Here is a 288358-nt window from a genome sequence, read left to right as displayed (position 1 = left end):
CAACGGATATCATTTAGAAAGAATAAGAAAATCCAGTTCAACATTCCTACTTTAACAGGGTAATATACATGACATCCTACAAACCTTAACTGATACAATTTTGTATACACTGAAGTATATCTTTAGTCAGGTTTAACTGTCATTGCAAGTAATTAAGAGTAGTTGCTTTGCACTTGGGGTTACATATTTACCAAATGACATCACTGAGTAAAGTGGTGTCAGGAAACACCCAGGTTATTAACTCTCTTTCACCCGCCAGGTGGATGAATCAGCAGTGCCCCGTGTAGTCTGGGTAACTGCGGGCACAGTTGGTTCATTGCATGCCCCTTCAATTAATCATGCAAATTAGCCAACTGTGTGGGACAGTCAATTGAATCTGTAATTTCATGTCTAATAAATTTCACACGTACATACAAAAGTAAATCTCCCTGAGGTCTCAGAAAACCCAGTTTCACAAAATGTATTGCCCGTTTTTTACACAAGGAAGGAAATAATTGCTTAATTTAACTCAATCCATAATCTCCAGATCACATAAATAACACAAGTCTTCCTTTAGAAAAGTCACAACTGGAGACGAAAACATGATCCTGATATTTATGTACTGTGCTCTTGACTCTGTTTTGGAATAGTCATTTGTGGGTTTAGAAACCTCCACACCTGTTCTGTCCAAAATGGTACCATTAGCCACCTATGACTATGTACATTTAAATGAATTAAAATAAAATAAAACAAAACATTCCGTTCCTCATTTTGCACTATCCACATGCCAAGCGCTCAACAGCACCACACAGGAGAGTGCGGAGAGAACACTTCCATCTTCACATAAAGTTCTTCTGGATAGTGCTTTTCTAGACACTTTTCTTCCACTCTACTCGTTTGGTTCTAAATGTCGTACTTTAAGGTTTACCAAGTGTTTTCTGATCCATGCTTTTACTGAGTCCTCACTATATTATTGGTAGAAAGGCATTATTCAAAGGGTCTTTATCTACTGTTGAGTAACAATTCCCCCCAAAACTTAGCAGCTTAAAATAACATTAATTATCTCACAGAGTTTCTGAGGGTGGGGAATCTAGGAGCAGCTTAGCTGGTCGATCCGGCTCAGGGTCCCTCAGGAGGCTGCAATGAGATGCGTGCTGGGGCTGCAGTCAGCTGAAGGCTTGTGGAGGCCTCACTCAGGTGGCTGTTGGAAGAAGCCTTCAGTTCCTTCTTCATGTGGGCTTTTGACTTGCCCCAGAGCAAGTAATGAGAAAGAGAGAGACAGAGACAGAGAGAGAGGGGGAGGGAGGAAGGGAGATCACTGTCTTTTATAACCTAATCTCAGAGGTGACATACCACCACTTCTGGCTCATCCTACTGTTAAACTGACACTGGTTGGTTTAAGCTATGGGAGGAGATAACACAAAGGTGTGAATGTCAGGAGTTGGCCATCATGGGGCCCATCTTAGAATTCAGCCAATCACACTGCTATTTAAAAAGCTCAGTAACTCGTCAAGCTCACACAGCCAGTAAACATTAGAGAATATTAGAGGTAGAAAGCTCATCTAAACCCTCTGACTTTTAACTCCTTTCTTCCACAGTACTCTGCCTTCACCCATCTGTGTGTTACCTCAACCTCCTTAAACAGTTTGGCTTTTTTATAAACCAATGACACAGACTAATAACGATGAATAACGTTAACCTGCAAATATTACAGCTGAGATTCAGAGGGTCTCAGATGTTTGATTAATAACACTTGCTCCTCTTCTTTTCTCTGCTTTCTCAGGAAAAAAAAAAACAATTACAGAAGAGTAGAAAGAACAGAGGAGCCTGCTACTGACAAGCACTCTCTCCTTGACCAAATTCTAGACAGGCTCCTTGAAGCCCCTTGACCTTGATCTTGGTGTCCATCCTTACCGGGCCTCATCGCCCAATTGTAGCAAGAATCCTGTTCAGTTGGTTTCACCAGGATTCCCCACCCTGGATATCTGACAAATTTCCTTTTCTCTCAGCATCCCCCAGGTAATATCTGATCACCCTGGCCTGCCTTCAGCAAGAATCCTGTCAGGTCGGTTTAGCCAGATTCCCCTTTTGCCCCTGATGTTCTCCTCTTAGTAATTTTCTATCCATTGACGCTCACCTTGCTCCTTGTATAAATCCCCACTTTTCCTTGCTGCATTCGAAGTTGTCTCTCTTTCCTGCTGCAAAAATGCCACCTCTGTAGACCCTACACCTACCATAATGGTCCTGATTAAAGTCTGCCTTAGTGTCATGAATAATTTTTTTCAGTGCTACTCCAGAACAAACATCAAGTGGAGGGGAAGGAATAAGAGGAAGATTCCTTCGTTCTTTGTCTTTCCTACACCTAACCACACAGAGGAGACTTTTTACAAATTGTTGCTCAGGAAAGCGCCAGAGGCAAACTATCTTCCTTCCTAAACATACAAAACAACAAAGCTGACGTATACAGCACCTTATCTTCAACCATAGCACATCCGGTTTTGTTTTTTTTTTTACAGATCCATCCTCATTTTTTTTTTAACATCTTTTTTGGAGTATAATTGCTTTACAATGGTGTGTTAGTTTCTGCTTTATAACAAAGTGAATCAGCTATACATATACATATATCCCCATATCCCCTCCCTCTTATGTCTCCCTCCCATCCTCCCTATCCCACCCCTCTAGGTGGTCACAAATCACCCAGCTGATCTCCCTGTGCTATGCGGCTGCTTCCCACTAGCTATCGGTTTTACATTTGGTAGTGTATATATGTCAGTTACTCTCTCACTTCGTCCCAGCTTACCCTTCCCCCTCCCCGTGCCCTCAAATCTATTCTCTACGTCTGCGTCTTTATTCCTGTCCTGCCCCTAGGTTCTTCAGAACCATTTCCTTTTCTTTTTTTAGATTCCATATATATGTGTTAGCATACGGTATTTGTTTTTCTCTTTCTGACTTACTTCACTCTGTATGACAGTCTCTAGGTCCATCCATCTCACTACAAATAACTCAATTTCGTTTCTTTTTATGGCTAGTAATATTCCATTGTGTATATGTACCACATCTTCTTTATCCATTCATCTGTCGATGGACACTTAGGTTGCTTCCATGTCCTGGCTATTGTAAATAGAGCTGCAATGAACATTGTGGTACATGACTCTTTTCGAATTATGGTTTTCTCAGGGTATATGCCCAGTAGTGGGATTGCTGGGTCGTATGGTAGTTCTATTTTTGGTTTTTTAAGGAACCTCCATATTGTTCTCCATAGTGGCTGTATCAATTTATGTTCCTACCAACAGTGCAAGAGGGTTCCCTTTTCTCCACACCCTCTCCAGCATTTATTGTTTGTAGATTTTTTGACGATGGCCATTCTGACCTGTGTGAGGTGATACCTCATTGTAGTTCTGATTTGCATTTCTCTAATGATCAGTGATGTTGAGCATCCTTTCAAGTGTCTGTTGGCAATCTGTATACCTTCTTTGGAGAAATGTCTATTTAGGTCTTCTGCCCATTTTTGCACTGGGTTGTTTGTTTTTTTGATATTGAGCTGCATGAGCTGCTTGTAAATTTTGGAGATTAATCCTCTGTCAGTTGCTTCATTTGCAAATATTTTTTCCCATTCTGAGGGTTGCTTTTTCATCTTGTTTATGTTTTCCTTTGCTGTGCAAAAGCTTTTAAGTTTCATTAGGTCCCGTTTGTTTATTTTTGTTTTTATTTCCATTTCTCTAGGAGATGGGTCAAAAAGGATCTTGCTGTGACTTATGTCATACAGTGTTCTGCCTATGTTTTCCTCTAAGAGTTTTATAGTGTCTGGCCTTACATTTAGGTCTTTAATCCATTTTGAATTTATTTTTGTGTAACCATAGCACATCTTAATTTTAAAAATTTTTAATAATTCTATTTCAAATAAAGGGCAAAGTGTAGAAAAAGTGGGCCATGGTGAATATAAACTGATTTCACTTTTTGGCTTGGAATTCAATACTGGCAATCAGAGGTACAAATAGATTCAAATTCCAAATGTCATGGATTTACTGACAGTGGGCATTCCAGCTGACTGCTTTATCCTTAGATAATTATTTGAAATCAAAATTTCTTTAACATTCACCATAGATTCTAAGAAATTACTTCTGGGAGTTCCTTAACAAAGATATTAGAAAATATCTAGAAATATTTTTGGACACTTGAGAGGAAAGAACAGTAGGAATGAAGAAGTATCTTTTAGTTGAACAAATAAAATTTCAAATTTTAATTTTTGTCTTAATTATGGTAGAGAAATGGGCAGTCAAGACTGTATCGTTTTGCATCTAAAAACTTCTTTTTCACCATTAAAGGAAAACTCCAAGAGTCCTTCCATTTTGTCAGTAGAGTCAGTCTCAATTCCTATTGACCAATAAGTTGAGGAGGTACATCCATTTATCTTTTCTTTCAAATAATTCCTTGTACATTTAAAGAAGGATGACCTAGCTGTGGGAGATGATGTCAGGTACAAATAAGCCAAATCCTGACACGACCCAGCTTACGTAAGATGAAAACTTATGCCGTCCCATAAAGAGAAGTGTTGAGTTGGGATGGCCTTCAGAGATAGTTGATTCAACCTCACTGAGAACCCTCATCTGCCTTCCCAGGTTAGGCCTCATCCTCTGCAAGTAAGATGGTGGTAGCAGTCCCAGGCATGACATCCTGACCTGACAGTGTCCATAGGGAGACATAATGTCTCTTGTGGATCTTCCTTAGGAGGAGGAAATTTTTTTCCAGAGGCCTCCAGTAAACATCCTCTAATAGCTCATTGGCTACAATTGGCCCACATGTTCATGACAAAGGGTACAGAACTACCATGATGGGCTTAAATAGATCATCTGTTAGAGAAAGGAGGCTGGGGGACTAGCACAATTCTTGTTTCCCGAATGGGGTCCTCTTAGACTCTATATCAGATTAGTTTTTATGACCAAAAAAATTCTACCAGGAAAAGGGATAGTATCTTAACAGTAAAAAAAAAAGTATAGATAGAGGGAATTTCCCATCTTGTCATATGGAAAAGTATAAATTAAAGAGAGAAAGGAGAATTGGTGAGATAAAGCAACCCTAGTGGTTCTAGACCAGGAAAAGGAAACAGAGTATAAATTGAAATGCTGATCATGAAATCCTATGAGATAGTCCTTGTCAGAATACAGTGAGAATCATTGGTGTGTATTTTTCTGCTGTTCTGACTAAACAAGTTAAAATTCAGACAATGATTTCAAATTGAAAAGAAATGTGTTTCAGAGTACGCATATCTACCTAGGAAAACAGGTAAGCCAAACAAATAATGAATGTATTACATATCTATTACGAGACACAATCAGTGGTGTTCTCCCTCTGTGATTAAAGGACCCACTTTTAAACAATTTTTTATCCATATTTGGTGAAGCTGCTAGAAAGGAGCATCTTTCTCCAGCCATCATTTGATAGTTTTTGATACTCTACTCCTCTTAGGTTGCTTCTTAAACCACAATACTGCTGACAAAGGCCTTGGTTCATAAAGGGTGCAAATGAGGTGTAGGGTATAAGGAGTTGGTGTATTATATTGACAAGCGTGTTGGCTATGAAGACAGCCTTGAGTTTCAGTCCAAAATGTGAACCAGCATGAGTTATCTAATCTACCTCAACCTCACTGTTTCATCTAGAACATGGAGGTAGGGTATAATTGCTAATACCCTATAGAATTTAGTAAGAAATCCATGAGATGATGCATATAAAGAAGTTGGAACAGAGCCTAGGTTATAATTGGCATTATATCTATGTTATTTATTACTGTTGGTTCTAAAAGCCTCATAACTGAGAGGGAGTGGTAGGGTGAGAAATAGTGAGTAAATTTGAGGAGAATAATGATACTGTATTTGTTATCTTCATTCTTTACTATATCTCTCACAGCAGGTGAGGCAGTTTGTTTCCCTGTTTGTTTGAGATCACTTTAGAAATGCACCTTTATAAAGGAAAGTGAGACTTCCAAAATTCGGTAATAACCAAGTACATTAGATTTTATGTGGCAAAGACTCAAACCAGATTTATTGACCTTGAGTCTAATGTTCTTTTTACTGCCTTTATTGAGAAAGTATTTCAACAGTTTCTGCATGATCCATCGCTTACTGTTCAGAAAGGTAGACGTGGAATCCTTCAATCCCCGAGCTAGGAAAGCATCACAAGCATGATACTTATCCAGCAGAATCTGTTTCCAAACCACATGCGGATGTTGATCTTATATTTGTAGGGACAGAAGGTCCAAACCAGCCTTTTCCACTATCTATGTATGCCAGAAATGAAGGTAAACTTTATTTTTTATTTATTTATTTTTTTAGTAGTTAGCCATTCTGCGTAATGCCTCCAAATATTTTCCCGATTGGCACTGGCATCTGGAATTTCACCATTAGAATACAATTTTATGATTAAGGTTTAGCTTTAAGAAAGCCCTTGTTACAATGCACTTGGAAGGGACCAGGGAAATGAACATATTCATACCCATAGTTAACCACTACTGATTCTTACCAGATTGACTAGTTGTCTGTTCTAATGGCTCCCTTGGTGAGTACAAGCAATCGCAAAGGAGAGCTGTATTTAAATGCAAAGGATAAAATAATTTCAAAGTATGGAGAAGTGGAGACAGCTGAACAGTGCCTCATCTTCAGGAAGTGTAGGGGAAAAGGGGGTGTAGGAGATGAGAAAGCAGTTAAAAGGAACAGAGAGGGTGGGATGACAGAAGTCAGTCAGCCTACTTAGAATTATTTAGTCCTAGGACTATTCTTTAAAATGTCATAGAATTCTCTTCTGCTTTAAATTGAGTGATTCCCCCTGGTTTTCGTACTCAGCAATGATTGAAAGCAACGAAAAGGCCATGTTAAGCCATGTTAATATTTCTTAATCAGCAAACACACCTAACTCATTAAATTTGGGGTCCTTTACAGTTTCACTTAGCATATTGTTGTTGGTACTTGATAAATATTTGTGAAATGAGTGAATCCTTCTGTGATTCTGTTTTTTGGTTTTTTTTTTTTTTTTTTTATGGCTGTGTTGGGTCTTCGTTTCTGTGCGAGGGCTTTCTCTAGTTGTGGCAAGCGGGGGCCACTCTTCATCACAGTGCGTGGGCCCCTCACTATCGCGGCCTCTCTTGTTGCAGAGCACAGGCTCCAGACGCACAGGCTCAGCAATTGTGGCTCACGGGCCCAGTTGCTCCGTGGCATGTGGGATCTTCCCAGACCAGGGCTCGAACCCGTGTCCCCTGCATTGGCAGGCAGACTCTCAACCACTGCGCCACCAGGGAAGCCCCTGGTTTTTTTTTTAACTTCAGAATTGACTCAGTGTTGGATGCATGGCAATTGTAATATAATGCTTGATGTAGCCTTCCAAAAACAATAGCAAAGTCTGTAACAGCATTGTCCAACAGAACTCTGTCATGATAAAAATGTTCTTTCATTGGCCCTGAACAATATAGCAGCCACTAGTCACAAGTGGATACTGAGTACTTCAAATGTAGCTAGTGAGACCAAGGAACTGGCTTTTAATTTACTTAGCCACTTGTGGCTAGCGGCTACCTATGGTATTGGACGGTGCAGGTCTAGAGGTTTTATTAAAAGTTTTCTGCCCCTTTCACTTTGTTTTTTTAAAAAGTAGCTATTTCTATTAATACCATCAATTATTATATATAAGTTCCTCTCGTTTGTATTTTTTTCTTTTTCTATTGGAAATAATTTGATTTACCTATGATAACGCTAAAGATGAGTATAGCAAACCAAACTGACTTGCACAGCAGCATCTGGGGGAACTTATGTGTATTATTTATAAAAAACTTACAATATGCAGTCAATTTCTAATTTCAACTATTGACATAAAAGGAGTGAGCCTGTGTAGATGAAATAGTGAAGTATGAGAGGTCTGTCCTCTGCACTAACAAGCTGGCCTTTCAAGTCAGTCGTCCTTTTATTTCCTCCTCCCTCCTCAGGAATCTGGCACCTTCTGGGTGCCCTCCTCTCCTTTCCATAACAAAATTATTTGGGATAACCTCCTTGTAACTCTTCCTAATTGTATAGATGAGAAAACAGACACTGCAAAGAATCAGGGAGGGTAAGACAACGACTATTGATGAACTCCTATGTGCTTACTAGACACTGTATATGATGCTGGGGAAAAGTGTTGCCTGCTTGAGCATTGCCTCCCTGGCAAATAAATATTTTTGAATGGAAATACACACACATTTTTACAAGGTGAAACAGACGAGGAAACTGAAATTTAGAGAAGTTGTATGACTTCCTTAAGGCTAAGCACATCCAATGCTCCAACACAATCTTCTTTTCTCTTAACTGTTTAACTCCTTGCCATGTTTCCTGTGTCCTAGGGGTTTTGCTCTTTGCCTTTCAAAGATAACAGCCAGCTAAACTGACCGCTAGATTTACATCAAAGGCTGCAAAGGTATTAACAGAACCCGCTCCCAGCCCCCTGCCCTTTTCCAGGGAATTTTAATGCTAACTTTCTGAGGACAGTGTCAACTCACAGAAATGGCTCCCTGGGAATTTCACGCTATTGAGATTTTATTTTGGTATTTTAGCGGCGTTAAAAAAAAAAAAAAAAATTCCAGAGCAGATTTTTTTCCTGGAGTCTGGACGCTTACGTAGAAAGGACGTATTCACTTACAAATTCAACTTCAACAGCGTTTGCATTTGTCTTAGTCTATAGTACGAGTAGACGATTGATTTGTGTACTGGCCCCCATCACTATGGATGACTTGTAAGAAACATTAGAAATTGGCTCCTCCTCCACCTCTCCCTCCACCCCTTGGATCCTTGTACGCTTCAGAGTACGGTCTAAAAACGTAGGCGCTTTTGGAGAGGATTTGAACATTAAAATATGGCTCCGTGATTTTCAACAGAAAGACCGCAAACAGCGCTAGAGCATGAGAAGTATTTAAACTAGATCACATCCTAAAGTTGGAGGGCTACAAAGTACAAGTCGTCCAGGCTAGTCCGCAGAGACTGTTCGTGCTTCCGCCCTGCAACAACCCGGCAGGCGACACGTCGCGACGAATTTCAGCTGCAGAAGAGGAAGAGCATCACCTGCAGTTCGAGGCGTGGGAAACGCGGCCGGAGGGGGCTTGCGAGAAAGCCAGCCGGAGAGGTGCGCGCCGCGGGGCCGCCCCGGCGCCGAGTGCGAGGAACGCCAGCGCTCGGCGGAGGCCGGGAGACGCGGCGGGGTGGAGAGGGCCAGACGCTTCACTGTCGGGACCGCAGCGGCCGCAGAGACCGCTGCGGCAGGAGAGCCGGCCGAGCTTCCGAGCTCGCGGCCGCTACTGTCTAGGAGGCGGACCCCGCGGGAGAATCCCGTCCAGGCGGCGGGGCTGGGGGCTAGGCGGGGCGCTGACGTCACCTCCCCTCCCCCACCCCCTCCAGGCGGGAGGGAGTGGGGAAAGAGGCAGTGATCCGCCGCAGCTCCCGGCCGCAACTCCTAAACTCGGCGGCTCGCTGCCCGGACAAGTCCTGACAAACTTGGTTTCTCTTCGGCCCTCTCTCTAGCCCTCGCGCACTCTCATTTCGCCTCCTTTTGCTGCTCAAGCTTCCCCCAGGACGGAAGCCTCCGGAGATGCGGCCACCTGGGCGGCGCGGGAGGATCGCACTCTCGTTGGCGACATGCTGAAGATCGGAGGGAAGCAAAGTTGGTACTTCATACACGGCTTGTAACAAATATCCAAATCGCGTGGCGATTACGGAGCTGCCGGGACTTTAAAGCAGAGCACCGAGGACTCGGCTGGACGGGTGAGTTCTTTCTTGAGTGCAAGTCTTTCCGTATTTAAGTTTAAACGTTAATGAAATTGCGTGGGGTGTTTGACTAGTACAGGGAAGCGTGTGCATCCTACAGGCTTTCCGCTCGGCGAGCTGCACACCCGCCCTGGCTGTGCTTGACTCGGGAATGAAAGATCAGTACGCATAGGTTTTGGAATTCATAAAATACTTACAAAGCACTGTTCAAAAGAACTTGAAAAGCTATGCTGTTTGTGCATTATTTCGAATGTAACTTATTATAGAAATGGTGCCCAGGGAGGGCGCATTGGGTGCCGCGTGATCTGCAGTGGCGCAGCGCCCTCTAGTCCGGACACCCGGCAAAGCGCGCGCTCCCTGCGGGGTTCCGCACGGACCGCGAACTTGGACCTGCCGGGCGCTCTTGGGACGTGGACGTGACGTCCGTCGCCGTCACCCTAGCCTTCACTTACCACCCACTCCGGCCCATTCTATATCTAATATACAAATCCCAGCTTGGGTGGACTTGATGCAGAGGCAGTGCTGGCGGAAAGCTTTTTTTGTTTTCGGGAACCCATCCCCCTCATTTTCTAGAGCCTTTGGGTACTGGGTTAGGGAGGATCGACTATTGAGAGGACAAACGTGGAGCTTGTACTACATTTCTTCTTCATGTGAAGGTAATTAGCTGGTAGCAAAAAGGCACCTCTGTTTCGTTCCGTTGGGGCTAAAGGATCAGTAAAAACGTGGCAGCACCGGACTCTGAAATCTCCATCTCTGGCTCTCGGCTGTTCCTCTGGCGACGAAGTGCAACTTCTTTCAGGCAATTAGGTTTTCAGTGGACCTGGCAAACCGGGATTCCCAAACAGATGTTTTAGTCCAAGTAAGCATTATTAGTTATTAGTGAATGGTAATTTTCTCCAGGAATTCTTTTGTGTCATTTAAAAAATCTTGTGATTTTACGTTATGGGATGGTGTCTTTCTACCTTTTACTGTTCTTCTCCTCCCCCGTCCCCCGCATCCCGCCCCAACAAACTGTTGGCGTTCGTGTGTGATTGTGTTTTGTTTAGAGTTAGAATTCGGCAAGGGGCACAAACGAGTTGAGCTTGGAGACCAGGTAACCAACTTTCGAGGTGTTCCATGTATGAAACTGACCTGTAACTCCAGGAGCGCTTTGCCGTGGCGAAGTGTTTGAATGATGATGTTTGCTGGGTGTGTGAATTTGTGTGTATTCTAAATAACGCTCAGGGAATACACCACATACTCTTAGTGCTACGAATCAGCACACTCATTCTGCAGGCATTATTTTTCCTTCCCAGCCATGACCTTCTAGACACATTTCCCCCCCCAAATCACCTTCTTTGAGATGGCGTAAGAGGAGACTGCATTAACTTTGAAATAAGAAAATTCTCTCTTTAACCCTAGACTCCCTCACCCCCATTTGCCTCGTAGATACTCCAGCAGCCCCCTCCACCGGTTCCAGGGAAATCATCTCTCTTTGTCCTCACAGCGTTAACGTATTCGAGCTGCACAAACTTTCCGAGGTCAAGTCCGCCCTCTTCTCCGGGCTGTTTCCCAACGCCCGGGAGCACTCCGGGCTGCGCTGAGCCGGCGCCTGGAGCTCTGCCCGCGCTGAGGACCGGCTCACAGCCCCGCGATTCCCGGACTGCGAGCTCGGGTGTGGGGGGAGTTCCCCGAGTGGGCTGTCTGGACGCCCGGGGTTTCCCCTACTCCCTGCGGAACTTGTAGTTTCACGTTAGACTGCGTTCACAGCCTGCGGGGTGTACTTACCGCGTGGGAAAGCGCTCGAGACGGCACCGCTGCCTTTTGTCCCGCAGACCTGGGAGTCCGGGGTGTCCGCCGGCGGAGGCGGGAGTTGGGGTTCGTAACCACGGCTGGGGAGGTTCCGGGGTCTAACCAGCTCTGCGCAAAGAGGTCGCGAAGGAAGCGTTTTCACTTTCCCGGGATTTTAGTGTAGATTGAAAAAGGAAGTAGGTTCCAATCTAACTGCATTCCTTTTGAGACCTTTTGGAAGATTTTATTCCACCAAGCAATTGCAGACCTACAACCAAGGCATTCAAATTCAGATTTAGGAATTCCCTGAAGGTTCTCGTGAATCTAAAGGGGGAGGCGTGGGAAGCTTTTTCTTTAGTCCTTAGCTCTTTTTCTTTTTTTTTTTTTTTAGCTAAGTTAATGTTCCCCCTTTCCTAGCAGGGAGCATTCCCTGTTAATTACCTGCACAAATCTGTGTGCTGGCCATAACTAACCTCGGCACTAGAGTGAGCCCCAATCTGTTCTTCGCGGTGTCGCTAGGTCATCCTGGGCACTCGCTGGTCTCCTGGAAAGGAGTTGGCTGCTGTAGCTGCTGGGAGATCCCTGACCCTTGGCGGGGCGTCGTAGCCCGGACCCCGCGGACTGGGAGTCCGGCTGCCAGGGAAAGTCGGGTCGAGTTTCTGCGCGGGAGGAAAGAGCGCCGGCGCGAGCGGGCGTGGCTGCGAGCGGAGGGATATATCCCGCGCCGGGTGCGTGAGGCGCCGGGTGCGTGAGACGCCGGGGCTGCCCCGGCCGGGTTTGGAGTGGAGCTCGCGGGCGGCGGGGCGCTGCCTCCAAGGGGGGCGCGAGGAAAGCGAGGGCGGGCCGCAGATAGTATGCGGCTCTGCGGAGCCAGTGAGGCCCCGGGCCGACCCGGACCCCGCTCGGGGGCGCGCTGAGGCGGCGAGGTGCGCGCCCCCGAGAGCGCCGCCGCCGCCGCTTCGGGCTAACTTTGCTGTAAGTTTGAAGGAAACCAGTTGGGGCTTGAGGGCGGTGGGCGAGTGGCGCAGTGGCGCGCTCGGTGCCATTGCGCGGCCGGGCCGAAGCCGTATGTGCCCGCGGGACGAGCAACTTGCTGCTGCCGGGTGGCGGGCTTCCGGCTCGTTGGGAGCTTGCCCCTCACTGTCCAGCCCAGGACCGAGCGTCCCCCGGCGCTCTGGGGACGGGATGGAAAGAAAGAGACCCGCCGGACGGTGGTGGTGCCGTGGCGCCTGCCCACTTGGAAAGTTCAGGGCAGGCCCTGGATTCGGGTGGGTGGGGGGAGGCGGATGGGCGGGAGCGGATAAGACGCGACGTGACCGGAATGGTAATTACCGACCCGACTGCTGCTGCGAGCGGGCGGCGGCCCCTGCTGCACCGGCTCTGGCCCCGGAGCCATTGCTGGAAATCAAAGCGGCAGCCGCGGCGCGGGGTTCCCGGCGGCCTCGGGGCGAGAACTTCCGCCTCGCCCGGAGCTCGGAAACTTCACACGCGCGTTCCACTTTCTTCTCTCCGGTAACTCGCGTGCCTGTTAAAGACTTACCTGATCTCGCTCCGCGGCTAATTTCTTGCGATTTGTGAGATATTCACAGCGTAGGTGTGATGAAAGGAGAGGCCAACTGCTAAGGGATGGGATCTTTGAAATGGAGTCACCGAGTTCTTTTAGATGTTTTGTGCCCTGAAGGAGTGCTGCCCTGAGGTTTGAGTTGTAACTGGTTGAATGTAGTTAAGCATAGGAGAGATTGATAAATATCGGGGCTAAACATTTGCAACTGTGCTATCCGTTTGTTTCTTTTTTTGGAAGAGAAACTTGTAAGATCTTTTTTTAAAGAAACTTCTAAGATCTTTTTTTTAAAAGAGATTCTGGTTCTTCAGTGCTTTTTCTTTCTCTAAGTGCTTTTCTCTAGGAGGATAACTTTCTCTTGTCTCTAAGAATTTTTTTGTTCCCACTGATGTGAATTGCGGGGCTTTGAAAACAAGGACGCAATTGTATGCGTTAGGAAAGTAAACTCATAAATATTTTCTGTGCAGTTAGAGGTTTTTTTTTTCTTCATGTGTCTGAACTATGATTTCATTAAATAGCTTTTGTTAAGCAACTCCTATTTACAGTGACTGAAATCGGAAAAGATTTAAAAGGCAAATGATCTTCAGTTATTTATATATCTTTCACAAAAGCAGATTCTTGAGGCGTCATACATTCAGAGATAGGTTTCAATAGTTTAAGATAGCTGCACGTGTTAAAACTAGGTGATGGTGATGTTTTTTTCATATTACGCTTAGCGTTGTGGTTATCCAGCACATCCAGTTACTGCAGTTACTCATAAAGTGTGTTTCTCCAGGTATATAGGTTAATTCTGATGTTTGGCTTTGTGTTTTAGGACAGCTCTCTGGTTCCACAAGTGGAATTATTATCCCCCCTTCTTTACTATATACTTAAGCTTTAAGATGGGTGTAAACGTACTTAAAACATTACATAATTTTTAAAAACAACAATGAATATAACTCAATTATGTCAAACATGGCATTTAACACGTTCATAGTAGGGTTTGATTTGAATAAAGTGTGCATTTGTGTACCCATTACTTGAAAAATGAATATCTTAAATGAACCAAATTCTTTGTCACTCTGAAAGGAAGTGAAATTCTTAGAGGACTTCATAAAATCTTTCAGGCCACCTGCATATCTGTTCATTTGTATCTCTTAATTAGTCACTAGAAGTACACCTAGTGGGTGTGCACCATGTTAGTAGACCATTTAAATCCATGTTATGGTCAGGTGCCAAAAGAAGAATCTAAAAATTATATGCAAACTACTACTGTTTTCCTCCCCCTGATCCCATGCCTTCCTAGTGTATGTCTTTAGACTTAGCTCTCGAGTCGTCTCCAAAGTAGTCATTTCTTAGAATGCTAGAAGTGAAAGGGATGTTACAGATTATTTTAACTCCCTTAACAAGTCTACTGCCACCTGTTTTCCACCCAAGTTTTGCTGTTTTTACATAGAATCAGTAAGCTAAATCAAATTTAATGCATTATTGTTGCATTAAAAGTTGTCTCCGTGGCCTAATTTGTGGCCTAAAGGACCTGATTTAATAGCAGGAAGCCATAAGGCCAGGTGTCTGTTTAATCTTTATGAGTGGGAAACTGCAGTAGGTAAGCTTTCTTTTGACCAAATTATATAGTTGATGAAGCCAAACTGTGTCTTTTTGTCTCATCTAATTGTTTAATTTGCAAGTGTTAGTTTGTCCTTAGGCACTGGTAAGGAGTTTTTGAAATGAGCGATGCAGGTAATTCATTTAACCAAGATCAGAAAGTTGCGTTTTTTCTCTCCTCATGTCTGGGAGGAACTTTTTATTTCAAAAATGTATTCAATCAGATGAGGAATCTGTATATTTCACATAATAAAGTTTTTTTAAAAAATGATCTTTCTTTTCCTTAAGTCCCAGATTTAAATATATTGCAAAAATTCTTGCTTAATTCCAAAGGTTTATTATGTATGTGGAGATAACTCTATAATTAAATGTCTTCTATAGACCACTTAGGAAAATCGGTAATTATTTAATTCTTATCTTCATAGAATATTCAAGCATAATGCTTCATAGTAAGCTCTGCAGTAGGGACACTGATCTGGCATCGCCTGTAGCCAATTTGGAAGCATTTTGAGGTGGTTGATGACCTCTTTCTGAGCTGCTGGAAATTAGAGCCTTCTGCAGGGCACCCGTCAGCAGCGTTGTTACTGGCCTAGTGGTTGCACCTGGATTCTCTGTTAAGTTTACAACGATGGATGTATTGTTCTCCCATGTTATCCCTCCTTATCCCCCGCCCCCTCCCACCCTTCAGTCCTGCCTTCCATTCTCCATTGCTAATCCTCATCCGTCTGTCCATTCATGCACCCAACAACTGTGGATCTCCTCTGTGCCAAACACTGGGCCAGATCCAATAAACAGTGGTGAGCAAATCAGGGTTCCTGCTCTCAAGGAGCTTACAGTCCGGCAGGGGAGAAGGACAAGTAAACAGTTATCTCCAGTGTGGTAAGAGAGATCCATCTGGGTCAGGGTAGTTCATCATAGCACCTCAGTGAGCTAGGTTGATATTAGGATAGGGTGAGGTCTGAGGGAAGCGTGAATCAGGAGGCAATGATTCACGGAGAGGAAATACACGTAAAGCAAGTTGTAGAAACCCTTGGTTGTGACTTGATTTGTGGTTTGATGAATGGTGAGAAATCTTTTGGAAAAGGGTTGGTTGGTTTATCATCAGTGTTTCTTTAATCCTTCTTTCACGTGGCTTATGGCTTGCCTTTTTTTCTTTGCGTAGGGAAAACAGAAAATCTATGACCTGGGCTCACCTTGGCTTATAAAAATAGAAAAGATAACTTTTATGGAGGTTAAGAAGAGAGGAAAGAAAGAAATGTTGAAGAGAAAGGTGAAAATAATGAAACTGTGTGTGATGAGTAAAGGGCAGGAAAAAATTAAATTGCCATGTTTTCGTCGTCTTTTCGAAGAGAAAGGTGGCGATGCTGCAAGTTTAGAGCCTCCGCCACTAGGTGGTGTCATGGGCTCAGGACAGCTTGGTGGTTTCAAGCCTGTGGGAAGGACACCTTTTTGGTTTGAAATAGAAGTAATGTGGGAGATTAAATTGGGAAAGTAGGTAGAGGTCAGATTGTCAGAGATCTTTAATACAAGATTAAGAAGGATTTACTTAATCCGAAGGATAAGGGGAAACACTGAATATTTCAAACTATGGGGTGACATTACAAAGAAGTTTTAATGAGACTAATTTCATTGCAGTATGTAGGCTAAATAGTATGGGGGCAAGAAAGCAGGAATACCAAAAGGCGGTTCACATGCTGTGCCTGAACAAATACAAATATGAACCAAGTGGCAGCAGCAGAAATGGAAGAGGAACAGTTTTGAGATATTGAGAAATAAAAAGTCAAGTCAGATGACTTTTAAGATATGGAGGTTTGACAGTTAAGATAAAAAGTCATAGAAATCCTGAATTTCTGGAGTGTGTGTGTGTGTGTGTGTGTGTGTGTACAAAGAGAGAGAGAAAAAGGAGGTGGGGAAAGAATGTGTATCTGTGGAGGGTAGGAAGCTGTAAAGATTTTAGTCCAGTCTCTAGTTTTTCAAATAAAGAAATGGAATCCAAGGATTAATTAACTTCCTTGAAGTCATATAGATGATTAGTGACAAAGCCTGGGCTAGATCACAGGTTTTATGACTTCCAGCTGCTTTTTTATTTGATTTCTTAGATTGCAAACTTGGTGATTTGGGAAGTGGCGAAACTCTTCAAGGACGTAGGAAATTACTATGTATTTTCAGTGGAATAGCTATTGTTTTGCAGTGGGAAGTGGGTGAAGACACTGTATAACTTAAGTCGGAAGGTATCTCGAGGGGGTGTTCCATGGCCCTTGATGGAGGTTAGGGTGGAATGCAGGCTACTGCGGTGATCCTTTATGATAAGGGCAGAGGGGATGATGTCTTTAAGGGTAACAATATGTGTGTGTGTGAAAGGAGTTGAAAGAAATTTGTAGTGACAAACTGGAAGGTGAAAGAGTTGGTGTAGCATATAAAAGGGTATTGGAGAGAATCAGGAAAGTTTAGTGTTGTCCATCCTTTACACATTCTGTATGCATCACCTCTTTGTTTTAGGCAGTTTGTGACAGTATGAAGGACACATATGGGGGAGGAGGGTGAGTAGTGTCAAATGGGAGATTGTCAGGGAGGCTGAGTACAGAGAAAAGGGCATTAATTTTGACATTCGCCTTTGACACCAGAAGAAGCTGCTTCTGTTGCCTGGGTGGATCTGAGGTCGCATGGAACAGTTGAGGGTAGAAACAGTGTCTTTAGTGGAGGGAGTTCTAAGGAAGTCAAGGTAGCACGGAGAAACTACTTTTTTCAAACTCTTTGCAAACATAAGAAAGAGAGAAATAGGCTGTTAGCTTGAAGGAAGTGCAGGTTTGAATGAAGGTTATTTTCAGTGGGAAAGAACCTATGTGTATTTGTGGACTGCTGAAGGCAGCTGCAGCGGCGGCAGCGAGGGGGCACTTGAGTGTGAGGGATGATTTAGGGAAGAGCTGCAGGAGAGGCAGAGTTTTATGGCATCAAGTGTGTCTTTATTTGTAGCTTGGGTGGGTCGCATCTCTTCGGAGATGTGGGAGGAAGAGAGAGGAGGGGAAGAGAACATTTTAAGGAGAGGAAGTGGGGGGAGTCTCTACCACGACTTCCACTTACTTACTATACATGGAACGTTCACTTTCCTGATCCCGTATTTAGTGAAAGGCCGAGGTTTGTACCTAAATACAAAAGGGAGCATCATAATTTGATCCATAATGAAAACTGTACTAATTTGGGAGTGGAAGAGTGACCAGTGTTAATGACTGCCAAAACATCATTTAAATGATTGCTGTTTGCAGAGAAAAATATATTAGGTGAAATGCTCTTATATCACAAGAGGGTAAACAGTCTGTTTATTGAGCTTCTCTGTGGGCAAAGTTTGCCCTGGAGTGTGGGTGAGGAGAAAGTGGTTGGCGGGATGGGTCATAACGGAGAGTGGTCATGTTTTGGAGCGCTGAAAGAGGAGAGACTAGCGTAGGGATGCCTAGTCTAGCCAGAAATGTACACACAGCCCTTGTTCGTTGGTCTTGTCTTTTATGTCACAATAAAACAACAACTAGAAACAGTCATCTTCAAACTACCCACAGACAAGTTTTATAGGTTCGTTGAGTAGGTAAATTACATACTAGAGTTTATATGGAGGCTATTTAAAAATTAGGAAGTCTGTTTAACTTAAGGGCAAGGAAACTTCCAAAAAATTATTTTGAATGGATTAAATCATGTAACTGCTGAAGCTTTTAGGTTCTGGAAGAGAATTATGTGCCGAGGAGAAGGATTTGCAGTGTGTACTGTCAGTATGAATAGTTTGAAGACTGTTCTCAGTTAAATTGGAATCAGTTGTTGATCATTTGAAGGCAGTATTTAAATTAAGTCATTGCTGGAGTAATCAGACTTACTGCAGCTCCAATCAAAGCTAACAACATACAGAGTTAGCAGAAGTAGTTAAATGATATATACCAAGCCTGAGCCTGCTGTTCAATTCTGGGTTCATAGTGCCACCCACCCCCATTTTTACTGAAAAAATGTATTAAGATGGCTTAAAAAGATTTAGTATGTACCCAGAAATAAACAAGATCTACCCATTAATTTTTTGGTGTTAAGAATGAAAGCTTTTAAAAGTACTGTCTACGGCTATTATAATTTATTAGAAAAATGCAGGGTTTTTTTCTGTTGTAAATGTCACCTGGAAGCTGTGAATTGGTTATAGCTGAGTAACAAGCAGGCTTTCTAAGACAGACACAGTACTCTTTTTTGACTCCTGTTAAGTGATTTTAGAGGTCATTAAACGTTTATTTAATATACAATATTTTTAAAAAGCAGGAGCCATTTACATTTCATATTGTCTTTTAACAACTTTGTGGCAGTTCCCTTTGAAAACATAGTCTTCTCCCTCACTATTTAGACATCTCTAGAAAGTACTTTTAAAATGTGACGCTATTCAAACCGAACATTAAGCTCTAAGTTTCAGTAATAAGTTCAGTTCTAGTGACGCTCTCACTGATGTGGATACAAAATGGGAGTATGATGAGGGAAAACACAAAATGCTTGAATATTTTTGTGTATTTTTATTATCATATGTGGAATGGAGAGTCTGATACTGTTTCCCTCTTGGATAGAGGGCTGGAATGACTAATGGCGTGTGTAAGAGTTGCGACTCTAAATAATAAACATACATTTAATAGAATGTATGCATTGTGTAATGCAGTGTCCCACCTAACGCCCTGTCTGAAGCATCTGAAACATCCGAACCTTCAGCTTTAGATCTAAATGTTTGAACTTATGCAGCTGTGTTCTCTGCACGGGGCTGTGTTCTGTTGTGTGAAGCCTGTGCGGTCACAGGAATTGATTGGAACACTTTACATGAAAGTCTCGCAAATGAAGAAACATGAGCATATTAATATCTGACTTCTACCAGAAAAATGATCTTTCTCTCTTATTTATGGAGTTTCAGAAATCTGTACTAAAGATATTTAAGCTTTGGACCTGAGGCCCTTTTCCCTAAAGGCTGAACTAAGTAAACATTCTTTGTTTTCACTTTGGAAAATACACAGAAGAAATCCTGGATTACTGTAAGTTCAAGTAGTGTGATCACCTTCTAAATATCAAAGTGTAGCCTTTGGCTAAAATGGTTTTTGGAGTTTAATTTTCATAAGCGTGAGCACTAGGTAATAATGTACTTTTTTAGATGAAATGGTATTAGTATCTTTTTAGGATTTTGTGTGTGTGTGTGTGTGTGTGTGTTTTTCCCCTGCTTTACTGTTTGTTTTGCATAGAGTAACAGCCATAATTTTTCTGGCATTTTAAGGTGAAACGTGAGTTCACAGTTCTCGGGTAAATTACTGTAAGGTTAACAGGATCTAGAAAGTGGATTTTTTTTCTGATCAAAAGACTTGCATTTAATAATTTAATTACAACGGCATTCTGTTAGCCAAGTTTGCAGAGTAAATTCAGGGTTTTAAGAGGTCTCAGTTATGAATGTGGTCAAAAAAGTTTATTCCAGCTGTGATGTGTCCCGTGAGAAGAACCGTGCGTGGTGGGTGAGTTGTGAAGGGTGAGCCAGGTGTTTGGGAATCCAGCTGTGAGAGAGAAGTGGGTGGTGGCAGAGGCTGCAGGTGTTGCTGAGGGATCATCCTCGAGATGCTGTGGGGAGGGAACAGCTGCAATGGTTTGGAATGTTGAGTCTTCTCCTTGCGCCCTGGGGGTGAAAGGCGTGCCCAGGGCACCAGCGGTGGTGGGAGTAGCATGGCACCAGCCAGTATTAATGGGTCATTTTCAAGGTCTCATGTTAGGCTTCAAACGTTCAGAAAGATTGGTTTGCTTACCATTGTCATTGTCACACCACTGTTTCTTGCTTCTGCCCCAGTGGCTGCTCTCTCTCCCTTGCTGGTTCCTCTCATCTTCTGTCTTCTAGATCTTGGGGAGTAGCACGGCTCTGTCCTTGGTTTTCGTTTCTTGTCTCTGAGCTCTCTCCGTGGGTGATATTTAGTTTTGTGGTTTTAAATGTAGCGTCTTCCATATTCTGACAACTCTCAAGTTTCTCTCTCCAGGGTGGACCTTTCCCACACATCTGACTGCTCACTTGAAGTCATTACTTGGCATTTCTACCTTAACGTGTCTAAAGCTGAACCCTCGATCATACTCCCTAAAATCCGTTCCTCCCTCAGTGCTGGCTTCCCTCTCTTGGAACCTGACAGCTCAGTTCTTGCTCAGCACGTGATCTCTGGAATCTTCTTTGATGCCTCTCTCTTTCTCTCCTTCCGCCTCTGCCCTCCAGTTCATCAGCTGGTCCTGAAGTAGATCCAAAATGTCACCCTCCTCCCCACCCGCACGAGGACCATTGAGGCTGAGCCACCGCAGTCTCTCACCCGTGCTGTTGCAATACCTTCTAACTGGTCTCCCTCCAGCTTTTGCCCTGGCCGCCCTCCCTTCTCTTGTCCACCCCGGTACCAGAGCAGCCCTTTCACTTTAGGTTCGAGCATGTCACTCCCCTGTTCTCGTTTTATTTGTAGTAACATCCAACGTCCTTCACCCTTCATCCATGAGGCCATACTGATCAAAACAAATGATAAAGACATTAGGAGAGAATAGACAAATCTCCCTTACAGAAGAACTCTAAATGATTTATGTAACGTAACTCTCCACCCCTAAGTGTGGACTACACGTAGCGACTTCTTCCAAAGGGCACAGTAGGGGAAGGGGGCAGCAAGTACCCCGCTGCGGAGAAACCCGACAAGCACTGCTTCAACCCAGTGAACAGGGTCAGCATCAGCATCGATGTGATGTGATGAAAATGGCACTTTACCCCGCGCTCTTCCTCCCCTCAACGCATAGCCCCAGTCTAATCATGCAGAAAAACATCAGACAGATTCCAGTTGGGGGACGTTCTGCAAAATTCCTGACCAGTACTTCTCAAAACTGTCAAGGTTATTAAAAACAAGACAAATCAGAGAAACTGTTACAGTCCAGAGGAGCCTAAGAGAATATGATGACTGAATGTAATGTGGTTGTCTTGGCTGGTATCCTGGGATGGGAAAAGGGCATTGGGACTTAGTGAATTACAGTGTATCTATATTATTTCATTAGTTGTGACAAATGTACCATAGTAAGGTGAGATGTTAACAGTAGGGGAAACTGTCTTTGTTTTTTTCTGAAACTCTAAAAGAATTTTAAAATGAAAAGCTTATCTAAAAAAGGCTCTCCTTTATTGCTCTCCCCTCACCCACTGTGCCAGTCCACAACGGTCTTTTTCCTTGTGGCTCCTCTAACTAGTACTTCTCTGCTGGAGATGACTGAGCTTCAGGGGCCATTTGTACTGTCTGGAGACATTTTTAGTTGGGGTTCGGGGGAAGAGAGGCTACAGGCTTTTAGTTGGGTGGAGACCAGGAATAATACTAAATGATGCTTAGGACAGCTCTCCACCCCACACACCCCCTCCCCCGGCCAAGAATCATCTGCCCCAAATGTCAATAGTTTTGAGGTTGAGAAACTCTTGTCCTTTTTCGGGGGTCTCTCTTTCCCTCCATGTTTCTGACTGCAGTCTCCATATCTTTCTGCTTTATTCTTCTCCTTAGCACTAATCATCAGCATCTGATAGTCTCTTTGTTTCCTTGTTTGTCTCTCACCAGGAAATGTATCTTCCATGAGGATTTGTTAGTAGCTTGGTTCACTTTTGTATTCCCAGCATGTAGAACTGTTTCTGACATGTGGTAGGCTCTCATTAAATGGGTGTTGAATGAATCAAATGACCAAAGAAGTGAATTAATGATAAAGATAACATATATATATACTAAAACTTCAAATAGTAGAGAAAAGTGAAAATGTGACATTCCCCCAGCTGCCTGTCCTTCAGAAGTTACCACCGTTAACAGTTTACTTCTTATCTGTCCAGAATATTTGGGTTCATTTTTAAGCACATCCATGAAGTATGCATGTAATTTATCTCCCCTCCCTTTTTGCAAACATAAATGGGATCAGTTTAGTTTTTCCGCTTAATGTATCTGGACATCTTTACATGTCAGTGTATAGAGTGCTCTCTTATTTTTTTAATTACTGCATAATATTTTATATGTAGAATTAAGCAAAAATATTTTAATTGCTTGCAGTAGAATCCTGGTTTAATACTTTGTTGTAAACTGGATACTAGTAACATTATGTTTCCTAAAACAGAAAGTGCTTGTGCAACATCATCTTTTTAATGCTTCTTTAAGACATTTTCTTCACGTTTTATCCCTGGTTTGTAAATGCCTCAGTACCGGGATCTCTGCCTTTTAAAACAGTCTTTAACTCCATGTACCTAGCACAGTCTGTCTGCTAGCAGGTTCTTAATATCTGTAGGTTGAATTCAATCATGAATCAGAGTTTTCACTTGTTTTGATAAAATTATCGGATTGTTACATAATCCTCAAATTTCCCTGAGTATTAGAACTGTTGACCAAATTAAGAGATAGTTTTGGGAAAAGATTGTGTTCTTATTTTGTTTAAATCTTAATTGTTCTAGAGGCCAAAAATTCTGTCTGATTTCCTGACTTTATCTGCTGAGAAGTCATGGTTGCTAAAGCACAAGTTAGGGTGCCCGACTTGAACATGATTCAGTATCAATTAAGCTTCTAATTGCCTTCAGCATATCAGGTTTTTTCTTTTTTTCCTTAATGAAATGATTAATGGGGCAAAGTTGGCAGTCGCTGAGTTAAGATACTGTAAATTAAAGTTGCCATGCTAATTTCCCCTGGCTGTTCGGCCAGCCCTTCAGTCTGCTGTTTCTCTTACCTTGGGGAGCAGTCCCATTTCCCGAATGTTCATTTGAGAGGTCCTTTGCCAGGGCTGCAGCGCTGTCCTCTTCTGACCATGCTCGGATGTTTGTGAAGCTCCGTTGATTTACAAGGTGAATTACGTTGGCATTTAGGGGAACAGTTGGTCTGAAAGTAATTGTCCTCCCCTGCCAGGCCTCAGCCCAGTGAACTGCCTGCCTTCCCGCTGGTTCAGGGTACCCCTTTCTCAAATGTCCTCTTTCCTCCCACTTCGCCCTTGGACCTCCCTGCAGTGCCTGCCACCTTGCTGCGTTGATTGGGCCCCTCTACGCATGTTCGCTTAGATGATTTAGCTTTGTGCAGGTGTGTCTTGTGTTCGGGTGACAGGTTGTTCAGTGCCCCGAAGACAGCGGACCCTCTGTGCACTGGCTGTTGGCAGCAGTGGTGATACAACAGTGATGTTGCCAAGATTTGTGTCCCTGGTTTAGGGAGGGCAAGTTCTGTTTGACATCAAGCTCTTGCTTTTCCTTTTGTAAACTGTTTTGGGCTCAGTTTGTTGGTTCAGAAATGACTTCAGTATTAAACTTGGTGATATATTTATTTTAATACCTTTAAATAGTTAATATAGTGCTAAATGAGACAGTAAACCCTTATATTATGTAGGGAGTGAACTTAATCATTCTTATAAAGAAATAATATAATTTTAAGATAAATTTCTAGATGAGATTACAAGCTATCATTATGGGAGGTTATATAAAACCACTGTTGAGAGTTTTTTTGGTTGTTAGCTGTCCGAAGCGTCCCATGCTCAGGATATTGTAGTAGCATCAAGTTTGTGAGCTTTTGAACACTTAATTTATATATACAAGTAAATGGAAACAATGTTCACTCCCTTTTTAGCAGTCGCTTATACTTGCCTTGAAGATTGAAGTGCAGGAATACAATTTAGTTGTTACAGCTGGCAGACCTTCATCTGATGCTCATTAGGATTCTTTGAGTCATTAAAATAACAAAAATTGTTCTTAAACTTAGTAATTCTAGAAACATTAGCAGTATTGATACTTATATTGGAAAACCATTGCATTTATTCATATTCTGTATAGATGGAAAATGCTTTATTAAAATGTGAGGTCTAAAACCTTAAAAAAAGTACACTTTCTGTTTGTTTTATTTCCCTGAAGCAATGATTCTTATTTTCTCCTGTTGCAGGTTCCTGAGAGTTAAGCAATGGGGAGGCATTTGGCCTCGCTTCTGCTTTTGCTCCTCCTCCTCCAGCATTTTGGAGACAGTGATGGAAGCCAAGCACTTGAACAGACTCCTGTACAGTTTACACATTTCCAGTACAATGTCACAGTGCATGAAAATTCTGCAGCGAAGACCTATGTTGGGCATCCCGTAAAGATGGGTATTTACATTACAAATCCATTGTGGGAGTTAAGGTACAAAATTGTCTCAGGAGACAATGAAAACCTATTCAAAGCTGAAGAGTACGTTCTTGGAGACTTTTGCTTTCTGAGAATAAGGACCAAAGGAGGAAATACAGCTATTCTTAATAGAGAAGTGAAAGACCACTACACGTTGATAGTCAAAGCAGTTGAAAAAAATACTAATGCTGAAGCACGAACAAAGGTCAGGGTGCAAGTGCTGGATACAAATGACTTGAGGCCATTATTCTCACCCACCTCGTACAGTGTTTCTTTACCTGAAAACACAGCCCTGAGGACCAGTATTGCAAGAGTCAGTGCAACGGATGCAGACATAGGCACCAATGGAGAATTTTACTACAGTTTTAAAGACCGAACAGACATGTTTGCTATCCACCCCACCAGTGGCACCATCGTTTTAACTGGTAGACTTGACTACACAGAGACCAAGTTCTACGAGATGGAAATTCTTGCTGTGGACCGTGGCATGAAGCTGTACGGGAGCAGTGGTGTCAGCAGCATGGCCAAGCTCACTGTTCACGTAGAGCAGGCCAACGAGTGCGCTCCTGTGGTAACAGCAGTGACTTCATCACCGTCGGAACTGGAAAAGGACCCAACGTATGCCATCATAACCGTGGATGACTGCGATCGGGGTGCCAATGGGGAGGTCGCTTCTTTAAGCATTGTGGCAGGAGACCTCCTTCAGCAGTTTAGAACGGTGAGGACCTCTCCAGGGAGCAAAGAGTATAAACTCAAAGCAATTGGTGACGTTGATTGGGACAGTCATCCTTTCGGCTACAACCTGACACTACAGGCGAAAGATAAAGGAAGTCCTCCCCAGTTCTCTTCTGTGAAAGTAATTCAGGTGACTTCACCGCAGTTCAAAGCTGGGCCAGTCAAGTTTGAAAAGGAGGTTTACAGAGCAGAAATAAGTGAATTTGCTCCTCCCCACACACCCGTGGTCATGGTGAAAGCCACACCTAGCTATTCTCATTTGAGGTATGTTTTTAAAAGTACACCTGGAAAAGCTAAATTCAGTTTAAATCACAACACTGGTCTCATTTCCATTTTAGAACCAATTAAAAGACAGCAGGCCTCCCATTTTGAACTTGAAGTAACAACAAGTGACAGAAAAGCCTCGACCAAAGTCTTGGTTAAAGTCTTGAGTGCAAATAGCCATCCCCCTGAATTTACCCAGACAGCCTACAGAGCATCTTTTGACGAGAATGTGCCCATTGGTACTACGGTGATGAGTGTGAGTGCTGTAGACCCTGATGAGGGTGAGAACGGGTATGTGACTTACAGCATTGCAAATGTGAATCACGTGCCATTTGTGATTAACCATTTCACCGGTGCTGTGAGTACTTCAGAGGACTTGGACTACGAACTGATGCCACGGGTTTATACCCTGAGGATTCGGGCGTCAGACTGGGGCTTGCCGTACCGCCGGGAGGTTGAAGTCCTTGCTACCGTCACTCTCAATAACCTGAATGACAACACACCCCTGTTTGAGAAGATAAACTGTGAAGGAACAATTCCCAGGGACCTAGGTGTAGGGGAGCAGATAACCACTGTTTCTGCGATTGACGCGGATGAGCTGCAGTTGGTGCGGTATCAGACTGAAGCTGGGAATGAACTGGATTTGTTCAGCTTAAATCCCAGCTCCGGGGTATTGTCATTAAAGCAGTCGCTCATGAATGGTTTAGGGGCAAAGGTGTCATTTCACAGTCTGAGAATTACAGCTACAGACGGAGAGAATTTTGCCGCACCATTGTATATCAACATAACTGTGGCTGCCCTTCACAAGCCAGTAAACTTGCAGTGTGAAGAGACTGGTGTGGCCAGAATGCTGGCAGAGAAACTCCTGCAGGCCAATAAATTACACAGTCCGGGAGAGGTTGAGGATGTTTTCTTTGATTCTCACTCTGTCAATGCTCACACACCACAGTTTAGAAATACTCTTCCAGCTGGTATTGAGGTAAAGGAAAATCATCCTGTGGGTTCCAGCATACTTTTCATGAATGCTACTGACCTTGACACTGGCTTCAACGGAAAACTGGTCTATGCTATTTCCGGAGGAAATGAGGATAGTTGCTTCATTATTGACATGGAAACAGGAATGCTCAAAATTTTATCTCCACTTGACCGTGAAACAACAGACAGATACACCCTGAATCTTACAGTGTCTGACCTTGGTCTACCACAGAAGGCTGCTTGGCGTCTTCTGGAGATCAGAGTTCTGGATGCCAATGATAATCCACCTGAGTTTTTACAGGAGAGCTATTTCGTTGAAGTGAGTGAAGACAAAGAGATAAATAGTGAAATCATCCAGGTTGAAGCCACAGATAAAGATCTGGGGCCAAATGGACATGTGACGTACTCTATTCTTACAGACACAGATAAATTTTCAATTGACAGCACAACTGGAGTGGTTAAAATCGTGAACCCTTTGGATCGTGAAGAACAGCACGTGCATTACGTAAAGATTGAAGCCAGGGATCAAGCCAGAGAAGAACCCCAGCTGCTTTCCACGGTGCTTCTGAAGGTATCATTAGAGGATGTTAATGACAACCCACCCAAGTTTATTCCCCCTAATTACCGTGTGAAAGTTCGAGAGGACCTTCCAGAAGGAACCATAATCATGTGGTTAGAGGCCTATGATCCTGATTTAAGTCAGTCTAGTCAGGTGAGATACAGTCTTATGGACCACGGAGAAGGAAACTTTGATGTGGATAAGCTCAGTGGAGCAGTTAGAATCATACAGCAGTTGGACTTTGAGAAGAAGCAAGTATATAATCTCACTGTGAGGGCCAAAGACAAAGGGAAGCCCATTTCTCTGTCTTCCACTTGCTACATTGAAGTTGAGGTCATCGATGTGAATGAGAACTTACACCCACCAGTGTTTCCTAGCTTTGTGGAAAAGGGTGTAGTGAAAGAAAATGTCCCTGTTGGTTCATCAGTGATGAAGGTATCAGCTCATGATGAGGACACAGGAAGAGATGGGGAGATCCACTATTCCATTCGAGATGGTTCTGGTGTTGGTGTTTTCAAAATAGATGAAGAAACAGGTAGGTGTGTTTTTATTACTGTGGTTTGCTCTTCCGTTTCATTTTTTTCTAAAGTAAGTATGCCCTGTGCTGGCTCCTTCACAATTTCCCGTTGGCCTCTGGTAGGGCGCAGTGCATGTCCATGCTTTTTGTCCTGTTGCACATGTCTTTGTATAGTAAGCCATGAGGATGGAACTAGAGGAACCTGAATGAGTTGGCATAAAATGAGTAGGAAAAAAATCAGAAAAATTGAAATCATTACCACTGATAATATACAGGTTTGTTCTGTATATTATCAGAAGCATCTTTGTGGTTTTGCTGTAACTTTGAGAGGCCCTTCCAGAGTTTTTCCAGCTAGTAAGGTTGAAGACTTAGAAGACTACTCCACTACCTAGCATGCTATTCAGACATTCGTGCACACCTGCAGATTAGGCAGTGCACAGAGAGAAGACCCTGTTCTAAAACTTCATGCTGTGATCTGCTTGACTTAGTACCTTCTTGGGGTTTTGTTTGAAAGGCAGATGTAGGCTGTAGAATGTCAAACTGAGGGGACCTGGCTTTGAATTGTGGCTCTTTCAGTTGTTAATTTGGTGGTCTGGACAAGTTGATTACCTTTTTAAAACTGACTTTCTCCATCTTTAAGATGGGGACACTCAAAATTACTGTAAGATTTATGTGGGCATAAAGTGAAATAACACGTGTTAGAGTCTATTTAATGTCTCTTGGAAATGGTAGCAATGCTCTGTTACGATATTCTTCCCCCTAGAATAAGGTCCTAAAACCAGAACATTCAGGATAGCCAATTTATGCTAGAGTGTGTATTTTTTGTTTTGCATTTTGTACATATCTCAAATTTAGCTGCTTTTCACAGATTTTATAGTTATATATCAGTCTCCCTTGATGGGGCGTGAGCTGTGGTATTAGTTTGCTGGGGCAGCCATAACAAAGGTCTGCCACAAACTAGGTGGCTTAAACAAGAGAAATTTATTTTCTCACAATTCTGGAGGCTAGAAGTCAAAGATCAAGGCAGAGTAGGTTTCTTCTGAGTCCTCTCTCCTTGGCTTGTAGTTGGCCATCTTCCCCCTGTGACATTACATGATCTTCCCTCTGTATGTTTGTGTCCTCATCCCTCTTGTAAGGATACCAGTCATAGGGGACCACTCCCTAATGACCTCATTTTAACTGCTTTATTTCTTTTAAGGCCGTGTCTCCAAGTACGGTCATGTTTTGAGGTACTGGGAATTTAGAACTTAAGCACATGAATCTTGGGGGACACAGTTCAGCCCAAAACCACCTTTAAGGATGGGCTTTTAGCTCATGTATTTTCTGTCCTCAGCACCTAGCAAAAAGTGCCTGGCGTGTAGAAGCTGCTCATTAAATGGTTAAAGACTGAATGAGTAAATTAATGATTATTTTCGCTTTGAATGTTCTGCTTTCTGAGAATGCCTAGTGGAAATAGAAGGAAACTGGGTAATCGCAGCAATAATCAGCCATAGGTGGGGTTCAGTTTGTTTATTAATCTCATTGATGTTTCCTTTATGAATATGTGCATTCTAAAAGGGGTATTTTTCTAATTACATTAAACCTTTAAGTTTTTATTTAGTAATACCACAAATAAGTTCTTCAGTCAGTACCCACCCCAGTACCCACTCCCATATCTAATAGGTGTATAGCACATGAAAAATACTTATTGTCCTAGAAATAAGTGATTTTAGAGACTATACAATTTTTAATGTGTTTTTGTTTATTCAGGGGGTTCTTTTTCTAGTGAATTATATACCACTAGCATGTGGTACAGATCTGCAGATTACATGCTACTCATCTGAAATACCTGTAATGGTTCAATTCAAGAGAAAATAGCATCACCAGCAGCAGTTAGTAATCATCCATCTGAAAAGTAGAATGGATCTTTTTTCTTTTCATACTCTCTGATATGAATTAGTTTTCAGGTACAATAGCAACGTAGAAAAATACCCAGGATTTAGTAACTGAAGCTGAAACTGTGAAGTGTTTTTGTGAATTTCATAAGGACAATTTTTCTTATTTTTTTCTTTTCCAAAGTGGGCTTTGAAAGCCTGTGAAGAGAACTGTTGTAAGTTAAAGTTCAGACAGAAAATAAAAACAAAATCTTAATTTACATTTCCTTGATGTCTTAAATTATATGAGCACAGCCTTTTGGATATTTTTCTTTCAAGTGAGAAGAGTATTTTTATTGTTGCTTTTTAAAGACCTATTTAGAAACTAATATTTTTCGTCTATAAATTTAAGAGACTGGGATATTCTTACTATCAAGGGAGGTGGGGTAACCAACCAACTGAACAAGGCAGTATTTATTCTGAAATACATAATTTATAGTAGTTTTCAAGCTGAATGGCAGTGCCAGACTTTTCCGGTGGTAACTTAGTGAGAGGCCAGGGGATGAGTTGGGATTATGGGCAGTGGGGTAGGAACTGTTATGCATTGGTATAAAGATTGAGATTTAAAGGTGAGAGAAAAAATGGAAATTTCTAGGTCATCTATTGTGCAGTCCTTGCTTTACAGAGGAAAATACATAGCACGCAGCAGATTTATGTTTGTGTGCTTTTTGAAATTGAATAAAGGTGATGTAATAATATTTATACATTGCCCTGGTATACATTGCAAGATATTTTCTTTTTGGCAGTAGAATTATCAGCCCAAGTTATTTTACAGAGACCCCTGGCAAGACACTTGGTATCATAGTATAGAATTCTTTCATGAAAAGTCAGTATGTTTGTGCAGCAGAAATACTAAAATTAGATGTGCTAATTTTTCATTTGGGGTTTGTCTCACTGATTTTGAGGGCAGGTGGGAAGTGTGGAGAGGTGCCTGTCAGATGAAGAAACATAGGGGCAGTTCAGGGACACCGTTGGGCACCCCATAGGACACAGCAGTAAAACTCCGGTGTGAATTGGAGTTGGCCTGGCCCAGTTTGGGTTCATTAGCACCTTTCAGGAACTTCAGTCTCTGCTCCTTGCCCATTTCTGCTGAGCCTCCTTTCTCCTCTAGGGATACGTTTCATATGAGGTTGATGTCTGTGGGCCTGTACAGAGCTGCTGTGGGTGTGGAGCCCACGAACCTGCCCACCTCATGGTCTCTTTGCTTCCTGCCTTTGACTTAACTTTAAACTCTGTAGTGTTGGTTGAATAATATAACCGAGTTTTTGTGGTGTTTTACCTATTTCAACATTGTCACATACGCGTATCATTTGTATGCTTCTCATAGAACAGAGGATATATTCAGCTATCTGAATTTAGTTCTTTTTTTTTTTTCTTTTTCTCTCCTTTTTTCTTGTTTTCTTTTATTTTATTTTATTTGTTTATTTATCTATGGCTGTGCTGGGTCTTCGTCTCCGTGCGAGGGCCTTCTCTAGTCACGGCAAGCGGGGGCCACTCTTCATCGCGGTGCGCGGGCCTCTCACCATCGCCGCCCCTCCCGCTGCGGAGCACAGGCTCCAGACGCGCAGGCTCAGCAGTTGTGGCTCACAGGCCCAGGCGCTCTGCGGCATGTGGGATCCTCCCAGACCAGGGCTCGAACCCGTGTCCCCTGCATTGGCAGGCAGATTCTCAACCACTGCGCCACCAGGGAAGCCCTGAATTTAGTTCTCATTATTTTTAAGATGCTCCTTTTTCTTTAAAAAAAAAAAAAAAAGCCTACTTAAATTTGAAACATCCCCTGACAAGTTGTTTTTTTTGGAAATGGAAATTCTATGGACTACCTAAAATATGTAGTTGGATGAACAGCCCTGTCAACTGAATTTTGTGCATCTTTTGCTAATTGGCTTTGCAGGGAGGCAACACGTACTTGCAGTATGGGGGTGACAGTCATTTGACTCATCAGATAATCTCTCACTGTGTCATATGCTTTTCCTGGAGAGGCCGCTGGCTGTTAGTTAACTGTTCTGACAAATCCAAGCCCACACGATTGATTGTCCATTGGAGGTTTGGAAAGGTCGAGTGTTAGGTGAAACACTATTTGGAAAGTCAGTCTTGTTAGAGAGCCAATCTCCAGTGCCCTAATTAAGATTCTCCCCTTTTTTTCTCCTTAAAATCTACAGTGACGGTTGTAAAGCAGGTTTAACAGAAATGTTCGTGGAGTACGTATCTTGGAAGCATGTGTAATTTCACATTTAGGTTTTTATTTTCCTGACTTTATACTTCTCAGCGTTCACCCCATTCTCACTTCCAATACGTTCCTCGTTGCCTTGTTGTAAGCTTCAGAGTTGAGCAGAGTAGAATCTTGGGGCTTCCTCCTGGAGATCTGTGGAATAAATTCAGCTTAGTGTTCTTGGCTGATGAGGACCCCTCCAAGTTAATTATTACTTGAGCACCAAGTAAAACGTTGCGGGTTTTTGCTAATTTTTAAAACTAAGGATAATTTTTAAAACTAAGGATAATTTTTAAAACTAGCAAAATGCTTGGCCAAAAGTTTCTTTTCAATTGTTAATAGGACCTCGTATTGAAGCAGTGTTTATTAGTTGAGCTCTGTTGCACCCATGTCTGTATTGTAATGGGATGCCTTTTAGGTATGTTTTCCCTTCTGCCTGGAGTACTTTGGTTCAGTTTGGCTGTTGGTGTAGTGCAGCCAAGCAAGAGTGTTTTCCCCTTGTGACTCTACATATTCAGGGAGACCAAGTATTTCACTAAGATAAAAGCAAATTTCTGAACTTATTAGTGCTGTGTTACTCTTAGACTCCCAATCCTGCTTTCAGGATTGAAATTTACATTTTGATGAAAAGACTTGGAATGAATTAATATGGAAGTACAGCTGTTGCAACAAGATAAACCACTGTTCATGAAATATGGGAGGGAGAATAAGGACTACATTTTTCTTGAGAGAACCTGGCTACATTCTCATTACAGGGGAGCGTTATTGCACCATTCCTGGGTCACCTGCTTGGAGACTGGCTCCTGGCCTGCCTTAGGGGATGCAGGAGGAACGATTTGTGTAATGGGAACAGAAGGGAATTCCAGTCCAGGCTAACCTTATTGTTGACTTAAAAAACCTTTTCCCAACTTAAAGTAGGATATTCTGCATACAGCCAGGGACCTATGTTTTTTCCCAGGGCCACTTCTCTCATGACAGAAACTAGAATGTAGAGGAAAGCTCTTCATGGGCTCAAGCATCATGACCAAAAAGTCTGTAAGAGTGGCTGAGAGCTGGGCGGCCGCTAGAAGTGTGGTCTAGCGTGGTGGGACCAGGAGCTGGGTCTAGAATTCCGGGCAGCAGGAACTTAAATAGATACTGGTGGGAGGCCCATTAGGGAGTGAAGAAATTTGCTGATGAAAGAGCTTTTGTGTTGCCATCTCCTCCCTTAAGTGGCCACAGCTGCTGTCCTGTTCTTTCTTTTTGTTCTCCTCCTCAGAAAGTCGAAGAGAAAAGAAACTGATTTCCTAGCCAACAGTGAGATTGAAAAATCGGGCTTTGGCAGAAATTATGTGATGACAGTGTGTTGTTGCTGTGTCTGGAAGTAAGAATCTGTGAATCTGAGTCAGGGCAGGGAGGGTGTGGTAATAATCCCACTGGGGAAGGGACCCTCCTTTGAAGCAGGAGGATTTTAAGGTGAAAATAGGATCTAATTAGAAATCCTAAGGAAATTCCATTTTGTTTTAAGAGGAAACAGAGGATCAGCTTTTCTTTAGTTATTTGTATGATATTTAACGAGTTGATGCTTTAAGTACCGAGTGAATGTGGCTGGAAGAGGGGTGGGGATATAAAGCCCTGTGATTCCAGGTGGTATTACGTTGTTTAGCAGCATGTGGTGAAGGCGTGCAGTGCCCTGATACAATCCTAAATGATGTGTGAGGGCCAGAACCTGGGGGGGATGCGGTGGAAACAACTTGAAGTATGCTCTCTGGCTGCATGCTTTCGGTGATAATGACAGTAACGATGAGGGGCGTCATTGTAATAAGAAACCACAGAGACTTTTTGAGTGTCACAACCAGTGCTGTTCTAAGCACTCTATATGTATTAGTTTATTTAATCCTCACAAGTACCAGATAGTTACTGTTGTCGCTATGTTACCGATGAGGAAACGTTCACAAGTTAAATAAGTTGCCTTAAAACCACTTGAGTACTAAGTGGCAGAACTAGGGAGCGTGTGCATGCAAACACTGCATTGGACTGACTCTTACTCAAGAGTGAGTGGTCTTGAGATGCTCTAAGGGAGCCCATTTAAAGTTGAGTGGGATTCTGGGCTGAACGGGGGTGGGCTGGGCTGGGCTGGACCCTTCAATCCTAAATTTGAGGCTTGGTCTTGAAGGAGTATTGACTCTTAAGAATCTTCCTCCTTCATTTTTTTCTCAGAACGATGTATTGCTCTTTGGCACATTTAGGAGAACAGGATTTTAGTGTTACAGAGTGGTAGCATTTAAACAATTTAAGATTATTGCACTGAACTGATTAGTAGCGGGTGAATCATGTTGAGTAATATCGTGAGCTTCCATGTCTAGTGGAGATGGACAGGTGTCTCACCTGTGTTTTCAGTTGTGAAAGTATGACCTTCTCATGAATAAAAATGCTGCCTGTGTGAACTGTACTGGATGTTAGTTGAAGCCTCTTTTCATGGAAACCTTGTTTTAGGTGGTTGTTAGGGTCCTGGCTAACCTTTAAAACCAATTTAATACACACAGTAGCTGAAGCTGGCTTAACCCGTGCTGCTTCTTTGAATGGAGTTCCTCGTGGTCGTTGTCTTGCACTGTCATCCTCGATGCCTTGGCCTCAGCCATTGTCCTCACCACCATGTGGCATGAGGCATGAAAGCCTTAGTGAACCTGTTCTCCTTCTCAACCCTCTTGGCAGGGAACCATCTTTATGTTCTAAGAGTGTTGAAGAGTTGAGTGTTCATACCTTGATGAGCGGCATATGTGTATAGAGATTTAATACTCCATTAACCTGTAGTCTGTTCTTTCTGTATTACCTGCCTTGCCCAATTATGAAAATTGAGTAGATTTTAAACTTTAGTTGTTTGTCCATGTTGGATTTTTTTCTTAACCGTTTAGTTCCTGTTGTTTTGACTCTGGATTGTTTTAGTTCATAAGTCTGTGTTTGTCAAGTATTTATTATCTGTTAGTTTGTATTTTGTGTACTCCTTTACTTTGCAGCTACCTTCATGGCACTTAGTTTTTAAAAAACCAAACCATGTTGCTGTAAATAGTGCATTCTCACCATACAGGACACAATGCCACAAAGCCAAGTCTTTCATGTCTTCGTTACTGGGAATAAATGGACTTGGAAAGGTTGCTCTTCAAGGGCACATGGCTGAACGTGTTGAACTGGCAGTTATCCAGTTTAACGGCAGTGATAAAAGTCGAGGAAACTATTCACATATATACTTCAAGGGCCAGTCTTATCAACTAACTTGCCTTGGCAATTGAAGTACGCTTTCTCCCCTCAGAATATCTGCTATCGTATTGAACCTGTTTCATTGCTAGGCCTCCAAGTAGCTGAGTAAACTGACCTGTTGAAAGAGAATCTTTAGAGGTGTCTATTTATTTTATGCTGGAAAAAGTCTACCAAATATGGTCTTTTTAATTTTAGCCCAGTTGATTTTTCCTTTTTTTTTTTTTTTTTTGTTAAAAGTTACCCAGCTATTTCTGTAGTTTCTTAAGACTTCTTTCTAATTTGTGCTGGTTTAGCCATATTGTGCGCTTATCTTACTTTCTTCATATTTATCACCATCAGTATATAATTATAGTTAACATTTATTGAATGCTTACTGTGTACTAGCTCTATTTTAAGCTCCTTATTTTATTGTCTCATTAGATCATCACAGTAATTCTTGAGTAGAATTAGATGGTAGTATACTCTGTTCGTTGAATTTTGAAATATTTGTATACGTATATATATTTTTTAATATTTATTTACTTGGCTGCATGGGCTCTTCATTGCAGCGCGCGGGCTTAGTTGCCCCGCAGCATGTGGGATCTTAGTTCCCCGACCAGGGATTAAACCTGCGTCCCCTGGAGTTAAGGTGGAGTCTTAACCACTGCACCTCCAGGGAAGTCCCCATACATATATATTTTTAAATTAAGTAGTGTCATAGGAATTGATGTGGTTTAAGGTGTGACACACTGCGGGTGTTCTGGTAATACAGAGGTGGTTCTTGAGCAGGGGCGTTCCATCTCCATGGACTCCTCCTTAAAGCTTTTAGTGTCCCTATTACATGAAGTCCAAGCTCTTCAGCATAGCCTGTGATGCCCTAGTAAACTTGCCTCCCTTTTCCAATGTCCTTTGCCTGTGCTGCCCTCATCAGCTCCTGTTCATCCAGGTGCTTTAGCCAGGTGGGGCCGGTCCCTTCCCTGTCACCCTCTCACCCCTCTGGGCCCCATTATTTCCTATCTCCCTGCCTTTGGGTAACACAGTGACCACTTGATCGGCTCTTATTTTCTCTAACTCTGCTTTAATAAATCTTTGTTGACAAGCTTTCTCCTTCATATGGAGCTAATTCTTTTCTTGTATGTATTTTTTTTCACTTTAAGTATCACTCTAGTGTAATTGTTTATTTACAGTCCTTTTCTCAGTTGTCAGCTCCTTGTGTGGGTAGATTCTAAATCTTTTACTACTGGGTTCATGTAATAGGCACTCTGTAAATATTTGTTAGGTTGGCCTAATGAGCCCCTGTTGCCTCTCCTGAGAAGCCTTTCCTGAGACCAGGTCGTTAGTCTGCTTCTCTTTGTTCCCCTTTCTGTACATGTCTGACTCGGAGTTTTTTGGTTTATTGGTCTTTTTCATGTGTGTCTCCCAGAATTCAAGGACAGAGCACAGTCTTGCTTTTCTTTCTGCCCGCTCCTAAGCACAGTGGCTGACATAGCACTGCATAGCCTTTGTTCCACAAACAGATTGCAACATATAATAATGGTAGTCATGAAAGGGGTGTCAGGCCTTTCTTCTACTGCCCTCCCGGATACCTGTATCCAGATCTTCAAAACAGTGGTTATTCATGTTTTCAGAACCACAGAAACTTTTGAGAATCTGTTGAAAGCTGTATATTCTCTCTTCAGAGATTCAGCAATTTGGTTACAATACCAGGGGCTCATGAAATGCTAACTCTGTTCATGGACCCTCAGTGTCCTTGGACCCCTGGTTTTAAGTCCCTCTGTTCTAGAGGTTTCAGGGTGGCCAATCCTCACAAGTTCTCATAAGGGAGGACCAGAGGGCGAGGAGAACAGTGATAACGATGGTGACAGTGGTTAATGACAGGCATTTGTATAATGCTCCACAGCCTGCAAGTATTTCTACATACATTATATGGCACTTAGTCTAATATGTGCTTATACAGTGGGTTTTATTTCTACTTTATAAATGAAGTAGGTAAACCTTTGCAACGGACAAATAGAAATCACTTTTCTGTATATTTGTACATGTGGGTAAAATGTACAGATTCAAGAGAATCTGTCATCCAAGGCTATTTCCAAGTGGAGTAATAACCTATAGTTCTTTGCAAACCTGTATCTTCAGATAACCCTGTCTCCCCATTAAGGTGTACAAGACAAACGATTATAATAAAATATTAAACAATATATCCGTTTTTAAGGTAAGCAGCTGTCTGGGCCAGAATTTGATCTTTAGTATTGCCAGCTTACCGTGGAAATCCTCCATAGCTCAAACTACTAGTATGCCTTTATTAAGGTAAAATAATGTGAGATAACGTAGACTTCTAATATTGAACTTACCTTTCTTGACAGACTGGATTTTTATTTAAATGGTCTTAAAAATCAGAGCATTTGGGATTTAATAAACTGTTTTAGTTCTGTAAGTAGTCCCTTATTCAGTACAAAAGAAAAAATTTGATGAGTAATGCTTATTTTTAAGGCTACTGTTTATTATAAAAGGAGCATTAAATAACTTTACAGTGAAAGATGAAATTAATGTGTTTGTGGCAACATTTTCTGATCTGTGATTTACAGGTATTGATATTCATATCACTTCCAGTCAGTATGTTATGTCAGTTGTTGTAAACAGTGATTTTGGACTCTTTCATGAAGTAATATGTTTTCTTTATCACAAGTTGAAGACATTTTGTTAGTTTAAAACAGCTTTTTGGAAAAGGACTTTACATTTGAATTAACTTTTAAAGTATTTTAAAACAGTTCAACCATAAATTCTTAGTTAAAAGATTCTCTAAGATCCATTTGTTTTTAGTGTTTGTTTGTTTGTTGTTTTTTTTTAAATAATTTTTCAACCTGACCCCCCACTCATTTTTATTGACAGTGCCCAAATTTTTTTTTTTTATAGTAATCTTTTATTTATTTATTTATTTTTGGCTGTGTTGGGTCTTCGTTTCTGTGCGAGGGCTTTCTCTAGTTGCGGCAAGCGGGGGCCACTCTTCATCGCGGTGCGCGGGCCTCTTCACTGTCGCAGCCTCTCTTGTTGCGGAGCACAGGCTCCAGACGCGCAGGCTCAGTAGTTGTGGCTCATGGGCCCAGCCGCTCCGCGGCATGTGGGATCTTCCCAGACCAGGGCTCGAACCCGTGTCCCCTGCATTGGCAGGCAGATTCTCAACCACTGCGCCACCAGGGAAGCCCTGTTTGTTTGTTTTTTAAATCTTGGCCACACCTCTCATGGCTAGTTTCCCTGACCAGCGATTGAACCTGCCCCGGCAGGGCAGTGAAAGCACCGAATCCTAACCACTAGACCACCAGGGAGCTCCCTGCTTTTAGCTCGTCATTAACTTAACTGTTTTACTTGCCTGTTTAGTCTTAAAGCTGGTTGACATCAAGCTGTCTCAGATATCTTTATCTTGTTGCAGTTCTTGGCACACAGCTGGTAGTCAGTAAATACTTGTTCAGTGATGGTCATCTTTTGATAAAGCCAATAAATGTTTGTCACATGACGCTGTTCTTCTTTTGATTTGTTCCTCAGCTGAAGGTGTGTACATTTTTAAATGAAAAAAAGATGAGTTTGCCATGTAAAAACCAAGTTAGTTCACTGGTTGAGGCATCAGAATGGAAACCCGTTACTTTTAAAGGATAGATCTAAAACAATTTTTTAAAGTATTTTTTCCTTAACAGCGTGATGACTTCATGTAGAAGATGAAAGCTGATTAGGAAAGCATGAACATGAATAACATCCATGTTTGTTTTTAATTAGCTCAGTGTTGTTGGTTTTAGAAAGAAGTCAAACTAAGTATCACATCTACAGAATATAAAGCTTTATAATTTAAGGCCCATGATTTTTCAAATAATGTGTTTTGCATAGTGTATATTAAGAACTATTCTAACATTTAAAAAAATCTGCTTTTGTCATTTTATGTGTCACAATAGGAGCTGTATGAGGGCAGGGACCTTTGTGTTGTGCCTGCCTGTGTTGCTAGTGCCTAGAACTAGGCCTGGCACGTAGTAGGCCCACAGCAAACACTTGGTGGATCGGTACAGTTTGAACTTGAAATAGATTGTTACCAAATAATAAAAGAAACACATATCTAGATAACCATCATTGGGAAAGACCTTTTAAATTTGTTCTACTGGGAATATATAGAGAAAATTATAAAGGGGTAGAAAGGTGTCATATGTGCTATAGGTCCACCTGTTCTTTTAATGCACTTAAAACTGATCTTCCATTTAAAATACGCTTTTTCCCATACTTCTGAAATAGCTCAAAACAAAAGAATTAGAGTAACAGCCACAACAAAACTTCAGTGGCACTGCCGATTCCTTTTGTTTATACTTTGCTGGCTCGAGAAGCAACTTCATTTGTCAGATTGGGTTACCAACACCTAGAATTAGAAATCCTAAATTCTGCGGCTTTCTAGGTGAGTATACCTGCCTTAGGGTTTGTTGTTTTCTTGGGCTATAGAATAGCCTGTGTCATTCTCTGGGAAACATATTTCCTCTGTTTTAAGTACTGAAAGATGAACATCCATTTATATTGTATGTTATTTTGCAAACATTTAACTCTTGAAAGACTTTCAGATTAGTAGAGCCTATTTTTATTTGCTGGTGCCATTATTGATGAATTTCCTAAAGCTTAAAAGAAGTAATTATTTCTAGAGCCCTAGAGTATTTTTGAAACTGTCAGTTTTCGGCAATAAATTGAGCACATATAGATGTACTCTTTTAAAAAGCCATTTGTTGTTTATTGTAAATCTCTTGGTTATTTCTGTTAATGGGGTGCTATTTACTTATAGCAAATCCTTCTTTTAAAGCCTAGTAGAATTAAGGAGAAATTTAATGAGACTATGTTAAGGAGAGTAATATATGTAAAAACAAAGTATTTTCCTCATCTAAGTGACTGCATCTAAATTTAAAAATATATTTTCCTCATCTAAGTGACTGCATCTAAGTTTAAAAAAAATATTTTCCTCATCTAAGTGACTGCATCTAAGTTTAAAAAAAAAATTCTTATTTGCTCTTTGTCTACTTTTCTTGCTTACTTAGGGCATCTAATTCTAAACCTTTCATCCATATGAATAGACGGTTAGCAGTAGCTAATTCAGTTCACTTTGTTTTTCTAATTTATACGTAACTCTTTAGGATGATTAAAGGAAAGGCAGAAAACCTTTGTGGAAGTTATTCTCTATGTATTTGGGTAGAGATCTGTTCGGAGGAGGCACATTTTGGTGCCTGAGAACCAGTTGAGAGTTACGAGAAATGGAGAGATGATGTCTAGTTTAAGTTAGGTTTAATGAGAGCGATTAGAAGATTTAGTGGAGTAAATGCAGAGAAATCCAAAGCCAAATTGAAACTCTCATTATCTTTGGGCTGATGTGAAATACTGTGAAGGAAGTCACAGAGAACCATGTTATTTAGCCTTTTGTTGGGAAATAAACCACCTTAAAGTTAGTGGCTTCAAACAGCCGCCTAAGTTTATTTAGGTTACAATTCTGTGGGTTGGTAGTTGGGGCTGGATTCAGCTGGGTTTTTCCTTTGCTAGTTTCATCTGGGCTCGCTCATGTGTTGGGTCATTTGCTGTCAGCATGATGGCTCAGCTTCTGGGAGTTGGCTAGATTTTGGTTGGGGGCCGGGGCTACAGCCCTACATGTGTCATCATCCAGCAGACCAGCTTGAATTTGTTAACATAATAGTCTCAGGGTTCCAAGAGCTGGAGAACAGAAGCAGCAAGACTTCTTCAGGCCTGTACTCAGAACTCATGTGTTGTCACTTCTCCCACATTCCTGGCTGAGCAGGGTGACTCAGTGGGTAGAAAAATAGACTCCACCTCTCAGGAGGCGTTGCAAAGTATTGCGTTCATTTTTCAGTCTACCACAGTCGCTTTAGCTGGTTTTTTCCCTTCGAGGAAATTCCTTTTGAATAGTAAATGTACATAAGAATTTAAAGGCGTTTGAAAATTGTCTGTAAAAAATATCTATAGTATCTTGAAAGGTTTCTACCTTACATATTCAGCTATACATAAGGTTTTTAATGCTGTTAAAACATTTCATGGTTTTAAAATACTTCTTCAAGTTATTTAAAATATATTTCCGTGTAAGCTAGAACTTGATCAAAGATACCAGGAGTATGCATGAAGAGTAAAGACACCAAAACCATAGTCTTTACTCCTTCTCAGTTTTTATCACAAAGATTTCTGAAGTTGCCTGTCCCCAGGGAATTTGAGGATCCCAATTTTTGAACAGCATTTTAATGCCAAAGGCAGAGATATTGTCTGGTAAAGGTAGCCAGGAGGTCTTCACGACAGCCTTTGGTTTCTGGATGTTGTTTTTTACACCACTTTTCTTGCTAATTAATTTGTCACAAATTGTTTCATTTATTGCTTTTTCTTAGAGGAAGACTTGGGGGAAATGGAATGGGAAGTACAGGGACAATTTAGGGGACATTGAAAGAGGCAGGGAACATAGGAGGGTGCATTACTATCTCTTGGCTTCGTACACGTTCCTTATACCTCTGCTCACGTTTCAGCTTAAATGGAAACGTATTAAAAATAATTTAAAGATGTATTTTAATGCCACTTAGTATTGTATTAAAGTTAGCTTGTATTAGAGTTACGTGACATATATGCAACAGAATAAATAGGAAAATGCCCTATGACATTTCAAATCTCAGAATTTGAAACAAACTCATAAATGTACTGACTGACTAAACCTTGTGATGTTTCTGTAATTTGGGGGAGTTAATGAAAATTTGGGGAGTTAATGTCTTTAAACACATTGACATATCTGTGGAAGAGGAAACCTGTGGCTATCTTTTTTTTTTTTTTTAAAGAAGATATAATTAAACCCTGGTTAGTATTATTTTCCTCAAAGAGATTAGAAAAACAAGCAATGAAAAATAATCCTCCTTAGAGAAGAAAAGAATAAGTGACCTCAATAAAGTATAAATGTTTGTTCATTGTTTATTGCTGTACAGTGATCATTAAATATCAAAATGAATGTTCTTGTTTCTAATAAAATTCTTTCATAGGATGAAATTAAGATTCTATAACAGAAGTTTAATTTAGGTTTCATTAGAAACCTAGTCTAGAGATGCTGACCTAAAATTTGATATTTTAATAAATAATGAATCTTGAATAGAGTATATGGAAGATCATTTTATCTAAGAGAATAGCAGTCTTAAATTCTCCATTTTGGGATTAGAGGTAAATCTGCATTATGATAGATACCTAATCAGTACAATCTGTGTAACCAAAACAAAGCACAACAAAACAATTTGTGTCCCAGAGTAGACTATAAAACCACTTATTAGAAGTACCCTATTTAAGCATTTTATTCCGATGCAAGTGCCCATATGAAAAAAGTGAGCCTATATTCACAACTTATATTTGCAGAATTGTATAAATTCTGCCAGTGTTTTATTTTTTCTTCAAATCTTCAAAGAAGAGTTAGTTGACAGCTTAAGGCAGCATTACTCAGTAGGACCGTCCATGTATATAATTTTAAATATTCTAAATGCCACACACACACACAGACACAAATTAAATAAGTGAAATTAATTTTGACAATATATTTTATTTAACATACATTTCAGCATGTAATCAACATAAAAGACTGTTAATGAGACCTTTTATGTTTTTGGTTCACATGAAGTCTTGAATTGATGTGTATTTCGCACTTACAGCACATCTCTGTGTGGACCAGCCCCACTTCCAGCACGGCGCAGGTTGAGAGAATTGTGTGGAGCTCAACTACTCCTGAGGAATAGTTGTCAATTCGAAGCAGGGCTCAGTCACCCAGTGAGGTGATGGCCCCATGTCTGTTCCTCCATGATTGGTTGGTGCACCCTTGCTGGGAAGGGGTGGTGGGAAGAGTTAAGTAGTTCTGTGTGACAAGTTTAGTATTGTTAGGAGCAGATACCTTCTTGGGATGGTATTCAGTGAGGATGTTAAAAACTCACTATGCTGGTGTTGCAGAAAATTTCTTTGTCAAAGAAATTTCTTTGCTGCTGGCTTAGATCCTGGTGTGTAAAAATATTACAGTGAAGCAATTCTTGTGGTGTTAAGCTAGTGTCAAAGCTGGATGGAGACTCATTTTGCAGTCATTTGACCTGGGCTGTCTCTTACTTTGTGTTAGTGGATGTAGCAACCTAACAGTTAATTTCAAATTAGAACTTTGTTTTCAATTAAAAATTGTCTAGTGATAGCTTTTGTAAAATTCTGAGTGAATCAAGTGTCTTTTTTTTCAGGATAAACATCTCTTATTAAACTAGTCCCATTCACGTTGCCTTTTGGGTACGTATTTGGGGTTGGTAGCATAATTCTAATTTGATTTCACCTTCGAGGGCTAAATCTTCTTTATGTAAATGTATATGATGTCTTAAGATGGTTTTTACCAAGTGATTTTCCAAAAGATGTGATTAGACCAGGTCTTCCATTTCCAAATGAAGCAAAACCTGTAGTAATTAACAGACCAAGTTCCTATGGGCTTGGGAAATTGTTAACCTTTGTAACCCAAAACCTATATTTTTCATACTTCTCTTTGGGATTAAGGACAATGATGAAAAATAGTCCTTCTGTAAACTTACTCTTGTGTTGCTTCAGTTTTAATTCTTTTCAGAGTTAAAAAGTTCATATTTTCATATTTTGGGATTTTTCTGTGTAAATTTTGGGATGTGCACACTGGGATGGTTTTTGTCCTGTCATGTTCTAGTAATGACACTCTTCATGGCATTTGAATGGGCAGGTGGTTAAAACCTGCTATACCATGCAGGCCGCCACTGCTGCCCTGGTATCTCACAGATCTACCTGCTTTTGGGCTTTAACAGTTTTACATCAAAACTTGTGAATGAAGCTTAAGTAAATATGTTTATTTTGTGCTGGCTGCTGGCCGGGAGTCTGCTAAAGCAGCTGGAGATTTTTTTTTTTAACCCCTGCCGGGTGAACCATCACGGTGACAGGTAAATAGCATTCCTCAATGAAGCTTGAACTCTCCTCCCGCCCCCCCTTCAGGACTGTAGAATGTAGGGATTGTCTTGCTCTGAGCCCTATTGATTAGGTCACAGCCTGGTCTTCGGAAAACAGAGTTGCCCTGGGGCCACCTCACTGCAGGGAATTTGCTAAAGCCGGAGTGAAAGGGCCACATGGGGTCTCCAGATTACCTTATGAACAGGAATCTGTTCAGGGAGCAGAGTCCTTATTAAGGACTATTAACTTTTTCAGGCTTCTCCTTGGACTGAAAAGCACTTGGAAGCGAAGGAATAATAAAAGGAAATTGTTGCCAAAGCCACTGAAGGTGCATCTCAACCCATCTCAGGGAGTGCATCTGTTCAGTTGCAAATTTGTTTCCTGCTTGGGGCTTCTGTTAGCTTTAGAAGTCCCCTTTTAAGGTCTTGAAAGGGGAGTTTGAAAATGATTACATAATATTGATTCTTTTCTTTGAAGAGTTGACTCTCCATAGCATTTGGGCAAAGTTGGCAGGGAACCACTTGCATTTGTAAAATGAACTTTATTTTCCAATTAAAAAAAACAGTATATAACCATTATAGAGCTCTGGGAAAATGTAGACTATTATGAAGAAGAAAAAAAAACTTAAAGTTCTACTGCCTAGAGCACCACTGAAATTTTTTCCTAACTTGTGTACACACACACACACACACACACACACACACACACACACATATACCCATATGGCTCCAAGTGCTGGATTTTTTAAAAAGTAAACTTAACACTGTGCATATTGCTTTGTTGACTTCCTTTCAATATACACATCCAGGGCCTTTTGTGATTTTTTAAATATTCTTAGAGAACATGATTCTTGGTAATATAGTATGCCATCACAGAGATTAATTGTAATATGTATAACAATACCTAGTTTTTGAACACTTAAATTATTTCCTTGTACTTGTACTGTTTCTCTGTTGCCCTAGCATAAATTCCAGGAAGTGGAATTACTAGGTCAGAGGAAATAAAAATTTTAAAAGTTTTTTTGCTACAAAACAAATTGCCGCATTTTTACCCATAAATAAAAGCCTCATCAGCAGTTTAAGAGAGTTCATCTCTGCATTCTTGCTGCCACTGACTATCTGGATTTAAAAACAAAACCCAAAAAGGTACCAATATTGTTAGTGAAAAAACTTCAATCAGGGAACTATCATAATTGAAATGGTGATTGTTAATTTTGTGGCTGTACTTCTAGTTATGTGTTTGAAAATTCTAATTTTTATAAACCAACTTTTTGAGACTGTACTCTTTGATTTAATTTAGCTTTTTAAATCTTTGTCCCCAATGGCATCTTAATGCTGCTTTTTTTTTTTTTTAACGTATGATATCTCTTATGTGCTAAAGGTCCTGTGGAAAAAAATAACTCTAAAATGGAAGTTTACTTTTTATTTCACTTGGTTAGATACTGTTTACTCTATAAAAGCATATGTTTAGTATGAATTTCTAAGGTTAGCTGCTGTGAGGCTTTTCAAATAAAAAGTATGATATTACTGTTAAAACCAAGAATACAAATTCTTCTCTCTTCCTTTCCTAAGTGGTCCTTGTAAGTTAATTCACTATCCCACATCCATAGTCCCACATCCATAGTTTATATATACTGAGTAGCATAGTGATTGAATTAAAACAAATTATCTTATTCATGGGATGATTTGAGAACAGATTATCCAAGATTTGTTATCAGGCAATAGGCAATTCCTTCACAGCTATTAACTCAAATTAAGTACCTGGGAGAGACTGTGAAGCCGATAAAAGACATAGGTTTCTATTCAAAGAGAATTGCGTGAAGAACCGTTTTTTAAAAAACCAAAGTTTTAAGATAATGACTTAAGCAGTAGATCTAGGAATTAAATATTAAAATTAGATTTGTAATTGAGACAGAGTGCTGTGCTGCATTTAAACAGATTAGACCCAGATGTTAGGAGGTTAATACATTGATTTAAATATGCTGAGGTGATTTTATTGAGCCCTTGGAAAAAAGAATACTCATTTGGAAATCCACAAATATTTAATTTTTTGTTAGCTTCCTTTTGCATACTTATAATTGCATTAACTGAAAAAGTGCATTTTAAAGTCTGATTTACCAATAAAATGATAAAGATGGGAGGAGGCATGCAAGAAAGAAGATCTCTACGTGGCTTCTTTAGAATTTGGGTGGAGAAGAAAATTCACAAATAATTATAGTACACAAACTTTCTGCCATATGCACCGTGGGGGACTCATTCTAAAGGCGACAGTACTGAATGGATGCATCTTTAATCATCTGGAAGTAAAAATTACATTATTTTTCTAAACCAGACAGTAGTTGTCTGTTTTAATGGAATAGTTGGTTGATTACAGCTCTTCGGGGCTTTATTTCCCAACGCTTACTTCCCGTAGACATTTGAATTCTAGCTTCAGGGATTGTCATAAGTGAGTCAGAGAGTCAAAGAATTTAGAGTAGTAGTTTTTTTTTAACATTAAAATTCGGCTGTTGCGCTAGGGGAAGTAGATTTCCTTATAGCAGATTCCCACAATCTGGGTGCTTCGAAATGGACTCTTATTTACAGATACAGAAGCAAAACTTGGATAAGTTACCAAGAAACCTACCAAATGGATCAGAGAATTCAGGGTCTGCCAGTGTTTTCTTTTTTTTTATTAGAGAGAATAATGCTTCTTACCTAATTTGAAGGAAATAAAATAGTCTGTGGTAAAAGTTAACAAAGAAGTCTTCACTGCTTTTTAAGTAACCAAATGTGTGTTGGCTTTATGGAAAGCAGATTTCTGTTACAATCGCAGAATCGGTGTATAGAAAGCCTTATACAGGCTAATGTTACTGGCTTGAAAGTTACTAGCTAAATGCCTCAAGAAGTTAAAGAAAGGAACCCCTGAGTTGTGTTCAAATGAAAAGTTAACTGGAGTGAAAAAAAATGTTGACTGCGTAATCCTTACCTAAGGAATAACTGAAGGCACTAAAGCAATCCCAGGCCACTATCTGCTGGTTGCAAAATCTGCTGTGATTTTAAGAAAATCTTTGAATGAAGATTTTTCCTTTGAAATAGGAAATTGTAGGCCTTCATGTATCTGATGTTCTTACTAAAAAATATGGATGTTTGGCTTCGCGGTTAATTCCCTCTCTTGCAGTGGTTAACGCTCTCTATTGCAGTCCCATATTCTAGCAGCTCTTTGAAATTTTATTTAAGGACACAGAATGAGATGCTTCATTACAGCTTATTCATTCATGAAATGTCAGGCTTGTTCTTGCTTTCCCTGTGAGAAGAGTTCATGTGTCTGCCTCTGCCTGTTTGGATTGCTTTGTTTGATCTGAGAGTAATGCCCTTGGACTGCCCTTCCTGTGATGAAAGTAAGGTGAGGTGAATCAAAGTCAAGCCAGATAAGACAGGAATGTGCTTCTTGGTGATTTCTCCATCATTTCTGGCTTTGAGACTCCGGCTCTATACTTACCTTTCTTGCCCAAGGGATTAGGGCACTGGTTGACTTTCATCCTCTTAGATACAGTGTTTCACGCACAAATGGGGCTCGCCTGCTGAATTCCTGAAATTCATGACTTGACTTTGGACATAAAAGAAGTTGCCAAAAATACTAAGAGATTGACATTTTCAGTTTAGTCAAAACTGAACTCAGAATAGTAAATGAAAACCACGCCTCTTTTATTAAATATGGTACTCTATCCAAAGGTTACCCTTTTTAATTTGTTAAGCTTTTGTTTAGCTTTATTACTGTGTACAAATTATTTGTCTGAAAGTGTTTCACTCTGCTGCCATTAATACTAGTGGGGTGAAGGGACCTGTGATTTTTTTTTCCAGTTACCCCCTCTTCCCCCCTCCCCCGGCCAAAGTTAATGATTAACATATGGTCATTCACTTGTGAAAGAATGTTGATTGCTTTGGAAAATGCTTGGTAATTATTTAAAGTTTCCTACAGAAGTTTCTTAGTGATTTCATTCTATTGAAAGTGGGCCAAGTGTCAGTTCCACTTTCTGTGCCTCAGAATGTTCAGGTGTGGAAGGCAGGCACATTCTTCTAGGTGGGAAGCACAGTTCACAGTAGCTCCTGAGTCCTGTATGGGAGCCAACAGGAAATTTACAAAAGCACTTTTTCTCCCTCTCACAGCCACAGGCCTGGCCTTCCTAAAGCACTCATTTCATGGTGTCAAGCACAGAAGCACTAACTGCGCTGTGCAGTGGATCCTTAGTCTGGGATTGGATATAGTACATCTGCAAGGAAGGTTCAGTCTAGCTCTTTAAAAAAAATGTGTAACCTTAAAAGTCTTTCAGAAGTTTATTATCGCCAGATACACATAAATCGTAATGACCTAATTGAGTGGGTAGATGAGACTCCTGTGGAATAAAGAATTTCTTACAGATTAATACATTCTTAAATATGGTAAACGTTAGAAGTTCTAGCTTATTTTCTTAAGTAGGTAAGCATCTATTAAAGTTCCATGTAAACTGCTAATTTGCATATTCAGTTAGTTGCATAAGTCACATAAGTATATAATATGTGTTGGCTCAGTGGAATTAATGAAGTAGTAATCTTACTGTGCTGTAACCCTTGAAAACAACTGGAAAACTCAGTTTTATTAAATTTTATATGCAATATCTTGTGATTTTATTTTTTTAATTTTCTGTGAAGGTTTTGAAAGTCCCTGTGGGAATTGAACCATTTTCATATTTTCAGAGGGATCTCTGATCCCTAAAAGGATAAGTCCAAAAGATGAGTAAAGGGAATGAAAATCGAACAGTAAGCCCTGCTGATCCTCGATGGATCTTTGACCTTAAGGAGAAGAACCAGTTGCTTGGACCATCCTAGAAAGAACCCTTCCAGGAGGTTGTGGAGAAATGAGAATGTGGGGAGGGGGAAGGAGGTGGAAAGCACTTCAGTGCTCTCAAATCCTGCGTGGGTCCCTGAAGGATGAGGACTTTGGAGAAATCATCCGTGTCCTTTGAAGGTGAATCTTTGGGAGAATTTCTCTGAGGTACGATTCAGAAGATGAAAAAAGGCCTCCGTGGAGAGTTCCTTCCTTCCTTCCTTCTTTGATTCGCTAATTACTATTTATTGACAGCCCCCTACCTACCGGAACCCATTCCTGGTGCTCTGGATTCTGCATTGTATGAGATACACAGTGCTGTGGTCTTCCTGGAGCTCTCTTTCTGAAGAGAGAAGACAGTTGATAAGTCGAGAAGAAGATAAACACATACTTTCTGCTTAGCAGTGCTATAGAGAAAATAAACAGTGCAGTGCGACGCTGGTTTTCTGCAGGGTGTAGATGGTCTTCTTTAGATGGAGTGGGCAGGGGAGGACTTCTGAGGAGAAGATGTGAGCGGGGCCTTGAATGACAGGAAAGGAGAGCCAGCCATTTGAAGGCAACTTTTTATCAGAGGGAATAGCAGCCCCGAAATACAAACAAGCTTTGTGGCTGGACATCTGCGATGAAGGGGGTAGAGAGCAGGGGCCAGGTCACCTGGAGGCTTGTGGTCGGTGACCGAAAGTGGCTGGTGGGGATGCAGGACAGTCAGACCCAGGGAAGGGTGTAACCCTGTCTTACCCAAGGAGAGGTCTAGCTTGCCTGCCCTCCCAGTTTCGTGCAGGTGCTCCTTTTTCCCTGCTGCTGACTGCCCTACTCTCCCAAAAGTCCCACTGTGAATTTTTATCCCGGTCCAAGGTTTATTCCCGGCTCCTTGGGGACCTCTGTGATAGCAGGTCATCACTGGTGACAAGGAGAAAAAGAAGGAAAGTGCTCCTTTCGGTTTTGATGGTTTGCCACCCCAATTTTCCTCTTTGGTGATAGACTTTCTCTTAGATATAAACCCTTGAAATAAGGTTGCTGTTTTAACTGCTTTTAAAAAAATCATTAAGAGTAAGTTGTTTTCTCTAAGAAGCAAGTTTTTTATTTCAAAAAAGTTTTTCTTTGTACTTGTACATCATAAAAAGTCTTGAATTAGAGACAGTTACAATTTTTAGCAGTTTAGAAGGTAAATTAATGATATTTTGAAAAGAATCTTGGGAGGTATATGCTTCATTTTCCTGTACCCAGGTCTAAGATAAGGAAATCTCTAACGTTCCTTATTTCCATATGATACTGATAATTTTGTACCTTTGGAGACAAAGGGATTAACTGTAATATAGGTATACAGTTTAGTCTTTAAATTTTTTTAGTAATTATGGTATATTCTAGGAATGACTTCGATTGAACTTGGTTAGCTTTAACTTGTAAATCTGTAATGACTTTTGGAAGTTTGATGAAACTTGATCAAAATTTGATGCACATAAATGGGGAAGGAGAAAATATCTGGGGCAGAGATGGACATAATGATTTCTGTCTTTGCTCCAGAGATTTCTAATTTGATTTTTTCCTAGTTTTGATTATCATGTCATATTTGAAATGAGACTTTATAGCTCTGTACTTTGTTGGGGTTTGGGGCGAGAGTTTATAACAGACCTCAGTGACCACTTTAGCAGTCTGGATGCATGCTGTGCACATTTAACATATTTTTTATACTGTTAGTCGAAACAGCTTATTTATGTGCCTCTGTGGAAAGTGTGGCCACGGTGGAAAGTGTCTACATTTCTTTTGCTCTGCAGCATTCCATTCAGAGCACTCAGGTTAGTTTAGTCAGTCACCTGGTCTTTAAGTGATTCTAATAATTCTGCTTCAAACACTACTTCATCATAATGTGGTTTCTGTTAGCCAGTTTTCTCTTTGGAGTAGTAGTAACATCCTTGTAAAGTACAAGGTTAAGGATTAAGGTGTCATACCTCTTTAAGAATCTTTCTAAATCTTGGCTTTGCTTTAGCTTCTCAAGCATCAAAATAGACTTAGTAGTAGTAATTACCTTTATTTTTAATACTACTCACTTAATCCTTACAACACATCTATCCTCCCCATTTTATACGTAAGGAAACTGAGGCATTGACAATAATAAATCACCAGAAGTTACACATTTATCAAAATGCAGAGTTGGGACAGTTAACAGAAACACTGTAAGAATGATTGATTATATTGCTTGAAGACTAGTACTTATAAGTGACAGATTTGGAGAATAGAACCTGCATTGTCTGGAATCTTGTTTCCCTCTCTAATTCTGAAATGAGTAATATTCTTCGTCAGTGATTGGGATGTGTGATTAAGTCAAAGTCATGAAGAGCAAGGTAAGGTAGGGCCAGGAGTACTTTTTAAGCTTTCTTAGAATTTATGGCAAATGGTTAACTCTGAGGTTGTATCACTGACTCTTGCTATTCCTGGTATCAGTCATCTCTCCCACAAATCAGAAACCATATTTCACTCCTACTGGAATTTGGTTTAAGGCAGCCTCTTCACTTTCCTGCCAGGTACTGCACTTGAAGGGAGGTTGGGGGTTCAGGGGATGGGTGGGGTTCCTTTTATGGCTTTGACTCCAGCTCTGTGGCCTAATGACAAGTCTTTACTGTCTAGACCTTGGCTTCCTCATCTGTAAAGTTAGAGGCTGGACTAGATGATTTTTATCACTCTTTTAATTCTTAATTTTATCTATTTCTTTGGTTTGATCATTTAAAATAACTAAGTCTCATGCTTTACTTCTCTTGAGTTTTGAACCTCATAAAATGCTATTTATGGAGGAGGTCAGCTGCCTCCCTGTGTCTTGGTAAAGGTATTTGGGAGAGTGGATCCCCGTTATGTTTTCTTCCAGAGGGCTGGAGGTTGAGGGGCGGGCGGGGGGAAAGTGGTGGATAAGGAGAGAAACATTGCAGAGATGACAGTGCATTATAGAAGCATGTTAAGTGTTTTATAGTGGTATCAATAATCACAACAAATACAAGTCCAGTCATTTTCAGATTTCATGGTTATGTTATTATGTATTCTCTTCCTTGAATTTTTGAATTAGTTTTCCCTATTAGAAAACATCAGTTCTGCTAAAGGTATCTCAGTCTTTTCCTCTTATTACTTCTGACCCCTTGCAAATTTCTTTTGAATAAATTAGGTTAGTCTGTTGGGTTAAATTTCTCTTTTAAAGACAATAATTAAAGCCATGGTTATGCCAGCATTATTTCAAAATATGCTAGTAAAGTGAACATCTTTAAAATTCATTCAATATTTGGTTAAATTGAGACTAAATTTACAAACATAATTGTTTTGTTTTTCTGATTTGGTACTGAGATCATTTGGGAAATATGTATGTATTATTTCCATTAATAGGTAGATTTAGCAGTAAATGGATTAGCTTACTGGATCTGTAAGTTACGGTTGAGAAGTTACCAGATTATAAAGTGATCATTTAGATGACTTTTTTTCAGATTTTAACAAATAGCCTGTTACAGCAAACCAACCAAAAAGTAAAATAACTAGAAAAAATATGATTGCTTCACCACCTCTTTCATAAATGGTTGGATGAAGAGGCAGATCTATCCAGGAGTTTAGGATTGAATCGTTTCTTAAAAATCATTTTTAAAACGACAGTAAGAGTTGATAAGAGAACATCTGGCCTCTTTCCTTTGACCTTATCTATCTAATAGCCTGTCATGAGCTAGAAATATTTGAGCTTCTTTAGAAATGCCGGTTATGTTTAAGTCTCATGCTTTTTTTTTTCTTTGTATTTTAAGTTTGTATTTAGCTTTATGAAAAAAATATTTTGGAAAGTACAGATAATTTCCAAAACGAAATGTGAAGTACTTCCGTTTTATTAAATTGTCATTTACTTAACTATTAAGGAAGATACATTTTTAGTGTTTTGTACTTTTGGTCAGTTATACCTTTAATTAAGAAGGTTTTATTTTTATTTATTTATATTTTTATATCGTCTCTGAGACATTTCGGTAACTGTTTTACTAGTTAATTACAACTGGTATGCTGTAATTAACTGTTATGCAGTTTTGAATATATTTCTTCTAATGATTAATTTTGATTATATACACTTTTCTAATACCTATGGCTTCATGGTGTCCCTGTATTTATTTTCATAGTCTATGTCTTCTGTTATCACTTCATCTTATTAATGGTTAGGAGAATTAGAGAAGAAAATATTTCACTTTTTAATGAAGTGTTTATTACTTTTTTAAAGAACTTTGACCTCAGAGGGAATTAAGAATAAGGATAATATAAGAACTACTGTGGTTATTTATTCTGTACAGTTAATTTTTCTCAAATTTAGTTCTCTGCTTTAGTTTTTTTAATGTAGACACATGATAGCTATTTGAGACCCACCAGTCTACTCTTATATAGCCTCTTATTGTCTCAAGTAAGAATTACGTCTGCACCATCTCCAAGATGATGAATTAACGTTCACTCGGTGTTCCGGCGTACTTCATGAAGTTTGCTTCCTGTTTGCTTAGCATAGTGCGGATTATATAATTCCTCTATGCCTCACGGTTACCACTGAGAGATCTTGGTCACAGTTGTTCCCTTTGTGAGTGTATACTGCATATTCTAGATTTGTTGAGTCTTGGTTGTTCCCCTCCAGTTTTAGAAACCACTGGTAAAGACAGGTGTGCCCTGTCTTTGTGATTTTTAAAAATATATCAAATTAGGAATCTTCTGGTACATTCAAGTCTGTCCCTCATACCTTTCTTCATTAAAAAAAAAAAATCTGAATTTAGAAAACAGGTGAAGCTAGGGGATTATATGTATTTACAAGTTGATGTTTTGTCCTAATAAAGATTTTAGTAAGGTTTAATTAAGTCTTACAATGCATTTAGATCACTATTTATAGGTGTTTGATTTAATTTGAAGTATTTGTTAGCACAAAACATGGTTTACCCGAAGTTTATCCTAAGTTATCAGTGTCAGTGAGTCAGGTCATAACTAGGTTAGCTTCACCTGAGTTACTGAGTTCTTTTAGAGACTGGGCTTTGGCAGCAAATTGGATATTAAAAGTAGCTGAATATTGCCTCTAAATTATACCAATTGTAAACTAATATGAATTTTTTTAAGTTAAAAACTGCTGTATGGTTAAAATAGAATTTAATAGAGAAACAGGTTTGCTTCATTCATTTGATCAAAAGTAAAGAAAAATGCTGCTTGGGAGTAGATAGGAAAGGGGGGAATTTATACAGGGATTTTTATTTGCTTCAACTGGTGTTCAGTTCATGTAAAACACACCTTCCTTCTGCATAGCTGAATTGCATGTGGGTCTTAGGTTTTAAGAAAAATAAATAGTTGCACTTTTCTATGTTTAGAATCTGTTTTACAGAAGCTTGAACAGACGTTAGAAAAAGGAAAACTTGCTCTTTTCCCAGCCTGGTGCCTTCTAGGACTCTGGAGACAACTGTCTCTTTCGGAAAGAGCTGTGTTTATACAGTGACCAGTGTAATACTTGACTGTAGCAGAGGAATCTCATTCCATTCCTTCTTTAGCAAGGGAGTGTGTTAAGGAGTTTGGCATGAGGCGTAGTTGTTTCAACTGACATTTGAATCGTTGAATAGTGCCTTGTCTTCTCTGTGCTGGAGCATGCTTTGCAATACAAGTGTTTCAGGCAGTTGTTACTCGGCTTATGGAAACCTAGAAGTCACTCTTAACTTTTAAAGGTTGTTTTTACATTTCTGAAATTTCTCAAGTTCTGTTGATATACTTTGGATTAATCCTTTATACATGTGGGTTTAAAGAAATATTTTTATGCAACACATATGTACTTCTTGTAGAAAAATTAGAAAATGTGAACACAAAGAAGAAAAAATTCACTTATCCCTATAATCCACCATTTTTAGTGTATATACACATCTTCCCTCTATCTTTTCTCACAAAATGGAATTAATGTTATAATATTTTTAAAAATCACATAATTACATGTTGCATCCTAAAATTCAGTCAGGGACTCATAACCTATGAAAGGATTTCTTTGACTTTTGTGCAAGAGATAAAATAATGGAAAATAAGTATTCAAGTAACTAGTTGTTAAAATACTATGTTGCCCTTCTCAAAAACCAGTTCGAGGGAATAAATTACTATTTTATTTAACTGTCTTTCCTGTAATATGTTGTTTTACTTTTCTTGTTTTCTTTAGCACTTCATACCAGGCCTGGCAAATAGTGGGAACCATGTGTTTGTTGAGTGAATGAAAGAAAGTATAAATCAATAATACCAGGTTCCAGATTAATTTCTAGCAAGATCCAGGCCACTATAAACAACATTAAATCCTTTTTGATGAAGCAGATACTGTAGGGTACAGTTTTTTTAAATCTGTATTTATTATCTTTATTTAAGTATTGGAGACTAGATTAAAGTTACCAAGATTTCTTTTCCAAAGGGGGGGGGTTTTCCTTAAAACATCAGTTTTTATCTGATACAAAACTTTTACAACTGATTTTTAAGACTTAGAACTCTGGATCTACCACTCAATATTTTAAAGTTAGTAACGGGAAGCACATTCACAACTCGGTTATGATATTCTCACAGTGATATTCAGTATTCTATAATGCCTTATAACTGTTATGCTTCATTTAATATAAACTTAGTCTGCATTTTTACATAACAAGATGATAGGATAAATATACTAGCTTCCAGAATATAGAACAGTGTGGCTTCTTTTTTATATCCTTTTTTCCTTTTTTTTATCCTAAACTTAGTCACATGGGATTCTTGAACTCTATATAGAGATCTGTTTGGCCCACATTTAGTTGGGTTTATACTTGAATTTATGTCATTCCTCCCACCATGGGCAAGTGCTGGTAAACTTTTGTTGATGTGTTGATTTTTTTTTTTTTTTTCCCCCATCAATAGTGATAGATTTATGAAGATCACCTACCCAGGCTTATAAGGAAAGAGCTAGGGCTTGAGTTAGATGTGTCTGTTGAATCACAACTCTGCCACCCCATAAGAACAGGAAAAGCAGAAGAGAACACCCTGGTGGTTATGAGTTTTGCCTGTGGACTAGTCAGCCAGGTTTTGGATTCTTGCTTCTCTGCAACTAGCTGGGTAACTTAAGGCAACTTACTTAACTTTTGAGGCTTACACAAGTTAGTAAATGTAAGTGCTTAGATGGCTAAGTGGTAAGGGAATTCATTAATTAATTCATTGATTAATCGGTTCCTATGATGATGATGAATAAATGACCTTAGACCAGTGACTTTTCAACTCTAAACCTCTACATCCGCATATGGAAATTGAGGAGAGACCATCGAGCTTACAGAATAATTGTGAGGATTCAAAAAAGTGGCATATATAAAGCATATGCTGAGTTTGCATCCAGTAAATATAAGGTGGGAAAAGTAATCTACATTGAATTTGAATAGCTTTTAAAATATGAAACAAACTGCTAGAAGCATTGCCACTGGTATGTGAAATGTATCCTTTGGATTTTAATGCCTCCACAGGCTGTCTGGTGTACATAGTTTTATCCAATTAATATGTGTTCAGATAATACTTTTGATACCCAAGGATGATCCTTTTTAAGAGAGCTTATCCATTGAAAGCCCTCATTAACAATATTAATGATTCTGACATGGAAATCTGAACTTGGAATCGTTCTCCACAAAGCATAAAAACATGGTTTAGCAGAGCTTGATGTGGGAATGACTCTTTGCAAAGCTAAAGAAATCCCTGGACTTGAAACATGATGCTTAAAATCTGATTATGAACTTAATTAATATGTTTTAGTAAGTTTGCAAGTCAAAAAGCTTCCTCAGCTGATTTTAAAGTCATTGCAACAATTTTAATTGAAAGAGTTGATAAATATACATTTTAATTAAAGTGATTTAAATAGACAATCTAAATAATGAAAAAACAGATTGACAGTTACTACATAAGAAGCTTTCCCTTTAATTAACTTATGACCTAACTCTATACAATATAATTATAGAATTTCCTAGACCTAAAACTTTGTAGGTAGTTTCTTTATTCTTTTTTTTAAGCTCTCATTGTAATTTATTTCATAAAGGTGTACTTTGGTCTGGCACTATAAGTAGTTTCATATATAAATAATTTTGAATATTAAGTTGTTGAAGCTGTCAGACTATCCATTGTTATCCATTGACTTAGATTAAATGAAACAGATGAAAGTATATCTAAGATATAAAGGGAAAATGAGGCAAGAAGGTTATACTAGCAAAACTTTTAAAAGACTGTTGGTACTTAAATTTCATTTGGCTTTTTATTGTATGCATTTTAAATATGACTTAAAATTCATGGTTATAGAAATTTACAGTTAAAAAATATTTTAGTTCATTAGGTTGGTTGATTTTCTTTATTGTCCCTCCATCACTTTGTTTATTCTAGACCTTTCTTCCCCGCCCCCCCCCCCCCCCCCGGGCATGTAATTGTGTGTTTGTGTGGTTTTTAATTTTGAAACAGAACTAAGCAAAACCAAAGCTGTACTCTGTACAGTTTTATAAAGATATTTTTGCTCAATTTGTATATTATTGACATTGTTCCTTGTAATTAATAAACATACCATTTTTTAAAGTTGTGTCATATGTACCATTATAAATTAACCAAGTTCCCCTTTTATCCTGATGCTATGGAATGTGCTTAATGTTTTAATGGCACAGAGCAGCAAGGTTTTTGGATCATCAGATCCTTTACCCAGATCCCCAAATGTTGGGAAAACCACGAAACCAATTTTTCCCATCTGGTCACTCCATTTTTACATTCTTTTGAAGCCAGGACTTTCTCTGGAAACTGCAGGCTGTGTTCAGTTGCTCTCATGCTTCTCTCCAATCAGAGGACACAGCCGAGAGACTCGGAAGTGTTACAGCCTGACTGTCTGGAGCCAGTCTCTTTGGGACTGAATCCCAGTTTCACCTATAATGAACTAACTGTGTGACTTTGGGCAGGTTGTTGCCATTGTTTTCTCATCTGAAATAGGGATGATCATATTACCCATTTCTTAGGGTTTCTGTAAAGATTAAAAGATTTGAGACATATTTAAAATAGTAGCTGGTGTATCATGAGCTCTATATAATATATGTATCTGTTGTTTTATAATATTATCACCATCATCATTACCATTTCACTTGAGTTTGCTGTGTTCCCAATCACAAATGGCTTCTCACAAAATAACACTCACGGCAAGTTATTGCTTTTGAAAGATTGGATGATGGTAACATCAGTACCATGTCTTTAACCTGGAGGGATAGTTTTACAACATGACTTACTCTGTGTTTAGCTGTGAGAGGGCAGAGAGGTACGTGTTGAACTGCGCAGTATGCCGCCTGGTGGTTTGCTTGGCCCATGGGGGATGCTTCTTAGTTGACTTATTTTATTTTGACCTTTTTAAAAATTATCAAAAGCATGGGATTTTTACCTTATTTGTGTGGTCTCAAGCATTTAAAAATTTAATTATGTATGTATCATTCTCTTTTTAAAAGTATTAGAATTTTTTTTTGCAGAGAATTTTTCTCTGCAAAATAAACCATTAAACATGACTCTCTGTATATTTGCCTTATGTTTTATGATTACCAACACCAGTAAAATAAATGATAATATCTTGTATACTTGAAGTGAAAGGAAGTGTAAAATTTTTATTTGACTACTGAAAGCATTTTTTCTGTGTCATTCCCTAAGTGAACTGTATAGCCATTTTAGTATCTGAAGTGCCTTCAATTTAACAGACTCTTATCTCATTTGTTCCTGTATTTTAGTCAGCAGTAGCTATACAATTTTGCCAACTAATGAAGAAGCAGGCAGGAACATTAAATATATATATTATATATTTACATTATGATCTACTGTACTTATGTTTCTAAAAGAACAAGGGTTTTGATTTATTAGATACTATTGCATGTCAAATTGGTGCAGTCATTTTAAACAGTGTTTAAATTTCAGAAATCTAACTTTTTATATCAAGAAACTCATTTTATCACTTTGCACATTAATGTTATCAAGGCAAAACAAAGTAATAAAAATCTTTCTTACATTTATATATATATTTATATCTGTAAACAGATATATAGTTGGATTGCTGTTTAAATCTTTAGCCCAACTTACAAGGTTTTTTTATGGGCATACTAGGATCTCTGAAGGTATTATATTAACAGCATTATCAGTCTAAATCTTGTATTTAATGAAAATGAGATAAAAAGAAATACAAAGAAGTTTTATCACTTAAGGAAACAACTTATATATTATGAACTCTGATGGTCATCCTTTGAAAGCAATTAGGTAGATTTACAGAAAAACTGAACACATACTACAGAGTTCCCATATAGTCCCCCACCCCACACACAGTTTCCCCTCTTACTGTCTATTTGTTATAATTAATGAACCAATATTGATATGTTCTTGTTAACTAAAGCCCATAGTTTACTCAATTTCTTTGGTTTTTACCTAATGTGCTTTTTCTGGTCCAGGATCCCACCCAGGATCCCACATGACCTTTAGTTCATGTTTCCTTAGGCTCCTCTTGGCTGGGACTGTTTCTCATACTTACTTTGTTTTTTGATGAACATCTGTTTTTTAACGCATGCTTAATAAGCACCCATTTACCAGGCCCTGAACCAAACAGACAACAAATCCATGCCCTTGAAGGGTTTAGTTTTTAGGAGGGAGCTTATAGTTTACTTTTTAAACTTAATTTTAAGGAAGAATGTCTTATAGCAGATTACTATTTAATATGACAATTATGGGACTTCTGATTTTTCCATAATTAGCAGAAAAAAATTGAGTAACCATTTACAGATTAATTGCAGAAACATAGATATTGTATCTCTATTGTATAGAAGATATCTCTTTTCTTTTTAAGGGAGTGTTGTTTTTATATCTGGGAAAACACTTAGTTCCAAAAGAGTTCTTCTGTTTATAATGAGACTATGGAAATGGAGAAAAGAACAGTCAGTCCCTTGTTGCCTTCAGGGAAAATATCAAAAATTATATTTTAAATTTAAGTTTTTCTTATGATTGACTAAGAAGCTTTTCATACAGTTGCTGCCTTAAGCTTGGTTCCAGAAAAGTAAAAAGTGTGTGTGACATGGTATATCAGAAAGGAGGGTAGGGTTTGCAAATTTATGTTGCCAGATTGTTGCTGATTGTAAGTATTTTTGAGTTGGAGTAGCTGAAGAATCTGAAAGAGCAAGGTTTTGTTGAAAGCTTTGGTACTAGGACTTGATAGGGGGCCAAGACCTGTTAAACAAAGAAAACAGGAAAATTCCAGGAAGAAAGGTGTTCTGTGACCATGGAAATTTGAGTCAGTTAAATTATTTTTGGCAGTATAGTGGCTACACTGGCAGTATAGTGGCTACATATAACTTTATTTCTGCCTTAAAGATTACTCTCTTGAAAGCATCTTGCCCCACCAGTGGCAGCTGGAGGGACTGCTGGCTGTTCCTATCTAAGGCCAGTGTTCAAGTTAACAGGCCATTAGCCAGCAGGGATAGGTAGTAGAAATTAGTTATTCTTGGGGACCGCTATTTACTTTTGGACCATCTACTTGAGCAACTAATACTGTATCCTACAACCTTTGAATAATCAGGGTGTATAGGAAGACACCGTCAGTACCTGTTTAATTAAATATATGGACAGTAATGAATCCTTCTAGAAAGACATTTTGCTGTGAGCTGTATTTTCAGCCACATTGGTCAAGCTCTTTTAACAATTACATTGCATTATTTTTTTCTTTCAGTCCAGTTTTTCCACTGTATGCACATTTAAAATCAGTTTCCATAGTGACATCTGGTGGTAGTTTTGAAATCCTAGAGAGTATGTTTGGAATGATAAATATTTTTATTTAATAGCTCCAGATTTCTAGCTTCTTTCAAATTTTTCAGCTCTATTAACAACTTTTCCTGAAAATGTCTTCATTGTATTCCTGAGATTGGAAAGCTAGGCATTTTTTGCTTCCATCATGTTTCATTAAAGCCAAGAAATGATCTCTTATAACATCGCTGGGTGGTGCATACATTACAGGCTTGTCTAAACTTGTCTTCCGTGCTCAAAATATACAGTGTAGAATCACACAGCAGCATCCTTACCTTGTCTGCTGCCTGTGCGCTATAACCTCTTGACAAGAAAGGTGTCATTTCTACTTTAGCCATCTCGCTGGCTTTTTCTCGTACAGCATTGATTGAGACTCTCTTCCTCTGGCTGGAGGGAGCTGCGGCAGCCCTGGGCCATCACTTGTTTCTCTCTCACAGCCTGGGCTTACGGATCGTCTAGTTGCTGGCATGCTGTTGTTGCTCTCCCAGAAAGTGAAAGAGGAAATAAAAAATAGGAGCAGAGCTGGCAGAGAAAGAAAGGGAGCTGAGAGAGGGGGAGATATTTGAAGACAGGAGGGAAACCACAGGAAGTTAGTGTATGGATGTGTATATGTGCCGAATAAGATGCAGTATTATTGTGGGTATGTATTAAAGAGAAATATCTTTAAAACTGGAGTTTAAGTATTTATAGTTTATTTTGGTTCCTGAGAGAGTTGTTTGACGAAAAGTGAATTTATAACCCAGTGTGCAAAAAAGTAGGAGTTACTGAAAGTTGGTTGGTAGAAGATCATGGATTGAGAGAAATGGGAGTGGGATGCAGTTTTGCGAGTGAACACAGTAGGTCGATTCACTTCCAGTGATGCCTAGGAGTCTTTAGTTGTTGGTTTCCTGCGTTAAAGGTACTAGTTAGAAGTCTTCATAACGGAATTTTGAAAATTTGTTTCTTTTTAATGAATTAAGGTAACGGAATGTACAGAAGAAATCCATCTATACATGCTAGTTGTGGCTCTAGGAAGGACTGGGAAAAGAGTGACAGGTGCAGGAATAAGGACTGAAAGAATAGACACTGCTCTGGCCAGACTTGTAGGTAGTTGGTATGTTGGCCATCTCAGAAACCGGGACCCCCCGTAAGGAATGATTGGGATTCTGATGAGCCCTTGGTTAAGGAGGTGCCTTACTCTGGATTCTCAACTTTCTGCCTGTTTAGCTTCCTAAAGTTGAGCAAATCATTTCAGCTTTTCTTAAAAACAAGTGAGTTGTACTTGAGGATTTCTAAAGGGTTGTCAGTCTCCAATTCTTGGTTTTGAAATGGCTAAGGCTTAGATCTACTACTAGTCTATCTTCCCAGATTATCTAGACTGTTTCTAGCTGTTTCTGGACCTGTGGTCAGTTCTTCGTAGATTCAAGATGGGAGCTCAGTTCTGCCTGTTGCAAAAGTTTCTGCCTGGGGGTCTCGCAGGGATGTATCTTGTGACTGAGCAGACAGATTAAAAAGCAGAACACAAAATCCCTTTGCATAAGTATGGTCTTTTCCCACCTGCTTTATGCTTTTAGAATAGTGCTTAGAATTAGAATCTGCAATTAAAATAGTGCTTAGGCACTAGCCCCTGAACCACTGTGAAGCAGAGCCCTGGAATCTTCTCTTCTTTATTGTCCTTTAAGTGTGGGGAAGACCCTTATCTCAGTAGTGGAAAACTGCTTGTAGCCTCTCATCATGGCAGCCCCCCACCCTGCTCCTTGGTCTCCAGCATCCTTGCTGCTGTGGAGTGTGTGACGATGATTCTGTGGCTAATGATGACAGTATAGCCTGATGGTGAAGAGCCTGAGTTCTGGAGTCAGACTGTCTGATTCAAATCTCGATTCCACCACTTAATTGTTGACTGACCATGGCTGTGCTTCTTCATCACTCTAAGGCTTGGGCTGTTTGCTTACTTTATCTAAGCTTCTGTCTCCTCATTTGTGAAGCCACGATGAAAATCATGTGATTCCTGTGTTCTTTAAGTGATTTAATGCATGTAAAGCACCTAGTGAAGTCCTTGACATACAGTAAGTCCTTGTATTATTAAATTATTATATATAAATACAGTAAATTTACTTGTATTATTATTTGAGCATTTTGGTTAGAAGAAGTTATTCGGTATGTCCTCCTTTCCCTTTGGCAGTTAAAAATTCACTTTATTTCTTAGTTATCTATAAGCTGTAGTAATTTTGTTCTTTCTTTTTATAAGAATGTAATAATTAAAGTACATCAGAACATGAACATCTTAGCAATCACTATACGAAATATATATAAAAATACACAGTTTAAGAATTCATGAAATATGAACATCACTTATGCATATTTAATTACTAATTAATACAATTCTAGTTTCTTCCATATTTGAGTAGAGCTACTTTGGAGTCTCACTTTGAACTGTTAGTAATATCTGGAGATTACCTGGGACTTGGAAACTTTCCCTCCTGACTGTGGCTCAGAGGTCATGCACAGAAGGGTGTGGCTGCCCCCTCAGTTGCTAGGTTGATTGGGGGAGAGGGGCTCTTCCCAGCAGAAGCATCCATCCCATAATTGTACACTACAGTCAGGACACAGACCAGACTCCAAGTGGAACTTGATGGAAAATAAATAACTCTTTTTGTCTGTGATTTAATTCTTATAATGTATTTGCATTTTCTACCTCTTTCTTTCCTTCCATCCCGACACTAAAAGAAGCTATTGTATGTGAATGTTCACTTAATAAACTCCTTCTGAATACTGACATGCAAAAAAATGGACAAAGTATGAGGTTTGACTTGTCTTTTCAGAGTTTTCATGTTAAATTTTGTTGACTGAACTTTTGTCATACTAACAGTAAGACACATGGAATTTTGGTGGCACTGAAGTCAGAGATTCCTGGTGTTTGAGCTCCAGCTCTGCCATTTACTATGACCCTGGGAAAGTTCCTCATCACTCTTAATCTGAGTTTTTCATTCATGAAATGGGGATAATAACACCACATACATGGGCAGGTTGGATATAAGGAGTGAATAAAATAATGCGTGTAAGACAGTTGTAGTGCCTGATGTATCATAAAGACTGACAAAATTTTTCCTGATTGTTGTTGTTATTAAATGCCTACAAATGACATTGAGAGGGACACAGTTTTTAGAAGTGGATAGCAGCATGAACTGTTGGAGGATTAGAACTCAAAAGAGGTGAATACAAGTACCATGTACCTGTCTTTAAATTTTCTAATAATACTTCACCTGCCAAATGAATTATGTTACATTTTAATGACATGGCAGAAACAAGAGAAGCATATGTACATTCATTTATTAATATGTAATCCTCTTAGAACTGTTCCCTGGCGTCCTTTGTATCGGTTGATGGGAGTGAGACAGAGAAAAACTGGAAAAGATTATTTTCCCTTGGTTACTAAGGGCACTCTTCTTTCAGGCTAAAAACAAATATAATTTTACTAATTTGGTGAACAGATTGAGTATGCATAGACTTATGTTTGGACCAGAGAAAAAGGAAAACGTGTTTGAGTTGTCTGCTGCATAGAGAGACCAGCTAGCTCCTTTTTTATTTAAGAGTTCTGAGGCTTTGTTCCATATTTCTAGGAGGAGATCCATTTTGAGGGTTTGCTAAGAAATAGTGAAGCAGTAGTTATAATGCTTCTGAATAGCAATACACATTCATTTTATGATAATCTATTTCACATTTTAATATTTAGGTTTGCTGTTTGTAAGTTGTAAACCTTTTGGGGAGTGTTAGATATAATTATCTAACATTCAAAATAAATGAGGTTTTTTTTTTTTGATATGAACCTCAAATAAGCAAATATTTAAATTTACATAGTGATCAAGAAATAAGAAATACAGATGTATATTTAGTTGAGATAAATACTGTTTCATTTTTGAGCACAGATTAAATTGATATTTGTCATTTTTCCCATAGTATTTTGGGAAACTTCAGTGATTATAAAGTTGTAGGATTTCCAAAGTTCAACCTGGATCATGTTGAACCCTAAAAATAGCATTAATTCAGAATGATTATTGCACAAGAAAAAAATCCAGTGATGTATTTTGGGAAAGCCAAAGGACAAGTTTACACCATTGAATAAAAAGGTGGGATTTGCCCAAGAGAAATGGATATTTCCACTGTTAATCATCCTGAGAATAGGTTAATCTTGAGATTAAGTAAGCCTTCGCGTGGCTGGACTTTCAGTGGCTGAGCCAAAACGTTACAGACATTCTAACTTTCTTTGTAATTTTATAATTCCATCTCTTACTAGTTGAATTAATGAGAAATGTGTCCTAGTTTGGATCGCATTTGAGGACTTTTCTGTATCAACTCCAGTTAATATATCCATTCATTTTTGTTCATTTAATAAATAATTATTGGGCTTTGGGTAATGTGCTGGGTAAACTGGCATTTAGAAGGATGTGGTCTCTGCTCCTGTGGAGCTTATAATGTGGTAGGAGAATTTATATTTTTAGCATCCTGGTTGTCTTGCCATTTGCTTAAGGTGATTAAAAGAAACTGACGGATTTCAGGACACAAGAGACCATATTTGCCCATTCATTTCTTTGGGTTGTTTTGAGAGTTAAATAAGATAATATTTGTAAAGTGCCCCACATAGTGCCTGGCACCTAATACTAAGAATGACAAATACTTTTATAACCAATATTACGTGACAAGTGCTATATTCTAATCATTATATGTGTTAGTTCATTTAATCAACCTAGGAACACACTACTCTTATTACTCCATTTTATAGGAAAGGAAACCGAGGCACAGAGAGGTTAGACAATTTGCTTAAGATCGCACCGCTGTAAGCGACACAGAAGCCTTCCATAAGGCTTAAGGCATAAGAGTTGTCATTTAGGCTGATGCTTTCTCAGAGTGACAGTTGGCCGTGATGGTTGACAGGCTACTTCATGCTTCTCTTCTTTCTCCTCTAGGTGTTATAGAGACTTCAGGTCGACTGGATCGCGAGTCCACCTCCCATTACTGGCTAACAGTCTACGCATCTGATCAGGGCGTCGTGCCCCTTTCCTCCTTTGTAGAGGTCTATATAGAGGTGGAGGATGTGAATGACAACGCACCACAGACTTCAGAGCCTGTTTATTATCCGGAAATAATGGAAAACTCTCCCAAGGATGTGTCTGTGGTCCAGATTGAGGCATTTGATCCAGATTCTAGCTCTGATGACAAGCTGACATACAAAATTACAAGCGGAAATCCACAAGGATTTTTTTCAATAAATCCTAAGACAGGTATGTGTTAATATTATTATGTATGAAATATTCATGCTTATATGCTCTTGATATGGGGAAATTTAAGAATTAAATTTCTTAATTTGCCACTTTTATTTAGTTTTTGATAAATCGTTTCCCTTTTGAGTTACTCAAGACAAGCCTTTATTCCCTCATGAAAATTTTATCCTCAATTTTTTTTTTCCTTTGAATTTGCTTTTATGAAACTATTTTGCTCATTAGTAGAGTTTCACTTGCAGGTTAAAAAGCAAATATTGTAGTTTCATTAATAGTTCCTAAATTAGTGATACATTTTAAACTTAACCGCAAATTCTACTGCTGCTAAATTTTCCAAACTCTACTTTTTATGAAAAATATCAAGAGTTTATTTCACAATTCACAGTAGTTTTTTTTTTTTTAATGTTGTTTTGGAATTTTTCCATAGAGCAGTGCTGTGTCTCTTTAGACAGTAGAAGATCAGGATTAAATAATTTCAGATTGGGAGCAGTTACTTTCTTGAACTCATACCTCAAGTTTTCCTTCTGTTTTCGCCTCTGAATGTCTGACACCCTTTTTCTAAGCAGGTAGCTGCTTGACTCCAAAATCCTCTTCCAAAATCCTTATAAACGTCAAATATTTATTCTTTTACATTTGATAATGCATCAACTTTTTTCTGAAGTCTTGGTTCTCTTTTTTATTATTTCACACACACACACACACACACACACACACACACAAAGGTTCAACATAGCTATCATTTGTGTAGTGAAAAGTTAGCTATCATTTATACATGAAAACTTTACAAGTGGAGGGTTGCACTCTGATTTCTTGATCAGAGTTAAAACAAGAACCACTGCATGACACTGAGAGGACAATTTATTTGTAGGAACATAAAACTTCTCATGAAGTAGATCACTGGCCTTTGAACCCAGATTTTTTGGTGATTCAGTACTTTTTCATAGGATCTAGTTACGGATTCTAAAGTGGTAGATTTATAATTTACATGCCTCTATCATGTCTTTGCTCATTATGTCTTATTCTGAGGGAGCTGGCCTGTTCAGTTACTGGGTTGTATTTTTGATATGTCAAAGAAATAATATACAAAAACCAAAATTAAGGAGGCATTCTCAGCTTCCTTGCCAGTTTTTTTTTTTTTTTTTGGTGTAATTCTTATTTCATAATTTCCTTTGTTGAATTTAAAAGGAAGCAGTTCTTGAGGTGGAAGGAAGCTTGAATTCAATATCTGTGTACCAAAATGCCTGTAGAAAGATAACCTGATAAGGGAACATGTGTGTATGTAATATTTTGTGTCTTAAAAAGTACATTAAAATGTTAGTTTTTAAACCTCTTGTCACCATATTCCAACCTATCATATAGACTGTCTTTCTTGATTGCTACAAGTCAACAAGATTTATTTTGACTGTATCAGGATTTACTTTTGCCTTGAGATAATTATGCCATTATAATTATATAAGTTAGAGCTACTGTGGGAGCCTTGAAACCTTGGTCATCTCAGGCCTCTGAAATGATGATGGCACTGCTGTTGTGTTATGTCTTGTAGAAATGGGATTAATGTGGCCTTGCTACTCCCTTTACGTCTCTCTATTCTGACAACTCTTAAAAAGAGATGTCTGCCGAGACTTCTAAGCTCTTCCTTATCTTCAGGGAGTAGAAGTCCCTTTCAGGAGTCCATAGCCAACTCCCAGACCCCTGGGTGGGTAGCATATGCATCCTGCTGATAGGACAGCAGGGGAAAAGCCATGAGACTACAGAGAGGTTTTATTTTTTTATGAGCTGCAGATAGTAGTGGAAAATAACCATAGTTAGCACTCAGGAATATTTGTTGTGAAGTATGTAATAAACTGTGTGTTTAATAGAGAAATTTGATCATTCCACAAGTCACCTAAAGTCTCTAAAGACTGAGAAATAACCATATTTTAGCATGGGCATTATAAAAAGAATATAGTAAATACAGCCTCAGTATTATTGGGGGCCAGACTGTGGAGGCTGGTGAAAGACAGTCTGGTGGAAGAAAGTTCCTGTGATGTGCTGACCCATCAGACCACCTGCGGACCCTAAATCATGTTACTTGATTATTAATGGCGGAGCGAGAAAATCACTGGGCTGGAAATCAAGAGATGTGGACAGTAGTGAGGCTTTACCTCTGGGATCTTGGAGAAAAGCGGCTTCCAGGTCCTCACATTTTGCGATTAGTGATGAGCATTTTTGCAGGCCTGTTAAGGCGAGTGCGTGCATGCGTGCAGAGAGCTCAGCATCACTTCCAGGAAAGATGCCCCGGCCTCTCCCGCTTGCAGGTGTTAGTTACCTTTGCTCTGTTAACTCTACATGAGATAACCAAGGTCTTAGTAGACTGATAAATCTGTGCCTCTCCTTTGGATAAACAAATTTGACTAGGTAAAATGCGTCTGCTTGCTCCTTAGTGGTAAAGAGAAATTTAGGACCCTGGTGATTATCACAACATCCAGCAGACTGGAGAAAGCCTGAATTCATTGCCATTCAAATTGTTTGTTTACACATCAAGCGTTTATTGAGCTTCTGCTGTGTATCCAGCATGTTAAGAGATGCTTTGAGAGTATGTAGTCTACGTAAGTGAAATAGCAAAGAGAGACAGGCGGGTGTGAGATGTGTGCCCAGGCGCTAATCAATGCCTCTGGAGGAACTGCGGAACTGATGATGACTCATGTGGTGGTGTAGTTAGGAGGATGAGGCCCCTTGGAAAAGTTAGTGTGCTGATTCTGAAAGTAGTAAAGTGGATGGATAGACAAGAGGTAGGGGATGTTCTTCAAGTTGGGACAATTTGAAGGAGTGGTGAGGCCAAGAGATGGAGTTAGATGAGTGTGTGAGAGAATGGCTATGCTTGGTGGAAAAGCGTAAATACCAGAAGAAGGGTGAAAGGATAATATTTACGCTATTTTTATAAATAATGACCTATTTTGGAGAGTCTGCATACAATCCCTTGGAATGTTTTTTATAAACTTAAATCAGATGACCTCACTAAGTCCTTTTGGAGAGGAGGAAACATCCCTCCCGACCTTTCTCTCCTTTTGTCATAGTATGACGCATAATTTAAAAAAACAGAACAGAAAACCTTGCTAGGACTGGGTTTGATAATCTGAATGGGGGATTCTCAATGACAAGTTTGAAGGAACAATTTTAAATGTATTTTGTGTTCCAGTCAAAGTTTTTGTGCCTGGAACTGCCTTTCTGTCTGCATCTCAGATGGTTCCTGCTGTGTTGTTTTTAAGGGGTGGTGGGTGGCAGGGTGTTTCCTTTCCCAGAGGGTACAAGCAAAAGAGACTTGATTCATTTTCCTTTCCTGACACACACACTTTTGTTGACACCAGAAATTCTTATAACGTCTTTTGTTTGATTATGTTCAGTATCAGGGTAAATTTGCTTCTTTTAACAAAAATTGTGCAGTTGCTCGAGGTGGGAGAGAGACAAGAGCCCAGAGTGTTAGACTGTCTGAGCCGTGACTGCCCGGCTCCTGCAGACACATACGTCGCAGCTTCCTTTGCAGAGTGTCAAGGACAGAGAAGAAGGAGGGCCCCAAACAATGGGGACCAGTGTGCACTCACAGGCTTCGTTCTCCACGAGTAACCTCAGCAAAGTGGAACCACCCCAGCAAAGTGTCTTTTTAGTCAGTGTCATCAGTTTGAACTTTTGAGGCCTGATATGTAACTTAAAACTGGCATATAATTTTCAAGTGTTCACTTGGAGCTTGTGCGTGCTTTAGAAAAGACCACAGTTTTATTCCCTTATCTTTGCGTTGGTATATTCCAAGTTTTGGACACGAAGCAAGTATTGCTCTTTATTTTAAAAGTTTTATTGAAGTGTAATTGACATATAATAAATTGCACATAGTTAAAGCCTGCAATTTAATGAGTTTTCTCATAGCTATCCAACACTGAAACCATCACCACAGTCAAGCAGTGAACCTACCCATTGCTCCCCAAAGTTTCGCCATGCCTCTCTGTATCCCCTCCCCGCTACTGCCCTCTGCTCCCATCACCAGGCAACCACTCATCTGCTTTCGGTCACTGTATGTTAGTTTGCGCTCCCTAAAATTTTCTACAATTAGACTCACAGAGTGTATACTGGTTTTTTTTTTGGTAAAGGTTCTCACACTCAGCATATTTCCTTTGAGATTCATGCACGTTGTAGTGAGTACCAGAGCCCATTGAAATAATTCATACCAGCCAATTCTAAAGCTGCTTGTACTGCGTCACCTTGTGCTTTCTGTGGAAACCACAGGAAAGGCTCTGGTGCATGCTTTCTCCTTGCTCCTTCCACCTCCTCACCGACCCCAGTGCAGGCTCGTGTGGCCCTGTGCGGTGTGCGTGGCACGCCCTCTTCTCTCGGGTGCTGTGAATAATAAACTATCTTTTCAGTGACAGTGGTCTCCTGATCTGGTGGCCTCACCATTCTTGAATAATAATAAAACCTACATTTTAAAACACTTTGAGGAAACTACTGTTTGTCATTTCTTTTACTCATATACAAACAAGAATACATTATTTTTTTCTTGTCTTTTTACATGGGTAGTAGCATACTGTATACAGTGATAAACATCTTGGGTTTTTCCCTTAACAGTATTATTAGTATTAGAGGCTGTGCCTTAGAAAAATTACCACATTATTATAAGAATATAGGTACATATCCATGTACCTTTCACCACCCATTTCACCGATCCACTGATTTTATACTGTCTAGTAAATTTTTTTTTTAGCTTCTCATTCATTGAGGTAGATCTTCCTGTGGGGGAACAAATACACTGAGAAATTTTTATGGATAAAAATAAATTCATCAGAAATGTGTATTAAGTAGAGGCATCCTTTTTGAATATACGAGTATGTTTGTGGATGTGATTTCTGCGTGTCTGCGTGAGCATCTTCAAAGGGTTTAGGCTCTTTTGACAACTGTTGAATCTGTTTCCATCTACTTGAAATTAAATGGTTTAAAAACTTTATTGAGGCTGTTTCAGCTTACTGTTTTCATAGCTTTTCCTTTATCAATTCTGTAGAGTTAAAATTTCATATATTTTGGAGGCTGATCTTTACTCTAAATCTCTTCTCATTATTGGATCTGGAGCATGTTGCACTGTTGGAATCTTGTAAGCCACACTGGTTCTCTCTCTTTGGGCTGATTTCCATAAGGCTGTCTCATGCCTGTCACCTTTGAGAGTTGAGCTTGAAGGAGACAGCCAAAGAGGAACCAGCAAACCTTGGCTTTCCCTCTTTTGCTACTCTTCTGTGCTATTTTCTGGTCTTCCTTTTACCACTCTTCCACTCTTGACCTCACTTTTCGATCAGGTTGGAATAAAACTTTCTCTCGGAGCCAGAAGGGCAGTGACACGTGTAGCTTATTATGCACATTGCACTTTATGTATTAAAGCAACCTCACATACTTAATCTTTACAAGAAACCCTGTGAGACGAGTAGAGATTACAAATGCCAAGAGTCTGCTGTCTTCCCCATTTTTCAAGTAATTATATGACTTCAGAGAGAGGTAAAGGCCACCCGAGGTCAGAGCCAGAAGGACGCGGGTTTCATAACTGCTACTTCTGAGTGCAGGATCGCACATTCACTTGATTTGCTTTTGGGTTTGTGATGTAAATGTGGTTTGGGATCCGGTTTTTCTTACCTTCTCTGTTTTTTGTGTTAAGGAATTTCTGAATTATATGATGGTTGCTTTTTAGGCTAATCTTATTTCTAGTGATATTTTCAGACCAAAAAGCACGAAGCTTCTAAATAACACTAAGTGTTTAAACTTAGTCTTATTAACCGTGTACTGCAAGGATCATTAAACGTTTTCTGTGAAGGGCCAGGTATGAAATATTTTAGCCTTTGCAGGCCATACAGCCTCTGTCACAGCCACTCAGCTCTGTCACTGTAGAGCGAAAGCAGCCCTAGACAACATGGAAATGAATGAGTATGGCTGTGTGCCAATAAAACTTTACTTATGGACATTGTAATTTGAATTTCATATACTTTTCATGTGTCACAATATATTCTTTTGTTTTTTTTCTGGTCATTTAAGAATATAAAAGCCGTTCTTAGCTTGTAAGCCATACAAAATCAGGTTGGCAGTAGTTTTCTCACCCCTGGTATACTGATGTATTTACTAGTTGGGCTGGTTGAATTGTTGATTTATTTCTGAGGGAGTAGACTATTTGATATTCCTGAAGTAAAAATTTAAGTTTATTTCCCATTGCTCTAAGCAGTGAATACTTAAAAAAGATGAGAGCTGTGTTTTGCTTCTCCAGGTTATTAAAATAGTAGTAGAACATTAGTTACCAAGGTTGAAATATCAGAAAAGATTTAGCAAGTTGATGATAGACTATTATCCAGATCTCTTCTACTTTGAGAAATAACTATTTCTCATTAGAAGATAAAATAGTTCCAAGTTTTGAGATTTTCACACTTCTTTGTGCTGTTATATCCTGTTAAAAATATTTCAGAGCTTGAAATTCGAGCTCTCACAGTTGGTTATATGTATATTTATCAAATCTTTACCATTTTCTCCATTTTTTTTCATCCCTGATTCTGGGTTGAGATGTTCATGCTCAAATTAAGTAAGTTACAGCTTTGTATGCTTTGTAAAGGATAACTTTATACAGTGGTCTGTTTTTCATTCATTTGTTTACATGTAGGATAGAGTAATGTAGGATTATTTTATGTTCAGTATAAGAAATGTTCTTTAATTGCATATAGAGTGATATATATGTATATATATGTAAAATATATACATACATACTTACATACACATATATATGTAGTAATCCCTAAAGCATGGGAAAGTCATAAAGTGCTGTAATAGCTAATAGGTGTACTGGGTAACCATCCATCTTCGAGTCCACTATCACATTACAACTACTTTTTTCTCAATCAAAGTAAATGGCATTTTATTGTGGCTGGAACGGAGGCTGAACAAAGTGCAATAGGAAATAGCTATAGCTGCAAACAACTTCCAAGGGTTTCCGGTAACATTTCATAGCTGCACAGGAAGGAAATGAAGGGCCAGTCACTTTACAATGGCAGGAATTCATTTAAAAAAAAAAGTTTACTCATTTGTAGTCTTTTCCCAAATATATGCAAATATTAAGGAAGACTCTGTAGATCTTTCTACCTGTTCCGCCTGCTTATTTTTTATTTTCCAGTGAAGTATGTTATCCTTAAAGTCTAAAAGAAGTCAAGTTTTATGCACTGCTTTTTCTGCACACGTTAAAATAGATGATATGCTTTTTCTCTGAAAATCTGTTAACCTTGAATCCTTAGGTTAAATTCTTTCAAGGGGTATTCTATTTTTTTTAATGTTGCTGAATATCATTTGCTAAAATTATTTTAAGTACCAGTATTTTAAGATTTTGCATTTAAGTGCCTAAGTGAGATTAGTCTTTTTTGTCAACATGATGTTAACTTTATAAAATGGGTTGGGTTTCTTCCCCTCCCTATCTCTGCTATATCTGACATTTATGGGAATGTTGAAGGCAATTCCTGGTAAATTGCATTTGGCTTTTGATCTTATGTTTATCTTATGTTTCAATGCCATCCCTTTTCAATGAGAAACAACTAGTTAAGATAGAATTAAAACCAGAAGAGAAGTCTGAAGATTTCAGGGTGCAGATTCTTACTCAGCCACTGCTTGTGTGACTTTAGACTGGTCATTTGATTCATTCTTTTAGGGTTTTCCATGGGACTCTGAAAGTTTGAACTAAATGAGTTCTGAGCGCCCTTCCAGCCTTGACAGTGTATGAATAGAATTCCATTTTTGGCTCCAAGCCTAATCCTGCCGGCACCAGGACTGCAGTGACGAACAATAGCTGTTCAAATGGCGGCAGCTGCCCAGAGAACTCCAGACAAGCTGTAGTTAAATGCAGTCTTGGAACACCACCTAAATAAAGACAGCGCAGTACTGCAGAGGATCGCTGAGCTCATGGTCTAAAGCTCCAAGGGGATGGATGTTGAGTGATAACTATAGGAAAAATTGGAAGTTCGCTCTTGGCCTACAAGGCAATCTGTATTTTTAGATGGGAGCCGGTGGGTAGCAGGGCCCACCTCCCTGCCTGTCTTTCCAGGTCTGCTCTGCCTTTTCACTGCGGCGCTCGTCTTGCCTGTTCTGTGGACATTCAGTCCTGGCTCAGGTCCTGGAGGGTCAGGATAGAACCAAGCATGATACGGAGTATGTGATTACTGCTTAATATGTATTCTCCAGTTGACTGATTTTAAAAATTAGCGAAATTCATATGATTTCCGTTTCACCTGTTGGAAGAGGAGTCTTAGAAGTTTGACCAGGAAAACATTGTTCTTGGTCTAGTGTCTGTCCCTCCTCCTCCTGCGGTGTCCTCTCTCTTCCCACTGTCCAGACCTCAGGACTTCAGTTGTGCTCTTTGTAAATTGCAGTAAACAGGCTTGTTCTGAGAACATTTTCACTTTATTGAAGCTGGTTGGGTACAGATCTGTAGAATAGAATGTCCCATGAAAAAGTATTTGTCATGTGCTACATGGAATTCTACAGCTAATGTCTCCTGCTTTCCTGTCTCACTGTCTTTTGCTTGCTTTAATACTTTATTTTAAAAATTAGAATAATTAACAGTTATTACTAATAATTACTAATATATTGCCTCCTTTATTTTCCATACATTTAATGAGTCTCTGTAGTTCTGTGATAGCTTCACCAACTCAAAGCAGGCTGTATTTCAATAGTGCATCATGGAAATTTAAAAAAAATATTATTCAGGAGTCTGAAGTTTGAAATACATATCCCATAAATTTCTAAAACATTTTAAACTTCTGACCTCTTATACCTTCTATATTTATTTTATATAGTTCAATTTTTGATAGTAGGCATTTTGCTTTTTTTTGGTTTGTTTTTTGTTTTAAGCTTGTATAAGGAATGAGAGGTCATCATGGCTAAAATAGAAAGGATTGTTTTGGCCAATGTAGGGTGAACACAGGTAAATTATTCTGACTAAAGAGAATATTTTATTGAGTAAATTATTTCTTGAAAACTATTCTTTTAATTATTGTTATTGTACCCTGAGGCCCATGTTGCTTGTTGAATAAACTCTTAAAAGAACAGAGAGAAATTGTTTAGGTTTGTTCAGAATAGAAGGGTCTTTTCTATCTTGGTCATTAGTTGAAACAACTTTCTAATTGTGACTTTGTATTTCATAGGCATTAAACTAGTATTTATACTTATTGTTCATCAGATTACTAAAAAATATTTTTTCTTCATTCTATTATGGAAGAGGAAAGAGTATGAGAGATAATATATTTAAAAATACAACTGAGGTACAATTTGTGGCATATTTTATATATTATATAAAAATAAGATTTAGTTCATTTGTGGTTCTCAGCCAGAGATGTTCAAGAGGTTCTCCCAGAGCTGAGACAGCCTGTTTCTCCTTCCTTTTGAGGAAAAGCATATAATGAACTTGGATTATCTGGAGCATTTGCACTTTCCTACCCCAAATTATCTTTGGGCAGACATTTTTTTTAATCCTCTGCCTTTTAATTTGTCCTGTATATAGAATGATACCCTATATAAAGTCATAAGACATTTCAAATGAAGACAGTAATAAAACATAGAAAATAAGATGAGTGGTTATCTTTAGATTATGGAATTATTTGCCATTCTTACCTAATTCTTCTTTTTTTGGTATTTTTTCAGTACTTTTGTTTGCTATTCAAATAAAAAGGTGTATTAATTTTCTAAGGCTACTGTAACAAATTTCCACACATTGGGTGGCTTAAAAAAAAAAGAAAAGAAATTTATTCTCTCACTGTTCTAGAGGCCATACGTTCAAAATCAGTGTCCGCAGGGCCACAATCCCTTAAGAGTCTTTAATGAAGAATCCTTCTGGTGGCTCCTGGCATTTCTTGGCTTGTGGCAGCATTGCTCCAGTCTCTGCCTCCACCTTCCCTACTTCTGGGTATTTCAAACCTCTCTCTGTGTTTTTCTCTTAAAAGGATACTTATTGATTTTAGGGCCCATCATAAATTTAGGGTGATCTCATCTTGAGATCTTGAGAGGCTGTTTTTCCAAATAAGGTCCTAGTCACAGGTTTCAGGTTGGACGTATCTTTTGGGGAGAGGCCACCATTCAACATACTACAAAAGGCATTTCCAAAAAGAAGGGAAGTATGCTGTTAAATGGAAACTGCCATTTAGATCATTTTCTTTTATGTTGGAAAGGCTACATTTCACTTACGTTCTAGTAGGATTTAATGATTTGGGTCAGTAGTTGCAGATTTGTCAGGAAAATTCTGGGAGATGTTTTAGTCTTAATAAGTAACTTCAGAGCAGTTGGAATCTTCACGTGGACTCTCATGGCCATTTCTTTGAAGTAGCATTTCTGCAATGTTAATTATGGTTCTTAAGTACTGTTTCTCTCTCCTAAATCCCTAGTCTTGTTATGTTTTTCTGTATCTCAAAGGGTGTTTTTGAGAAATGGATAATATACTTTGTTCCAGAATATGGCCAGTGGTGATAATTACAGTGACTAAAAGCAATTCTGTGTTTAGGAAATTATTAAAATATTTAGTAATTTAAATTAAATTTAAATTTAATTAATTAATTGGGCATGGATTTTTTTTTTTTTTTCAATTTTTGTAAGCTCTTGGCCCGAGGTGGTTGGCGTGGGATGGATTGCCACATCACCTGGAAACCTCCGAAATTGTGTGAGCTGGGTCCTCACGGATGGAGGTCCTGATGCAGTGGCTCTGATGTGGGGGTGGGAACGTGGGTTTAGCCATCATTCCTCGTGATTCTGGTGGTCACTTCTGGTTGTAAATGGCTGCAGCCACAGAGACTTCTGAACACTTGCTTTGGTAAGAATTCAACTCTAGTTCCAATTGTGCTGCTGACTCTGACCTTCAGGAATTAATTTAACATTCCTGGACCATATTTCCTTGTTTTTTAAAAATATTTATGTATGTATGTATGGCCGCGCTGGGTCTTCGTTGCTGCGCTCGGGCTTTCTCTAGTTGTGGCGAGAGGGGGCTACTCTTCGTTGCCGTGCACGGGCTTCTCTTGTTGTGGAGCACGGGCTCTAGGCACGCGGGCTTCAGTAGTTGTGGCACGTGGGCTCAGTAGTTGTGGCTCGTGGGCTCTAGAGTGCAGGCTCAGTAGTTATGGCGCACGGGCTTAGTTGCTTCGTGGCATGTGGGATCTTCCCAGACCAGTTGAACCCGTGTCCCCTGCATTGGCAGGCGGATTCTTAACCACTGCACCACCAAGGAAGTCCCCCTTGTTTTTTAAAGTTCAGGATTTGGGCTAGAAGATTTTAAAAGACCTTCTGGCTCTAGCAAACTTAGTTTTTACAGTGAGAGGACACTTTAGAATGTATGGTACATTTCATTAAAATTTAGTTTCAAAAACATTTTAGAAAAAATTATAAACGATATGCCACTAATATTTCTAAGAAGTTTTATTTTTTTATTTTTTTATATACATGGCCAGATGTTTCAGAGTTTTTAAAAAATCATTTGAGACTTTCCAGCTTGAGATTAGTGTTCAACCAGTAAACATTTCTGTATCCTTTCATGCTGACCTTTAAAATATTTTAATGTTTAAATTTCTTTAAATAATATACTTGTTAATATAGAAGTGTATGACATAAAAAGTGAAGGTGCCCTCCTCTTTTCCTTTCTTCTTTGGCCCACCTGTTCCCAGGAGTAACTACAGGTAATAATTTGGGGTTTAACCTTTTATGAAGGTGTGTACTCATATTACATATCATATATATATGTATGTATAGTCTTGGGGGGTTTTATCGTACTTGTCTAAAAGTTGCTTGAGCAATACGTTTCACAGTGTCCTCACTGGGGTGTTACAGGTGTTTTATTGTAATGGTCTTTGGTGTTGCTGATTACTAAAGCACACTGAATGTCCTGGGGGCAAGCCCTGCTAAAGTAAGGATTGAACGTGGAAAGATGGAAATGGAATTTCCAGATCACGGTAGTAACAACTACTGAAGAAATTACGCTATCCACACTGAAGACACCTAAGACTTTAAATACTCCCTTTACCACCAACTGTGCCACCATGAAAGTTCTTAAACTTAGTGAAGAATAAAATAGATTCAAGTGTTTCAGAACAATCAGTGGGGAAAACAGTTGAAAATAATACACCCGAAGTGCATGCTTACAGTCAAGGCTTAGTCAGAATAGGGCTGTGATTAATAAAACATTGTGAAAAAGATACAGAGGTACAAGGGCTGTTTCCTTAAGGAAACTGTATGCTTTTGAGGACAAGGGCCTTGTCTTGGCTTTTATATGTGTGTCTCAGAAGGACATATTTGGGGAAGACATTCTATAAAATAAGTTGAATAGCATAGTATAGACTGAACAAGTGGGTGATTTTGAGCTAGTGAACTTTATGACATCATTATTACTTATAAACATACATTTCATTAACTTTTGGTTTTAGCAAGAGATCACCAAAAGCAAAAATATACATTGGTAAAATAATGATTCTTGAAAAGTCATTGTTAAACACAGAGACTCTTGATTTTTAGGTGTTCAGATGAATCTGTAAACTGATAACAGCAAACCAGGCTTCCGCATCACCAGCTGAGCCCAGTGAGGAGACTAGTAAGAGGGAGGGGGCAGGAGGAAGGGGGCTTTATTGGAGCAGTATCAGCATGTCAAAATCTTGGAAATGTTTGCTTTTTTCATTGTTAGATGCTTACAAAATTTGGATTTTTGTAACATATATTTGCTATTGAAATACTGCTTCAAATTTTAACCACAGAAAAAGATTCTGACTATTGTAGATGTTAAAGTTTGGGGTTTTGACATATATAATTTGAAATTGGAGACTCTCCAAAGGAGTAGAGATGATTTGTGACAATTTAAATTATTTAAATTAATTTAAAAATTCAGCCTTTCAGACACACTAGCTACATTTCCAGTGCTCGGTGGTCACGTATGCTGGGGGCTACCATATCAGACAGTGCAAATTGTAGAACTTGTCCATCATCGCAGAAAGGTCTGTGGGATGGTGCTCCTCTGGCACATATGATGCTGTAGTTCATGCATTACTATAAAATAAGCAAAAGGATAAAAAGGCCAAAGTAGTTGCAGGGGTTAGATGAAAATAATCAGAGTAATGGGAAATGTTAATTAGGTGAGCAAACTTTTGTTTTCTTCCTTGATCTTTCCCCTTCCTCTGCTTATTTTCAAGTAGAATAGTTGGAAAATGATTCAAAGTAAATTTCCTGCCAAGCAAGGTGAACACATGACCACGCAGCTTTTTTTTTAGAGCCAGGACCTTTTCTTTCACAGTTTTGGTTCTTCACAAACTGCAGATTGCAAGTTATTTTCTCTCTCAGTGCAGTTGGACCTTAATCCTACTCAGAAATCCTTTTTTTTTTTTCTTCTCCAGCTACCATCTAGTTTCATTCATAGTGCTGATGTTTCAAACCCTTTCTTCCAGAACCAAAGCCTTCCGTCCCTCCTTGGCTTCTCTCATTCTTAATGTGGCTTTCAGGCTCCGATGCTCTGTGTTTACTGAACTCCCATCTCACCCCTTTGCTCAATGACGTTGAGTAAGCAACTTAATCTCTGAGCCTGTAAATATATTAATTTATTTATTATGGTACAGATATTGCCATATATATACATATGGATTGAATGAGATAATACATTTAAATCTCATAGCACAATACCTGAGCATTTAGTAAGCCAAATAACAATTAGAGATGAGCTCATTTGATGCATTAGTTGACTTTTGCTTTAGAGCAAACCATCCCAAAACTCAGCAGCTTAAAGCAACCACCATAATTTAGTTGAAGACTCTGCTGGGCAGTTCTGGTCTTGGCCAGGCTTGGCTGCTCTTTCATGTAGTGCTGGTCTCACTTGGCTGGTTGGCTTGAGGTTGGCTGGTCCTGGGTGGCCTCACTCACATATTGGCTGGTGGGTTGGTTGTCTCTTGGAACAACAGAGATGACCAGACATCATCCAAGCAAGTTCAAACTTCCTTGGAATCCAGAGCCCTCAGCAAGGACCTGTGCTTTTTCCTATATGTACCCTACATTCTCATCTACCTTACTGTTTCTTGAATGTAGTCTTTGCCTTCTGGACCTTGTTTCTTGAAAACAAGAGTCTGTCTTAATCATCTCTGCATTCTGAGTGGACAGCACAAAATAGTTGAATGAATACATAAATACAGTTTTGCCAATGTGGACTATTTCGTTATCTTCACCTACTAATCCTGTAAGTTCACCTTTATGTGCTGCCTACTTTGTGAAGTCCATTTGATCTCTTGAACTTTGGGAAGTTTGGAGGTGGTTTTTGGTATTGATTTATAAGAAATGTCGAATATTAAAATCTTAAATTAAAGCATTATAGTTAATCTAACATTCTGTCTTAAATGGAGTCTTCTCTAAGTGCTATAGTGGCATTGAAAAGCTGTAAATAGTTTTTTAATGATGTTCATAAAAACAGGAAAGTTTGGTTTCTTAGTTCTACACATTTATGGGGCAAACTTGTAATTGTGAATTGGTGAGAAGAAGCCGTATTTGCTCACTCAGTCCACTTACATCTATAATGGTATTGGTCTACAGAATGGATTGTTTTTTTAGGGCAAGGAAGTTTTTTGTGTTCATTTCTATTTTTAATTTAACAGAGCTCAGGAGAAAAGAAAGATAAAACAAAGTTACAAGAGGCAGCACTTGCATATGCTTTTTTCTGCCTTCGCCCACTCTGTTTTATTCTCTAACTTGCTTTTTTGGACCTATTAAATGACTAATGATTAACTATTGCCAGCTTTCTTTTTTCGTAAACTTCATGTAAGTCACAGTTGAGAGTTTCTGGAGAGTTGAAATACCATAATGCAGTAAATTATGCAGTGTGGTGTGATGGGGAGCGGGGAAGAATTCCCCAATCCTCTCATCTGGGCCTCAGGAAAACTAAATTCGAATCCTGGCTCGGACAGTGACTTACTGGTGAGTTGGAACAAGTTAATTTCTCTTTGGCTCAGGTAGCTGAGTTTGATAATCTTAAAGGTTTCTCTCCATTTCTGAAATATTGTGCTGTTTCAATTAAGTATAGCTCCTTCTGGAACTTGGTAATAAACATTACAGGTGAGCACCAGTGTTTAAAATGAAAGAAATGGATACACTAATTAGATATTCAATACCTACAGGGTTAATAACATGTATATAGAAAAGGTACACTTTGGATTCATTTTTGAAAATAGTTGTTAGGCAGGCAAGGTGGAAGGATTAGCAGGATCGAGATGTGCAAAAATTACAGAGGTGAAAATGGGTGTGAAATGCATCATGGATTCTAGAGCTAAATTGGTGTGGCTGGAGCGTGGGGTACTTGGATAGCATTTCCATTGTGTTCCCCTCCCGGTGCAGTTGATTGTACCTCCAGAGCGCATCCACGGTTTTCCTAGTATGTTCCTGCTTCATTAGGACATTTTGTTTTCTCTTTGGGGTTCATTTTGTATGGAAATTCCACAGGAAGCACTTGTTTCCCCTTCTCTTAGGGGCTGTACCACCTCACGTCATCCCCATAGGACATACATGCACTGCCCCTCCCTGGTGATGGTGTTAGGGACCAGAAAACTGACACTTGTGGTAGGATTCCTTTTGGTACAAGTGTGCGAATCTAGGAAGAAAGGTCTTTTTTTTTTCAGTCTGAAATATCTTTCATGTTCATGAGATCTTACCTGTAACTTAAATTGCAGTAGCCACATGAGGCTCGTGGCTACTGTATTGGTTAGTTCACATCTGGATCTTTATCTTCCCTCGTGGTTTAGTCACTCATTACATACACCCTGTTAGCCTGCGGAATGGTCTCCTCCTCGTAAAAGAAATTCCTTTCCTGGTCTGCTTCCTGCCTCCCTGGCTGTCACTTGATCTTCTCTTCCAAGCTTCTCTGAAGTACTTGGAGGAGAGACTTCCTCCTTAAATTTCTCTGCCTGTGGCCTCTGGGACACCTGCTTCTCTTCCAGCCTTTGCTTCTTAGGCTTCCTCATGGCTTTCTAAACACTCATGGCCCCTAGTTCAATAAGATTGGCCTGCCCTTTATTTTTTGGTAGGCCCACCGTTCACCATTCTTCATACTCTCTCCTGTACTTGGGGTATAACTAAGTCTGTGTCTGCCTCTGGTGACTTCCCTGCACTTTACATCTGTGCCTCTAAATGTCTGTTGGACGTCACCATCACCTGGACCATCTGTCACAATGCTTGACACATCTTACCTGTAAATATATGTTAAATGGTTTTCTGTTAGCTCCTATATAAGCTATAAATTTGTATCATTTCCAAGTTCAGTGTAGTTTGTGTGCCTCTCTTCCTCCAATGCATATTTAAAATTCTATTCTTTTATGGTTTTAAGAAATTCATGTGTTCACACATTTAAGTGTTTCTTTAGGGTAACAGAGATATAACAATATAGCCAAGATATACAGGAAAGGCAGAGTCTCATGGACTTTGAAGGATACAAAAAAAGACTTTTAAAGGAGTGACTGCAGTGCCGTGGGGTGATGTTATGATAGAGCAAATGAAAGAGCTTGGGAGACCCAGCAGCAGAACCCCAGGCTAGGCCTGTCATGGGAGCCCTCAGAAGTGATGTTTAAGCTGAGAGGTGGAGGAGTGGGTAGGAGTAGCTGGGCAAAAAAAAAAAAAAAAAAAAGGATAAAAAGGAACATTAGGATTCATTGCATTTGAATGGAATTAATATTCCATTTGAGTTAAGAGAGAATTAATTTTAAGTATAGAGAGCATGCAAATAATTCCAAACCTAGGAGATGGTCAGTTTTGCTTTTTGTCTTTATATTGAATTGATAATACGGATGTAAGTCCATCCTTTTTAGCAGTCTGGTGTGCTATAAGGAAACTGTAAAGTGAGGAATTGTATTTGCTAACGGGTATTTATTTATTTGCTACAGATACTTACTTGCTAACAGATATCCCTGCAATGAATGATTACGTTCTACAGAGCAGAACCCTATCTTGCTGTGAACATGCCAAGCTGTGGCCTTTTGTGCTGTTACCATTAACAGCAAGTTTTTGATGGGTACATGAGGACAATTAGATGGGACTAATCACAGCAATTTCCTGTCATTCTTGAACTGCTTAAAAAGACAATCAGAAAGGGTGGTAAACTTTTGACAGGAAAAAAAAAAGGGATTAACTTTAAAAGGTTTTCGACTAATGAAAATCAAGCTTGTGCCACAGTACGCCACATTTTCACACCATTAAGCATTGTGAAGCATTTTCCTTGAACCTCTTTTAATCTATAAGTATGGTTTTGGACAAACCCCAGATTCTAGCTTACAATATAGTCTTCTGTTGTCCTTATTACAAAGAGAGCGTTGCTTCATTGAATTGTGGGGAAGATAATGTTGATGCAGATTCTTAGTGACTATTTAAGAAAAGAAAAACTTTGAATTAAATGAAAACATAAGTCTTTCATGTACAAATTTAGGGAAACATTTTGAATAGCCTTTAATTGGTAGTTTTGTGAAATTAGTTAGACTAATAGAAAATCAATTAGAACGATAAAATCTGTTCTTAAATATGAGTTATTTGAGGTATTTCTCTGTGGAAAACCACAGAAAGCTGGGCAGGAGAAGGATCAGTCCTAGCGGTGATTTGCCACATAAAGGCCTCAGAACCACTCAGTTTGCACCTGGCCGTTATCAACACAGGTTGCAGAGGTTATTTTAGTGGTTGGGGGAATTTTGTTTTTAATTTCTGTGAAGTACAAGAATATATTTCATCAGTTTTAATGGCCTTCTAGGTTCCAACATGTGTTGGCAGTTTAGCAGTTATTGAAGCTCTAGAGAGAGATTTAAACTATAGCTATTCTAGTTTGATAGAAAAATCAAAGAAATAAAGAATATGGGGTTTCTTTGAGGATCATTTCTTCTTTTTTGGGGAAATTAAATGATTGTTATTTGAGCAGCATTACCTGGAAAATCACAGTACTTTTTATAACAGTTCTTTATTTTTTTTTATTTTTTATTTTTTTTTAAACGTGATGATCCATTTATTTATTTATTTATGGCTGTGTTGGGTCTTCGTTTCTGTGCGAGGGCTTTCTCTAGTTGCAGCAAGCGAGGGCCACTCTCCATCGCGGTGCGCGGGCCTCTCACCATCGCGGCCTCTCTTGTTGCGGAGCACAAGCTCCAGACACGCAGGCTCAGCAATTGTGGCTCACGGGCCTAGTTGCTCCGCGGCATGTGGGCTATTCCCAGACCAGGGCTCGAACCTGTGTCCCCTGCATTGGCAGGCAGACTCCCAACCACTGCGCCACCAGGGAAGCCCGGCAGTTCTTTATTTTTGAGGGTAGACGACCCAAAGGTAATAAAATCATAGTCAACAGTATACTTTCCAGTGGTCCTTTTTAATACAGTTATGGAAGTTTTTTCTGAAAATTCTTAATCATATCTGCAACAGTCACAGCAGATATGGATGAGGTTGAAATCTTGGATAACTTCATCCCACTTTTTAAAAATCTTTTCTGACAAAATGTATGTTGAAACTACTAAACAAATTTTTAAAATGTAACTGATTTGAGTTTTTCCGCTTTCTTAATACTTCCGTCATTTATCTAATGTTTTTAAGAATCATTAAAATGAGAAAGTATAAACTATGTTGTTTGTAAATAAAATAATTAACCGTACCTGGATTAATAATTTTTTCCTCTTCAGAATAAGTTAGGCATTTGCTCAAACTTCTACACTCAGTGTGTGGTTTCAATTACAGTATTTTGTAATTACCTTTATTTTGTGAGGATTCATGAACTGTTACCATTTTCTAGGTCTCATCACAACGACATCAAGGAAACTAGACCGCGAGCAGCAAGATGAACACATATTAGAAGTAAGCATTTCTTTATTTTTAATAATTTTAAAAATATTGTAATCATAAATATGGGAAAGCAATCTTACTCATATTATCTAGTAATTCTGAGCTGCTGCTATTTTGTTATATCACCTTATGGTCATTAATAAAAAGGAAAATAAAGAAAATATTGTGAATATAGTTCAGGTCTGCTTTACACCCCTGTCTATCCCCAGAAGATAAACAGATGCCAAAATATCCAGAGCAGCAGGTTACGAACAGTGGCATCCTACCGCGGTCCCCTCACCCTGATTAGGACCGCACTACACACCTGTTAATTGTCTGCCTCACTCCGGAGCCCTCTCTTCTCAATGAATATCAAAGGCTGGATGGGAGCAGGTATAGGATACTTAGGACTTTGAAGATGATATTAAGATATTGATGGGAGATAAGATTAGTTTACATATCGTGTATGTTTTTCTGTAGTCCTTTTGTGGTAATTTATTTGAGGGCCAGTGTTGGCATTGATTTGACTGTCTTAAAGAAGAGAGGTTTTTCTAGTAACATGTTAAAAGCTGTGTCACCAGGCTGCTAGTTATGGAACCCAAACTTAGGAACGATTTGATGAATGCTACAAAGCATAGTACTTGGTTGTATTTCTCTTTAATTTTTCTTTTTTCCTAAAGATCACATGAAAACTGATCAAAAGGAAATGTTTTGAGAGGTTAAAATTAAAATAGTAATTATAATTTTGTTTTACTTTGAGAGTTTGGGAAGGCAAATCGTGTGCTTTAATTAAAGCAGCTACTTTACTTAAGTACCCTTGACAAGTACCATGAAGATACATTCATTCCCACTTCTATAAACAACAGAATTTGCACCCGCCAAGCTTCAAAAAGAACATAGTTCCACGGAAAACTTCAGTCTACTTTAATGTTTTTAGCATTTCATTAATTCACTTGGGATGACGTGGGTGAGGGGGAATAACTACGGTCATCCCTTTTAATGTGCACGCTGAACTGAAAATAAACATTGGATCTGAGGGTGAAATGGTTTCTTATGCATTCAGAAGCATTCACCAGCGTAACCCTCAAGAATCTCAGATCTTCATTCCTAAAATGAAAACATGAATAATCTACTTAGAAGAAAAGTTACTTTACATTTCTTTTACTGAAAATCCCATTTAATAAGTTGGTCTTAAATTTAAATGTTTATGTTCACCCTACCAAACATGGAAAACTTCTGTACAGGAAAAGAGAGAGCCAGGCAAAATAAAATGATTGCTAGTATTAAAAGGCCTGCTACTTAGCATGTATTTTAATCGGATGATTTAACTTATTTTATTGACGAAGCTTAAAAATGACAGTTTTTAAATGCACTTTGTGAAGATTTTATTTTTAAGCATGTACAAGAGGACTCTAAATATTTAAAAGCAAAACCTTCATGTATCTCTTCCTTCGCTTAAAAATACTGAGTTTTTGAGAGCTTAACGTTTACAATTAGGGCGTGTGAGGAAGAGGGGTGACGGGTAAGGAGAGAGCGAGGGCTCAGAGCCAGTGCATTCCTAGCCCCCGGCTTCCCTGCCCCCCGCAGTCCCTTTGTGAAAATGGAGAGGTTGCCCTGCCCCCTCACAGGGCTGTGGTCAGCGTGAAGAATCGGTGCGTGTCCATAGTGCTGTGTGAATTGCAGAGGTTTATAGAAAAGGTGATTGTCATTAGGAAGAAGACATTCACTTTTTATACAGTATGTTTTAAAAACATTTCTTGATGTTATCTTTAAAAAAAAAAAAAACAGGTTACAGTGACAGACAACGGTAGTCCCCCCAAGTCAACCATTGCAAGAGTAATTGTGAAGATCCTTGACGAAAATGACAACAAGCCTCAGTTCCTGCAGAAGTTCTACAAAATCAGACTCCCAGAGCGGGAAAAACCAGAACGAGAAAGAAACACCAAGCGTGAGCCTTTATATCGTGTTATAGCTACAGACAAAGATGAAGGTCCCAATGCAGAAATCTCCTATAGCATCGAAGAGGGAAATGAACATGGCAAATTTTTTATTGAGCCAAAAACTGGAGTGGTTTTGTCCAAGAAGTTTTCTGGAGCTGGAGAATATGATATTCTTTCAGTGAGTGAAGATCTAGTCTTTGAATTTCTTACATAATTTGACCGTTAATCTAGTCTTATGTCTCTTCTCTCATAACTTTCTCTCTATTCATTAAATGGCCTCAGTGCTGTACCTAACAATGGAAAGTATGGGTTTGCTTGTCCCTTTTTTACTTGTCATTCTGGTTATCTGTGTTGAGTATGGCATAAAAAGGTTGCTCTTTTTATCAGGCATTAAACACATGGAATATACAGCACAGATATCAAATGTTTGAAATTGGTTGTTTCAGACCAAACCAATCAATGCTTCAGTTATGGGATGCAACTTTTCACTTGCTGTTTTTATCCCCTTTGCCCGTATTTTATAGATTAAGGCAGTTGATAATGGTCGCCCCCAAAAGTCATCCACCACTCGACTCCATATTGAATGGATCTCCAAACCCAAACCTTCCCTGGAGCCAATTTCATTTGAAGAATCATTTTTCACCTTTACTGCAATGGAAAGCGACCCAGTTGCTCACATGATTGGAGTGATGTCTGTCGAGCCTCCAGGCATGCCTCTTTGGTTTGACATCATTGGTAAGCTTCATGACAGTTTTCGTCATCCTTGTATAGATCACACTGCGGGAAACCCGCCTCTGGTTTTCTGATTTTGGGGCACATCCCAGAATTTACAATTGGGAGTAAGACCTATAAGTGGAGAATTTGTTTTAAACTGCAGTATTTTGCTTGCAAAATTTTTCACTATATCCAACATATATTAAACTTGTTTAAAATAGATGCTCTGTATGTACCTTATTAATATAAAAATAAGGTTTTTAAAAGTGCACCAAAGAGATACAGAGAAATCTAAATGTTTGGTCCAAAAGCACAGCTGCTTAATTTTTCCTTCTTGATACATAACATATAGCACATAACTATTTTTAGTGAATATGATTTGAATGTTTAAAATAACTATGCCTACATGATTGTCACATGTCAGTATTTTATAGGGAATATGCTTAAAATTTTTAATTTATAAGTTATAAATGATAATGTCAACTATGGCTTTTTAAGTTTGATTTACCTCATTTTCAGTAGGAAGCAGGCTTCACTAGATTAAATCACCCTGTGATAAAAATTATATGCCTAAGCCAATTCTTTTTTTTCTGTCAGTTAATTTAGCAAGACATAGAATGTAATACAACATACTTAAAACAACTTCACGTTAGACTTTGGCGTCTTAGTTTTTTAATTCTTATTTCTTCACAGTATTTTAATTACAAGGATATTTAAAATCAAAAGTACGTGTTTGGGTTATCTTTGGTTGGAATCCAGTATCCCTTTTCCCTCTTCACCCCGGAGCCCTCCTGCCCCAGTTGCTGTCTCAGCGGGTTGAAGCCGCAGGGACCACAGGGCGCAGGGGTTCGGGCTCTACCCCTTGAACTTTCTAGACAGCTGGACTGTTTTTCCTACTTTGGTCTTTGTATGAAATTGTTTATGTTATCAACACCTATGAAACCATTACAGTTTAGTTTTAAATGAACAAAAAGGATTCTTTTCATAGTTAACTGCAGTCAGAATAGTTTGCTTGCTGTCCATTAACTCCTATCGCGTTTCCAGATGAGCGGACTGCGGCTGTGCAGCATCTAACCTCACGTGTAAACTGACTGCCTTTGGAACCACTTTGATTGATTGCTCTCCTTGTTCTGTGCTTGCCTTCCATGCTCGCTTCTTTTTGGCTGTGCCAGGAGACACATTTGCTAGAGAAGTGTTTTACATCTTTCAGATGACTTGTGACCTGAACTGTACAGCAGAAGGTATCTGCTGAGATCACATAATTTGCCTCAGATTATGAGATCTAAAGAAAAGCATCCATTTTTCAAACTTTTTTCTTTCCAGTGACCATCTTTCATTGCTTTTTCTTTTCATAGTGGGCCCATGGTCGCCTGTTCCAATTGCAAACATTCTGACTTTCCATACATCCCTAGATCCTTATTTTTAGATTTAACTGAAGACTGTTTTGTGTGTGTGCTGTTTTGCTTTTTGGTTGGATTTAGTAATAGAACTTCATCATGACGTTTAGACTTTATTTTCATTCCATTCCATTTCATTGATATAAGTATCTCAAGTTCAGTGGCTTTGAAGAGAGTTTATTTGGAATATGATGGGGAATGCATTTGGATAATGTTAGTAGCACAGAAACCTTTGCTTCATTAAATTTTGTGTACGACAGCAATGGGAAAAATTTTCAAATAGTGAAAATTCTCAAATAGTAAGAGTCTGGACTAACCGATGTTAACTACCACAATTTTTTTTTTCAGAGTTAACATTTGTTTTTAATAGTTATTTCATTAGAGCAATATGCTCAAATTGTCACAAATTTTTTTTTTCTTAGTAAATTTTTAAATGACCAACTTTTTGGTTACTAAATGATGTGAAATGTAGCTACTGAGATATGTTAAAGAGGTATTCGGAACCCTTGAAAAAACAAAGTAATTCATTGGTCGTATTAGAAATGTTTTTGTTGTTGTTTTCAGAGTTGCTTTCTTGCTTCCTCTCATTTAGTAGCTTCCTCGGCAGTTATGGCTCAGCTTTTTTTTTTTTTAGTAAGCCAGCATTGTCTTTCCAGTTGGTCCTTCTTTTCTGGTCTTTCAAGATGAAAGCTCTTTGGAATCACTTTGACCAATATATCAGAAATTTTTCTTTCTTTCTTCCTTTTTTTTTTAAACTGCCATTAAAAATTAGAAAGCCACAAAATAAATGACAAGTTTTCATCCCGTGACCTGTTTTTACTTTAATGTTTGTCCTAACTTAAACTAGGTGGCAACTATGATAGTCACTTTGATGTGGACAAGGGCACTGGAACCATCATTATTGCTAAACCTCTTGATGCAGAACAAAAATCAAACTACAACCTGACAGTCGAGGCTACAGATGGAACCACCACTATACTGACTCAGGTAGGCAAATTGCTGATGATACAGTGTTCTGATCTAAGGGTCCACAGGCAATATGAACAATTGATTCTGCCCGCTGAGGTTCTCAAATCAGAAGTTACTATTTTGATACAGTTTATGCACATGTACACAGCAAGGATTTTTATTTAGGGAATGAAATATCACTGCAAATCCTGATTTAGGTTTTGAATGTAATTAACCAGTTTTGAAAACTTTGAAAGAAGACTTTAAAAAAACACGTTATGCCATCAAATCTTTTATTTTTATACTCATTTTGAATTATACTAGTATAAAGTGTATCACTGTCAAGGATGACTTGTCCAAGTCATTTGCATTAAAACTGGTTAAAGTGATTAATTATCTTTTAAAACACTTTTTTGGTTTTTTTTCCCCCTTGACTACCTTAGGCTGTGTAAAATAACTGATAAAACTGTTCTATTCCTTTAAACGTCTTTATTCCTATCTGATGATTAAGACATGGTCCGATTACTGGCATTTCAAATTGAAAGGTCAGAACCCTATAAATTACATTTAAGTTCTGTTCTTTCTTATCAGTTTCTCTTTGATTCACAGTGGGGGCTGTTTGAGAACTTGTTAAATACTTGCTGTGTGCCAGGTATTGTTCTAGAAGCTGAGGAGTAGGAAACAAAATCCTGCCCTCTTGGAGTTTACATTAGAATGATAAAGCTAAAGCTTCGTGTTTAATGTGCTGTGTGTGAAAAGTAAAAGGAAGAAATTAAATGTTAGAGGATAAAATGCTTCTGAATTCCAATTTCCTATCTTTAGATTATACTATTTTAAATCTTAAGACAGATCATCTGCTAAATCATTTAGTTGCATTGAAGAATAAAAATTATAGTCTGTGATGTCTTTTCAATTGATAAATGAATAGATAATTTAAAGTCAGTTGTGAAATGACCTTATTTCTTTGTCCAAATGCTTGTGATTTTTATTGTATTTAAAATTGATAATATGAATCATGCTTTGGGGTCATTTTGAGGTTGTCATGTAAAAGTGCCAGCACAGTATTAAAATTTCAATCTTGTCAGTAACTGTTCTCATTGTAGAAACTAAACTTGAGAGCATGAAAATGAGAAGAAAAGCATCAAGAATTGTAATAAATTTAACAGGGTAATTCTGAAAGGTTAAAGAGTGTAACTGTATGTAGATCAGTTCAAGTAATTGACTAACCAGAAGTCTAGCAAAGGGAACTTAATAACCAGTAGAAATGACCCTCTGTGCCAAGCCTTCTCATTACTAAAGATGATATATCTACCTGTAGCATTTATCACTTACTACATAACTCCCAGTAATTGTAGTTTTCATTAGTATAGTTAAGAGCTTAGTATGAAATACGGTGACTAAAATTCCCATAAAACCCAGTAAATATATTGTTCTCTCAGGGACACAGAATTTCTTCAATTTCAATGCTTCGGGTATACTTCTATAACTTATTTTGAGTCATGTTCAGAGGGTCTTGATAATATCCTAGTGAACTGCTGGCAAGGAGAGGTAGAGTATCAGAGAGCGGTCCAGAGCCCAGGCTGACCTGTCCAGGTGTGGGTCATTAGGGAACAATCAGTAATTAGGTTTTGATTCCCAGTCTGGGGCTGAGAACAGGGAATTAGGAATCTGAGTGGGAGGAGAGCAGCAAATGCCAGCTGAAGAGGGACACAGAGATCAGAACCCAGCTGACAAGGCACTGTAACGCAGCAGGTAGATTCCTGTTTGTAGGTGAAACTCAGGAACCAACAGGACAAGTGTTGCCGCATCAAGGTCAGTAGCAGCAGGTGTCAGATCTGACGTTTGGAGAGGGTTTTCCGTTAAGCCAGGGTGCATCCTCGCAGAGGTGAGTAGTGGAGGGTCGTGATGTAACTGCCAGTGCTCTGTTGAAGCAGCTCCTTTCCTTGCTTTCCTGTCCTGCTGTTTCTGCTGAGGGTGTTGACCAGTATTAAATCACATCACTTTGCTTTATCTGCTATCTCAAGGTAACTTACCAAATCCAGTTCACATTTTTTCCCTTTCTTTGAAACAGCTTTGCTTTCCTGTTTTCTTTCAGTTTCTCTGGAACATCAGCATTGCGTACTCTGGAGCAGGCCATTTGGTTTGAATCGGGGCTCTGCCTCTTACTCCTGTGCATGGGCAGGTGGCTGTGACCCTCTGTGCTTCCATTTCTCCTCTGGAAAATGGGCACAGCGACTTTGCCCTCATAGGACAAAGTGAGACGACACTCGGGTGCCGGCCCCTCAAGCCCTCAGGCCTGTCCCCAGTGAGCGCTCCCTGCGTGTTCCCTGTTGCACATGAGCACTGGTTTGGGCTCCTGTCCCACTGCTTGGCACTGAGTCGCCTTCCTGTCTCCATTCTCTGTCTCTGTGATTCATCCTGCACTGCCTGCCACCAGCATGGTCTGCCTGACTGGGAGGAGGACGGAGGGTGATTTGCTCCCATCAAACGGTTCAGAGCACACAGGCCACACAGTTCTCAGCCTCTGCTCGGGAGCCAGGCTCTGCTCTCGGACCCCACCTTCTCCCTGTTCCTTTTCTTTCTCACCCCTGGTTCAGGGTCCTCCTCTGAGGTGTCTAAGAGACAGGATGTTCCATTCCACCCTCGCCTTCACATCTTTGACTGAGCTTTTCCTCCTACCCCAGTATACGTTCATCTGCCAACCTAAAATCTGTGCAAGCGGAGCTTGTCTCCTCCTCGAAAGCTTCCTGAATGGCCTGCACCATCTCTGGACTCCTGAAAACTTCCTTGATAACATAGGAAACCTGTATGTGCAAGTCATTGCCCAGTGAGGTTGAAAGCTTCAGGGGGCAGGGGTGCTCCATATTTCCTTTACACCCTCCGTAAATGCAGTAAGTGCCGAGCATGGACGTGCCCGGGAAATACGTGTCAGTTGAACTGCTTTATCAAAGAGGGTTGTTCTTACTTCAGCTGTTCATATTTAGGTGGGATCAATTGATCTTGGAGCAGGATTAAACTGTGTTTGCCCAACACTCCTTCAATGAGAAAATAAATTTTAAATGTGTAGTGGAGGGACTTCCCTGGTGGCACAGTGGTTGGGAGTCTGCCTGCCAACGCAGGGGACACGTGTTCGAGCCCTGGTCTGGGAAGATCCCACATGCTGCGGAGCAACTGAGCCCGTGCGCCACAACTGCTGAGCCCACGTGCCACAACTGCTGAAGCCTGCACACCTAGAGCCCGTGCTCCACAGCAGGGGAGGCCGTTGCAATGAGAAGCCCGCACACCACAACGGAGACCCAGCGCAGACAAAAATTAAAAAAAAAAAAAAAATTGTGTAGTGGAAATGAATATGTAGTGATTTAATTTATAGAAATTATCTTCATAGCCTTTGCTTCTGGATCATCATTGACCTTTCAAAGTGAGGCATCTGTAGTTTTAAATGTTTACATAACTTTCACATAAACCCTTTCTGTGGTTTGGTGGATGCATTTAGTGTTCGTATAGTTTAATGTTACAGATCCACCGCTGAGGTCTCAGTGTTCTAGGAGAACGGTGGATGCATTTAGTGTTCATATAGTTTAATGTTACAGATCCACCACTGAGGTCTCAGTGTTCTAGGAGAACGGTGGTATTGTCTTCATGGAAAGGCCTCTAGTCCGCGTTCTTGCCCCCGTGTGGTTAACACCCCGCCCTCTCCCATGCGGTACTAGGATTTTGGCCTCTTGTGCCATTCGGACTAGTGAGGTTTGTTCCATATGAGCTAGTGAAGCTCATGTTTCTTGTTTATGACTGTGACCATCTTTTACAATCGTAGTGATTTCCGCTATGCCTTATCCACATGTGTCTTTTCAATCTGAAAATTAATCTTCTTACTGTCAAGGTAAATTTTTTTTTTTAATTTAGCTTGGGACTGAGTTTTTAAACATCTGCTTTTTTTTTCCTTTAAGGTTTTTATTTAATATTTATTTTATGACCTACTTAAGAGAATTCTCTCTCTCCAGTGTATTTAAATTGCTTTTAAGAAATAAATGTATTTACTATCTGTGTGTAGTTTTGTGATCACAAAAATATAAGGATTTTAAAGCACATTTCTAATTTTCCTTTTTATTCATAATATTGGTAGGGATTTGGAATCTCAAAGATTAGAACAAGAACTTCAGATACTGTGACCATTAAGTAGCACACTCACCTCAGTAGCTTGGTAGTTACAGGTGCAAATCTGATATAGGAAATCAGTCTTCTGTGAATCCTGGTAAAGTAAATTCTTTATCTTTACATGAGCAATCTAGAAATTTCTGTGGAGACCTAAGAGAAAGTAAGCCTGCATTTCAGAAAGAAATGTGTGTTACATTTGTGTGTGTGTTACATTTTTCTCTCAAAAAGTCTCAAGAATTTAGAAACGTTTTTATTATCTTACTCATATTTATATAGGTAATATGGCAATGAAAAATTTGAAAGATGTTTTTTATTCTGGATTTTGGTTGCTTTTATTTCTCATGTTTGAATTTCATTTTGCTCAAAAATTAGGGTTTTTTTTTTTTCAGTGTGCATTTGATTTTTTTCCCTGATTCTTTAAATACTAAAACATCATAATTAGGAATATTATTGTTATGTGAGTCATTTTGTCATCACAGGTATTCATCAAAGTAATAGACACAAATGACCATCGTCCTCAGTTTTCTACATCAAAATATGAAGTTGTTATTCCTGAAGACACAGTGCCAGAAACAGAAATTTTGCAAATCAGTGCTGTGGATAAGGATGAAAAAAACAAACTAATCTACACTCTGCAGAGCAGTATCGATCCATTGAGTCTCAAGAAATTTCGCCTTGATCCTGCAACTGGCTCTCTCTATATGGCAGAAAAACTTGATCATGAAGCCATTCAGCAGCACGTTCTCACAGTCATGGTAGGGCTTTCTGCTCCTTCTTCTGCCACTCTTTGGTTCCTGCAGGGTTCCATGTTTTTGAGAGTGATCTTTAATCAATTTTAAGGAAAGCTTTAACAGGATCAATAATACGCTGTTTCTTTTAGGTACGAGATCAAGATGTCCCTGTAAAGCGCAACTTTGCAAGGATTGTTGTTAATGTCAGCGACACCAATGACCACGCCCCCTGGTTCACGAGCTCCTCCTACAAAGGGCGGGTTTATGAATCAGCAGCTGTCGGCTCAGTTGTGTTGCAGGTTACAGCTCTGGACAAGGACAAAGGGAAAAATGCTGAAGTGCTGTACTCTATCGAATCAGGTATTTTTGGAGCACTGCATAGGTTTATAACTTTGCACTTATTAGAAAGTATGTTTTTTCTTTTCTAAAATTAGTTCTAGATGTTGAAACATTTCTGTGTATCAAAACTGCTTAAATTGATAGCTACCATTTTACATGTTAGGAGAAAGAAAAAAAAATTTAACTTTTAACTCATTGGAAAGCAAAGCTAGAGAGTCCTAACTACGTTTGGGTAATGTTCTTGGAGATTCATAATATTAGCATAATTCAAGGCTCTGAGAAGTCCTGCAGTAAAGAAAACTTTATTTGACCAATTCAGGATTTCCAGAATGGTTTTAACCACACAATCGTTTTCCTCCATAAACTATGAAGTACTCTTAGGATAAGGCTGGCCTAGTGATTTAACATTTTTCTTTTAGTCAGAGCATATCTTCTCTTGGGCAGAGCAGGAAACTCCATGACAGAGTGCCAACTCATCCAGTTCTAATTGGGTCACGTCTCATAAAGGGTGTCCATGCCTCTCCTTCCCCTTCCAGGCTTTGCTTTTCTGCCACTTTCACCCCCATGCATCTTTCACAGTTGCATTTTGTTCATGGAATTGGGTTGGTGCAGTAGGTCTCAGGGTTGGGACGAGGGCTTGAAGAAATGTTGAAAAGGCTGAGGGGCTTGCTGGAGTTGGGCAGGAGACAGCAAAGCAGGGAGACGAGCTGGAACTGTGGGCCTGGACAGTTCTGGGTGTGATAGGGCAAGAGGTCCAGAGCCTTGCTGGTGATTCCAAGAAGGAGGATCACCAGGAAACGGTGGTGGCAAAGTGAAATGTTGTTCTGTGTTCTGTTTGATGCTGCTATTCACTCATTCATTTCTTTATTCCATGGACTCTCATTTTATATGCCAGGTGCCCTGCTAGGAGCGTTTGTACTTGTGCTTGATAGGTAGGGGTTACCATCGGTCCACGAATGTATGTTCTTGCAAAAGAATGCTGCCCCTGATTGAAACAGTGATCTGCTGTAGAGCATTTGATTTATTCAGTCAGAAATCATCTAGCTTTGAGACTTGCCCGACTCGTGCCAAATACTATGAGTAAGTGATTAAATATCGAGAAGGCAGCTTCCATTTTTCCATCTTTCTCAGTGCCATTGTTAGTACAAAGGTTATACTCTTTCATTCTTTCTCTATAATGGTTTTAGAAGATTGAGATCATCCACTTAACTTTTTTTTGTAAGTCCATACCTCTGCATATTTAGAAATTATGTATCTTTTCTAGGCATTAGAATTGATAGAGGTACAATTAACTGAAGATCATATAATCCAAAGCTGAGCAAATGGAGAGTACTTTTTTTGCTTTATCAATGTGTTTTATGTGGTTAAACTATTTTCATCTTAATATATTTGAAGTTTCATTTATTTCCCTGAAAATAACCAAGCTTAAGCCATCCCTCACAAATAAGACCTTATATACTGCCCGAGGTTGCAGTGTTAAAATGTATTATAGTGTACTTAGTGCCTTGAATAAAAATGATTTTTCCACTGGTTCAGAAATTTAACCATTAAAAAAGCGCATTCCATTTGTGCATGCCTGAGCACTTCAATAAAATAGTTTCCCCCCGAGACAAACTTACTGGGTTTGTGTAGGAGAAAATGTTAAACTTTCCCTTAGCTTTCACATAGTTTTCAGCAATTGGGCGTTTAAAATATGATTGTTGGTGCCTGACTGAAGGCATGCACATTCTTTAAATGCTTGTAATGACTGATGGGGTTAGTAATTCGGTATTCCAAGAATGGAACTGTATCTCCACTCAAAGAATAGATAATACCAAGGGCCTATTCTGATATAAACTTTGGACTTCAAAGAAGATAATTGGATAGATTTGGTAATGTAAAAATCATGCTATACAAGTTACTTTATAGGAAACAACTACCATTAAAATGCAGTAGAATTGTGTGTGTGTAAATCTGTTGAATAGTAGTAGGAACTATAAAATGGTCACACAGCCTTCATTCAACAGTGTATTCATATTCACCTGCTTCTGACTTGTGTCAGATTGCATTTACTAAAGTTCAAAAGAGTAGTTACAAATTCAGGCTATAACACTGCATGTTTAATTAGCAGCAATTTATTGAGCAAAAGGTTTGGTCTGCTTAGGAGTCTTTAGGGAAAAAAGGAAGTAATTAAAGAATATTTTCAGTAATAATTGAGTTAGGTGTTTAGAGACACATCGGTGCCATACTCTGGGCTATAGTGTTTATTTTTTTAAAGTAGATGATTGTTAATTCAAAACTGTTATAACCTCTGGAAATAGAAGACACTCAGTAAATATACTTATTGATTAGAATTGATTTTCTTCCCCAAACTTAGGTAAAATGTAATTGCAGTTGAAGCTTTACAGAGGTTGCCATTCTGTGGGGCAGTCAGCATCCACGGCATGTCCACCGTGGGAAGAGGCAGGTCCTGTGCACAGCTTTCTGACGTGCCCTTTGGGGTGTACATGTGGAATACAGTCATAGCTGACGAGCACACATTTGCATGTTTGTCCAGATAACTGCCTTGTTCATATGGAAAGAACAATTTAAAACTTTTTAGAAATAACCAGTATCTCCCCTACAGTGAATGACTAAGGCTCCAACCTAGTACAGACTTCTGTCACTGCCCTATTAGTTTGTTCACAAATGCCATATGTATATTTCAATATTTGGTGAATGTGGCTATTACTAGATCAGACAAGGACACATTCAAGCCACTCAGCAGCCCTCAGTGTTGCCACATAAATATGATGTTGCTTTCCCATCTGCAAATCTGATGGTTTCTGCCATAGCATATGTATTGATACAGGTAGGATCCATATACTGATTAACTAGCTGTGTTCCTGTTTAACCTTCTCGTTATCGTTGACAAGCTCAGAGCTGTCTTTACCAAAGTTGAGGTACTGCAAGTAATAAAGAATGTTTTGAATGTCACATTGCTAATAAAAATTTTTTATCAGATTTCCAATTAGTCATGACACGTTCCTTTTGCTAATACTTTTAAATGAAGTGCCGCATCTAACAAATGGTTGTTGGTAGTGATTGAAGTATAGCATAAATGGAGGAAAACAAAACCAAGTAGAAATACAAATATATAAGTACTTTAATGAATGTATTAATTTTTTTCAAGCTGCTGATCAACCTGTTTGGTATTTAATTTGTTTTCTTTCCGTACATGTGTAAAAGTTGTTTCATTCAGCAAATATTTGCTGAGTGTCTCCTATGTGTCAGGCATTTTTCTAGGCAGAGATGATAAAATAATGAATCAAACAAGCCATGCTTAAGTGGAGCTTACATCCTAGTGGGAGAACAGATAAGAACAAAGTGACAATATGTGCTGTAAAGAAAACACTAGGTAATGGGACAGAAACAGCCATGCTGAATGGGGAGGTCAAGGAAGGCCTCACCACCACATTCTCTAAGAAGGAGGCATTTGGGCAAAACCTGAATGAATGAACGCGTGCATGGAGAGGCAGTGGGAATAGCTGGCGGAAGACTGTTCCAGGAGGGGACCCACCAGACCCGGTGGTTCCGAGATGAGGATGTGCTCACGTGATTGAGGGGCCTGCTCATTGCAGATAAGATCCATTTATTCCTCCATGTGAGGCCTTGTGTGTTTGAAGCTTTAAGATTTCACTGTGCAAAGTAAAAGAGAAATGCATGTAGATGGCTGAATATAAAATATGGTAGGTCAGCTGCTTTATTAGTACAGACATAGGATAGTAAAGAGTGGGGATGAAGACAGTTGTCCAGAGGTTTTCACAGCCCCCCAAGCAGTCAACCAGTCACAGCTTTGGAAGTGGGGATGATGCAAAGGTAGCTGAGAAAAGGACCTTGGAATCCCGATAACCAACTAAAACACAGTGGGGGAGAACTGGGGTCACTGGTGCTCGTAAGTACAGACAGGCTGGAAATTAGTGTCTGCGAGGCCTGGCAGAGGCACCGTGACCCTGTTCGTGGGCCAGGGTTCGGCTCAGAGCTTCGTGGCCTGGAGACATTCTGGACCTCTGTCCTGTTGCAGGTTGAGGCACGGCCTTGGGGCCTGGACGCAGAGCCAGGCAGACTTAATGAAAACCAGACTGGGCCTGGCCTCAGAAAGAAGTAGCATGGATTTTTGGAAAATGTATTAAAGGAAGGAAATGAAAGCTGGAGAGGAAGTGTTTACTAGTAATGATGTGGAGAAAGGAATGCTCGGTTAAGCCCCTGGTTTGCAAGTCGCAGCAAGTAATTCTGGTCTGTGAAGGGCCGTGCTCCATTGCAGACCTCGAGGAACACAGAATTTGAGAAGGCAGTTAAGTGGCAAGTGGACTTTGTTTTGGGTAAGGTGTAATAGTTCAATTTTTTCAAGATTTAAAGAAAAGTATATTTTATAAAAGGGATTCTTTTTAATCACTGAATACATCATTTTTATTACTAAGACAGAAACAAGTTATACCTTTTTCCACTGTAAATTCACTCTGATGAAAGAAAGAATTCTCTTTTAACTCCTAACAAATGCTACATTTTCAAGACTAAAGGAATTATCAGTAGGCATTCTTTCTTCTCGTTCGAAGTTATTTTTCCCTAAAATATGTCGAGTAAGCTTTTAAAGACTCAGGCATGGGGAGCTTCATGATCTTCTGCCTCAGCAAGTTCTGGGGCAGCTCCTCAGACTAGATCAATTCAGTTCTATGACTAGAATAAATGATTCTGGACTCTGTTTATAAAACAGAAAGGGGATGAAGGGTTCGTGGTTGGATCAAATCTGAGGACCCTCACACTGCCTTGATCTACCCAGAAAGAGAGTAAACTGCGGAACTGTAGTAAACTCCTGGTTTCCTCAGGAAGAGCTCAAGTGGCACAAAACTATGGAATATTGTGCAGTTGCATTTGCAGCTAAATACATGTACATAACGTAGCTGGAAAAGGTCTAAAGAAAAGCAAGTAAAACGATCTGAAGAGTTTTCAGCCTCAGCAATATTGACATTTTGCACCAGAAAGTTCTTTGCTGTGGGGCTGTCCTGTGCCCTGTAGTATGTTTAGCAGCATCCCTGGCCTCTACTCACTAGAGGTCAGGAGCACCCTCTCCCCACAAGTAGTGGTCACCAAAAAGGGGTCCAGACATGGTTGAATGTCCCTCTGGGTGAAAGCACCTCCAGTTGAGAACCACTCACCTAGAAATTAAATTGACCTGAAAAAATTCAGGGGATATTACTGAAATCTTGAAAGCCTATAAAGTGGGGCAGAGTACACACAGGTTTATTCATCAATTCCCCGAATGCTTAAAATAAGGGCCAACTCTATTTAAGTTTGTTAAATTTAATTGAAGTCTTCCCTTTCATAGTGGGTAAGATTCTTGAGAGTTTGCAAGTGATAAATAAATATATTCCAAAGGGGTTTTGAGGGACTCTTGGAGATGATTAACTAAACTCCTTTATGGAAGGATAACCAGATCCTTCCACAACACATTCCTGATTCAACCAGAGAGAGTGACTTTTGGCTTTAGGTACAGAGTGATATTGCTTCTGTTTCTTTTCGTAATTTATAGACAAAACTCAGAAAAGTTTGCCCTTAGAGTAGATAAAAATGAAACAAATTGAAAAAATGAGACAAATTGAATAAAACAAGTTCCATTCGAATGTTGATAGGTCCTTGTATTTTTCTCTAACATGCTTTTTTCTCTCCTCCCAGGAAACATTGGAAATTCTTTTACAATTGATCCCATCTTGGGCTCTATAAAAACTGCCAAAGAATTAGATCGAAGTAACCAAGTGGAATATGACTTAGTGGTAAAAGCTATAGATAAAGGCAACCCGCCAATGAGTGAAATCACTTCTGTGTGTATCTTTGTCACCATTGCTGACAACGCCTCTCCCAAGTTTACATCAAAAGAGTATTCTGTTGAAATTAGTGAAACTATCAGCATTGGGAGTTTCGTCGGAGTGGTTACAGCCCATAGTCAGTCATCAGTGGTATATGAAATAAAAGATGGAAATATAGCTAATGCCTTTGATATTAATCCACATTCTGGAAGTATCATCACTCAGAAAGCTTTGGATTTTGAAACTTTGCCCATTTATACATTGACAATACAAGGAACTAACATGGCTGGTTTGTCTACAAATACAACCGTTCTAGTGCATCTGCAGGATGAAAATGACAACTTGCCAGTTTTTACGCAGGCAGAATATACGGGGCTCATTAGCGAATCAGCTTCAATTCACAGTGTGGTCCTAACAGACAGGAATGTCCCATTAGTTATTCGAGCCACTGATGCTGATAAAGAATCAAATGCTTTGCTTGTTTATCACATTGTTGAACCAGCTATACACAAATATTTTACTGTTGATTCCAGCACTGGTGCTATTCATACAGTACTAAGTTTGGACTATGAACAAACAAGTACTTTTCACTTCACTGTACAAGTTCATGACATGGGAACACCGTGTTTATTTGCTGAATATGCAGCCAACGTGACTATCCATGTTATTGACATTAATGACTGCCCTCCTGTGTTCTCCACATCATTGTATGAAGCATCTCTTTTGTTGCCAACATACAGAGGAGTCAAGGTCATCACAGTAAATGCTACAGATGCTGATTCAAGCGCATTCTCACAGTTAATGTACTCCATCACCGAAGGCAACATCGGGGAGAAGTTTTTAATGGACCACAAGACTGGTACTATAACTGTACAAAACACAACTCAGTTGAGGAGCCGCTATGAGTTAACTATCAGAGCTTCTGATGGCAGATTTGCAAGCTTAACCTCTGTGAAAATTAACGTGAAAGAAAGCAAAGAAAGTCAGCTGAAGTTTACCCAAGATTTCTACTCTGCAGTAGTGAAAGAGAATTCTACTGAAGCCAGAAGATTAGCTGTCATAACTGCTATCGGGAATCCAATCAACGAGCCCCTGTTTTATCACATCCTCAACCCAGATCGCAGATTCAAAATCAGCCGCACATCCGGAGTTCTGTCGACCACTGGCATACCGTTTGATCGTGAACAGCAGGAGACCTTTGATGTGGTAGTGGAAGTGACACAAGAACGCAAGCCTTCAGCAGTGGCCCATGTCATTGTAAAGGTCATTGTCGAAGACCAGAACGATAACGCACCGGTGTTTGTCAACCTGCCTTACTACGCCGTTGTTAAAGTGGATACCGCCGTGGGCCATGTTATTCGCTACGTGACAGCCATCGACAGAGACGGCGGCAGGAACGGGGAAGTGCACTACTACCTCAAGGAACACCACGAACACTTCCAAGTTGGAGCCTCAGGGGAAATTTCACTGAAAAAACAATTTGAACCTGACACCTTAAATAAAGAATATCTCGTCACAGTGGTTGCAAAAGATGGAGGAAACCCAGCTTTTTCGGCTGAAGTCATAGTTCCCATCACCGTTATGAACAAAGCCATGCCTGTGTTTGAAAAGCCTTTCTACAGCGCCGAGATTCCAGAGAACGTCCAGATGCACAGCCCCGTTGTCCACGTACAAGCCAACAGTCCAGAGGGCTTGAAAGTGTTCTATAGCATCACAGACGGCGATCCTTTCAGCCAGTTTACTATTAACTTCAACACCGGAGTTATCAATGTCATAGCGCCTCTGGACTTTGAGTCCCACCCAGCATATAAACTGAGCATCCGAGCGACTGACTCCTTGACCGGTGCTCACGCCGAGGTCTTTGTGGACGTAATCGTGGAAGACATCAATGACAACCCTCCCGTGTTTGCCCAGCAGTCCTATGCCACCACCCTGTCCGAGGCGTCTGTAATTGGAACATCCGTGGTTCAAGTCAGAGCAACAGATTCTGACTCAGAACCAAACAGAGGGATTTCATACCATATGTTTGGGAATCATAGCAAGGGTCATGATCATTTTCACATAGACAGCAGCACTGGCCTCATTTCACTGGTCAGGACTTTGGATTATGAGCAGTTCCAGCAGCACAAGATTTTTGTAAGGGCTGTTGATGGCGGCATGCCTCCTCTGAGCAGCGATGTGCTTGTCACAGTGGATGTCACCGACCTCAATGATCACCCACCACTATTTGACCAACAGATTTATGAAGCCAGAATTAGTGAGCACGCTGCCCATGGGCATTTTGTGACCTGTGTAAAAGCCTATGATGCGGACAGTTCAGACATAGACAAGTTGGAATATTCCATTCTGTCTGGCAATGATCATAAGAATTTCGTCATTGACAGCAGGACGGGGATCATCACGCTCTCAAACCTGCGCCGGCATGCCCTGAAGCCATCGTACACCCTTCAGGTTTCTGTGTCTGACGGAGTTTTTAGGAGTTCAGCTCAGGTTCATGTGAGTGTGATTGGAGGCAATTTGCACAGTCCCATTTTTCTTCAGAACGAATATGAAGTGGAGCTCGCTGAAAATGCTCCCTTGCACACCCTGGTGACCGAGGTTAAAGCAACTGATGGGGATTCGGGTATTTACGGTCACGTCACCTACCATATTGTAAATGACTTTGCCAAAGACAGGTTTTACACAAATGAGAGAGGACAGATCTTTACTTTAGAAAAGCTTGATCGAGAAACCCCAGCGGAAAAAGTAATCCCAGTTCGTTTCATGGCCAAGGACACTGGCGGAAAAGTTGCTTTCTGCACCATTAACGTCATCCTTACAGATGACAATGATAATGCACCACAATTTCGAGCAACCAAGTTTGAGGTGAATATTGGATCCAGTGCTCCCAAAGGGACATCAGTCATCAAAGTCCTTGCCAGTGACGCTGATGAGGGATCCAATGCCGACGTCACCTATGCCATTGAAGCAGATTCTGAAAGCGTTAAAGAGAATTTGGAAATTAACAGACTGTCTGGCATAATAACTACAAAAGAAAGCTTAATTGGCTTAGAAAATGAAGTCTTCACTTTCTTTGTCAGAGCAGTGGATAATGGGTCTCCACCCAAAGAATCTGTTGTTCCCGTCTATGTTAAAGTACTTCCACCAGAAATGCGGCTTCCAAGATTTTCAGAACCATTTTACACCTATACGGTTTCAGAAGACGTGCCTATTGGAACAGAAATAGATCTCATTCGAGCAGAGCATAGCGAGACTGTCCTTTACAGCCTAGTCAAAGGGAATACTCCTGAGAGCAATAGAGATGAGTTCTTTGTGATCGACAGACAGAGTGGGAGACTGAAACTGGAGAAGGGTCTGGACCATGAGACAACTAAGTGGTACCAGTTTTCCGTACTTGCCAGGTGCACTCATGATGACTATGAGGTGGTGGCTTCTGTAGATGTTAGTATCCAAGTGAAAGATGCAAATGATAACAGCCCTGTCTTGGAGTCTAGTCCATATGAGGCATTTACTGTTGAAAACCTGCCAGGGGGAAGCAGAGTCATCCAGATCAGGGCATCTGATCTAGATTCAGGAACCAATGGCCAAGTTATGTATAGTCTAGATCAGTCACAAAGTGTGGAAGTCATCGAATCTTTCACCATTAACATGGAAACAGGATGGATTACAACCCTAAAGGAACTTGACCACGAAAAGAGAGACAGTTATCAGATTAAGGTGGTTGCATCAGATCATGGTGAAAAGGTTCAGCTCTCCTCCACAGCCATTGTGGATGTTACTGTCACTGATGTCAACGATAGTCCCCCACGGTTCACAGCAGAGATTTATAAAGGGACTGTGAGTGAAGATGATCCACCAGGGGGCGTAATTGCCATCCTAAGTACCACGGATGCTGATTCTGAAGAGATCAACAGACAAGTTACATATTACATAACAGGTAACATGTTTAAAGTGAATGGTTTAATTTAAAATTAAGTTGTATTAGAAGTATAAATTCTGAGATATGTATTTTATGGAAATTGAGAGTTAAAGGGGCGATTTTAGTATATCTAAAATAAGTAGAAATAACATCTATTAAGCTATGTTTCAAGTTCTTTGCCTGAGCAAAGCCAGTAGTTGTTTCACTAGGCTGATTTTGATTTTTATGATTCATTCTGTTGATCTTTATACACAGTGTATAAAAAAGATATTATAATTTTAAAAATCTATACTTTCAGTATAGGCTAAAGTGTTACTGATAGTCTTGAAATTTTATTTGGCTTAATGCTGTGTTTAAATACACATTTTAGTGCTGCTTTCTTTGTTTTTTGGGTTTTTTTGAGGGTTTTGGGTGGGGGGGTTAGTGAATGGGAAAGCTAATAAAATAAATTTAAGTGTAATTACTTTTTTTAAAACTTAATTCTTTTGAATCATAATATTATGTATCTTTTGTACAATTTATTTCTCCTGTTATTCCTTTTTTTATTTCAACAAATTTGACTGTCATCTCCTTCCATTGATTTAATAGGAGGGGATCCTTTGGGGCAGTTTGCTATTGAAAATATACAGAATGAATGGAAGGTCTATGTGAAGAAACCTCTAGATAGGGAAAAAAGGGACAATTATCTTCTGACTATCACAGCAACTGATGGGACCTTCTCATCAAAAGCTATAGTTGAAGTCAAAGTCCTTGATGCAAATGACAACAGTCCCATTTGTGAAAAGGTAGGATACTCTTTAAGTCTATATATTATGAATTCAGATTTCTTTCTTAAACCTTTCAGAAGGACTGTCACGTGGTGCTGTAGAGTAATTCAAATGTGTTTCATGTTGTAATCTCTTATGTTTAAGTCGAGGTGAGGGTTAAGTGGGGCAAGAGTTGGATTAGCTTCAGAACTACTTTTGGGGGATGCTAAGTAGCTTAAAAACCTAGTTCAAAATACTGTGAATTACGGACAGGATTACAGTTGTATATAAGCATTGCTCTGTTACGTTTTCATGAAAGGATTCCCTTCATTTGGGGGTGAGGTAGCTCTGTTCTGCTCCAAGAGACCGTATTTGGGGCCCTTGCTCCTGTACACGCTAGAGGAACCCAGAGGTGAAGCATGTGGCTTCTGCCCCTGTGGAGCCCACCGTTTAACATGAGCACAAGATGCGCACCAGGGAAGAGCTGCATCACCTGAGGTTGCTCGGTGAGGGCGGGAGTTGTCCCCGCACCTGGAGGATGAGGAAAAGCTCAGCCTTTGGGAGGTGGTGATGAGATCACCAAGAGTGGAAATGGAAGGGCATTGGGGCCGGAGGGTAAACTGGGTGAGAGGGGCTATGGAGGGCGTTCCAGGGAGCTGGGACTCCACGAATCCTTCCTTACGTGAAAGGTGGAGATGACGTACTCCAGGAGTTCCTGAGAGAAGCTGAGTCTGGTAGCATTGTTTCCATTTAGCTGAGGAAGTGTGAAAGTGGGGATAACAGGGAGTGGACAGAGGCACAGGGAACGGAAGGACGAAAGATGCTGTAACGGGAAAACTGGTGGCACTTGGTCCTCCCTGGCCGTGAATCGCAACAAGCGTGTTAGTTAAGTCAAGATTGACCTTAGGTTTCCTACAGGAGTGATTGGGAGAAAGACCAAAGATGAGCCTGGAGCGGGAATTGGTTTTAGAGGAAGCATGCTGAATTCCATTTCAGATTTGTTCAGTTTAAGATCACGGGACATTCAGTTGAATGTGTTTTTATAGACGTTTAGAGTTAGCAAGATGGAGGATGGGTATGTGAACTTGGCAGCTTCTGTGGATAACTGGTAACTGCATTCATTTGAGAGGATAATAACAAGGAGGGGAAAGAGGAGAGACAGGTATCCCCTGAGAGAGGAAGAAGGCGGAAGGAAGAGAGCGCAGATGCCAGCACAGTGTAGTTGAGAGCAGAGGAGGAGAGAATTTTTAGGAGGCGGGATGGCGAGCAGAGGTGTGGCAGAGATAAAAAGCGGACCGAGTGAAACAGACCATTGGGTTCTGTGACTGGCTTGGAGACGGCGGTCTCAGTGCGGTGATGTGGGTGGACGCCTGATTTCAGGAGATTAAAGGGTGTGTGTTAACAAGGAGATAGATTTGGCCAGTGACGGAAGTTGGGAGTAAAAAGGAAGAAGAGTGTGGTAGGTGAAGGGAAGGCTGGGTGGGGGAACAGGTGACTTGGAAAAGGGACGGGGAGGTGGAGAGCACCGCAGTCGGCATGAGATGTGTGTAGCTGGGCGGGCAGAGGAGCAGAGCTGTTCTGGGGAAATGGATACGAATAATTCAGCTGGGGGGAAAGCGGGACTTCTGAGGGATGAGGAGTTCATTCCAGTCCTTGGTTTTGGTGACAGTGATTTATGGAAGGAGGATTATGTGTGTGTGCGCGTGTGGATGTATCTTATAGAAACTAAATGTGTGTGTTTTGCTGTTTTTCAGCACTTTTCCTATCACCTTTGGTATTAATAAAATTAGGACACTAGATCATTTGAAATCATCAGTATTGCAAAATATCCTGTTTCATGAGTCATAGTTCACCTAAAATTGAGCTCATATTAAGAAAATAAATTTAACAGCGTCTTATCTGTTTGTCTTATGTTTTGGTTTACGGCATGGATTTCTAAATAGTTGGAACTGGAAACAGCCGTTCACTGTGTTTGAGAATCAGGTCAGATTTGAAGAGAGACGGGGTGGAGCAGGACAGAAGAGAGCCCTGGCCTGAGCATCACTTGCCCCCCTCCCCGGTGGCCTTGGATAACCTTTGTTTTCTCCCGTGACATGAGGCTCACTTCTCTCCCAAATGCAGTTACTTGGTGGTGTTTTAAGAGTGATTGCAAACAATAAATTCCTGTATTGGAAATTAGACGTAATGTATCAGGCTTGTATTCTCTCCAATTTTTAGGTAAAAATGGAGTGTTATGTTTATCTTCTCGTAAGAATTTAAATTAAATTAAATATGAAACCAAATCAAAGACAAAGTATTCAGAATTCTGTAGGTTAAATGTCAGGTCAGACTCTTTCAGCGTATGGGGTTGTTAACTGTTATATGAATCCTCTCTGTTTTAAATGTTTTGTAAGAAAAATAGTTTTGAAAGCTCCTTGGATTTTAGTTTTAGTCACTTCCCATGTGTTCTGTGACCAAAGTTAAATGATTTCTGTTACTCCCTTGGCAGTCATGTTACCTTTTAATGTTTTACGTTAACAGTATTGTTTAAAATCTTTGTAGACTTTATATTCGGACACGATTCCAGAAGATGCCTTTCCTGGGAAATTGATCATGCAGGTCTCTGCTACAGATGCAGATATCCGTTCCAATGCTGAAATTACTTACACATTATTTGGTCCAGGTGCAGAAAAATTCAAACTAAATCCAGACACAGGTAAAGGTAGAGTTTGGGGCAAAACTAATTGTGTTCCAACAAAGTCACATGTGGGTGGTTTTGGATCACACGGAAAATTTGAAATAACAGTTTGTTCTTGTAAAATTTACTCTCCTGCTACAAAAATGGCATCTTTTAGAAAGGTAAACAGCAATTCAATGTGTAAAATTTGGAGTGAGATAAAAAAATTAACAGCAACAATCACCTACTTGAACCGAGGATTTAAAATTTATGTTTTTTATTATCACCTTTTTTTAAAAAAAAACTCAGAAGTTAAAGTATGTCTCAAACTTTCTGCTTATCCATTTTATATATAGTTTGTTTTCTTGAATTTGTGGCCATAAATTTATAATTTAGCTTATTCATTAAAATGATGAGTGGTATTTTACTTTAAACCTCTAGGATTGTTTTTCTCTTTCAATTTGTATTTTGTTAAAATTGGGGGTCAAGTAACAGTTTTCTATTAAGCTCCCCCCAAATTAATTATAAACATGTGAATCTAATTTTTGAGTCAATTTAAAAATATTTTCAATTTGATAAATTGGCAGCTATTTTGCTTTTTGGCATTGTATATAATGCGAGAGGTCCTGGCCTGGAGATCTTTATGGCTTAGAGCTAGCACCTGGCAGGGTTTGAAAACCTCCATCTCTGAGGGCTCCCACAGCTGTTGACTGTGTCACTAATAAAATTGTTCTCCAAAGGAAGGCTGTTATTCAGGTTTTATAAATGTAAGAGAAAAGGGGAAGAAAGATGTGCTCTTGCAGTCACATCTTAAATTTCAAGTGAGCCCATTTATTTTTGTTTTTAGGTGAACTGAAAACATTAGCCCCCCTTGATCGCGAGGACCAGGCAACGTATAATCTTCTGGTCAAGGCCACGGATGGAGGGGGAAGATTCTGTCAAGCTGATATTGTGCTCACGTTAGAGGATGTGAATGATAACGCCCCCGAGTTCTCTGCTGATCCTTACACCATCACCGTGTTTGAAAACACAGAGCCTGGCACGCTCCTGACAAGGGTACAGGCCACGGATGTGGATGCAGGTATTGCCCAGATGATGCTTTTGCCTTCAAACTATGCACTGTGACCTGAGGAGCCTATTTTAAAACACTATTCCACATTCAGCACCTTTAATGTACCCTACCTCATGCATGTTGAATAACTCACCATTGTCATGTTACCATTAAAAATTGTGTTAGCATTAAAAATGGAATGAAATCTTCAGAATAATGAACTCATTTTTAATGAATATGTGAAGTCTCAAAATTGTGCCCAGTGAACTTACTGTTGTAAAGTATCTGTGGTACCCCTAAAATTCTGCTTAGTGATGAGATAAACTGATTTTTATGTCCCATTGAATTAATTAGTGAAGTGTTATTTTTTGTGAATGAAGCATTAGTGACAGATTTAGTATCGTAGGAACATAACAGAAGCAAATGATATATTGTTATAGTTTTACAGACCTTTCCAATTTTTTATAGAGAAAATAAGACTCTAAGATATATATTCTTAGCATTTTGATAGCAGAGAATAAAAATAACTTCTTTAGTCATTCTAATACTGAAGAATCTGAAGAATACCAAAAATGTTGCTTTTCAAATAAATCTTTGTTACTGAAGCTAAATGATAAATAGGCTTTATTTTTAAAGATCTGCTAGCTGTTAGAGCGTAAGTTCCTATATAACATAGTGTTAAAAAGCCAGATGACTATGAAATTATATTTGTTTTAACTCAGCAAATTGCTCATTTTAAAGTTTACATTTTTTAGGTCATAGTCATAAGAATTTTAAAATAATGTATATGGGCATTTTCCCTTTTTCATATGTATGCTGGATTTTAAAAAAAATAATTTGTTTACGTTTCTTGAAATAAAACATTCTGACATGATGTCATGTCTTGACAGGACTGAATCGGAAGGTATCCTACTCACTGATTAACTCTGCTGATGGACAGTTCTCCATTAATGAATTATCTGGAATCATTCAGTTAGAAAAGCCTTTGGATAGAGAACTACAGGCAGTATACACTCTAACTTTGAAAGCTGTAGATCATGGTTTGCCAAGAAGGTTGACAGCTACCGGCACTGTTGTTGTATCCGTTTTGGATATAAATGACAACCCACCCGTGTTTGAATACCGTGAATATGGTGCCACAGTGTCTGAGGATGTTCTCATTGGAACAGAAGTTCTTCAAGTGTATGCAGCAAGTAGGGACATTGAAGCAAATGCAGAAATCACCTACTCGATAATAAGTGGAAACGAACATGGGAAATTCAGCATAGATTCTAAAACAGGTAACCTACCATGCAAAGGAGAGGAAGCCCTTTATTCTGCCAGAAAAGGCTAGATTGCTCAGCACTTTACCTGGTACAAAAACAGGCCATACATTGTCAATAGATACTCTAAAAAGAGAAGACTCAAGTTTTCTTTGTGTTGTTATCATAAGTGGGATTCAGAGTGGTTTAGAAGACTTTAAACTATAGTTCTACATAATAAAATACATTTCTGGCTTATCCATTATAACTATAAGCAAATTAACTTTAAATAGAAAATGAAAGCATCATACTCTAGTAATTTAGTAAAGATATAAGATGTCGTAAATCAGTAAAGGTAAAGAATTGAAGATGGTAGAAGATTTTGCGGAATGGCTCCTTTTTATGGCCCACGTGGATCTCATGTGAAGTAGCTTCTCAGGTGAAACAGCAGTTTCGACCTCTTTGATCTTAGTTTCAATAGGGGACATCTGATAATTCATTAAATTGATCTCTGCATTATGCCAGTTATAGACAACCGTCGAAGTACTTGGACTGAGTCACTTACTGAGTGACTGCCAACAAGGTCAGAAGTCATTGGCGCTATTGACTCTGGCTGCATAAATACTTTTTGTAGTCTTGTTAATCTGTCATCTAAAATAGCTGTAAGTAAATTGCTCTGTAAAAAATTGCTCCATTCCAACTGTATTTAATTGTATGTGACTTTCAGATGAAGGGTAGGTGTGTGCTGATGCTGTTTTAAAATGTATTTTTAGCATATATCATAAAATTGTTATTTTTAGGACTCTTTATGTAGGGTAGACTATAAGGAAGTTAAAAGGAAAGACGTTAAAGGAATTATTAAATCGAAAAAGGATTTTTAAAAAATGACGGGATATAAATAGTTATTCTGGAGATTTTTTAAAAGGATGTACATTTCTGTAAAAGAAAAAGTATGAGAAGGAAAAGGAAACGAAAAGCCAAAGAACAGAATTTTTGTGTTTTCTATTTCATTAAAGTCTGTAGTAAACTATCATTAAAAAGAGATAAGAAATGTTATCATTTTTATAGCAGGGGGATGTAAGGAGTACTGACTAGGAAAGCAATTCACATATCACAAAGAGTATCAGGAAAGTAATTAAGAGAAATAAAAAAGGTTCCAAGGATGGGCAAATTCATGTTCTAATTGTTGAATTAAGAAATTAGAAGCCATACATAAATGGTAAGTAAACTGTTGAACTGAACATTTTAGTCATAGGAGGAGAATGTGGTGGCATTTTAAAACACCGGAAGTAATTTTGATTTTCTATTCAGGGGCCATATTTATCATTGAGAATCTGGACTATGAAAGCTCTCATGAGTATTACCTGACTGTAGAAGCCACTGATGGGGGCACACCTTCATTGAGTGATGTTGCAACTGTGAACATCAATGTAACAGACATCAATGACAACACCCCAGTGTTCAGCCAAGACACCTACACGGCAGTGATCAGTGAAGATGCTGTTCTTGAGCAGTCTGTCATTACGGTGCGTATCTTTTCCCCTACAGTTTTCTTCTGGGTCTTTGCAAGGATTTTTAGTGAGATTGATCCAGTTTTTGTAGTGGCCTTACTTGAAAATATTGATAATTTGAAGATAGGGAAATGTCTTTTGCTAGCCTGTTCAGTGACTGACTCTATTATAAATGGTTGCCTTAACACAGCTAGCTGTTGATATCAGAAATTTGCTTAGTAGACTTGTGTGCCTCCCTCATCTGTCTCCTAAACCAGAGTGTGATATTTTCTAGGTCATGGCCGATGATGCCGATGGACCTTCAAACAGCCACATCCACTATTCAATTATAGACGGCAATCAGGGAAATCCATTTACAATCGACCCTGCCAGGGGAGAAGTGAAAGTGACCAAACTTCTAGACCGGGAAACAGTAAGTGGAAAAATCTGACGTAGATTGTTTGCAGATTATCAGATCAGTAGATGGAAGTGCCTTGTATTCACCTCTGCCAACATTTTGGGAAGTGTTAAAAGGGTAGAACCAGCCTTGTTCTCAGTAAGTGACAAGCAAGATACAAATACTTGAAAAGCAGTTGTAGTATGAAGATCTCCAGAATATGTGATGTGTTTCATACTAATGTGAAGTTCGGATAATAAGAGTTTGTACTCAGGACGAAGTTACTGTTGGCACCAGTGTTTTGAGACGCTTCATGGAGCTAGAAGCTGGGTTTTAAATAATAGCAGAGATTCAGGAGGAGGAGAGGAGGGAATTCCCTATGAGGAACCAGGGAAACAAGGATGGAGGAAGGAAGACGTGGGGTGTATTTAGGTGATTCTGTTCAGTTGTGTTGGAGTAGAGTGATCGTACAAACAGGTGAGGGAGGAAAGATAGATGAAGAGATTTAGGAACAGATGACAGGCCACAGACAAAACCAGGATCATAGGTTCAGGCTGGCACTGCAGGCATTAGGTGGTTACTGATGCTGTGAGCCCAGGTGTAACAGCACAGGAGATGGTTTCTGAAGACCAGTCCTACAGCAGGTCTAAGTGTTATCCAGAGGTGGGAGGAGCAGTGACAGTTAATCAGTTATGAAACAACAAGAGCCCAAATTGGGAAAGTAGCAATGACGAGTGAATGACAAGACAAATGCGGAAACTTTGTAGAGGAAAAATTAGGGTCCACAGAGCTCAGCTCTGGCCCTCCAGAGAAAGCAGAGGTGGCAGATGACTCGATGTGTTTCAGTCTTGCCGTGACTGGGTAGTGCCATTAAAGACGAGTAGGCGGTCACAGGGCGTAAACTCAGCACTAGGAGAGGTACTTGAATGTGGTTTTCAATATGCTGATTTATAGAGGAAAGTGGCATATTCAAGTAAAATTATTCAGCCAGTATTTAGAGATTTTAGTCAAACTTAAGAGACTTGAAAGCTGGAAATACAGATATGGCACATGCCTCTGAAGATGATTATGGAAGTGATCTGAGGTATTGAGATAAAAGTGAGTGAATAAGGAGAGAGGCAAGCCCTCCCTCCCTTTATCCATCCGTCCGTCCATCCATCCACTTAGTCATCTGCTCTCACAGACAGGAGGGGAGCTGCCTCAGAGGTAATGAAGTGAAGGAGAAGTGAAACAGCCTTGGTTTGGGGAATTGGAAGGGCATCGATGATAATAAAGACTGTAATTTCAGAAGAATAGTGGGTAAATCGAAGATTAGAGGAATTTGGGGAGATAGTGCTGAGATGTTTCATCAAAGTCCATTCTTTAATTCCTTTTCTGACCTGTTATTTTTGAGCGGGGACTTTCCGAGAGTTTAGGAAGCATGACTGTTATGCTTAGGATTGCAGTACTGCTGGGCAGAACAAAACTTAGTATTTTTGACTGAAACACTTCTCAGATCCTTTAGTATACTCATGTCCATTATGAGATAGCAAAAGAGAGTTTCCCAAGCTACGTCGCCCTCTTTTTGTCGGAGCGTCTCTCAGGACTGGCGTTCTGCGGCACGTCCTCTGGGGTTCAGCCAGCTTCCTGGCCTCTTCACTGCTCATTCTGGAAGAGAGAGCTTAAAAGAAACTGTCCTGGAAGAGAGGCCACCTCACTTAATCCACCTTCTTTTGTAGGAAGTCCCGAAGAGAGGACCTTGGGAGATTTAGACGGTTGACTACAATCCAAGAGTGACATGGATGGGGAGGGTGAGGGGAGTGCTGAGAATGAGTGAGCCCTCGAGGCGGGAGGCAGCTTGCTGTCTGTCTGCTTCTGGCTCAGAGTCACACTGGGGCCGGAGGGAAAGTTGCCTTTTCCGCCACTAGTAAAGCAGCAGCCTTCGACATATGTGATGTTTTCTCTCATCATTTGTATTACTTTTCTGTCTTAATTTCTGTTAGTAGATCTGCAGGTTTTCAAAGTGAGAACAGTTTAACGGAAAAAGTACGTTTCTGAGAAGCATTGGAGATTCTCATCCCCATTAGTACCTTTTTCTGTTGAGCAGATGCATTACATTTTACAGATCAGCTGTCTGTAGGCTAGGGAATTGCCCGCCTGCAGGACGCGGGGAACGGCAGGCCCTCAGGTCCGCCCCTCCAGTAATCAGAAGTACGCTTCAGGCTGAACCCTGCGCTTGGGCCTTGTGGAAATGGACACGCTTCTCTTTATCTTTTCCCCGAAAAGATTTCAGGTTACACGCTCACCGTGCAGGCCTCGGACAACGGCAGTCCACCCAGAGTCACCACGACCACTGTGAACATAGACGTGTCTGATGTCAACGACAACGCCCCCGTCTTCTCCAGGGGCAACTACAGCCTGATCATCCAGGTGATCCTGGGCCCAAGCCTCACTGAACGCACCCCTGTTGAAATAAGCTCTTTTGTTGGCCTCAGTGGTTCGTTTGAAGTATCTTTCTTTTCCAAAGACTACTTTTGAGAAAAATGGGAACAGTGACATTACAGGGGTCTCCATCAATACTAAAAGATGAGCATTTCTAAGATGCTGTCATCTCTTCTTTTTGTGCTTTGATGTTTAAGATATTCTCGCTAGCTTGATTGTTAACCTTATCTTCTGCCCTTGCGTTTCCTCCTTGCCCCTCTTGCCCTCCCTCCTCCCTCCCACTCCTCCTCCAAACACCTCCCCTTCCTCACCCCTCCTGGCACCCCTCCCTCACTCCCCCCACACCTTTCTTCTCACATCCCCCCTCCCCTCCAGCCCCCTCCTTTCCCACCCTCTCCTCCCTCCCCTCCTTCCCATCACCACCACCCCTCCTCTCTCCTCCTTCCAGATGGAGCAGTAGTGTCTTTTTTTTCTGTAAATTTCATATTATAGAAAACCTGCATATGAGACGGGGTTTTGTTGAAAGTTGTGTGCTTCTCTTGCTCTTGCAGGAAAATAAGCCCGTGGGGTTCAGCGTGCTGCAGCTGGCAGTGACGGACAGGGACTCCTCCCACAATGGCCCTCCCTTCTTCTTCAGCATTGTGAGCGGAAACAAGGAGGGGGCATTTGAAGTCAACCAGCAGGGAGCCCTCCTGACAGCAGCTGCCATAAATAGGAAAGTGAAAGATCATTACTTACTGCACGTTAAGGTATTACAGTCTTTCTTTATGATTTTGTTGTGGGCTCATGGAGAAGAGCTGCTTTGGTGGTTATCTTGTCCTGTGTAAACAGCTTACATTGCATGAGAAGACAACACTGAATTAGAATTACAGTCTTTTTCTGGTTTTCTGGTCAGACCTTCATTTTTATCCCATGGCACTTCGTGGGGGCTTATTTATTCATTGGGTTACTTTATCATAGAGGTTGGTAGAGCTAAATTTCAACGTAAATTAGTGAAAGGGCTAGAAAGAAGTATTTATCCTGTCCCTTGATAACACTTCTCACGTGGAGAACTAATATCTAACAATTGGTAATATTTTAGAGCTTGAACAATGTAAATATATTTTTATTAAGAAGTTGTAAACGACGACAGATGAAGGTGATTTTTTTTTCCCTTTTCTCGTAGGTGGCAGATAATGGAAAGCCTCAGTTGTCATCTTTGACATACATTGACATTAGAGTCATTGAAGAGAGCATCTATCCTCCTGCAATTTTGCCACTAGAGATTTTCATTACTGCTTTTGGAGAGGAGTACTCAGGTGGTGTCATTGGGAAGATCCACGCGACAGACCAAGACGTGTATGACACGTTAACCTACAGCCTCGATCCCCAAATGGGCAGCCTCTTCTCTGTCTCCAGCACGGGGGGCAAGCTGATAGCCCACAAGAAGCTGGACGTAGGGCAGTACCTCCTCAACGTCAGTGTAACGGACGGGAAATTTACCACCGCAGCTGACGTCACGGTGCACATCAGACAAGTGACGCAGGAGATGTTGAACCAGACCATGGCCGTCCGCTTTGCCAACCTCACCCCAGAAGAGTTCGTTGGTGACTATTGGCGCAACTTCCAGCGAGCTTTGCGGAACACCCTGGGCGTGAGGAGGAACGACATTCAGATTGTTAGCTTGCAGCCCTCTGAACCTCATCCGCATCTGGACGTCTTGCTTTTTGTGGAGAAATCAGGTAGTGCCCAGGTCTCAACAAAACAACTTCTGCACAAGATTAATTCTTCTGTGACGGATATTGAGGAGATCGTTGGTGTGAGGATATTGGAGGTGTTCCGGAAGCTCTGTGCAGGGCTGGATTGCCCCTGGAGATTCTGTGACGAAAAGGTGTCTGTGGATGAAAGTGCGATGTCAACGCATAGCACGGCCAGACTGAGCTTTGTGACCCCGCGCCACCGTAGGACAGCTGTGTGTCTCTGCACAGGTAACACACATACGCACGTGGAAGTAGGCGGTGCAGGTCATTTCATGTACAGCCTTTGAAGGCTATACATTAAAGATCGTTTTCTTGAAATTCCTATTAATTAGCTCTCCCCCCTGCCCTTTTTTTTTTTTTTTTAAAACAAAGGGGGAAAATGCCCACTTGTCCATCATGGATGTGAAGACAGTCCATGCCCTGAAGGATCTGAATGTGTCACTGATCCCAGAGAGGAGACATACACCTGCGTCTGTCCAGGTGGCAAGTTTGGCCAGTGCCCAGGTGAGAGGTTCAATAATTAAGAGTACTTTTATTTAAAAAAGTAACTTTCAGAGTTTCTTATTTTCTTCTTTGTTGGAGTTGAAAATTTTGTAAAGTATGTTTATTATAACAAGTCAGACGTAGAGGCGAATAAAGAATAAAGGAGTAGCTTTTCCTTCCTCTTGAACTCCTCCCGAGTTAATAGTTCGATGCTCCTCCTCTCTCATCAGAGCTCATATAAACATACAGTCCCATATGTACAGATTTATTGCCCTTTTCCTTTCACATCTTTTTTTTTTGTTTTAAAGAAACTAAGGAGTGATTACATCTAACACAGTCCTCTTTTCCTCTGTTATGAGCATCTTGCCAAGTCCTAATGCTTCTTAATAGTTGTACAGCATTTTGTAGCATGGTTATACCATCATTTATTCAACATGGTGCTTACGTGTAGAGATTCAGTTTATGTTCTCCTATGTTGCAAGAAGAATCCTTAAACATGTATCCTTACATATTGGTGCTTTCGTTTCTGTACAGCAGATTGTAAAACTAGGACTTAACTGTGTCAAAGGTGAACTACACTTTTAATTTTTAGATACATCATTATGTTAGTTTCCCAAAAGTTGTACCAGTTCCTGTTTCTTCCAGTCATGTGTGAAGGTCTCATTCCCCATTCTTTTGCTAATATTGAAGGTTTTCAATTAAAAAACAAATCCCCCCCATCTAATAAGCATGAAATGATATCTAATTATTTTAATTGCCATTTCTCTGGCTACTTGTGAAAGTAGTCTTTTCATTTGTTCATTGCCTGTTAGCACTTCCTCTTCTGTGACTGGCCCGTTCCTATTATTTGCTTGATTATCTGGATTATTTGTCTGTTTCTTATCTGTAATGTCTGGAGCTCTGGAGCTCTTTGTGTATTTTGAGCGGTAACATCTGCGTAACGCTGTCTGTATGTTATTGATCTTTTGATTTGTTTAATTTTTATTTTGTCACTTCTGCATAATTTACAAAATAGTTTTCATCTCTGGATTGATATTATTTTCATCCTTTTTGTAGAATGGGAATTGTTTTATGTCTTGCTTGAGAAGGTTTCCCAAACCACCTTCAGGCTATGTATTTTCCTAAACTGCTTTCTAATAATTTTATAATGGATATTTCATAGTTAGATCTTCTATTATCTTAGAATTCATTTCTCTGTGATACAGTAATCTAACTTATTCTCTGCAAATGGAGATCCAGTTGTGCTGTGCTGTTTATTAAACAAGTAGACATTTCCCATTGAATTGCATTTTGTAATGTTATAATCATAGATCCAAAACTTGAATTAGTCAGGGCGGGAGTGTGGGGACACACTTATAAAAATACTTAAACTTGATTCTGATTTATTTTTTCCTCTTTGTGATTCACAGGGAGTTCATCCGTAACATTTACTGGAAACAGCTTCGTGAAATATCGTCTAATGGAGAATGAAAACAAGTTAGAGATGAAGCTGACCATGAGGCTGCGAACCTACTCCACCCACGCGGTTGTCATGTACGCTCGCGGGACGGACTACAGCATCTTGGAGGTGAGCGTTGGTGCATATTTGTACCTCAGCTTGCGGGAGACTTTAAAAATATGAATTCCATTTTATGTTCAGATTGTCCATTTTTTAAAAGAATAAGCAAAATGAAATGGTTGAGTTATTCATTTAAATGGTTCATTGATACTTACACATAAGTTTTGTAGAATGAAAAGGTCTTTTTGCTCTGCGGTGACATAGACATTTACTTCTGTTTTTTACAAACATTTTTAGGTACCTGTGACTGTTACATTCAAACTCTAAGTGATATTACACCTTAGTAATATTATAGGGATTTTATAGAAAGGTCGTACATATGATTGAAGTGATAATTAGCTTGCCTACTTTTTTTTTTTTTAGCATGATTCATTTTTGATTTCTGATAAAAGCTGATGCTATTTTTGGTTGTTCAGTACAGTTAATTATTAGTCACACGACGCCTTTAGGATACGCAGTTGAAATTTGATATCCTTGAAAGGTCCATTTTTATTATCCGTACAATGAACAAACGAGCGTGTGTTCTGTAGTACTTAAATGCGAGGGCTTACTTTCTTCCTTCAGTCACCAAACATGATCTGAGACTGTGCGTGAAGACTCCGTGAGAGTAACATGAACAGTGACTGTTTCTGTCTTAGATCCACAACGGAAGGCTGCAGTACAAATTCGACTGTGGAAGCGGCCCAGGCATCGTCTCTGTCCAGAGCATCCAGGTCAACGATGGGCTGTGGCACACGGTGTCTCTTGAAGTGAATGGAAACTATGCCAGGTTGGTTCTAGACCAAGTCCACACCGCATCAGGCACAGCCCCGGGGACGCTGAAAACCCTCAACCTGGATAGCCATGTGTTTTTTGGTGGCCACATCCGTCAGCAGGGCTCACGGCATGGAAGAAGCCCCCAGATTGGCAGTGGTTTCAGGGGTTGTATGGACTCCATTTATCTGAACGGGCAGGAACTCCCTTTAAATAACAAACCAAGGAGCTACGCACACGTTGAAGAATCGGTGGACGTGTCTCCTGGGTGCTTGTTAACAGCTACGGAAGACTGCTCGAGCAGCCCTTGCCAGAACGGAGGCGCCTGCCACCCCTCACCCACTGGAGGTAAGCTTCACAAGTGAGCCTTCTTTAAACGTTACCCGCATATGCGCTTGAGGGGAAGTTCCCCCTGTATTTCTGCTCTTCCTCTTTTTATTCAATCAGTTTTGTCAGATCCTGCAGCCAGCATGGGATCTGAGTAGCATACATGATGCTCTAGCGGAGCGGGATTTTGAATGCATCCCAGCAGCGTCTGGAGGGGACAGTTTCTTTCCCGCTGAGCTGCGGCCACGCTGCTTCATGTTTCCAAACACATCTCATTCTGCACCAGTGGCCACGGGAAACCACAGCTGACCCTGAACTCCTCTCCGGCCACACGGACACTGACCCGGGGGTTAGAATTGGTTCCACGTAGTTCTTCTTGAGGCCTCCTTTTATCCAATGGCCCAGCAAGGGGACTGCTAGCCTTGCTCGCTCTAGGTGGGAGTAGGAGTGGTTTTCCAGAAGGCCTTGGACCCCTCGTAAATTATGGTGAACTAGAGCTGGTTATGAGTTCTCTCTTCAGTTCTTTGTGTTTTGGTGATACCAGCAGTAGACAACTTTTTACCCAGAGGGAATGGGAATTTTACTAGGTTTTACAGGTCTTGGAGAGCTAAATCTTCACCTAAACTTAAAAGTAAAAACGAATATACTGAGACTTATTTTTTGAACTACTGAATGATAGGACTTTTTGTTCCCTTTTGCTGATTTAGGTTATTACTGCAAATGCAGTGCCTTGTACATAGGAACCTATTGTGAGGTGGGCGTCAATCCGTGTTCCTCCAACCCCTGCCTGTATGGTGGCACCTGCATTGTGGACAATGGAGACTTCCTTTGTCAATGTAGAGGATTATATACTGGTGAGAGGTATGTAGATTTTTCTTAGCTTTCATAGTTAATTTTAACATTAGCATTTCTAATGTAATCATGTGTGTAAAACACATTCATTTGTTACCGTTTTGCTGTATTTGTTTACAGTAGAAGTATTAGGTTTATGTTTATTTTTTCCTTGTTCTTTAGGTGCCAGCTTAGTCCCTACTGCAAAGATGAACCCTGTAAAAATGGTGGAACATGTTTTGACAGTTTGGATGGTGCTGTCTGTCAGTGTGACTCAGGTTTTAGGGGAGAAAGGTAACTGGCTTCTTTCTAGATTTGTATTTGCACCTCTCTGTAGTTTCCCAGTGATCAGCAGATGCAGCAAAACTTCATTAATTTGGACTGTGTTGCTTCAGGATTTGAATTCAGAGCTCATAATGGCTCCTTGTATAATTTATCTTTTCATTCTTTAAAATAAGAAAATACTGAGCTAATGAATATAATATTATAATGCTTGAAATATATGCTTTAAATATATAATGCTTCTATACTTTAAAAACATTATTTGTAAACAGAGAATGTATGGCTGCTTGCAGGAAGTAACTGTTTGCGGAATGAGGAAGATTGTGTTTTTTAAAGCAGACACCCATGGAGTTGTTACCTATCTATGAGAGTGATGACATTCTTTCATCATTTATGTAGCATCTAAAATCTTTTTCAACTCTCTCAGTATCTTCTGTGAGCCTTCCATAATCCTGAGAGGTGATAATTATTTTCCAGGGGAAGAAAATGAGGCACTAAGGTGCCTGTTGTTGACCTTGAAAGAAGTGGCTTTTAGTTCCAGATGCCATTTCGCCTTAGTTTTTAAATCAAATTGGTGAAGTCTTACTCAGTGCTTGTTACTTGTAAGTGCCTAGTGCTGTACATCTAGAAAAGCTTTCACCATCATATCAGTCTTGTTAGAAGGCTTTCATTTGTGAAAATGTAAAGCCTTTAATTGTAAAAAGCCTTTTACAAGCCTTTAATTCTAGACAATATTCAATATATTTAACAAAAATGTCTCAGTAGTCAAAATTGTAATGCTAGGTGAGTATAGGGGATGTTAAGCAGATACATTTTTGTCAAAGGAGGAAGGGTTAGACGTGGCAGGTGGATCTGCGCAGGTGCAGAATATGCCCGTTTGGGAAGGCGGGCGGCCGGGCGGCGGGGGTGAGGGGATTGCATGCGGACGAGTCCGTAAGGGTGAGGGCCTGAGGGAGATTTTCAACAGGGAGAAGCATATAAAAACGGAAGACAGACTTGTCTAGCCTTTTTACATGCTTTATGGAACTGTCATTTTTCCAAACAGGAACATTTTCTGAGAAATTTAACCTAGTCTCTTGAAATAACATTTATCATGCACGTTCTAAATTTCTAGATCAGAAATCAAGACAAACTGAGGTTTAGCCTATGAGTTAGATTTAGTAATCTGTTGAATCCTTAGAAAACTGGCAGTTAAAGATTGACTTGGCATAATGTTTATCTCCCAAATGTACAGAATATGGAATCAAATGATTCATTACTCCACGGAAGGTTTTTTGTGTAGTTATTGCTGTCAGTAGTGTATTTTTGGGTGTCATACATTTGGTTCTGTTTTGGGTGGATCTTATTAAGGAGGAATTAGCCGTTAGTCTCTAAGAGTCATAGGCCTGGCACGTTCTGGCTCCTGTTGCAAAGGCCTTTCCTCAATCTGGGCTGTCTTGGCAGGTGTCAGAGTGACATTGACGAATGTGCTGGCAACCCCTGCCGAAATGGGGCCCTTTGTGAGAACACACACGGCTCCTACCACTGTAACTGCAGCCGTGAGTACAGAGGAAGACACTGTGAGGACGTCACCCCGAACCAGTATGTGTCAACCCCCTGGGACATCGGCCTGGCTGAGGGGATCGGCATCGTGGTTTTCATAGCGGGCATCTTTCTACTGGTGCTGCTGTTTGTCTTCTGCCGCAAGATGATCAGTCGAAAGAAGAAGCACCAGCCCAAACCTGAGGACAAACACTTGGGACCCAGCGCAGCTTTCTTGCAAAGACCGTATTTTGACTCAAAGCTAAATAAGAACATGTACTCCGACGTACCACCCCAGGTGCCTGTCCGTCCTATCTCCTACACTCCAAGCATTCCAAGCGACTCTAGAAACAACCTTGACCGAAACTCCTTCGAAGGATCGGCTATACCCGAGCACCCCGAATTCAGCACCTTTAACCCCGAGTCTGTGCACGGACACCGGAAAGCCGTGGCCGTCTGCAGCGTGGCCCCAAACCTGCCTCCGCCGCCTCCTTCAAACTCCCCTTCTGACAGCGACTCAATCCAGAAGCCGAACTGGGACTTCGACTATGATAGTAAGAACGACTTTGTAAATCTTGATAAAATGTCGCTGAGCGATGGACAGTGAGATTACAAGTTCTGCCAGAGCTTCTGGTGGTTCAGATCAAACTGCGGAGTCTTTGTTAGTGGTGAATGTGCTCAGACTCTGTCGAGCTCTGGGACGACTGGAAAGCTTTTCCTGATGCCCCAGCCCTGGCTGAGCACTGTGGCTGCGATGTCATTTTAATTTAGGAATTGAATCTAGTCGTGTTCCAGTTAATCTGGAAAGATCATTTTATTTTTGTAATTGATGTGGGTTCTCAATTATAATTTGGAGGGACTTTTATGACAAAAAAATTGGGAGGGCATTTGCATAATAGGATTTTTTTTCTAACGTGGCCAGAGGAAGTGACAGTATTTAAGTGCCCTGACATATATTTGATGCTTTGAAAAAAGCTATCGGTACCATTTTCAAATAAAGTTTTAATTCCCTGGGTTGTCTAACGGTATCCACAGGCAGGTTTTTTGCGAATTTCTATTCTGTGAGTCTGCAAGCTATACTTGTAGGTTTTTGGTTTCGTTTTTCAGATGTTTCTGTTTTTTTCTTTTGATGTTCTTTCACTAAACAAATCCCAGGCAGTCTGTGGGTCACGCTCGCTTTGCGTCAGGATACAGCAGGGAAGAAAGCAGAGTCTCTGCCTTCATGGAGTGTAACGGTTTGTCTGTCGTCTCCTCCTCTTAGCTAAAGTCGTGGATCTCGATCCCTGTCTCTCCAAGAAACCGCTGGAGGAGAAGCCCTCTCACGCGTACAGTGCCCGGGAAAGCCTGTCTGAAGTGCAGTCCCTGAGCTCGTTCCAGTCGGAGTCGTGTGACGACAACGGTGAGTAAACACGCATCTGAGATGCTCGGGTTCCCCTGCTCGCCGTCCACAGCCCCGCTCACGCGACGCAGCACAATAATGTAGACGCACCCGGTGCCCCTGGTTTGGTTTCACATGGTCTTCACATTTCTCTTCGGACCACAGTTAGACAGTACCTTGGACAGCCTTGCATGAACTTCCAACCAGGGAAAATGTTTAAAATGTTCTTAGTGCTTGGGTATTGGAACTGTAGCAACTGGTCAGTAATAAGGAAGAAAATGTAATTAATTGAAAGATAATGTCTGTCTGATTGGTTAATTTCACTTTGACCTTTTTCCACAACAGTGACTATTATAGAAGTTACGTGGATTTTTTAAAAACCCTTGTAACAGCCTCCTTGAGCATACCCCGCGCACACACACGCTTACACCCTCACAGCCCTAAGAGGAGAAGCCATAGTCTGAAACATGCAACCTCAGTAGCACCTGCGGTATTACAAGGTTTTATTTGTCTCTTCCCCCAACTCCCCTGCGGCCTCAGCTCCCATTTGGATCAGAGCATACTGACTGAGAGCACAGTTTAAGAGATTGCTAGTAAGTTTGATTATATTTCTAATGAAGAAGGTTTGATGGTGGGATCATTGATGCCAGTTTTGTTTACCTGAGGGTAAATCGCATTGATAACCAGCTTTACCATATGAGCACATACCAGTAGAGAAAACTGTCAATATTCAGAAATACAAAAAAGTGAGTTTTTCGTGGAAATTTTTGAATGTCAGAATTAGTAATTTTTTTGTGTAAAAATGCCATATGTAAACTGAATTGTTTGTGAATCCAGAGTAAATACACTGAAGAGGCCTTTCTAAACTAAGGATGGCCATAAGTACGTTCCATTCATTCCTGAATCACTTTAAGCATGTTATGTATGATATCAAGGTACACCTGTGTTTATTATCTAATGATGAAGTATATGGACATAACTCTGCTTGTTAAACCAACAACAAAGTAGAATTCTTTCTTTCATTAGGTTTAATTCTAAAACATTAGAGTTGCTGATTTATGTAATAATTTATATCTTTGTCCTTAAATGCTCTTCGTAAACCTCAGAATTTTGTCAGCGTTTTCTTTCTTTTCCTAGTTTTTTTTACTGAAACATCATTCTTAATACTCTTAAATAGCTTTAATAAGCTATGGTCAAATTAGTTATGAAAATTAATTGCCAGATAATACAATGTGGGAAAAAATACATTTTCCAGGAGTGTCTGTATTTTAATCTTTATCATAATTTTAATCATTATCAGTCATAAAGTTAAAGTCTATATTAAGAGTGTATTTAAATTGTATTTTTAGTTTTCTAAGGCTGTTGTAATAGATTACATAGTGGCTTAAGACAAGATAAATTTGTAACAGTTCTGTAGTTTAGAAATCTGATGCTTGTCTCAGTAGGCTAAATTTAAGATGTCAGCAGGGTTGTCTCCTTTCTGGAGACTCTAGGGGAGAATCCCTTTCCTGCACCTTTTCCAGCTTCTAGAGGCTGCCCCCGTTCCTTGGCTCATGGCTTACTCTTCCATCCCTCAAAGACAACAGCAGTGCACCTCCTGGTCATTCTGCTCTAGTCACAGCTCCCTCCAGCCACAGCTGGGAAAGTTGCTCCCTGTTTAAGAACCCTTGTGATTACATTGGGCCTGCACAGATAATAGAGGAAAATCCGTTCATCTCAGGATCTTCAACTTAATCATATTAGCAAAGTCTCTTTTGCCGAGGATAGTAACATATTCACAGGTTCCCAGGATTAGGATGTGTACATCTTTGAGGGCCATCCTTCTGCCTATTACATGCATACTTATTTATTTTGGCATAGATGCTTGAAAACAATTGAAAGGGAAAACAAATGAAAGGGAATTTACACAGGAAACAGCCAGGAAGACAGTCTGCATTTCTCTGCTGTATGTTGGCTCACCAGCTGTTAACTCGTCTGCAAAAAGACAAGAAAATTGGGGTGGGAGTACATAGAACAGAGACAAAGCCGTTTTTATTTTTATGTTGCATATTTTACCTTATTATGTAGCTCTTAATTTTTTTTCCTGGGAAGAATATGAGTTTATTAAATGGACCCAGAAAATTGGCTTAGCAAGTATTTGCCTCTTTGAATATGAAATCTTTTGCCCATGGGATGTTAAAATAAGGATTGTTTTGTCATGACTTGATTCATAATTGTAATTGTGACACAAATTTATGGCTAAAAATTTTTTTCCTAAATTACAGTATCATATGGTTACTCTGTTCCTTTGATTAATAATAACAAATATATAGCTTGATTAGAAAAATCTCTGAGACATATAAGGAACAGAGTGCAAGGGTCATACATAATTATATTATATAGCTATGTTAAAGTAGTCACATTTTTAAAACTATGAGGTAGAAATTATATAATATAAAGAAATGCTGTTTAATGCACTGTCTCCTGACTAACTGAAGATTTTCCTAATTTACTCCTTCTGTACCTTTTTACAAGCTTCCATAGTGACTGTAATACACCTTGTCAATGCTGTAGTTGACACGGTGACTAAAGAAGGTATAGTCGTGCGTGTGCTCTGTGTTTGTGTGACAGTCCCTGGAGTTGTCTGCTTTTGCCTACCGTAGTGTTGTACAAAGTCCTTATGTTATGGTTCTGAGGAGGTTGAATACTTTTATTTTGTGCAGGTGTGTACATTAATAATCCAGATACATTGCAAAATATTGTTATATATGTGTGTCTGTAGTCTTTGTTACTTTTTGCCGTTCACAGTGAATTTACACAGATGCCAGAAGTCACCTGTAGGGTCTTGACAGCTGCCTTTACATGGCACAATATTAAGAAGTTAGAAGTAATTCTATCTAAAAAAATTTTTAATATAAAAAATTCTCTTCATATGAATAGGAGTAAAACTAAATAACACACAGCTTTTATAATTAACTATAACTGACTCTTTCTTTTTGGATTTTCCCTGAGGTATGGTCAAGGAAAATTACAGAACATGATAAGAAGGTATATTTTTATATTTGGTTGAGTGAAAATCATTGAATAGGAAGCTTTATCTGGTCAAAATTATAGGAAATAGCTGCCTTAAATTATTTTAAATTAACCCTTTATTATACACTGAAATTCAAGTAATCACATGCAAACTTTACAGGCATTTTCAAACTATAAGCCAGATCACCGTAGAGCTTGTGAAAACCCTAATTGTTAGGCCCCAGCACCAAGGTTTCTGATTGAGGAGGTCTGGATGGGGCCCTAAGAATTTGCGTTTCCAACCAGCCCCCAGTTAATTCTGGTGTTACTGGTCTAAGGATCGCACTTTGAGAACTACTGGCATAGACCACCAAGAGTACATAAAGCTTAGGGGATCCTTTTTGCTAGGACATATGTGTTGCCAAGATTTAGGTGAGAGAAGGATGGTTTCAAGCCAAGTTTGATGGGATGGGGCAGGGGTGAGGTTTCTGTGTTTACTAATTACAGTTACTGATGAGCCTTACACTTATTTTCCTAAGAAGTACCATGTCTTTGCTTGGTGAGTCAGAAGGTGATCTATATTTTGTCTACTGAATTTTAGTTTTCCCGTGATGAAATTCTAATATTTCAAATATTGACAGTTTAAAGATGCAAAATTTGAATGGTTCTTTCATTGCAATCTCTTTCATTGAAAAATATTTTTGGCATATTAAATATTAATTGAGTTTAAAATTGAAAGCTAGTTTAAATTTAAGAATTATTGAGTGCCTATTTAGTAACAAAAATTGTCAATCCTCTTTTTAAAAAGAAACTACTACATTTTTAGCAGGCTTTTTAGAATAATTCTGTAGATACATGTTAGCTAAATACTGGCTTATTCGTGTTTTAGAATCACCACAGTTTTTGATTTAAATTCCTAGAAGAGAACCGTCAAATCTTCTTTGTTCCAAATTATTTTATCACAAGGATTTTCCAGAACATCATTGAATGCACAGAAAGCATTGGCCTTGTTTAGAAAGTCACTAATCACCATGATTCTTACTTCCACAATAATAAGAATCATGATGATCGCCAACAGTTAGTGCTTGACCTACATTATCTGATTTAATCCTCCAAATAACTAAGGGATTTCCACCCCCCATTTCAAAGATAAGAGCCTGAAGCTTAGCCAGGGTAAGCAACCTGCCCAGGGTCATGTGATTCACACTGACTCTCTCTGTTCCATGCTGGAGTTCCGCGTGCAAAACGAGGACCCTGAAAGAGCAAGTGGATGGGTGGGCTCAGGGTTACAGGCAGCTAAGGTGTCTCCAAGGAAAGGTGGACAACGTAGGTATAAAATCGTATTCAAAATGGGCAAGGTTTGGAGAGATTTTCTCTTGGCTGTTCGTAAGTGTCTAAGTGCATTCATGGTTTCTCTGAATTTAATGGCCATGTGAAGGCCTTGCTGTGCTGGAAACTGTGTGTCTCTTGTGTCACTGTGGCTTTTGTATTTGGGTTATCACCTAAGGGACCTGATGTGACCGAGCCTTTCATAATATTTCTCAGTAACATGAGGGTATCATTTAAATTCCTTACCAGTTTACATTTTATTAGAGCCTATAGACTTTCAGTTACTCCTAACAAAATTTTGTGTTTTCAGGATTAGCTTGCCAGAAACAAGGGTAAGAAAGTAAAATCCTGAGTTTCCAGGCACAGTCCCTACTTGATCATCACTCATCTTTTCCCTCCACTCCCACGTCCCATTTTATTTGTGCTACACAAATTTCTCACCATTTGGAATTTTCATAGATAATGGCTTAGAGGCATGGTACATGGCTGACTGGGCCTTTATAAACAGTTTATATTGTGTTATGTACTTATCTTTATTGCCTTTTCAGCCGTCCTTCTCTTTTAATTACAAATGTTTTCTTTTCTCTCTACTCTGCAACCAAAAGAGTCTTTTGCTGCTCCTGACCTCAGCAAATCAAGAGGTGACTTATGCATGCCAGTTGTTCACTGATAATTCACTAAAACAAATTGGTGGAGGTTCGACCCAGTGCTGACTTGCTTCATGTGTTTGCGCAGTAACTAGTGCATAGTTGTTTGTGCCCTGCATTCTAAACGCGACTGCCTCACCTTCGCCCGTCTGCCAAAGGATTTCAAAAATCCTGGGGGGGTGGGGGGACTACCCCCAAATTAGGAGGGTTTTTTTTTAATAATTATACTTTTATAATAATATAGTTGAAAATGATCCTTAGTCCTTTTTAAAGTAACAAAAATTGTAGTTTATCAAAAATTGTGTTACATTTTTCAATGTTTAATTGCATTTTTGATTTGGAGGCATGCTTTGATATGTCACTGTATTAATATAGTTCATTGTTTTTCTTAGGGCTAATGAAAAATAGTACTATTTTTAGTATTAAACTTATAATGTTATTATAAAGGAAATTTATTTTTTAAATTTTAGCATGCTAAAGATTGCTTTTATTTAAAGGCTCACATTAATTAGTATTTTTTTTTTTAACGACAAGTAGTGCAGATCAAGTGACATTTAATATTTTACTAAATAGAGACTTCTTTCTGAAAGGACAAAATTTCTTTACCAATGTCCTAAGACTGAACTAATACTCTTCTTTCTAAAGAGCAGTGGGTTCTAAATTACAAGAGGAAAGCTGAAAGGATGATTGGAATCATTTTAAGAAAAGTGCATGTATCTAGATGCTAGCATCATGCTTCTGTTAAAACTTCCATTTCTTTATGTAAGCACCTAACACTTGAGTGTTAGGTGCTTACATAAAACTGTAAGTCCACATTTTAGGAGCAGAGCCTAATTCATAGAGGTTCTCAAAAGTGGTTCGGGATGGGAGGATGTCTTCAAAGCAGAGACCAAGGGTTTCCAGAACGTTGATCCTCTGTGCGTGGGAATGCCTTTGCACCTGTGTGTTGCATACACTGAGCCCTTTTTCCGTGGCACACACTCTTGGGAGGAAAACACGTTGAAATCTGTTTTCTTTTCTACCAAGGGTATCACTGGGACACATCAGATTGGATGCCAAGTGTTCCTCTGCCAGATATACAAGAGTTCCCCAATTATGAGGTGATTGATGAGCAGACGCCCCTGTACTCAGCAGATCCGAACGCCATCGATACAGACTATTACCCTGGAGGCTACGACATCGAGAGCGACTTCCCACCCCCGCCAGAGGACTTCCCCGTGCCTGACGAGCTGCCACCCTTACCTCCAGAATTCAGTGACCAGTTTGAATCCATACACCCTCCCAGAGACATGCCCGCTGCAGGGAGCCTGGGCTCTTCATCGAGAAGCCGGCAGAGGTTCAACTTGAATCAGTATCTGCCCAATTTCTATCCTGCCGATATGTCTGAACCTCAAAAGGCAGGCCCTGGTGAGAACAGTGCTCGCAGAGAACCCTACGCCCCTTACCCTCCAGGATATCAGAGGAGCTTTGACGCCTCCGCTGTAGAGAACATGCCCGTGTCCGTGTACGCCTCCACAGCTTCCTGCTCTGACGTGTCCGCGTGCTGTGAAGCCGAGTCTGAGGTCATGATGAGTGACTACGAGAGTGGAGATGACAGCCACTTCGAAGAGGTGACGATCCCTCCACTCGATTCTCAACAGCATACGGAGGTCTGACGCTCAGACTCCCCCCGAAGTGCCTGAACCATAATGAACCTAGAGATTCTGTCGGTGATCTCCTGCATCGTTCTTTGCAGCAGTGCTTAAGCGCTTTTTTCGGCGAGCTGAAACGGGCATGGCTGCACTGAACCCTGCGCCTTGTGACCTGGTAGCCATTTCCAGCGTCCTGACCTTCTGTCTTTGGGTGAGGTTTACGTCGGCTGTGCCACTTCTGAGCATCTTTTTGTATTTACATTTGTCTGTGTTAAAATAATGAAACAAAAATCAGTCCTACTATCTTGTTAGCATGATTCATGTATTTATATAGATTTGATTATTTTAATTTTCCTGTCTTTTTTTTTGTAAATTTTATGTACAGATTTGATTTTTTCATAGTTTTAACTAGATTTTCAAGATACTTTGTTCATTTGTTTTTGACCGAATTTTGGTGGTGTTAGTGTCATTACCTAGCACCCTGATTTTTTAATATAACCAGGGTTTCACTCTGTGTCCTTTTCAACTGAAGTATGACGTTTCGTTAATACATTTCAGTATAGTCATTCATTTCTATCTGTATATAGGATGAGGACAGATCCCATACATGGACATGTCTTAAATGGGTTGCTGTATTTTAGAATTATAAAGATTTTTCATTATTGGAAAGTGTAATGGGGACCTTCTGCAGACTGTTTAGAACCAAAACCACCATGACACAGTTTTTATAGTGTCTGTATATTTGTGATGCAATGGTCTTGTAAAGGTTTTTACTGAAAACTACCATTAGCCAGTCTTTCTTACTGACAATAAATTATTAATAAAATACTTTAGCTTTACTGCCTGTTCTTCCTCCGTATTTATACTCCTGTTCAGGATTCAGTTAATGAATTGAGAAAGAAGGATTGGATGGAGGATGGATAAAAGGATGGATATAGCTTTTTTCGGCTTAAATATGAAGAGTTTCTTTGCAGTTGCCAAAACTAGACTGTACTTACAGATGTTGCCACTAGGTGGCAGTATATAGCTACGTGCAAAACTATAGGTATAGAGGCAAACAGCACTTTTATATAATAAGTATTTTCTAACTAAAACTTCAAGAAAACTTTTCTTATGCATTTTTTATTTTATTGCTATTTTTTGGCCATAATTGCAACGCATCTATGGTTTTATCCTATGATTTATATCAAAAACAAAGCATTTTATGAAGTATTCTATCTTTCTGTTGTCAAAGAACACACACTTCTGTAGGATTTAACGTGAAACTCAGAAGCTATCTTCCATGTGTATTTATAGTCAAAATCATCTCTCCATCCCACAAATATTTGTTCAGTACAGACCATGTGCCAGCCACTGTGATAGGAATTACACAGAATCAAGCGTTCTTAGAACTTTGCAAAGACACAGTTTCCCTTTAGGTAAAATGCCTTCGTTATTTTATTGAACGATATATATACAGAGTTTAAACATCAAAGAGAGCTAAAATACGTATAACCAAAAACAGCAAACTCAGGCGCTCTGCTATAACCACTTACAACTCTTTAAGCCGTTTTCTCATTTTTCCTTTCAAATTTTTAAGTGTATGTATTGTTACTTCTTGAGTCACTAATTTTAGGAATTGCAGAAGATCATGTAACCTGTAAACCTCCATTGCTCTTGTTATCCTCCCCTTAGTTACACCTTACTTTTTGGTTTAATTCACACATAGTGTTTTCATTGTTTTGATGACGTAAATATTCACCACAGAGCTAAGTAATATGTGATGTTTATTTCCATTTACTTTGCAAGGTTCTCATTTTCTTAATTGCCTTAATTTTTCTTTTACTTATTTTTTAGAATTTGTGACTATTTTATTAATTTATTCAAAAAAATCTTTTTGGTCACTTACTGAGTATTGTTCTGTATGGACAAAAATTCTCTGTCTCCTTGGATTTTACATGGGGGGAGGGTAGGTGGCAGGGGGAGGTGGTGAATCAATAAGATATTACATAGCAGAGTATGGAGTGATGAATGCTGAGGAGAAAAATTGGTATTGGGGAAGGAAAGTGATGGGGTGGATGGGGGATGGGAGGTGAAAACTGAAGACCTCAATGGCAAGCTGGCATTTGAATAAACACCTGAAGTTGATAAGGGAGAATGAGGCCACAGGGCCACCTGGTGCACCAGCATTCTTGGCAGAAGAGCTAGTATAAAGGCCCCAAGGTTAAGAAGGTCGAAGAAAAGAGGGGGAACAGGTGTGGCCTCTCATGGATTTATAAAGTGCCTCTTAGGACATGGTCAAAACTAGTAGATGACCATTGCTGATATCTATAGGTCTTTTACTTCAAGAATCTATTTCTCCAGAGGAGGGACTTTGCACTTCCAGCTTGAGAAATACTGTTGCTCTTATTTTAAAGTTGGCTGGATGGGAAGACTGGCGGTTTTATCATGCACGTAGTCCCCCAGCTATCATTTCTGGGAACATTCCTCCTCCCTCCTCTTTGCCTCTTGTCACCGAGTCTGCTCAGGACGGAGCTGAAAGACGGGTCTGTGTACAACTGAAACAGCTAGTACCCCTGGTACTCACCCCGTTGTCACCCACTTTCCAGTGAGAATCATTGTAGGCTGCACGACCTCTCCAGGCTGTGAGGTCTGATTCCTCCTCTGCTAAGGCATGATTTATCACTCCCCGCGCCATCCATCTTCATACACTATAGTGTGGTTTATAGTTACTACCTCTTTACTTGCATTGAAAATGGGGCTGCTTTTTAACTTTTTCCCCCTTTCCCTGTTTTGGATTTTCAAGAGGAGAAATAGAATGCTCTGCCACCTTAAACTGGAAGTCTGGAATACGCTCTTAACCATTGATTCCCAGTGTCTAGAACATTAGTATGTTAGTTTCCTATTGCTCCACAAATTACAAGAAATGTGGAGGCTTAAAATAACTCCCGTTTGTTAGCCCCAGTTCTGCAGGTCAGAAGCCCAGCATGGCATGGCCAGGTTCTCTGCTCAGATCTTGCTAGGCTGAAACCAAGTTTTCAGCTGGGCTGGGGTCTCTTATGAGGCCTGGAGTCCTCATCCAGGTTCACATGGTGTGGGCAGAATCCAGTTCCTTGGGGTCATCGAACTGAGGGCCGCATTTTCTTGCTTGCCGTACAGCCGAGTTTCCTGCTTTCTCACTGCCAGTGCCCACTTTATTGGCAGCGTCTGACTCAGGTTCTAGCTCTGTGGCCCTCTGATAACATAGTAGCTTACATCTTCAAAGCCAGTGGACCTCAGGAGGGGCCCAATCCCTCTTTTAAGGACTCACCTGATTGGATCAGGCCCACCCAGGATAATCTGCCATTTGATTAATTAAAAGTCAACTGATGAGTAACCTAATCATGGGAATTCCCACTGTATTCATGTCCACACTGAAGTCGGGAATTACACTATGTACTCCCCAGGGTGGGGTTCTTGTGGACCATCTTGGAAGTCTGCTGGCCACCATTGGCACTCTTTGTTGTTTTTTATTTTTACAATACTTTGACCTTCTAAAATATTATACAGACCATATTTTAAACTGAAGACTATTTGCATTTTATTTTATTTTATTATTTTTTTTTTTTGAATTTTTTTTTATTATTTATTTATTTATTTATTTATTTTTGGCTGTGTTGGGTCTTCGTTTCTGTGCGAGGGCTTTCTCTAGTTGTGGCAAGCGGGGGCCACTCTTCATCGCGGTGCGCGGGCCTCTCACTATCGCGGCCTCTCTTGTTGCGGAGCACAGGCTCCAGATGCGCAGGCTCAGTAGTTGTGGCTCACGGGCTCAGTTGCTCCGCGGCATGTGGGATCTTCCCAGACCAGGGCTCGAACCCGTGTCCCCTGCATTGGCAGGCGGATTCTCAACCACTGCGCCACCAGGGAAGCCCTGCATTTTATTTTTTTTAAGAAAAGGCATCATCTTGGGCTAATTGGAAATGAATAAACAACTGACCTGAGGTCTCAAATGAAAATGATTACTTTAACACAACACAAACTATATGAATTGAACACTTTTGTTACAGAAGAATCCAAGCAGCCACATAGAACTAGCATATGCTTGTCCATTTTTTTTTTCCTAAAGACCCTTTACTTCCATAAATCTTGATAGGTAGAAGTCAGGGTCTGTCACTTTCCCCAACTAGATTTCATTTTGACTGTTTGCTTGTTACTCACTTAAAATTCCCTTGCAAAATTCAGATGCCTGCGAAAATTCCACTGCTTTTTCAGTATTTCTGGACACTGCTAAATGTCCTTTTCACCTGGATTCCGTGTTTTATATATTTTTTGGTAGTATATTTCTATTTGAAGGCCACTTGTTATTTGTCACATTCTTTATCTGCTACCCTTGGAAACTATGGTTTAGTCTAAAAGGAAAGAGATTTACAAGCTAAATATCCATTAGAAAAAAAATGCTAGTTAAAAACATTTGAACTTTTAAATTTTGATTTCAGACTTATTTTTTTCAATTCTATCTCTAAAATTTAGATTTGTGTGTGTGTATGTGTGGCAGGAAGAGTACATTTACTTTAGGTAATTGTGCTTGTCACATTCGTTTTTATCATAGAGTATGTGGAGCTGTCATACTAATCTGCTGCAGAGTGAGAGAGATGCTTTCCAGGCGCTGAGAGACATCCAGTGCCTTTCCGGAAGCTGCGTTAAGCTTTTTGGATTGCTTGTAATTTTAATTTGCGAACGCAAAAAACTGGCCGCCTAAATTCTCACGTACCTTCCCAAAGAAACTAAGCGTGAGCCTAGGAAGTGGGGGATTGACTCTAAAAACTTGGTGATGAAAGAAGAAAAGGTACACCCAGGACACACTCATTGTTAATGAGTGATATGAATTCAAAAGCTGTTGTTTACTCCTTTTGATGAAAATACTAGATTAAGCTGTAGGAAATCAGTGCTTTGAGTTGCCAAAATGACCTGTTATAGAATTTTGCCTAATGTTATTTATTGATAATTAAAACAAATTAGTAGCCAGGTTATCAGCAGGGATTAGAAGCTTTGACTCTTTCAGTTCTCTTCCTTGAAGAACGTTGCTGAAAGAGAGTTCCTCTCATGGAACCTATTTCTTTGTAAACCGAGGGTTTCTGGGTGTGTTCATCCATGCTGCTGTCTAATAGTCACTGAACTTTTGCCTCCTGCCAGACGCTGCCAGGCTCTAAAGATACTCCCTGGTGTCTCTTTTCTTGGTTTCCTCTAATGATTCTGGGATGATTTCTTACTAAGCAGAATAGTTCAAAATTTTTAATGTTTTAAAACATTTAAATATAAGCATTATAGGAGATTGAAACGTGCTTATTGCACTTGATTAATAAACTCCAAGACTAGGGAAAACACCTGCTTCCCTTCTCTGCTGCCTTTTAGCATTTCTGCTTTTGGGGATGGTGCAGAACCAGCTCTACTCTACTAGTGGGCCATCCTAACAAGCACAGAATTTCAACACAGTGCCCTTTCTAGGTTTTTTCATGGGGACACTCTGGTTATACACAGTTTATTTCTATTCAAATCATCACCAGACGACATTGGACGGGGCTGTTGGTCTCTTCATTTTGTCATTCGCCTGCATAAAAAGAGAGTATTTTGAAATGTTTTATATCTTTTAATTTAAAAAAAATTAAAAACATCTATATTGTGTTCCCAGTCGTGTAGTTTATAGGCACATAGAGTAGAAATGCAATGATCACTCCAGACACATTTTCTTAAGATTTCTGGAATGCAATCAATCCAACATTTAAAATCTGCCATTCTATAAATCTTATTTATTTATTTATATTTTTTGGTTTAAAAAAGTAAAAGTTTTTGAAAAAAGTAGATAGGAGTCTACTACTAGATTCCTATCTCCCAGAAACAAATCCTATCTCGCAGAAACCAATCCATTATCATTTTGTGTGTATAGTCCGATTTTATTTTCTGAGTGCGCTGCCTAAGATTGATTTACAGACTTAGTACTCTGTATCCAATTTTGCCCCCTGCTTTTCCCACTTTACAGTGTAAATGATCCTTTTTAGAAAATGCCTTTCTAAAGAGATGCATAATGTTTCATAGTATGGATTTATAACCTATCTATTTTGCTACTTTTAAGATGTTTATGATTTTTTCACAGCAATCCCAACACTAACGTCTTTTTTTTATCCAACATTAATGTCTTTTTTGTATATTCATTTTTGTTCCTCTTCAGGACAGATTTTTAGATATGTGGATTACTTGTTTTCAAAGTATTGCATATAACAAAATTCTAGACTTAAGACAACAAAAAAGGTAGAACTTCTATGGGCATTCTTACATTTCCTTAACAACCAATCTAGTGCTCTGCTGTGATATTTCTATGGCAGTGCTTTTCCCCTGCCTCTTCCATGTCACGGCACATGTAGAAGATGATGTTTTTATGGCTCAGTGGCGTGAGGGACTAAACTGCTCTAAACCAGGAGTTCCAGCTGTGTATTATGATGCCCCGGGCTCCTCCCAATTGTCCAGAGGGCTGGAGGCTCAGCATCTTGGTACAAGAAAGCCCTGATCTAGGGAATTCTGGATAATCCTGCTCTTCTTTCTCTTCCTGTGAATTTAATTCTATGAAAAAGTCCAGATGAGAACCAATCGTCTTCACAGAATTAGCCTTGACTTCCATTCAGTTTTCAGGGACTCCATATAAATGTAACATTTAGGTTTATAAGCTATCAGATCTGGAAAAATATCCTAACTCCCTACCCAGTGCCCCCAGCCTTTTTTCAGTGGATGGGTTCCCCTTTAGCTGTCATTCCCTACTTTCACCACCCTACTGACTCTGGTCAGCAACTTTTTGAAGGTCAATGGGGGCTGTTCTTTCTCTTTTGCAGACTCGCATTCATTCTGTGAACTTTCTGATTGCTCTTCATCTAAGGCATGTGGTTCAATTTCAATTAGTGCACCAGATGAGAGACAGAGTTGTTTGTCAGAATTTAATTTCCTCACCAGAGGTTTACTGCCTCTACTGCAAACAGAATGAGACAGTCGAAAAGAATGACAGTAGTTTTTTTTCCCCAAGAAAAACCTCCGCTTCTGTGAGCACTTAGGAAATTAATGCGCTTGTCACTGTGCTGTTGGAAAGCGTGACCATAGAAGGGCCTCCATTTTCAGATGAGGCTGGACATAGAGGAGAAAGAAAATGCATAGCATTTGAATGAAAATGTCATGGGACCAAATTTATCTTGGACAGAGCTAAGACCTTGTGCAGGGTCTACAAGGAAGACATGAGAAGTATGAACTCAATGATTCTAAACCAGAGCCATTATCCAATTATCTTCAAGGGTAAAATGAAATTCTCAAAATGTCTCATAACTATTGCTTCCATTCATTTTGATGCTTATGGAAATTACCTAACAGTTTTAGGATGAGGGGAGAATATAAGAAAAGGAACGAATAATCTAGCCAGAGGACGTGTCAACCCCCTCATGTCTGTCAAGACTTAGAAGCACGGCTCCATTTCTTTGCCAAATTTGAAACGTTAACCCACCTGCAAATTAGGATTACAGACAGACATTTTTAAATGATGTTCTTGTGATTTAACTTTTTACCTTAAATGAGTATTTCCCCCTTCTTTCAAAAATAAGCATACTTTCAAATAGATGTTTTAAGTTAGGACAGACAAAATAAAGCTTTATTTGTAAATCTTATTAAAAACGTGAATTCCTTTAATTAAATTGAATGTTCAAAATGCAAAAAGGTTCTCCAACCAAAAGCACTTATTGGACTGAGATAGTTTTTATTAATAATAAATTCTGAGCTTTTATTTTAATAATAAAAATGCTGCATTTTTACTTCTAAGGCGGAGTTTCACAAAATTTAAAAATACCCCCAGGTCATGGTTCTCCCATATAATGCCTGTGCCGTGGTTTTGAATGATCCATGCTTCAGGAGACCCCCTCACACTGAATGACAAGACTAGGTTTGTTCTTTACTAGAATAATAGCAACAACAAACCTTGCTGAGTCTAGGCACCCGGCTTTCTTCTATGAGCTTAGCGATATAAGCCTTACAACTCTGGTATGGGGAGTATCTATTATCATCCTCCCCCTTTTATATAAGAAAAGCTGAGACATTTGTCCATGATGACAAAGCTGGCACATGAGAATGCCCCCTTCAACCTTAGGAGCCCATCCTCCTTACCAAGACCTCCTGCTGCACCTGGCAGAAGCCCTCTTCACTCAGGCGGGACGTGCCGTGACTGGATTGGACAGTCGTCCACACCCTTGCCTGGGTAGCTGTGCAACCTTCAGGATCAGTTAATTTCATAGCTCAAAGTTCAGTCCTTCTCACTCTGCTTTTTAAAGGAGGGCTGCTTTTTAAACCAAGGACCCTCGAGGCACACTCTCAAACACCCACACTTTCAAGGCATCAGTGGCTTTGAGCCACAGACCTGAGTTCAAAATCGTGCCCTGTCACTGGTGCTATATGATGTTGAACCAACTATTTAACTTTTACTTAACTTAGTTTCCTCAGCTGAGAAGGAGGGGTGACTAACACGCCACAGGTATGGTGTGGAATCCATGCAGACAGCCTGAGAGAGCTTCTCACATTCCAAGGCTTCTGCACTTAGTAACTCTCGGAACCCAGCCTGTGACCCTCCTTATTATCCTCATTTCAGGAAACCAAGACACAGACAAGGTAACTTTCCGGAGGTCAGTGTTAAGGCTAAAGTTCAAAGCCCTTACTCTGGCCTCAAATCTTCTTCCCACAGACCACCTTTCTGAACAGCATCTCCGGAAGTGAATCCAACAGCAAAAGGCAAAGCCCCTCATGCCAGCAGTTTTGGCACAAAAGAGATGTTCAATAGATGCTATATTATGGTTGTTACTGTTTCCTCCCTCACTCCCACCCCAATTTTCAAATATGCATTTTAATAGTTTATTATTTTTAAAATGTATCTCTTACATTTTTAAACATGCCCTTACGGGATATGCTATAATTCAAAGAAGTTTCCTGAACCACTAGTTTAGATCATTGGACCGATTGACTAACGCAGAAGAGCTTTGGTCATTTGAATCCTTGTTGTTTTCCACCAACTCAGTGCATTGAACCCTGGAGATTCTATAGGATGTGGGTGCAATGAAGTCTCAAGATGCCACTTTTGCTGTTCATTAGCCAAAAGTTATTTCTGAGTACCTACTCCAGTCAGTGAATGCCAGAAGCATTATGTTTGCCATTTGGTGAAGAATGAACACGATCAAGTCCCTCCTCTTCAGGAAGAATAAGATGAGAATGTTCAGGGTCAAGTTCACAGCCTCCTATCCTGCGCCCTCTCATTCTCCCACCTGCTTCATTTAACAAAATAAAAATAATATTCTCCATTTAATCTTGGCCCAAGTACTGGTGCTGCCGAGGCTCAGGTGCTCCTTCTCATTCTGCTCCTTGTCTGGTTTATTCATTCATTCATTCATTCATACATCCATTCATTCTTTGATTCACTCAGCTCAGTTTATCTTGTGGGTTTCATTAACATATATTAATTTAATCTCTACCCTTTGCACATAAGAGTGAACAAAGCTTGCTTATGAGTAGTCATGGCCTTTGACCGAGAAACAAATATTTCAGGGTGGTCCAGGGTTGCATGCTATGAAGTAACATATTTAATAAAAACTGAACTGTGATGCTTTAGCGCTCTTTTCTCCCCACTCCTAAAAAGCTCTAGTATATGTTAATGCTGAAATGATAGTTATATGCTTGGAGTAACAGAGTAGGTCAAAATCAGAACCGTCTCCTCATGACTTACGAGTTTTCTATATGTTAACTTGAAATTCAAGCAGCGCAATTCTGATTCAGTCCTGTGTATCTGGAGGACCTCGGCAGTAACCATGATGGGGCACGGGGATTATTTGTAAGTAATTTGCAATTAGATGTAATTACAAACACAACTTCTCCCCTCGTGGGTTTCGGATGCTCTGATTCCTTCACAAAAGGAGATATGAACACAGAGTGAAACCACTTATCCTCTGTCAACATGTATAGTGGGGACAAGGCTGATGCAGCCCTGGCTTGGAACGTTAACGCAGCCAAAGAGGTGGGAAGGGAAATGGTTTACTCGGGAACTCTGCCTGTGTCACTGTGAAAGCACTGTAATCTGTTACAGCGTTTGCATGTGGTGAGTCCCATTTAACGAGTGTCCTTCCCCAGAACACACACACACACACACACACACACACACACACACACACTGCTGTTTCATCTCTGTGTGGTCAAACCTCTTATTTACACAAACGTACTTCCTGAGTTGTTAAGGTTCTGACTTGATGAAATTTTTCAGAAGTGCTTGGTAAATATTACCATGAAATCACTCTTGGAATGCAGGCCCGGGGCCCGATACAAGCTGGTGGAGCCCCCCCTGGAGAAACATGATTCCTACTTGGATCAAATGGACTGAAATCTCTAAGGAGGGGTTTAAGATGAGGTCTTAGCCTTGCTAGAGCAGAACTCAGGGCTTGTATTGGCTTGTATTCAATATTACAATGAGGAAGACCAAGCTGACTGAATCCTTGACAAGTGTCTGTTGCTTTAAGCTGTAGGAAAATTCTTGATGACTATCGGCCATGGGGATTTTTGCGTGTGTGCGTGTGTGCGTGTGTGTGTGTGTGTACGTGTTTGCACTCCACTTTGTCACTGTATTCAAGTACATTAGGCGATATTCAAATTGATGTTGAAACAGAGCAGGACCCTGTGGTCGGTCCTTCAGCCCCCGCCCCCCCCCCCAGGTCATCAGCCCGCCTTTCATCCATGGAAAAACTTTAGCCAAAGAATAAGTTTAATCAGATTTCAGTGAGGAAATGCAGAAGCAAAGGAAAACAGTCCAACAAGACAAAATAATAATAGTTTAGACATTAAGCAAAGTCAAGGACCTTTAGCTCCTCCTCAAGGAACTCTATTCTTTGAGCTGTCTTGGAGATACTGAAACGCCCACCAGGCGGAAGGCGTTAACTCCATGATGACTGGGCTGTAGCCATGACGTAAGCTGCCACAATTCCAAGAGCTGGCCTCAGAGAAAGGGGAACAAACCGATCCTGGGACTGAGCTGGAACTGAAGACTAAACTATACTTAAAACAAGATGGCGCTGGTCAGACCACCAAGGACCAGTTTCAAGATGACTGTGAGAGCCGCCTGCGCTGTTTCCGCACGTAGCGCCTCCCTCCGTCTAGATAAACTCTTGCCCCGATTGCCAGTGCGGGGAGCTGGCCTTTGGACGGGAGTTTGCCGGCCAGGTTGCTGGCCGCTGAGATAAAAAGGACTTTCCTTCCCATCAGCCTTGTCTCTTTATTGGCTTTTGCGCAGTGGGCAGCCAGACCCCATTTACGGTCACAGTTTTTGGCACCCACCGCGGGGCTGCGCTCTCGCGACATCTGGCTCCCGGGGTTCCCACCCCCCAGCCCCAGCCCCAGCCGCGCCGCAGTGGCCATGACAGCACGCCACGACGGCTGCAAGGAGCCCGCTGCCCGTGGCTCGCAGGCCCTGAGAAGGGGATTTGGGGGGACGTTCCTAGCAGCCGCCAAAAACATTTGTTTCGGAGGATCCTCCCTGTTTCTCCCCTGCTGGGCACTGGCTGCCAATGTACGCTTTTCCTTGGTGGAACGGAGACATGCGTCTGGACAAGCTGATGAGCTCCAAGACCGAGTAAGTCCACCGGTGTGCACCCAGGCTAACTTCTCTTCTGAGCACGAAGCACTCTTCGGGCATTGTGCCAGTTGGTTCTGAGGTGTGTATAATGTCGAGGACCGTTTGTGTCTGGGAGGTATTTGTTTGGGACTCCGTGTGGGTCTTCGTCAGATTTGTGACTGTTCTGTCTTCTGGTGGGTGAGTGTATATTCCATTTGTGTGATTGGTAGCCTTGTTGTTTTTTGTAAAATGGGAAATTCAGGTTAACTTCATTAGAAAAATTATAGCTGTGAGATTATGACTAAAGAAAAAGACAGAAATTTTTTTTTTTAACAATATATGACGACAGTATTCTTTAGACTCTGGAAAAAATGGTTAGGATTAAACTCTTTTGAAATTCCAAAACTGGTTCTTTTTGCATATGCAGTTATATGCAGTTAAAGAGAGCTAGCTTGATAAAATACTGTTTTCAAAATTCTGACCCGAAGAGAACAAAAATATGCCTAAGAGAAAGCTTGAAGTTAACTCTTATCATGTCCTTAAAATACAAACACAGCCCACTTTGCCTTAGACTTCGGTCTTGGGTTAATTAGTAGAACTTCAAAAGATGTTTGGGTTTATTAAATACCCATCTTGTACCAACCACGTTAAAGAGAAATTATGCTATGAGAAAAATGTAAGCTTTTAGAGGTTATGGAATATGTGCTTAAGTTTGCCAATAAGTAAATGCTGGTATAACAGTTCAATTACTTGTTTCTTGGTTTGGCTTTTAAGGGTTAAAAATTATAACATGTAATTAAAGCTACTAAAAATGATAAGGGAATCATTTCAGTGTGTAAAGCAAGTAGGATATGTGTTGTCGGCAAGAGAAGGTATAAAGAATGGAAATGTTTTTGTTGAGGAAAAATGATGATAGTAATTTTGTCCTAGAGTTGGTTGCTTCTGGGGAAGGGACAAATCATATGGAAAACATTTGATAACTTTCAGATCATACTGCTGAATTGGGTAAGAAATTTAAAGAATTCTAATGGAAAGCTATTTTTTGTTTTCAAACTATTTTTGACCCCGATGTTCAGGATGGAAAAAATTGTCTAGGGAAGTTATCACAGAGTATGATTACTTATGATGTGTATCACTGCTGGCTTTAAGCTTACTGCTAAAAGCACACGTACAATTCTTGTGTGACAATTGGGCAGTTTTATTCACAATTGCCAAAACTTGTAAGCAACAAAGATGCCCTTCAGTAGGTGAATGGATAACTAAACTGTGGTCCATCCAGATAATGGAATATTATTCAGCACTAAAAAGAAATGTGCTTTTAAGCAGTGAAAGGGCATGGAGGCAATTTAAAAACGGATTCCCAAGCCAAAGAAGCCAATCTGACAGGGCTACATACTGTATGATTCCAGCTATATGATATTCTGGAAAAGGCAAAACTACGGAGACAATAGAAAGATCAGTAGCTGCTAGAGGTTGAAGGGAGGGAGGGATGAATAGGCAGAGCACAGGATTTTTAGGGCAGTGAAAACACTCTGTATAATATTATAATGATGGGTACGTGTCATTATACAACTGTCTAAACCAATAGAATGGAAAACACCAAGAGTGAACCCTAACGTAAACTATGACTTTGGATAATAATGACATGTCAATATAGGTTCATAGATGACAATAGAAGTACCACCTTGGTGCGGGGTGCAGACGGTAAGGGAGGCTGTGCATGTGAGGACAGGAGGTATATGGGACATGTCTGTACTTGCCCTCAGTTTGGCTATCCGCCTAAAACTTCTCTAAAAATAATTAATTAAAATCCTATTATTCAACTCATTTAATGTATCTATTAATTCTAAAATTCCTTCCTCAGTGCTCTCATTTGTGGACTTATTTGACCTCTGTTATTTCATATATACATCCACAGTGCTCACTGCCATTTGGAGGGTAAGGACTATATTTTAAACATAGAGCCAAGTATGTACATTTTTTTCCTGAACGGGTACATTAATGAATGAAAGGAAATTGATTTTAATCTAGGAATTAACCCTTAAGGCCTGGATACAGAAAAGCTATTAAAAGGAAAACCTGGGGTACAGGTGGATTGATGTATTTATCTCTGGATAAGTACCAGTCTTTAGCTGATTCATTGAAAAGTTCCAGACTGCTGTTGGTTTGCTACATCTCAGACTCTTTTGGAGTGACTCCCATGGCCTGGTGGCTGGTAGTTACATACTGAGGTTGCAGATTTCGTGGGCACCTCCAATGGTCAACTTGCTTTTGAGTATGCGCCTCGCAGATGTCTGCAAGGAGAGCGTGGGGATTTGGTGGGTAAAGGTGTTTAGGTTCTGTACTGTTCTGGAAGAAATCTGGTAGAGAACGATGGCCTGGGTTGAACAGCTGTAGCAGCAGGCTACTTTGAATCCATTTAATCCGTGACATTTGAAAGCGAAATGAGTTTATGATTGCTCTCAGCGTTCCCAGCGGAATCTTCGGTCATTTCAAGCCTCATTTCAAGCGGACAGCGTCCTCCGTTCTCGCTCTCGTTCAGCGGCGGAAGCAGGCAGAGGCGTGCTCGGCGGTTGAGGGCAAGAACTTATTGTAAGGACAGCGTTCAAGAAATCTCAAAAGTAGCTTTTGGGGAAAGATGATCACAATTACGGATGGCCTTGGCAGTATGTGAGGCAGAGGTGAGGGCTGCTGGGGAAAACAATTTCTGTTTCAAGAACGGTGCAACACCTGCCTGAGAAAGTTCCTCGATTTTTTTTCCACCTCATTATTTAGGAGGTAGATGAGATACTTTTTATCCCATTTTACAGATAAGGAAACGGGCACAGGGTGTTTAGCTAACGTGCTTCAATCTGAGGTAGGGTTGGAACCCAAGCAGTCTGGCTCTGCTTGGTGAAACGTCCGAGACGGAAGAGAACGTTTCACGGGCCGTGGAATGTTCCGTGGACTGAAGTACGACGCGAAGCCTTACGAAGGCTCACGGTCCCCTTAGGGCGCCGGCGGCTGGTCCGGGCTCCCCGCACGGGGGCGCTGCCGCAGAGTCAAAGGCGCCCCAGGCGGACGCCAGGCGTCGCCAGGGTGGGGCTGCCGGTGGCGAGTCCGTGGCGGGACGGCGAGCAGGAGCGCGGAGGGCAGGGAGGAGCCGTAAAAGGCGGCGGAGCGGGATCTCGCCGCGCTGGGGACCGCGGGGCGCCGGCCCCGCCCGCGCGATGGCGAGGCGGCCGTGGGGCGCGCCGGGAGGGACCTCCAAGGGCAACGGCAGCGCGCTGCTCGAAGCCTCGCAGCAGGCCCCGAGCGGCGGGGAGGGCGCCCGGCCGCGCCCCTTGAGGCTGGCCTCCAGGCTCGCCCTCGTCCTCATCTTCACCATCGTGGTGGACATCCTGTCCGTGTATCGGAACAAGAAACTGAGGAACGCAGGTAGGGCATCCCGGGGCCTGGCAGGCTGGACGGGCAGCGCCCAGCTTTCACCGACGGCAGCCTCTCCCCTTTCCGGCCACCTTTGCAGCACGCAGCCCCCTGGAGCTGTCACTTGGCTTTCCCCAAGAAAAGTTCAAATCTTTTTCTTAAAACCTGGGGCCTTGAGTCATTTTTAAAAATAGAGACTGAAGTTCGTCTGTTTACTTTTCCTTGAACTGGCCCGTCTAAGATGTATTTTCCTAAAACAAGAAGGAGCCTTCAGTTCCTAAGGGGTAGAAGTCAGAGTCAGATTTTCTGTATTTTCGGGGGGAAACCCACTGTACAGTTCTCAATTTCTGAGGTTTATTAGACTGAGAGAGACAGGATACAGGTTGCAGAAAGTTCCTCCAGAAGCCCTTTCAAATCAGATCAACGAACAGTTAAGTATCAATTGCTTGGTTTTACATGTAATTTATTTTTCCCAACGTTGTTAAAATATGAGAAAATATATAAGCTGGCCAAATGGTAGGGCAAGCATTTTAATTTTGTTGTCGGGAATAGTTTTCAGTTTTTAGCGTACAATTAAAAAGAATCATCGGCTCCTATACCTGCTTGGAAAAGTGACAGTTATTCCCTCTAGTTAAACAAGTTTACATTTTAAACATAGATATTGATGTAGTAAAGAGTATGGTTTCATATAATATCTAATTTTGTGCTTGAGTTAAACTTGATTTTTTTCTCCAACCAGTGAATTGAAATTGGTTTATCCTGGGTAGGAGCCCGGGAACGATTCGTCCACAGGACACTGGATGTTCAGACCTCTAAATGATGATTAGATGCCTACTTCTTTATTTGGAGGCAAACTCTTAGGAGGTGGGGTGCGGATGGGAAGGAACCAGGTACTTACAGGTTTGTCCAAAGCAATATTTTTGTTCTAACCTGTAGTCAGTCGACACTTTAATTTTGTTTAGCTCCTTTCCGAGAGGGTTCCCTTTTTTCTATAATGCTTGGGACAGTCCATAGTTTTACTGTTAGCTAATAAGCACCTGGTAATATGAATTGAATTTGAGTTAGTCCATTGAATAACCTCACTTCATTGACTGGCTTAAACGAGGTTGCAGAAAGGAATTCTGCCTTCAAGAGGCTCCTAGAAGAAAACACAGGCGATAAGCTCCCTGACACTGGTCTTGGCAGTGATTTTTTGAATCTGACACCAAAAGCAAAAGTACACCAACAGCAAAAAAATAAACAAGCAGGACTACATCAAACTAAAAAGCTTCTGCACAGCAAAGGAAATCATCAACAAAATGAAAAGGCATCCTACGGAATGGGAGAAAATATTTGCAAATTATATATCTGATAAGGGGCTAATATCCAAAATATATAAAGAACTCATATAACTCAATAGCAAAAACCCAAACAATCCAATTAAAAAATGAACAGGAGATCTGAATTTACATGTTTCCAAAAAAGACATACTGATGGTCAACAGGTACAAGAAAAGATGCTCAACATCGTTAATCATCAGGGAAATGCTAATCAAAACCACGAGAGATCACCTCACACCTGTCAGAACGACCATTATCAAAAAGACAAGAGATAACAAGTGTTGGTGAGGGTGTGGAGAGAAGGAACCCTCCTGCACTGTTGGTGGGAGTGTAAGTTGGCGAAGCCACTATGGAAAACAGTATGGATGTTCCTCAAAAAATTAAAAATAGAACTACCATATGATCCAGCAATTCCAATTCTGGGTATTTACCCAAAGAAAGCAAAACACTAACTTGAAAAGATATATGCACCTCTATGTTCATTGCAGCACCGTTTACAATAGCCAAGACATGGAAGCAACCTAAGTGTCCACTGACAGCTTAATGTCTGAAGAAGATGTTGTGTAAATGCACAATGGAATATTACTCAGCCATAAAATAGAATGAGATCTTGCTATTTGTGATGACACGGATGGACCTCGAAGGCATTATGCTAAGTGAAAGAAGTCAGACAGAGAAAGACAAATAGCATATTATCTCTCATACATGTGAATCCAACCCCCCCCCAAAAAAAAGCTCACGATACAGAAAACAGATTAGTGGTTGCCAGAGGTGGGGGGTCAGGACTGGGAGAAATGGGTGAACTGTTTTTTTTTTTCTTTTAATAAATGGAATTTTTTTAAAAAAGGATATGAGAAGACCCCGTGCTGTGAGGCTGGTATGAGAATTCTCTGTCGTATCCCCAGGAGGGAAGCTGAGAAGCCTGCTTTCTAACCAGGACCTATTTCCTGCCAATCACCACTGTCCCCTGTATCTCTGGGTTCTGGGAGTGCTGGCTCTGAAGATGATACGTTAATCTGCTTTGCAGTATTCTCATTGCATTACTGATTGTTTTGATTCCTTGGGTTAGGGTTTAATAATAGGACTTTTGCTTTCGACCCTAAGTGGTGGAGCAGGGTTTAATTCCCAGACCTTTCCCCCAGAGCTCATCTCACTTTGTTGATATCAACAGCTGCAGCACTTGGGAAGTTTGAATCCTGCAGAACCTTTCATTTAAAAAAATATTCACATGCCTGGAACAATTCTACTTCTTATGCTTTACAAAAAAGAACTTAGGAAAAGTGCTCCTTCCATACTACTTTGTATTTTGTTCATTTGCTAAGCAGTTTTTTCATAGAGAGTTTCTAAAACATGCATTCCTGTAGCTAACTGGGGGACAGACCTGTGATGAGCTTTAATCTTTGAAGCTTTTGAACTTTCGTATTTTTGTAATTGGGAGGTTTTATTCAAATGTACCACTGTTGCAATTCAAACCGTTTGAGGCTTTCTAGAATGGATGGTAATTTGAAACAGTGATAGAGAGCATGGATTCAAATATGAGTTTTGGGATGCTTACGAAAAGTTATGATTGTTCAGTCCTTCCATTTCAGTTAAGTTTATTCTATTGGTACAGTATTAAGGATGAAAAGATGAACAGAAGAGAATGGAGGAAGTGAGATAAGAAAATAAGAATGCTAAGGCATCTTATTAAGCTTTTTTTTTTTAATGTCTTTATTGGAGTATAATTGCTTTACAATGTAGTGTTAGTTTCTGCTTTATAACAAAGTGAATCAGCTATACGTATACATATATCCCCATATCTCCTCCCTCATGCGTCTCCCTCCCACCCTCCCTATCCCACCCCTCTAGGTGGTCATAAAGCACCGAGCTGATCTTCTTGTGCTGTGAGGCTGCTTCCCACTAGCTATCTATTTTACGTTTGGTAGTGTATATATGTTCATGCTACTCTCTCACTTCGTCCCAGCTTACCCTTCCCCCTCCCCGTGTCCTCAAGTCCATTCTGTATGTCTGAGGTTTTACTCCTGTCCTGCCCCTAGGTTCTTCAGAACCATTTCTTTTTTTTTAGATCCATATATATGTGTTAGCATACGGTATTTGTTTTTCTCTTTCTGACTTACTTCACTCTGTATGACAGACCCTAGGTCCATCCACCTCACTACAAATAACTCAATTTCATTTCTTTTTATGGCTGAGTAATATTCCATTGTATATATGTGCCACATCTTCTTTATCCATTCATCTGTCGATGGACACTTAGGTTGCTTCCATGTCCTGGCTATTGTAAATAGAGGTGCAATGAACATGGTGGTACATGACCCTTTTTAAATTATGGTTTTCTCAGGGTATATGCCCAGTAGTGGGATTGCTGGGTCATATGGTAGTTCTATTTTTAGTTTTTTAAGGAACCTCCACACTGTTCTCCATAGTGGCTGTATCCATGTGTTTGTACTTTTTACAGTTATTTTCCTGTAATTGATATCTAGTCTCATAGTGTTGTGGTTGGAAAAGATATTTGATATGATTTCAATTTTCTTAAATTTACCAAGGCTTAATTTGTGACCCAAGATATGATCTATCCTGGAGAATGTTCCATGAGCACTTGAGAACAAAGTGTATTCTGTTGTTTTTGGATGGAATGTCCTATAAATATCAATTAAGTCCATCTTGTTTAATGTGTCATTTAAAGCTTGTGTTTCCTTATTTTCATTTTGGATGATTTTTCCATGGTGAAAGTGGGGTGTTAAAGTCCCCCACTATTGTGTTAGTAACACTATTGTGTTACTGCTGATTTCCCCTTTTATGGCTGTTAGTATTTGCCTTATGTATTGAGGTGCTCCTATGTTGGGTGCATAAATATTTACAATTGTTATATCTTCTTCTTGGATTGATCCCTTGATCATTATGTAGTGTCCTTTGTCTCTTGTAAAGTCTTTATTTTAAAGTCTATTTTGTCTGATATGAAAATTGCTACTCCAGCTTTCTTTTGATTTCCATTTGCGTGGAATATCTTTTTCCATCCCCTCACTTTCAGTCTGTATGTGTCCCTAGGTCTGAAGTGGGTGTCTTGCAGACAGCATATATGGGTTTTATTTTTGTATCCATTCAGCCAGTCTATGTCTTTTGGTTGGAGCATTTAACTATTTACATTTAAGGTAATTATCAATATGTATGTTCCTATTACCATTTTCTTAATTGTTTGGGGTTTGTTTTTGTAGGTCTTTTCCTTCTCTTGTGTTTGCTGCCTAGAGAAGTTCCTTTAGCATTTGCTGTAAAGCTGATTTGGTGGTGCTGAATTCTCTTAACTTTTGCTTATCTGTAAAGGTTTAATTTCCCATCAAATCTGAATGAGATCCTTGCTGCGTAGACTAATCTTGGTTGTAGGTTTTTCCCTTTCATCACTTTAAATATGTCCTGCCACTCCCTTCTGGCTTGCAGAGTTTCTGCTGAAAGATCAGCTGTTAACGTTATGGGGATTCCCTTATATGTTATTTGTTGCTTTTCCCTTGCTGCTTTTAATATTTTTTCTTTGTATTTAATTTTTGATAGTTTGATTAATGTGTCTCGGCGTGTTTCTCCTTGGATTTATCCTGTATGGGACTCTCTGCGCTTCCTGGACTTGATTGATTATTTCCTTTCCCATATTAGGGAAGTTTTCAACTATAATCTCTTCAAATATTTTCTCAGACCCTTTCTTTTTCTCTTCTTCTTCTGGGACTCCTATAATTTGAATGTTGGTGCGTTTAATGTTGTCCCAGAGGTCTCTGAGTCTGTCCTCAATTCTTTTCATTCTTTTTTCTTTATTCTGCTCCCTGGCAGTTATTTCCACCATTTTATCTTCCAGCTCACTTATCCGTTCTTCTGCCTCACTTATTCTGTTATTGATTCCTTCTAGAGTATTTTAAATTTCAGTAATTGTGTTGTTCATCACTGTTTGTTGGCTCTTTAGTTCTTCTAGATCCTTGTTAAATGTTTCTTGTATTTTCTTTATTCTGTTTCCAAGATTTTTGATCATCTTTCCTATCATTACTCTGAATTCTTTTTCAGGTAGGTTGCCTATTTTATCTTCATTTATTTGGTCTTATAGGTTTTTACCTTGCCCCTTCATCTGTAACTTTTTTTTGTTGTTTTTATTTTTATTTTTTTTGATGGGTGGTCCTGTATTCCTGTCTTACTGGTTGTTTGGCCTGAGACGTCCAGCACTAGACTTTGCAGGCAGTTGCATAGTGCTGGGTCTTGGTGCTGCGATGAGGACCTCCGGGAGGCCTCACTCTGATTGATATTCCCTGTGGTCTGAGGTTCTCTGTTATTCCAGAGGTTTGGCTCGGAGCTCCCACCACAGGAGCTCAGGCCCGACCTCTGGCCTGGGCACCAAGATCCTGCAAGCTTCATGGCTTGGTTAAAAAAAAAAAAGGAAGAAAGTAAGAAAAAATGGAGCAGTACAATATCAAAGAATAAAAAATAAAATAAAATTAGAAAGATAAAAAAATATTAGGAAAAATAAAAGTATAATTGAAACAACTGCAACAAGGTAAAATAAAACCACAACAGAAAAAAGAAAAAAAAAGGGGGAGGGGGGAACAAGCCAAAAGGAGAGAACAATAATGAAGTATAAAGAATAAAATAAAATTAGAAAAATAAAAGATTTATTAGTAAAAATAAAAATATAAAAGAATCAACATGGTAAAACAACCCCAATCTAAAAGAGGAAAAAAGAAAAGAAAAAAAAAAAAAGTGCCTTGACTATGGGGGTGGAATTTAGGCTGGGGAACTTAGGCAAGGGGCGGGGTTTAGGGTGGGGCAGGACCTAGGCCGGGTGACGTTCAAGTGTGGGGCGGGGCCTCTGCTTAGGACCTGGGCAGAAGGGGAGACGCAGCACGTGGAAAGGCGGGGGCCTCTGGAGTGTGGAGTTCTCCTAGTTTGGAGGTAGGGCCCTGAGTGAGGGTGTGTGGGCGGGGTTTAGGCCCAGCGAGTTGGAGGGGGTCTCGGAGGGGGTCTCCGAGTGTAGACGTAGGGCCCTGGGTGGGGCGTAGGGGCGGGGCTTGGGCTCTGCACGGCAGGAGGGAGGCTCCGAGGGCAGAGGATTAGACCCCGGAGCCCAACAAGCTCCCCAGTGCCTAAGGGAACAGGGAAAGCGCTGGCCCCGTTCCCTTCCATTCCTTTGTGCCCCTCCCCTATGGTCTCCCTCAGGGTCTCCCCCATCGCTACTGGATCCCTAACCATGGGTGGGTCCCACTGGGTGTAGGAACTTCTCCCCTCCCCCAGCCACCCCTCAGGGGTGCCGGTCCTAGGTCCGGCCTTTACTTTTGCTCCCCCTTCCCTCCCTCCTACTCCCTCAGGACCCCTGTGGCTGGAGGGGGCCTCGGTGGGCAGAGGATCAGGCCCAGGTTCTCAGCAGGTTCCTGGGGGCCCAAGTGGGCAGGGGAAACCTGGCTATGCTCCCTTTTGATCCTCTGCCCTCCCAGTGGTTCCCCAATTTCCCCCTTTGGGCGTGGGATCCCTTCCCTTCCCCCAGCCTCCCCTCAGGGGCACCAGTCCCGTCCCGCCTCCCCTACCCCTCCCCCTTCATCCCCCCACGCCCTACCCAGTCTCTGGGGGGTTCCTTCTCGCCCCTTAGGTGTCCGTGGTCCCCCGCTGCTGCCTGGTAGGTGCCCTAGTTGTGCGGAGGCGCGAATTCCGCATCCTCCTAGTCCGCCATCTTGACTCCTCCCCACTGCCAATTACCTTTTAATCCCATGTTTTCTCATCACCTAAGATTTTTTTTTTTTTAATTTATTTATTTATGGCTGTGTTGGGTCTTCGTTTCTGTGCGAGGGCTTTGTCTAGTTGCGGCAAGCGGGGGCCACTCTTCATCACGGTGCGCGGGCCTCTCACTATCGCGGCCTCTCGTTGCGGAGCACAAGCTCCAGACGCGCAGGCTCAGTAGTTGTGGCTCACGGGCCCAGTTGCTCCGCGGCATGTGGGATCTTCCCAGACCAGGGCTCGAACCCGTGTCCCCTAGCATTAGCAGGCAGACTCCCAACCACTGCGCCACCAGGGAAGCCCTGGCATATGTTTTAAGGTTGAGAATTATGGGTCCTTTTTTGCCCAGATCCTAGTGGGCTCTTTAAATGAGTATATATTCAGTAAGATGAAATTGCCATTGGTAAAGGTAAATTATTCTTGAATATTGGCAACTTGATGTGGTTCAACTTCATAGATTTTGGTCTTGTTTTTACTTCAGGAACATTTATTTTGAATTATTACTTAAATTTTAAGGTTCAGATCTTGATTGGGTTGAATCTCAAAAACAATGAAGTCTTTTCCTAGCTTTCTTCTGATGTAGTCGTAATGACGGCAACTTGACCAGCTTGTTGACTTGGCTGTGAGCGACTTTCATAACAATCAAGTGACTTAGGACTGCCCATTCCCCTCACTCCCAAAGGCCAATGGATTGTTATGCAGAGGGTGCAGAATTCACTTAGAATTTAGGTCAAGTTCAGACTGTATTTGAGTTGCACTTTAGTAAACCAGGACTATCAATACATCTCTATAAATAGATACTGTTCGGGGCCTCATTGGTGAGTTCTATGATACCAAGGGTTAAAAAAAAAAAGGCAGTTAACATCTTAGAACATTTAGTTTGAAATTATGTACCCTTGACCTTCCCAAAGAATCTGTCTACATGTAAATACTATCGTGTTTTTGCCTGTCAAAGCTTTGAGGAAGCAGTTTACATCTCTTAGCAATCCAAATACCTCTGAAGTTTACGGATTTCTTTTTCTCAACAAACCTAAGAGTCCTTTTTAATTAACGCAAGTGTGCAAAGAAAGAGTGTCAGAATAGTTGGTACAGGTAATGCCCTGAAAGACGTGAATCACTGCCTGAGGCAAAAACCTGAAAGCATAGCGCTCCCTGCCGTGAAACAACTGAGGTGCAGGAGGCCTTCATAGGACAATCGACCTCGCCTCTGCCATCACCTGGGTTTGTGCATGGCTTCATCAGCGCTTCCTGGTAACAATATGAAATATGAAGTGTCAAGCGCAGCACGTACAGAAGGTGACCTGGACTACAGCCTGGCTGAATGAGGGATCAATGACTTGCAGGTCCCCAGGCAAGATAATAAATAGAAGTGAGACAGATGCAAGCAAAACTGGCAGGAGAAATGAGGGTACCAAGAGTGAGTAGCCAACAGCAGGGCACAGCTGCAGAAGGTTGTAGAACTGTCGCGCTAGAACCTGACCTGGGAGGTGCTGACTGGAATGACCATGCTCTCTTTACAGAAAAGGCTGATTAACTTCTAATCCTTCCCTGTCCTCAGTGAAATGTGTGACTGGGGGCCAGCTACATCCCAGGAACTAGGCTTGCCCTGGAAACGCCATGAAGAGCAAAATCCACATAGTCTCCTGCTTTGTGAAGCTTGGAGTCTGGGACATGAGACAAATATTAACCGTACAGATATGCGTAACCTATATATGTCTTTTTAACATCACATTTTTGGAGGGGAATTCCAGCTTTTTTATTTTTCCCCCTTTTACTCAAAACAAAATAGAAGAAATAATACAGGATTAAACCTGCAAAAGTATTTAATTGGTAGAACACGTATACAACAAAAATGTCTGGATAGGAAGGTAAGCTTATTTGCAGGAAGGTAGTTTGTAGTTTTTATATGAAACATTAAAAAAATCAAACATATGCCACATGGGTGCCACTGTTTACAGCAATATTGAAGGAGAGAAAACAACACTTATTTAGAGACAGATAGACCACAGCGTCTAGTTTTTACAGCATCAGTGCAGTGAGTTCACAAAACTATATTCCACGTAGGTAAACAGAGTTTAAGAATTGTTCCCAAATATGTCGCATTTTCAGCCCTCAGAGGTTCATTCCCACATATTTCAACTACTTTAAATTTCTAGCTACTGAAAGGGAGGATGATTCTGTTCTTTCCAAGGAGTTACAAAATCTCTGTAGAGCAGAGGCCAACCGTTACCGCCGCAAGTCCGCTCTCACCAATAGCCCTTGAATTTTTCAGAGAAGTATCTAGGAAAAAAGTCAGACTCCACCCTAGTCATCATTACCTTCTATGCCAAATATCTATGTGTGACATATATCTCTATGTGACACATGTACATATGAAATGTGATGAAAAGAGGTGCAGAGAAGTGGTACATCCCCAAGAAAGCATACACCAGGGATTATCATGTACTCTGAATAGTGAGAACAGGCTTCCTGGGGAAGTAACAGTTGAGCTACAGCTAGAAAGAAGACCAGATTCCTGGGAGAGATGGTAAAGGGCTGTGGAGAGAGGTGACAGAAGGTGGTGGATGCTGAGAACAGAAGGCAAGGGACGGGGGCACGTAATATGAGAGGAGGCCGAAGGGACCATCAGAGGCCAGATGATGTTAGGCTCCACAGGCTACAGGAGGGATTGGGATCTTTATCCTAAAAGCACTGAGGACCATTTAAAGTGTTTTAAGGAAGGTGATTACATATTCAGGTTTTCTCTATGAAAAGACCATTTTGGAATGACTAAACACACTTAGCAACCGAAAGGTTTCCCACATACAAATACAGTATGGGAAACAAGTTTGTCCCAGGAGAACAGCGCCCCCTAGGATGACGCAGTTTGGGGAGCCACGTGTGTTAGCTGCGGCAGTACAGCGAAAACGTAGGGAAATGTTTAAGGCCAGAACAAGACCTTTTAATAATGTTTTATTTTCATTCATCCAATAGGGATTAGCACTTGGCAGGCATCCTGCACCAGAGCTAATCCCTCCCTGGTTCTGTTTACTGAGACAGAAGCTGAGCTGAACCCCCAGCTGAGTATGACTAATTACCTATATTATATAAAGAAGCTTTTTGTTACAAAAAAACAAAACATGCCAATAGTTGGGAGAATGTGTGCTCAATGTGCCTGCAACTGGGAAGCCATCGCGTCTCTTCGTAAAGTTGTTTGGATTTTTCTTTTTGGTCACGGGTGCACAAAGCCTTTTTGTTTATTTCCATGTCAACAATTGCTTCAGAAAGTCCCCTCATCCTGCAGTGGTCAAAATTATACCCACTCGGGGTGGGAGAATTCCATTTTCATAGAGGCCTTTTACAAGCATGAGTGGTTTTATGTAGGATATTTCAGAAGTGTAAAAAACCACACACTACTCCCATAGAGTTTATACAGTAAAACATTGCCTAATTCACACCTGTGTCTGTCCTGATACAACATATTGACATTATTAGAGTAAAGCCTCAATAAAAGGAAAACTAATTGTTACAGTGTATGGAGAAGTGGGGATACTGCTTTGATTATGGAATATCATTTGTCTAGCACTAAATACAGTCCAAAAAGCCTTTGTGCAACCAGGAAGTCCTTCAGGAGAAGAATGGATAAACTGTAGTACATGCAGACAATGGAATATTATTCAGCACCAAAAAGAAATGAGCTACGAAACCATGAAAAGACATGCAGGAAACTAAAAGGCATGTTACTAAGTAAAGAAAGCCAATCTGAACTGGCGATACACTGTACGATTCCAACAATGTGACATTCTGGAAAAGGCAAAACTGTGGAGTCAGTAAACAGTTCAGTGGTTGCCGAGGGTAGGAGGTGGAGGGAGGGATGAATAGGCAGAGCACAGAAGATTCTTAGGGCAGTGAAAACACTCTGTATGATACCATAATGGTGGATACACGTCCTTATACATTTGTCCAAACCTAAAGAACGTACAACACCAAGAGTGAACCCTAACGTAAACTGTGGACTCTGGGTGATTATGATGTATCAGTGCAGGTTCATCCATTAAAACACATGTACCACTTTGGTGGGGGGATGTTGACAATGGGGGAGGCGGTGCATATGCGGGGGCAGGTGGGTACACAGGAAATCACTGCATCTTCCCCTCAGTTTTGCAGTGAACCTAAAATTGCTCTGAAAATTGTCTCAATAGAAGTTTTTAGGGACTTCCTTGGTGGCGCAGTGGATAAGACTCTGAGCTCCCAATGCAGGGGGCCGGGGTTTGATCCCTGGTCAGGGAACTAGATCCCACATGCATGCCGCAATTAAGAGTTTGCACGCCACAACTCAGGAGCCCTCGAGCCGCAACTAAGATCTGGCACAACCTAAATAAATAAATATTTTTAAAAGGTTTTTATGAGAAATAACACACAAAGAAGCTGTTTATATGAGCTATCATGTTTGGCTAGTTTCAGTACAATGCTATCTAAAAGATACAGCCAGTTGTATATTTGTATCTTCTGCTAAAACAATATTTGAATGCCTCCAAGGCTATAAGCTTGCATGACTAGGACAAAAATAAACCTATTGAGAAACGAAGAATCTAGAGGATGAGTTGGTTGTGGAGGAAACATTATGATTTCTACTTAGAAGCACTTTTTTTATCTCAGAAAAACACCCAGAACTCCTTCTGCTAAAATAATGCTGAATATTATTAATGACACGTTATAGTGGTATTAAAATACAGTTTTTGCTATACTTTTCCTATACACTGAGAGAAATGGATAAGGATTTTGAGATACACATCTATTTTTGACTTAACTGCACTCCGTGTATCCACACTAGCACACCAATATAAGGTAGGATAAAACACAGGTTTGCATGGGATGCTATGCTGGTATTTATTAATAGAATTCTACCTATACAGAAATAGTAGTAAAATAATAATAGGTTTTGTGTCAATTACTCAAGTATTTTTGGAGTAGATGATAAGATTATGTTGAAAAGTAATTTGTAAGTTTCTTTGCTGAAGTTGCCGTGATTTTTTTCCTTTGCGTGTCCTTATATATAAAATGCTCACATGTGAAGCATGCCAGGATCTAAGCAGACGGGGAGGAGACTGAAGCTAAGCAAGGAGCCTGGGAAGCACAACCTAATCCAATTCATGCCCCCAACTATAGCAGCCAAGTAACTCATTGTACAAAAGGCAAGCTTAGCCCTGGTGGAGGCTGTTTCTGAGACCTAAGGATGTCCAGCTGTTAAGTAAGGCAGCGATAGAGAAGAAAGCTACTATGTCAGCTCATACTAAAAAACCAAGCGAGCACTGACATCATTTTGACTATTTACTCCATGGCAGAAATACAGCCCGTGGGGGAGGGAGGAGGTACGGTATTGGTGGGACAGGTATAAAGGAAGCAGGGTCTGCTACGGGAGCTTAAGGCAGATGAATAGAGATTTGGGGCAGGGTTTAAGTCAAAGTTGGCAGGAAGGGTACTGAAATCTTAGGCAGAGGAAATTGAGGCCTAATATCACTGCGATGAACTGGCCCAAGTGGTCCTCCCATTGTTAACAATAACCATAAAAATAATAACAGCTACCGCCTAGTGGACGCTTGGTGTGTCCCGGCACATTATGTATATCATCTCATTTGGATTCAGTTTTTACAACAACCCAATGTGGTAGTTACTAGTGTCTCCACTCTTAGAGATGAGGAAAGTGAAATATTGAAAGATTTGATAAGTTGGGCGAAGTCACACCAGCAGAGGTGGGATTGGAGCGCAGGCTTTCTTTCTGACTGTCCACACCCGTGCTCTTGGCTGCTACCAGATTCCACTAGGGGTTAAATCCTCTGACCAACTCTGTCCTGCTTAGAATTTGATGAGAATTAGATGATCTGAATCAACTGCTGGGGTTGTTGGAGATTTTACTGAAGGACTCTGGAACTCTTCTTTTTTCCATACCACCCAACTATACAGCATTACACTCAGTCAGTGAATATTCATTGTTCATTTTAGATTGTTTGAAATCCAAGTTAGGAAGATTAAGGATAAAAATGATAAGAGCAACAAGAAAACCTTCTCCTTTACTACCCCAGGATGAAGACTTATGCTTCTTGGGAGAAAGAAGTTTTCTTCTCTATCGAGGCAGGATGCAATATGTATCTTCTTATAAATCATGATTCTCTGGGACCTGCCTGTACTCGCCATCTGCACAATTTTGAACAGTTGGCCAATTATGTCAATTGACCCAACTTAATAAATGTACATATAACTTGAGTTAGACAACCAGTGGCTAGCCAAATGAACTAATGCAGTATGTCTTTTCCGAGATTCTCTATTCCCATGTGTATCTGGCATATAGTAAGCTCTCAGTAAAAGTTGGCTGCTCTTATGTGTGTTACTATTATTATGTACAAAGTAATCAATGTTACAGCTGCAAAAATTTTAGATTGAGAACCCTCTACTAAAATGCTTCTGTATTTCTAGTGGCCATTAAACAGGACATCATTAGAGACTTTGGAGAAGATTAGCTAATGAGTGTCTCAATTCATTGAGACAACTCAGCTGTGCCTTTTCTTCTCTTAATGGCGGATCTTCTTACTCTCCAAGGCACTATTTAAACTACTAAAATAACTGATGAGATCATTACTGTTGTCAGAAAAGTTCAGCCTGAGCAGCTATTTTTACTAGTAAATGTAAAGTATTTGTTCCAGTAGAACTTCTTACACGCTTAATAACACTACAGAAGAAGCAGGTAACAGCAGAGCAGAGACGCAGCTCCAGAACTTCTGGGTCCAAACAACAGTAAGAGTATATTAACCTAATGTTACATTTTTTTCAGTCTGAGGTGTGGTTAGAGTCATTCCTTTGTGTGAAGACAATTTCAGGTTGAATTTCTCTATGATTTTTAAATCAAATGAACACAAAGGCCTTAACTGTCAATCAGACTCACACAAAATACATTTCATACCCAGCACAGACTGTTATTGATGATTAGTAAAATATATAATAAAAGTAATAATATGTGCAACATCGGTACCCAGGAGTGCCCAAACCCATGACATAGAGCTTCCCGAGTCCCCATTTCTGCCAGGATGAGGTTTGGTGTCTGAGAGAGAAATCTGTGGGGAATAGGTGATACAAAGCTGCCACTGCGTTTAGGGGTCTCTCAGCTTGTTTATCTTCCATATCATGTAGCTTTTTCTGGTGGGTGACAGGAACTCTCAGAAAAAATGTTCGAGAGCAATGCTCAAGGGCAGGTCCACGTAAACAAGGGAGAGCAGAGGAAAGATTGGAGCATAATCACAAATAATAGCATCGCTGCACATTCCAAGGTCAAGGCTGTGACATGCAGATCTCACTGGAGTTCAATAACCATTTACGAGGTTATTCTTTCAGCAAAAGTGAGTACATTAATAAGAAAAACTAGGAATCACATGACTTTATATGGTGCCTAAATGCATTAAGCACTCCCACAGGCATCACTGCCGGGCTGAAATAGCCTCATTTCACCACTTCCCGATTTGTAGATGTGTGGGAAACCAGAGAGGGTAGCAGCAGTGTCAAGGGATGCCTTCATCAATGCCTACCTCAGATAAGCATACGCTCTAAATAGAAAAGGAGGCCCTTCAGCCAGCTTCCATCAGGATCAACATTCCTAAATTATTTTCTGTAGCAATTGGGAGCCATGAATGATGCTAAGTGGCCTCCTAAGAGTCAACCTTGAGATGTTTGCTTTTGGCAGAATGTCAGACTAGGTATTCTGAGGGGCCCTTTCACTGGAAAACACCTACGTCCTGCATTAAACATCTTTCAGAGCTGTAAGTACTAAGTTTTATTCACATAAAAGCAAAGTCCCTCTAAGGTACAGCAGTCAGGACCAGAAAGGTGAGTGGTACCCCAGGACTACACTCCCCTCCACCCCCGCCTCCATGAAGCTGAACTGGTTCTAAGTCAGAAGTGCTCCCTGGCTCTTGGCAAAAGAAAATGCATTTCCTCTCTAGAGAAAAACATTGCAACCACTCAGGCTTTTCAAATATTAAATTAAACCAAATATTTTTGCATTAAAATGATTGAATCTGTAATCAAAATTTTTTGCACAGAGAAATTAACAGGCCCAGATGGCTTTACAAGTAAAATCTTCCACAAAAGCCAGATACTCAGAAATACATCTAGCGAGAGATATTTAAAAATAGTATGGAGAACACTAAAAACCTGTGCTGAAAGACAATAATAAAGACAAAAACAATGAAGAAATTCTATGTTCCTGGGTAGGAAAACTCAATATCATAAAGCTCCAAGCAGTATACTCAATAGTATTCACTCTCCAAATTAATCTAGATTCAACCCAATTCCTGTTAAACCCCTATAGTTTGTTTTTTCTTTCTTTTCTTTTTTTTTGAGAAACTTGACAATATGGTTCTAAAATTAACATGGAGTAGCAAACACATAAGAATAGACAAGATGCTGAAGAAAGAGAATTTGAGAAATCATTTTCTACCAGAGAGGAAGACATACTGCAAAGCAATGGTCAATTAAGAAAATGCGGTGCTGACACTAAAATCAACAAACTGAGAAGAGGAACACAATAAAGAACCGAGAACTAGACTAACACATACATGAAAAACTGAAATAAGAAAGCAGTGGTGGCTTTGCAGGTAACTGAAGAAAGGATCAAGTTTTCAAAATAGCCCTGGGACAGTTGGTTAACCATGTGGGGAAAATTGACCCCCTTCTACATACCACATCCCAAAATAAGTTCCTGATGGATGAAAGACTTAAATGCAATACAAAAAAACTTCAGATCTTTTAGAAGAAAATTAGGAAAATCATTTTATAAACTTAATAGTGAAGAAGGGCTTTCAATAAGACCTAAAACTACTACTAATAAAAGACTGATAACTATAATTATATCAAAATCTTTACTTAAAGTACATCAGAAGACTTTATAAAGAACATTAAAAGGACAACCCATTGGGAATTCCCTGGCGGTCCAGTGGTTAGGACTCACTTTCACTGCCATGAAAGCGAGTGGCACAGGTTCAATCCCTGGTTGGGGAACTGAGATCCCGCAAGCTGCGCAATACGGCCAAAAAATTAAATAAAATGAAAAAGGACAACTCATAAGCTGGGAGAAGATACATGCAATACATATAACTGAGAAAAAAATCATATTTAAGACTGCTACCTATCAAAAAGAAAAACCCCCAAACAAGTAGAATAACAGGCAAAAGACATGAAGAGTTATTTCAAAGAGAAGGAAGCCAAATTACAAATAACTACAAAATATTTACCCTCACTAACTTTTCAGGAAATACATCTTGAGATCTCAATGAAGCACAATTTTATAAACATTAGTTTGGAAAAATAAAGATCTGATTATTCAAATTGTTATAGCAACTTATATAATAAATTATTATAACAACCAATATGGCAGTATCTCATAAATTTGAATACTTGCCTAGTAGACTAGCATAAAAGTGTCATGATATCATTGTTCACAATAGAAATTGTCAATAACCTGATATCCACTGATAAAAAAATGAATAAATGTATTTTGCCTGGTAGAACATGATTTGGCAGAAAATCAGTTAGCTCCTGTTACATGAAATAACTTGAAAAAATCTTGGAAATATAATATTAAATGAAATGGCAATTTTCTGAAAACTGCATACAGTCTAGGAAAAAAATTTTATGTAACTTAAAAACAAAATTAAATATAATTTTTTCCATTTTGTGACTAAATTTTTTTTAAGTTTTTAGAAGAGGTAATGCTAAGCATTATCTTGGGGGAAGAGGAAGTCATAAAATGAAGAAAATTCACACAGGTTGATTAAAGGTATTTGGGGGAGGAGAGGAGTTCACAGGTGTTCCTTTTGTTATTATGCTTCATTGTAGGTAACATATAGTTTTTGTCTTCAGCAAACATTATACAATATCTTTGAAGAGTTAGTATTAAGACATTATTTCTTCAGCTAAACAAAGACACTGAAGCAAGTGTTTTTATTAAGTATTTACTGTAACATAGAAGGAACAGCAAATGTGAGCGACGTCTGCACAGAGTAACAGCTAGAAATGCTCTCCCATAAAAAGGTGATGATTCTGGAGCTTTGAGGAGACGCTCCAAAAAGAAAGAACAAAGTTCTCTTTGTTCTAATGTAAGTGTGTGGTCTTTAGGATTTTGAAAATCTTACCATAGCTGGTGATTACGATGGCAGCATGTATAATAAAATGAGCTCCAAACTGAAGTTTAGATCCATTGTTTAAACTCAGCTTTATCACTAATTAGCTTTGTGATTATGGGGAAATCACTTAATCTCTTGAGCCTCATATTCTGCATCTGTAAAATGTAGTTGATTTATGAGCGTTGATGTTTTCCCTAACTACTCTCTTAGGAACTTTCAAGGATATAATACAGTGTTCTTAACAATAATCACCATGCTGTGAATTAGGTCCCCAGAACTCATTCATCTTATAACTGGAAGTTTGTACCCTTTGACCAGCAACTCCTCATTTCCCCCACTTGCTGGCAACCACCATTCTGCTCTCTGTGTCCGTCAGTTTGGCTTTTTGATTTCACATGTAATTGAGATCATTCAGTAATTGTGCTTCTTTGACTTATTTCACTTACGGTAATACTTTCAAGGTTCATCCAAGTTTCCACAAATTATAGGATTTTCTTTTTTATGGCTAAATAATATTCCATTATATGTATTTATGCATTATATATATATTATACATAATATATATAATGGCAGGACATCTCACTGCAGTGCTGGAGCCTTGGGTGCAGTGGAGGGACCACCAGGCCCTGCCACTAGCTGACCCTGGAAGCTTTCTGGATTTGTTTTCTTACAAGTATTGATTATTCTTGGTTTGAAACTTATTTCCAAAGTGCCCCAGCGGTTTCTCAGTCTCTGTTCCAGGGACACGGGTGGTGCTGGAGCTCCTGTCCTGGCTTATCAATTCCATATTCATCTCATTTTTTAAAAATTTATTTATTTATTCATTTATTTTTTATTTTTGGCTGCATTGGGTCTTCGTTGCTGCGCGTGGGCTTTCTCTAGAGACTTGAGGACACGGGGACGGGGAAGGGTAAGCTGGGACGAAATGAGAGAGTGGCATGGACATATATACACTACCAAATGTAAAATAGATAGCTAGTGGGAAGCAGCCGCATAGCACAGGGAGCTCAGCTCGGTGCTTTGTGACCACCTAGAGGGGTGGGATAGGGAGGGTGGGAGGGAGGCTCAAGAGAGAGGGGATATGGGGACATGTATACGCATATGGCTGAGTCACTTTGTTATACAAAAGAAACTAACACAACATTGTAAAGCAATTACACGCCAATAAAGATGTTTAAAAAAAAAGAAGTTGGCATTATTTTAAAATTCATTAATTAGTTATATTTTAGATTCACTTATTGTTTTTGAAAGAAAAAAATTAAAATATCTGAACTATAATATCATTTTAATAAGTTCTCCCAATGAAACATCATTTAACATGTCCCATTCATATAATTAACAACTGCGTTTTAAAAGTTTCTTTCCCAATCTCTTACACTCAGGAATAAAATATGACAGTTATAGGCCTCAAAATCTATTGTAATGATTATTCTTGGATGAACTGGCTGGTTGGCAACACAGTTCATTTTGTTAGTTTGTCGCTAAGAGTCGAATATTTTTGGCATTTGCATCTTTGAGTCCTCTGCTTTGTGGCTACTGTTGCCTGGGGTAACTTTAGAAGGCAGATCTTGAGCTGAAATTCACTCTGAAATAATACTTTTATGTAAAAGTTTGCTGTGTACTCTAACAGAGACTATACTCTCTTCCTTAGATAAACAGTTTAATGGCTATGTTGGAATAAAATATGACTTCCTAAGGCCTCATTTCCCCCCCTCATTTGAGTATGTGGCACTCAAATAAATATCTGCCCAACAGGCACCTCTTAGCAGAGGGCCACCATCTGGACTCACTTTACGAAGGACCTATCTTTTTTCTTCCACAGATGGTGATTCTAGTTTAATGGTGTGGTGGCCGAACTGGGGAGGCGTTTCGAGCCCATCCCTGCGATGTCCAGGCACAGCTTGGGGGTAGAAGTTTCTAAAGAGCTTCGTGGGAGCCAGATAAAGACGGGTAGGTGGTACCTGTAACTTTTCATGGGCTCTGCACCACTTGCCCTTGACAATACTTAAGTATCTCTGGTTAGTAGGAATAACAATTTTTTTATAGGGTGCTCGAACTAACACTGGACTCCAGTAATTTTTGAAAACTCGAGGGCTACAAATTGAAGACACGCTAAGGTAGGACTGCGAGGGGAATGACATTTAAGGCTTCAAGAAATTTCTCAATTCTAGACTCTAGAGTCTAGAATTAGTCTTCCGTTCACAGACTAACTGCTGCGCCCTCTGGTGGGCACACGTGGAAGCTCCGACGATTTCACACTGTGCCCTTTCCAAGACTTGCACCTACATCGCTCTTCCCTAGATTTTCTTCCCACCAGTTTTTAAATTTTTTTTGAAGTCACTAGCCAGCTGGCCGACTTACTAGACACTCTCCACAAGTCAGGGCAGATTTGTAGCCCAGGCCTTTTCTCTGTCCACACATAGTGGACAAACCCAAATACTGATGGACATTCTGTCCCTAAGAGGGTTTCTTTGTCAAAGTCGTGAAATAGTATAAGCTTCAGCCCCAAGCCAGCTGGTCTCTGCAAGCTGGGGGGCCAGGGAAACACACAGCCAGAAGGGAAACCTTGAGGAGGAACTTGACTCACGGAGTCTTGGAGTGATTGTATCTCTATCCACTTCCAAACGTGGGATGTGTGTGTGTGTGTGTGTGTGTTGAGGGGAGGTGTATTTTTCTTTTTTTTTTCCTATCACCAAGCCCTCAGAACTCAAAGGTTTTTGCTTGTTTGTTTTAAATATTGCAACGTGATCTTTACAATACTCTGAGTAATTAAGGGAGGGGATTCTGTTCACATGTGGAGCAAAGCAAGGGTGGGGAAGGGACTGGAAGTGACCAGACGGTTGCGGGGTGGTAGAAAGCGCTGCAACAGCTGAAGGGAAGCCACAGAGAGGTGGCAAGAAGTCGTGAGCCTTGTGACTCAGCAAGGTGGCAAGTGACAGCGGGGATGGCTTGGTGGAAGACAGGTGAGCACTCCCTCTGCAGTCCTAGAGGTCTTTGGGAGCACACCTTGGTACCCAGGACCCAGTGTCACCCATTGCTGAGGATTCCTGTCATTAGTCACTAAGGGGAAGTGAAGTCCCCAAAGCGGGGGGAGTCTGGAGCACGTGGTTTAAAGGACAAACTACCGTCTAGGGACTCAATATTTACAACAATTATATTTGAAAAGTCAAGCGAATTTGAATTGAAGCAGTTGATTTGATCTAATGTTTCCAGATACTATATATACATAGAATTTGTTTACTTATAAATTAAATGCATTCTGTCCAGATGCTATGGTTTAAAATGTGGCGAAAGGAGGTATCTAAGTGCCATCTAGAGGGAAAGTGGAGAATTGAGCAGAAAATACTTGCAAAATTTTTTGTCTTTTCTTTCTTTTTTTTTCCCCTGTAAAAGCAACAACATGATATTATGTTATAATGGTAATAATAATACCTTATCTTGCATGGTGGTACAAGGAGTAAAACACACAGTAGGCACTCCACAAGAGGGACATATTGTAATATTCTTTTTTTTTTAATTAATTAACTTATTTATTTATTTTTGGCTGCATTGGGTCTTCGTTGCTGCGAGCGGGGGCTACTCTTTGTTGTGGTGCGCGGGCTTCTCATTGTGGTGGTTTCTCTTGTTGTGGAGCACGGGCTCCAGGCACGCGGGCTTCAGTAGTTGTGGCATGCGGGCTCAGTAGTTGTAGCACATGGGCTTAGTTGCTCCATGGCATGTGGGATCTTCCTGGACCAGGGCTGGAACCCATGTCCCCTGCATTGACAGGTAGATTCTTAACCACTGCGCCACCAGGGAAGTCCCATATTGTAATATTCTTACTTGCATTCTTTTCTTATTCTTGTTAGTCAAAATGGTGTTACTATATTTATTAACAATACTAATCGCTGATTGGTGGGCCCACTGAATTTTAAGTCTAGGATATCCACTTAACAAGCTGTTCACTTTTTTTTTTTTTTGATCTCCTCTTTGACTTCTTCAGTGATCTCTTGGTTATTTAGTAGTGTGTTGTTTAGCCTCCATGTGTTTGTACTTTTTACAATTTTTTTTCCTGTAATTGATATCTAGTCTCATAGTGTTGTGGTCGGAAAAGATATTTGATATGATTTCAATTTTCTTAAATTTACCAAGGCTTGATTTGTGACCCAAGATATGATCTATCCTGGAGAATGTTCCATAAGCACTTGAGAAGAAAGTGTATTCTGTTGTTTTTGGATGGAATGTCCCATAAATATCAATTAAGTCCATCTTGTTTAATGTATCATTTAAAGCTTGTGTTTCCTTATTTATTTTCATTTTGGATGATCTGTCCATTGGTGAAAGTGGGGTGTTAAAGTCCCCTACTATGATTGTGTTACTGTCGATTTCCCATTTTATGGCTGTTAGCATTTGCCTTATGTACTGAGGTGCTCCTATGTTGAGTGCATAAATATTTACAATTGTTATATCTTCTTCTTGGATTGATCCCTTGATCATTATGTAGTGTCCTTCTTTGTCTCTTGTAATAGTCTTTATTTTAAAGTCTATTTTGTCTGATATGAAAATTACTCCTCCAGCTTTCTTTTGATTTCCATTTGCATGGAATATCTTTTTCCATCCCCTCACTTTCCGTCTGTATGTGTCCCTAGTTCTGAAGTGAGTCTCTTGTAGACAGCATATATGTGGGTCTTGTTTTTGTCTCCATTCAGCCAGTCTATGTCTTTTGGTTGGAGCATTTAATCCATTTACATTTAAGGTAGTTATCGATATGTATGTTCTTATTACCATTTTCTTAACTGTTTTGGGTTTGTTTTTGTAGGTCTTTTCCTTCTCTGTGTTTCCTGCCTAGAGAAGTTCCTTTAGCATTTGTTGTAAAGCTGGTTTGGTGGTGCTGAATTCTCTTAGCTTTTGCTTGTCTGTAAAGGTTTTAATTTCTCCGTGGAATCTGAATGAGATCCTTGCTGGGTAGAGTACTCTTGGTTGTAGGTTTTTCCCTTTCATCACTTTAAATATGTCCTGCCACTCCCTTCTGGCTTGCAGAGTTTCTGCTGAAAGATCAGCTGTTAACCTTATGGGGATTCCCTTGTATGTTATTTGTTGTTTTTCCCTTGCTGCTTTTAATATTTTTTCTTTGTATTTAATTTTTTATAGTTTAATTAATATGTGTCTTGGCATGTTTCTCCTTGGATTTATCCTGTGTAGGACTCTCTGTGCCTCCTGGACTTGATTGACTATTTCCTTTCCCATATTAGGGAAGTTTTCAACTATAATCTCTTCAAATATTTTCTCAGACCCTTTTTTTTATCTCTTCTTCTTCCAGGACCCCTATAATTCGAATGTTGTTGCATTTAATGTTGTCCCAGAGGTCTCTGAGACTGTCCTCAATTCTTTTCATTCTTTTTTCTTTATTCTGCTTTGCAGTAGTTATTTCCACTATTTTATCTTCCAGGTCACTTATCCGTTCTTCTGCCTCAGTTATTCTGCTATTGATTTCTTCTAGAGAATTTTTAATTTAATTTATTGTGTTGTTCATCATTGTTTGTTTGCTCTTTTGTCCTTCTAGGTCCTTGTTAAACATTTCTTGTATTTTCTCCATTCTATTTCCAAGATTTTTGATCATCTTTACTATCATTACTCTGAATTCCTTTTCAGGTAGACTGCCTATTTCCTCTTCATTTGTTTCGTCTGGTCGGTTTTTACCTTGCTCCTTCATCTGCTGTGTATTTCTCTGTCTTCTCGTTTTGCTTAACTTACTGTGTTTGGGGTCTCCTTTTTGCAGGCTTCAGGTTCGTAGTTCCCATTGTTTTTGGTGTCTGCCCCCAGTGGCTAAGGTTGGTTCAGTGGGTTATGTAGGCTTCCTGGTGGAGGGGACTGGTGCCTGTGTTCTGGTGGATGAAGCTGGATCTTGTCTTTCTGGTGGGCAGGAACGAGTCTGGTGGTGTGTTTTGGGCTGTCTGTGAACTTATTTTGATTTTAGGCAGCCTCTCTACTAATGGGTGGGGTTGTGTTCCTGTCTTGCTAGTTGTGTGGCATAGGGTGTCCAGCACTGTAGCTTGCTAGTTGTTGAGTGGAGCTGGGTCTTAACATTGAGATGGAGATCTCTGGGAGAGCTTTCACCGTTTGATATTACAGGGGGCTGGGAGGTCTCTGGTGGACCAATGTCCTGACTCAGCTCTTCCACCTCAGAGGCTCAGACCTGACTCCCGGCCAGAGCACCAAGACCCTGTCAGCCACACGGCTCAGAAGAAAAGGGAGAAAAAAAGAAAGAAAGAGAGAAAGAAAGAAAGGAGGAAAGAAAGTTATTAAAATTTAAAAAAATTTTAATTATTATTAAAAAGAAAAAAAGAAAAAAGTAATAAAAAAAGAAAAAACAAAAAAGCAAGCAAGAAAGAAGAGAGCAATCAAACCAAAAAACTAATCCACCAATGATAACAAGTGCTAAAAACTATACTAAAAAAAAAAAAAACGGACAGACAGAACCCTAGGACAAATGGTAAAAGCAAAGCTATACAGACAAAATCACACAAAGAAGCATACATATACACACTCACAAAAAGAGTAAAAGGAAAAAAATATATTTATCTATATATAAAAAAAAGGAAGAGAGCAACCAAATCAATAAACAAATCTACCAATGATAATAAACTCTAAATACTAAACTAAGATAAACATAAAACCAGAAACAAATTAGATGCAGAAAGCAAACCCCAAGTCTACAGTTGCTCCCAAAGTCCACCTCCTCAATTTGGGATGATTTGTTGTCAATTTGGGTATTCCACAGATGCAGGTACATCAAGTTGATGGTGGAGATTTAATCCGCTGCTCCTGAGGCTGCTGGGAGGGATTTCCCTTTCTCTTCTTTGTTCGCACAGCTCCCAGGGTTCAGCTTTGGATTTGGACCCGCCTCTGCAGGTAGGTCGCCTGAGGGTGTCTGTTCTTCGGTCAGACAGGACGGGGTTAAAGGAGCAGCTGATTCGGGGGCTCTGGCTCACTCAGGCTGGGGGGAGGGAAGGGTACGGATGCGGGGCGAGCCTGCGGCGGCAGAGGCAGGCGTGACGTTGCACCAGCCCGAGGCGCGCCGTGCGTTCTCCCGGGGAAGTTGTCCCTGGATCACGGGAGCCGGGCAGTGGCGGGCTGCACCGGCTCCCGGGAGGGGAGGTGTGGAGAGTGACCTGTGCTCACACACAGGCTTCTCGGTGGCGGCAGCAGCAGCCTTAGCGTCTCATGCCCGTCTCTGGGGTCCGTGCTGATAGCCGCGGCTTGTGCCTGTCTCTGGAGCTCATTTAGGTGGTGCTCTGAATCCCCTCTCCTCGCGCACCCCGAAACAGTGGTCTCTTGCCTCTTCAGCAGCTCCAGACTTTTCCCGGACTCCCTCCCGGCTAGCTGTGGCGCACTAGCCCCCTTCAGGCTGTGTTCACGCTGCCAACCCCAGTCCTCTCCCTGCGATCCGACCGAAGCCCGAGCCTCAGCTCCCAGCCCCGCCCGCCCCGGCGGGGGAGCAGACAAGCCTCTCGGGCTGGTGAGTGCTGCTCGGCGCCGAGCCTCTGTGCGGGAATCTCTCCGCTTTGCCCTCCGCACCCCTGTGGCTGCGCTCTCCTCCGTGGCTCTGAAGCTCCCCCCCCTCCGCCACCCGCAGTCTCCGCCCGCGAAGGGGCTTCTAGTGTGTGGAAACCTTTCCTCCTTCACAGCTCCCTCCTACTGGTGCAGGTCCCGTCCCTATTCTTTGCCTCTGTTTTTTCTTTTTTCTTTTACCCTACCCAGGTACGTGGGGAGTTTCTTGCCTTTTGGGAGGTCTGAGGTCTTCTGCCAGCGTTCAGTAGGTGTTCTGTAGGAGTTGTTCCACATGTAGATGTATTTCTGATGTATTTGTGGGGAGGAAGGTGATCTCCGCGTCTTACTCCTCCGCCATCTTGAAGGTCCCCCTGTATTCTTTTTTAAGGTACCTTCCCAACCAACGTCACGAGTGCCACTTGACTGTTTATTTCACAATGTCCGAGCATTGACACAAATCCTCACAGGATATGGAAATTTCTGCCTGGGTACAGCACAGTGTCCTTTGAAAGTTTCTTGGAGTTACAAAGTGTGCACACGTTCCCCAGGGGTGTTGGGTGCAGTGGGGAAGCTGCCTCAGTAGATAAAAGATAAATGTTGACACCTCTTTAGAAAGAGCAAGTAAAACAAACACATACATGCACAATCATAATCTCCACCTGGGAATCCCACCACATACTACTACGTTTATAATAAAATTGTCTGATGCTCAAGGGCAAAAGAGAGACAACTGTTTATTGAATATCTGTTTTGTGCCAGTTGCTGCAGGGGGTATTTTGAATATAGTCTCTTCTCGGAAAGTCTGAACTAAATGGATAATGACAATAATTTCTATACTTCATGCAGCACATACTTTTACACAGTGGGGTGGGCACTTAATCCAATATGACTGGGGTCCTTATGAGAAGAGGCGGAGAGACACAGGGGACAAGGCCATGTAAAGACAGAGGCAGAGATCAGAGTGGTGCTGTCACAAGCCAAGGAAGGCCTAGGGCTACCAGAGCTGGAAGAGGCCAGGAAGGACCCTCCCCTGAGGACCTCAGAGGGGGCACCTGGATTTCAGGCTTCTAGCCTTCAGAACTGTGAAAGAAAGAATTTCTGTTGTTTTAAAGCATTCAGTTAGTGGCAATTTGTTACTGAAACCCTAGGAAATTAAAACTATATCTGAAGATGAGGGATCATCAAGAGAGGCAGTGAGGCTGAGTGTGTGTTAAGTATTGTGGTTACCGGAAATATTCCTTTTCATTCTCTCTGTCTCTCTCCCCAACTCTTCTCCCCCTGCCCCCGGACAGACAGACAGACAGACACACACACACACACACACACACACACACACACACGGGCACATTCCTAATTGAAAAATTGCTCAGAAGAGTTAGTTTCAGTTTGTCGATGGCTTTGGGAAGGACAGAAGGAAAGAGAGAAGCTTGCCCCGCTCTGATGAATGAGCACCGCATACATACCCTGTGAGGGAAATGGGTTGGATGTAGGGAGAGGCCCCCAGAGAAGCCTTCCTCAGGGTACCCAGCGGCCTCAGAACGTCTCATGGAGAGGCAGGCTAAGAGAGGAAACCATTGCCTCAGCACAGGACCACCATTCACTGCTGCTGGAGCCTCAGGGCAGCAGGTAAATTCTCTAAATGTGAATTTTGAAGACATTAACCAGAATGTAGAAAATTCTCTCGCACAAGGACAGGGAAAGACCCATTCTGACCCAGGTTGATGGAGGATGTGGGAAAAGCCCATAAGAAAGGAATATTAGAGGACAAGGCAGGACCCACAAGGTAAAGGGAGAAGTGGGTCTGAACAGGACCAGTTGGGGACATGCCTCTTCATCAGAATGGATCAAAGTTTCCCTGAGTCTTTGATGAGGTAGGACAGTAGCTAAGGCCTTAATGTCATTACAATTTTTTGATTTTGGGGGTTTTGTTTGTTTGTTTGCTTGCTTGCTTTTGTTTTTATTTTTCTTCCTCAGACAAATTCCTTTTTATCCCAGTCTTTGAACCTTCCCTAAACTCTCTTCTTCCTTAACTTCTCATAGAACCCTGTGCCTCCCTCTCATTTCCATTTAAAATTACATGATATATTTTATACATGTGTAATTATTTTATTTTTGTGGCTCCTGCTAGCTAGACCGGAAGCTTCAAGAAGGTAGGGATCTATTTATTGGCTCACTGCTGTATCCCACCACCTCAGTCTGTTCAAGAAATACTGCACATATTGGATTGAATATTGACATAAGTTGTTGACACGGATTGAAAACTGGTGTAGACAGCGAAAATTCTAGATTATTAAACTATATCAGCAACAATAACCAGGTAAATATTTGCACTATATAACCAGGTAAATATTTACAGGGAACACCCCAGTACTGAGAATACAGGGAGCCACTTTCAAGATGCTGAAGACATTACTGTAACCATCCATTTATTCCCAAATCGTTTTCCCCGTAGTATGGATGTAATTTATTTTGATTTCTGTCCAATACATTTATCATCCATAAACGTAGATTGGTAAACCCACACTCACAGAGGCAGCTTATCTTAGGAGGTCTTTGGCTTACCCCCTCATCTTCATCAGCCCTCCCCTACCCAAAACTATGCAAATAAATATGAAATCCACGCACAAATAGTTTTCTAGGCAAGAACACCTTTAAGATTCGTCCCCTAAGGTCCCACTTCCAGGTGAATTGCTGCTTTTAATCCTTTCCCATACAGAAATTCTGGAACCCACATTCACACTCACTCATAGCTTGTCTCTACCCAAACTAATTTAAAAAATATTAAAAAATGACATGACAAGAATTCTTGATTATTCTGAAAACCTGCCATCAAATTCAGTCAAATTCTTTCTTTACAAAAGAGATGTGTGCATGTACGCAGAGCCCAGAGTCTTGCGATTTGATGGTGACTGCCCTTGTTTCCATTTTCTCCAGTTCCCATTTTTCATTTAACAAATCTTTTTACAGTGGTTTCTTTGAGCAGTTCTACCCGATCCTATGGTGCCACTACTTGATTCTTTTCTGGTCTATCTGGGTATGTTTTCATCTTCAAATATCTTAATCTTATAGTATTCCTTTGGCTCAGGAAAGGTGTAACCAACAAACAAGAGACTGGATGCTGATCACCCTCTGATGATAGCGGAACTGGGAATTTTGCGAATGACAGTTTTGGTGTGTTCTTACCAATACCAAGCCCCTTCAATCTGTTACAGTCTCAGAATTGTAGCCTGTGGAGGAAAATGATGGTGCAGTGTCTTCTTCGGTGAAATCCAAACCCTCTTCCAGGGAATAATCTGGCTTACCCTTCAGGGAGTCAAATGGCATCTGGGGACTCTTTCAAGCTGCTTGCGTTTTCTCCAAAATCCAGTCCACGTACTCGACCACGTTGGTGTAAACACCTGGCCGCTCCCTTTGGCCACAGCCTTCGCCCCAGCTCGTGATGCCTACCAAATGCCAGACCTCGTTGTGCTTACAAGACAGGGGGCCCCCCGAATCTCCCTGTGACAAATGGAGAAAAGAAAAGGCACGCAGATCAGGTCAGACACTTCTCATCTTAAATACATTTTCATCAGAGTGATTTCACCTAAAATTCTGTCTTGGCCCTTTAGTAAACTTCAAAGAACCGGATTTCTTGTTTTTCCCTCCGTCTATCAGATTTCAGGGTAAGGAAGACAAATCCACTGTGTTCCCCGCTCACTGGCAGAAAACTGCTTTAAGAACGCACTAAACATTCTGCTGTGAGTGCATTGAGTCGGCTGAGAGCGCTGTTACCTTGCAGGCATCCTTGCCGCCTTCTGTGTAGCCCGCACAGACCAGCTTATTTGTTATCTTATGCCCTCTGTATCCTGCCTGGCATTCTTCATTTGTCACCAAGGGTACCCGGGCTTTCTGGAGAGTATTTAGTATTTTGTCTGAAAAACATTTTTAGTTTGTTAATGGAACAACCACATATATATAATAGATATACAAATTTAAATATAAGTATATGTATTTAAAATCAAAACCATACCTAACTAAAAATCTAGAAGGAAAAAAATATTAGGTTTACTTCATAGACCTTTTATAATTACAGGGTACAGAGAAGATGTTATTCTCACTATTGTGAGTACCATTTTGTTAATGTTAATTAAGTCCAAAATTAATTATGGCTCTAACTGGAATTGCTTCCCAGAGAAAATAATTGGATAACAGGCTAAGACATTTACTGAAAAGTGCTAGGTTTCGAATTAAACTGCATTAAAAATAATGTCTTTAAAGAGATTGTCATATTTAAAATTTCCAGTCAAACAGATGAGGTGTCACCTTCACTTGAGTGATTTTTGTCTTTCCATCTTTATTAATATGCTTTCTGCAATTGAATAATGTTATTATTTTACTCTAATTTTAGCTGTATGAATTGATAAAGCAGAAAAGCTTATTACTAAACTGTGTTATGTATCTTGAGCTGGAGCACACAGAGAAACATCATTTCTTACCTCTTAATTTTTGGTACCCCCATCCAGTCACCCAGCACTCAGTATACGTCACATTTCTATCTCCTTTGGAAGGTAGGCAGATGGGTCGTTGAGAATCTAAATTTTAAAAATTACAGTTTAATTATCAGAAACAAAATACATCTTCTTTCCCAGGAAAAACTTCCTTCATGTTCTATTATTTAGTGTGTTCCCTATTTATTATATTCATTTTTTTTTGCCTCCTTGTCATACATTTTCATCCATCGTGTTCAGCGTTATCTGTCACACATCCCAGGATGAGGGAACGAGAGAGACAAGCCACAGCCCTCTCCACTAACTCTGTCACTCTCGCGAGGTCTGTGACCCTGTAGATATTGCTTCATCATTCTGACCCACAATCCCTTCTTCCTTAAAAAGCAGATAAAAATCATCTTTAATATTCCAGTATATTATGAAGTTATGTCATTCTGTGCATCTGAAGAAGGCTAGGGACAACTTACCATTTCACCCACACCCCAAAATAAGATGCAGTCATCAGGAAAGCACATCAGTCTTAAGACTAGCTTGGCATCCCCCTCCCCCTTTCATGATAATAACACATGGAGAGATTGCCAGGGTCTGGCCATGAATCTGGGAGTGTGAACCATCATCTCCATGTAATCACTGTAGACAACTTTCTGTTTAAAATTTTCCATACCTGTGTAATTCATTGTCGTTTCCAGTTTCAACAAGGCAATGTCATATCCACTTTCTGCCATTTCATATTGATCATGAATTATTATTTCTTGAACCCCAAAGAAAGATGTATCCTCTTTTATTTCTGCTTGGTTTAAAATGCCACTATAGACACGCAAAGCTTTAGGTGACTCTACCCTAAGGAGTAAGCAATCGAGGAAAAGAAAATTCCTTTACCGAATAATTCCCAAGCATTTGAGGTACAGTGCTATTTAACTGACTGTTACTAACTAGGTAATATTTTCTGCCAACGATGGGCTTTTAAGTGGAAAGAAGTGATTTTATGCTAAGATTTTTCAGTCACATAGTCCTCCTATATGGAATGTCCTGGGCTATCATTTGCCTTATATTAAACACACAAAAATCAATGAATACTTTTTCTGCCCTTCAACACACACACACACACACACACACACACACACGCACACACACACAAAGTTCTTGGTTTTAGTTTCATTGCTGGGGTCGTTGGCTGTGACCCTGAGAAATTCTCTTGGACTTTCTGGTACTCCATTTTCCCATATGTAAAGGGTAAAAGAGACTATTGACCTCAAATGAATCTTTGAGTAATAATATGAGTAAGTTGCATACTGATAAAATAAACCTACTAACAAAAACACAAAACTGTTTCTGGAAACAACCCAGAAGATACTGAGGTGCAAAGAGGAAGTTTGGCCAACTAAAATTCCCCGGGTTACATATACTCTGAACGCTCTCCCGATGGAGCTTTTAAGTTTACCAGTATTGAAATCGACTTAAGTAGGGAATCCAATTTGATGATGTATAATAAACTCTTCCTTATGGGTCTGGAAACACAGTGGGAGAGAAAGAGAGAGAGATGGAGGGAGAACGAGAGAGGAGAGAGAGAGAGAAGCAGAGGAAGAAGAGGAAGGAGGAGAAGAAGAAGAAGAAGAAGAAGGAAGGGGGAGGAGGAGGACAAGGGAGGAGGAGGAGAAGGAGGAGGGGGAGGGGCAGGGAGAGGGAGAAGAAGAGGGGGAATAGATGGGAAATTAGATTCAGGGAGCAGGAAATTCTCTTCGAGTTTAGTTCTGGACCCAATGCCCAGACAGTGCACAGAAGATGATATGCTCTCAATAGGAAATAACCAGAACTCCCCCGGGGATGTGTATACATTTAACTGGAAAAGTGGAATATTATGAAGTCAAACAGCCATGTTCCTGCACCTGTTCTGATGCTGGTAGATCATGAGTGGCTCTTCCTTTTTGCTTTTTAATCACTAAAGACAGAAAATTAATTTAGCAAATAGGATAATTTACATCTTTAAAATTGTACTACAATACTAGGGGTAGATTTCATATATGTGTGAGTATGGTGAACGAGGAAAAACAGCAGTGGTACTGACTCGCTGAAACAATGAGCAGCTGTTAATATCCACTGGTTTCCGATGATGGAGCCTCCACACAGGTGTCTCTGGGTGGGAGATGTGATGTGCAAAGTTATCTGCCATGGCCACTCTCCAAGAACAGACTTGGTTCCTCCCACAATTCTGGGCTTGATTTTCGTTGTACACGCTACAGCAGAAGGATTACAGTGAGCTGGTTCCTAAATCTTCATTTTCCAACAGTAGTTATGTTCCTTCAGGCACACAGGGAAAAAAACCTTCCCTGGATTCAATAATTTACCATGACCTTGACTTGAAGACACTTTAGAATCAAGTTGGCAAAGCACAACATGCACATAAAAACTGAATGAGTGAGTCACCTTGTAATCGCATGCCCCCAAGTAATGCCTCATCTGGGGCGGCAAGGCAGTCTTACCCTCCATCAAATGCTAACCTCAATGGTTCTCTTAAAGCAATGGTTGTCAAGTGTGGCCCCCGACCAATGGCATCACCTGAGAATCTGTTAGAAATGCAAATTCGTGAGCGCCACCTCAGACCTAGTGAATCAGAAACTCTGACAGTGGACCCTAGTCATCTGAGTTTTAATCAGCCTCAGTAACGTTTAAGAACTACTGTTACAAAGAAGAGTTCAGCACCTGCCACTCAGTGTGTAGCCTTTGTCCAGTTCCTCCGCATCCCCTTCCGTTCCAGCTGCCCTTTGGTCCAAGTCACTCCTGCTCCACCCACATCCAAACCTGGCTGCTCTTCTGTTTGTGAACTGCTTCTGCCCTTTGGTCTTGTTGACAGACTGGGGTTTTCTGCTCAACCTTTGATGTTTCCAAGGACTTCGATTCAAACTCACCCTTCTGTTTTCGTTCTTGTCTCAGAAAATTAATAGATCAGTAACTAAAATGCATTAAGAACGACTAAATAAAGACCTCATTAAGATGAGTTATAGGTCTTGGTGTTCGTTCTATTTGGTTTCTCAGTTCAAAAAAATGCTGTAAATATTTGTTTTCAGCCTTAACATTTTGTGTTAAGAGATGTTTCTTTGAATGGCAATTGCTCTGTATCTTCACAAAGTTAGGTTATAGTGTAGACAAATGACAGTACAAGATATGATAAACATCTCAGTTAGATATTCCCTCTCATATTAGGGTATTATTTCATCTAATATAATGCAGCAAAACCTAATTATCTAGTTTCACTTATTTCAGAAGATGCACTAAAAAGACATAAGATTTTATTTTCCTTTATCTTGTATTTTCTGCTTTAGCTATCAATCTACACCTGATTTATTCTGTAACCTCTAGAGACCAGAGTCCCTAGATTCATTAGAAAAGAGAAGGAAGGAAGGTAGAGTATGAATTCTGCAATTAAAGGTGTAAGTGCTGGTTCCCATTTTTTAAACTATGTCAACATCACTAACAGCAAAATTTGCTGCATCCTTTCCATTGCTTGGTAGAACCAAGACAACAGAATGATTGTAAATGCTCCTTCTTGTCTTAGGTAAATTTATTGTAAGAAAAACAGAGAATATATGAGATACAACTCAATTTACTGTCTTTTTAAAGAAGCTAGAGCCATCCAGATTCCCATCAGAGCCCCTCTAAGCCCTAGAAAGGCAGAATTTCCCAGCTAGCATTGGACACAGTATACAGTAATACTGTATGTTCTATTATACAAAACAAGTTCTCAGAAGTTAAGGATTTATTCACCTCTCAGTAGAGCCAATATTTCTGACACGGAAGATTTTCATACTTTGAAATCTACGACAAAGCATAATTATCACTTCCATTTCACTCATTAAATCTCAGTTGCAACTTAATTTATACTGCATTATAATATTGGGCAGTAAGCAATAAAAGTCTAAAAACATGTATGTAAGTCAATGAACATTAAAGTCATAATAGGTTATTACAATAATTTAGAGAGGAATGTGTGTATTAGGCTCTTTCCTGTTTCATCCCTTACACAGTGTTGTTTGCCTACAAACCATCTTTTGTTACTATGCTCAGAAATTGGCCACTGGAATGGAAGCACTGCTGATCTGATGTGTATTATAATTTTTATGTTTTTATAGGTCTTGTTTAATATAGACAATTTTTATTTCCACCCTACTATACTCGTTGTTACAAATTAATAAGGTTTTACTGTAACTTTTGCTAATATTCATAAATATGCAGAACACTTGCAGGAAATCTAAAGGCCCTGGAGAAGGAGCCACTTGAGTATTTCTTGCACAGATACATAATTTTCCAAACATATGATGATTATTTATATTTGAATTAAAGATCAAGTAATAGCCAATAGAAAGAAAATGACTAATCTGATTAACCAAGATGCTGGTTGATATTTCTATTATAAAGGATAATAAGAAAGATTATTGACCTTGATAACAATCAGACATAAAAATTTTGGCTGAGCCTGAGTCTCACCAGGAAATACTGGTTATATAAATGTATCAAATTATAACACATATTCAGATAATGCCAGGCAACACAGAGTTTAGTCAAAGCCCAATATTTACCTTTAAAACAGGTCAGCCTGAGTGATAGCAGTGAAAATAACAGAAAATTGCATCAAAGTTCATTACTTTACTAATTTTCTCCCCTCTGTAGCTACTACTGACTCTCTTAGTCATAACATACTCAGTATACAGGGGATGTAATTTTTCAAGTGACATTAAACTCACCATTATCCATTTTACATAACCTTAACGTATATCCAGAGATGTTTCCTCTCCCATGAAGTATTTTAGTTGGAGATCCATTTGCAGAAAGTTTTAAGTAGCATTTACCCCTGCAGGTTGGAAACAAAATGGTATAAACATAATTCCTCCCTTCAGCTAGATGGGGCAGGAGCATCTGTGGAACTCATCATACGTCTTACTTCCCTCCGTTGCAAGATTCTTGAGATGGAGAATAGGTAAAAAATTGACAGCGGATGCTGTTGGTACATGTTTTCTGGCAGGCTTCGTGCCCGTCCATGTCAACAATGTCCAGTTCTTCTCCCAAGAAATCAGTGTCACGGTAGAATGCAGAATGGCAGAACACTAGACAGCAAAGCACATATCAGATATGAGACGTGGAACCCTAGCACACATTTGTTGATTCTCAGTCAGAAGGAAGAGCTTTCATTGTTTACCTGGGACACTGTGCCGGCAGTGTTGTAGACTAAAACCAGAAAGAGCTTTGTTCTTTCTAATGCGTGCGCTTGGCAACCCACTTGTAGACGTTTTAAGTAGACACAGATTTCTAACAGTAAAAAAGGGAAATATAGAGATATCATGTAAAACATATCAAAGAAGAAGACATTTTCACAGCACATATAGAAGTCAGCTCCTGTTGTTGGCATTTAATAGGGAAGTTGTTCCCATTTTGAAAGTACTATTCATAAATCACTGACTCAGACTCCATGGTCCATAGGTTGTAGACAAATTTACCAAACGGCCTCTAAATTTTCTAAGCTTGCTCTATTCAACATCACTGTTCCTAGTACCTTCCTTTTTTATTTCCTTTCTCTCAACTCTCCTAGACTATCTCAACGATTCAAGAATTTTCATGCTACCTACAAATCTGCTACCCAGAGTTGCTGTAGGCGTAGACAGGGATAAGCAAAATCCACCACAGACTCCACACCCAGGCAGCATCTTTCTGGGAGGAAGTAACTTTTCCTAATTAGCACAAAATCACAGTCTGGAGCTGTGCTGTCCAACAGAATTTTCTGCAATGACGTAAATATTCCACGTCTATGCCAGCCAATACAATAGCCACTAGCCAGCCATAGGCTGCGTCCTTGAAATGTGGCTAATACAGCTGAGGAAATGGATATTTAGTTTTACTTAATATTCATTAACGTAAATTTAAGAAGCCAAGTCTTGGCTTGTAGCACCCATGTTCCTCTCTCACCTTGTAATGAGGATTAAATGTGTTGCTCCTCTTATAGGTATTGATTGGGAATTTTATAAAAGGAATAAAAAAGAAAAAGAGCAGTGATTAAGACAAAATAACACATTACAAAGGCATCTTTCTAAGTTCTGAAGTTTATAATGCCTCGAGGCTCAATCTTTGACCTCCTCTCTTTCTCTGACTGCATTCAATTTTTTGGTGACCTCACCAGTTTCATTGGCATTAATTACCAGCTGTATCCTGGTGACACCTAACACAGATCTAGGGCATAAACCTCCTTTGTTAAATCCCAGACTTCCCTCTCTAACCACCAATTCAATATTTCTCTCTGGATGGCTACCAGGCACCTCTTGCCTCTTGAAATCATCTCTGTAAGAAATCTTCCCCCATCTCTTCATTGGCATTGCCATCCTTCCAATTTTCTTGGGCCAAAAATCTTGGAGCTATCATTGACTCTACTTCACAGCTGGCATTCAATCCGTCAGCAAATCTTATTGGCTCTACATTGACAATATATCCCAATCTAATCACTTCTCTTTTACTTCCACTCTGGTCCAAGTAGTGCAGAGTTTTTAATCTATTGAGTTGACTAATGGTATCCCCGCATTTAGATCCATGTTGAGAAAATGAAAGTAACAGATATATTCTCATGTGACAAACCTAGCATTATACTTCCGGAATTATATCCTCACTTGATAAAAAAACAGTCTTGCTTGATAAACAGGAACTCAAGGGCTTACTTTGGCTGGATGGCTCTGGGGGACACTCTCCCCAACAATGAACAGCAGTGTCAAGCAAATAACAAGGGTTCTGAGAATTCAGATTAAGATAAACATACAATCTAGATTTTTAAGCAAATAATCTTAAGATTTCTTCTTTTTTTTAGTGAATTTTGTTAATGAGGAGCAGCAACCCCAGCAAACATCCCTTTGATGATAATAGCAATTTCCTGTGCTTTATTATGGTTTCCAATGTTAATACCCATCAGTAGGGAAGCAGGGTCTAAATTCTCAAATCTCCCTCCACCATTACCCACGATTCTGTTGATGAAGGCCATCGTTCCACCCCTCTCCACTTTGGATTTGACAAGTCACTGATATTTCCAATTCTTTCTGCTCCAGGTTCAATTATTTTAACCAGGCATTGAACTAAGATGCCTCCTAATGACCATTCTTATTTTCTTCATTCCTTTCAGAACTAGCAACTCTCTAAAGGCAGAGACCTCCCTAACATAAAGAAAAGCCAAGAGTCTTGAGTAACACCAGATTTGCAGTGAATAGGTGGGGAATGGAAAGAAAGAGGAACTAGGAATTCTTCTTTGCAACTTTTATGTATCCTTGACAGACATTTAGATAAAATTTGTAGTTGCTCAGAGTTTTTAATGGTGGCTTTTGATCAACTGTTTGAAAAGATAACACATGACACAATCTTTACTCCTTACCTTTCAGATGTTGTTGGCCATTCTTGAGAAAAGAAGGTAAAAAACAAACAACTGGGATGGTGAGTACAAATGCTGCGACAGACAAAAGCATCTGGAGCCATGACACTGTCAATGTTACTGTCTGCAAACATCGTTCTAGGGAAAATGTCCCTAATACAAGCTGTACAACAGAAGAAACCATATTTGGAAAGTCAGTTCACCAGTAGCATCGGTAAAGGTAAAATCCCACTCATGGTATTTGTAAATTCCATATAAAAAGTTTGTTGGGGAATGAGGGAGGGATGAATAGGCAGAACACAGAGGAGTTTTAAGGCAGTGAAAAATACTCTGAATGATACTCTAATGATGGAAACATGCCATTACATATTTGTTCAAACCCATGCAATGTACAACTCCAAGAGTGAATCGTAATGTAAACTATGGACTTTGGGTGACTGTATGTGTGTCAGTCTAGGTTCGTCAGTTGTAACCAATGTACCATCCGGCGGGGGTCGTTGGTAATAGGGGACGCTGTGCATGTGTCTGGGCAGCGGGTATATGGGAAATCTCTATCCCTTCCCCTCAATTTTGCTGCGAACCTAAAATTGTACTAAAGAAACAAGGTCTTAGTAATTTTTAAAAGTTAGTTTATCCCAGGATCTTTTACATTTTTTAAAATTAGGATAACTGAAATGATTGTTTTAAGCTTTAAATTAAAATATAAGCTTTAATCATATAGAACATAATGAATTTTTTCTCATGAAGAAGATGAAAGATCATTGGGTCCATTTCATCAGTAGGCACAAATTGGTATCCTAAGTTATGCCCATCGTACACATAATCAGCACCTACTATTTAATGGCTAAACTACCTCATTAAGAAAATAATAGTTACCCAGATTAGAAAGCGCACAGGGCTTCAGTGAAAATCCAGACACCACTTCACTGAGCTTTGCTATGTTGGCTGGCGTCCCCGTTTGGGTGAACTTCAACAGACAAGTGTTACTAAATAAAGACCAAAATGGACAAATATTTTATCCCTCCAAATGCAAATAAGGAAAAACATAAGATAATAAGAAACTCACATTTAGAGACGGCCTGGGCATGATAGCTAAAGAATTGCTCTGAAAAGTATAGATTTGAGAGACTGGACAGCTGGTTTTGAGTCCCAACTCTGCCAAGAGCTGGTGGTCCTGTGAATTTTGTCAACTTTATTTTTTCATCAGTAAAATGACAGCTTTAGATGGGTGGTGACATGAAGAGTAGAGGTGTAGGAATTGATGACTTCTCAAGCTCTTCTCAATTTTAGCATTTTAACTTTTTTATAATACGTAGCAACTCACAATTTCCTGGCTTGCTGTTCATGCTGCATTGAATCTTAGACGTAAAATATGTAAAAAGGTGTAGTTTGAGCTGAGCTAAAGAAAAGCCATGAAAACTTAATTATTAATTTGAGGGTTTCATTCTGTGTTATCGTTGCTTTTCTTCAAACAAATCTTTGACGCTTTATTTCCACTCATCTGCTTTTTGTGAATGTGTAGAGCAGAATGTTAAAATCCAAATACCAGTCATTTGAACTTTTCTTTCATTGTTTGATTTCAGATAAATGTAGTTTCCTATACGAATCCAGAACATCTCAAATATTTCTAAATAAAAAAGTTAATGATATTTTTCCCTAAAAATATTTTTTAAGAGAAAAGAGATTAATCAATTACAGATCAGATCCTTTTATATTCTTACACAGGAGGTTTATACCTGGAATATTTCTAAATCCAGTAGGGGGCAAGTTTTTAAAATACTTCACATGGGTTTCAGTTACTTTGTCTCAGGTGGGGAACTGTTATTTGGAAGGATATCTGAGTAGCTTTTTCATTTTGATTCTATAGATTCATACTGTAGCATCCTTTAGTCTGAGAATGGAACTGTCAGACCACTGTAATTGTTTCAAAATTGCCACTTTAAAAATGTAGCGCTCTTCAAATTAGCTAGGAGATGTATTAAACATTTTTTAAAAGCGTCATTGAAAGACAGACTCTGTACTACAAAATGAAATGCATCCAAGTTGGACTTTAAATGCATTTTCCATCAAGAAAACTGGGAGTACTTATTATAGAATTGTCTTGTAGGGGTAAAAAATAAATTTTTAACCCCTACAAGTTGAAGGAAAAAAAAAAAGAATCCCATTTTGTTTTCTATCGGATAATCTAAGGTCCTTGGGCTCAGTCCACAGCTTACTCACCGATACTTTACGCTTGGAAAGTGCTCTGTAGCGAATGTAAAAAAGTGACAGTGCATGTCATTCGTACACCTCTCTTGGCATTCCTGAGCACTCTTGGTAATAGTGCTGTTATGGTTCAGGCCCTTCATATGTAGGTCCACATAAATATCTTTGTTGCAAGCTGGAAATAAAATCAGAAAATATGGTTATCTTCCAGTCTCTGGGGGCATCTGATAATTCTATCTTAGCAACCGTCCCTCCAGACTTGCTCTTTCATTTCTTCCCCTGACTTTTCCTCAGAAGGCCTCTAGTTTTATTTTAATCTGCTCAACTCCTACTCTCACATGGAAACAGTAAGAGAATGTCAGTGTTCTTTTTACACTGCAGCAATATTAGACTTGTACATTTCTGCTTCAGCTTTATGAACTGGCATCTCTTGTCTCCTTAACTCCACTGATGGACTGATTCACTAATTAACTTATTCAAGTATCTGGAATATCTCACCATTAAGACAAGGGTCATCTTAACCTTTATGGTTGCTTCCTTTGATTTGAATTAATATATTTAATAAGGACTTTCATATAAAACTTTAAGCTGCGAAGGAGAAAGAAAATAAATGAATGATGAACTGATGTAGTTAGATACGTCCTATGAGATAAATTTTAATGAACTATAATGGGGTAGGGGGGACAGGCATGTATGCTAGTTTTTACTCTACGAGGAAAGAACTTCATTAGGAGACCTCGTTTCCATATAGCAGGGTTTTATTTCATAGCCACAAAACTGATGTAACTGCACATACACATCACAATAACTAGTATATATCAATTCTAGCAAGACATCTTACCACTTATTTGGTCTGAGCATTGCTTGGAAGAATATCCAGAAATTGCTCCCGTCATATTGACCATTGGCAGTGTTTCTGCAACACTGTCTTTCAGGATGCAAGTAAACCTGTTTTTAAAAAAAATAACATTACTGGGTGAAAATCTATGTTTTAAAATAATGGGTCTTAAAAGTCAGCACACAGAGAGTCAAAGAGAGGGAAACAAACTTCTCCATCTCATGTCAAAACAAATATATTCTTAGCAAGACTGTGAGTTTGTTTTTCATTCCAACATCCCGACATTGAAAAGATCACATGTAATGCTCCTTCCTAACTGGAAACTATGACCTGTTGATTAAATGCAGCTCTCTGCCTGTTTCTGTACAGTTAATGAGCTAAGAAGGGTTTCTATACTTTTTAATGATTACATTTTAAATCATTGTGTAAGTATTTATATAATATCCTTGATTTTGCCTCTGGACCCACAAAGCCTGAAATATTTACTCTCTGCCTGTTAAGAAGAAGTTTGCCAATCTCTGTTGTAGATTCTAGAATAGTAAATTTTATAAGTTCAGGGCACTATGTAAATACTATGAATGCAGTAATAATACACAAAGATGTTAATAACTTCATTCTACAGTAAAGCTTTATTATTAAATTTTCAAGCTCAATATGGAAACAAAAATGGTGGATGGAATGTCCTAAAAATTTTAAGAATATGACTATAGAGACAAAACCACCAGATGCTATTTGCGAATCTTAATAAGATTCTGGTTAATTGCTATAAATTACACTTGGGGGACAATTGAGATGATATAAAGGGATTCTTATTAATTTTTAATGTTTTTTGTGTAAGATAATGTATGTTGAAATATTTAGGGGTGAAGTATTATGATGGTTTCAAATTATTTCAAATGGTTAGACATCTACACATACATAATAGGGAAGACAAAAATGGCAAAAAATCTTGGGGGCGATAGGAAATCATTGTACTATTCTTTCAAATTACCTTTATAAATAATGAATTTTTTTCTAATAAAATAATTGAGGGAAAAGTACCAGTTTAAATCATATCAAATATCAATAATCAATTGAAAAACAAAGAACAAAATGATTAATTGGCATTAAAGTAGAAAGAAATCAGAGAGAAAGTATCATTAATATTGAAACCACAAGAAACCACACTGAGGGGCATGTCTGTTCCTCCTGACCTGCCTAAACACTACTCTTTTTTCTGTAATATTTAATATTTCAACGGAAGGAAAATACATTTTCCAATTGTTAACATTAAATTTTATAAAATGGTAGATGGCAATTTATTGTTGGTAATTGTCTGTCTGTCTGTCGTATAAAATCTATTTCCTCTATGTAGAAAAGCAAACATTTACCACTTGGTAGGATCTTCAGATGATGATTCAGCCATAAAAGTGAAGAGCAAACACCTTGGATGGTGGGTGCAGACTATCTGGCAGTGCTTGGCATTTGGTGTGAAAACAACAGTAATGTCTCCTCCTTTAAAGTAGGCATCTTGGAACAGCTTGGTCACACACTCTGTGTTATAATACATGACACGTGTTACTTGGGATCTTAGTGAGCACATACCCAATCAGGTAATAATCTCACAAAGGCAAGTGAAGTAGGGCTACTTAACAGGAAATATGCCTGAACATGGAAATCAGGGCAATAAAACCTTTTAGTTTATTGGATAAGCAGCCTCAGATAGAAAAGAAAATCACTAAATGGCACGTGTGCCTCAATGGAATGGTGCTTCTGAATGATTGTCTTGGAGACGTGGATGCTTTGTGAGCAATTGATTCGTTTCTCAGATCTTCGCTGGCAAAAATGCTTGCAGGTCTAGAATGGCCTCTGCTATTCCCTTTCCCCAGCACTGCTCCGTGTCTAAACTCCATGTTTATATGAAACAAAGGCTCCACAGTGATCATCTGCGGGTAGCATTCGATGGCCCTGGATGTGATAACGTACTACATCACCTCACTATATTAAATGGACCAGTTTTTTTGGTTTGTTTTGTGTGTGTGTGTTTTGTTCTTGTTGTTGTTGTTTTTGTGTGTTAGTTTCTGCTTTATAACAAAGTGAATCAGCTATACATATACATATATCCCCATATCTCCTCCCTCTTGCGTCTCCCTCCCTCCCACCCTCCCTATCCCACCCCTCTAGGTGGTCACAAAGCACCGAGCTGATCTCCCTGTGCTATGCGGCTGCTTCCCACTAGCTATCGGTTTTACATTTAGTAGTGTATATATGTCCATGCCACTCTCTCATTTCGTCCCAGCTTACCCATCCCCTTCCCCGTGTCCTCAAGTCCATTCTCTACATCTACATCTTTATTCCTGTCCTGCCCCTAGGTTCTTCATAACCATTTTTTTTCTTTAGATTCCATATATATGTGTTAACATACGGTATTTGTTTTTCTCTTTCTGTCTTACTTCACTCTGTATGACAGACTCTAGGTCCATCCACCTCACTAGAAGTAACTCAATTTCATTTCTTTTTATGGCTGAGTAATATTCCATTGTATATATGTGCCACATCTTTATCCATTCCTCTGTTGATGGACACTTAGGTTGCTTCCATGTCCTGGCTATTGTAAATAGAGCTGCAATGAACATTGTGGTACATGACTCTTTTTGAATGATGGTTTTCTCAGGGTATATGCCCAGTAGTGGGATTGCTGGGTCGTATGGTAGTTCTATTTTTAGTTTTTTAAGGAACCTCTATGCTGTTCTCCATAGTGGCTGTATCAGTTTACATTCCCACCAACAGTGCAAGAGGGTTCCCTTTTCTCCACACCCTCTCCAGCATTTATTGTTTGTAGATTTCTTGATGATGGCCATTCTGACTGGTGTGAGGTGATACCTCACTGTAGTTTTGATTTGCATTTCTCTAATGATTAGTGATGTTGAGCATCCTTTCATGTGTTTATTGGCAATCTGTATATCTTCTTTGGAGAAATGTCTATTTAGGTCTTCTGCCCATTTTTGGATTGGGTTGTTTGTTTTTTTGCTATTGAGCTGCATGAGCTGCTTGCATATTTTGGAGATTAATCCTTTGTCAGTTGCTTCGTTTGCAAATATTTTCTCCCATTCTGAGGGTTGTCTTTTCGTCTTGTTTATGGTTTCCTTTGCTGTGCAAAAGCCTTTAAGTTTCATTAGGTCCCATTTGTTTATTTTTGTTTTTATTTCCTAAATGGACCAGTTTAATTGACCTACAACACTATGTTAGTTCCTGTCGCACAACATAATGATTGGATATTTCTGTACATTTCAAAGTAATCATCATGACAAGTCTAGTTACCATCTGTCACCATACAAAGATATTACATAATTATTGACTATATTCCCCACACTGTACATTTCATACCTGTGACTCATTTATTTTGCAACTGGAAGTTTGCATCTCTTAATCTCCCTCACCTGTTTCTCTCCTCCCCCTATCCCCCTCCCCTCTGGCAACCACCTGTTTATTCTGTTTTTCTATGACTGTTTCTGTTTCGTTATGTTTGTTCATTTGTTTTGTTTTTTAAGAACTAATATGGTCTTGTGGGTCAATTATACTTCAAAAACAAACAAATAGACTCATTTAGAAAGAGATCAGATTTGTGGTTACCAGAGGCAGACATTGGAGAAGAGGGGAATTGGATGAAGAAAGTCAAAAGGTACAAACTTCAAGTTATAAGATAAATAAGTACTAGGGACATGATGTACAACATAAGTATAATTACCACTGCTGTACATTACATATGAAAGTTGTTAAGAGAGGAAATCCTAAGAGTTTGCATCATAAGAAAACATTTTTTTCAATTTCTTTAATGTATCTCTATGAGATGATGGAGGTTCACTAAACTTATTGTGGTCATCATTTCACAATGTATGTAAGTCAAATCATCATGCTGTACACCTTAAACTTATACAGTGCTGTATGTCTACTATACCTTAATAAAACTGGAAGAAAAATAAAAACCAAACAAATAAATAAATAGGCAGGAACAGGAACTTTAGACTCTTGGAAAAATTATTGAATCCCCTTCCACTGAAACCATAAGTAAGTTAAAAATACAAACAAAGCTAAATTGCATAAAATTAAAATTTTCTTCTGTTTCTAGAAAGAGATATTGAATATTCCAGATTGTGGATTTTTAGGTCATTATTACTTAGTCACTGAATCAAAGTGTTGTAGTTTTTAATCTTGGTATATTTTTATTGACAAATGCTACAATATAACCCTTAGTTTTCTTAATATAAAAACAAATATATAAATATATATAACAAAAATAAAATATTTGGACAGAATAAAATATCACTCAAATTTATTGTAGCAAAAATAAAATAAATAAAATTAAAAATAACTAATTTCTATTGTAGTAATAACCAACATACCAATAAATATGTGGGAAAGTATATAGGTAAAAAACAGTAGAAATTGTCACTAAGGCTTATAGGAGTATACAGTCCATGGACTTAAATGGGGGCAAATTTCATCTTTATCTTCCCTAGCTTCTAACTAAAATATGGCATATATTTCCATTATTAATGTAAGAACAAACTGCATTAGGGTTCACAGTATCTGTGCCTTTGTCATAATAAAAATTGCAGATTTAAAAACACTACAGTTGCAGATATCTCAAAATATCATTATCACTCATTACTAGTTTGATGGTAATTACTATGCAGTTTTAGACCCACCACTAAATCTTATTACATAAAGTGTTAATAAGAAGCACATCTATTTCTATATAATTTTTTTTTACAGTTTAACTAACTATATTTAAATATAGTTTATTTGTTTGGTAATCCTATGTATTTTCACTTCATTTCTTTAAAACATTATTCTGAGGATGGAGTCCAGTTCACTAAACTGCCAAGGGATACGTGGGAGAAGAGAGTCAAGGACCCTGCCACAGCTCTCCTCAAAAATCCACCCCATATGCCTTCTATATTACCCATCTATAACCTCTGTATATAACATGATTTTCTCCAAAATTGGCAGCTCCCTGAGAATGACCTGCGGGTGAACAGAATCTTCCTCCTCTCCCCAGGCTGTGTTGCTTCTAAGGAAGCTGTACGGCAGCCTCCATTAATGGAGGGTCTATTCGCACCTCGAAATAGTCCCATTGACCAAGCAAATCCCATCTCTTAGTGCAAAGCAAGCATGCTATATTAAAATGTTACTTTTAAGAAGCTTATTAATTATTTGGTAAATTAAACAGATTTTACATGTTTAATATAGGTGCTGTATTTCTTAAAATATACCACCTACTAATTGGATCATTTAAATTTACAAGGCAGATTGATTTTCCAAATCCAAACACAGCTTCTTAGTGCCAGTAAAAACTGGTTAATCTGTTTTGGGTGAACTAGAAAGTGCCTGTTTTTGTATATTGTCAAAATGTCATAATATCCCTGTCTCAATGTCCTTGTCATGTTTTGGTATCAAGATCACACTGGCCTTACAACATGCTTTGGAGACTGTGACTAAGTTAAGCTTCCCTAATATATGTTTGTTTTTCAGTTAATTAATTTCTGCTGTTTTATTTTTTTCTTCTGTCTAGTTTTTTTGCATTTAATTTGCTCTTCTCTTTCCATCATCTTAAACTGGATTCTTACATCATTAATTTTTACCATTTCCCTATTCTAATATATGCACGTAAGTGTACACACTTGATTTCAGCACCAATTTAGCTACGTCCCAAAGTTTTGATAAGCCGTATTTTCATTATTATTCAATTCAATACATTTTCTAATTTCCATTGTGATCTCTTCTTTGACCGATATTTATTTAAAAGGGTATTATTTAATTTTGAAACATTTGTGATTTTCCAGTTGTCTTTTCTTGCATTTTATCTCAATTCTATTGTGATTGGATAACATGCTCTGTAGAGTTTTAATCCTTTAAAATTTGTTGAGACCTGCTTTAGGGCCTTTTATGTGGTCAATTTTTGTAAATGTTCCATACGCATATGTAAAGAATGTATATATGTAGAGATGCAGTTGTTGGGTCCAATGTTCAAAATATGTCCATTGAGTTACTACTGACCTATCAATTAAATAACAATACTATTTCATAATGATGACAATGAAGGAATATAATAACCTGGATAAGAATCTTGTCACAAAGAAAAATGAAATTATGAACTGTAGTGAAATTTGTTTTATTTTATATCTCTTTACCTAGATTTACCATTTTCCACATATGCCAGAAAAAAAGTTTACTGTGCATTAAATGCTAGCAACAGTAGCAGAAATTAAATGTAATATATGTAAGGTTTTTTTAAAAGGAATGCTTAAACTTTCATTTTAAATAAAGAATAAATATAAGGGCTAAAAATACTTGAACTGATATGTCCTTCTGAATATTGGTTAAGTAATTTATAAACAAATTTAGTGGACATGATGTAGAGTGGAGAATTCACAGCAGTGGTTAAATTATTGAAATGCATGAACTATGTAGGAATATTTGCATTTTTGGACATTTTGGGGGACATTTTTCAGTCCAAAATTGCCTGTGTGTGTGTGTGTGTGTGTGTTGCATTGAACTGACTGCTTTATGGAAAATTGACTAATCAGTGAGGCAAGTCAAGATTTCTGCTTTTTAATATTGGTCTTAAATATCATTTAAATGTGTGATATAGATTTAGACATAAACATAGTACAGATATGGATATAGATATAGATACAGACATAGATTCTTACTATCATAAACAATTCGTTTACCTCAATTTCCTTCCCTGCTTTGAAAAACCCTGAAGGCTTAAGCAGAAAATAAATAAAAAGACTTTATTTCCTTCCCTGGAGTAGATGGCATGGAATTCTCCCACATCTATGGGGACAATAGTGTGATTTTCCTCTCTGGGCTTATACCCTTCTGTTTTCTCATCCACAAGTCAGGGAACCAAGCTATTCCCAGTCCATACTAAAGATAAAACTCTACTTACCACCAGAAACTGAGGCAAATAAAATGAAATGTACCATTTGATATAATAAAGTCATCCTACAAAAAGAAAAATGTACATGTGTTTAGAACACAAAATGTGAATTTATAATTAATTTACTGATATCAGAGTTTACAAGAAATACGGAGGGAGAGGAGTAGTTAATTCAGTAGTGTTCACAGAGCTCCTATCATAAGCTGAATTGTATCTTTCCCCAACCCTAGAGCGTTCCTCAGCATGGTCGTATGTGCAGTGGTCAACATGTTCATGGTTGGGAAGGACCAAGGGCTAAAAGGGAAGGGTCCTCTCACTTTCCTCCCTTCCCTCCCTCTCCTCCACCTTCAGCTCACTATTAATCAGACATTTCTCACTGCCATCATCTGACCCTCTCCCCATCCCAATTTTTCCATTTCTTTCTTCTCTTTCAATTCATTTCCTTTCTTTCCATCTTCGAAGTTTCTTTTCTAAATCTATCACAGAAGCTATAAATGATTTTTTACTAACAAAATTTTCTAATTTAAAAATTATGTTACAAATTATTCCTAGGTTGTCTTGGTCACTCATACATGTACTTATCCCCACAAAGCCCTGAACTGACAGCTCTGTGAAAAACCTGCTATGAGACAAATCAAGTCTTCTGATTTGTTCATATTGCTCTTGAAAATCTTTTTAATTTGTAAAATACTTGCTATTGAGTACAAACTATTACTCTTCTTCCGTTCTGCATCTCCTCCCACATTGCTTATGGTTATTAACTAAAAACCTCCAAAATGTTAAATCAGACACATTTTAAAAATCAATCATTGTCTATTGTAAAAATATTTTAAAACCCCATGGTACAACAGAAAAAGGCACTTCAAGGAATAATTGCTTGAGGGAAATCTTAAATAATAATTTTTGAAATCATACCTGAAACTCCTTGTTTGCTGCAATTCTTAATAAGAATGTCTTTCTTTTTCCAAAATGGTTTTCATCCTCCTCTAAATGAGTTTTTGCAGGTAATGTTCACTTAACTTTAATATTTACTTTTACTGGTTCCCAGTGTGATGTAACATCGTCTCTTTGTACAGCATGCCTGTGAAAGTCCTTAAAATCTTTGCATATCAAACACGTACCTTGGTAGAGGTGCTTGCTTTTTCAATACATTAATGTCTTTCTCCCTCATTTTACTATGCATTCAAACAAGTGACACACAGAGAAGCTTAGAGAACTTGAATTTGCCCGTGTGCCTTAGCAGTTGGTCAAAATTAGGATTCCTGCTGGCCAAAGCTGCACTTAACCACACTTTCAAATACCAACTGTTAATCATTAATTCCAGGCTAACTTGAGTTTCACCATTTAAAAAGAAAACAAGGGAAGTCTGATGGACTTGCTGATGCTCAGAATAGCAGAGAAATGAAACTCAGCTGTTCGGGGGTTACAGAGTGGGTAGAAAGTAAGGGGCCGATTGTAGATGCCCTGCTCTTCTGCAATCACAGTTTCCATTTATATAGTGTTACCTCCTCAGAGGTCTAGGAAGGTAGGATTCGTTCTAATGAGCCCAGCTCTTTTTTATCCCACTTGCAAACACTGAATGCCTTTAGACTTTAAAATTCTTCTGAAAAATGGAAAAATATGCGACTTTCATAGCTTTCTTTTTTTTTTTTAAATAACTAATTAATTAATTAATTTATATTTTATTTTTGGCTGTGTTGGGTCTTCGTTTCTGTGCGAGGGCTTTCTCTAGTTGTGGCAAGCGGAGGCCACTCTTCATCGTGGTGCGCGGGCCTCTCACTATCGCGGCCTCTCTTGTTGCGGAGCACAGGCTCCAGATGCGCAGGCTCAGTAGTTGTGGCTCACGGGCCTAGTTGCTCCGCGGCATGTGGGATCTTCCCAGACCAGGGCTCGAACCCGTGTCCCCTGCATTAGCAGGCAGATTCTCAACCACTGCGCCACCAGGGAAGCCCTCTTTTTTTTTATTTTTTATTTTTGGGTGCGTTGGTTCTTCACACGAGCTTCTCTAGTTGCGGTGAGTGGGGGCTACTCTTTGTTGTGGTGCGCGTGCTTCTCATTGCGGTGGCTTCTCTTGTTGCAGACCACGAGCTCTAGGCGTGTGGGCTTCAATAGTTGTAGCACACGGACTCAGTAGTTGCCGCATGCGGGCCCTAGAGTGCGTGAGCTTCAGTAGTTGCGGCCTGTGGGCTCAGTAGTTGTGGCGCACGGGCTTAGTTGCTCCGCGGCATGTGGGATCTTCCCGGACCAGGGATCGAACCCATGTCTCCTGCACTGGCAGGCAGATTCTTAAACACTGTGCCACCAGGGAAGTCCACATAACTTTCTTTAGATCTCAGTGCACTAAGACACCAATGGAGAGCTAAGAAGTGACTGTCTAGCTGTTGAGTGACAAGCAATCCAAAAACAACAGGTCAGTTCCCTTTGTCCATAAGGGCACCTCCTAGTGGTAGGACTTGTTGCAGTTCATAGAGAGGAAAGCTTGTGGAATACTTTGTGGGGTTTCACTTGATTATATTTCTGTTCAGAGCCTTCCCATGGTCCTTGAAGAAGGTCTAGAAGCTCTATGGAAATCAAGATGGTGCATGTCCTCTGTTACCCAGATCTTTCATTAGTTTATTGGTCATGTAACTTAAGCAGAAACCAGACTCTTGCACTTACACTAGCTACCCGTGCTTCCCTGGCCAAGCTGCATTCTCTCTCCAAACTTCAGGTCCTCGCTTAGAACATTAAACACTAACTAGCTCTAAGGATCTCTATGTGGTCCCCTGAAAACCTAAAAGAAATAAAAAATTTAAAAACCTTTTAAAATACGTTTGATTTAAATAAATTTTAGAGAAAGATGTTACGGTTCAGAGAAGACTTCATATTTTCCAGAGAAAAGCAAAACAAGATCTTAGGTTTATAAATGGAGTCATGATTTAAAAAAAATATTCTGAAGACAAAGAGAAGAATAAAATGACAAGTCAGTCCCCATTTCAGATCTTGCTGAAATTATAGGTACCAGAGGAAATATTGTGTTTTGTTCAGGGACAGTATTGCTGATATTAGTGTGATCTTCCAAATCTAGAAAGTGTTGCCAGTTTACTTGGCTTATTTCAAAATTTGGAGACAGAGAGAGACAGTCTCATTTTATGTCTATCATAACAACGTTGCCGTTATCTGAACGGCTTCTGAAGGTGTGGAATAGCCAGTGCCTTGTGGCCAAATGCCTACGTAGAAAGATGACCCCAGATCAGGAACACTGGAAGGTCCTTTCAAAGCTCTTACAGGAAGGGACATATGGGGGAAATAGAACTGACTGAAGGAGACAGTAAGGAAAAAGTAAATTTGAAGCTTAGCCCCATATAGACTAGTTGGAGACTTTTTGAGAAGAAGAGAGAAGCCAGCATTTTTGTTCCCTGGGGTAGAAAGTTAAGGGGGATTTGAACTTAGAAGTCGTCTTTATGCAAAATGCTAAGGAACTATTGTAACATTCTATCTGGAAGGCAGTTATTCAGATACTTTTATTTGATCTGCTACCAATGTTTTCTGGCCTATCTTGGCATAAAGAGTCCTTAGTTGCTTTCTTGAGTTTACTATTTAAAAGTACATTCCAGGGAATTCCCTGGTGGTCCAGCGGTTAAGACTCCGCGCTTCCAATGCAGGGGGCATTGGTTTGATCCCTGGTCGGGGAACTACGATCCAATGCAGCACAGTCAAAAATAAATAAACAAAATAAAAATAAAAGTACATTCCAGCTACACAAAAAGCACGTATCTATAATGCACTGTTTTTTTATGAAGCTTGAACATAAAATAGAAAATTTATGCCAAGAAAGCTTTTCATGGAAAACTGATATGTGAGATTATGTAAGGTCCTTATATCCCTGTATTGTTTACTCCATGAAACCCCATCTCTATCCTAAAGCCTCATTACAAAGATCATAATGATAACCCTCCAACTCTATTGAGAGAAACAGAAAGACTCTAATGAGAGATATACTTCAGTGGGAAACCAAATAATATTTTTCTAAATTTGGTCTAGCTAGTTAGTGAAATCTCTAAAGCCTTTGAAATAATATAAGGATTCCAAAATATTTTTGTCCAGTCAAATAAAAGTAGAATAAGAGTCTTAACTACATAGAAACTCTTTGAGGTCAAATGAACCATCTTTTCACACTGATACCAAGTATTCTAAAAATTATTTTCAACTAATGCATTGCAGTTTAGAATTCTAATGTTGACTACTTTTTTTTTTAAATTTTATTTGTTTATTTATTTATGGCTGTGTTGGGTCTTCGTTTCTGTGCGAGGGCTTTCTCTAGTTGTGGCAAGTGGGGGCCACTCTTCATTGCGGTGCACGGGCCTCTCACTGTCGCGGCCTCTCTTGTTGCGGAGCACAGGCTCCGGACGCGCGGGCTCAGTAATTGTGGCGCACGGGCTTAGTTGCTCTGCGGCATGTGGGATCTTCCCAGACCAGGGCCCGAACCCGTGTTCCCTGCATTGGCAGGCAGATTCTCAACCACTGCGCCACCAGAGAAGCCCCATGTTGACTACTTTTATCTTAAACATTTTTTTGATTTCCCTGGTGGCGCAGTGGTTAAGAATCCGCCTGCCAATTCAGGGGACACGGGTTCAAGCCCTGGTCCGGGAAGATCCCACATGCCGCAGAGCAACTAAGCCCGTGCGCCACAACTACTGAGCCTGCGCTCTAGAGCCCACGTGCCACAACTACTGAAGCCCACGTGCCTAGACCCCGTGCTCCGCAACAAGAGAAGCCACCGCAGTGAGAAGCCCGCGCACCACAACGAAGAGTAGCCCCCGCTCGCAACAACTAGAGAAAGCCCGGGCGCAGCAACGAAGACCCAACGCAGGCAAAAAATAAATAAATTAATTAAAAACTATTCAAAAAAAGCTTTTTTCTTCCCAGTGAAATAAAATGCTTTTGAACCTTAATGAAAATGGGGAATTACTGGACCCAAGAACAAGTCAGAAGTTGGGATCATTGGTAACCTAAAATCCTCTGTCTGGGGCAGGGAAAGCCACACAGGTGTACTGGTGACCCCTTCTCAGTCACAGCCACGGTCAGCTTTCTCTTGGAGTTCCTTCTTTCTTATCAAGACTTGCTTTGAAAAAAAACACAGACTCCCATGTCCTGCAACCTCTTTTTTGCTGTCCCTGAAATATCCCCTTTTCATGATAAAGTTTCAATGCTGACCTTAGATCAGGGTTTCAACCCTGCCATTACTGATATTTGGGCCAGATAATTCTATGATGTAAGGGGCTGTCCTGTGCATTGTAGGATGTTTAGCACCATCCCTGGCTTCTACCCACTAGCACCCCATTGCCCAGGTGTGGCAACCAAAAATGTCTCCAGATATTACCAAATGTCCCCTGGGTGGGAGTGTCTCCCATTAAAAAACCACTGCTTTAGATAACAATGAAAATAACTAATAATTGTTATACGTGCTCCTGTCGTATTTTATCTTCCTCATAGTATGAGACAACATGATACGAACCTAGAAGACATAACCTGGGATATGAGTGCAAGCTTAGTCCTGGCTCTGGCCTTGCCAGTGACCTTGAACTAACCTCTCTACTTCTTTGAGCTGCCATTGCTTCATCTTGAGAATAAAGATGTACTCATTCATTGGACATTTACTGAATGCCCATTTATATGTGATGTGAATGAAAGTGGCTCACGGTTTAATGAAAGTTTTAAGTATACATTAGAGGTTTCCCAAACCTTGGTGAGGAACGAGACACATGTTGGAGCCCTTGGCTAACCTCGTATCAGATGTGTAAGGTGCTGTACGTCCCACAGGTACATATGCTGGTGTCACAGGGCAAGAGCAGTGCCGGCTTCCAGGCGTAGCGCTGCCACCGGCCTCTCGTGGGTGGCACTGCCAGAGACCCACACCCTCCAGTCTACTCTCCCTCAAGAGGGTGAAGTCACCCCAGCCTCTCGCCTTCTTAGCCTCTTACACACATCTCAGTCCTTTGAGGGTCTTACTGTGTGAAGGGCTCTTCTGTTCCCCCTTGTACTGAACACATGTTGGGTAATAAAGAGACCATTCCAGCACCACTGGTTCCAATTGGCAACTTTAAAATGATCATCATACCCCAAATGTGGGAGTTCCACATTTCAAAGCTTTCCTCTTTTGCCCAAAGGAGGTCATTCCCTGACCAAAAAAGGCCCAAGGGTTACCCTGCAAGCACTTGAACGTCCTATTCAAACACACTTTAGGATACTAAAAGCTAAGATAAAAGATTTTCATTGTAAACCATTTTTTTCTTTTTAAATATAAAACACCCACAAGGAACAAAGACCAATATCTTTATTGCATGCGAAAGTAAAAGTCGAAGTTGTGGGATTTTTTTGTTTTAAATCATTTCAGGGAATCCAGCCAGATATTATAAAATCTGGAGAATTTACTTGTGGAGTAACACCTTAACTCTTCAGTTTCCTACTGTGTGATTTATAAATAACTCAGACCTCGTGGTTTTCCTTCAGCCCCCTCCATCTTTAGTCCTTTCTACCACTCAGTGTGTCTTTGAGCATAGAAGGAAAAACTCAGTCTCTTTTCAGAACTTTGCTTTTCTATTTTTCTAATTAATTTACACAATATTTTGTAAATGGTCAATACTGTGTCAATGTCATGTCAGCTTAACGGAACTGAATCTAACTACCTGGTATCAGTTGTGGTGCCTGGTCAAGTTGGAATTTGTGTTGCATAAGAATTGCTGTCATTCATTCCAGGGCTGCCTCCTCCTACCATGAATTTACCTAATACTGCTCCTTGGGTTACTGTTGCAGAACCCAGTATCCACGGAACCCCCAGCAGTGCAGACCCCTTGCCTTCCACAAAGGCTGTGTGATGAGCCGATTGCAGGAGCTGCACCCAGACAGTGGCACTGCCACTGGTCTCCCCTGCACGGCCAGCCTGGAGCCCTGTGGCAATGCCTGGGGGACCAAGGTAGGAGACCAACGTAAAAAGGGGCACTACTATTCTTCCAGGTTCAGATAACCCACCTCTTCCTTGCAAAAGTGCATGTTACACAGGTTTCTTCGATTCCACCCGGCAGAACAAAATCCAAGCTCACCGGCTTTTCACCCCAAGTGAGGCAGGCAGCAGTAGGTATGAACAACCACGTAGGTGAGGTCGAGAGAAGAATTCAGTATCTCTGAGACAGACTGAGACCCAGAGGAGATGGTGAGATTAGAATGATCCCAGGCACTGTGCTAGAATCTGGAGTCACGTATCTTCCAGTCTGTTTCACTATCAGAAGAAAACACTTTTTAATCACACTCTTTTGCCATTTTATTTCACAACAAACAGTCGCGGAGATCCTCAGTTGTTTCCTCTCCCATTACAGCATTATTACTGACAGTTGAAAGCGTTATGCTTTGGCCCTTTTTACCCTCATGACAAGGACAGGAGGTAGACACCACTCCCCACGTTTTTGCAGATGAGGACCCCAAGGCTCAGTACTTGAATTGAACGCAGGTTGTAAAACGAATGCTCTAAGCTGGGCTCTTCCCCATCTCTATGACGCTTCTCAAGCTGGCTACTTCATCAAAGACTGACCATCGCAATCCTGTGTTTTCTCTAAAATCCAGTCCTTGTACTCAGCAACTTTGGTGTAGACTCCTGGTTGTTCGCTGCGGGCACAGCCTTCACCCCAACTGGTGATGCCCACCAAATGCCATATTCCATTGTGCTTACAAACCAAGGGACCACCTGAATCACCCTATGTCACAGTGAGTGGAAAAAATAAAATGATAGAAGGTTATGACAGATGTGCCTTTAAAGTTCAGTAGTCACACCACACACAAAAAAATTCTCATAGTTCTTCAGATACTCATGTGCCTCAGCTGTTGAATGGGGTGAAAGTGACTTAAGTCAATAGCGTATGGTTGCATTTTCTGTTCATTCCAACAAAGAAATTTTGACGTCATCACCCAAGGTGAGATAAATCTAATGCTCTTATATTTTAGCACAATTATTGTATTACAATTGTCTTCCCTTAGCTATGGCATGCTCCTGCAAAGATTGTGAGATGTATAATATATAATATATAAAAATTATATGTGTATATTCAATTTGTTAAAGACTTCTTATGAAATTTTCAGATTATTTGGTTCTGAATTATTTGGAAAACTATAGTGAAGTACTCTTGGAAAAAATATATTTTGAAATGATTTTTCTCAAGTGGCCTATTATGTGTTTTCATAATCCAATGCATTACCTTCCAAGCATCTTTCTCTCCTTCTTTATAGCCAGCACAGATCATCTGTTTGGTTATTTTATAATCTCTGTAACTTTTCTGGCATTCTTCATTTGATACCAAAGGAACATTTGTCTTTTGTAGGGTATTTTGGATTTTCCCTATGAGGTAAACAATGTACAACTTCAGAAGGAGGCAATAAAATAAATACAGAAGTAAGACTACAGTCTTAAAACAAATGAGAATGATGACTTTTCCATTAAGGTCATTTCTTTGGATAAAAATAGTAAAGGTGAGAAGGTAGAGTTACACACACAAACAAAGAGAGAGGAGAGAGAGAAGGAGAGAGAGAGAGCCCTGTATTGGGCTCTGATGCAGCGTTGGGACAACCCTAGAACCTTAGGTTGACCAAAGAACTTTCATTTTCTCTGCCATCCTCTCATCTCTCAAATTCCCTCTTATTGCCTACAATCTGAAAGCCTAGACACTCTTATCTTTCAGTTTTTGTTTTACATATTCAAAATGATAATTTAAAATTTTATTTATTTATTTATTTATTTTTGGCTGTGTTGGGTCCTCGCTTCTGTGCGAGGGCTTTCTCCAGTTGCGGCAAGCGGGGGCCACTCTTCATCGCGGTGCGCGGGCCTCTCACTATCGCGGCCTCTCTTGTTGAGGAGCACAGGCTCCAGACGCGCAGGCTCAGTAGTTGTGGCTCACGGGCCTAGTTGCTCCGCGGCATGTGGGATCTTCCCAGACCAGGGCTCGAACCCGTGTCCTCTGCACTGGCAGGCAGTTTCTCAACCACTGCGCCACCAGGGAAGCCCCAAAATGATAATTTTAAAATTAGTATTTTTATCAACAAAATGAAAAGACAACTTACAGAATAGGAAAACATATTTGCAAACATTTATCTAATAAGGTGTTAATATCCAAAATACTTAAAGAATTCACACAATTCAAAAGCCAAAAAAAAGAAAGAAGAAGAGAAAAGAAACCAAATAATCTAATTGTCAAATGGGCAAAGGACTCGAATAGACATTTTTTCAAAGAAGATAATGACTGGCCAAAAGGTACATGACAATGTGCTCAACCTCAGTTATCATCATGGAAATGCAAATTAAAACCACAATGAGATATTACCTCACACCTGTTAGAATGATGATTATCAAAAAGATATGAGATAACAAATGCCATTATGGAAGACAGTATGAAGAATCCTCAAAAAATTAAAAACAGAACTATCATATGATCCAGAAATTCCACTTCTGGGAATATATTGGAAGGAAATAACAACACTGTGTCCAAGAGCTATCTGCACCCCCATGTTTATGGCAGCATTATTTACAATAGCCAAGACATGGAAACTTAAGATGTTTCCTTTGACAGATGAAGGGATAAAGACACTGTGAGATAGATATATATATATATATATAAATAAAATATTCCATCATATATATAGGCATATATATATATATATATATATATATATATATGATGGAATATTATTCACCCATAAAAAACACTACTGTATGGTATATTTGAAAGTTGTTAAGAGAGTTGATCCTAAAAGTTCTCACCATTAGGGGAAAAAAAAATTTTTTTTCTTTTTCTTTTTTTTTTTTGGTGTGTGTATCTGTATGAAATGATGGATGCCAACCAAATTTATAGCAGTGATCATTTCACAACACATATAAGTCGAAACACTATGCTGTACACTTTAAACTTATGCATGTATAAGTTTATAATTGACTGTATGTCAATTATATCTCAGTAAAACTGGAAAAAGTATACATATATAATTTTTGAAAAAAACAAACCCTTGACAATAGAAGAATATTTTGTTCTTTGAGTAATTGTAAGTGAGCATTTTTCACAAAGAACAATTTATTTACAAATAGTTTAATTTCCACCAGTGTCCAGGCTCCCCTTGGACATATTTTGGGAGTGTTCACCATAACATAGTATCTTCAGATGGGCAGTTTAGGAAATTAGACCTTAACTAATTAAATCTTTTTTTATTTTTTTCAAAAAAAAAAAAAAAGCAAACCAGACTCTTGAAGCTGGAAGAGAACTTATGGGTCATCCATACCTACCTACAACTGCATCCTCTCAAGGATACCCTTGACAAGTTGTTCAGCATTTATTTAAGACATTTATAGTGACAAGGAGCTGACTACCTCATGACAAGGCTCACTTCTGGATCACTGCAGGTGTTGGAATTTTTTTCTTATTTTTATCATAGTAGTATCTGCCTTATAAAACTACACAGATTAATCTAATCCTTTTCCCAATGACAGTCCTTCAAAACAAAAATTTAAAACAGTCATCCTGACTCTGATTCAGGTTTAATTTCTTTAACTGTATCTTATTTTCCATGATTTCTAGATATCTCACCGTTCGGGTTACTCTCCTTTGAAGTGTTCCACTTGTCCGTTGCTCCGTACAAAATGTGGAACACAGAGCTGAATACAAAGTGCAGTCACAGTCTGACCTGTCCAGGTGACAGTAGGACAAGGGCTATCTTGTTCCAAAGACCATGTTCTTTTTCAAAGCTAGCTTGTTTTTCATTTGTTTCATTTACCAAAAGCACTACAGGATGTTAGTGGAAATGACAGAGTAAGGACCTCCCAAAATCCTCTCCTCCATAAAAGTAAGGAGAGTGCTGGCAGAATTGTCAAAATCAACGTTGTTTCAGAACTCTAAGAATTAACCAAAGGTTTATAAAAGTCCAGGGAGAGTTTATTCAAGAAAAACAGCTGAATCTCAATAAGAACAGCAAGTTTTGTAGGGTTTTAACTGGCCCTGTTCCCATCCCCTCTCCCCAGCTCCACAGAAGCCTTGAAAACACCCTCAGTCACGGGGAAAACGAGCAGCCTAACAGCCCCAGGAGGGGGCAGATCGGAGCTGGAGCTGCTCCAAAACTCTGTTCCCAGAGCATTGGCATTATTTGACTGTGTGGAAGTTTTCAGGAAAACCCCACTCCCAAGGATTGAGTTTCTTTCACCTGACTCAGAGCTTCCTCAGTGTTAACGGCGTTTTCCTTGGAAGTATTTGTCACAAAAAACAACTATGGCCATTACACAACATTGTAGCTGCCTAAGGTAGCAGTAACAGCTGGGACAAACCACAAGCCAATAAAAATCTTAAAAGGAAAACCAGGGAAAGCCTGAAAATCTCTGACATATTCCTGGGCATCTAGAAGGCCATGAGCATGTATAGAGCTGACTGCGTGCATGACCGAGGCTGTGCACAAGCCCGTGAGTGATCTGAGGAAGCCCTGAGCCGGCTGACGTTGACCTTTGTGAGCTCTGTGTCAGCAGCAAGTGGAGACCAGGGCAAAGTTGCAAAATCCCTGTGGGGGCAGTGTAGGCATGCCCTAACTCTCACAAAAAGCCCCTTGTTCAAGGCTGGGAAACTCACTGGTTCCAGGCACTGAAGGAAACTTCTGTCCCGTCATTAGCTAACTACGAAGAAAACCAAGCAGAGACATCCGTGGCCATGTACAACGAAGACTAAACACTTTACACAATTAGTTCAGGAAAGTCGCCAAACAAACAGTAACAACAACACAAAATGGTAACAACAAAAAACTCTAAGGAAGGAGGGAATTTGATTTCCAGAGTTGTCACATGCTAGTATTTAAAAAGTCTAATTTTTTTTTTACAAAAAATTACGAGACATGTAAAGAAACAAGGAGCTATGGCCCATACACAGAATTAAAGGTCAGTATAAACCATTGCTGAGGAAGCACAAACATTGGATTTACTATACCAAGACTTTACATCAGCTATTTTAAATATGTTCAAAGAACGAAAGAAAACCATGTCTAAAGAACTGAAGAGAAGTACGAAAACAATGTCTCGCCAAATAGAGAATATCAATAAAGACAAAGAAATTATATTTTAAAAAAGAACCAAATCTGAATATTAAAAAATTAAATAATCAGTTAATTCGAAGCAATGAATCTGGAACACACCATGGAGGAGGTGTGTTTGGGGAGGATGGGAACAGATAGGAAAAGGTGTGCATTGTTGCCAACTTCCCAGTCTTCCCAGGAGCTCCCCATTCAGGGCCTGGTACAGGGTCGGCACTTGATACTGTGTAGAAGTGACTCTTGGCTATTTGGCTTCAATAACATGCTATCATTGACATGCTGATATGCTAAATAAGGTAGAATGTCATAGCAAAGTTTCTGGATAATTCAATTAAAATTACCTCTGTGTCTGAGACTACAGGGTTTCATTGATTCATTATGCTAGAGTCATTTCACTAGATAACAGACACCACCAAGAAATGGCCGTATAGTTTTCTCTACAATGTCACTGTACTAGTTTCCTATGGCTGCTGTAACAAATTATCCCAAATGTAGTGGCTTAAAACATCACGGATGTATTATCTCACAGTTCTGGAGATCAGCAGTCGAGAAGTCTGAAATGGGTCTTACTGGGCTTTTTAATCAAGAGGCCGGCAGGGCTCCTTACCTTTTCCAGATTCTAGAGGCCACCTGCATTCCTTGGCTTATGGACCCTTCCTCCATCTTCAAAGCCAGAAGTGTAACCTCTTCAAATCTCTCTCTCTCTCTCTCTCTCTCTGACTCTGTCCCTTCTGGTATCTCTTTCTTTTATAAGGACGCTTGTGACTACATCGGGCCCATCCATATAATCCAGAATAATCTCCCATCTCAAAGTCTTTAACGTAATCACATATTTAATAAGGCCTCTTTTGCCCTGTAAGGTAACATATTCACAGATTCCAGGTATTAGGATGTGGATGTCTTTGGGGGGCTCTTTTTCTGCCTACTACAATCACAGAGTGAAGTAGGAGCCGTACAATTACCAATTTCCGAGTCTGCACAGGGCTTCGGTGAGAATCCAGATTCCACGTTAGCCAGCACCTTTATACTAGTAGGTACTAGTAGTACTAGTCCCTCGTGGACTGTACTTTAATAGGCAGTTGTTCCTGAATGTGAAAAACAGAGGTTACTTTGCTTCCTAAACTTCCAGGTACCTGCAGAGTCCATTTCCAGTTGAAAATGATCCATGGTCAGTGGAAAATAAACAAAGCAAGACCTTGGTGATGACTGGGTTAGGGTTTTGTGTTATTCATCAAATAGACATCCCCCGCTCTGCAGAGGGAGGGTTAAGGTGAGGATGCAGTGGGAGCCATTCTTCTACATTATTTGCTGAACCCTCGTTCTGCAAGCACAAATGGAAATTTGTGGACCAAATGGAAATCACTCTTTTCAGGAAAAATGACGCCAAAATTGAGTAAATAAGAAGAGTGGTTAGATCTAAAAGCCCTGTCCGGTTTTCAGCTGGGGAAAAAAAAAAAAGGTTATGAAGAATACAATTAAGTCCTAAAAACACCATGAGAAAGAACAGACACTGGGAATTTTACTCACCAGTGCCCGCACTGAAGAAGGTTTGCATGGCATATGTGAAAAACTGGCAGTGAATGCTACCGGTCTACCTTGCTTGGCATTCTTCAACACTGCTCACCTTAGATACATTGAAATTGACTCCTCTCATATCAATTCCTTTATAAATGTTTCGGTGGCAAGCTGTCCAAATAAAACGCATAGAGCAAATTCAATCAGTTTCCCTTCTGGAAGTAAATCATCAATTTGGGCTGGGTAGTGGTTTTTTTTTATTTTTTATTTTATAGTGGAGCATAGTTGATTTACAATGTTGTGTTAGTTTCAGGTGTATAGCAAAGCGATTCAGTTATACATATACATATATCCATTCTTTTTCAGATTCTTTTCCCGTATAGGTTATTACAGAATATTGAGTAGAGCTTCCTGTGCTGAACAGTAGGTCCTTGTTGGTTACCTATTTTATATACAGTTGTGTGTATATGTTAATCCCAAACTCCTAATTTATCCCTCCCTTCCATGTTTCCCCTTTGGTAACCATGTTTGTTTTCGAAGTCTGGGCTGGGTAGTTTTGAAGGATAATATTCCATTTTTGGCAACTGCCCCATTAATTAGGGGATTTAGAATTTTTATTTCATCACTAAACTATCAAACTCTACTTGAAATAAATACATTCCAATATGTTTTAGAGCACTAGCATGGAAAAGGGGTTAGTTTACTTCCCAGACTGCAAGGACTGTGCAGCAATACAGGTAATATTTCATGCTGGAATTATCAATGAGCAGTGGAAGAGAAACAAGGCAATAATGATGGCAGGAATTTGTAAGTTGTAGAAATGGGATCTCTTTCCAATTCTGCTTTACACGAGAAAAGAAACAGGCTAAGAATTAGGATGGAATATTTAAAAACGAAAAGTTTTCTTAATGATTAGTTAAAAGCTATAAACCTACCTGTAAATGTTTTAAACTAAAATCGGTCCTGAGTTTAGAGACTTTATGTGCCTGGGAGCAATTTTTCCCTTTAATTGAAGATATCTGGGGAGCGTTAGAAGGGAACATTTAATCAAGCTCTGTGAGTAGACTAAGTTGGGGGGAAACAATAACTAGGGGTATTGAGAAAGGCACAATATTATTTTTTCTTTAAGTTTTCCTTGGATATCACAGTGGAAAATAATGCCTAATTGAAGAATTTACACTAAATTGTATTAAGATATCAATTTGATCTTATAAAATAGGAAAAGTACTCCTCCTCAGGTAAACTATATATTGACTAAGCCAGGCCCCCATGTTTAGAACTAAGGGCTGATTATTACACAAATGGCAGGCACACAGTGTGTGTATGTGTGTTGACGGAGTGGTGTTACTGGGGCAGGGGGAAAGGATGAAAAATTTTAAAAACACCTGCAATTTAAATCTACAAAATTACCTGTATATGGCAAAGGTAAAACAGCAATGATGCATAGTCCCACCATGGTTATTTTCTGCCAACCCATCAGTTGAGAGAATCTTTTCAGCACTTTCCACTTTCAGATCAGTCATGTTAGAGAAATAGTCCATTTGCCTTAAGTTTATTAGGATAAGGTGGGAAATTGTTTCCCAAGTCATTAGTAGCAATCATCATCAGAATTAAAGTTTTCTGGTCTCCTAGTCCTCCCATTTTTTCTAAGGTTTCCTATTCTATTTTTTCTAAGGTTTTTTCTAAGTTATTTTTAATTTTATTTATTTTATTTTTGCTACAATAAATTTGAGTGATATTTTACTCTATCCAAATATTTTATTTTTGTTATATATATTTATATATTTGTTTTTATATTAAGAAAACTAAGGGTTATATTGTAGTATTTGTCAATAAAAATATACCAAGATTAAAAACTACAACACTTTTATTCAGTGACTAAGTAATAATGACCTAAAACTCCACAATCTGGATTATTCAATATCTCTTTCTAGAAACAGAAGAAAAATTTAATTTTAAGCAATTTAGCTTTGTTTGTATTTTTAACTTACTTATGGTTTCAGTGGAAGGGGATTCAATAAATTTTCCAAGAGTCTAAAGTTCCTGTTCCTGCCTATTTATTTATTTGTTTGGTTTTTATATTTGGTTGATTTTTATTAATCATACTCAATCATAATCAGTAATTTGTACGTAAATTATTCCCCCCAAATGCAATCTTAGTTTGGTTTCTCCCTGTCTTCTGACATGCTGTGAAAATATCATGCCTTAAAAATAATGATGTATGATCATTTTTCAAAGCACTTTCATAACAAACATCTGCACTACATTCTCACAATAGGTCTGAAAGGGAAGCTAGAGACAGATTTCATCATATGCATCTGACTTTTTTTCTTTTTTTAAGAAAGAGGGTATGTAACTGAATCTCAAGGCAGTACAGACTTGCCCAAGATCCACACAGCTAATGAATGTCCTGGGACGTAACCCCAACTCTTCTGACTCCTAATCTTGTTCTCTTTTCTTATGTGCAATGTTAAATGATGTTCCTCATCTCAGTTTAACTCAAGCAATCTAGGGGTTATTAAGTAGTTATTACTTTAGGAATGAGTGCAAAGGAGGCAATATTTGCTCAGGGTCTAGACGCTAGAGTTTTAGATAGTTTAAGCAAATGCACGCATTTACCAAATTGAAAATTTTGAACTATTGCTGTTTAGAATTGTTCACAGCTCTAAAGTCCCCTGCATCCCACATATTATTAGAGTATTGTGTTACCTTTACTTTTATTGTTTCATATATTAAAGTGTTAACTTTTATATATGAATTTAGGTTTACCTTGAAAGACCCACGTCAAAGTCTGCCTTCTAAGCTTTTCCAATTCAGGTAGAACCTTCTCTGCAGTTGGTCAACAGTCCATTAACCATAACATATTCCAATGACAACCTTGTCCATTCCCCAGGGCAGTAACCACACTTCAATTCTAGTAATACCTATTTTTATATTGCCTTTCAGGGAATGGACAGCTTAGACACATGCATTTCGTTAAGCACTAAAGATTAAAATTTCCTCTGCGCTAACCCACACCTCTGGGGATTCTGACCCTGGGCCCTATTACGACACCCAACGCAGCAAGATCGATTCTCTTCCCCTCGGAGGTGTAGCTAAGATGACTAAGTCTTGGGTAAGGTTCATATTTAGAAAGAGCAGAGATCTCTCCAGGTGGAAGCTTCTGGGAATACAAGTTGCCATCTGGTCCAGTGACAATAACTTCAAAGTGACCTGTGTTTTAGACAGTTGGTGTTTTTGGCTGATTCGTAACTATCAAGCAGCCATTCTCCCCCATCCCAGTGCACAAACAAGGTTCCAAACAATGGCTGGTGCTAGCCCGGGAGTTCCCATTCTGCAACTGAGCCTTTGCGAACTGCCAGGTGACTCTGCTGATGAGAGGGGGCAACTAAAAATACGCTAACTTTGAAGTGGATCAGAAAGAAAGTTCTGATAAGTGGTCTTGCTTATCCTCCTAAGTTGGTAATAATGACCACGACGATGATGGTGATGATGACCGCAATGATAGGCTTGTTTGTATTATATTTTAGAGTGTATGTAAAGCACTGTTACATAAGTTGTCTCATAGCATAAAATGTTATGTTAAATTATATCACACTGGCCCCTGTGTCCAAGGACTTCAGGCAGGTTATTCAGTCTTGTTTTAAAAAAATTTCATAATCAATATGCAGAAGAAAAACACTTTAATTTTTAAAAATTGGGTGAAGGATATGAAAAGATAAATTGCAAAAGAAATACAGGCAACTAGTAAGGCTATGAAAAATGGTAAGAATCAAATACAGGCAAGTTAAAACAACTAGATGCCATGTTACTCACCAGCAAAAATTTTAAATTAACCAGTGTTGATGCACTGATTCTAGTTGAAAATAATTAAAAAAAAAAAAAAACTAGTTCAAAGTGACTTGAGCACAAATGAAATGTACTGATACAAAAGCCATAGAGCCCATGGTGGATGTGGCTTCAGAAATAACTGGATGTGGTGCTCAGCTGATGCTCTCAAGACACAATTTAATTGTCTTCAATTGTCATGTCATCTATTCTTCCCAAGTGTTGTCTTTGCTCTCAAGCTCCACAGAGTGGCAAGATGAGGCCAGAAACTCAGGCCTCTGTATTCTCACGTAATTCAAGTCCAATCGGAAAAAAAAAAAAAATTAGAGTTTTATTTCTAGAAGTTGAAAGGCTTTGGCTCTGGTCAGGTCACTGCAGACAGCAGGATGTGTGCATTCCTCACTGGTTCAAGCCTGTGTGGGTCACCATCACATGGACCCAAACTGGGAGGCAGCAGTTCTCAGAAATAAATTAGGGTATTGTTTCCAGAAAAGTGAATATATACTAGGCCACAAAAAAATAGATGGTTTTTAGAGTTGACCTAAGTGGGGTAAATGATTATTCTCTCTGCTGGTAGAAAAAGTCAACTTGGGAATAACTTTTCTGGAAGCTAATTTTATGATGTATGTCATAAAACCTTCAAAAATATGCACATCTTCATATCTGGTATTTTAATTTCCAAAAATTTATTCTACAGAGATAAACGTATATAAGAAGGTACATACAAAAATACCATGAATAGAGAAGAATATTAAGCTCCAGAAAATGTGATATATATTTATTTGCATGAAAAGATTGCTATAAATGGAAAACATAAGTTACAAAAAACTATTTGTAATTAATAACATCTTTGTTGAGCGTGTAAATGTGTGCAGAAAAAATATCTGAAAGACTAAACAAAAGATTTTTAACAAAAGCCATTCCTGTATTATAAGACTACAGACAATAGGTAGTTTCTCATTTTCTGCTAATTTGCACCTCTAATTTTCCTAGCATGATCATAAATTTTTTTTCAAAAATAATAAAATTGAAGTGGCCATGGTTCACAGCATCTCTGGCTTCTGCTTCTCAGCATTCAATGTATTTGTTTGTGGTAATGATTATGGCTCAGAGCAATTAGGAATGAGGGGGCAGATGGAGGGGAGTTTGGTTTAGGGAACAAAAGCTTCTTCCTTAAGAAATTATATTTCTTTCCAAATGTAACCCTTATCCTAGAGGTGTTTATCTTAACCATACATCTGAGAGATAAGTAAACAATCATTGTGGTGTGGTCTAAAGTCAACATAGACTCAGAAATCATCCATAATGGTGGCATCGAGGAAACTCCATTCTACAATGATTAATGAAAAACAGAGTCCAGAATCATCCCTCTTTTGTGAAACTTTAATGGAATGGATAGAAAGAGAAATAAGATCAAAACCTGATGTTGAAGCTCAAACTATTCAAGTGGATGGTTTACTAAATTAAATATAAACCAGGTACTTTCATTTCTGAAATAATTCCCCAGAGGTCTAAAAGAGTAAAAATATGTACTGAATACATATTATGATACTTGGACTGGACCCCAGACACTATAAAATTCCTAGCACTCTTGAATATTCAGATAAAGTTGATTTTTTTTAATGTTGATAATAAAAATAGAGGGCTGACTATAGTAAGATCTGCTTTATAGAGAGTCATTTCCAAACTGAAGTTTCTGTTAACACCTACCAAGACATTCTCACCTCTGGGCTCCTCCCTCTGGTGTATATAAGGCGATACATCTAAGTGGTAGTTGGTGCTGAACCTTAATGTGCCCTGAGGGGTGGATGTCTTGCTTAATTACTCTCCCATTCACCCTTAACTTTAGGTCTTATAGATAATCCACTCACCACAGGAAACTGTAGCAAACAAGCAAATGAAGTAAGCTGCTTGTCTGAATGAAATCATCCTAAAAGAGAAGGCAACACACGCATAACTCTACTGGTTGTAGATCATATTCAACTTGAACCTTAATTTAAGCTGATACAGATTTTCTTGTAAATGTCTGAATAGCAAATCTAAGCACCCAATTACCAGTATAGAAAGCAAGGGTTTTCTGTACATTTTGTACCCAAGGACTTGGCACAGGATACAAATTGAGACCTCTAGACTACTGTTGTGTTTATTGTTCATTTGGCACCTATGTTCTTAGTAATTATGGAAAGGGAATTGGTAGAAGGCAATTAAACACTTGTGAAGCCTCTTGATTTGAACAAAAAGAAAATTATTGTAAACCACAGCAATAGTATTGGTCCAGAATCCCTAGGGAAAGATATTCAAAATCTTCAAGCCCGTTTTAAATTTTTAAATCATTCAATATTCTCTTTGATTTAAAAATATCTTCCATTTAAATATTTCCACATATAAGAATATTAATTCCTTCTACATTCTCTAGATACACAGGGAATTATAACATCAACTAGTAGTTTCTTCATAAAGTAAAAACAATGCTTAATGAAAAAAAAAAAAAACTATTTGGAAGCAATCAGAATAACAGAAATTCTCTACCTGAAAGCACAATTGCTTCGTGGTTCTGGAGGTGAGGGTGTCTCTCGCCACTTAAAAATGGCCAGTCTTTGAGCTTTCCCTATGGGGCTCTAGGCAGGCAGTATTTGCTTGGCTCCGATATTGACTTTGGTTTTCTGCCAACAGTTTCAACTTTTCGTCCTGTCAACATATTCTATGAACGTCCCATTCCTGTGTTCAGCTATTAAATACATAAGTATTTCATAATAAGACCACAGAATTCATGTAGAGGCTTCCATTTTTTAAAAGATCCATAACATTCCTAGTTATTTGGGGTCATAATAAATCTTAACTAGACTTTTCCAATATAATAACCTGGATACACAACTGAATAAGGGGTGGGAATGGATAGATCATCCTGGAAGGCACGAAGACCCTTTTGGCAAATGGTATCCATGCCTTCCTATATCCTAGTGAAGGAATCCTGTAACACTGAAGTTTTAAGGATGGAAGGGAATTGGTCAATTTTTAGGTCTTCCTCCCATGCAGTTCAGGAAATAAGACATAGCAGGGATTGACAAACCACTGTTCACAGACTATTTTTGTAAATAAAGTTTTATTGGAACACAGTCATGCTCATTCATTCCTGTATTATCCATGGTTGCTTTCACCCTACAGGGTTAAGTAGTTGTGACAGAAACAGTACGGCCTGCAAAGCTGAAAAGACTTACTATCTGCCCCTTGTCAGACAAAGTTAGCACTCCTAGCATAGAGTTTAGACTCCTCTGTCAGGACACCTAGACCTGAAAGAAACATACTGGTTTTCCTAGGAGCCTGTTCCTGTTCAGGGAATTCTATTTTATTTTTATTTTTAAGAAAAAGTCTCCCTATATACTGAAATATACCTCCTTGCCACTTCTACCCACCATTCCTAGATTAACCTACTAGATCCATACAAAATGATTTATTCTCTTTTTTGTGCTTTTAAAAATATTTAAAGACTATAATCCCTTGCCCACTAAATCTCCTTTGTTTTCTAACTATTCTTCAAAAATGCAATACATCTTTCTGGCTAGTAAATTAGATTTTTAGGGAGTTAGTTCTTAAATATTTAATGCATGTTACTGCAACGCAGAACAGCAGAACAGTGTTTATTAAAAATGTAGGATAATGTTGCCAATAAAATATTTTCTGGCTGTAATGAAGTAGCATATTTCAAATATTCATGCTGTACCGCCATTTAAATTCAGGGTATCAACTGGTACACCAGCAAACGACAAAAGGGAATCCTCTGGCTTGTGCAATATTAAAGAATTTAAATTGGAGATTTCATCTGCTACTGGCCTCATCAGGAAAAAAAGGTGACTGGGAGAAAAACTACCCTGTCTCCAAATCACAGCGGAAACCCTCGGAGGTTGTTTCCCTAAAAGGTGCAATTACCAATTTTAACCTATTTAAATATACTTCTGTGTTTCTTTTGAATTTTTCTTACAGTGGAACATATGTTCTCATAATACATTAAAACTAAAAATTTCTTTGTAGATTCAGAAGAACCAAATCAGAATGAAGTTGGAAAGAGGCAGTGGTAGGCAGAATTCTGAAATGTCTCCCAAGATTTCCCACTCAGATCCCAGGGACTGAAGAAGCTGGGGTACCCTGTCTGTCCATCATTACGCTATGTTACAGGACAAAAGCAATTCTGCAGATGTAATTAAGGTTACTAAACAGTCAACTTTGAGCTAATCAAAATGGGGCTTATCTGGGTGTGCCTAATCTCATCACATGACCCCTTTAAAAACAGAGTTTCCTTCTGCTGTTAGTATAAAAGAAGTTCTAGAGACTCAAAGTGTGAGAGCGACTGGGCAGGAGGGAGGCTCTCCATTGCTTCCTCTAGAACCACATGTTTACAGCGGGTGTGGTTTGGGGAAGCAAAAGGATGAGGAGAACAGAAGGTGGGGATATCCCAGGATAATTCCAAAAATAAAGAAGGTGCTGTTCCTAGAAAAAGGGGGTCAAAGTTAAATGTTTCTATCAGCATCTCATTAGATGCTGGAAATAAATGCATTTGATCCAGATACCTTCCAGGGTAAAAACTGACCCTTCTGTGCCCAGTATCTCTTTGTGAGAAAGGTCTGTTGGTTCTAAGCTGACATTCTTTGGTTGTCTGTGACAAGGAATAGAACATCAATTCAACAGTCCACCACCTGGAGAGATTTCTAAGCTGTAAATCCCTGTGACCCAATGATGCTTATGGTTTTTGCTGACTCCCAGGTAGCCCTAAGAGATTTTACTTTTTGCTATCAGCTGAGCAAAACGTTCTGGTATTTCTACTTCTCCTCTATTCTTCAGAGTATGGGAAACTCGAAATCAGTCTGATAACAGCGTGAGGATCATTTTGTTAGAAAGCCTGAGTGACACTAATGACATCAATTCAAAAGTGCTTTTACTTTAATTACATTATGAATCAGTCATCCACTAACTTATCCTTTAAAATGATCCATATTTCAAACTGACATCAATTCTTAGAATAAAATGTAGCACCCATGTTTAAAATTTATTTTTCTTGAGATACCTCTTTTGAGTAGAAGTAAGACAGGTAATGGGGATATAAACAGATATTTGATCATCCTTTAATTTAAAAAAATCAGCATCTGCATTTCCATACTACAGAAGATGATATAATTTCTCACTTCCAACTCTGACATGGTTTTGGAGAACTTCCAATTAAAATATGAATAACAAATTATTCTGGGGCTAAATGAAGATTTTAGTCCAAAAGGTAACATGTAGCAATATTTTACTTTACATTGAATTTCACATTTAATGTAGGGTCACTTCAAACAAACAAACAAACACAAAGGTTTAAACATAAGTGCATAAAATTGATAAATAAGACTGATTTCCACAAATAAAACTCCAATTATCCAAGGTCGTCTGGGAACAAGATTTTCTATGCATATCCACTTTCTAGATAAGAAGGTTAACCATAGGATGGGACTCTTTTCTACTTGTATCACATATGTTCCTGACTTTTTCCGATCAGCTTAGGGGCTGGGTGGTCTACACTGGGGTCTTTTGGATATTAAAGTGGGCAGAGCTGCTGACCCTGATCTCAGTGCCGCAGCCTATGGTGTTTCCCAGGTGGCTTTGCTTTTGTAAGCTCTTTCTTTGATATCCATTGAAGAATACATCTTCCATCCTCTTAATTTGTCGTTTCTATCAGCTATGGCCTTGGAAAAACTGAAAAAACAATTTTATTAAAATTACTTATTAAATGAAGTTTTAAAAAGTCACTGAGTGAGAGACTAGAGACGTTGTCCATGGCATTAAAATTCAGGGAGTGGGTGTCAGTTATCAGCTTGACAGGTATGTTCTGGAGGATTTAATTTACTGAAAGTCCAACACTAAACTAAGTGAGACATGACTGGGTTACTTAATATAGATGAATGGCTTCTCTTTTCCTTTAACCATGAAAGAATTCTAGAAGAAATATGCCAAAATCAGAGGCAGAACATCTGTGTTCTAATGACATATCGAGACATGAGTTCCATAAAGCAAGAGCATATTGTAGAAGTGTCATCATAATGGGAGTGGAGAGATTTAAAGACCTCTATTGCCAACCTTATCACCCACTAGTGGCCTAAATTTAGGAAGAAACGTACATTTCCATCGAACTCATTCCCTTCTAGTAAAAGGGAGTGCGGTCATCCCTAGGTATCCGCAAGGGATTGGTTCCATGACCCCCCGCAGACACCAATCCATGGATGCTTAAGTCCCTTATATAAAATGGTGTAGTATTTGCATATGGATACACACATCCAACTGTATACTTTATTTTTTTTCTTAATTTTGTAAATATGTATTTATATTTAGGTATAGAACAACACTAGAAATAGATATACCGAGATATTACTACTATCTCCATAGGGTGATTTTATGGGTGATTTCTATTTTTTCATCTCTAATTTCCAAATAAATCTTACATAATGAACATATTTTCTTTTTATTAGAAGATAATATTTTCTTAAAGAAATAAGAAAACAACGGAGGATTTCACATCAGAATTAACTGAAAATACAGGGTCCTTAGAATCAGAGCTGTATTTGTCAATATCCTTTGTTTATTTTTGAATGAGTTTATTCTTTTTTTTAAATTTAATTTAATTTTATTATACAGCAGGTTCTCATTAGTTATCCATTTTATACACATCAGTGTATACATGTCAATCCCAATCGCCCAATTCATCACACCACCCCCACACCCCCTGCCACTTTCCCCCCTTGGTGTCCATACGTTTGTTCTCTACATCTGTGTCTCAATTTCTGCCCTGCAAACTGGTTCATCTGTACCATTTTTCTAGGTTCCACATACATGCGTTAATATACGATATTTGTTTTTCTCTTTCTGACTAACTTCACTCTGTATGATAGTCTCTAGGTCCACCCACATCTCTACAAATGACCGAATTTCATTCCTTTTAATGGCTGAGTAATATTCCATTGTATATTTGTGCCACATCTTCTTTATCCATTTATCTGTTGATGGGCATTTAGGTTGCTTCCATGACCTGGCTATTGTAAATAGTGCTGCAATGAACATTGGGGTGCGTGTGTCTTTTTGAATTATGGTTTTCTCTGGGTATATGCCCAGTAGTGGGATTGCTGGGTCATATTGTAATTCTATTTTTAGTTTTTTAAGGAACCTCCATACTGTTCTCCATAGTGGCTGTATCAATTTACATTCCCACCAACAGTGTAAGGGGGTTCCCTTTTCTCCACACCCTCTCCAGCATTTGTTGTTTGTAGATTTTCTGATGATGCCCTTTCTAACCAGTGTGAGGTGATACCTCATTGTAGTTTTGATATGCATTTCTCTAATAATTAGTGATGTTGAGCAGCTTTTAATGTGCCTCTTGGCCATCTGTATATCTTCTTTGGAGAAATGTCTATTTAGGTCTTCTGCCCATTTTTAGATTGGGTTGTTAGTTTTTTTAATATGGAGCTGCATGAGGTGTCTATATATTCTGGAGATTAATCCTTTGTTGATTCATTTGCAAGTATTTTCTTCCATTCTGAGGGTTGTCTTTTCGTCTTGTTTATAGTTTCCTTTGCTGTGCAAAAGCTTTTGTTTCATTAGGTCCCATCTGTTTTTTTTGTCTGTTTGTTTTTAATAAATTTATTTATTTATTTATTTTGGCTGTGTTGGGTCTTTGTTGCTGTGCGTGGGCTTTCTCTAGTTGCGGTGAGCAGGGCTTACTCTTCATTGTGGTGCGTGGGCTTCTCATTGCAGTGGCTTCTCTTGTTGCAGAGCATGGGCTCTAGGTGTATGGGCTTCAGTAGTTATGGCACGCGGGCTCGGTAGTTGTGGCACGTGGGCTTAGTTGCTCCGCGGCATGTGGGGTCTTCCCAGACCAGGGCTCGAACCTGTGTCCCCTGCATTGGCAGAAGGATTCTTAACCACTGTGCCACCAGGGAAGCCCCCTAATTGTTTATTTTTGTTTTTATTTCTATTACTCTAGGAGGTGGGTCAAAAAAGATTTTGCTGTGATTTATGTCAGAGAGTGTTCTTCCTATGTTTTCCTCTAGGAGTTTTATAGTGTCCGGTCTTACATTTAGGTCTTTAATCCATTTTGAGTTTATTTTTGTGTATGGTGTTAGGGAGCATTCTAATTTCATTCTTTTACATGTAGCTGTCCAGTTTTCCCAGCAACGCTTATTGAAGAGACTGTCTTTTTTCCATTGTATGTCACTTTAAATATATCATGCCACTCCCTTCTGGCTTGTAGGGTTTCTGCTGAGAAATCAGCTGTTAACCTTACGGGAGTTCCCTTGTATTTTATTTGTCATTTTTCCCTTGTTGCTTTTAATAATTTTTCTTTGTCTTTAATTCTTGTCAATTTGATTACTATGTGTCTCACCATGTTTCTCCTTGGGTTTATCCTGCCTGGGACTCTCTGTGCTTCCTGGACTTGGGTGGTTATTTCCTTTCCCACATTAGGGAAGTTTTCGACTATAATCTCTTCAAATATTTTCTTGGGTCCTTTCTCTCCCTCTTCTCCTTCTGGGACCCCTATAATGCAAATGTTGGTGCGTTTAATGTTGTCCCAAAGGTCTCTTAGGCTGTCTTCATTTCTTTTCATTCTTTTTTCTTTATTCTGTTCATGGCAGTGAATTCCACCATTCTGTCTTCCAGGTCACTTCTCTGTTCTTCTGCCTCAGTTATTCTGCTATTGATTCCTTCTAGTGTATTTTTCCTTTTGGTTATTATATTGTTCATCTCTGTTTGTTCTTTAATTCTTCTAGGTGTTTGTTAAACATTTCTTGCATCTTCTGGATCTTTGCTTCCATTCTTTTTCCGAGGTCCTGGATCATTGTCACTATCATTATTCTGAATTCTTTTTCTGGAAGGTTCCCTATCTCCACTTCATTTAATTGTTTTTCTGGGGTTTTATCTTGTTCCTTCATCTGGTACATAGCCCTCTGCCTTTTCATTTTGTCTATCTTTCTGTGAATGTGGTTTTCGTTCCACAGGCTGCAGGATTGTAGTTCTTCTTACTTCTGTCTGCCCTCTGGTGGATGAGGCTAACTAAGAGGCTTGTGCAAGTTTCCTGATGGGAGGGACTGGTGGTGGGTAGAGCTGGGTGTTGCTCTGGTGGGCAGAGCTCAGTAAAACTTTAATCTGCTTGTCTGCTATTTGGTGGGGCTGAGTTCTCTCCCTTGGTTGTTTGGCCTGAGGCGACCCAGCACTGGAGCCTGCAGGCCCTTTGGTGGGGCTAATGGTGGACTCTGGGGGGCTCATGCCAAGGAGTACTTCCCAGAACTTCTGCTGCCAGTGTCCTTGTCCCTACAGTAAGCCACAGCCACCCCCCACCTCTGCAGGAGACCCTCCAACACTAGCAGGTAGGTCTGGCTCAGTCTGCTGTGGGGTCACTGCTCCTTCCCCCTGGGTCCTGATGTGCACACTACTTTGTGTGTGCCCTCCAAGAGTGGAGTCTCTGTTTCCCCCAGTCCTGTTGAAGTCCTGCAATCAAATCCCACTAGCCTTCAAATCTGATTATCTGGGAATTCCTCCTCCCGTTGCTGGACCCCCAGGTTGGGAAGCCTGACGTGGGGTCAGAACCTTCACTCCAGTGGGTGGATTTCTGTGGTATAACTGTTCTGCAGTTTGTGAGTCACCCACCCAGCAGTTACAGGATTTGATTTTATTATGATTGTGCCCCTCCTGCCATCTCATTGTGGCTTCTCCTTTGTCTTTGGATGTGGGGTATCTTTTTTGGTGAGTTCCAGTGTCTTCCTGTCGATGATTGTTCAGCAGTTAGTTGTGATTCTGGTGTTCTCGCAAGAGGGAGTGAGTGCACGTCCTTCTACTCCACCATCTTGAACCTCCAACTGTATACTTTAAATCATCTCTAGATTACTTATAATACCTAATACAATGTAAATGCTATGTAAATAGCTTTGCTTTTTGGAACTTTCTGGAATTTTTTTCAAATATTGTCGATCAGCCATTCGTTGAATACATGGATTCAGAATTCGTGGATAGGGAGAGCCCACGGCATAACTTAATAAACTCTGAGGTCCTTTGAGCTCCAAAAGCCATAAATCAACTCCCTGAATCACTGTGAGGGACGGGAGATTACCAAGAGGAATCTCTTCCAATAACACATGACATAAAAAGGTAATTGTGATGCTCTGAGGAATAAAAGGAAGGCTACAAGTACACCATCCAAAGGGAAATAGGAACAGAACCTCTGAGTCAACTTATAAATGATCTGCTGTAGAAGATTAAATCTGAAAAGTATCATAATGGTTAGTCTTCTCATAATCGATGCCACTGATATAATTCTTGAAACTTAAGCTCCTTATGTCTAAGTACTTAATTACTCACCCTTTTCAAACAAATATATATACATGCACGTATATGTTCCTGAGTCTACAAGAATACCTTAAAAATATTCTGGAACTTCAATTAAATTATATCCTTTGGGCCCATTGATTGAAATTGGATTGGCCTGTGGATCCCTCTGTTGAGAAGCTTTTATGTGTTTATTTGGGTACAGTCATCAGTTTACTTTTGGGATCAAGACCAGGGGTCAGAGCTATGATGGTGATGGAGATATGAAAACTCTCGCTTTGGTAGACTTGACCCCCAAGGTAAGTGGGGACAAGAAAAAAATTAGGTTTAGGGATTAAGAATATTGAGTTCATGATCTAAGAACTGTAAATGCAAAGCTTCCTTTAAAGAAAGACCTTTTTGTGGTAAGAGAGCAGCCCAATAGTATAGTTAGGATTCATTTGTGTTTCTCCTCTTCAACTTGATCCAGATGCCGTTACTTGGACGAAGAATCAGTTCTCCTGCCAGACCAAGTTCTTCTCTTTTTTGGTTGGATTCTACCCAAAAATGCCTCAGGATGCAGGAAAGAATGGTCTTTTCTTCCATCATGGCAAACTTTTGACCTTCAAATTAATGTAAATAGCAACACTTTAATGATAGATATATCTCAAATGTGAGAAATCACAAGTCTGATTAGAGGAAGCAAGCAAGTTTATATTTTCGCAGTGGGCCCTGGGAGAATCAGAATCACCTGGGATGCTTGTAAAACATGAAGATTCTTGAGTGCCCTTCCTGTTCCCACCCAGTGCATCTGAACAGCTGAAGTGGGCCAGGCATTTGTCTTTTAGCAAAACGTGGGCTGAATCCTGGGCTCGTTTAAGCATGAGAATCACTACTCTCGACTGATTTCTTATTTGGGCCTTTAAGTTAAATTTAATTTACTCTAGAGGTACTAAATAAGCGTCAGATTCATCCATTTAAATCTGGCCTTAATTTACGAATGTCTGCATTCACATAAACGATAAAATGCTAGAGCTTCTGACGCTGAAAGTGCTTATAATGCACGGTGATGTGCATTCACTTTGCTTAAGCACGTCAGCTGGCCTTGTGGTAAGCATTTTGTGTTTTGGTTTTGCAAAACGCAGTTCTTAAAAATCAACAAACACAGAAATTAAGCTAAATGTAACTAATGGTTATAAATAAGTTTTGTATCATATGAAGTATGTTCTATTTTAATCTAAAAGCTACAACATTTTCAAACTCTACCATGAAACTATTTATGCTTTATGTCATGGGCTAAATTGTGTCCCCCCCAAATTCATAGGTTGAAGTCCTAAACCTCAGTATCTCAGAATATGACTATTTGGAGATGGGAACGTTAAAGAAGTAATTAAATTAAAATGGTCAAAAATAAAATAAAATAATCAGATGGGTGGACCCTAATCCAATCTGACTGGTGGTCCCTATAAAAAGAAGAGATTACGACACAGACACACACAGAGGAAAGACCATGTGGGGAGATAGGGAGAAGAAGATCATTTACAAGCTAAGCAGGTATTTATTACCAATCCTGCTGATACCTGAATCTTGGACTTCTAGCTTCAGAATTGGGAGAAAATAAATTCCTGTGGTTTAAGCCACCCAGTGTGTGGCACCTTGTTATGGCTGCCCTAGCAAACTAATACACTTTATGACAGTCATATTTTAAAACAATAATGTATAGTAAAGTGGAGGGAAGAGGAAGCCAGTTTTTTTAAAAGACAGTTGCCTATGGGCTGCTACATCTCAAGAAATTTTTGTGTGAAACCCCCTACTCTGCAGGCCTGAAAGGTCAAACAAGTTCTGACGGATACAAACCTATACAGTTTCGGGGTCCAGCAGAGAAGGGCACATATGCGTATGAATGACGTCCTTTCGAATTCTCGGGAAAGAACCGTTCTGGCTTGAATTCCTCAGGATTGGGGAAGTACCTTGGATCTCTGTGCAGTGCATAGGGCATGATGATTACTTGAGAGCCTTTCACGATTTTGTAACCCGCTGTCAAGAAGTAGTCAATAGGCCATGAGGATGGAGCAAGACAGACATTAAAATAATCCACTCTCCCTCCTATTCAAATTATAGAATTCTTACCAACTTCACAGTCTTCATTAAGATTACGGGCAAAGAAAGGAACAGAAGGAAAAAGGCGAAGGCTCTCTTTAACAACACATTCCAGATATTTAAGTTTCTTCAGGTCATCTAAGGTAGCAGGACGATCAGATCTCCCTGGTTTTAAGTAAGTACATGAGATAACAAGGAAAGGATTATTTGAGCTTGGGGGATGGGATATTGAAGAAGAATACACGCATCAAAACATGTTAAATACCTACAGCTAAAGTAGAGTTTCTAGTATTACCCATAATCAAAATAAAATGAGATATGTTCAGTAAAAGAAACCAGACACCAACGGTCACATGTTGTGGGATTCCATTTATAGGAAGTATTCAGAACAGGTAGTAAATCCATAGAGACAGACAGTAACTTAGCAGTTGCCAAGGGCTGGGGGAAGAGAGGAGAGTGGCTGATTGATGGGACAGAGTTTCCTTTTGGGGTGCTGGGACTCCAATGACATCACTGCTGGCATCAGCCTAGGACAGCTTACCTGCGGACTGCTGGTTGTGTAATAGAAATGTTTGTGCTACCGGCTTAATGCATCTTTTCTCTCATTCGTGGCCAGATGCAATGCTGTATGAAACAGTTTTCCTTGACCCCATGACTCAATGCTTTATGTAGATATGTCTGCTTCATCTATTAAGTGAGATGCTTGAGGACAGTAACATTTATCTGTGCATCCCCAGCATCTAGCCCAGTGCAGTCACATGCCATGCAATTAGCAAATGCCTGTATTCTGTAAGTGATGAATAAGGCTTTGCTAAGAAGACTGGGACTGGAAGAGATCCCATAGGGGAGCCTTCCTGCTTATTGCTGTATCTTTAGAACAGGTCCTGCTGTCTATCCTTCATGAGCAAGAACAACACTTGCTTCCATGGATGTGGTACCCACAGTGTAACTAGTGAAGCGACAAAACATACCAAACACTTCCTCCAGTTCATTGTCCACTTTTTGCTGGACTTCTGGATACGAACCCAATAGATATAAGGACAAGTTTATTGCAGCTGTGGTCGTATCGTGACCCTACAAATGTAAGGAAAAAAATAACTTAGCGGAGTAGTATTGCGAAGATTAGAAGAGAGAACTCTATTTTGAATTGTCTCTGGATTTGACAGCTGCACTGGGACTCCAAACAGAATAAACTAATTTGGTACAGTATCTGACCTTGGTGAGAAACAAACAAAGAAAATGATCCCTTCAAAGGGGAGGTTCATGCTTAGATAGATATTTCAACACTACACAGAGCTGCATACGTGGTGAGAAGTGGCTAGGCTGTGCTAATAAGGGGGCCTTCCAAGGGAACTAGGTGCTCTAGACTGTTTTTAAGGGGAAAGAGTCTGACTTTTATGAGCCAGTTTACCAGACCTGTACTCCTCCACCTTCTAGCATTTGTAAGGTAAGCTTTACCTGTCAACCCTGGACACCAGGGTGTCTATGTGTGGTTCTGAGTAACATCCTGCATGTCAGGAAGTTGATAAATAGCCTCCCGTAATACTTGCTGAGCTTTAGACAAAATACTAAGTACTGTGCAGAAACTAATTCAATTATCCTTCAGAAAAACTCTGTGAAATACTTGATACAGATATTTACATCTTAGAGATTAAAAACAGACTAAGAATTTTTTTTTACATGAGTTCTGCAGGAAAAAAAAGTTTGGAAAATCAATAATAATATTATAACTCTATGAATAAGACTTTTAGGGGAACTAAACAGAAAACAAATTGTTTCCTCTATGGAAGTTCTTACTTTTCCATGTTCCCTATGCAACACAAGTGATGGTTATAATTTTTCTTTCTCTGGGCAGAAATATCCAAAGCACTTGCTTCATAAAACAGCTTCTAAGTTGAATTGTTTGAGGTTTATTCTGCAATTTTATAAAATATATATTTTCCAAGTCTCTGATATTGGTGTCATTGCCTCTTCTCAGGCTTGCTGTTCCTTCACAGAAGCTACCCTGAGCTCCGGACCAGATCTGGCCCATTTCACTCAGTTGTTTACCAAAGTCACAGGGGGAAGTGCTCTTGCTAAATAATTCTTAATAACTTCTCTTGAATTTATAAGCGGAAGCCTGATCCAAATGTGTAAGAGATGTCTGCTGAACTTCCTACTTCCACGTGTCTGCTACCTGAAGAAAGCGGGACTAAGCAAAGCGCAAAGCACACAGTTTATAGAAGCAGGCTGGTGGGACAGGGCAGGGGCAGAAATCTTAGTATCCAGTGGTCAGCACCTGGGGCAGGAAAGGTGTGGTCGTAATAACCTGCAACCTCTTTATGGAGGAGGTCACAATATTATAATCATACGAGGTGTGTCTCCTATTTGATGCAAAGAAGAAAAAACTTAGAATTTCAAACAGTGTTAGCGCTGGAAGAAAGAGATCATTATTCCGGCTGTTTTCATGAAAGTGAGAGGTTTTTGGTAGAAGGATGTGCGGGTGCACGTGCATGTGTGCATGAGAGTGTATGTATGTGCGCGTGTGTGTGTACGTGTGTATGCAGGGTGGAGATGTGACACGGTCTCTCCACTTTAACATCAAATGATAATAGCCAATATCCACCACACACTTCCCATGTGCCAGGCAAGATTCTGCGTGCGCTTTAAAAAATCATTCATCTAATCCTTATAATTATCCTGCGAGGCCCGTACTATAACAATGAGCACACCAAAGCCCAGAAAGGCTCCGTGAGTTACCGGAGGTCCCACCTCTAGTACAGGTTAGAGGTGGGATTTGGCCCCAGAGACCCCAGCTTAACACTGCTCCACTTTTTAGCTAATTTAGATGTCCATTTTCTGCATAAAATTTCTTTTCAATGAAGCGCTCTGCTTAAAAAAGAAGTTTAAAACCACTGATCTAGGCTTCCCTGGTGGCGCAGTGGTTGAGAATCTGCCTGCTAATGCAGGGGACACGGGTTCGAGCCCTGGTCTGGGAAGATCCCACATGCCGCGGAGCAACTGGGCCCGTGAGCCACAACTGCTGAGCCTGCGCGTCTGGAGCCTGTGCTCCGCAACAAGAGAGGCCGCGATAGTGAGAGGCCCGCGCACCGCGATGAAGAGTGGCCCCCGCTTGCCGCAGCTAGAGGAAGCCCTCGCACAGAAACGAAGACCCAACACAGCCCAAAAAATAAAAAAATAAAAAAATAAATAATAATTAAAGGTGCTAAAAAATAATAAATGTATATAAAAAAAAAAACCACTGATCTGATCCATCTCTCTATTTTATACACAGGGGAGCTGTGACAGAGACCTGAGAGGACTGGCACCATCTCATGAGGCTAGTCAGCATGGAGCCAGAATGAGAACTCGGGTCTAGGGACCCTTGCCACAGCTTGCTTTCCTACACTGTGCCCCGGGAGAATGTGCGCTCTGGCAGTATACCCAGAGGTACGCTGTACCCAGGTGCCTGCAAGCAGGGCTGCTCACACCATCCATGGCTGGCGTGTACTGAGCCATCCAAAACTACCCATGCCCTTCACTTTCCTCCACTTCCAGGATATTACCACAGGGTGCTTTTTAAAACCATTTCTTCATCTTTATTTGGCAATCCACACACTGAGAGATTCATTCTTTGTAATATTTAATAATGATAGAATTACCTTTTGTAAAAACTGTATCTTTCTTTTCATTATTTGAAGGTCAGAAATCCCTTTAGAATCACAAACTAGTTAAATTCTCTGTCGGAGGGCTCTTGCTATCTTCTCTAGTTTGGGCAGCTCAAAGCAGGAGCTAAGCACTCATTTGCTAGAACTTCAAAAAGGAGGTGGTGAAAAGACAGACTTGTGGGTTTCAGAGATTTTTAAAAAGCATGAAGCAATATAGGGAATGAGAGCAATTTCTGACTTCTTTTCTACTTGGAAAAATCCAATGGGTTTTAGGTTTTCCTGAGAAAACAGTGTGTCTAGTGCTATACTCACCACGAGTCAAAGGCTTTTTCTGAAGAAGAAAGCTGATCTGGCACTTAATCAGGTTCTTACATTTTGTAATTTCTAATTATAATGCAGCGACTCATCCTCAGTTATATGAAGCTATGTTAAAACTTGAATAAACTTTTAAAAATGATGCTAAAGATTCTAGAAAATAACTGCAATTTGTTTAATGATACCTGAAAATAACGTGATGAGATAAAATACCTCAAACATAAAGGTGTCAACTTCTTCTCGAATCTCTTCATAACTCAGCTTGTTCCCTTGGTCATCAGTCACATTTAAAAGCAAGTCAAGAAAACCCCTGCGTTTATTATTGTGTGGAGGAAAGTCCTTGTCATTACTTCTACCTTCTTCATGTCTCTTCATTTCATTGGCCCGTTCAGTGATGACCTGTATGATTTAAACAATCATATGCTCTTGTTTGGAATTTGATGTAGCCTCATAATATATTTTCTTATGAAAATATACTAGCTTCTTTCATGGATTTTTTCTAAACCTTTCCTGTTCTAACTCAACAATAACTTAGGCTCTTGTGGAAAATATAGTAAAGCTTCCTGTTAACATTTTAGGGCATTATTTGATAAGACTTTTAAAAACAAATTTAATGTCAGACAAATTCAGAATATTCAAGTGCTATTTCTGCCATCTTTCCAACACGGGAATAGAGTTAGTAGTCCCCTAGGTGGTGCCCTAGAGATTTGGATGAGCTAATGAGAAAAAGTTTAGGTGGTGGAGAGAATGCAATCATTATATAACAGACTAATTATGGATTGCTCTCATTACAGGCTGCACTGGAGGAAAGAAACAGCAGGTTGATCAGTCAGTTCACCCTCTGTGCTTGCTGTTCCTGCTGCCTAGATTTCTCTTTCTTCAGATGCCAGTGTGGCTGACTCCCTCCCTCCTTTTAAGGTCTTGGCCCCTTCTCACACCATCAGAAAGACCTTCCCGGATCACTGCTAACCTGGTCCCTAGCACTCACTATCTTCCTAACCTTAGTTTATTTTTTTTCCATTTCACTTACCACCTGACATTATAGTATACTTGCTATATAATATAATGCAAGAATGTACCGTCCATGTGGCAGCAAATTTGTCTTTGTTCATTGATATAATTCCAACCCTTAGAACACTGCCTGGCATTTTAAGGACGTTCCTTAGATCTTTTCTGAATGAATAAAAGAATTAAAGCCCATAAACTTAATTTGGCTATACATTTCAACTTTCTTCTCCTATCAGGCAATTGACCAAACCTGCTACTAAGTGATTTGAATGAATAGATCCTAAGTGCTTTGAGGACAAAACACCGTATCTCCGTTCATTCTTGGGGGAACCCCCTAGGGCCTGGCACTCAGTATGCAATTTTCAATATTTATTAAATAAATAATATTGTCCATCCAATTTGGAATTCATTAATTATTGATATTGATAGTAATGCATGTAATCTGAGGAAAAATTTGGTCATTCGCCTACTGCCCAGTAATGGAGATAACTCTGTCCTCCACTGTGGCCACCTGAATCCAACACCTCATTCATCCAACATTTCCTGACTGGGAACCACATGATCTGTTGGTGACAGGCTGTACCTCACTGTAAGGAAGCAATGCCAATATAGTTTAAACCGAAATTGACAGCAAAGAGAGAATATATTTAAATTGGTACTTTTATCAGTACATTTAAATCATAATTTGATGTATATTTTCAATTAAATATTGCTTTGTCAAAAGCACATGTTTAACACAAGACTGACATCTTATCTCTGAAACAATATCACTATCTCCTTGTTATTTTTTAATTGGAAGTAAAATAGTGACATCTAGTTAATTTTAATCTTTTCCAAGTTGAGATACTGCTATAAATGCCCTTTGCCTTTGAAAGCTACTGCCTAATCCAAACATTTTCCATAAGACTCTCATAACACGGATCCCCTCCTCTTTATTCATTCAACATAGCACCCTGGTTGTTAATAAATATTTATAGTTCGTATCACATTTTGTAATTTTTTTAATAGACAACCTCCTCTACTAGACTAACCTCTTTTAGGGGACATACATATCTTACTTATTATGTTTTTAACACTTGGTACAGTGTTTGGCACCTAACAAGTGTTTAATTAATATTTGGTGAGTACATAATTAAAATGTAATCACACTGTCTCCTTCTTTCCATTATTATTCAACTTTTATTTTATGAGACACAGGCTCCAGGGTATGTTAACACAGCATAAAAATCTTGGATGTATAAAAGATCTAGAAATGGAGAGTGGTGATGGTTTCAGAACACTGTGAGTGCAATTAATGGTAAATTTTATGTTGTGTATTATTTTATCACAATTTAAAAAATCAAGGGCTTACGTTTTTGGTAAAATTATGTAGGATTTTTAGGCTTCTTTTGTGTTCCCATCCGTCTTTAAATATAAAGAACAAAAGGTCAAGCCAAAGCCAGGGCATCTTCATTCTTTGATGTATTGAATCACTCATCCTATAAATAGGATAAAAACACATCAGCTGATACACTGAAAATGTGTATTTCTTGAACACCTAATTGATGCCCACTCTCAATGAGGGTAATATGTAGGGATGATAATGATTCGTCTTAGAGGCTGCTAAGATCCAGGCTTTACACTCAACAATGAAGGCATGGGGTATTACACATCCAGTGAAGCTTAAACATTTAATGGGTTCTTTAGAGGAATGAAGAATCTGTTATAAAACATCCATACTAAATGGTCATCTGATCTCTGCTTCTTTTTCTCCAGGGAGAGTTCTTGACCACCCCAGGCTGCCTGTGGCTCTTGTACCACAAGCTGATATGAAATCTGCCTCTTTATAATGTCCACTCATTTGCTTGCTCACTCCTCCGCAGTGCCAGTAAACAACTGGTTGCCCTCTTCCACGGAAAAGTGCTCATTAAATACCCATCTCTCACACAGCTGTCACGAGCACCACCCTCATTATTCCCAGTGAGAAGCAGAAAGACCTCTACACGATCTCCTCCTTCGTGACCAGCTTAGATGCCAATTCCTCAGAGAAGACCTTTCCCGACCACGCTATCTGTAAAACACATCCCTGTTTTCCTCTCTCATATCAACTTGATCTTTTCTTTCTAAGCAATTATTATAATTTATAAGTTTACATTCATTTGCTTCAATGCCTGTCTCCCCTGCTATTCTGTTTCACGTGCCCATATAAAACTAGTCAGTACCTTGTGCAGTGAATGGCAGGTTATACATGCTCAACAAGTAGTTGTTAAGATGAAGTGAAATGAGCCGTGGACTTAAAGATAGGATACATTGAATCAAATCCTGGCCCTGCCTCTTAATAGCTGAATAATCACAAGCAATTTTAAAAGTAAAGTTGATTATTTCAATTAAAAAATAATACATACTCAGTGCAGAAAATATAGGAAAGGAGAATGAATCACAACAAAACCAAAACACAATAAGAGAGCACACACACAAAATAATAATAGCCGCAGCTAACATTTTGGTATAGTATCTCCTAGCTTTTTCTATGAATAATTTTTTTATAGCTAGTGGTTATCAAACTACAAAAAAATTTATGTCTTTCTTTTATCACTTAGCATCATAATGTAATCTCTCGATATATTATAAAATAGTCATTTAAAATTACTGCATAATCTGGATGTGCCATAACCATTCCTGTACTGTTGAAAGATATGCTTAAATGATTAGGTTAATTTTTAGTATAATGTTTCACTTTGAAATGATGAAAAAGCTACAGTACAGACAGAAATTATTAGCAAGAATTTTTTAAAGCCCTGATCAATAACAATTTTATTTTATTTTTTTGGGCCACACCACGCAGCTTGCGGGACCTTAGTTCCCTCGCCAGGGATGGAACCTGGGCCCTCGACAGTGAGAGCGTGGAGTCCTAACCACTGGACTGCTAGGGAATTCCCAATAACAATTTTAGAAATAATTAGGACTTTATTTACCTATAAACTGCTTGAACATACTCGGAATCATTGTTGCTTTGAGCACCAATGTTCTTCCCCATAGCTGTTTCTGTAAAATATAGTGAGAAGCAACCATTCAATTCATGCACATATCTTGGGTACATTTTCCAGTGGCAGACACTTGAAAAAAGACGCTATGTCCTGTTCTGTTCATATATATTGTAGAATTGTTCTTTTCCCTCTTCTCTTGTATCTTCTGCTTCTCTTACTCCCAGTTCCTGCCCTTCCTTCCCTCGGACCTTCTGGTCATGTTGGCTCAGTGACCGCTTGTCTGAAGTCCTATGAATGGCTGCTGCTTCTCAGGTGGCTAATTTAGCAATAGGACCTTCCAGAAGAACCCAATGTCCTTTCTCCCCCACCCTGCCCCACCCTATGGACTGTTATTTTCTATTTGTGCCATTTTATCTTTACATCCTAACTTTAAAAATAAATCAGTGAGACTTACCACAGATTATATCTAAGGCACAAAGAGTGATGTAAAAAAAGCAGTTAAATGCTTCTTGGTTAACATATTTTTCAAGCTTATTAACCAATATATTTGCTTGTTCATTCATGACATCTAAGAAATCTTCCAGAATTGTAAAATGGAAAGTGGGCGTTAACATTTTTCTCCTAGAGCGCCACTTGTTTCCAGTACTAGAAATAAAATACACGGTTACAAAGAAGAAAGAAGCAACACCTGAAACAAATAAAATATAAATATAGTCATCATCAAGTTCTCCTGAAACAGCTTAATCTACAGATTCTCAAATGCTTTGGTCAGAATGACAAAGACTCATGTATAGTTACAGAATGTGAATATTTTGGGTACTGTTCTATATTACTAATGTTTAGAAGAGTATTCATTAAAAATGGAAACATTTAAGAATTTTTCTAAATTTCTGAGCTCTGAGTTTCTAAAAATTAGAATTTTTCTCCCCTCTATCAACATCTTAGCCCTCAGATGATCCATTGCTCCATGATTTTCTTTAATCTCTACTATCTTTGAATTCTCCAAAGTCCCCACCAGGGTCCTGCCTTTCTCTTGCTAGGCCCTCTCTCAGAGGACGGAGTCCTGTTTCTGGGTGCCAACTCAAGAAGTGAGGTTACTGTATTCGATACACTTCTCTGAGGGTGACTGCCTTTTTCATGATATTTTCAAGATTTCCCTTCTCCAAACTATCCTTGGCTTTACTCCATTCATACATCAGTACCTCCTCATTTTTCTTGGAACACTAGTGATTATCATTATTGAATATAGTGGCTGGAGATTACCATACACCCTATCTATCAAAGGCCCATTGTTAGCTGGACCTTTCCTTCCAGCTTCTCCCATAATTCCCAATACGTCAATCTTGCTATTGGAAGAATACCTTGTGTCAGTTCCTGAAATAACAAGTTACCCATAGAAGTAACTGTTTCTACAAGACAGCTTTACAAATTTCCACTGAGGTACCTTGTAAGAAGTCCTAGGCCAAGCCACGGTTCTAGGAACTTGTACATATAGGATTTGTCAATGTGCTTTGAACTAGTTAAAATTACCTTTAAAAGAGAAAAAAAAAATTGAGGGATATAGACATCAAAACGATTTCAGTTATAAGAACACCTGGCTAGAACACAACTACTTTTTAAAGCAAGATTTTATAATTGTTATTTCTCTGTGATTCATTTTCATTCCTGTGCCTCAAAGAAATGCAATTAGAGTTTTGAACGTATAATTGTCATCAGTCTTGAGGACTAAATGGAGTTGAAAGGAAGGAAAATGTCCAAGATGATTCCTGGTTCCTGCCACAAACTAGGAACCAAGCAGAGTCATTTCTTGAGGGGAGAGGGGAGAGGCAGGTGAATCCAGAGGATGACCACATCTAATGAGATTCCCACACCATCAGACAGACAGTGGAATATTGATCACATCTGCCACATACTTACCTCCACATTTTCTGCGTTATAAAGGAACACCACAGGTATGGGCCCGAGCCAGAGTTTCAGCAGTGGCAGGTGTCGGTGTTCTTCAGTGTACTGAATCATCTGCTGAAAAAAATCTGGGAGAAAGTATTTAATCTTAAATTCAATCAAGACAAGAATTTTGTCTAAGGGATACAGCACAGGGAACTCTATTTAGTACTCTGCAATGGCCTATATGGGAAAAGAATCTAAAAAAGAGTGGTATATGTATATGTATAACTGATTCACTTTGCTGTACACATGAAACTAACACAACATTGTAAATCAACTATACTCCAATAAAAATTTTTAAAAAGACAAAAATTTTGTAATAAGTTCCTTATTGTGTCTTTTGGTTCCTTGGGGGTTTTGTTTTTGTTTTACTTTGGACAAGTCACTTAATATCTCCCAGAGAGATATTTGTTGTTGTTGTTGTTGTTTTAGATTCCACACAGAAGTGAGATCACACAATACTTGCCTTGTTTTGTCTGACTTATTTCATTGAGCATTATGCCCTCAAGGTTCATCCATGTTTTCACAAATGGCAATATTTCCTTCTTTTTTATGACTGAATAATATTCCTCTGTGTGTGTGTGTGTGTGTGTGTGTGTACCACATTTTCTTTATCCATTCGTCCAGTGATGGACACTTAGGTTGCTTCCATGTCTTCGCTACTGTAAATAATACTGCAGTGTACATGGTGTGCATATATCTTTTCAAGTTAATGTTTTCATTTTCTTGGTATATATACCCGGAAGTGAAACTGAGGGATCATACGGTAGTTCAATTTTTAATGTTTAAATGTTTTGAGGAATCCCCATACTGTTTTCCACAGTGGCTGCAGCAATTTACATTTTCACCAACAGTGCTCAAGAGTTCCCTTCTCTCTTGCCAAAATTTGTTACTTCTTGTCTTTTTGATTATAGCCATTCTAAAAAGTGTGAGGTGAAGTCCTATTGTGGTTTTTATTTGCATTTCCCTGATGAGTAGTGACGTTGAGCACATTTTCATGTATCTGTTGGTCATCTGTATGCCTTCTTTGGGAAAATGTCTATTCAGACCCTCTGCCCAGTTTTAAATGAGATTGTTCAGGGTTTTTTGCTATTGAGTTGTATGAGTTCTTTATATATTTTGGATATTAACCCCTTATTAGATATATGATTTGCAAATCATATATCCCATTTTGTAGGTTTCCTTTTCATTTTCTTAAAGGTTTTATTTGCTGTGCAGAAGCTTTTTAATTTGATGTAGTCTCAATTGTTTATTTTTGCTTTTGTTGCCTTTGCTTTCGGTGTCAAATCCAAAAAATCAAGGAGCTTACCACTAATGTTTTCTTCTATGAGGTATATGGCTTCAGGTCTTACACTTAAGTCTTTAATCAATTTTGAGTTATTGTCATGCATGGTGTAAGACAGTGGTCCAGTTTTATTCTTTTGCAAGTGTCTGTCCAGTTTTCCCAACACCATTTATTGAGAGTCTGTCCTTTCCCCATTATGTATTCTTGGATCCTTTGTGGTAAATTAATTGACCACCATCTGTTTATGTCTGGGTTTCTATTCGGTTCCATTGATCTATGTGCCTGCATTTACGCCAATACCATACTGTTTTGATTACTATGGCTTTGTAATATATCTTGAAATCAGGAAGTGTGATGCCTTCAGTTTTGTTCTTCTTTCTCAAAATTGCTTTGGCTATTTGAGGTCATTTGTATTCCATACAAAATTTGATACTATTCTATTTCTGTGGCAAATGTCATTGAAAGCTTGATAGGGATTGCATTGAATCTGAGAATTGCTCTGGATAGTATGGAAATTTTAACAATATTAATTCTTCCAATCCATGAACATGGAATATCTTTCCATTTATTTGTGTCTTATTCAATTTATTTCAGCAGTGTCTCATAGTTTTCAGTGTACACCTTTTTTACCTCCTTGGTTAAATTTATTCCTAGGTATTTTATTCTTTTTGATGCAATTGTAAATGGGATTGTTTTCTTAATTTCTCTTTCTGATAGTTCATTATTAGTGTATAGAAACACAACTGATTTTTATATATTGATTTTGTATCCTGCAACTTTACTGAAGTAGTTTATTAGTTCTAATAATTTTTTTTTGCTGGAGTCTTTAGGGTTTTCTATAATATCATGTTATCTGCAAATAGTAACAGTTTTACTTCTTCCTTTCTAATTTTGTGGAGGGGAAGGCTAGTTGGGAGGCATATGGGTATCCAGAGCTTCTCCTGGGCAATGGGAATGCCTGATTGACAACAGTGGGATTCATCCCAAACTCACTGTGAGGCTACTAATATGATGCTTGAGATTTTGACAGGGTTTTTTTTTACGTGGGAATTTGGGCAAGGAGAAAAACTGGTATGGCATAAAAAACAGAACCATTAAGCTCTTCAGCTCCTTTTCCATGTCAAAAAATGTGCACGTGCTCAGTCCATCCCTGGTCCTCTTCCATCCTTAAGCTTCACCCACCCCTGAGCTTCAGGGCAAGTTGTTCAAAGTTGGAGAAGGGCTAAGGCTGGGGATGTCCACTGCATATAAAATTAAATCAATAGTCTTGATTTTTTTTAAGTGTTTGCACGTTTTGCACACCAAACCTAATAATAATAATCTTAAAATAATTAACATTCATTATGTCATATTTACTTGCTATGGCAGGTTATTATATGTCAGATCTAGTGCTCAGGGTTTCAGGTGTATTATGTCTTTTGTGCCTCACCACAGTTACATGGGGAGGGACGCTGTTATTACTGTCATTAAACAATTGAGGAAGTTGTGCACAGTTAAGCAACTTGCCCAATATATCACCGAGCTGGTAAATGGTGGAATCTGGCTTTGTACCCAAGGCAGTCAGACCCCAGAATGCACCACCTTAACCATATTACCACACTTCTTCAAAATGTCTTCTGGTCAAGACAGTTGGTAACATTGCCATGAAAAGAGCTGGGTCAGGTCAACAGTATCAAAATATCCGGCTTCGTGCTAATATACTGCCTGCCTCGGTCTGGTCTGACAGAGGAGACAGGGAAGTCTGAATCTGTGGTTTGAAGATATCAGGTCCAATAGCAGGTAGCAGCTGAGGAAGATGGGTGCTGACACAGATGCAAAAGCAAGAGATTAGAGTTCAAAGGGCTCATGGGAAAGCAACTGCAATACTCCAGGTGGAATTACTGAGGGCAGAATTTGGACAGTAGCCACAAAATGAAAGGCACAGCCTCCTGTATAAGAGACAAAGGTGCTGAGAACAGGGAATATTTCTCAGAATATTCTGATATCCCCAATTTTGCTGAGCTCAATGCTGGGCACAAAGCAGGGCTTCAATAAATCGCTGATTGACAACTTTAACTAACTTAGTCTAACCAAGTTCTAGACAGTGATCTAGAAACCACATGCATTAAATTTCATCCTTAAAATTACTCTGTAATATAGTTACATTTACAAGTAAATGGTAAACAAACAAACAAAACCCCTCTAACTTAGAGAGTTTCAAACAATTTCCCCAAATCTAACAACTTGGTTGCAAAGCTGGAAATTGAGCAAAAGTTTACCTGTTGCCAAAATCCAGTGCTTGTATGACGGATTAAAAAGTCCCTTTATAAAAGACAGTACACTGTCATTCTCTTCACTCAGAAAGTAATTCCAAAGATAATTATGTTAAATATTCCAATCAACTCACAGTTTGTTTTGAAACAGGTCTTATTCACTAGAGATTTCAATTCTTAGAAAAATTCCCAAAAAGAATATGATGAGACTCCTCAAGTATATTGTTTCTTTTGGGGGGATGGGAGGGTCCATATTTCTACATAATTATTTTTTAATACTATAAAGCCTTAGGGTAGAAGGGGAGGTTAACTCTGCTTTTAGTATTATCCAAGATGATTTTACAAATGTGGTTTTCATATAAATAAATGTGAGAGGGGGAGAGAGAGGGAGAGAGAGAGAGGGAGAGAGAGGGAGAGGGAGAGAGAGAGCGAGAGAGAGAGGGGGAAAGAGAGAGAGAGAGGGAGTGAGAGAGAGGGAGAGAGAGGGAGAGAGAGGGAGGGAGAGAGAGGGAGAGGGAGGGAGAGGGAGGGAGAGGGAGAGAGGGCGAGAGAGGGAGAGAGAGAGAGAGAGAGGGAGGGGGGGAGAGAGAGAGAGAGAGAGAGAGAGAGAGATTTCTAAGTTCTAAGGATTTGCCTTGTTCCAGGGAAGTTTCTGCCTTTAAGGCTTTAACAGCCAAGACAGAAGCAAAGACTGCAGTGTTCTGAGGTAGGAGCAGCTACGAGGTGGGAAGAGAAGCAGCAAAAATGCAGAAGGACAAAAGCTTAGAGATATTGCAATCTATGCTGTACACGAAGAAAAAGTTCGTTGGGAACGGAGGGCACTAGCAATTTTGCCAGGTGTCATAGGGAAACTGGATAGAACTGGGACTCCATCCTCCAGCGGGTGACAAATCCTTCTCTCTCCCAGCGTCAGCACCTCAAGCCCTGGTGTCCAGGCTGTAAGAAGGCCGGCGGCGCGGCGCAGGTCGGGAGCCCCCATCCCTGGGACGGGGACATGGCCGGCGGTCCCTTACCTCTCGCGTCCGGCTTTAACATCAGCGCGTGTCCCAGGAAGGGGTAGGCGCCCTCCAAGGTTGGGACGGCACGCATCTGCTGCCATGTCCACGCGTAGCTCGCCACCATCCGCAGGAGGTTCAGGGTGAGGATGGCGCCCGCCAGGGAGACCGCGCACAACCCGCCCCAGAGCAGCAACTTCTGCCCGACGCTCAGCAGCCACAGCGCCAGCATCGCGCCTGCGGGCCGCTCTGCACCCGGACTGAGACTGCGGGCACCGCGGGGCGGGATGTTCGGGGCGGCGGGCGCGGTGCAGCCCCGGGAGGTCAAGGGCGCCGACCCCGGGCGGAGTTCCCGGCTCTGGAAACTCGGGCGGGAGCAGGAGGCGTCGCCGGCCCCGCTCACTTCCCCGTGCGGCCGGAGGTGGGCACAGGCCCGGCCGCCCTGAAGCGGGGGCAGCCCTGCTTCTCGGGACAAAGTTGGGGCCTCCGAGGCTCCTCGACAAGGCACCGCGGGGGCTGTTAGGGGCACGGCCCAAGCCTACGTCACCGGCCTCTTTGTTTGCTTCGAGCAGAAAACGAAAGTCCGGGAAACGAGCGCTCTGCAGGCCGCGCTGATGTAGATGGCGGCACGTTAGTGGGTGGAGTGGGGAGGATACTGAAGGTGAGATGGAAGGCGGCTTAGTGACGGAGAGGCGCCCTGGGGCCAGAGGGGCCGAGCTTCGGCTTATAGGCCCCCCTCTGCTGGGAACGGGACGACTCAGGCTAGAGTGCGCAGGATGTTTTAAAGTGGAAATAAAGAAGCATCTGGTTTGACACTCAGCCTCTGGAGCTCGTTTTTTCCCGGCTGGGCACCTAACCTCATTCCCTTGCACGTCTGCCCGTGGTCCACTCCGCTGGCGCTGGCTGCCTACCCGCCCGGAGGTGGGTTGCGTCCTGGCTTCCGCATCCGGGTCATTCGGGCAGCTGCCTACTTCCATCCAGAGTAGCCATAGGGACACGACCTTAGGGGCACCAGCTATCAGTCTGCATCGGATGGCTGATTGCGACACAGGGGCGTTGAGTAAGGTTGTTGTGATCCAAATATTTTTCAAAATATTTTCGGGAACAAGAAAAGCTAACACCCCAAGACAGCAAGGCAAGGGCGGGGGTCGGGGCGGGGAGAGGATGGAGGTCGAGTTCTCTGAAAGCGGTGGAGGTAAGTGATGCTGGGAGGGGAGGTTTTGATAAGGAGACAGTAGTTATGGAGTGCTCTCAAAAGGGAAAGGAGACAAGCCTCTGAGCCTGCAGACGGAAAAGGTAAGGACAGTGAGAAGGGTGCTCCGCTTCTGCCCAGGGGCTGGTTTCCCTGACTACCAAATTCTCTCTTTTCTCCAGGTACCCAATCCTGACTCTGGTTCCCTTGTCTACACTTGATCCCTCTTCACAAAGGAGCTGGGATGGAGGGTCCCTCTCCTAGCAGCACGTCCCTAAGCTATAGGAAAAGTGCCAAGGAAGATGGGATATTGAGAATACCCTGCATTTTTATTTTGCTTAATTGGATTAGTTTTACTCGCAGCCACCTGCAGAGCCTCTTTGATGTAGAGAAAAACATACCTAAGGCTTTTCTCCAACTGAATTTCTTCAAGTCATCTATATATACTGACACAGAAAGACGTTCATGAAATATTAAGCGGAAAATAATAATAAACAAGTTGCAGAACAAAGTATATAATGTAATGCCCTCTTTGGGAGAATTTTCTTCTCTGCAGTTAGACTAATATCTGGAAAGAAAAATAGTGATCAACTCGACTGTGTGGGAATGGAGAAGAACTTACACTTTTTATGTTATTCCCTTCCATATTGTTTAATTACTTTAACACTTTTAAAAAATATATCTGTGTAATAACTTTCAGTATATCTTCTGGGCTTTCATTTCCTTCTCTCTAAAGGACTGAGGCTGAGCCACAAGGTCAATTAAAGCTATAAAAGTACAGGATTTGTCTATATCTGACTCTCTGCTAATCCCTGTGGACAAAACAAGGAATATAACGTACAACTGCAGCCCTCAGGAAGTCGAGAAAGAGGGAGGGATGGGGATGGGATGGGGTGGGGGGAGTGAGTGCTCCAGGCAGCATGAGAAAAGAAGTGCTCCAGCCCAGGGAAGGATATGAGGGGTTCAGGAGACAGTGCAGGGGCCCCTGCTTGGAGCACAAGGTAGCTCAGAGTGCCTAGAGCAAGATGATGTTGATGGGTGGCGTGGGGCAAGCTGAAATAAACCTTGACTGCCAGGCGTACACGGTTTAGTTTTATTTTGAAGGCAATTTGTGGGTGAGGAAGAGGACACTGAAGATTTTTTTAAGGGTCAACAAAATAAAAGCCTTGTCCCTTTGTTCCCTTTCATCTTTCCTGTGGTTTTCTTGTTACCAGATGGGACCCTTCTCATACTGCCTTGGAATATTTACATTTCAGAGGAAACCAGTCAGATGGCCAGGCCTGCAAGAAATGCACAGCACCATCCTTCTCTCCTGGCAGCAAAGTACACAGTGCTGCCTCTTAGAAGGTCCACTATAAAATGTAAGGATGCTCTGTGTAGGAAACAGTGCTGTGCCAAGGTGAAGACAATCTGTCTGCCTTTGTAACCACATTCATTGTCAGCTTCATGGAGGTAATCCAACTGAGCAGGAAGGTGTGAACTTACTTTCTCTCCTGAAGATTCATTCTACAGTAAAGGACGAATCCCTTCCCACTTGGAAGGTCTTTGTTTGCTACTCTCCCCAGCTTGAAATAAGTGCTTCTGAAAGTTAAAGTCATGGGCCAGAATGTGTTATAAACTACAGAAAGGCTTTGTAAATGCTAACACTTTGATTTCCTTAAATTTTATCTCACTTCGAATGATTCCCAGTATGAAAAAGATATCTAATTTAGATTAAAAAAATAAATTCTCACTGGATATAGAACTATGTTATCTATATACTCACACACATCAAATGATCAGTGTAAATTCCTACTGTCTTCAATTCCTCCTCTTATTCTCTCCTGAAGCCTCTTCAGACTTTTGCCTTGTCCATTCTTCTAGCACAGATCTTGTCAAGATCACCAATATCTCCCATGTAGCTAAATCTTTAAGTCATTTCTCAGACCTTATCTAAATTGACTTATCAACAGCATTCAACATATTTGAGTCCTTATCACTTCCTTGAACCCCACCACCCCCAACTGACTTTGAGGAGTCCATATTCTCTTGATTTTTTTCTCCCTCACCAGTCATTCTTTCTGTCTGCTTTGCTAGTTTCTCTTCACATCCCATACCTCCAGATGTTAAAATGCCTGGGGCTCAGAACTCTTTTTTCCCTGCTTCTAAATTCTCACTCTCTTGGTTATCTCATCCATTTCAGTACTTAAATACCATATATATATATATATATATATATATATATATATATATATATATATATATATATATATATACCTCCCCCCCCCCAAGTCTATACCTCCTCTCTAAACCCCAGGGACAGATCTCCAAACACCTCAACATCTCCACTTAGGCGTCTCAAACAAACATGTTTCAACATGCTTCCAAATCTGCTCCTCTTGAGCTTTTTCCGATTTGGATAAAGGCCAACACCATCTTTCCAAGTGTTAAGCCAGAGCTTTGGAGTCAATCTGGATTCTTTTTTTGTTACCCTCCTCATCCAATCCAACGGCAAATCCTATTGGCTCCAATTTGAGAACACACCCAAAGTCCCTAACTTCTCCCCAGCTGCACCACTATCATCTGATCTGAAACATCATCTCGTCAGATTACATCACTCCGTCCTCAAAACTCTCCAGTGGCTCCCCATTTCAGATAATTTACAACTTCCAAGGCCAAAAAGGATCTTAAACCCTCAGCTCCTATTACTTTGCTGATCTCATTCTTTATTATTTACCCCCTTGCTATTTCCATCCCGTGTCCCACTGGCCTCTTTGTTGCTCTTCAAACCTCCAGGTATGCTCGTGTTTTGGGCTGTGTGTTTTGTCCTCTGTCTAGAATTCTTTTTTTCATCTCTACATGGCTTCTTTTCTCATTTGCTTTGAGTCTTTGCTCAAAGACTACCTCTGCAATAAAGCCTCCCCTGACTGTTCTATCTAAAGTTGCAACTCTTTCCACTGTCACATGGCCTTATTTTATATTTCTTCATAGCACTGATTGTTATCTCACCTTATGTTTCTATTGATTTGTATACAGTCTCTGCCCTCCACTAGAATATAAGTTCTATTAGGGCAAAACTTTGTCTTGTTCAGCCCAATGCTTAGAACAGAATCTTATACAAAGGCGGTGCTTGATAAATACCAAGTATGATTGCCGCACAGGAATGCCATTTTCTGAAATGAAGATTAAATTGGTGTACTCATAAATGAGGTAAAACCCTCACAAACATATATGGATATATATTTTGAATTCACAGGGAAAAGTTTGCTATGGAGTTGGAAATAAATGAATGAGTAACCTGTGTATTAGACACTGCAGAATAGAGAGATATTTACACAAATTATATTGAAAATTGGGAATCTAAAGAAGATTTTATAAATGTAATGAATTTTTGAAAACTCGACACTTTTTATTAAAAATTAAAGAATTAAACATCCTAACCATGATCTGTAGTCATAAGAAAACAATGACAATAAAAATATAATATGCAAATGATTTATGATATTATAAAAATGTACCTCTGAATTGGTATAGAAATCCCATTCTAGTTCAGAATAACAACTCTATGGATACTTCGTATAGTAATAAATTCATACAATCTAGTAGTTTTCTATGGTATTTTACATGTTTTTATATTATTTTTAAATTCCTTCATTTCTTCTTTGGTTTTGGATAAACTGACATTTTAATTAATATAGTCACTAACCTTAGTTTAAAAATTGATCTCAGGAGTAATTTGATTTGCCTTTTTCAAACTTTGTAAGGGAAATTCTAAGATGAGACTCATTTATCAAAGTAGATTATTATGAAAACACTGCCCTACACCATCCTTGATTTAAGCATTATTTACTAAACTCTAAATTATTATCTGTATTATCTTTAATACAGGTGTTAAAATATATGCATGAGCAGGTTGGTTTTTTTTTAAGTGAGTGGTAGAGCCAAATCTTTTTTATCTCTAAAATAGTACTTTATTTTCCAATAGAAAATGTTTGTAAGGTATGAGTCTAGACCACTGTACTTCTATTTTTTAAAGTATTTTTGTCAATATATATAATAATAGATTCTTATTTGCGAAACTCTGAAGCCCGATAAAGTAAAGCTACCATGGAATCTATTCAGTTGTTTTCTATGAAAAAACAGTCCTGGATAGTCTACCTTAATGTTAGTTTAAGATGTGTATCAGTCAGGTTCCCTTCTAAGAAGTCTGGGCTGATTAGGTAAGGAGTTGGATGGTTCCTGGAAATTGATATAAAATAGCCTGAATGGTTCTGAAAGAGCAGGGTGGATAGAAGGGGCACATTTAGCAGTAATTATGGACCAGATCGCACCTGACTAGAGACCCTTAGGAACGGGGCCCCAGGCTGCTCACATGTCTAGAAATCCCTCATGTTTGCCAACAATGAAATTCAAACTGATATTTTCTCTTGAAAGTTTCTATAGCTAATGTTTGGGGATAGTTTAGAAAATTCTCAAAATGATTTGGTCTGCTTAGTGAAGGTAACTAAGCGTTAGGGATATTACCTGGAGTTACGGACCTGCGGCCATGCAGAAGGGGTATAGATACAGTGACCGTCCTCATGTCCGCTCCCTAACTGGTTCCACTACCATGGAAAATGGAGCAGAGGATGGAAAGGAGAAATCATCTCTCAGAGGCAAGGCTCTCGGCTCATTTTTGTTTTGTCCACTCTGTGATAAAGGACAACACGAATTCCAGCCCCAATGTACTTTTTAATTTCCAGACATCTATTAGTTGGCAATAATCTTCTCTTCTTACAACCAGAATTATGTCTGAAAATGATCTATCATACATTTATATGGTTAAATATAAAGTCTCATTTTGGATTAATGAAAGTTAGCTTCACAGAATATAATTATCTGATGGAAAAGAAGAAATTATGGTCATTCGAGATCTGAGAATATCAAACGGAGTCTAAGGGTTTCGATCACTATAAAGGAAAACAACGGTAGGTTAAGGGCGAAAGAGGAGCAAAAGATAAAGGACCCTAGAGGGTTGCCTTCAACTGATCATTGCTCCTGTGGCTTCTCTGTTCCATTTTCTGTATTAATGTCAGGTCAGGACACATGCTCTGAAGGAAAATAAGGCAGGGCTAGAGGACAGAGGGAGGGGAGAGATGCTGTTTAAACAGAGGGATCCGGGGGGAAGGCTTTTTGCAGAGGTGACATTTGAGCAGAGATCAGATTATAATGAAATAAGGAAGATGCTGCTGCAAAGCCTTCCCTCCAGTGGACGAGCACTTCTGTTGTAAACAATAAAGATGAAACCATATGCAATATATTTTAACTACATTTATACTCCTTTATATTTTATTTTATTTTATTTTAAATAGACTGCCTGAATTTGAGCATGAAAACTAGTAAAACAAAATTGGCTTAAGACAGCCACTGACATTCCTCAAAGAGGTTCATGACTAAAGTGCTTTTTTAAAACGGTATAAGCAAGTCAGCACAATGACTAGAACAATCTGAACATTAGTCAACCTGTCATATTGCACCAAAGATGACTTTGCTATTTTCTAAAGGAGGGAGTAATGTCTATTAGTGACTAGGAGTTTGATGGAATTAATAATAGAATGAGACAAAAAATGTCAAGACATAACATACTCCTAGATAAAATGGCATATTCCTAGATAATATACTTTCATATATTAAGTAGTGTGTGAATACACGCACTAAGCATGTGTGTGTCTGTGTATAATTAATAAAAGGATGAATTATAAACACATATTAGATTCTTCTGAGCAAAGCCTAAAGAACCTTTATTGGAATGCTTCCGATAATGAAGAAGGTTGGTGAGTTTGACTTGCATTCTCTTTACAGCACAAAGTGTTCAAAATTAAGTTGTTTATTTGTTTGCATTTCTCTCAGGCAGTCTAACATCTCAGACTGTCAGACAGATACATAACAATACTTCTTCTATTTTTCAAGTGATAAATGGTGTACTGAGGCTTTGAATGCTCCAGCAGGTGTTGTAGCCCTGGTGAAGTCACATCAAGACGCCACTTGGAATCTCTTTCTGAAAGTCAAAGTTGTCCTCTGAAAAGATTTAGGTGGAAATTGTGAACCTGAAACATCAAGCAAAATTCTCATTAAAATGTTACAAATCCCAGGTCTCAAAAGGATCGTGTTAAATGTTCCATGCAGATGATATTTTTTAAAACGAAAAAAAAAAACTTATGTCACTTGTACACAAATCAGGAAATAGTCATCTGGAAAAACTGCCATTTTGGGTGCTGAGAAGAAAGAGGGGTGCACCCCCTCCACTGGGCCTCGGTCCTGGCCGTGAGCTCCCCCAGAGAACTCTGTCAGCTACCTTAAGAAGTCCTTCCCACTGTTGGTCCCTCAGCTTCTCCGTCTTTTTTTTTTTTTTTTTTCTGCTATAGAAATAATGTTAATAAGTTAATAGCCCCTGCGCTTTTGGACCTGGAAGCAAAGGTAAGCAAGAGACCACAAGCCTGCTTGTCAGAGAAGAAGAAAATAAATCTTTAGAAATACAGGAACATCTCTTATGTACCCTCAATCACTTCTATAGACATGAAAAAGGCCTCCAACCAGCAATAATGATAGTTGTCACAAAGTTATTGATAAGAGAATAGAGTGACTTAGTATTTGGTGAAAAATTAAGAGTGCAGATTTTAAACAAATTCAGAGCCCAGTTTCCTCTCCTAACCTCTACTCCTGTGCGCCCAACAAACTATTCGGCATCTCCACTTAGCACGCTGCAGTCAACATCTCCGAAACTGAATTCATCAAAACTCCTTAGCACCACTGTCTACTGGCCATCTGCAGAATCATATTTATCAACCATCACTGTTCTGTCTCTCACATACCATGGCTGCCTTTTAGAGAAAGAACTATTGTCATTGAAAATGACAGCGAATACTCCTGGGGAATGCACAAAGCAAAAAGCAACCAAAAGACACAGCAGCTTAGAGCTATGAGCATAGGAGAAAAATCTCAAAAGAAAAAGAAATTTTGACATCACTATGCTATAGAACTATAGAAGGGCTGACATAAACAGTGATAAACCTGAGTTGTCCCAGTGCTTGAATTATACTAGATTTACTTTAAAGTTATAATATATTAAGTATTTCCCTTAAAACAGCAAATTATCCTCTACATTTGAGATTATCTATAATACAAATGATTCATAAATTTTGAGCAGTGTATGCTTGGCATCTAGCTAGGTCCTTTCCATACATTTTTTCCAATAATTGTTTTCTCCATCTAGTCTGTTATAAAAGAACTGAGGCCCGGAGCAGTTGAGGCTCTCCTAAAGTGCTCAGCTAGTAGGTGCTCGAGTCAGGATGGAAATGAGGCATTTGATTCCAGAGTGGCACACCTCATGACGATGCTACATTGCCTCCTTGAACAAAAATGTTGGTAACGGTTTTGAAAATTAAAACATCATAGGCCTGGGCTTCCCTGGTGGCACAGTGGTTGAGAGTCTGCCTGCCAATGCAGGGGACACAGGTTCGAGCCCTGGTCTGGGAAGATCCCACATGCCGCGGAGCAACTGGGCCCGTGAGCCACAATTACTGAGCCTGCGCGTCTGGAGCCTGTGCTCCGCAACAAGAGAGGCCGCGATAGTGAGAGGCCTGTGCACCGCGATGAAGAGTGGCCCCCGCTCGCCACATCTAGAGAAAGCCCTCGTACAGAAACGAAGACCCAACACAGCCATAAATAAATTAATAAATTAAAAAAAAAAATTGCATTAAAAAAAAAAAACAAAAACATCGTAGGCCTGAATTCAGTCTAGAAACTTCATTCTTTAAATGGCATACTACCTGAGAATAAGTATTTATCTGTAAAACTCTACATCATAAAATAACTAGAAGATTTGTATTAATTTTGTGAAGCACTTTTATAATGAGATCTTCAAAGAGAATCTAAAAATAGAGTTTCATTCAGAAGAAAAGCATGGAAACTCTACAGCAGAGAGAGACATTGATTTCTCATAAGACTCAAGACAGCATTTTCTTTTTTATGAGGGTGAGGCTCTAAATTATTAGGAAACTTTGGGCATTTTCTCCTTTAAGATTGTGCAAATTAATAAAAGGAAACCTCACCCAAAGTTGGGGTCGGAAGGCCAGTAGTGGGAGCTCTCATGCCCTGCCCACCACTCACCTTCAATTACCCCACCGGGAAGACATCAGTAGCTGACTGACCCCAACAGGAAGAGACTACCTTGCTCTCCCAAGCAGGAAGCGCAGCTACATTCCTACCCCAGCAGGAGGAAGGAAGACTTCCTTCTTGCCCAGCAACAAGCCCAGCCAATGGAAAACCCGGCAGCTCAGCCAAAGACAAGCTATCATCACTTGAACTTTTACTTTCCTCCAATGAACTTTCCTTTTTTCCTTGCTGATGATCTCCTTTCCTTGTCCTGCCTTCCTTTTATAAAAGCCTTCCATGCCCTGCAACTCCTCAGAATATCTCTCTGTTTGCCACATGAGATGCTGCCCAATTGATTCATGAATCGTTTACCAAAACCACTTCGATCTTCAGATTTACTCAGTTACTTTTTGTTTTTAAACCAACAGCAGAGAAGTGCTTGTCTTTGCAGTTTTGCTCTTTATGGAGATTCCTGAGATATAGCCATAGATGACAAACTCTTGGTCAAAACTGTCCTCTCAAGGTCGATAACCTCCAATTTCTCTTGTCAAAACTTGAAACTTCACGTATTACATCATTTTATTTGTATATGGAGAACACCGACCTGTCAAAAAACCTTGACCTGTCCATGTGTGACCAGCAGATTCCCTCAGTGTCAATGAACCTTTTCGAGGCATATCTGACTGTTAGAAGAAAAATAAAATGAGGGATGAGTTTTATTGTTTCAAATATTTTTAAAAATGAAAGTTATGGTTAACAGAGAACCGACCCGAAATGTATGGGTTGTGCTGGGCTTGAAAACTGTTCCGTGGCCAGAGATCTTTCTTGAAGGGGTGATCGTTCTACACGGACAGGTACTGCACTCAACACATGGTTTTGTGGATGCCTTCCTCTGAACTAAATGAAGGGTGATATGCTCTTGTTTAAAATAAATGCAATCCTTAAAAAGACAAAAGAAAATCTATATATGCTTCAATCAGTTGCTCGTTTATCATTCATTCACTCGCTTATTTGAAAACTTTTATTTAGATATTGCTAAGTATAAGGTCCACTAAACACACATATCAATTTAATTATGTAATTGTAGTTTTTAACCCGGTAAAGTGGTAGGGCCTTAATAAGTAAATATGGATTAAAAACCTTAACCGCATAAAATTCTTAATATTAAACTATGATAGAAATGTTATTCTGCATTTGTGAAGCATCTGACTTTTTTTAATGTGATATTTGACTGCTTTTAGGATTCCACTCTAAGCCACAATATTCTAAAGTTCAATATTAAAGCTTTGCAACTCTTGCCTTCTGAGAATGAGTTTTACCGTTATATTCAAGGAGGCAGAAGGAATGCGAGAGAAAGCCCTGCCTCAGCTGGTTATTCTCTCTCTAGGCTTTATGTTCTCACACTTGGGGGTCTTCTGTGTCTTATAAAATAGACACAAGTTACTTGTATTGGAGTGAAGTGAGCAGTCATTATAAATCTGGGGGAAATCTGGTTAGGCTTTCTACCCAGCAGCATACCTTCCCCAGACTTTCTGTGGTTGCTTGGCTGAGTTGAGCTTGGGTGAAGAAGACATTGCGCCTACATTCCAGTGAACATGGCAAAGATTAACTGTAAAAATGAGAGCTAAGAAAAATGGCAGGGTATGTTACTGTGTTCTTAATCTATGCCAGGCAATATTTAACGTCTATAAATTCATTTAATCCTTATAACAATTCTTTGAGGTAGGAATCATTATTTCCCTTTTATAAGTGAGAAAATTAAGGCTCAGCGAGATTAATTGGAAGCAAATCAGTTTGTGTGGCAGGATTGAAACACAGATCTGCCTGTCCCCTGACGTAATCTTCATGCTATTTTCTTCACTACACCATCTTGACCATCAGATATTGCCTTGACACCTGGACTTTCTGATTTAGTTCGGGCCATGTTTTTATTTCACAAAATATTGAATTAATCCTCCCACCTCCTATAAATTCTCACAAGCCAGTTACTTTCAAGAAACAGATCATGGAGACATTTTATGCTACCGTGTTCATGTGGAAGTGTCCAAATTATGTTTGTTTGTTTTCCAACAAACAATGTAAATGGTGCACTTAAATATTAAGAAATCTGTCTTACAGAAACAGGGCGCGATCTGGGAACTGCCATATTCTGCTCCCCAGTCTCTGAGCCTATTGGTGGCAACCTGCTCCTTGAGGTCTGAACTGGTGGGGAGGCCGTGCGGTCCACGTCAGTTTGCCTGTAAACACAACAACATGACCTGAGCAACCAGGTACAGAGATGGACAGACCTTACCGCGAAGCTATTAATCACAACCTGCCTCCCAAAGGAAATGCCAAGTAGGGTGAGCTGAGTTTCTGGAAGATGGGCGGGGGACTGAGTCCCAGCCCCAGTCACCTCTGTGTTTAGTAAAGACTGTGAGCCTGTATTTACTGAGTGCTCAGCTATGCTAGCCCCTGCGCAGAACACGGAAGTTTTTGAAGATCTAGTTCCTCTCCTTAAGAAGATTACAAAGTATTGAAAACAAATCAAGTAATTAGATTACAATGCAATGCAGTTGATATAATATAGTGCTACAGTGTCTGGTTCTGAATACAAGCGCTGTAGAAATTTAGGGAATAGAGCAATCAATGAAGGATAAAATTAATTCTCAATGTGCAGGGCCTAGATGAGGAAAACCGCAAAAATTTATGTAAGGTCATAAAAGGCAAAATATGTTCTCTGATGGGAAAACTACATTTTGTGAAAATGTCAATTATTCCTACATTTTTAATAGATTTAATGCTATGAGGTCCAATGTGATACTTTTTTTAAAATTTGACAACCAGATTGTAAAATTTATTTGTCAACATGGGTGAGTAATTTTAACAAAGGAAGAGTAATGATGATAAAAGACCTTCCCTACCACATATTAACACTGAAAAATTAAATTGTCTAATTTGTGCACAAGAATAGAGATGGATATTCTAGAAACAGATTCTAATTCATTTATTTATTAATAATTAATTCATGAAAATTAAAATATGACAATTTTTGACTCATCAAGCTTTAAAATATACATACTAACTAAAGTTTACAGGCTGCAAGGAAAAAGTTTTGTGGATTGCTAGTGGGTCTATAAGTTGGTAGAACCATTCTTAGAAGAACTTTGGAAAAATATTTCAAGAGCCTTAAAAATATCCATAACCTTTGACCTGGTAGCTTTACTTCTAGGACTCACCACCGGGAAACAGTTTAAAGACATCCTTACTAAAATTTATGTAGGCTAATGTTCACTGTACAATATAATAGTGAAAATATAGAAGAAATGAAAATTTTCAGTAATAGGGCAACACAGTAAATTATTATATACCCACATAATTATATTTTAGTCATTAAAATCATGCTTTCAAAAATATCTGATAATATGGAAAATATGAATAATGTTAAGTGAAGAGTATATGAAAAGGAGCTACATTATAAAATAGTAAGATAATGTTAGTATTAGAAAAACAATAATGGAAAGAAAAGAAGAAATTTAATCATAGACAAAACTAGTAGTAAATTTACCAACTGTTGTCATTTTTATATTTCTATGTGTTGAGCATACAGGGGATCTTTGATTTCTACTTATATTTTTGGTACTGTCCTAATGGTCCCTGGTGAACTTGTAGTACTTTGATAATTAGAAAAAAATGGTATTTTAATCAAAAGGAAAGACAGAGCATGAACAAAATCACAGAAGTAAGACTATGCATAGCTGGTATGTTTGTGGGTCAGAGAGGAGATAATGCTGACCAGAAGCAAGGTGAGTGATGAGAAGTAACGGAAAGCAGGTGCCATAATCAAAGATGTGATGTTGCCCCCAAAGGGCAAATGTTGGCTCTTGGTGGGACAACAAAAATCTTATTCTTTTTATGTATAAAACACAGATATTAAAAATAGTACAAAACTCTACACTATATTAAAATTTCACAGGTGGGGGAGGAATTAGGACAGATACCCTAAAAGGGCTTCTTGGCATGGCAATAATTTTTAAAACGTTGAAAAACATGGATCTACAAATAGGGAGAGGCCAGGACAAGACAGGAAGGGAATGTACAGCTGGAGGTGTCTGAATTTATTTCAATAAAAAATAGAAAAGGTTTTTGATGAAAGCCTGACAGTGGAGCCCGGGTGGGCTGGGAGGAAGAGGAGAGAGCCAGTAATGTGCTATTGACATGGCAGAGGATGATGAAGAGGGTCCCAGGTGGCCAAAGTGACATGGAGGAGGGAGTGAGATCTTGAAAGAATTAACAGAGCAGACTCAAATAAAGCTGGAAAGAGCACTTCCGACTAGTGAAAGAAACGCTGACTTATCATAAAGTTGTAAGGGGTGCTGTGGAATGCATCTCGAAGGAGTCCAGTCACTCGTTAAGCATTGGCAGCTGCTTACGCATCCCCCCCGCACGGGGACCTAGATGCGGTCCCTGTAATAACTGCCTCCCGTGCTGCAGGAAGCCTGGTTGCCCGGTGGTCCAGGGGCTGGTCTCCAAAGCCAGGCAGCACTGTGGGGGAGCCCCAGCTCTGCCCCTCCCTCGTGGGATGATCTTTGGCCAGTTATTCAACTTCTTTCAGCCTCTGTTTCCTCATCTTAGATTTGGGATAATGTGAGTACCAACTCAAAGGTTCGTGGTAGGTCACAAATAAGATAATAAATGTGATTCATTTAGCTAGTGCTGGGAACATGAAAGCAATCAACAAACACTGGCTGTTGTTAACATAAGTATTGCCTCACACTTGAGTGAGTGAGAAAACTGGAAAGCTCCTTCGTAATTCTACAATAAAGGAAGAGACAAATTCCTTTCTAATAAGGCAGTGATTTGACGTTGATCCCTAAGGTCAAAAGCTTTTCTGAAATTCCCTACACAGAATGAAACTCGCCCTTCAAGATAAATAAAAACTAATGGGTATATGTCCCTTTTATTTTAACAGCATCTTATGTACATCAGTTTTTACACCTCACAATGAAAGTATTAATTATGTATATATAAAAGCATTAGCTAATGATTAGTTTTACAGACTCAGCCATTGAAACCCATCTAAGACCCTCTCCATCAAGAGTTTCATTGCGCTTAGCTGCCTGTGCTGTAGATACATGACTTGACTTTATATTCTAGTATCTAGCTAAGTATACTACTGGAACAAATTCATGTTAAATATCCAAATAATGAACTACTTAGAAAACTGTCCACATAAGATTTGACAGGGGATGCTTTGTCCGGAATAAACCATAGACCCTAATTGACAAGCATCTCTGTCCTCCGTGACCTTTGTTTTACCACCAGAGAAACAAGACTTACAGTTTTGTTCCCCTAAGAACTTCATCACCGTACACACTGGGGATTTTTATTCTCTGTGATTCTGAGGTAAGAGAAGGCAGCCTCCTGTATGCCAGTGTTTTCTTTGCAGAAGTCTGTAGCCCGCGAGCATCCAAGATCCGTGCCAGCCGGTGCTGGGCCGAGGAAAGAGCACCGGCCCTTACACCCAGTGATTTGTCCTCTTGCTCACCCCTGGGGGAGGGAAGTCAAGTTCATTACTCAGATGTAAGCTCTACGCATTTGCCCATTACTAGACTTTGTCTAGAACACGGCCCGGCACACAGAACTTAGTCCTATTTGTTGAATGAATGGACAGACCAGCATTTCCAGTTCAATTTTAATTTCAGTGAAGGATCATCGACAGGGGGAAAAGATCTCATTGTTTTAAGTCTCTCACTGTTTGTAATCAAACCATATAGCCCACAGGATTAAGAATTCACAGCTACAGTCCCCTTTTCTTATCAGCCCCAACCTAGCAGGAATTGTTTTGTGGTTGTCATTAGAACAGGGTGTTTTCACTCTTACACATTGGCTGTATGTGCTGAGACACACCTGGAGCATGGGATTAAATGCAATTCTTATCATCTTGTCCTCTGTGGTCTTTAGTGGTCGAGTGTGTCCAGCGCAGGGAAGAGGCTGGGTGATTATTTTTTATACGTACTGTGTTCTATCTGCAAAATAGGTAGGTCTCTGCTGAAGTGGTTTTGCTTGAATTGTCATCACACCATTCAAGTCACTATAAAAATTATTGGAGAAGCGATGAATCTGAGGAAAGTGAAAACAATAAAAATTAAAAAGCATCCAGAGCCATTGCAATTACTGATGGCTGTCAGGAACCCGCAGGAAACAAAGGGCAGCCTCAAACTGGCTAATTTGAGGTGCATTTAATAAAGGGACTATACTTTCTAAAGATGTGTGAAGAGAAATGAATAAGGAATGACCAATTCCCCAAGGCTTGTTAACAGTAGGGACACATTACCACACCTAGGCTCGGAGCAGCAAGAAGTGAGGGAGAGGTTTCTGGAATCTGGACAGGGTAGCTGATGGAGAAATGCCACCAACCCACTGTGACCCGGTAGAAGGGCCAGGAGGAAACAAGCCAGGCCTCATTCTCCTCCATGCTCTGAGCTCCCCAAAGCTGCAGGGCAGGGAACCCTCTGTTCATTCGCTGTGTGTTCACCTTCACCAGGGTGAAGAGGGTAGACAGAGAGTCTGGAGAAGCAAAGAAAAGGTGTCCCAGCTCCCACTGGTCAGCTTGCCTGGCACCTCTCCTCCGACCCAACCCTTCACAGCTCACCCCAGTGAGCTTCCCGGACCAGCTCCAGAGCCTGGGAAAACCTGAGACCAGAGTCTGAAAGGCTTGCATTTGAATCCCAGTTCTCGGTGGCCCCTGCTTGGTCATCTTGGAAAGATTTTAACTTCCTGATCTTTACTCTGGGGGTAATGATTCCTACTTCATAGAGTTATTAGGAGAACTCAATTCGATAACCTTGGTGAAAGCATGAAGTAAGGGCTTAATAATTATTAATTTCCTATTCCATCCCGTAATATGATCAACTAGGATTTAGAATAATATATAGCTTCAGGCAAACAGGATTTCTGAAACTAGAATTATAGTTCGAGAAAAATGTGGCAACCCTAATCACATTTTCCTCATATTGAATATATATAAAAGTAAATGTTAGAGGAATAAATTAAGACCTATTGTGATTATCACTAAAATGCTTTGACTATTTCAAAATAAACTCTACTAGTATTTTATTTTTACTTTAAACTTTGTTGCCCATTCACGTTCTTTTAACTTTTATCCAAATGCAAACAACAAAATAGCCGTAAAAAGCATTTTGAAAAACCATAAAAAACTGTAAACACAACAAAATATCTGTTAAAAAAAAATCCTTAGATTTTAAAATCTCCATATTTCTCAAGTGTATTTATATTGCCTGATAGTTAAAGGTTCTCTTCTAGGTTGTCATCAACTGTTCCTTTATATGCGATTCATACTTCATATTTTAATATGAAAAGTGGGCAATACTGTTGAGCCTGTCAGAGCACTTTAAAGAGACCAAAAAGTTCATTAAACTGGTAGCAATTCCAAAAGTTTCTTTTGAACAGCACGAACAAAGACTAATTGTAAAGCCCTTAAACTAGAGGGTAAAACAATCCTGTTAGATATTTCTGTTTTCATCCACTGCTCCGTGAAACTTGGGCCCTACTGCTCCTACGCCGGGTGCATATTTTTGTCTCTGCCTTGTCACCCTCCCTTCTCTTTTTCAGCTTAATGAATCTTGCCTGTCATTTAGGATTTAGTTCATGTATTACTCTACTTTGTGAAGGGTATGCTATTTTCCCTCTGAACCCCACAGCATTTATGAGCTAAAAGACATCTAATTACAATATATAATATAATAAAATATATGATCTATAATTAGCATCTGATTATAATAATCAAAGCTAACACTTAGTCTGCTCTCTGGCACACACTGTACTAAATGTCTTATCTCCTTTAATTCTCACGGCTTCCTATTTCATAGATCCCGTAGATAATGGAACAGGCTTTGAAAGAAAGGGGCAGATTCAAGGTCACAGAGTCAATAGCTTGTGACATTGGACTCCAAAGTTGTAGTCTATATCCAAAGCTCAAACTCTCATCCACTCTAAACATATCTTCTAGGTTGCCTCTTTGTGTGTGTGTGTGTGTGTGTGTAGTATTGTTTGGTATGGCTTGACTCCCTCCAACTAACTTGTACGGACCAGGAATCCTGTCTTATCTTTTTTCAGCTTCCCCACAGCAGACGGGCTGTGCAAACATAAACTCCAAACTCCTTAGCACTCCTGAAGGTCTCCCATAAGCAAGCTCATCCTTTCCAGTCTCACCTTCCACTACATCTTTTTCTTCTTTTTAATTATTTTATTTATTTATTTTATGTTTGGCTGCACTGGGTCCTCGTTGCTGCACGCAGGCTTTCTCTAGTTGCGGCGAGCGGGGCTACTCTTCGTTGTGGTGCGCGGGCTTCTCATTGTGGTGGCTTCTCTTGTTGCAGAGCACGGGCTCTAGGAGCACGGGCTTCAGTAGTTGTGGCTCACAGGCTCACTAGTTGTGGCTCGCGGGCTCTAGAGCACAGGCTCAGTAGTTGTGGTGCACGGGCTTAGTTGCTCCGTGGTGTGTGGGATCTTCCCGGACCAGGGCTCGAACCTGTGTCCCCTGCATTGGCAGGCGGATTCTTAACCACTGCACCACCAGGGAAGCCCCTCCACTAGATCTTTGAATAGGGACACAATTCAAGAAAAATTTATTGAGTTCCCAGTATATGCTTGTGTTAGGAGCTCTCACATATTTATATGACTTTATCCTCACAACAATCCCTTGCACAACATATTATTACCCTCGTTCTATAGATAAAGAAACTGAAGTTTAGAAAAGTTAAACAACATGTCCAAGATAATTCCCCTCATAGGTCTCTTGATTCCAAACGCCCTGGTCTTGCCACAGTGGCTCTGCTTGTCCCAGCATCCCATCCTCTAAGCCTCATCCAATCACTGCTCCCCTCCCTCACTCCTCCATGTGGGTCTGAATTGACCCACTCAGAATTCCTATCCAGGAAAGCCTACTCATTTCTTCATGTTTCTGTTCAAATTTCACCTCCAACCAAAAAGATAAAGCCTCACTCCAGGCAGAATAAATCATTTTCTCCCTGCTTCTCCTACAACTCTTTTTTGCACAATGCTCACAGAAGACTTTGCATCTGACCTGTATCATACTCTTCACTTTACTAGGTCAGGGAATATGCTGTGTTCATCTCTACATCTCCTTAAAACACCTAATACAGTTCACTTAATACAAACTCAATGCTGAATGAACCTAACGTATACTCATTGATCGAGTCTTTTATCACTTTGGTGGGAGGACAGGAGAACATCTGTAACCTTCAAATTGACTAGAACTATTGGGGAAAGCATTTTTTTTCTTCAAAAATATGGAAACAGTTCAAAGCAGGTGGAAAGTCTCAAATTTGAGTGTCCCTACTCTATCAAAGAATCTGGCGATTCTATTCAACTCCATGAAACAATTATTTTTAAATTTTAGTCTTATTGGCCAACAGACCCAAATATCTTGAAAATAGAATTTAATAGAATGGCACTCTTGACAAACTGAGGCCAGAGATATAAAGATTGAAGGAAAGAGAGAGAGAGTGGAAAAGCATCTACCTGAGGTGGGTTAAGATGAGAAGCCAGGATTACACTTCGAGTTTCAGAACTTCTGGACGGGGGAACACTGGACACATCAGCATTAATACAGGAAATGACCAGAGGTGGAGATTTATTCTCGGCTACTTTCAATTTTTCTTTCTGTTTTTTTCCTTCTGTGCCAAAGAAAAATCAATATTATTAAGAAAAATACTATCAAATACATGTACTTAAAATCCCCTGTTCAAAGAGAATATTTGTTCTTGAGATACCATGAGTTGAGTCTGCTGTGGCTGCTGAACCTTCCTACAGAGAGGAAAGACCCCACAGAGCAATGGGCTGACGCTTTTCCAAGAGCATCTAATGAAATGACTATCATTTCAGTGGTACGTAGAAAAATCGGGATTATACACTGGGGCAAGAAGGATTCTTGGTATATTATAATATCCCAATTAATCCCTTTGATTGGAAAAAGTAACATTTAATTAAGTAAATTTAATTAAGTAAAATTTAACTATTAATATTTAATGATTATTTCCCTATTATACAAATTGGTTAATACTAGTCACTACTGTCCACCACTGACATTTCCATAATTTGTTTCTGCTCAGTTTCAAGTAGTTTAGAGAACATTTTATACAGGTAAATGAAGTGATTAATAAATTAGCTTTGTTTACATTTTATTTTATAAATAATGTCATCTATAATTAAAAAACAATATCCCATTATTAGAGATTAGTTAGGTAATTTTTTAAACCAGAATTTAAAAAGTGACTTGTAGCTTCTTTCTTGTGTATTTCTGTGTTTTTTTCAGGAATGCCTCTACCTTATTTTTATAGCTCAAAAAACGAGAATGTCCTTTTTGAAGTGATTAAAGCTCACTTGTGAATAAAGGCAGAAAACCCAACTTCCCTTCTCACCCCAGTCAGATCCTAGATTTGGCCAAACTGGTGGGGCAGAAAGCTGAGGACAGGAGTTATTTTTTCTTTTCATTAGGTCAACTTCTACAAATTAAGTACCTGTGAGTGTAATTTCCCAGTTTTTTCTAATCAGCTTTTCCAGTATTTCCACCACAGCTGTCCAGACGTGATCAAACACTTCTGCAGCCACCGCGTCTCTGACACAGTCATGCGGGGATACAGGAGGAAGTCCATGCTTATGCCACATCCTGTGATGATGAGCTGGGTTTTGTTCAAGACAGTCCTCGTCACTAAGGACAAAACCCATTCTCATTACTAAAGTATCAAAGGTTGAAGTTCAAATAATGCCACCTATCTATCTATCCAACATGCACACATATATATACATTGTACATATATAAATAAACCCAACATTCTTTTTAAACAGCACTTTGCTATGTTTTAATGTAACAGCTTTCAATCAGGAGGCAAATGTTTATTAGGCAATACTGATAGCTTTTGTCTAAGAACCAAATAGGCATTTAGTGTAGAGACTGGACTTTCCCCTTTGCCCCCCTGGGTGGCCAGGTATAGGGCACCTGGAGCCCCGGGGGACAAAGGTCGCTAGTTGCCTTTCCACTTTCGACAACATGCTGAACACAATTCTTGTTTTCTGTCTGAGCCACGTTGTCAGTAAGAAAGGGAAACACTGCTCTAGCATATCCACATCCTGCCAGGAATCTAAAAGCTTTGGGGAGCACGTTACTCTCAAAAGGATGGAAAATCTTTTGGATAAGTGAAAAATGCACAAAACACTAAATGAGCATATAATCAAACTACATGCCCAATAAATATTATTGTACTAAGTCAATGTCAAATAAAATTCTATTTACTCTTCTCTTCTGTCAAAAGCGAAATACTCTTCAATCTTTCCATCCACATCATAAACCTCTTCTTCCAGGGATGAACATGCCGTGAGGTCCGCAACCCCTGTGCCAACAGGACCTGGCTCGGTGAGGGCTGAGAGTGCGGCCGGGACTATTTGAGAGCCGGAGATGCACAGCCTATGGGGAAAATCAGATTCTCCGTGAGGGCTTGCAGAACGTCAACAATACAATGTCTACATGATCATGGTGGGTCTTTAAATTATCCATAAAGCCACAGAATCCCAAATTTTAAAAATCACTAAATATTGCATTTGACAAAAGTCATACACTTAAAAGCAACATTTTGGCTCAGACATCATTCAAATTTTTAAGGGCTTCTTAAAAGTCTAAATTATTCTACAAGTTTGTATCCTCTTTGCTGTAATGAAGGGATATCATGGCACAGTCCCGAATATGTGTGAATGGCATAGAGGGATTTACCAAAATCTGTTAGTGAGCAAAAGAAAACGGAAGAGAGCTTTATTTATTCTGCTACTGCCCTGTGGCTTAGGATCCATCACAATAAAGCAGTTTTTGATTTTGCATCTAGGCTGCCTTTCAGAGTTTTTGAAACAGTTTAAAAGTTAACGCCCTTGATATTTGTATTACACACACACACACCATCACCATCATCAATTGCAAATCAGAAGCATCTTGGGTAAAAAAAAAAATGCTCTGTACCTGCCCTTCATTGAATTCTAAACTTCCAAATTGTTGGAGCCAAGGCTCATGGCTCAGATAGACATGAAAAAGTGTAACTAAAATGCAATTTAAAATACTTTTCAAAAGTAACTTCTAGCAACATACTCTCTGATGTTGCTGCTGGGTTCACAGTCGTCAAAGAAGGGTCTGTGGATGGCAGAAGCAGGTTTGCTGCCCTGGAAATGCCGGACCCCTTCATCAGTGGGCAGGATGAGCTGTCTTCCTAATACTCTGCAAGTGAAAAAAAAGGAAACTAATATTTTTGATTGGAAAGGGAAAGATGTTTTGCAATTTTAAAAATTGGGTAATGGACTTCCCTATAGCATTTTGAAGGAGCGTGTATGAAGAGATAAGGTAGATATTAGTACATGAGCAGTGTAACGGGATCACAGGAAAACCACAGGCTTTGAGGGAAGAGGACAGACAGTTCTTGCCATTGATGAAGGGCCTTGAGGCAAAGTTTTCAGGCTCCCTGAGCCACTGATTTCATCAGTTCGATTTTGTATGCAAAGTAGAATAATAGTGCCCTTGTAGGACTAACGAGTGGCTGATAGATAATGTAATCAGATTCAGACAACTAGGGTAATGCTGGGCACACAGAAGCTCTCTATAAATGTTAACTGATATATGCATAATGCAGAAAAATATGTAAATATATACACTAGGCTTACCGTCCTTGTCATCTTTTCTTTTTACTACCCTCTCCTCCTTCATTTTTATCTTAAGTATGTAAGACAACACTGAAAGAAACAGATCTGAGCTCCTGGATTTTAGGCAAGTGCATCATGATGCCTAGAAAAGTCCACATCCATCATTAATATCTAGTGGACACTAAGGCAGGGGCTTACAAAGGACTGGAGAGGAAAAATAAAAACCTATTTAGTCAAGATTTTTATAAAGTTACTTAGTTGAGGTAACCAGAAGACCTATCAACATTTGTATGAGTTTTCTAATTTATTCTTCCCAGATATAATATAGAGGAACTTCAGATAACTGACATGGATTATTTTTTTCCCCTCTAAGTAGGTTTGGCTGAGTAACTGAAGGAAGAAGATCTTCCCTTTATACTCAATCTACATCTTTCATCTTTGATATAAAAAAAATAGATGATCCTTCCTACATAAGGAATCTTGGTGAGATGGTCAGATTCATCTATCCAATCACTCAGCAAATAATCACTCTGTTCACCTCCCCCGCCCAACCCCGCCCGGTGCACTGCTCTCAAGGGCAGATACATGTTGCTCACAGACTAGTGAGTGTGAAGGATAACTCCTGCCCTTCTTCCATTCTCGCATTTGTGATGCATGCAATGCCGTTCTGGGGATGAGCTACATTAGCTTCTCACAAATTAAAATGCACTTGAGTATTGGAATGAATGTCTCCAGATTTCCTCAGACACCATTGCAAAGGATGTGATTTCTCAGTAAAGGACATGTGTTCCAGATACATATTTTGACAAGTGCTTTTACTCAAAATATACCCAATTTATTGAACAGGTCAAGAGTGAGCAGTTCCCAAACACATTCTGGAGAATTACTCTGAACAACCTCCTTACCTCAGATGGAGGGCCCTTCTTGCCCACTCACTGCATTCAGCCCGTAGATTCTGGGTCTGAGGGCTTACTTTCCCTTCAAATAACATTTCCTCGACCTCCCAGAATAACTGCTGTACTTTCTGTGCATTGGTTTTGTCAAACTCCTAAGATAGAAGTGCACATTTAGTTACAAGACTAAAAGTTGTAAATACGGGTTTCAGAATCAATGATACTTACAAATTTATATAGGAGGGAGCCCTCCCGGACATACCAGGGCTCCAATTTTTACTCTTCTGAAAAATTACATCCCACTTTGAGACTCAGTTTCCTTAACTGTTAAATAGAGATAATTTCTACTACTAGAAATTCTCATAACTAGAGTTATGAGACTTATTCAAGATTGTACATAGACATAGTTTCAGGTATGAACATACATATTGACACAGACATTGATAATGACAGACACACACACACCATATATCTAAAGCACTTACACGTGTCCCTCATGTAGTTGGGCATGAGACACCTAAGTACATCTGCAAATTACAAACTATTTTTTTTCTAATGAAAAGGAAAATTATTTCATAGAAAGGGCCATTCACTTTCTTTTAATCAAGGAAACAGAAAAAGAAACCCACCTTAGGTATCCCAAGAGATGTGGTTATTAGGGCGGGGCCAGAGCATTCATTTTTCTTGTGTGGCCTTAAGAGGTTCTTGGGCTATGGCCACAGCGAACTGTCAGTGAGAAAACCCTCCAGCCTTTCTGTATATTCTCCATGATGGAGAAGTAACAGACATATTGCCTCCACAGCCAGTGAGGAAAAAGTGAACATAACTACAATTGGAAGAGCCAACACTGTACCGGGGGCTGCAGGGCGAAAGCCCTGTTCAGTTTTCTCCCCAGGGGTTGAGGGGTGGCAGGTGAACCTGAAATCTAACCCACAACTCAGAGCAAGTGCGTATTCAGCCTGACATACCTGATGCAAAATGGTCAAAATGGTCAATTTAGGTTGATTTTCACAGACTTTTCATAGATTTTCACAGCAAAAATTCGATATTTTCCATGCTACTTCTTCCCCCCAACTAATAACAAACTAGATTTCCAGACTGCAGGGGAGTTGAATTACCCCTTTTAAAATGAAAATAAGGAGAAAACTCAGAAGAATATTTGCCTCCTACGAGGGGACTGGGTGCCTGGAGCGTGGAAGAGGGCTTATTTTCATTTTTCTGTCTTTTGTATTTTGTTGCTTTTGCAAATATTACCTATCAAAAAGTAAATGAATGATTTTAGATTCAAAGCAAAATTTACTGTCTAGTGGCTGGAGTAAATTCTATACATGGAAGGCATAAGACTCTCTATGGATAATTACCTGAAAATCTGTACCAAAGGAATCCCAGAATTTGGACCGTATTGCTTCATAAAGCAACGGTCCTCAGCCGTGTTCCCGTCGGCACACTTTTGACCAAAGAGCCAGGGCGGCAGGGTGCGGGCGTGAGGGTGCGGGCCATTCATCCCAAGTGACAGAGTCCCATCCTGTCTGAAAGGGCCTGACTCACAGCTGGCTCCCCTTCAGTCCCCGCCCCCCAACACGGCCCCCTCCCTCTGGCCCCTTGCACAATCGCTGCTACAAAACCATCCCTGGGAGCAGACCCCCGCGCGCCGTGCGGGCGAGAGCGGCCTTTAAAGAAGGCAATGAAAACCAGAACACAAACAAGAAAGGAGCAGGAGTTAGAACATCCAAGCAGCTCTCCTGGGGACTCTTCCACAGCCACAGGCGCATCACCAAAGCCTGTGTCCGGGAATTCTCAGGGACTCTTGAGGGGATCAGAGGTCGGCCAGCGCGCAATCGCAGAGATCTGAACGTAACCCTGGGCTGCAGACTTCAAGTCCCACCCAGCGGAGTCGCCCTAAAGGGTTACGGTTAACATCTTCCAGCCAGCGTCAGAAGTAAAATATCTGACTTAGAATATTCTAGAATATTCAGGGGAAATTCCCTAATCGTGGTGATTCTTCTTCTTTACAGCTTTTATTTTCCCCCAATTTTTCTCTTACTCAACCTCCTAATTGTCAGAGTCTCTCCTGAATTTCCAGCCATACATATTATGCAAGAAATCATATATAACAACCTGAGGGGGAGGGTTGGGAGGTGGAAAAAACAAAACTAACAACGTCTAAGACTCTGGATTATGCGATTATGGGCAATTTTTATTTTTCCTTAGAGTTTCTGTATTTTCAGTTTTCATGTGTGACATGTAAGTGCTTTTATATTTATGTATATGTATGTGTGGACTAGGTAATGCTTTTAAAATTGGTAAAAAGATTTTTTTTTTAAATAAGAAAGCACGTCATCATTATAAGTTGTAACCATGGGATTATCCAAAATTTTGTGAGACATACGTCATCTCTCCAAGAGTAAATGGAGCTCCTCTCGGTTGATAAGCCTGTGGTTGAACTCTGTGTCCCAGACCCAGACCAGCAGTTGGGAGCTTCTGTGGGCATGGGGCTTCCACTTGATGAAAATGATGACACGGATTCACTGTAGGAAGAAATGTAACATAAATAACATTTACTGAGAAGAGGTCATACTGGGAAGTGGCTTGACCTTGTGCCTACTTCCTCTTTCTTTATTTTAATATATTGGTTAATTTTCACAGTATGCTGACTTTAAAAGATTTATGCAGTGCAACATTTCAGTTGGCTAAAAGTAAAACTGCTTCTTTTACTTGTGGATATTCATGGTCCATCAGTGACTTTGTTTCCCATATTCATTATGGGAACATTTTCATTTTGCAATCAGACACATTTAACAGACTAATTCTTACCGGGTATATTTATCAATGGCTTTCTGTACATTTCTTGTAAAATGTGTAGGTAAAGGATCTTTGCTTTTCACAGCAAAACTCTGCTTTCCAGATGCTTCTGGCAGTCCCCTTCTGAAAAAATAAAATAAAATATGAAAAGTATCCGTAATGTAATAATATAAGTGTATTCATTAAGACATTTAAAATTTCCTTTTGTAGAAAGTTGTCCCTCTCCTCCTACCATGTCCCCCTAAACACACACGTGTGTACACACACACACCCCACACACACCTCAAGACACTGAGCCTAGTTCCCTACCATTTTTATTTTTCTTAGAATCAAGGTTGTTATTAACCTACATGAACTGTTATGTAAACTGGGAAAAAAACAACTTCTTGTGACTCAGCCAGACTGGTAAAAGTTGCTCCAAACCTAGGTGGATACAGACTCAGTCCAAAACTCGGCAATGGAAACATGAGCTAGATTTCAGGTCCCTCGTATCGCTTGACCAGGTGCCCTGGAGCTTGCAAAAGCCAACCGGCCTTGCACGAAAAAAACTCGATAACTCCTTATTAATTCCGAAATATATCAAATTCTTTTGAATCACTAAACACATAAAGAAATAAAAGAGGGCTTCCCTGGTGGCGCAGTGGTTGAGAGTCTGCCTGCCGGTGCAGGGGACACGGGTTCGAGCCCTGGTCTGGGAGGATCCCACATGCCGCGGAGCGACTGGGCCCGTGAGCCACTGCTGCTGAGCCTGCGCGTCTGGAGCTTGTGCTCCGAAACGGGAGGGACCGCGACGGTGAGAGGCCCGCGCACTGCAGTGAAGGGTGGCCCCCGCTTGCCGCAGCTGGAGAAGGCCCTCGCACGGAGGCGGGGACCCAACACAGCCAAAAATAAATAAATAAATTAATTAATTAAAAAAAGAAATAAAAGAAATGACTGAAACACACAAACAATAACTCACTTTAGTTTGGCATTGTAGCTTGGTTTGTAGCCTGATTTGTAGAGAGTTTTAAAATATTAAGAGTAATGGAAAACTAAAACAGAAGAAATCTCTCAATTTTACATAAGGCATTAAACCTGGCTGGTATAGCCCAGTTAGTGTTAATCATTAAAATGTCCTTTCATTGAACCTCTTAAAACATTTACTTCCCTCTAGTCAAATACCTTCCTAACGTTTAACAGTAAACAACTTCTGTTCTTTTATAGAAATAATATTTTCCCATACAAATAACTTATATTTTATATTAACTTAAGATATGATAGTCATTTGGGGAAAAAAAGTCAACTTTCAATATTTCTAACAGGGACACCACTCATTTAAAAAGTTTGCTTTTGCTTTCAATTAAATGGTACCTAATTTTCATCATTTATATTTCTGTATGTAAATAGTTTTTAAAAAATATTAATCAGAGAATCAGTTCTGTCCTTAGTTGTATACCTACAGTACTCTACAAAAAAGAGAATTTTTAAAACAAATGAATTACTATAAACAGAGGTGAGCGATCATATAGATGTCTTTAAGAGAGAGAATAACAGAATTATAGGATTTGTTTTAGGGTAGACTGAAGTGCAACCACCAAACTATATTGCACTAATTTGTTGGTGCATCAAAGTTAAATTAAAGCTCAGTCTCAATCTCCCCGAGTCACTCCATTCCAGTTGTCAAGGAAATTACTAGATTATCTACTTTTACTTTTTAAAAGTTGCCTCTTGATAGCCCACAAACCTCTGCCACTTTGCCCTATAGAAATTCAATTATTAGGGACTTCCCTGGTGGCGCAGTGGTTAAGAATCCACCTGCCAGTACAGGGGACACGGGTGCAAGCCCTGGTCCGGGAATAGCCCACATGCCGCGGAGCAACTAAGCCCTTGAGCCACAACTACTGAGCCCGCATGCCACAACTACTGAAGCCCACGTGCCTAGAGCCCGTGCTCCGCAACAAGAGAAGCCACCGCAATGAGAAGCTCGCACACTGCACAGCCCCGAAGCAACTACAGAAAGCCTGCGCAGCAATGAAGACCCAACGCATCCAAAAATAAACAGATAAATAAATTTATTTTAAAAAATGAAATTCAATTATTAAACAGTGATGGCAGCTTTCAAAATTTATATTTCTGCTTAAAAAGATTGTCTGAAATGAGTATTGCATTCTGAATGGGTTGGAATGCAGGATGGTAAGCCCTGACTTATACAAGCTCATTCTAGAAGCAACCGAGGGTCCCGGCTCTTGGGACTGAAGAGAAGTCATCTCAGACGCCACGAACGCTTGTCAGACCAAGTGAGCATCTTGGCTCCGGAGGGCCTGATGGCGTCAGCACGAGATTTCAGGAATGGATGCAGGAAAACAGACCAGATGGATTCTGACTTTGCAAGCAGGAAAAAATCACGCGCGTGGCACAAAAAGGTGACACGAAGGCAAGCTCATCCCCCCTCCCCGCCCTTCCCAGATCAGGACTCACCCAATCACCATCAGCCCCAGGTTTGGGCTCGCGTCCCGCGGGCCAGGCCCAGAGCCCCGAGGCCCGGGCGCCGCCCGGCGCTGCCACCCCGCGCCGGCCCCCTGCAGGCGGCACCCCCGCGCCCCCGGGGCCCGGGCTCCCCGGCCGCCCAGCCCTGCGCCCCCGCCCGCTAGCCCTGCAAGTGCGGCCGCGGCGCCGCCGGGAACCGCGAGTGTCGAGCGGCGCGGCCAGGGGCGCTCCCGGCCCGGGCTGCGCGGTCCATGGGCGCGGTGTTCTCCGCTCGCCCGGCGCTGCTTCCCCCGCCCCGGCTCCCTCGGCCCCGAAAGCGCCAGATTCCGGCGCGGCGCGGCGACGCCTCCCGGTCCCCGCCCTTCCTCCTCCTCCGCTGGCCGCCGCGCCTCTCGCCGGGGGCGGGCTGGGCCAGGCGGCGGTTCCCGGCGGCGTCCCTTCTTCTGGAGCCTGGCGGCGCTCCCAGCTCCCACCCGCCGCCCTCTGCCCTCGGTCCGCGTCCCGCTCTCCCCGGATCCCGACCTCCGGAAAAGCACGCCGTGCCCCTTCCCGCTGCCAGGGGCCACATTTTATAACCCAGTGTGCTGAGCTTTGACCGCGGGCCACTCGGCCTCTGGGCACCCGCCGGCCCCACTGCCCTCTCTGGGCCTCCAGTGCGCACGGGTCTGGCCTTCCCACCCCTTCCCCGGGGCTGCCCAGACAGGTGTTTGCTGTCCTTAATCCTTTTAAATAGAATTTGAAGGAACCGGAGAAATACAGACAATTTCACCGACCCCCCCTCCTCCCATCCAAGGATTCCTAGTTGGGCGTGGCGGGGGGGCGGGGAGGGCAGGGAGGTAGAGGGAGGTTTAAAAAAAATTCAAGTCTCAGCCTGGTAAATGCAAGATGCTAATCTGCTTAACAGGAACTCTGGGTCTACTTAGGCACCGAAGATTTGCTTCCGATGCCGTCCTGTCTCTCCCATCTTCAAATAGATGCTTTATCTCATACAGTCCAATAACTTTTCTACAAACCGGAGAGTACACCTGTGTTTTGGTTTATTAATATGTGCTTGTTTCAATCTTGAAGTCATACAATAATACCAGGACTAGAGTCACCAGATTCTATGCCGTGAGATAGCAAGATGGCCAAGCCACCATTTTCAGAAACGGAGAGAAATACGGGTGAGTTGGCTGAAGTAATATACATTTTCAAAGTAACATGTCCAAGGGCAGACACTACCTGTTGCGTGCCTTTTCCCAGTAAGAGATTCTTACTAATTACAATGAATAAAGGGGACGCTGGAACACAGCCCAGCCTGCCGTGGCCATCCATTCTCCTTTGAGATCTAAGGCCTTCTAAATCTGAATAGGTACAAAGAAGCCCACCTCTTCCTCCAGCTCAGCATTTACAGAGGTAAACCATGCCTATTCCATTTAATAGTGAAAAATCCAGTTTATTTATTTTGAATCTGACTCTTAATGGACAACCCTAAGATGATAATAAGAAGCCAACTACCAACAGCAAAACAATGATCCATTTCTTGAACTAAGGATACTAGGGTCCTCACCATGTTTACAAATCATCAGCTTTAAAGTGGTAAGTGGTTATAAATTCTGAAATTAATGATACATACATATGTATATACATGCAGGGTGTGTGTGTGTGTGTGTTTGTGTGTGAATCAGGAAAACTGATGGTACCTAAAATAAACACATACCTGCTAATACTATTTATATGAAAGGAGACATGACAGGAAAAAAAAAAAAGTAAAGAATAATATGATCCAAACATGCTAGCTGCTTTATATGTTATTTTTGTTTAATTTGTTTAATTTTTTAACACCCATGGTAAGTAGATACTATTATCCAATATTACTGATGAAAATACTGAAGGCAGACACCTTATAATGACATGTTCGAGGTCACTCAACTAGGATGTGGCCTGCGTGTATGTCCCAGGTATCTATTACTGCTTAACAAACCGCCCCAAACTTAGTGGGTGAAACAACAGTTCTGTGGTTATGCTCACAAGCCACAGATTTCAGGGATTCCAGGAAAACTTGGCTGGGTGATTCTTCTGCCCCATGTGGCACTGACCTGGGTTATTCAGTGCTATTCAACTGGCCACTGGGCTGGGCTGGAGGGTCCAAGAGGTATTCACCCTCATACTAGCACTTTGGGGCATGGGGATGGCTGGAAGGCTGGGCGCAGCTGGGCCCTTCTCCCATGTAGTCTCAAGACTGCCCCCAAGCAGTCGCTTCCGTGGGGGGGGCCAGAATTCCTATGTGGCAGCTCAGGGTTCCAAGAAACCAAGGCAGAAACTGTCTGTTCCGTTAAAGGCTGGCCCTGAGCAGACATACTGTCATTTCCACTGTTCTCCATTATCAAAGCAGTCACAGATTCAAAGCGTTGGAAGATAGAATGCCCTTCTCAGTGAGAAGAGGGCCAGAGAGTCTGCAGACATCTTTACTCTGCCATAAGCCCCTTCCAGCCACACGTTATTTACATTCCTCCCACAAGCCTGGTATACTCAAGCCCCTCAAGAATCCCCTAAAAAGTCATCATCTCAATCACATCCAAGTAAGGATGAGGAGGCTCCTCCTTGGAGCATGTCCTCTGGATCTGAAGACCAAGAAAGAATTCTGCCAGCAGATTGCCTGTGGACTTGAATTGCAACTGAAACTCTTCCCTGTGTCTCCAGCCTGCCGGCCTACCCTGCGGATTTTGGATTTCCCACGCCTCCACAATTATGGGAGCCCGATTCCTTAAAATTGAAATGTTTGCGTGCAATACTGCCAGAAAACCACTAGACGTCACTCCTTTAGCACTTTGAAAACCATGCCCAGCTGGATTTTAATTCCATTTTGTTTTTGCAAGATTTAGGATTTAGTGAATTTTCAATCTAGTACAGATGCAGAATCCTGTTTAGATCGGAAATCACTATTTTAGTGAACAATATCTAGTCTGCACAGCCAACGGAGAGTGTCACGATACTAACATCCTCCACAGGTTGAGTGCTTTCACGTTGGCAGGCAAATACGGTCAGAGACCTACATACCTTACTTCCAAACCTCACAACAACCCTGAAAGGTGATTACATTTTTTTTGTACAGAAAAGAAAACCAAGGACGAGAAACATTAATTACCAAGGGTAAACAGTTTTATCCAGATCTGTCCAGCCTGACTTCAAAAGTTTACCCTTTCTAGGATTCATCTCAGACCTAATTTGCAGAGTTCTGTTGAAGTTCTTTTTATCGAAAAGATGTTCTATGAATATCTCCTATAGATATACAAAATGCGTTCTATAACAATATTCACCAACATTTCTTGAATACTTAACCACATCCCAGGCCCTATTTTAAGCACTTGATATAAATTAGTGCATTTAAGTTTCACAGTAATTCTTTGAAGGGGGAATACTATCAGTACCATTCTGCAGATCGGTAAACTGAGTCACAAAGAAGTTGATGGCATGGCACCGCCAACATTCTAACTCAAGCTGTTGGTGAGAAAGCTTAATCAACACCATACTTCAGTCTTCTATTCAGGGCACACCCCTCCAAAGCCCTCTGCAAATGATATGGAGAAACCAAGGCTCACTATATTTAGCAAAGAATATTTAAAAGTTTTAAAATTTAGAGAAATGCTGTATCTGAAAAGAGATAGCAGAAAGAAAAATTATTAGACTTTTAATATGAAGAGTATAAAAAACTTAGACAGTAATAAGTCGTATATGAGGTGTACAGCTCATATAAAATTATAAAAAGATATAGAAATAGTATGTTACTCAAAATAAAATACTTAAGTTGGTTATTCATAAACCCAACAATTTCTAAATAAGTGCTGAAATCTATCAGGACAATAATTTTTATACAAGATCATTTGAAATAGCCAATACTATACTGCTTTGAACCAGAAAAATAAATTTTATGTTTCAAACTAATGCATTGGATAAATGGGTTCAATAACATTCTTTAATAGCCAGTAATTTTTTCTTACTTTTAAACAGTTACTTTATAATACTTTTACTGGTAGAAAGTGAAAGAAGGAACAAGCCCTCAAAAACTGTTTTATAAATATTTTTTATAAAGAACTCATCAGGCTTTCAAAGGGAAAACAACTACCTAAATATATTCTATGAAGCGTTCAATTTACCAAACTGCAACATCAATATAGTAATATTTTAAATATAGTAAAATTAGTATAGTATAATATAGTAAAATTTTCCAAAAAGTGTTCTCTAATGTTTGATTTGACTTATTCTTTCAATTAGTAGAGCTGATAATGAAGACTTTGTAATAACTGCTAGACCACTATCCTAAATTTCATTTTATGTAATTGAAACATTAAAAATATAGTTAATCCTCACCAGTCGTGGGTTTCTTATTTGTGAATTCATATACCTGTTAAAATTTATTTGTAATCCCAAATCAATCAACAAATACAAAACAGTAACAAACATGGTAGCTATTAATCCAACTATATCAATAATCACTTTGAATGTCAACGGTCTAAATGCACCAATTAAAATATATGTTGTCTTAAATATAAAGACACATATAGGTTTAAAGTAAATGGATGGAGAAAGATATACCATGCTAGCACTAATCAAAAGAAAGCAGGAGTAGCTATATTAATTTCAGACAGAGCAGCCTTCAGAGCAAGGAAGGTTATCAGGGATAAAAAGGGGCATTGCATAATGATAAAGGGGTCAGTTCTTCAAGAAAACGCAACAATTCTTAATGTATATGCATTAACAACAGAAGGTCAAAATACGTGAAGCAAAAACTGATAAAACTGCAAGGAGTAATAAATAGATGCATCCACTATTTTAGTTGGAGACTTCAACACCCCTCTATCAAACATGGACAGTTCTGGCAAGCAGAAAATCAGTAAGAACATAGCTGGACTCAACATCTCCACCAATCAACTGGATGTAATTGACACCTATAGACTAAAGAATAAAATTAGAATTCTAATTGATGAGAAAGCATTGTATCATAGTTTAACATTTAGGCAGATTTCACATTTAACATAGGTAACATTTTTCTTTTTAGTGGAATGGAAAATTAAAGTGTGGCTTTAATCAACAGAATCTTAGAGTCAATGAAATTCAGTAACTTCTGATTCTGAAATAAAATTTTTTTCAGCATTGATGGCTTAATTTGCTGAAATGGATAACAGTTCTATAAAATTTTGCTCTTTATTAGAAAGCAGTCTAAACTGGAAAATGATATTGTACCAGGATAATTTGTCAGATGATTAATATTACTAGTTCTCTGCTGTGGAAATACTATGTGTGTGTTTCTAAGCCTTAATCTGTAACTATTTAGGTTTTTGTCTTCCAATCTTTCACAAAAATAATAGTGCAAGGACAGAAGCTAAGCTCAACTCAAAAACAAATTCCAAAGGACCTCCTATCCAACAATTAATTACAATTACAGGGCCAGCTGGCCTTACAAAGCTGCCCTGGGGTAATTAAAAACCTAGTAAATGGTCTTTTTTGATTAAGTGAAGTTTCTAAAATTTTAACATGGTGTAATTTCTTTCTGGTTAGCGTTTTTTTGGAGAGTCCTACTTAAGAGATCTTTGCCTAACCCTAAGACGGGAAGATCATCTCCTATATTTTCTTATAGTATTTAGACGTTTCATTGGTTTTTCTTTCATATGTAGATCTACAATTCACTTGAATTTTTGTTTTTGCATGAAGTATGACACAGGTGATCAAGTTTCTTTTATTTCCTTAAGGATATACAATTGATTCTGCACTATTATCGAAAAGACCATATATAGATAGATAGATAGATAGATAAATTTAGTAGCTCTATACTAAAGCTTTATATAAAGCTTTATAATAAGCTTTATAATATTTAGTAACTTTATACTAAAGCTTTATATAAAGCTTTATAATAAGCTTTATATATATAGTACCTTTACAATAAATTTGATATCCTTTCGAGTAATTATTGTATTGTTCAACTTTTTCTATATATCTTCTATCAACTGTTGTGAAAGGTGTGTTAAAATCTTCCACTATGATTTTGCATTTGCTTATTTCTTCTCTTAGTTCTGTCAATTGTCACCATAGACATAAATAGATAATTTTTTTCTAAACTCAAATTTTAGTTACCTTTTCTGGAGTAAAATAGGCTTTTCACTGCTTACAAGATCATTTCTGAGCTTTATATTTTTCTCCTCCCCATGTATGGTAATTACTTTATTTCCTCATTCAATCTGGCTGCCAAAGTTAACAAACAGAAAGTATGAAACATTTTTTCTTGCGTCTGTAGTAGAAGCCTTAGGAGCAGATGTTAACTGCTCCAGCGCTGTCAAAAATAGATGTATTTTTATATACTTTTCAAACTATGTTATTGGTGCCTACAAATTTAAAATTTTCATATCTTGTAATGAATTGACCTTTTTATCTTTATAAAATGACCCTTGTTCCCTCCACTAATTCTTCTTGTTTTAAAGTCTGCTTGGTCTGATATTATTAAAGCTACCCCAGTTTTTTTTTCATTAGAATTTGCATGTACAAACATTTCATCCATACATTTATATTAAACATTTCTGTATTCTTATACATAAATTGTGTCTTTGATGAACAGTGTATAGTTGTTGCTTATATCTTAAATACAGTGGGGATTAAATTTGGTTCTTATAGCAGACAGGGCTTGGGGCTCCAGCAATCCCAAATCATCTTAATCCCATCAGGAATTAAGAAGATTTAAATCTGGGTTTCAGGCCCTGTGAGGCTGCTCTATTTCCAGTTTACCAAAACTTTGGAGTGGTTTTTTTATTTATTGTCCAGCTTTTCTAGCTGCACTCGGGTGGTGGTTTTTCTAAAACAATCTATTAATAGTTTGCCAAATGTGTGATATAAATCTCCATTCCTCTGCCAAGGGAATCTTCAGTAAAATATAAATTTTCCCCCTAATTCTTTAATGCAAGAACAATTCACAATTACTTTATGGGGAAAACAGGGTTGCATGCTGCTTCATGGTCAGCTTGAGGTAAAAACAGAGGTTTCCAACAGGGACAGGTATATGGCTTAGAAGGGTATTTGGAGTACAAACACACACACACACACACACACACACACACACACACGATGCTAAACTCAAAGTGTCCATATTAAGCAAATGAGGAACTGAAGTACATTAAATAGTAAAGATAAGCATTCCAATCCTAAACTGAATTTCATATTGACCTTGAATTCACAAAAATCATGAGCTCTGGAACATAAGAAGACACATTTCCATCAAGCACAGGTCAATCCTTGGCTAAAACAAAGATAAAACCACATTCTCCTCATTATAAGAAGGAAAAAAGTATTGCATACTGAGGTGTTCCACAGAGGGTTGTGTTGTTTGTTTTTGTTGTGTTTTTTATAACATTTACCTGAGTTACTCTTTAAGACAAAACTACTATATGAATCTCCTACAGAGCACAATTTCTTCTTACTCACCTATCACCAAAAATCATGGTCCTTCACCTCAATCTCAGTTGTGTGAAGTGTGAACCAAGAAATTTAGGACTAAGTTTATCAGTGATTAGCATTTTTAAAAAGAGAGCATTACCAAGACTATCCCTTTCACCTACATTCCATATCCTTATCCTCAATATTTAATTATAAGGCTTCTTCTAAACCCTTAAGTGAAACGTCTAATTAAGAAAATGCTAATGTATATGTATACCCTTTCCTCTAACAAGGACCATATCTAATTGCTTCTTCTCTGTTTTTTTTTCAAGTAAGACAATGCTTGCTAATTATCTGCCTTACTTGTACGAATAAAGTATTTGATTTACTATTAAATATAAAAATAATTTATAAGAAACACATATATAATAAACTAGGAGATGACAAAACTAATGCTTTATTTTAAAGATGTCATAGCTTTATGATAAAAGTCCTTTGTTATCTGTACTTCAAAATGGACAAAAGTATGCTTTAATTTTGGTCTCCTGATCAGTACTACTAGAAATAATATTTTGAGGAAGATACTTTTAGGTTACTTATTAACATGATTTTTATTTTCCATACTTATTTTTATTGAAAAGAGTATAATTTCTTAGAGTCAGTTTGTTCCAGGAAAAATACTACCAATTACCGTAAAAGTAGACTTTAACCCTTATTATCATCTTGAAAACACTTGGTTACACATATGCATGGATGGTAAAAATTGACTGCCTGGATGTGAATCTTACATTTTTCCACATGTTAACCATAACCACGTGAATTAGACCACTTCTCCTTTCTGAACCTCAGTTTCTTCATATGTAAATAAAATGGAAATAAAATTCCTACCTTGTATGTTTGTTTTGGGGATTCATGACAATGACTATAGAACATGCACACAGCATTTGGTACCTGGTAGACGTGGAAATACTAGTCGTTATTTCAAATGCTGAGAACCTTGGCTTTGTAAAATAATACATATTTGAGCAATGTTCACATCAATCAGTGAAACACTTACTAAAAATGTTAAACTAGTAAGTAAAACCAAGACTTTTTCTTGAGAATACATCACCCGTTTCTTTAAAATAGACTTCATATACTATAAAATTAAAGTTCCCTAGGATTTACTTCTTATGCGTTAACTTAGAATGAAATTACTAGTTTTTAAGAGGGAGGGATTCATTTTATTCAATGTAGACTCTTAATTTAACTGGATTAGGAAGAGTTTTGCATATACATGAATGGTTTTTAAGATTTCAATGTCCAGTGTTAGGAATTTGAATGTAATGTTGCATTTTTGAATAAATCCTTATTTCAACTTTCTATGCATCTGTGACATTCTCTGAAATATAATTATTAGCTTTAAAAGCCTGATGTAAATTGTGAGCTCCCAGACGGGATTTGTCCTCATCCTCATTACTGGCACTATAATAAATTTAAGAAGACAGTGATCCTAAGAAGAATATATATGTATATATGCATATGAGAAGAACATTTTGCGTTCACCTTAGCCTTAATAATCTGTTTATTCAGTAACAGTAGGGAAAGTCTTAGCTTCACTGTTTTTCTTGTCATTACCAAAGACCATCTGCTTCTTTCCCAAGTTCACAACTGGATATTTAATCATGTCAAAGGCTTTCTTTCGTTTCTGTGCTTTATGAAACGTGTTTTCATTGACTATTTCTAAGTTTGGGATTAACTATTATATATAGAATGGATAAACAGCAAGGTCCTACTGTATAGCATGGGAAACTATATTCAATATCCTGTGATAAGCCGTGATAGAAAAGAACATGAAAAAGAATGTATATATAAATGTATAACTGGATCACTTTGCTGTGCAGCAGAAATTAATACAGCATTGTAAATCAACTGTACTTTGATAAAATCAATTAAATAAAGGGACATGTTTTGAATTTTTTCAATACATATTTAAAGAATAGTATTCATTTATTTAAGGAATAGCACATAGTGTTTAATGAATCATGCTCTATTTAATATGTGTATAATACCTAGTATTCCTAGGACCATAAAATGTTCAGGTAATATTTTGTTACAAAGCAAAATTCTTGCTTATGGATTGCAAAATTATTCATATCCAAAGAGGTGTATGACTTGGCTGTTGTTGAATTAAACAAATAACTACACTGCACTGGTAAGGAGAAAAAAAGTGTTCTCTGTGCATGAAGGATATGTGATAGAGAATTTTGAAATGTTAACTGATATTTTTTTCCCTAGTGTTCTTTCATTTTCCTTTGTCCCTTCCTACATTGAGTGATCCAAGGCTTTTTTGCTTATTGTTTCAGAAAGCAGAGAATGCAGTAGGGTTTTTTTCCTTGATGTTTATGCTACTGTTGCTGCTTTTTTTTTTTTTTTTTTTAAGCCTAAGCTTACAAGATTGGTATGGATTTTTTATTTTTAGCATAGAAAAGGATTTAGGAGGAAATAGATATGTCAGGGAGATTCTTCTGAACCCTCAGAAGGAAAACAGATTCCCTGAAATGGAGAGATTTCGTAGGCTCAGATTTTCTATATTTTTGAGAGAGGGAATCTCAGGGAGGTTAGGGAATGGGGATTATGGCTTGAGGGACCACTACAAAGCAAAATAGTCCACCAGGGACACTGTCCCCTACGGAAGGCACCCAGCCAGGAAGTCGACAGAGGGCAGAAATCTAGCCAGCCCTTCACTTGATTTACACCATAGCCAAATAATAAAAGGAGTGTCTTTTCTTATTCCCACAGGCTGGTGGAGCCCTGAATCAGGCTTTCAGCACCAGGGAGTTCCTAGAGGATGTCCTTTAGGCAACTGTGATTCAGAGGCGCAAAGCTCAGACCTCAGATGCAGTGGAGGTGAGGGATCAGAGGGCCCTGATCCTTCCACGGAACTTAGGTGAGGTGGTGAAATCCCAGAGAAAAGAAAGGCTATGTGGTGTGGGTTGGCATCCTCCCGGAAGTCCCGTGACTGAGAATGTTGGTATGAGAGCGGCGGGCTGCCCCCAGGGGCTCCCGTTAAGTACCACAGAAGTAAGGGAGGGAGACCCCTAACTTGAAGGGCCTTTGTGGATAAAGGCATGAGACCTGGGTTCTAAAGAAGGACAAGACGAGATTATGGATATTTCAGCGGATTCAGCAAGAACAGATGTTATCAAAGAACAAGTGGGTTCCTTCCCCACCACTGAATGTCCTGGTCTCACGTAAGCCCCCAGAATGGGGCGCAAGCCTAAGATAAAGATGAGAGCAATCCCAGATAACTGGGTTTTCGTTTCCACCAGTAGCAGAACGTAAGCTCCAAATGGAAATTAAACTTAAAATATGGGAAAATATCCTGATGGGGCATAGGATCACTGCCTTCATCATGACATGATTCCTTCCTATGCGATTCAGAAGGGATTAATACACGTGATCATCTATTAGCCATAAGTCAGGAACTCTTCCAAAGAGACTATACATTGACAACAAGAGAAGAGAGTATGTCATGTCTGTAAATTTCCTGTTAAAAGTTCCTTTTTTGGGGGAAATTATCTGTGTTTGCAAGTTTTGCTTTGTGAGAGAAATTGCCATCAAGGGTTTTGAATGAATTAGGAGACCTCCGATGGGATGTAGCCATTGGCATACAACTGCAAAAAAAAAAAAAAAAAGCAGTAAGTGTGAGAAACCCCCTCCTTTTGAGCAGTGGATTCTTGGCCACCAGTTGTAACTTCACAGCCATAGCTCCCGAAGACATTGTGACTAGAGCATATTCTCAACTCTATCATTTGAACAATTTAAAGAATTTCATCTTTAATCAGAGGATACTGTTCAAATATTGCTTAGCCCTCTACTTTAGGAAGAGTAAAATGGTAGTATAATCATTTGGCTGTTTTTTTCTCTCTTGGTGTCCTGAAATTTGCTCACTGTGGTCTAAAGGTGTCTAAATAAAGTCTGCTTCAGTGCTTCTCAAACTAATGTGTAGTCTGACCATGAAAAAATTTTTTCCTATTCATTGTGGATGTTATAATTTTTTAAGTGTAATGAAAATAAATTACTAGAAAGTAAAATGGAAAAAAAGATACACAAAATACAAATCCAAAAGTTTTGTTACCAGTCAACAGACATAAAGTTACTCTGTCAATTGCTATAAACTTTTCTAAAGATTTATCCTCACTTTCTGTACTTATCATGGATTGGTAACAGGTAACTAACTGGTAACTGCTAACATATCAAGTACACACGTTACCTATCACATTAGAAAAAATTCAGAATGTGTTTTTTAAATACACAGCAGAACATAATAACTCAAATTCAATTTTTGAGACTTCAAATATAATAACAAAGTAAAGAAGATAATTTAAAGCTTAAAAACCTACTGTATAAGACATTAAGAACAAAATTCTTTTCTTGGGTTTAAGCAAATGCTAGACATGAACGACCAAGTCAAGTTCATTACTTTTAACGAAATTGATGGTCATATGACTGTAATAGAAAGTAACAGTCATATGACAATTGTCTACTGAGCTCACCACTCATCCTCGTGGAAATGCAAATGCCCAGCAAAAAGCATTACTAACTCCAAGACAATGAAACAGAAAGGCCCAAGACAATTTCTTAAAGAAGGACATTTAAATTTCCTCTCGAGTTTTACAAGATTAGGAACCCATGAAAGTGGATTTTGTGATGAAAATATTTTCATTTATTCTTTTAGTAAGTATTTATTAATGCCTTTTGTGGGTGTGTGTTAAGTGTCACAGGACAAAGAGTTTATCATTTAAAAAAAGGTATGCTGTGCATATATATAATATGATCACTGGGTAGGAATGCGCAAGAGCTGTACAAAGTACTGGCTATGTACGATTTGATTTGTGATGCTACTGGTTATTCTGCAGTGTCTCGAAAAGTAAAAAAGTTTGATCCCAGGGTGGCAAATACATTTTCTTCTAGGTATTGTACAGCAATGAGTGGTAATACTAATTAAAGTAACCTTTATCTTCGGTAAATTTTACAGGGAAAATGATGAAAGATTAGAGTGTACTGCAATTTGTTCTCCCAAATACTTTCACTAAAAGATGCCATTTATTACAGTTGTACAATAAATATCAATGCATTTTTTCTGTCGCTCTCTTTTTCTCCTGAAATGTATTCTTCAATGAAACATGTTTTCTATTTTCATTCCTGTGCCAAGAAGCAGATAATAATCAGATACTATTTTTTAAACACTTCTCCATGTGTTAGGCACTTAAAATATTATTTCAATGAATTTTTGGAACATCCCTATGAGGAAAGTATTATTATCTCCATTTTGTCAAGGTGGAAAATCTACAGTTTGGAAAACTGAAGAGCTTGCCCAGAATTACACAGCTAGCGAATGGTTTGAGATTGGAATCCAACTCACTGGATTCCTGCCTGGGTCCTTAAGTATCACTCCAACTCTGGGCTGCCTCAGAGAAGTCCCTGCATTCATTTTATTGGCAGTCAAGTTAACAAGTCCTGCAGGCACCAACTATGATATTTCCACACTTACATGACTTTAACAAGAAAACTCAATCACTCGAAAGAGCAATGACTCTCTGTTATCAGCGATAATTTTAAAAAGATAGACATACTTCCTGACCATGTGAAGTTTAACTCTACCAACCTTCATACACAGCAATTCTCCATCTATCTACTTTATCTACTGTTAGAAATTCTTCTATTTGCAGAACAAACGGAAAGTCCTTTTACAAGGTGATAACTGTGTAGTTCAAACCGGAAATGCAAAAGGAGGTAGGAAAGAGGGCTGGGGAGACCAGAAACCAGTGTGAATGAGGGACAATGTTATATGTGAAAGATACAGGGAGGTGAAGGTGAGGATGAAAGTGCTGAATCACACATCTGGGGGTGCAGGAGAGTGAGGTAAATAAGGCCACTCAGGATCTCTGCCTCTGGTTCAAATGTGGCCACCAGTATGTCTTGTGGACTGAAAAGGGCGAACCCCTCTTTTGTGGGCCAGTCATTTATTTAATCCATGAATCAGAGATCAAAACTCATGCTATTACATAGCACCTTAGTGAAAAATGAAAAGGCTCTGAATTGAAAGTTTGCATATGTCCCCACTCAAATTAATTTCACTATTTTTAGTTTTAACAAAGGCCAAGGACAGAATCAGGTCAAAGGTAAAATACATGGGTTTTCTTCCAAAAAATGTAAACTGTGAATGAGGACTTTTCTTTGTAAATGAGTGTGGTGGTCTTCAAATTAGATTCATGTTTCTCAAGATTTGCTTGCACGTGTTTTACATGTATCCACATTCTCTCTAGCTGTGCTTTTTCCCCCTCCCTCTCTTATTCTTACTGTAACCATCTTCCACTCTCCGCGTCCCTGGGCTTGAGAAAACCAAGTACACGATTTTGTTATTAATCAGGCAGGCTAATAACTAGCAACAGCTAACTGCAAACTGACAGATCAGGTAGCAGTTGTAAAATCTAAATCCAGTGCTGAAGCATGTTTGTTTATTCAGTGTTATAAATAGCCACCCCAGAAATCCGGGAGTGAAAAAAATATACTTCAAGATGCAAAAGGTCTGTAAGACTGAAGGAAAAATTCCTTTCTTTCTTCTTTTCCCTTATCCGTTTGTAAACTTCATGATTAAAAAAAGAAATGAGGTATGGAAGGAAGGGAACATGACTATTTGCATATGTAAAAAAAAACAAAAAAATGCTAACGTACTTGAAGGGCTGTCGGATGTCCCATGGAGAGAACAAAGGCACATAATTAGGAAGATCCTTGAACACACATATCTGTACCTACTATTCCTCAAAGCAATTGTGTAAAATTCAATGTCTGCCCTTTCAGTACAATTGGATATCTTTGCTAGTGTAGATTAGCATACTGTAAATAGTGCCAAATACAGTGTTATTCAAAAAGTATCCATTAAGCATTTTGGGACAATGCAAACATGGTTTAAGATGTTCAAGAAAGGAAACCAACACCAGTGCTTTCCACTGGCCATGCTGAATGTTTCAGTGTCTGTTGGAAAAAAACACTAAGACTAGAGTTTAAGGTCAGTGTGTATATCTGTTTGCTCATAAAACATTAATTGCATAAATGTTAAGGACCAGTAGCCAATAACAAAGGCCTAATTCCTTAGACATATGGATTCTAGCCACTTATCCAAATGCAACTGATTTTCCTTAGGGGGAAAAAAAATCAGTTGATTCATCTATTTCATAATATAATATTTTAAATGAAAAGGAACGACTTACTCTTTAACTTATTTTAGCACTGAGATGAACGTCACGCAGTTTTGTGAAAATAGTTATTTAAATTTTGATTGAGTTAGAATCAGTCTTAATGCAAAAGTTTTCCTGTCCATTTTTGGGGGGAGAAGAGAGCTTCTCTGCTAACAGGCCTGACCATTCTTCCTTTGCTAGATTACAGTACAGAAATCTCCATCCGTGAACGGGACTTTCTGGTTTGCCTTTGACCATTTCACTATCCTTTTGTAAAATTCAAGAAGGCTGAACATTTTTATACCCACTTAAGAGGAGCTATATCTTCTCATTAAAAAAATAAAATTTGCCTTTGTTCTAAAATCCACATTTTACAAGAGGAATGTTTTCATCACTGCTCCTGGTGGTGAAAGGGTAGTGTGTGAGTGTGTGTGTGTGTGTGTGTGTGTGTGTCTGTGTGTTGACGGAAGTGTCCCCTAATTCCCATTGAGATGGCTCCCACGAAGTCAGTCAGCGTTTCCAGAGTACCTCAGGGCCCCATGGCAATAACACAGGAGCTCTAGGCTATATGATACAAATCCATTTGTGTCAGATGATGTTATACATATGTAAATCAACTCGATGACTCACACAAAAAAAATCCCACTTAGGATGAGAATTGGGGCTGATCCTTGAAAAGGAGGGAGGCGCCCTGTGTCTCACCATTTCTTAAAATTATAGCTGCCAGTGTAGGTATCGGGTACCCTGCACATCCGCCGTATCCTGCATTAGAGAAAGGCTCCTTTCAAAGTCCTTAAGGAAACCTGACTATCAAATGACCTAAGTCAAGGCTTCAGCTGGAAAAGAAACAAAATTTTGTCCTCCTCTCCTCCAAGTCCTGTTTCGTCTTCCCTCCCTCTCTGCTAGTGAACAGCAGAGGACTACCTCCGAGAAAGTTGATCAAAAGCCTGTCAGCCTGTGTTTGAAAAGAAAAGAAAGCCGAGGAATAAGGATCCAAGAAAAGGGCAGGGACGTACCCAGGGCACTTAGTGGAAGTTACTGCAAACAGTGCAGTTTTGTAAGGGGCGCCTGGCAAGGTGGGTGTGACAGGTCGAGACGCAGGGGTCCCAACCCAAGAAGGACCTGCCTGGCCCCAGCCGCTACTCACGCTTCTCGGCCGTCCTCCGAGTCGCTGTCCGAGGCCCACTCCTCGCCGAGGTCCGGCAGGGTGAAGAACAGGGTCTTGGGGCCAGGCCCGGGGGGTACCCGAGCGCCGGGCTCCCGCTCCCCGGGGCCGGGCGGGCGAGGGTTCCGTGGGCTAGCGGTCACACTGCCGCTGCCCGCGGAGCCCCCGATGGACGGCAGCGCCGCCCAGACCCCGCCAGGGCCCGGGGGCGGCCACGCCACGGCCACCAGGGGGGCGGGGGAGCCGGCTGCGCCGCAAATGCCGCTGGGGGGGGGCCGCGGGCAGGGGGGGTGGCGAGGACCGGACTTTGGCTGCTCTCGGGCTACTGGGCAGCCAGAGGGGGGTCCCTCCCGCTTCTGCCGTGCGGCTCGCGACCGAGACCCGGGGGTGGGAGGTGGCGAGCAGAGGATGGAGCGGGGCGGGTGTCGGCTGCTGCAGGGCTGGCGCCCCGCGCGAGCCGGAGCGGGAGTCGGGCGCCAGGGCTGGAAAGAGGGTCAAGGTCGGGGTCGTGCCAAGCCAGGTGCCCGCCCCGATGCCCGCCGGCCCTGCGGTGGCTGCGCCTCGCGAGTGGCTGGAGGAGGCGACCGGCGGGGGAACCGCCGCGGGAGCCGTCGAGGTCTTGAAGATTTTGGCAAAGAGAGACCCAAGGTCCAACACAGCGACCTTCATGTCCTGGCCTTGGAAATGCTTTTCTGGCTGCTGCCCGAACCTCAAGTCCGCGGGGAGCCAGGCTGCGGGGCTCCATCCACCGCCGCCCGCAGGGATCGGGACGAGGCTGCCCGGGGCGGGGGCGGGGACGGGGGTCGTGGGGTCCCCTCAAGCCGCGCACCCCGGGAGCCTCTGGTGCTCTCTCCACGCGGAGGATCCCCCCGGGCGCTCGGCCCCGCTCGGCCGGACCTGCCCCGACGCGGGGAGCAGTCCCTTCTCTGCCCTAGTGCTGCGAGACCCCGAGGGCCAGGGGTCCGGGAGCCCACGGAGGCGACTTCTGCAGCTGCCAGCGCCACCGCGAGCTGAGGATAGAGGTCCGGGCCTCCGCCCGCCGCAGATACCCCGACGGGCCCCCGGGACCGCGCAGGCGGTTGCTAAGCTAAACAAAAACCCTGCTTAGCTCACTGCTAATTGGGCCCCAGACTGCAGCCTGGGGCTGCGTCTACAACGGACACCCTGGCTCCTCTCCTTGATCCGTGCCTTAAAGGAACACTCTCCAATTTCTCCATCACCCTTCGAGCTTCACCAGATTCGCAGAACTCTGGGCTGATGGTGAGGAATTTGACCATAAACCTGGGAACGATAACCCTGATTCCAAAAGATCTGGGACTTACCCAATCTGACAAGACCAAAGGAACCATGGCCAGCTCTCTGATAGGAGGGAAGGTTAATAAAAACATGTATTCATATCATTTCTGGAGTATGAGCTTTCAGGTTTAAGCTGCTAATCATCTGATTGATTCTCAACATACGTAATTTAACTTGAAGGGACAGGCAGCAAAAAGGGTCATTGCTGAGTGAAGCTTGATTCAACTCACCCAGTTCCTTGGGAGCAGCCCTTGTCTGCTGCCATGTCTCAGGGTTCCTGATTTTACAGGCCCAGGACCTTCATAGCTGACCAGCCTCTTAGGATGGAGCCCCACTTATTTGACTCAAAAATACTGATGCATAAGCCCCAACTCAAATGTGTTAACTAATAACTGCAGTGTTATCCTCTGCTCTTTCCCTAGGGGAGGAATTCCTGTTGATGTCAAATTAAGCTGGAAGATTGTTAGGTGAGCACAGAATCAAAGCAAGGGGAGTGAGTCATATATATGATATATATTTCATATACAGAGGGCAGTAACCATAGGAGCAAATCACCTTCCTCCACCTTGGAAGAGCAACCCTACATGAACAGTGCGGGATTCACCCACCTGTCTTCAGCTCTCTAACTTTAGATATTTCTATGCTTTCATTACTAACCACTTCCCTCTATGCACATGATTTTCTTTAAGTATGCGGATACTGTCAATAAGGCTACAGAAAAGCTCCTCCTCTTGCAAATCCCAGCCTTGAAAGCAGTCTGTCTCTGAGGTGTGTTTGCATGTATCCTATCTGTTATGGGCTGAATTGTGTTCCCCATAAAGATATGATGAAATCCTAACTCCCAGTCTGTGTGAATGTAATCTTATTTGGAAATAGGATCTTTACAGATAAAATCAACATAAGACAGGGTCATTAGCATGAGCCCTAATCCAATGCCCTTAAGAAGAGAGAAATTTGAATGCAAACACACAGGGAGAACACCACGTAATGACAGAGGCAGAGGTTGGAGTGATGCAGCTGTAAGCCGAGGCATGTCAATCTTTGAAGGCCATAGCCTGAAATTAGTAAGAGGTAAGGAAGAGCTTTCCCTACAGGTTTCAGAGGGAGCGTGGCTCTGCTGGCATCTGATATCAGACTTCTAGTTTCCAGAACTATGACAGAATACATTTCTGTTGTTTTAAGCCACCCAGTTTGTGACACTTTGTTATAGCAGCCCTAGAAAACGAATACACTATTGGGGTAGTAATTAATATTTGGGGTGCTTCATGATCATAGAATCTTCCTGGTACCTCTATGAAAGTCTTCAGTGGGTATATTTGGCTCTAAAAAGCTGGCTACAAATTAAAATAATTATCATAATTGTCTAAAAATATCTACAGGGAGGGGACCTCCCTGGGCTGTCCAGTGGTTAAGACTCCATGCTTCCACCGGTCAGAATGGCCATATCAAAAAATCTACAAACAATAAATGCTGGAGAGGGTGTGGAGAAAAGGGAACCCTCTTGCACTGTTGGTGGGAATGTAAACTGATACAGCCACTATGGAGAACAGTATGGAGGTTCCTTAAAAAAATAAAAATAGAACTACCATACGACCCAGCAATCCCACTACTGGGCATATACCCTGAGAAAACCATCATTCAAAAAGAGTCAGGTACCACAATGTTCACTGCAGCTCTATTTGCAATAGCCAGGACGTGGAAGCAACCTAAATGTCCATCGACAGATGAATGGATAAAGAAAATGTGGCACATATATACAATGGAATATTACTCAGCCATATAAAGAAATGAAATTGAGTTATTTGTAGTGAGGTGGATGGACCTAGAGTCTGTCATACAGAGTGAAGTAAGTCAGAAAGAGAAAAACAAATACCGTATGCTAACACATATATATGGAATCTAAAAAAAAAAAAATAGTGGTTCTGAAGAGCCTAGGGGCAGTACAGGAATAAAGACACAGATGCAGAGAATGGACTTGAGGACACGGGGACGGGGAAGGGTAAGCTGGGACGAAGTGAGAGAGTGGCATGGACATATATACACTACCAAATGTAAAATAGCTAGTTAGTGGGAAGCAGCTGCATAGCACAGGGAGATCACCTCGGTGCTTTGTGACCACCTAGAGGGGTGGGATAGGGAAGGTGGGAGGGAGAAGCAAGAGGGAGGGGAAATTGGGGATATATGTATACATATAGCTGATTCACTTTGCTATACAGCAGCAACTAACACACCATTGTAAAACAATTTTACTCCAATAAAGATGTTAAAAAAAAAAAAAAAAAAAAGACTCCGTGCTTCCACTGAAGGGGGTAAGGGTTCCATCCCTGGTTAGAGAACTAAGATCCCGCATGCCGCGCTGTGCGACAGAAAAAAAAAATCTACAGGGAGGATGACAGAAAATATAAACAGGACGGGGAAAAATATCATTGTGGGTTAAACAGTGGATGTAAACTTCTGGCCAGCCAGCTTCATGAAGAATGCACAATGGATGAATGATTGATCCTTTTGTTTGAGGGTCCTTTGAAAATGACCGATAATTGCAAACATGATAAACAATTCTTCACAAGATGCTCGGTCTTTTATACCCATTGTTCATCCATCAACAGGCTTTCAGACAGATGTTAGATGCTACCAGGCTTTTCTGTTAATTACCTGTAGCATGCCATTCTCAAAACATGAGCCCCAGGTGATGTACCACGATGGTCTGGCTCAGGCAGAGTAAGGAGATGAAAGTAAATGCAGTAAATCATTGTTTCTAACTTTGGCAGTGTTGATTTTAGACGGACTTTATTAGAAATGTCACAGCCATGTTTTATGTGATAAAACTCTTATGCTTACATTGGTCAATTAACAATTTAATGAACTGGTTTTCTGATGTGTATAATAATGCTTGGCTACATCACTGAGAAAGTATTAGGAAGTGATGGCCATGTTGCTATGAAGAAATGTTATGTTTTGGAAACCTGAAAGTTAAAACAAATAACCTGAGGAATTAATCTGTTTAGGGATTAAATTGTCTCACTTAGCACGACACCAAGGCCAATATTCTATAAAGAAAAGTACTATCAAATTTTATTATTAAAATAAAACACTAAACTTCTGGACAAGGAGAGGTATTTGCTGATTCAACAAATATTTACTAAGCACCTTGACAAAGACAGTACGGTATGGGAGCCTCTGGAGCTGGACTTCCTAGGTTCATATTATCGCTGCTACTGGCCAACAACCAAGCCTCTGTGTTCCTTAGTTTCCTCACCTGTAATCCAGGGGTGATAACCGTTCCTATCTCAAATAATGGGACTTTGATAGTTACATTAATTGATACATGCTTGGGAACTGGAACAGAGCCTAGCACAGGGTAAGCTCTCAGTAGATGTTGGTTTTCATCACATGTGACACCAGGTTACATTGAAAGGATGCTCTTTATCGCAGCACAAATGAAGCCCAGGACTCAGGCAGCAGCCACCTGAAGCTGTGCCCTGACCCTTCCTGGGCTGCGTCGCCCTCCAGCCGAGCACAGGAAATCCGTGCGTGCAGTAGGGCTGCTGAGCTCAGTGGCATTAGGTCTCACCAGCAGATCTCTGTCCAGTTCAAGGGTCTGCACGTCCAAGTTTGTGCTTGAAGAGAACTTGGAGGTACACAGCAGCCTTGTGCTTTAGAGTGTGATTCAGAATAAAGCATCAGTTTTAGCACATAATAACTGGTGTGCAAGACTTATGAAACAGAACAGGACCCTGTGGGGTCCTCCTGGGTACAAATCCTTCCATGTCCTCTGTTTCTTGTTTGTAGGAAAAGGTTTCTTCAGCCTCCTAGACCTTCCCTGGGTTCCAAAAGGCTGATTCAAACAGTTATTAATGGGGGAAATGAGGGAATGCAGAAACAAAGGAGGAACAATCAAGAAACAATAGTGCAGCCATTAAAGCAGGGTCCTGGCTCCTCCTCAAGGGATACACATAACAATATCTTTGAGTTCTTCTGCAGGAACTAAGGCCCCCATCCACGTGGAGGATAGTAACTTCTGGCTGAGTCTTGGAACACCTCCCTGTCAACTTACCACCAACCAATCAGAAGAAAGTTGCACACCCTGCAGCCCTCACCCTAAATTTTGCCTATAAAAACTTTTTCCTGAAAACCATTGGGGAGTTCGGGTTTTTTGAGCATGAGCCACCTGTTCTCCTTGCTTGACCTTGCAGTAAACCTTTCTCTGTTCCAAACTCCAACGTTGCAGATTGTTTGGCCTTACTCTGCATCGGGCACGTGAACTGGTGTTCCACAATACGTGTCAGTCTTGTGAAAGACCAGTAAATTGAAATCTGAAAAAATTCACAGAAGCAAGGTAATTGCTGGGGAGAAAAAGAGTAAAAATCCTTGACTCTTCATGAAAAACAGTTCACAAACTAAGATGCTCCAAAAGAGGGACAGAGAGGAAACTTCATAACTGAAGAACTGGTTAAGAGTTCTAAAAAAAGTTTTGCAATTGTAGGAGAGGAAGAAAATTATTTTTTCCCTCTACCCACCTTAGGTTCATTGGCTGGGCCCTGAAAAAGACTGACAAAAGATAGATGAACGAGAGAAAAATTTAAAAGTTTCCCAGTAAGGGAATAATGTTTGCACTATTTTTCTGTAATGCCAGCCAAGATATGCACAAGCCAGAGAAATAGAAAGTGTTTGCTAAAATATTTGTAACAGACACTTATGTACAAAAAATTCACAAAGACTCGTTCTCCAGTTGAAGCAGAGCTCATGGAAGTTACACTGGAACAGATCAAACCACTGGCTGGGATTATAAACCACATACTGATCCAGAGGGAAAGTTACAGGTAGTGGAGATTTTCAGTTTGAACATTAACATTTCCAAAGTTTGGCAACATTATGTTTTTTAATTATGCAAATTATGTAAACAAGAGGTACATTTTAAATCGATCTGCATGCAAAACTCCATGTCATGAGGACACCAAGCACGGGATTTCTCTCACAGACAGAGCCCTTGGTGTGCAGCACTCAGCTGAAGGAACAGCCATGGCAGGGGGTGTGCCCAATTTAAGATTCTTTCACATACACACAGGAGAACTCAGTGATGAGTAACTCAAAAGGGTGGTTAGAAATCAGGCTTATAGAACATCTTACCAAAAGAAAAATAAGTTGAAAGAGAAGTGACAATGAGGCCGGAGATGGACGGGCCCCCGGCTGAGCAGCTGGTGTTTGTCCCCTGTGGACGGATCGTCCGAGATGAAGACCACAGCAGGAGGAAAATAGGAGAGGCGAGCCCCGCCCAGATAGAAGACAGAGACCACATATTTCTCATTCGTCCCCTGTGGACAGATCCCCTGAGATGAAGATCACAGCAGGAGGATAATAGGAGAGGCGAACCCCGCCCAGATAAGAGACAGAGACCACATATTTCTCATTCTCAAGGTCAAGGAGACCTTCCTGACTATACATGTGCAGAAAGGCTCCTTGGAGGTCAAAAAGGGAGTGATGTCAACCTACCCATAGGCCTCTTGGCTAGAATCCATCTTGGCTAAGAGATGCGCGCACACATGGGAGGACCCTGAGTTAAACCAAATACAGACTCAGAACCAGGCAAAGCAAGATGACTGGCCAAAGGAAACCCGGAAGAAATGCCCCATATAAGTGAGTCAAACTACCACGAGGGTGCGACTCTCTGAGTTCAACCGTGTGTGCCTATTCACAAGTACTCTTTTTCCTCCTAATAAACACTTTACTTGTTTCACTACTTTCCGTTTCTTTGTGGGAATTCATTTCTACAAATGGTTTTCGTTGCTGCCCGCGGGCTTTCTCTACATGCCGCGAGCGGGGGGCTTCTCATTGCGGTGGCTTCTCTTGTTGCGGAGCACGGGCTCTAGGCACGCAGGCTCAGTAGTTGTGGCGCACGGGCTCAGTTGCTCCGCGGCATGTGGGATCTTCCCGGACCAGGGCTAGAACCCGTGTCCCCTGCATTGGCAGGCAGATTCTTAACCACTGCGCCACCAGGGAAGCCCCTCAGTGTTGTTTTGATAGTATCCACAAGTATAAAGTTCCCCAAGTATGGCCAAGATGAGAAGTGATGCCTGGACTTGCAGTAGAGTGCCGTCCTTTAGATCAATTGAAGGTACATTAAGGTTTCCTAACAGGATTTTTTTTTTTTTTAATGTTTGTGTTTTTCTGCTAAGCATGCCTCCACAGTGGGGCATAATTCAGGGAGAACACCGAGGAATAGAAAGAGATTGAAGGTAGGTAAAAAGAGAAATAAGAGGGATAGAAGGAAAATGGAGGGTATATTATGTAACTGCTGAGTCCGTCCTGAAAGTTTGAACTGTGCCCAATGGCACCTCCTGGAATTTATTCAGAGGTACAATGCTCAAAACCTACTATGCCAAGACTAACAAGAACTTCAGTTTCCTAACCACAGCCCTGGACCATCCCTCCCTGACATACCATCTTCCCTCTATAGACTCGGCTATTCTGTTCAGAAATCATCAGGTGCCTCCTGGTAAGTGTGATCTGCTGGTGGGGAGGGACGTTCTGCTCCCTCCGGGCTAGGATTGATTTGGGGAGCACACACACTTTAAGGTCAGGGAATGCCCTGTGAGCTGCCAGAGCTAAATTACATCAGAAGAGGCTGCAGAATCACTAAGCTGCCAGGCTGGGAAGGTGGAACTGTTATAAGGGAACTCTAGAGGGAGCCTCTGTTTCTTACCACTGCTTAGGTAAGCAGGTTTCTCTGAGGAAGGACGTTCTCATTTGACCCAGTGTTTATCCCAGTCAAGATTGCTTCACACCAAAACAACCCCAGCAGAAGAACAGCTCTTTAAATCCCCTTGCACCAAAGGGTTACCTTCAGCAAACGGGTAGATTGGAGAAAAGTCTCTGACCTGAGAGCCCGCTCCAAGGCCACAGCCGAGGCAAAGCCCTTTCCTCTACCAGGGTTTGTA

At 39.9% G+C, this 288358-nt stretch overlaps 5 protein-coding genes and 1 long non-coding RNA gene across 10 annotated transcripts; 2 read left to right on the top strand and 4 right to left on the bottom strand.

Moving 5' to 3' along the window:
- Positions 1 to 9408: 9408 nt before the first annotated feature.
- Positions 9409 to 131125, top strand: FAT1 (FAT atypical cadherin 1). Of its 3 annotated transcripts, none has more exons than XM_061177477.1 (27): positions 9409 to 9749; positions 24588 to 27870; positions 65736 to 66050; positions 84832 to 84893; positions 86649 to 86978; positions 87325 to 87535; positions 89759 to 89898; positions 94494 to 94769; positions 94895 to 95105; positions 100776 to 104843; positions 105414 to 105610; positions 108113 to 108266; positions 109075 to 109308; positions 110169 to 110558; positions 111831 to 112045; positions 112305 to 112442; positions 114672 to 114815; positions 115379 to 115576; positions 115993 to 116794; positions 116939 to 117070; positions 118459 to 118616; positions 119246 to 119708; positions 120395 to 120548; positions 120702 to 120812; positions 122244 to 122875; positions 123583 to 123720; positions 129693 to 131125. In XM_061177477.1, the coding sequence occupies exons 2-27, from the start codon at positions 24606 to 24608 to the stop codon at positions 130319 to 130321; spliced, it is 13767 nt and encodes a 4588-aa protein (XP_061033460.1). In that variant the 5' UTR covers positions 9409 to 9749; positions 24588 to 24605; the 3' UTR covers positions 130322 to 131125. The 3 variants fall into 3 exon arrangements, with proteins under 3 accessions (XP_061033460.1, XP_061033459.1, XP_061033461.1); XM_061177476.1 differs by lacking the exon at positions 9409 to 9749 and adding an exon at positions 12263 to 12497; XM_061177478.1 differs by lacking the exon at positions 9409 to 9749 and adding an exon at positions 12949 to 13034.
- On the bottom strand, positions 10201 to 12178 carry LOC133081381 (uncharacterized). Its single transcript, XR_009698800.1, has 3 exons — positions 11996 to 12178; positions 11520 to 11790; positions 10201 to 10572 (listed from the first exon to the last, which is right to left on the bottom strand). It is a non-coding gene; the product is annotated as an uncharacterized LOC133081381 (long non-coding RNA).
- A 13883-nt stretch (positions 131126 to 145008) lies between the features above and the next one.
- On the top strand, positions 145009 to 225057 carry MTNR1A (melatonin receptor 1A). 3 transcript variants are annotated; one of them, XR_009698811.1, is made up of 4 exons: positions 145009 to 145337; positions 164357 to 164484; positions 181955 to 182164; positions 225034 to 225057. XR_009698811.1 is itself a non-coding variant. In XM_061177550.1 (3 exons), the coding sequence occupies exons 1-2, from the start codon at positions 145130 to 145132 to the stop codon at positions 164443 to 164445; spliced, it is 297 nt and encodes a 98-aa protein (XP_061033533.1). In that variant the 5' UTR covers positions 145009 to 145129; the 3' UTR covers positions 164446 to 164484; positions 181955 to 182575. The 3 variants fall into 3 exon arrangements, 2 of the variants coding, with proteins under 2 accessions (XP_061033533.1, XP_061033534.1); XM_061177550.1 differs by lacking the exon at positions 225034 to 225057 and having other exon boundaries at positions 181955 to 182575; XM_061177551.1 differs by lacking the exons at positions 181955 to 182164; positions 225034 to 225057 and adding an exon at positions 169861 to 169883.
- Positions 173401 to 191979, bottom strand: LOC133081423 (coagulation factor XI). Its single transcript, XM_061177548.1, has 14 exons — positions 191925 to 191979; positions 186358 to 186520; positions 184991 to 185097; positions 184165 to 184324; positions 182821 to 182930; positions 181948 to 182107; positions 179743 to 179852; positions 179488 to 179650; positions 179291 to 179397; positions 176617 to 176785; positions 175216 to 175391; positions 174540 to 174635; positions 173836 to 173975; positions 173401 to 173562 (listed from the first exon to the last, which is right to left on the bottom strand). The coding sequence occupies exons 1-14, from the start codon at positions 191977 to 191979 to the stop codon at positions 173401 to 173403; spliced, it is 1878 nt and encodes a 625-aa protein (XP_061033531.1).
- LOC133081424 (cytochrome P450 4V2) lies at positions 219845 to 237086 on the bottom strand. The gene is made up of 11 exons (XM_061177549.1): positions 236190 to 237086; positions 231613 to 231725; positions 231140 to 231225; positions 230150 to 230340; positions 229684 to 229753; positions 228081 to 228207; positions 225935 to 226120; positions 222731 to 222833; positions 221790 to 221924; positions 221517 to 221696; positions 219845 to 220282 (listed from the first exon to the last, which is right to left on the bottom strand). The coding sequence occupies exons 1-11, from the start codon at positions 236401 to 236403 to the stop codon at positions 220110 to 220112; spliced, it is 1578 nt and encodes a 525-aa protein (XP_061033532.1). The 5' UTR covers positions 236404 to 237086; the 3' UTR covers positions 219845 to 220109.
- Positions 237087 to 243192: 6106 nt separating this feature from the next.
- Positions 243193 to 280811, bottom strand: FAM149A (family with sequence similarity 149 member A). The gene is given in 16 exon segments (XM_061177394.1): positions 243193 to 243428; positions 246080 to 246158; positions 246245 to 246270; positions 246273 to 246372; positions 247592 to 247712; positions 250795 to 251004; positions 251474 to 251577; positions 255022 to 255176; positions 256020 to 256210; positions 256793 to 256963; positions 257633 to 257758; positions 259083 to 259225; positions 261460 to 261598; positions 261885 to 261995; positions 280110 to 280429; positions 280431 to 280811. Coding segments are annotated over 16 exon segments (2436 nt in total). The 5' UTR covers positions 280797 to 280811; the 3' UTR covers positions 243193 to 243354.
- Between the last annotated feature and the right edge of the window lie 7547 nt (positions 280812 to 288358).

The sequence above is a fragment of the Eubalaena glacialis genome, chromosome 20, assembly GCF_028564815.1.
Source record: "Eubalaena glacialis isolate mEubGla1 chromosome 20, mEubGla1.1.hap2.+ XY, whole genome shotgun sequence".
NCBI classification, from domain to species: Eukaryota; Metazoa; Chordata; class Mammalia; order Artiodactyla; family Balaenidae; genus Eubalaena; species Eubalaena glacialis.
Note: the sequence above shows the minus strand (reverse complement) of the source record. Positions and strands in the feature narration are given on the sequence as shown.

Bases quoted from the DNA above. Each gene is read 5' to 3' on its own strand.
- LOC133081424 (XM_061177549.1), bottom strand. From the start codon at position 236,403: ATGCTGGCGCTGTGGCTGCTGAGCGTCGGGCAGAAGTTGCTGCTCTGG. The intron at 229,754-230,149 runs GTAAGTCTCACT...TATATTTTACAG, and splicing joins TGCCTTAGATATAATCTGTG to AAACAGCTATGGGGAAGAAC. The intron at 226,121-228,080 runs GTAAGCCCTTGA...TAAATCATACAG, and splicing joins TACATAATTTTACCAAAAAC to GTCATCACTGAACGGGCCAA.
- FAT1 (XM_061177477.1), top strand. From the start codon at position 24,606: ATGGGGAGGCATTTGGCCTCGCTTCTGCTTTTGCTCCTCCTCCTCCAG. The intron at 66,051-84,831 runs GTATGTGTTAAT...ACCATTTTCTAG, and splicing joins TTCAATAAATCCTAAGACAG to GTCTCATCACAACGACATCA. The intron at 122,876-123,582 runs GTAAGAACGACT...TCCTCCTCTTAG, and splicing joins CTGGGACTTCGACTATGATA to CTAAAGTCGTGGATCTCGAT.
- MTNR1A (XM_061177550.1), top strand. From the start codon at position 145,130: ATGGCGAGGCGGCCGTGGGGCGCGCCGGGAGGGACCTCCAAGGGCAAC. The intron at 145,338-164,356 runs GTAGGGCATCCC...TTTCTTCCACAG, and splicing joins CAAGAAACTGAGGAACGCAG to ATGGTGATTCTAGTTTAATG.
- LOC133081423 (XM_061177548.1), bottom strand. From the start codon at position 191,979: ATGACTTTATTATATCAAATGGTACATTTCATTTTATTTGCCTCAGTT. The intron at 179,651-179,742 runs GTAAACAATGAA...TTTGCTGTCTAG, and splicing joins CTGCCGGCACAGTGTCCCAG to TGTTCTGCCATTCTGCATTC. The intron at 173,563-173,835 runs GTAACAGCGCTC...CATTTGTCACAG, and splicing joins GCGGCAAGGATGCCTGCAAG to GGAGATTCGGGGGGCCCCCT.